This window comes from Sturnira hondurensis, unplaced genomic scaffold, assembly GCF_014824575.4.
Source record: "Sturnira hondurensis isolate 20B ecotype Veracruz unplaced genomic scaffold, ASM1482457v3 Scaffold0008196, whole genome shotgun sequence".
NCBI lineage: Eukaryota > Metazoa > Chordata > Mammalia > Chiroptera > Phyllostomidae > Sturnira > Sturnira hondurensis.
This window is the reverse complement of record NW_028080827.1, coordinates 15096736-15385093: the sequence shown is the minus strand read 5'-3', so window position 1 is coordinate 15385093 and position 288358 is coordinate 15096736. Positions and strand designations below refer to the sequence as shown.

At 38.4% G+C, this 288358-nt stretch overlaps 2 protein-coding genes across 6 annotated transcripts; one reads left to right on the top strand and one right to left on the bottom strand.

Annotated features, from left to right (window-relative positions):
* Window positions 1-64473: 64473 nt before the first annotated feature.
* Window positions 64474-66255, bottom strand: C2CD4A (C2 calcium dependent domain containing 4A). Its single transcript, XM_037054451.1, is given in 4 exon segments — window positions 64474-64717; window positions 64720-64790; window positions 64793-65682; window positions 66183-66255. Coding segments are annotated over 3 exon segments (1083 nt in total). The 5' UTR covers window positions 65634-65682; window positions 66183-66255; the 3' UTR covers window positions 64474-64546.
* Window positions 66256-73410: 7155 nt separating this feature from the next.
* On the top strand, window positions 73411-257326 carry VPS13C (vacuolar protein sorting 13 homolog C). Of its 5 annotated transcripts, none has more exons than XM_037054030.1 (85): window positions 73411-73592; window positions 85166-85209; window positions 87501-87543; window positions 90561-90656; window positions 92027-92128; window positions 106760-106869; window positions 110421-110480; window positions 112770-112829; window positions 113948-114028; window positions 115957-116014; window positions 117520-117647; window positions 118634-118740; window positions 119295-119466; window positions 120681-120743; window positions 123616-123745; window positions 124318-124412; window positions 136430-136572; window positions 137419-137611; window positions 138600-138714; window positions 139337-139473; window positions 140446-140569; window positions 141918-142035; window positions 144637-144766; window positions 145843-145921; window positions 148222-148361; window positions 151768-151921; window positions 153906-153985; window positions 155152-155211; window positions 156834-156996; window positions 158112-158228; window positions 158711-158814; window positions 159038-159205; window positions 159697-160001; window positions 161751-161898; window positions 162437-162545; window positions 166056-166171; window positions 168801-168957; window positions 170206-170285; window positions 170715-170774; window positions 171431-171587; window positions 173032-173148; window positions 174451-174554; window positions 174951-175118; window positions 176353-176657; window positions 177531-177678; window positions 183221-183371; window positions 186390-186499; window positions 189057-189226; window positions 190506-190765; window positions 191929-192158; window positions 193785-193877; window positions 195940-196305; window positions 196655-196741; window positions 197979-198134; window positions 198301-198565; window positions 199514-199674; window positions 201374-201495; window positions 202008-202302; window positions 203980-204369; window positions 206000-206104; window positions 209343-209507; window positions 211193-211321; window positions 211576-211709; window positions 213764-213890; window positions 217701-217936; window positions 223589-223730; window positions 224781-224921; window positions 226653-226734; window positions 226848-226917; window positions 227482-227593; window positions 227714-227827; window positions 230263-230402; window positions 232359-232440; window positions 233418-233531; window positions 234695-234770; window positions 235164-235327; window positions 236800-236845; window positions 239511-239634; window positions 241024-241138; window positions 242128-242147; window positions 244555-244594; window positions 246378-246466; window positions 254962-255085; window positions 256408-256491; window positions 256745-257326. In XM_037054030.1, the coding sequence occupies exons 1-85, from the start codon at window positions 73493-73495 to the stop codon at window positions 256844-256846; spliced, it is 11181 nt and encodes a 3726-aa protein (XP_036909925.1). In that variant the 5' UTR covers window positions 73411-73492; the 3' UTR covers window positions 256847-257326. The 5 variants fall into 5 exon arrangements, with proteins under 5 accessions (XP_036909925.1, XP_036909924.1, XP_036909926.1 ...); XM_037054029.1 differs by lacking the exons at window positions 242128-242147; window positions 244555-244594 and adding exons at window positions 96777-96839; window positions 106413-106478 and having other exon boundaries at window positions 73493-73592; XM_037054031.1 differs by lacking the exons at window positions 242128-242147; window positions 244555-244594 and having other exon boundaries at window positions 73493-73592.
* The last annotated feature ends 31032 nt before the right edge of the window (window positions 257327-288358 follow it).

The window sequence follows — 288358 nt, the reverse complement described above, 5'->3', positions numbered from 1 at the left end:
TCAGTCAGTAAAGTAATAAAATTGAATATTTTAATTGAATTGTAATTGCTTCCCATTGATACATGCAAGTGAAGTAAACTAGATGTCAGCTCTGCAAATTATGGTTCTTCCTTCTAATTAACTTCTTAATTCTGCATGGAGTTATTCAGTGCCTAGGTCTTGTTGTGGGTTTATTCACCCACCCTGCTCCCATCAAGGAATGTCTATAAGATATGATTAAATGGTTAGGTGTTAGGATTTACAGTAAATTGTTTCTGCACTTTGGAGAAAATTTTACTATTAACTTAAAGTAACTTATATACTTGAGTTAAAATGTACTTTTTTAAAAATTTACTTCTTGTTCAAGTACAGTTTTCTGTCTTATATTCCCAGTCCTGCCCCCCACCCCAGTGCTCTCCACCTCCCTCCCATTTCCACCCCCCACCTTAGTTATTGTCCATGTGTCCTTTATACTTGTTCATGTGAGTCCATTCCCTTTTCCCCTGTGATTCTCTCCCCTCTCCCCTCTGGCCCCTGTCAGCCTGTTCTGTATTTGAGTGTCATTGGTCATATTTTGCTTGCTTGTTTGTTTTGTTGTTTAGATTCCTGTTAAAGGTGATATCATATGGTATTTGTCTTTCACTGCCTGGCTTATTTTGCTCAGCATAATGCTTTCCAGTTCCATCCATGATGTTGCAAAGGGAAGGAGCTCCTTCTTCCTTTCTGCAGCATAGAATTCCATTGTGTAAATGTACCATAGCTTTTTGATCCAGTCATTTACTGATGGGCATCTAGCTTGCTTCCAACTCTTGGCTATCGTGAATTGTGCTGCTATGAACATCGGGGTGCATAGGTTCTTTTGGATTGGTGCTTCAGGGTTCTTACAATATACTCCTAACAGTGGAATTGCTGGGTCAAAAGGCAAGTTCATTTTTAGTTTTCTTAGAAAATTCCATACTGTTTTCCATAGTGGTTGTACCCCAGCAACAGTCTGCAATCCCACCAACAGTGAACTAGGGTCCCCTTTTCCCCACAACCTCTCCAACACTTGTTGTTTGTTTCTTTGTTTATGATGGCCATTCTGACTGGTATAAAGTGGTATCTCATTGTGGTTTTGATTTGCACTTCTCTGATAGCTAGTGATATTGAGCATCTTTTCATGTGTCTCTGGATCCTCTGTATGTCCTCCTTGGTGAAGTGTCTGTTCAAGTCCTTTGCCCATTTTTTAATTGGGTTGCTTGTCTTCTTTGAGTGGAGTCAAGTGAGTTCTTTGTATATTTTGGAGATTAAACCTTTGTCTGAGGTATCATTGGCAAATATGTTTTCCCAAACTGTTTTATCTTGGGATAAAAGATACTGATACTGTTTTTATCTTGATACTGTTTTCCTTAGCCATGCAGAAGCTTCCAAGTTGCATTTAAATGGTGCGTCTCTGATCTTCTTTACTCTCAAGCTTTTATGACCATGATTTTTTTTTATAAGTTCAGGCCAGTTTTTTCAGTAGCACGTTTAGATTGATCTGATACTCCCTTGCAGGTAGATTCAGGCTGTACATTTCTGGTAGAAATACCACAGAAGTAATGTGTCTTCTCAGTGCATCATATTAGAGGCAGACACATCAATTTGTCTTATTACTCGTGATGCTAACGTTGATGGCTTGATTAAAGTAGTGGTGTTTATCAGGTTTCTCCACTGTAAACTTATTATTTTACTTTTTTAAATTAATTAATCTGTGATGAGCTTCAGGTAGTTAGAAAGAGGTGGGAGGATACTCAAAGCAAATGACAGTCTCATCACCAGTGACCTTCCTTTCCCCATTCTGTCCCCGACTTTCCATACTGTCCATGAGTGTCAGTCTCTAGGCTGATAGTAGACAGTCACAGATTTCTGCCATTCTAGGTAAAGTTTATTATGGGAGGCCCTTGTTTCCAAAACTTCCTTAACTTAAAAACTAAAGTCTGTATAAGTAAAAAAGAAAGAAAGAAACAAACAAAAAACCCCAGAATTGATGTGGTGAATGATATGGGAGAAAAAAAGAAAGAGACAAGATGAAAAGTTCATATTTTTACTTTGATTTTGGTTTACTAAATAAATTAATAAATACATGAATGAATAATATATCTCTATAATTTTAACAGTTCACAGTAGAGTCTTTTGATGCAGTCTAGTTTTGATTAAAAGCTAATGGTCCAGAGATATTGATTAAGGGTGTAAACCTGCAGTTATAAGATGAATAAGTTCTGGAAACCTAACATGAGCATGATGATGTAGTTAATGCCATGTTATATATCTGAAATCTGCTAAGGGAATAGATCTCAAGTGTTCTCACCACACACACACATACACACACACACACACACACAAATAGTAACTATGGGAGGTGATGAATTCATTAATTAGTTTGATTATGGTAATCACTTCATAATGTATACATACATTAAAATACCACATGTACACCTTAAATATACACAATTTTTATTTGTAAAAATAAAGTGAAAAAATATTTAGGTGACAGCTCAAAAAGGCTCTGATATGTCTCTAATGGAACACTTGTTCAACTCATTATTCTCATTTGATCATATTTTCTTTCCCTGGGGTCAAAGTGTAGTCATTCTGGATTTATTACACAGGTGCTCTAGAAGCCCTTGGTGGGTGTTCAGGGCCATGCCAGTGCTGTGCTGAGCGCTGTGCTGAGCAGTGCTGTCAGCTGCTCCAAGAAGGCCATGAGGCCGGAGAAAGGCCGTCTCTGCAGAGATGGACGGAGCCTGGTAATACAACACAGGACATTAATATCAGCGCTGCGTCGGGATGATAGGATTGGGTAATGTGTTTTCTTTATTCATAATACTTTCCAAAGTTGAGTTTATAGTTTTAAAAAATAAAACACTGTACTCAATTTTATAGAGATATACCTTAGAACTTGAAAGAACATCCTTGAGCAAAGTACTTAATCTGGATAAACCTCAGCTCAACTGACATTACAGGATAAGTTTAAAGATCAAAGGAGTTGGAGGGCTGTCCACAATCGCCTGGAAACAGAGTGGAGGCAGCTGGGGCATAACCGCCAGGGGCCTACTCTGGGGCAGGGAGCAGATGAGGGAGGGGCGAGAGGCAGGCACCTGGCAACATGGGTTTGTGGGGATTGGGTACTTAATACCAGAAACGATGGTGACGTTGTTAGTAAAGGACATTTATTGTGTGTTTTCTACTAAGGTACCATTCAAGAACTTTCCATGCGTAGATTTATTTAATTTCTCACAACAATCCTCTACTCGTGATCTGGGTATGGAGAGAAATCAAAGCCTAGATTTTCTAGTGAAGCAGTTGCAGAGCCAGGCCTATAACCCAGGTTGTTCAAGGTCATGGTTAAGGGCATAGATTTTGGAATCCAGCTCTCAACTCTTCTCCCTATGAGCCATGTGACCCTCAGAGATTTACATTTTTTCTCCATGCCTTAGCTTCCTTATTTTGAAATAGGGATGTCATATCACCTACTTTGGTGGTGCAAGTGGACAGGGTGAAAACAGGGGGGCTGACGGGCAGAATGAAAAAGCCCAGGAGCAGCTATATCTGGGTGCAACTGTCAAATGATGCCATTGGGGTAAGGAGAGAGCAGGAAAGTGCCATCTGGGATGAGATCAGGACTCTGTTGGGATGGACGATTTTCGGCACTGCTTTTGGAGGTTTGATCTGGGGAGTGCTGCAATTTTAAAAAGTACCATTATTATTTCTCAATTCATTCTGAGTACAAGGCATTGTTCTAAATGCTTTAAATTTATTAAGGTACTTCTTCCTCGTGGCAACCTAGTCCTTTTTTGCAGATAGGCAAAGTGAGTGACAGTGAAATCTAGTAAGTTGCCCAAGGTCAGACAACTAGGAAGGAGCAGAGCCTTGATTTGAAACCAAGCAGGCTGGCATGAGAGGTCTTGACACCAGCTCCTCCTGTCGAAGACCGAGGGCTGGGGTCTTGCAGCGGGCCAGGACGGGTGGGTTGGGGAGTTGAGGGACAGTGAAATGGTAAAAAAGAGAGGATTTAAAAACAAACTCCATCCATCTCACAATGTCTTTCCAGGCACTAGCCTGAAAAATAAAATCCTGCACAAATCAAGGCTTAGGGAGACTGCCTTAGTGCAGTTCACCCTGCACGGGGAATCAAATAGGAACTTTTTTGAAGATGGCTATCTTAAGGACACTTTAAAATAAAATAAGAAATAGCTGCATTCTTTGAAAGAAGACAAATAACACATGAGTTAACAGAAGAGGATACAAAACATGAAGGGCCATGAGTGGAACATCTGATGTGGTTTTGCTTCCATGTAGATCACGTGACAGGCAACTCCAAACAGCTTAATCAGTCCTGCTCTTTGTGTTTCCATTCACCACAATGTGGTCATGGTCACGATGCCATTTTTGTTCCAAGGAATAGAAATACAGAAGGGGAAAGGTGAGAAAAACAAGGAGGGGGGAGGGCAGCGAGGAGGGGAGGTTTTCTCATGTTCTCAAATCGTGTTATAGTCTGCACAGCGTTTTCCCTTTATGACAGGCCGCTGCTTGGTTCCTCCTATTGTAAGATGAAGAAGATGGGGTTCCTCTTCTTTTAAAGAGGAGAGAATATTTATGGAACATTAGAGAAGGTTTCTGGACCACTTACTCTCTGCTACCTTCAAGGAACTTAGCACGTCATAGGAGAGAAGGTATGTCTGCAAGGCAAGACAAAACGGAAGGTCTCCAACAGAGGCCGATGCGAAGATGAAGGCTGGTTAGATCTGACTTTCAAGGGCCCCCTCCGGGGCTAGGCTGTCCTGCTTTCTCCCTCTTGGCTCCCCGGTGGGAACACAGCACCTGGGGCTCACCCTGATGTGAACTCAGTTCACAGGGTGCTTTCCTTCTGCCCACATGGAGGGCATCAGAGGGAAGGTGACACGTAGAGAACCTGATTTTCATAGAGGTTCACTTAGGGGTCTGCTCAGGGCACCGGGAGGCCCGGACTTACAGAATGGCCCAGGGTGACCTGTGTGTCTGTGTGTGCCTGGGAAGCTAGATCCAACTAAGCCAAGGCCTAGAGTGTAAAAGAGATTGCCATCTTGTTGGAAGGTTGGCTTATCGGGGGCTGGAGAGGGCACGTCAGTTTCAGGGTGTGAGGAACAAGGGCAGAGAGCCTGCGGGGAGGAGGTTGGGGTGATGCCCAGTGAAGGATCTCTGCCCACAGAGCAGCTGCAGCAGGCGGGTCTGCCCCCTCCTCCACCCTCTCTGTTCCCAGAGGCTAATATGGGAACCGAATATCTGTAAAATGGAGTCTGTTTTACACCTTCCTAAATTATACTTCCTGGGGTGTTTTTTTTTATCATTTCTGCTCGCTCCTCAGTTGTGTTTCTACAAACTTGAGCTTTAACAAACTTTCTCTATTTCAGCCTCTCTTTCCCAAGCCAACCTTCTTCCTGATTTCTTCCTAATTACTCTTAAGGATAAAGGCAAGGTTTTTATTTAAAGGAACACTTGAAGAATCCCTACTTATAATTTAGCTTTTCTTTTTAAATTTTTTTTTCAATTTTGCTTTTCTTTTTATGGATTTTTCTATTATTTACTTGTAGGGAGGTAGAATGATGTCAGACTATCTGAGCCTCTCATTAAGGCTCATCCACTTAATACATGTGTGACCTCAGGTAACTTACTTCAATTATATTAACCTTAATTTTCTCACTTGCAAAGTGAGACTGATAATAATACTCACCTAATTTAGGATTGACCTAAGAATTAGAGATAATACACGCAAAAACCCTGGCGTAATGCCTGGCACATATTAAGCATTCAGTAAGGGATAACTATTTATGTCGTCTTAAAAGAGGTCCTTTCTGTACATTTTAACACTTGGTAAATAATCCAGAGCAAATACTGGGAATTTGTAACTCTTACATTGTGAGAATTGCTCCGAACTTAGAGCTTTCAGAAATGTTCTGTGTTTTGGTAATGAGGAAGTTTAATATTTCATTCGTTGTTTGGATGTAAGAATCAAAATAAGCTCAGTTTTCATTGTGAAATGAGATCTTGTTTATTGTCTGTCTTAACACAGGAGAATCAAATTTCCACAAGATCAGGATTCATGCTGTGTCTCGCCGATTACTGTATCCCCACACCTAGAATGGTATTGGAACATAGGAGGCGTTCAATAAACATTTCCTGATTAATAAATGGATAGTCAGATTATTTCTAGTGAACTGTGTAAGGAAGCAAGGAAATGTGTCTACATCTGTGTATGTCCATTCTTTTTAGATCTCTGACAACATTGGTAATCACACTAAATGTAAATAAATGAATGCCTCCTCTTGGGGTCCGCGTGAGTGTCAGCCTGTGGATGAGGGGAAAGCTCGCTGTGTGATGTGTTCTGGGAGGCGCAGGGAAGAGTCACAGAACTCCCATGGCAGCCAAAGAACAGCTCTGGAATAGCTGAGAGCCGCCAGCTGGTCCACCATGGAAGGCCTGGTGTCAGAACTGGGACGAAGCAGAGTGAGGGGTCCCAGTGGCCAGAGACCATGATGAGGCGTGACCACCTGCAGTGAGGCCCATTCATAAAGATGACCAGATAAGGAGCATGAAGGTACTGCACAGTAGAGCCAGCCACCCCTGACAATGGCTCTCGGCACAGAGACCTCCCCACTGGAAAGAGAGGCAAAAGGTAGAAAAGGTGGAAAATCTCGAACTGAGTTTAAATCTGAATTCACCATGTTTAAATATGGAATTACTGGGTTACCTTAAACCCAACACACATATACATGCACTATATGCAGGAATCTTGCCAAAAACCTTTTATATCTAAAGTCAAGTGTTTAATATCATATGATTTCAGATGGATACCAAAACAGTCTTAAAACATGTACTCCCTACAAATGTTGCAAATCCGTTTGGCGTGTCAGGTGCCAAGGCTGCAGAGAGTTTGATAACTAATTGTTTATCAGAAATGCAGCTGCTTGTTGGAGTTATAAACAGGATGAACTTCGGTCTGAGCTGGCAGTTTCTAGAGAAGCAGGTGGTTGAGGAAAAAACCTAGGGTTGTGTTACATAAGCCCGTGTCTGGCTTTGTTTTCAGTGGCGTATTATGACATTGAGGGCAATGACATGCAGCTGCTGCAGGTGCCACTTAAGCAGGTTTTTCATGCTCACATGGGTAACACGAGACCCTTGGGTCTCAGTGGCTGCTGTATCTCATCATATTGTTGCTCTTGTGGCAACAAAACATGTTCAGCTGGGAGAGCATGTCGACTGGGAATCTAGGTTTGGGCACACTCAGGAGTTCAGGAGGACACTTGGGTACCACAAATAGGAGGCTGGGGAGGGAGGAAAACTCTAGTCTTCAGAGTTCAATGGGAAATATACCAGAATTGACTCCAGAGTAAGAATTGGTGTATTCCAAAAGAGGACAGCTTATCACCACCACAATTCAGTTATCAGACCTGGGGCTAAACTGGCTGCTAAGATGACTCGGTGCTGAGCTCCACAATATGTGGCTGGTCTGGTGAAGTGTTTTCACACTGGGTCAAGATAGGGCCTTGGAGCTGGGAGCAAGGAGGACCCTGCTGGTGCAGCTCCTGCAGCTTTGGCCAGGAAACGGGCTGTGTCCAAGAGTCTGGAGCAGCATCTGCTGTCGTGAATTGCAATGTAACAGTGTGATAAGAGTCCCACAGGCCTGGGTGCCCCATTGTCCCAAGACTGCTGGTCAGGGACCATGTTGCATATTTCTTTCTGTCAAGCACATCGCTCATGTCTTTGTTGATGCCCAGGAAATGCATGCTGTGAACTGATGGGTCTTGAGTCCTCCAAGTCACAAAAAAGATTGAAAAATCACCTTCTGGGGGCTTGCTAAAATCACATAATTTTAAACACTTGACTTTAGATAGCATTTAAAAAATTTGTTTTCCTGGTTCCTGCATGTCAAATGACAAGAGAATAATTGTGGAGCTGGAAGCTGGGTCTAGGAGTTCTCATCAGGAAAGGGAAGTATATGAGACAGGGTGGCTCGTGGCCAAGGCAGGGACCACGAGAGACACTGGGAGATGCCCTTGCTATTTCCTGCCACAGGCTCCCATGGATCTGGACTCCTCTGGAAGACAACTCTAAAGTCAGTACTGGACCCCAGCCCCTGACCACTTCCCAGATCCTTCCCATTTATAGCCATGGCTCAGTGCCTTTCATCTGAGGTTTTGCTCATGAAGTACTCTGTATCTCCTGTCTCCCAGAAACCCCATTCTCAGGGACCTCTCTCCGTTGAAACTCCTAAATCCCACCAGCTCGAGTGCATAGGACAAGGCTCAGGACTCCTTAATTCCCCATGATCGTCATTGTAAGGGACGTCTAGGCTTTGCCTCATCATGATTCAGAAACAATGGGAGAGGAAGAGATTCTCCATTTGGGCCCAGAAAGTTTGAAGTATTTGGTGTGGCCTCCCCTCTGAAGCCCCTGCAGGGATCACAGCCAGAAATTCCAGATAAGGGTTGGGGAGACCCAGAGGAGCTGATACACAACACCGGAGTGCTGGAGGCAGAGGGAATTGGAGAATGGGTGTGGGTCTTAGTGAGAGCCTGAGGTCAGACTGAAACGGGTTGAGGGTTGGAATGGAGGGTGGGGTCCACCGGGTAAGGTGGCTCAATTCAAAGGCAAAAGGCCCAGAGAGACACCAAAATTCTGTCTGACAAGACTGTGGTTCACTTTCGAAACAGTTCTGTCTTTAGAAGGTGGAAAGAACCTATTTGAAAGTCCTAGTGCAGAATCTGAGAAAAATAAGTTAGATTTACAACTGCATGGATTCTCCTACTGTCTGTAGCCTCCATGTTATTGCCACGGCTCTACCTCCCAATAGCCAGTGTACCAAGGGGAGAGCCCCAGCCGAGTTCAAGGGGCCCAGTCTTTCTCCTAAAAAGCCACTTACCTCTCTGGTCCTCTGTCGGTCTCCTTGCCAAATATAAAATAGGACAGTAACGATGCTCTTAATATACTGTGAGAACTGGTGAAATAAAGTAAGCCAAGCAAGGTATTTCTTAAGCCCAAGGGCCGAAACCATTGTATGAGGAAGAGTTAATTACCCAGCTATGGAAAGATATAGATCTGGAGGAGTTGTTATACTCAAAGATCATGCACAAAATTATTTCACATATTTGTTTTTTCTCTTTGTGTCAGATAATAGTAGGGCCTCCAAGGCCAAGTTTTAAGAAGGTAAAGAAAGACATCAGTGAAATGTCTGATAGACTGGGAGCAGAACCTAGTTTCCTGATAAGATATTTACATTTCCACTGGATATTAATGGACATGTGTTGTAACAGAGTTACAACAGAGGGAAAAAAAGGGCTTTCAGGCCTTGATAATAAATTACCGTATTTTTCCATGCACAGTGTGCTCCCATGTATAGTGTGCACTCAAGTTTTTGGGCTAAACTTTCAGGGAAAAATCATTCAATTTAATTTTTTAATTTAATTTTTATTTGTTTATATTTAGAAACAAAACCGATTATGATATTCCAAGGTATTATTTTACATACGGACATCTATTACTTTCTTGAGTTACACTTTTAATGCATAAGCATAAATAAAATAATTTAAAACATTTATATAATTAGTACCACCCATGTATAATGTACATCCTTATTTTTCCCTCAAAAATTTGGGCAAAAAAGCTCACATTATACATGGTAGAATACGGTGTCTGAACCACATTTCCTAACCAATTATCTTTCTGCTTGACCAGGGAAACAAGGACTCCGTTGCTATTGATTTTTTTTTTTTTTTTTTGCTGGTTATGTTGATAATCCTATTACTAATTCACCATATTTTGTAAATAGTATTTTTATGGGATATTTTGAACTACAAAGGTTTTAAAGAATTCTGATGACATAGCTGTGCAGCCGATGTTACCAGTGTGGACTCCTGCCCAGGTGGAGATTCGTGATAGACCAGAGGCTGGGGGTTTGACCACAAATTGTCAAAATGCTAAGGAGAATGACAGAAGATGTCTGTTAATTATAATAAAAATAGCTCTTAGATGGTTTAACCTGAATGAGAAACGTTTTTCAGTGCCAGGAAGATCTGATAAAACCACCAGGAATCCTAGCAAAATTTTTAAGAAGGATAGCAAAATACCATAAGTTTGGGGGTCTCCAATTGTAACTAATATGCCTTTATCTATATTGTTTTTATAAAAAATAAAGTGCTGAAGTTATTGTAATTTGAAGGCTCTGCCAACATTTCAGGAAGTTTAAAATGAGAGGAGTTACCTGCCACACTCCTACTACCGCCTTCCCACAACAGTTAGAATCTTCCCATCCCCTTCCGTGTTTGTCTGTGTGCTTGCTGTTCAAAATTACGCTTGTATGTTCCATACCACGCTCCACACTTCCACACTGTTGCAGTCTTCAGAACTACAGTTTAAAAGGACATATTTTATTTTCTGTTCTCTTCACTGGTTTCTTCCCCTTGTCCCACAAATATACTCAGATGCCTTTGTTGTAAAACACACGTTTTCCTTAGCTTTTTATTTTAAATAAAAAGATTCAGTATATATTGCCAAGTGAAAAAAAGCAAAGCTCAGAGGGAAAAAAAACATGGAAGGCTGCTTGCCCCTTAGAAGGAAGACATCCTCTTTGGTTTTAGCAAGTATTGATCCTTGAGGTTGCATTACTTAGAAAGGGTTATAATTCTACCAATGGCAAAGCTTCTGTGCTCTTGTTAACAATTTTTTCGCAGTTTCTCTTCCCCCTAGGAATTCTTGTCTTCCCCAAATTGCTTCTTAATCTAATGAAAAATTATTTCCATGTTCTGCCCTGGGAGTCACATTTATGAACTCACAGCCTCAACTTTCTAATTCAACCTCTACTATATACCCATTGTTAGAAGACAAACTGAGGAATATTAAAATTCGTATGAGTTACAATGGAGAGAGAAAGACAGAAAACAAGAAGGATCTTTTTTGACCAGCATTATCTGATTTTATTTTCCTCTGACCTGGCAAGTGTTTAAGGATAATTTTCTCTTTTGTGGGTTCTTGGAGATGCTAAAAATCCTCTCCCTGCCACCCCCTTGTTGGGGGTGGATATGTGTCTCCTGGCTGGTCACAGGCAAGCTGGGGTCTGCATTTGGACCTGGGCAAACACCAACTCATCCTTGGGTCTCCAGTGCAGCCCACTCTGCTGCCCAAGACTGCTTCCGCCAACCTCTTCTCTAGCTGTCTCTCCCACAAATGAAGCTCTCTGAGCAAGCCTTTCATGCCCCTAATGAGGCTGTAGGAGGAAAAAATCTGACCCCCAACCCCGTCCCCACACCCCTTACTCTTTGGAGTGAGGGCTGGGACTCAGCCCACAGGCAGTTCTTGCAAGAGATGCTCCAGTTTCGGAGTTCTCTCCAGCTCTCTGAGTGCAACTGTAAGGTTTGCAAGAGGTACCAGGGTTTTAGCCACCTCCTTTGAAAACAAAATCGACATTTTGCCCGGCTGCTGGTTCAGTAACATGACACATTTTTTTCACAGTGGGGGCTTGGGGTATCAAACCAGGTTGCACTGGGAGATAAAACAAAAATAATCAGCTCACTATGTCGGGTTCTAGACCTTTTACATAAACAAAGCCTTGAACTTCTCCAGTAAAGATAGGTTTCCAGCCTCTGTAATCCTTTGCTCTCCCACTGGGGTGGGGGCTGTCATTTGACTTTTGCCAGACTCTCACAAGAACTCTACCTTGACTTTTGTAATGCTGACATCTGACCTTTTGTTATTACTTTGAGGATCTGATAATCACATCCTCAGTGAAAAACTCACTGCCTTCTACCATGACAGGCTAATATAAACTAGGTAACCATGCTAACGCTGAGGGTTTTTTCTCCCTGTGTAAATATCTACTATGAATTTAGTTTTATTTTTTATTTTTGCCAGCTGGTTCTTCTGAAGTCTCACTCCCTTGAGCTCCTTTAAAAGTAACTTCTTTTCTTCCCTAAAGGCTTTCGTCTCTGAAACTTCTTTTCTCAAATCCCACATAGTTGTCCAGCACTTCACATTGGAATGTGGGGGTGACGGCACCTACTGTCGTGGAGTGTCAGCTGAATAACGTCATTCCATTGTTATTCCTGGCCGAGAGTCAGGTCGAGGCTGGGATTCAAAGCTGGGCCATTTGAAGCCAGTCCACTTTCCACCACGCTTTGGTCTGCTGGCTAACGTGGAGTTAAAGCGTCCACGTTTCTCCTCTCAGTTCACTTGGGTTTAGACCTCCTCCTCTCCTGGAGAAATGGAAGGTGTCTCCAGTGCCCCCATTCCCCTTCGATGACTTCAGGGAAGGAGGCCACGGGAGGCAGTTGTTCCAATGCCTCTCTAATTTCATCCTGGAAGAACTTTAATGCTGGGAAGAAAGGTCAGTCAACAATGACCTCATTTTACAGATGAGTTTTAACTCAGTTTGAGATCACCCAATAGTGTCAGGCCTTGCCTGGGTTCCAGCTTCTGCGATCTGCTCTCCTTCCATAGCTGGGGGTCACTTATTTTTACACACACAGGATCCACCTCACCCTCAGTTACCTGGTCCAATCTGCATGGAGGCAGGTGATTTTCAACCACCTGTGTTCTGATGGCTGCAAGTCCTGTGTTCAGTCTTGTGTTCTGGGCATTGAGACCCCCTTGATGAGAGAGTGCACTCTGCCTTCCCACGTACCCCATTCTTTTCACTGAGCCTTGACCTTGGTCTCTATGCATAAACGTCTCTTCAGTAAACTGCCCTGAACCCTGTTCTCTTCGAGGGACTTTGACCGACAACTTGGGGAGAGACCTACCTCTTCTGCCTGTTTCAAGTTTGTCTCCAGCTTCCACTCACGGGTTGAGATGCCCTGACAGGGTCACGTGAGCATCCTTACTTCTCCTCCATTGCCAACATTCGCTGGGCTGTGCCAGATGAACAGCACACCTGCTCACCAGGAGAAGCCTGCCTGGGTGCTCAGTTCTCAGAGGCTATGCTCTCCTGGGCTCTGGGATCCGATACAAAACCTTTGTCTCATGTACTTACAGCAAGTCCTCCATGACATCTCACTATCCAAGCAACTAGCAGAGGCATTTTTTCTTAATATGGAGATGAAGAAAATATTGTGTATTAATGACTTTCCAATTGTCTAGCCAGGTGGGACTGATTTCTTTTCCACTTTGCTTCCAGTTAGCTATTTTTCAGCTCTGCCATTTTCCAGCTTGGGCCTCTCCCCTGCTCACTCCAAGATGCCTCCTGGCTCAACATTGCCTGTGCACCTCCACTTGATACCTAGTGCCCAGATCTACCTGATGCACCTCAGTGTGTCTCTGCATATCTGCTCCCTGCACCCCCTTCTACCAAGCCTGATCTGAAGGGTTGTGAGCTTACTATTGGTTGAGCTGGATTAATGTTAGCACAATAGCACTGGCAAGGTGATTGAAGGGGCAGTTTTTCTGTCTTCATGCGTTTCAACCTCATTCTCTAAAAAGTGTGCCCTGAGGATCAATGGTGTGCAAAGTACTCTGGAGACCTGAATAGCTCACAGTTGAGCGAGAGGAGCATCCTTGGCCAAATAATTGCCATTCAGTTTGATAAACTTCGGTGAAGTTCATTTATAAAAATTGATAGTGATCTTAAGGTGGTCTCTTTTTCAGGTGAGGCACTGTATGGGGCCAGGCACTGTGAGGAGTACTTTGGTTCATGCAGTATGGGTTTAAAGTGGAATGGACACCATAATAGTTGTGTATGAGTGTTACACGTGTGTGCGCACTCACACATCTCCTAGGACCAAATGGCCAAAGCCGTTTTTCCTTTCTGTGATGCTAAGTGTGGGAGCAAGAACACAGGATTTAGTCAGAAGTGGCAAATTCCCCTCCAGAGTCTGCCAGGTGATTGGGAAAAGCCACTTAAAGCCACTAAAAAGCCACTCTTTGAGTTTCAGTTTCCTCGTTTTTGAAACAAAAATGAGATCCTGCTTCATTGGGCTCTTGTGAGTATGAAGAGAGTAATACATATAAAAATCACTTTGTAAATCCTGAAGCCTGGAATACAATGTGACTCACAGTGACTTCAGCCAAGGGTTGAAATGCTTATTTGAGCGGGTTTCTCCCCAGACCAGCCTCGTAAATGCCTTTGGCTCTTGGAGAACTCGAGAAGCCTCCCACGCCTTGTGTCCCGCACACACCTGGGTAAGAGCTGCCTGCCCTGCGGCTCAAGTTGCGGTGAATGTCGGCTGCTGCTGGGAAACATAGAGGAGGCAGTGAAGAGGAAGAGGCAGCCGGCCAGGAAAAATAGGAAGTTGGTGCATTTGGACAACGATGGGGATTTTTTTTTTTTTTTGGCTAGAAGATAAAAGTGTTTTTGTTAGTTTAAGGGGGGCAGAGGGCTCCTGGTAGTTATCTGAATGGGCCTTGTTTGTAGATGGCTCTAGACTTTGAGACCTGGCAAATGCTGGCACTAAGCAAAACTGAAGTGTTTTTAACCCGGAGGAAAATCCCCTAAGTCTGGATTATTGCTGTAGTACCTGAGTCTGCAGAGGGAATGAACAACCAGGCCAGGACGTACCTACCTGTAGGTCACAGAGGTGCTGCACAGGCCCTGTCACTTTTGCTGGGCTTTTGCAGAGATAAACCTGGGAGGTGGGGGACCCTTAGAGCCTCAGGGTAGAGGCCTGTTCTTCTCTCTGGTCTGCAGTGAACCATCCCCCAACCACTAATCAGGGGACAAGGGAAGGGTTTGCCCCGACCTCAGGGCATCAAGAGTGAATTTTTAGACATAGACTCAGCGCCTCTCTTGTTAACCAGCTCTTGGATCTAGGGGAAAAGTCCTTTGTGAGCGAGCCCAGTCTAATCCTCTCTCAGTCTCCTGTCAGCCACGTGCCCCTCACTCTCCACCACTCCCTGATCTTGCAGGAGCCCTTTGATGTCTCCATCCCTTTGCCCTCACTTGACATGCCCTTCCCCCCTCCTGAGCCTGTTGACTTTCTCATTTGGGACTCACACATTCTATGAAGCCTTCTCCACGCTCCCAGGTAGGTGTTACAGGCTTAATACTCATATACTGAGACTTCATTAGATGGTCACCAGGATAAATTAGAAGGGTCTTATGCTTAAAAATATAAACGATTTTATGCTTACATGTTAACATGAGGTTGCAAGAGCGAACTCATGAGTATGATTGATTGGGATAAAGCCGAGAAGGGAGCTTGCTGTGCACTTCTGGTAATAATCACAGTTACACCTGGATAAGCTCTTGCTGAAGGAAGTGCTTACCTTAGCAATGACCAGCTGTCCAGCTGTGCTAAGTGTTCAGTGGAGTGCTGCCAATTTGGGGGACTCGGGATGCAAATGCTCTGTGACCCCGGGCAGGAAGAAGCTGCTCCTTCTCTACAGGGGGCCTGAAACCTGTCTCACTGAGCCTGCACCTGGAGGAGTATGATTGGGCAGGTGTCTTCTGGCTTCCTTGTCCCACTCCCAGCACTCTGGGTCAAAGGTAGTGGAAGGCAGCAATCAAGTCCGCTTGGTTTTTATTGAAATTCTTGACATAAGTACGAGTTCCTTGTCGTCAGGTCTAACCCAGCTTAAACGAAATCAAGATTCATCGTAGGGGAGCAGCCGAAGCGGGAGGACACAGACAAAACCTCCGAAGGTGTGAACAGGACTCGAGGAGGAGAGACAGGTGACAGCTAGAGGAGGGTTAGGGGAGGGGAGTTGTTTTAGTTTTGTTTGTTGGTCTTGTTTCTGAAGACGAGAGTGGTTTGAGGCTGTTTATGTGAACGTTTTAAAAGGTTTTAACCCTTTAAGAAGGTAGAGGAGAAAACATTCTCCAGAATGTCCTCAGGGACCACAAGGCCAATAACCATTTAAGCTGCTATTTCCAGACTTCTCCTTCAAGATCCATATTTTCAATCACCTACCTGACTTCAGCCTTATCTCTAATCTCTTAATTTCTTAAACAGAGAATTCATTAGTGTAGTAAATGAATATTTGGAAGTTAATTTAAACCCAGGATCCCCAGTTAAACTTCGGTGAAGTTCACTTATAAAAATTTAGGAGGGGAGCAGGGTCTGTTGAAGAGTGAGGTCTAGAGCGTAGATGACATAAGGATTAATCTCGCATAGACAGGAGTGGGGTAATCATAAATAAGAATGGAAGAAAATTAATGTACAAAAGATAGCATCTTCCCCTGTGAAATAGCTTGCCCATCATTCCACTTGCTGGGCATCCATGGGAGGGGGCCATACTTCTCAGGCTTCCTCAGAAGGAAGTGTGACCAGCTCCCATGCTCCACCTATTGGTCAGTTGAACTTGAAGAACTGGTCTGATGTAGTGTCTCTGCTGACTCCTCAGGCCGAATTCTGCAAAAGCAAGCCTCTTCTGACCTGAGCCTAGAAAAGCTGCTGGCAGTGAGGCTTGACTTTGTGGACTGGCAAGGTGTACTGCCCAAGTGAGTCTCCTTGGCATAAAGGACTGGGAACAGAGTGGACACGTGAGAGAGAAGATCATCTGCTGAGTGTCAGGAACAGAGAGGGGCTGAGGGTGTTGGGCCATGGGAGAAGTTGCCGGCCAACCACCCACATAGTTGCCTATTTCTTTGAGGCCTCAAATGAAGTTCTTAACCGTTCTCTCCATAATAAAGGGGAGACAGAAAATAATTTCCTGTTTCATTTTACCTAAAATATTGCAACTTCTTTAACCCATACTACTGAAAAATGACTCTCTATGTCTGCACTTTCCCAGGGATGCATGCACTTCAAATAGTTTACCTATAGCATTAGTGACTCAAGAACAATCAATACTTGTACTGTGGTACTTAAAGTTGCAAATCATTCTCAGTAAAACACTGAAAAAAACCCAAAGCATTTTCCTAACCTCTGAGTATTCTTTGTTAAAAGATTTTTAAAGATGTTTTAATTTATTTATCTTTAGAGGGGAAGGGAAGGAGAGAGAGAGAGAGAGAAATATCAATGCATGGTTGCCTCTAATGGGTTCCCTGCTGGGAACCTGCCCACAACCCAGGCATATGCCCTGACCAGGAATTGAACCACGATCGTCTGGCTCACAAGCCCGTACTCAATCCACTGAGCTACACCAGCCAGGGCTAACCTCTGAGTATTCTTACTTTTCTTCTACTGAAGGCTTTATCTTAGTCTTTTTGTTGAGGAAGAAGCCAAAGTGCAGCAGCTACTTCACCATAATGATTCAGAACATAGTTTCTGGAGAAAACTCTCAGAGTGAATCCTGACTTCACGATTACAGCCTTGGGACCTTGCAAGCCATTCAAATTCTTTGACTCTCAGTTCCCTCATCCTGCACAATATGAAACATAGTAGCACAGGTCCCAGAGCAGTGTTATGAGGATGAAATGAGACAATTTTGAAAAACTCTGTGCAAGGTGCCAGGATCTGAATGCATACTAAATGCATCTTGGCCATATATAACATACATATTATAAATGTTAAAAGATGCTGGGTAGTCCACACATTACTAACAGATACATCAGTTTAGAACTTAGAAGGGATGCTTGAGATTTATACCAGGATGGCAAACATCCAGCCTATTTCCCATCATTCTTTTTTTCACCAGCACCCTTGACAGATGTCGTTAACCAATTCCAGAATTGGTTCCTAATGCAACGTTGTTCATTAGTATCACAGTCTGAACAAAAGTACAGCCTCTTGTTGCATTGTTGACTATACTTGGGCTGTATAATTTACAGCTTTATATAATATAAACTCTTAAAAGGATCTCAAAATTAAATGCTCTTTGAAAGAAAAGTTTATTTGGGAGAAAAATTTGTAGACTGAAGAAAATGGGAAGTTGTCCATCTTTCAACTCTTTTCAATCTTGACTTTTTGTCATTGTTTGGCTAGTGGAAGAAATTAAAATAACTTCAGAAACCACACATTCTGCACCTTCCAAGAGACCTTGTTTGCTTACATATTCAACAAACATGTATTTGGTGTCAACTTTGTAACAGGATTTATACTAAGCACCGAGAAGGTAAGATGACCAGAATACGTACGAACTTTACCCCCAGTAAGCTTAAGAAACAGTGGGGAAGACAGCCATGGACAGAATTGGGGACAGCAGGGGCGCACAGTTCAGTAAAGGCAGCGGTGGGGCCCTGGAGGAAGCAAGGTGGTCCACGCTACCCGCTCAGCTGCTGACCCCGACTCTTTAGCGAAAAAGTAACCTCATAACCAAGAGATTTTGGAAAATGTTGGTAACTGATACTGGCAAACCAGAAAGTGCGTTTTGGGAGGATGAAATATTTATAGACTTGAATTTATTTGGTTGAAAATTGCTCTTAACAGCCCATGTATTCATTTTGTTAGGAAAAGTTCATAGTAAATGTTGTTTCCTGTGGCGAGACTAGTGGCACAAAGCAACGTTTGCCACAGTCACACTTTCGGAAGCAGATTATTACGTACATTTGCCTGGGGGCAAACACACTTCCTTGTCTAACAGACTCTCTTTGTGTGTCTGTGGGACGGATGTCAGGGGGTTCACAATCTGACCCTGGGGGAACCAGCAGGGCTCAAACCTGCATGAAACCACTCGCAAAACAAAGCTGATGGTTTATCCTGTCTGATGTCACGGCCTTAAAGTCCTATTTGTTTACCCTCATTCTTTTGTTGTTAAACACACTCTGGTGATTGTTTTGCTGTTTAGGTAAGGAGGGGAGATAAAGAGCCTTTATCCCGAAAACACTGGGCTATAAACTGACTCATGGAAGCTGCAGGCCAGCCATCCAAACGCCCTTTGGTAAGTGGTGACCAGTAAAACCTAGGGCCAACCAGGTTGCCCGCTTGTTAAGGCTCATGTTGGCAGACTGACTTCTAAACATGTTTTTCCACTCTCCTTGGCAGGGGTGAAGGAAAATGTATTCATTTAAAAAGGTCAAGCAAATCAAGCTTGACTGGATCTACCCCAATGTGCACAATGGCAAAATGTCATTGACCGATATTCTGTGCTGAATTACAATCATTAAGAGATGCTGACCCAGTTTTCACATTTCCTTTACTTTCCCTTTTTACATTTGGATTGCCTGCGTTACTGTGGATACTAAGAAGCAGAGGTTCCATTGGGTGAAAGATCTGGTGTAAATCGGCCAAGGACTCCGTGAAGAACCTGTGAAATGAAATTCGAAGCTGAGCCTGGGATACTCTTGGATAGTATCGGATGTAGATTGGACTTTTTCCCCCCTTTTTTGAGGAAATTTGGCTAAAACAAATGTCATTGTACCCAGGGCTGGTTCTGAGCACCTGAAACCATTATGGTGTTGGGGACAAGACTGGAAGTTGAGATGGGTCAGAAGGAATGGCCTCATTCTGAGCTACGGTATGGGGGAGGGGAGGGGGGGGAGGAGCGGGCCGAGGTGCACAGCACCCTGGAAGGATAACAGTTTATGCTCTTTCACAGAGTTGTTGAATATTCATTTAAAGGAGTGGCCTGTGAACCTAATACAAAATAATATAAAATATAGGCTGTAATTGAAAAAAAAATTAATTAAACCAAAACCCCAAAACAACGTCCTGCCTGGGAGAAGAGAAATGAGGTGGTTCTGTCACCACCAAGAACTTCTGCTCTCTGGCCTGGGCAGGTGAGCTCTGGATCCAAACTTGTAGACCTTGCTAGCAAGCCCACATCTAGTGGCAGCCAAGGTACTTATTGCCTGTCATTAGCACAGCACATGCCTTGGGGTTTTATGCCCTGTGCCAAGCATCTTATTGCCACATATGGTACTGAGGGGAGTTGCAGTAACTACAATGTTCTCCATATCATTGCATTTCTGCTGGGATTTCAGAGCCTCTATTAGGGGCTGCCCTGGGTTAACAACTGGTTGGCCCCCTCCCTGCTGTGCTGAGGGGAGAACTAGTAATGCCAGGGAAGAAAATCCTGGGTGCCTGCTCTGAGCCCACAGTGGGGCTCAGCCTCCAGAGGGGAGGGGTCTCGGAGGGTTCCTAGGCCCGCTGAGCTTGCGTGGGCCAGCCCGAAGTCCTGAGAGCAGAAGAGTAGCTGGGAGGCTACCTCTAGCAGTCACCTCTAGCCCCGAGGCTGTGCTCACCAAACAATGGTCTCATTGTGCTGAGCGTAGACTACAAAATTTTAAAACATGATACAAATACAAATTTAAAAAAAAACATGAGCCTTGACATTCAGTGCTTCTCACATTAGTGATGAGCTCTTCTGGGTTAAATTTTGGCCATTGGCTTCATGCCACTTTCTCTGCTTTCCTGACCCTCTCTCCTCCTTTCACCCAGCACCTATTCACAGGCACCCACTCTGTTTCAGCGCAATTCTAGGCACGGGAGGTGGGACAACGAAGGAGAAACCCACTCTCTGCTCTCCTGGGCACTGTGTTCCAGTGAAGGGACAGACAAAAACAGAGACGTAAGTATCATTACAGTACAATATATAATATAACCTATTACATTATATTTACATATTTTTAAGGTGATGCCGAGTCTCTGCCCCAGGAGGAGGGAAGGAGGGGCCAGGGAGAGGTGTCCCTTGCCTACAGTGCCTCCTCAGGCTTAGAGCATGAATTCTTTCCTCTCCAGGAAAACATGAGCTAGGGGCTAAGTGTTCCCTTCAACAGCAGCAGCGCAGGGAGCGTGGGTGGGATCAGAGCCCAACACTTGTGCCCTAGGTGAGGGGCACTGCTGTGTTGCTAATCCCTCGGGCTGATTTCATACACCCTGGAGGCCCATGTCCTGAGCAGGGATGGGCCGCAGAGGACCATGCCAGCAGTAAGGGGCCACTAACACTCGGGCTTCCTGGCCCTCTCTGACTGCCTACACACCTGCTAACTCTGAAAATCAGCTGTAGCAACATGGAGGGGCTTCTCCATCAGGGATGACATTGCACTGGTTGGCAAAGTCAACTTATAAGTAGTGAAACAACTACAATCCTGGCCTTGTGCTCTGCCAGAGGGACCTTATCTCTGGTGACCTGGCTGGTGATAAGTAGAGAATTCTAGGTGAGGGGAGGTGGGGCCAGGAGGAGCAAATAAATATAGATGGGGTTGGTGCCGTGAAGCAGGAGCAGGAGAGGCTGCTGATAAGTAGGTGGTTACTTTTTGGGGGGTGATAAAAAGGATCTGGAATTAGAGAGTGGTGGTGATTGTACAACTTTGTGAATATATAAAACCATTGAACTGTACCCTTTTCAAGCGTGAGTTTTATGGTATGTCAATTACATTTCAGTTAACACGAAATTCAGCAGAAAGTGGTCACCTGACTTCAGCTCTTACATTCTTCCCATCACACCACAGACACCTCTTACTCATGTTATTTTGTTCCTTATTTTCCATCAGAGGAGAACACCTTAAATCCAGAACCATTTGACCAACATCTGCCCCAGGGTTTCCAGGGACTCTGGGTTCCACCGTTGCTATAGGCTCAGTCATTTAACCCCAGTTCAGGTGAAAATAAGAGCACTGCATAACAGGAAGCCAGCATCTGTCCCCAACGGCACGGTGTGAATTCCCATAAGAACAACACATTTCTGAATCATCGTTGTGATGAGTAAGTGGACAGAAGGCAAATGGGGTCGCGGTACTGACGAAGGTGAGAGCTGAGTTACAGTGTACAGACTGCTGCCTTCTGGAGGGGCCAAAGGGCTGCAATTCAAATCAGTAAGCCCTCATTCTAAACCCAGCATGGCAGGAAGAACCAGCTTGCTAGGAGAGACGAGGGAAGGAAGCACGTTGTGCAGAAGGTGAGACTCTTGTTGTGAGGCTGACAGGATGTTCTACTGCTTCCTACCGCCACAGTGATACCTGTAGTCCAACGGCGTGTGCAGCCTCGCCACCATGACCCCTGCCATCACTGGGAAATCCAGTCAAGGAATCTTCTGGCTCAGCCACTTAATATCTCTTAGACCTGAAGGAAGCTACCTCCCCTCTTGGAACCTCAATTTCTTCACCTTTATAGTGAAGGTGAAGAAACCTTAACTAAAATAATTAACCTTAACCTTAACTAAAATAATTCACTTCTGCTAAGGTTGTTATGAGGGTTAAATGAGACACTGTAGGTGCACGCTACCTGCACACAGTAAGGTGTCAAAACTGTGGCAGCCCTTCTTGGCTGTGAGGCAGCTGGAGAGGTATAATGGCCAGACTTAACATATAAACTAGCCAGAGGAGGGATTCATGGCTTCTTAGAGACAGAACAGAATAAGTTCCTGTTTTATGGCCTGGCTCAGTAGGCTGTTGATATTGTCTTAGAGACAATATACGAAGGAGGTACCTAAAGGCAGAGCCGAGGATGCAGCCTCCCAGAGCCATTTTCCAGGGAGCACAGGTTACAGACTGTTTCCTGCCTTATTTATTTATTTATTTTTTTGTTTTAATTCTCACTTGACGACAGTTTTCATTGATTTTTTTAGAGAGAGAAAGGGGGGTGGGGAGAGAGTGAGAAAGAGAGAGAGAAACATCAATGTGAGAAACATCAGTGGATTGTCTCCTGCACACACCCCAACTGGGGATTAAACCCACAACCTAAGTCTCTGCCCTGACTGGGAAGCAAACCTGTAACCTTTTGGTATACAGGATGACACCACAACCAGCTAAGAAACCTGTCCAGGGCTCCTGCCTTCCTTTTGAAATAGCAAGCCAAGCTGGCTCAAGACATGCTATCCTTGCTCACCAGTCCTGCTAGTTCAGGCGAAATCCCAGGCTCCCTGACGTGATGTTGGAGGCCCTGCAGAGACTGGCTCAGGGCCCTGCCAGGCCTCCCTCCTGCGGCTCCTTCCCTTGGTGGGCTCTCTGCCTTTCCCTTCATGGGCCATGCAGGTTATCCCACGTTCCTCACTGCTAGCCAGGACCTTACCCCTAAACCAGCATCTGTCACCTGGAGGTCCATTTCAAATGCTGCTGCCTGGAGACGCTTCTTCACTCACCCAGTCCTCATTACTTCTTTTAACCACCATGCCCACGTGGCTCCCAGACATAGATACATTGGTGAGTCCTGAAGCCCACAGACTAGGTGTCTGAAACCCCCATTGGATGGGAGAATTCTGCAGTTAAATAATTAAAGGCCTTGTGAAAAACAGAATTTCAGACACTGAGGTCACATATCAATAAAACAACCTTATTTTTCTTTTTGCACTTAACTAAAATAATAGGAAGTATACCATTACTAAGTCATCAGTAATGTTTCTACACACAGGAAGTAATACTTCCTCAGAAATGTTTGAGTATCTGCCTCCATTGCAGTTTCAATGGAAGGCTTATGCACACGTTTGCTTCATGTGTATAACTAGAAGTATTTTTTTCCTTGTCTGATTTTATGACTTGAAGCGGGCGACTCTTGTCATCAGTGCCCACTTTGTCTCAGAAGCCCACTGTAATGCACATGTCAACTCTCTTCCTTTGCATTGATGGGGGAATGCATTTATATGCCAGGGTTGACTTTTTTGTCATTTTTAAAATCTTTCCCGAGGGTGCTTTGTAAATACCTTTCCTCCTGCCCTGCCTTATGAACTTCTATCCTTTTCTCTCCAGCAACCCGTTTGTTTTTCCTAATTATGTCCTAAGATGTACTATATGATTCTCTAGTTGCTGGGAAGGTGTGTAGAATAAAATACGCAAATCCTCAAATTTGGCAAAAGAAAAATGTGTCACTAGGATGTGATTACCTTAATTATCTTAATTGGGGACAAGATGGAAAAATGCTGATTGAATTATAAGCAAGTTACATATAGGAATCTATCTCACTGCTCTTTGAGAATAGGACTATAATTTATCTAGCTCTGTATTTCCAGTGCAAGTTCTGTTTCATGTAGACTTCCTAACAAAATTTGTCTCGTAGATGAATGAACAAATAAGTTTGTAAAATAGAGTCAGGATGACTAAAAGACAGGGTGAACTTAGGCTTGAAGAGCTATAATAATAACTTGTTTTTATTTGGTTCAGAGCAGGAAGAACAACAAAAGCACCAGCCTATTGTTTGGGGGAGATGATGTAATGTTTACAGGTGAACAAAAAGAAAACACAACTGTTTTTCAACTTTGCCACTCTATCAAGATTTCCGGGATAAAATCTACAGGCTGAAAAACAAGGGGACCAGGAAATGGAAGCCCTAAATACAGAAAAGAAAGGCAGAAAAACACCTAATTGTTTTGACTAAGTTCATATCCTGGTTCAGATAAATGATATACAAATAGACTAGAATGCCTGTCAATAATTGAGGAATTATGGGAAAGGGGAAGGTCCTAAAAGATTGGAGACAGGAAAACACTGCTCTAATTGTTATAAAAGGAAAGTCTAGAAACTGTGCAACGAATTGTTAAATGGATGCTTTGTGACCTCAGTGCCGTGCATAGAGATTCACCAAGAGCCAGAGTGGTTCACTGTTAAGTCACGCCCAGTGAACCTTATTTCCCTTTTAGATAGCATAATGGGCGGGTGGTATCCAGCAGGCATGGGGTGTCCAGCAGGCATGGGGTGTCCAGATTATAAGAAGGCATTAAACAGACTCTTTCATAATAATTTTGGCACAAGATGAAGACATGCTGATTGAATTAGAGAGAGACTAATCTGTAACTTTTTGAAAGACAGAAAGATTAATTGAAGAATGGATGACCAATTGGAAGACTTTTAGATACATTCTAAGAGCTTTTATTTTGAGCAGTCATAGTCAGTGTTCATATCAATGACTTGGATTCATACCATATGTCTTATTAAATGTGAATTTTATATAAAATGGGTGATGTGAGTTTGATGGTAGAATTAAGGCCCAAAATAATTTCAGCAAGTGCAACAGTGGCCTGATGTGGACAAGGTTTTAAGTATTAACTGTCCTAGCAGAGGGTGGGAGACATGAGGCCTTGAGACTAGTCTGTGGGTAGGTGAGGTAGGGCTTTAACTGATAGCTAGCTCTGTGAGAGCCAACACTATGTTCTGGCTACCAGAACACCAAATTTAAACCTCCAAATCTTATTGGAAGTATTAATATCCAATAACCAGAAACTTTTTTAAAGAATGACATTTTAAAAAACAGGAGTATAGTGTCCGGATAAAAAAAAATTCCATTCTTTGTTTTGCGGGACAGACATCTGGAGCACAGGGTTCAGTTTCAGGTGGTACAAGTTAGAAGGGACTTTGACACACTGGAGGGCATCCCAGAGAGGGCCACTAGGATGACCTGAGGCCCTTCAAGCACTGTGTTTACAGAGAGAGGAGAGAGAGAGAGAGAAACATCAATTGATTGCCTCCCAGGGCACACAAAGATGGGCTGTACCTGTAGCCTAGGTATGCTCCAGAGAGGGGATCATACCCAGGTATGATCAAACCCACAACCTTTTGGTAGGACACTGTAACCAACTGCGCCACCTGGACAGGGCCAGAAAGGCATTTTATTTTATTTTTATTTTTGATAAGTTCTTTTTCATTTTTATTTTTTAGTATATTTTGTTGATTATGCTATTGCAGTTGTCCCATTTTCTTCTCCCCTTTATTTCCCACCTCCCTGCACCCCCCTCCCACCAGCATTCCTCACCTCCACCACTTAGTTCATTTCCATGGGTCATACATGTAAGTTCTTTGGCTTCTACATTTCCTATATTATTCTTAACCTCCCCCTGTTTATTTTGTACCTACCATTTATGGTCTTTATTCCTGTACCTTTTTCCCTTTTCTCCCCTCTCCCTCTCCCCACTGATAACCCTTCTTGTGACCTCCATTTTTGTGATTCTGTTCCTGTTCTACTTTAGTTTGGTTTTGTTTTTCCTTTTTTTTTTTTTAGGTTCAGTTGTTGATAGTTGTGAGTCTGTTGTCATTTTACTGTTTGGATTTTTGAACTTTTTTCTTAGTAAGTTCCTTTAACATTTCATATTGTAAGGGCTTGGTGATGATGAACTCCTTTAATTTGACCTATCTGGAAAGTACTTTATCTGCCCTTCCATTCTAAATGATAGCTTTGCTGGATAGAGCAATCTTTGATGTAGGTCCTTGCCTTTCATGACTTGACATACTTGTTTCCAGCCCCTTCTTGCCTGCAAGTTTTCTTTTGAAGAATCACCTGATAGTTCTATGGGAACTCCTTTGGAGGTAAATCTCTCCTTTTCTCTTGCTGCTTTTAAGATTTTCTTCTTATCTTTCATCTTGGGTAATGTAATTATCATGTGCCTCGGTATGTGTTTCCTTGGGTCCAACTTCTTTGGGACTCTCTGAGCTTCCTGGACTGTGTGGAGATCTATTTCCTTTGTCAGATTGGGGAAGTTCTCCTTCATTCTTTTTTCAAATAAGTTTTCAATTTCTTGCTCTTGCTCTTCTCCTTCTGGCTCCCCTATGATTTGGATGTTGGAATATTTAAAGTTGTCCCAGAGGTTCCTAAACTTCTCCTCATTTTTTTGAATTCTTCTTTCTTCATTCTATTCTGGTTGAATGTTTATTTCTTTCTTCTGGTCCACACCATTGATTTAAATCCCAGTTTCCTTCCCATCACTGTTGGTTCCCTGTACATTTTCCTTTATTTCACTTTTCATAACCTTCACTTTTTCCTCTATTTGCAACCATACTCAACCATTTGTGTAAGCATTCAGATTACCAGTGTTTTGAACCCTGCATCTGATAAGTTGGCTATCTCTTCATCACTTAGTTCTATTTTGGGAGTTTCAATCTGTTCTTTCATTTGGGCCATATTTCTTTGTCTTGGCATAGCTGTTATGTTGTAAGGGGCAGAGCTTTAGGTATTCTTCAGGTCAGGGCAACCCACCTCACTGCATCGTGGCACTGTATGAGGGGAGGGGTCAGAGAGGGAACAACGCTACTTGCTTCGGTCTCAGCAGGCTTTCAGTCACTTCCCTCACTACCAGAAAGTAACTTGGGCCCTTCTGGTGCTGATTCCCAGGTGGATGAGTTTGTGTATGTTCTAGGTCCCTGTGGGTCTCTCCAACGAACTTTCCTTTGAGGCTGGGAGTTTATCCTAACACTGCAAAGCCCACAGGTTTTTATAGCCAGGGGTTTTGAGGCTTTCTTTTTTCATGGCAGAACTCAGGTTGTATGTCCTGTCTCCCCAGTTGTTCCTCCCAGTTTATCTGCATGCAAATGTGGGACTGCCTGGTTCTCCAGCTGCCACCTCCCCCTCCCAGTCTGCCAACCTCCACCTTGCCACACATCCTCTCCACCCCAGCTGCCCATCTTCACTCCTCCTGCCAGTCTGGATGAACATTTCTTCTTTAACTTCTTGGTTGCCAGGCCTTCATACTGTTCAATTGTCTGGAAGTTCTGGTTATTTTTTGTTTTTGTATGTGTTGTTGCTTTTCTTTTGGTTGTGCAAGGAGGCAGAGTGTAGGTACCTACGCCTCTATCTTGGCTGGAAATAGCTGAAAGTCATTTAAATATTTGAGGTGTGAACAAAGGTAATTCAAAGTTTAATAATTGTTCCTTTGTTCCATGATTAGAAAATGTGGGCATATCCTTTTAAAACAGGGCTTCACACATTAAAAATGATTTGTATTTAATTCTCATGTTTACCACATCTCAGCTCAGTAGAGAGAAAACAGCTTATCGGCAACTTTAATATTAACATGTACAAAGGGAAACATGAATAATGTTTGGGTCAAGCAGAACACACAAAATAATGACAGAAATGTGAATTATTCTCATAGTAACTCAGTAATCCTGAGGCCCCACATGAATCATTTGTGGAGACCAAGCCAATATCAATATAGAAGACCTTGTCCCAAACAGAAGGACAAATCTGACATTCTGTAATAGCTCTCTTTGTTATTTACGGTAAAAAACACATGATCTTTGGAACATGTAATTTTATTGCTGAAATCTATAAAGGCTGGCCTCAGGCCAGTGCTTAGAATAGCTCATGTAACTATCTGGCAGATGGAGAGATTATTGCCACAGTCCTCCTGGGCTTGTCGTTCTTCTCTTGACACAGACTCAAACCTGGCCCCCACGCCCCCACCTCCCACCCCAGTCCAGAGCAGAGCACCCCTTTCTCCACATTACTGAGGGTCTTCCCCAGCACAGACCCAGCACCTCCACACATTGGTGTCATGTATCTTGGCTTCTCTCTTTCTCAAATACCAAACCATGTGAAAACCAACCAACAAACAACCACCCATTATTTCTCCATGCCTCACAGCACAGGCTGAATCATAAAGGCCTCCAGTCACTTCAGGACTTTTCTCCTCCACGTAGGAAAGGATTTCATGCTTGACTGCATGCTAATGTTTCCGCTGCCTCTGCCGTGGTGTGCAGGGAGCCTCCTGCCACTATGGGGTGGAGGAGGCTGAAGGTTAAGTTCTCATTGTGGTTCTGCCACTAATGGGCTCTGTGAGCTGGGCAAGACCTGGCGCTTCTCTGGGCCTTGTTTTTCCCTCTGTATTGGGCTAGGATTGGGTAGGGATCCGAGGCTTCCAAACAATTGAGCAGAAATGCTTCAGGGGATCTGTAAACTCATTGAAAGAGTCAAGTGTCTTTAAACAGTAATAGCACAGCAAGAATAATCAAATAGACCACATTCTGATTTTAACCATAGGAGAGATGAGCACATTAATTTGTGGTTCCATGTAAACTTATTCTGTAGCCTTGGAAATACTCTTGTCTGGACACATCCTGTGAATATATTTTAATATCTTGAATATGTGCACCGACCTGGACGGTTGTCACTGCTCACCAGCTTTATCTTAAGATCAGGGCTCTGCACGTGGCAAGCTGAGCTCCTGGGTGCCACGCTGGATCCAGTCCTTGCCAAGCTCAGATACATCTGCCTGGCACACACTCTCGTTACAGAATAATTCTCATTTGTGCAACAATTAGTGAGTGCCAAACATGTTGCGATGTGAAAGTGTTATGTTCTTGTGATTTCTGGGTGTTATTGCCACGTATATACAATCTTCAAGCTTTAAGGACAGATTTGTCAAGGTGTCTCCTAAGGTTCAGGGAAGGTTGTTAAAAGGCTGGAGCCATTTAACAGTTACCTGTGTGGCAGGTCCTTCTTGAACTGAGCAAGCAAAACAACAAGTTATTGTAGATAGAAAAATATAACTTTCATGCCCCAGTTTCAAAATAGTCTCTTGTTCATACTTTTTTCAGGTTATAATGAACAAAAGTTATAAGTTTAAATTAACATAAATTTATCGCAATAAAATATATGTATATATTTTACAAATATCAGGACCCAAGGTAAGATTTTCTTTGAAAGAAGAGAGATGTTTCCTACTAAAAGTGTTTGCAGCCCCTGGGAGGATGGGCCTTATGCTTCCACCATTCCAGCTGAGGCCACCCCGGAAGAGAGACACCTTTGGTGTGATTAGGGGCCGCCAGAGGGGTCTTTGATGTTGATGTAGTTTTCTTTACCAAGAGGCAAAGTCTTTCTTACCTTTTTAAAAAATTTTTTTGTTTGTTTATTGTTAGAGAAAAGGGAAGGGAGGGGGAAAGATAGGGAGGGCAACATCAGTGTGTGGTTGCCTCTTACGTGGCCCCCAGTGGGGACCTGGCCTGCAACCCAGGCATGTGCCCTGACTGGGAATCGAACTGGAGACCCTTTAGTTCGCAGCCTGTGCTCAATCCATTGAGCTGCACCAGCCAGGTCTTTCTTGTCTTCGATATGGATGAATAGTTATCATGCCATGGTTTTAGAAGAAAATTCCAGACAAGTAGCATGAGGTGGGAAAGATCAGCATTAGCACCTTTCCAGAGAGTTGGTTTTGGTTTCAAAAAGAATGAAAAAGGGAAATTTCAAGGACAATGGAAACAGGAGTTTTCTGATATTCCTCCAGGTTTTGAGAACAGATTTTTTGTTCTAATTCTAGGAAAGTGATTTCTTAGTAATCAGGTAGGGTGAGAGGCTCGGGATTTATGGAGTGCCAGCTAGGAGCTCACTCTGCTAGGGGACCTCGCCACATGTGTGATCTCTTCATCCTTGCCACAACTTTGCAAGGTAGTTACTGTTATTTCCAAATTACAAGTAAGGAAGTGGAGATGCTGAGAAATTATATAACTGGCTCTCATGTATTCTGCCTGATAAAAGCAACTGGGGATTGAGAACCTGGCCTTTGCTTCACATTCCCAGTAGGACAGAGGAGAAGCCCCCTCGCCTCTCTTCCTTTGGCTCTGACTAGAATGAGACTGTGCTCACAGCCAAGATGGATAGACACCAGATGAAACTGCAGGTGGCAGGGTACGCACTGTAGAACTGAACTCGTTAGTACTCAGGTTTGGCCTTTGCAGGGAATCACATTGCACCCTGAGCTCAGTCACAGCTTCTGGTTTTCCCCTGGGGAAATGTAGATGGAGCTCCTGGGAAGGAAAAGCTGAGGGAGAAAGCCAGATGGGTCTGATTCTCTGAACCTATTCTTGTGGAACTTTATATTTGTTGTTGATTGATAACAGTCACAACAACTCTTTCTTGCACCCAGCTCATTCTAGTTACTGATTTTAACTGGGGTGTGGTAATGTCATGCGGCTGCTGTTCCATACACAAGGCTCTGCAGACGTCACGTCCTGGTGGGCAGAGGCTGCCCCATTCCCACTCCCAGCACCTGACACACCAGAGCTCAAGCACAACTCCCCCCTGCAGAGATGGGCCCCAGAGAAGTGCACTACAAAACCCCAAATCTCCACTGGTAATTTCGTTGTAATATAATCAGGGTTGAGACCCACTTACCTAGTACCTGATAGATGGTCGGTTTATTTTTCTTGAGCAATTTAGTAAACAAAGATCAAATGTGCAGTAACCACGGAAACGTGCTGCACAGATCTGCTGCTGCAGGAGTCTAATTAGCTGAAGGCCCCAGCTGTGGCCTCTCTGCACCTAGCACGGTGTTTGCACAAGATCACGCTTCCTGTGCGTGGCTTCCAGTCCAGACAGAGCCTGGTGGGGATGCTCATGGAGGCCCATTGCTGAGAGATGCAGGACTCCTCTGATGGGCAGCTTTGACTCGAGGGTACCACACTTGAATTTTGTTCCCCAAACTCACACTTTGAAGTCCTAGATCCCAGTACCTCAGTATGTGACTGTATTCAGAGATAGAGTCTTTAAAGAGGTAATTTAGTTAAAATGAGGTCATTATGGTAGGCCCTGATGCCATATGACTGGAGTTCTTACCAGAAAAAGGGGTTAGGACACAGACCTATACAGAGGAAAAATGACATGCAGACACAAAGAGGAGACAACTATGTACGTCCGAAAAAAACCCCACCTCAGAATAAAACCAATCCTGCCAACGTTTTGATCTTAGACTTCGAGTCTTCGTGAGAAAATGTCTGTTGCTTAACCCATCCAGTCCATGGTCCTTTGTTATGGCAGCCCTAGTGAAGTAATTTCGGCTTCACTGAAACATTGTTAGGACCGAGCTGCAGTCGGAGACCCTTCCCTCCCCGCCTGCCTGTGCTCCCTCTCCCCTTCACAGGTGGCGCACTGCACTGGGGCTCAGGGGCTCTTGCCACCTCCTCTGGCTCCCCCAACTCACAGGTGTTTCCCGAAATCAGTCTCTTGGGCATCAATGTCCACGTTGGCATCTGCTTCTCAGAGAACCCAAAATACTACAAATGTGAAGAAAAAAATTATTTGCAAGTACAGTATCTTCCTGAGATTTTTCAGAAATAAAATCTACTACTGGGTTAAAATAATAAGCTAGAATTTTTTTGGATATAAGTCCTGCTTGCCAGTATAGGCAGGTTTCCTGCCCTGACTGTGTTTCCTGCCCTGATTTTCTGGGTGCCACAGCTGCCCTGGGCTGCTTGGGAAGGGAGAAAGGGAAGTGACCTCCATCGGGCCAAATCAGCGTGCCAGAGCTGGAAAGGACCTCAGAGATGATCACACATGTCCTGCCCCTCACCTCACACCTGGGAGGACTGAGTGCCCAGGGGGGTGAGTGTCCAATGGACTCATCTAGGGTCAGAGAACTGATAAATGAAGTTTTCCTGGTAATTCCAGGGTTGCGTTTCTTAGCATGAACTAGAGACTATTATTTAAAATGATGTATTTAGATAGCGAATGAGTTACTAGTCACTTCTACTGGTTATCTACGGTCCTGGCAGTGAAATACTGACTTTCTGGTCACACACGTGACTAGCAGATAAGATGTCTTTCTCCCTTTGGCCAACACCTGCAGCTATTTGCAGGTATTCAGTTTCTGCAGCATGAAAGTGGCTTGGCTCTTTATGAGTGGTCCCAGAGGGAAAGCCTGGCTCGGTAGCTGAGGCCATAATACACCCACACAGAAGAGCAAGGCCTGCCTTGGGATGGCAGCAGACGAGGACAGTCTGCCTCTTGGTCCATCCGTCTGCAGCACATCTCACAAGCCCTCGTCAGCTTGGGGCGGAGCTAGGAATCAGAGGCTTAGCTTGAGTCCAGGGCCCCACATCATTCCTATTTCTTCAGAATCATTTGTTAGTGAGTGGTTTGTGCTGTTAATATGCGAGATGATCCTTGTTGTTGGTGAGATGGATCATCCTCTGCTTTCACACCCCTTTCTGAAGCAGAAGGCCAATTTAGAGCAGAGTCACCGGATAAGAAAATCCACAATTTCTGGCTTCACGAGGCCTTGGGGCCCAGACACTTTCTTCTAAAACATCAACAACTTTACAGGCAATGACGAAGCAGAGCCTGCATCCCAGAGGAGGGAGGCCGGCCACCGAAATATAAGTTTACTTATAAACACAGACAGCTGGCCTGCAGACTATAGTTTGCCAGTTTGACTTTTTAAAGTATTGGATAAAATATTATTTAACTCATGGTTGAGTTTTTGGTGACCACTCAGATTTCACATATGAGGCGAGTCCCAGCTCTGGGATACCTATGGTTCTGTCCAGCATTTATTCCCTTTTCCCTGGTACCATATGCCAAGTTTCCTCTGCAAGCAACCCGTCTGTCTTCTATTCTCAGCTACATGGTTTGGGTGGGATCTACTCTACCCCAGTTCCAGGAATAAGCAGTGATTGGCTTAAACCAGGCAACATATCTCTTCCCCACAGGATGGTTGGTTCGAGAGATGAGAATTAAGTTTGTTCAAGAAGAGTAGACTTAGGACTGAAGCTGAGAATGCAGAAATGCAGACATTTTCTCCTCTTGGGTTATGGTATGAAATTGTATGGCCAGGAATTCCTGGGACTACTAGTAATAAACTTGAACCTCCAGGCCACCCTCTGGACCCTGTCATAAAAGAAATGCAGGGGTGGATGCAGATTCTGCAAGGTCTATAGCTTACACAGTTTTGGCATTTTCTTTAAGAAAATGAATATGTAATTACAAGTACATAAGAAAGTATAAAAATGAATTAACTCGAATAAGAGAAGAAGTCACAACAAATCACAAATTGGAAAGACCTGAAAAATGCCATAAACATCACAAAATCTGGGTAAATAACACACCATTTTATTAATATCTGACACACCTCTCAAGTACTTTTTCCATGTTTTTGGCTGTGTACTATTTGATCATATCTTTATATGACAAGATTTAGTGATATTTTTAGATCAAGGCCAAAAAGCTTTTCTTTTTCTAAATGTGTTTATTGATTTTAGAGGAAGGGGGGGAGAAAGAGAGAGAGAAACATTGATGTAAGAGAGAAAACCAATTGGTTGCCTCACATACACACCCAGACCAGGGATTGAACCTATAACCTAGGTATGTACCCTGATGAGGCATCAAACCCCCAACCTTGTGGTGTACAGGATGGCTCTCTAGCCACGGAGCCACCCAGCCCGGATAATAGTCTTTCCTTAATCAGCCAATAGTATGGATGATTACAATATTTTACTATCAATAGTGTAGAAGTTTGTTTCAGTGTCATTATTTGTTGTTGGCAATGTCATGTAACACTTTTAGGGTGACTGTAAATCATGGATAGCATTAGCTTCATTGGTTTCATGGTAAATCTATCTGTTATCTAATTCCTTTCTCTAACATAAACTATATATTAGATAATGTCTCCCTGCCTCTTGAGATCTATTTAAAACTGAAGCTCAAATTCCTATTCCACACTTTGTAAAACATAAAATGCCCTCCCTAAGGTTTCTGGAATATCTAAGTAGGGCCTTAGATACTTGTGGTAGATACTTTGGGGTCACCCAGCATCTATTCACTCTATTTTTATTGATGGTATTTTTGGTCTTTCCTCCCCTCCCTTATTATATAGTTGAATAGGACTCACCTCTGAATTTCTGGATTGGAATACACATCCCATACTCAAAAGCAGCAATACATTGCATTCCTCCTGGCCATCACCTATGGTGGTGATGGTGGTACTCTATCAGTCTTTTGTTGAAACTTGGGGAAGAGATGCTCTCTATCTCCTGAGAAACTGTGAGGTCTGAAAAAGTATTCCGAGTATCCCAAGGATTGCAGGAGTATGGGAACTAGGCTGGAGGGAGGGAGAAACCGGGCTAGACTTAGCCCTCTCTGCTACCTTTGCAATATTTGGGAAAGGGAAGTCATGTTCCATTGTTAGACTGACAGACTAACAATGTTAGTCAAGGTTACTGCCAAAGGAAGGAAGACATTGAAAAGGAACTGAGGAAGATTAATAAAAAGCTAGATATGATTCTCTTAGAAAGGGAGAGACATCTGGCTTCTTGACTTTTTTTAAAGGTCATGAGGGCATTCTTTTTTTCATTGGTTTTTAGAGAAAGGAGGAGGGAGGGAAGGAGAGAGAGAGAAACAATGTGAGAGAGGACATTGATCATTCACCTTCTTGCATTTGTCCCAACTGGTGATCAAACCTAAAACCTGGGCATGTGCCCTGACTGGGAATGGAATCTGCAAGCTTTTGGTCTATGGGACAACACTCCAACCCACTGAGCCACACAAGCCAGGGCCAACTTCTTGACCTTTCATGTCAAATGATGAGCCTCCCCAAGGGCAAACAACACGGTGTCTTTATAGCCAAAAAAAAGGTTTATAAATATTAGCCAATGCCCATCTAGTCCAAGTCACATAGAACGTTTAAGTTGTGAGGGCCCCTCTTCTAAGCCAAGGTTTAAAAATACTCAGGTTTCATTATTAAAAAATACATTTCATATTCAATGGGAGTCTGACTTGTAGTTTTTTTAATCCTCACCCAATGATATGTTTATTAATTTTAGAGAGAAAGGAAGGGAAAAAGAGAGAGACCATCGGTGTGAGAGAGAAATACCGAGTGATTGACACCAGTACGCACCCCATCTGGTGCAGGAACCTGCAATCTAGGTATGTACCCTGACTGGGAATCTAGCCCAAAATCTTTTTGGTGTACAAAACAATGCTCCAACCAGGCCCTGACTTGTAATTTTTATTAATCCTGCTTACAAACCCTCCCATGCCACGGGGAATCCTCATCTATATAGAGAGATTATGGAGACTCAAAATACAATGAGTTACGCAGCCTTATGATTTCCTATGGTATTTTCCACATTCCAGTCATGATACTCCTTTCCTCAGCCTATGTTAGTATGTTTGTGAATCTACCTCCCCCATGAGATGTCAAGCTCCTTCAAACAAATCTTGCTTATATTGCATTTTCCCCAACAGTGCCTGGCACATACCAGGCACTCAAAGCAAGCTAGACAGACTTAGGCTCAGAGTCACAGTTCTTTCACTGGCTGACTAGATATCCTTGGACAAATTATTTTTTTAAGGTTGTTTAACTGTTATGTTATTTTAGGGAACTATATTAATCTTTTAATTCTGGAAAAGCATCTCTGGAAATCCTCAGTCTCTGAATCAGGTCCCCAAGCCGCTAGCCTCTCTAACGATGACACTTGCTATGCATTACTAAAGTGGTGAGGGTTATTAGGATCTTTCTCATTTTCCAACTGCTTCACTTAAAAACATTTTTACACACCTCCTCTCTTTAGTTTCAAAAGTGTGTCCCTCCTCCTTTCAAAGGTCATCCCTTCTACCAGTGCTCTTAATCTCGTTCCCACATGGACAAATTATTTCAACCTTTATGAATTTCCCAGCACATGCTTGGTGCAAAATATATGTTCTTTCCCTTAAATAAATGAAACTAAGGGAAAAAATGGATGATTTCCCAATAAATTATTAAGGACAAGTGTGACAAGAATCCATGACTTTTGGACCTTAGACCCAAGTGACTTATGTGCCCATCTTTCTCAGTCAAGAGGAAGTCATTAGTGGAACTCACCTCCTAAATCCAGCTTTCTCATATTTGATGGAAAAGCTGTAACCATAGCAACTCCTAGCCACAATGGATAGAATGCTACATAGAAGGAACCCACACACAGCTGATTAAATGTTTGGGTAATTAATTTTGTAATGTGACTTCACTAAGTGCTTACCTATTGCACCAAAGCTGTTGGCAATTAGAGGGACCAGAAGTTGCCTCAGAATGCAAAGGCATATCCTTCACTGCTTAAAACAGAAAAATCACTAATGCTCTCCCAAAGGGCACAAATAGAAATGTTGGGACATGTGCCGTGTTTTAATGACTCAGCCAGAGAAAAGTTCATGTCAGTTGGACTGCTCTGCACTGCCCAAATGTTACATGACAAGCACTTGTAAAGCATGATGTAGAGCTTGTGTTTTGGTAGTAAAACCCCATGAGTGCGGCGGCTCAGGTTGGGGTTTTCATTCATGTTAAGTTCCTGGAGAGCTTATGAGCTGTCCGTAGCTTCTTCACTTCCTCTGACGTCAGTGAGTTAGGCAGACTTCCTCTTAAACACATTTTAAAAAAGAATCTAATGAGTGAGAATTTTCCACTCAACTGGAGCACGAGTCTGGGTCATGACCAACCAGAGTTTTTTTTTTCAGGAAATGGAATGGAATGGCATAGAATAGAAAATAGCATCTGTCACATGTAATAAGAGGAAGGAATATTCCTTGCAACATTTGTTTTAATTTCATACAGGGAAAATATTATGATACAGATGCATTATTTATTGTGGGTCATGGTAAAAAAAATAGATAACCACTGAGTTTGAGGGCTTTTCTGTTTTTAAGGTGATTTAACCAAATGTTTGTCTGCATCTATTGCCACAAATATTTCAGTGAAAATTAAATACTGTCACAGCTCATTTTGGTAATAAAACCTACTATTTGCTGGATACCTATTACATCCTGACAATTTAGAAGAGGCTTGATATCCTTATTTTAGCATTGAGAAATCTAAGGTTTAAAACTGCTAATTGATGTGTACATCACATCACTAGCAAATATCTCACTCTAAGCTCCATTTCCTTTTTCTTGTGCATAGCAATTTAATGGAAAAAATAATTAAGTATAGCATTTTAATGAAAGAATAATGAAGGTACTCTTAAAATCTGTGGATTTGGGTTTGGGAGAGATGTAAACCATTTGAGTTTGATTGCTGGAAATTTGACCCCCACACACAGGGGTCTGGACCTACTGGGAGAATGCTGGGAGACATAGGGGTAAAAGGGTAGATGTATAGCTGCCTAAAGACTGACTCAAACAGTGGAAGGGAGATAAAAATTGGAGACATTCTGCATCAACTCTGAATCCAGAGAAAGGTATCCTCTCTGCTGTGTGCTTGAAGGAAATTCTGTCACATAAAATTACCCAGGGCCAACCCGTGGCTCTATTTATTGAGAAAGCACTACTTCCATGGAAAATCCTAGCCTATCTTGCTTCCTGGCTCCTACATTTCTTAATTTGGAGCAGCACTTTGCAACTGGTATGCCACAAGAATTTTTAAAACGTGAACTATCTAACTATTTGTCAGGGCCGCTTTCCTCTTTTCCCTTAGATCGTCAAATAAAAAAAGGTGACAGCCAATACAATAATAGCTGTCCAATGTGAATGAATCAAAATTATAGCTATTTTTGTCAGATAGGCAAAAATGTATATTTTCTTGGTGTGCCACAGAATGTTAGTAGTTTATGTGTGCCGAGATGAAAAAGGTTGAAAATCACTGATTTACAGGGGTGATAAACTGCCATCTCTAGCTCTAATCTCTCCCCCGGTCTCCATGTCAACACAAGCCAAGAGGTACCCATGTGGGTTGGGATATACTGGGTCTGCTTGCTTTTAGGATGTTTCCTTCTTCTTTTCCCCTTCTTAGCTCTGTATCCCTGGGGAGGAGGGTCATTGAGAGCAGAGGAGGGGGGTCAGCCAAGGTAGCTGATCCCTGCAGGTTTTTTCTCGAGTTCCCACATCAGCTGGCTGCTACCAGTGGGAGGTACTGGTAGACGAGGTTGGTGGGTAGAAGGGAGAAGCTGGAGTATTTCTTTGCCTTCCTCAGACTCTGGGGGCATCTCTAGCAGCAGCTGTATTTCTGCAGTGACTCCAGCTCCTACGGGACAGGCCCACCGTAGTCCCAGTGTCTCTCCTTTGTCCATCATCTAGTGCTTGCCCGCTGTAGTTAATCTCCGAGTTGCCTCATCACATTTTATTGGCTCTTTGCTTTTACAACGCCTGTGTAATTTGTTCCCGCATTAAAGTCCCATGGTTTTAAATACTCAGGTCATTTCTATTTTTCTAGTTTGTCCCTGACTGATGGAGTGGGGCGGGTGGGGCGCAGGCCCAGAGCCATGTTCAGAATCACAATTGGGGTCAGTTGGAACACCTTGCTGCATGTTTACCTGATATAAATAACAACAGCCAGGTGAGTGGGTAAACAATCAATAAAGTGTCTGAGAAAATACTGACTTGCAGGCTCAAAGCCTTGGATGACCTCATTCTACAGGTGGTGAGAGTCATAACTGCTCTCCAGGCCCAATGCTGTGTGGTGGCCTGACGTTACAGCCCAGAGCGCAGGGCTCGCTGGACCTCGTTGCCACAGTGGGAGGAAGGTCCTCTCACCACCACCTCCACTCCCCTGAACTTCATTGCTGTTTAGTGACTATAGGCCAAATACAATCTGTCCTGGTTGTAAGAAGGACAAGAACCTGGACAGCCAGGGGATTCCAGCCAAAGCGTATTCTTCACCTGGCTCTGGCAGTTTGTTTCTTTTGATTTTATAACAAATGACTTATGTGCAGAAATAAATTCATAGGTAGTTAAACCTACCTATGCTTATAACGTAAGTAAAAGGAATGTAGCACCGCAACTATAATACGATGGGGAAATAAAATGAATGCAATAATGGTAACATTTATTTTAACATGTAAATGTAAGGTATGACTTCACTAAGAGGACATAATGGATTGGTCGGGCGATTGCGCCTGTGCATAATAAATGAGTTGGGCTTTAGGAGAAAGAACCAGATAAGACACCGCTCAACGATCAGGATGTAAAGGAAAGTGAAAGAGCAGTAAAGGACACTGAAGTAGGGACTAGGATACCCAGTAACAGCAGACCAGAAGTGTTTATCTGTGATAAGAGCAAGCGGCAAATAACCATAACTGAAGTAGGGATGCTATGCTGAGATAAACAGCTGAGATGACATAGTGGAGAAAATGTGGAAGTCTCACTAGTGAGCTGGGGTATATTTATAGGTGTAGTACCAGTTACTGCCTTTGTTATGAGATGGACTGAGAAGTGACATAGTTTCATGGAAAACATACTTCCTATCTTGAAATCCTGCCCTGTATGAAGTTTATGTTTATCTCATCCCTAGTGCATTGTAAAGACTTTGGGGACCATCTACTTCAATAAGTGATAAAGATAGATTGGAAAAAAGAGCAGTGATTCAGGAGTAGACATTGAGGGTCATTACTAGGGTAAGATGGGAAAAAGAACAGGCACCCTAAAATAAAGTGATAATTTCAACACAGTACTAGATTTCCTATCATTGTTCTAAATAATTATAATAATGATGTTAAATTTTAAATAGTAACAACTTTTATTAATGAAATGCCATGAGATTGTTGCATTTAGTGTCCGATCATATTTTAATAATATTTGGATAAAAATCTGCTAAATCTGCTAAAGGAAGTCTCAGATCTCTCTCGTTTCATTTTTACATGCTATAAAAACAGACTAACACAGGTACGTACAGCACACAGCAAGCCTGTGGCATGGTTCTCCACAATGATGAGTGCCTCTTGGTATATTTCCAAATAAAGCAAAGAACAAATGTCCTTTGATTTACATAATAGCTGTATTCTTGGAAAAATCAGTGTGTGTGTTAAAACACAGCAGAAATGATTTCATGTTATATATAAAACAGAGCTGGGTTGTAGGCCGCATCTTTATTTAAAAGTTTTCCCAATATGAATACCAGATGTAGCATTAAAGAAATGAAGCCAGACTTGAGAAAATTCTTTGTTGCATGGGACTGCGCTGTTGCTTGTAGGTCATTTAGTATCCGCAGTCCCCCAACCTAATGTGGACAGTGTTCCTCCAATCATTGTGCTGAGTGAAAACTCCTCTTCAAATTAACAAAATGCTCCCCGAGATACACCATCCTCTTGAGAACCACTGCTTTAACCCACGAAATGACCTAATCTGCCTGTTCCACAGTGGTTTCATACACAGCCCATCTCCCCCTCTCATGCTGGGGGCAACTCCAAGGCCTGGGAGGAGAGCTGTTCCCCAGTGCTGGTTGATGGGGCTTTCCGGAATGTGATCCAGCTGCTGTGGCTCTGCACATTATTAAAGACCCCCTCTCTCACCCACACCTCCGTTTAGGAATGGCGGCACAGCGTCCACTGACTGGGATGCGCATAGAGAGTGAGGAGCGGAGCTTTCCGTCATGTGCCACCTGAGATGATGTAATGTGAGTGGATCAGCCCCTAAACTTTTACCACAAATGTAATCATTGCTTATCCAGCAGGATTCTTCTTACTGCACTTTCCCTCTTCCAGTGAGTTAAGGGACTTCGAAGTAAGTTAATAAGCACCTATTAGTCATCTGTTACGTGTAAGGCTCTGCTCAGCACTGAGAGGGAAATATAAAGAGATCAAGACATGGCCCCTTGAGAAACTCGTAATTTAATTTTGTGGAAAGAAAGTTTGCTGCACATCGCCCTGGTTGCTTCTTTAATCAGCAACATGATGTTGGATAACTCACTTCACCTCCCTGCCGACGGTTTTCCAATAGAGACTCAACTGGTCTCCTACCAATGTCACAGTAACCGAGTCAGATATGAGGATTTGGAGAAAGATAAGGCGATGTAGACATTCAAAATAACAGGGTCTTGCATGATTTCCTTCTACATAAACATAACCTCTTTGAATCTGAGTCTTGCTGGGAAAGTACAACCTCCTGCCTTTTAAGAGACTTAATTTTATTTTGGGGCCAGCTGAAAGATATACTACCTTTTAGAGTGTCTATCAAGCATTTTCTCGTAATTTCCTTGTGAGCTTCTTTTGTTTTTCAGGCGCACAGGATGTGTCCTTCTCAGAGAAAACTACAGGCTGTAATAAGGAAAAAATGATGGGTTTAATTACTCCTTCGACATACATACAAGAATCTTCAACACTGTACTCACGATTGAAGTGCACTGATAAAGTTGCCCTGTCTTGGGAAGATGAGCAAACTGCACAGAAGTCCCTAGGAAGCCTGGCATGGGACCCTTCACTGTACTAGTCAGGGTTCTCAGTTGCAAACAAGTGAAACAGACTCCAGTCATGTAAGCAGAAAAGGAATTTACTGGCAAAATATTTGCTTCTTATGGGATTTCTAGGGAGACGGGGGAATCAGGTTTGCAATGTGAGGGAAACAAAGAGAATCTGTGTGGTCAGAAGAAGAGCTCAGGGCACATCCGCCACTCAGTGAGTCCCAATTAGTGAAGATGCTGACATAGACACCTTATGAGCCCCGATCCTGGCACCGCTGCCACCACCTCCACTGCCGCCACTGTCCCCACTGCCGTGGAGAGCCCGTGCTGCAGTCCCATTACCTGGTCCTGCTTCTCTGAGTCCGTAGCTGGAGACCTCTGATTGGCCATGTCAATCGGGGCTCTTGCTGTAGTTACAAAAAGAGGCTGGAAAAGTGAGTCTGGCCAGCTCAGCTTCTGTAGTGACAGCGAGGCTCTGTGTCCTACCACACCTTAAACCTGGAGATTTTTACTTACACTCTACTTTTTAGAGTGTCTATCCCACTTCCTAGGGGATTCTGAAACCTAGGAAGACGGTTCAGATGCAAGGTCATTGAAGACATGCAAACGTTTACTTCTCTCAGGGAATGATTAAGGAGAGTAATTGAAGCATGGATGCATTTATCTTACTTTAATCTTCATCACCTTTTAAATCTTCATCCCTTCTTTTCTAAAAGATTTTTAAAAAATCCAACAGCATTTGGCTATGTCTCCTCAAAAGTGTATATTTGAAAATAAGTGCCTTTTAATTTATTTTTTAAATTAAATGTATCAGGATATCATTGGTTAATCACATTGTATAAATTTCAGGTGTACAACTTTCTAATCGTTGTGTTCTTGGGAAGTCAGTGTACATACTGTGCTCTCTCTTGCATGCTCACTGCCTGGAGTCTAGCCCCCATTCGTCACCTTGTTTTGGGTTCCTTTACCCTCTTCATTCTCCCTCCACCCCGTCCCCTCTAGTGACGACCATTCTGTTGTGGGTATCTGTGAATTTGTTTTCTTGTTTGTTTTATCTGTTTATTGTTACTTTTAGTTTTCTATTCCACATATAATTGCATTCCTATATTTTAACAATCAGAAAGAAAAGTGAGAAGAAAAATAATAATCCCGTGTTCCATTGCCACAAAAAGGATAAAATACATAGGAATAAATATAACAAAGTGAAGGACCTGTATTACAAGACTGTTGAAAGAAATTGAAAAAGGTACAGAGATGAAAAGATATTCTGAGTTCATGGATTAGAAATAGTAGCATTGTTAAAACGGCCATATTGCCCTCATATCATTTTTCTTGCTTAAGAAGCCCAGACCTGGGAATAAAAACTGATTCAGCCACTATGAAGATGGTATGGAGGTTCCTCAAAAAATTAAAAATGGAACTGTGATCCAGCAATCCCACTTCTGGGCATGCGCCTGAAGGAAGAGGAGCACCGTGGTGAAGAGAGGTCTGCACTCCCACGTTCAGGGCAGCGGTATTCACAGTCGCTGAGATGTGGAAACTACCCAGGCGCCCATCAGGGGGTGAATGGATAAGAAAAATATTATATGCTTACACACAGAGGAATATTATCTGACCATAAAAATAAGGTGATCCTGACATTTGTGAACAACACAACAGAGATGAATTTTGAGGGCCGTAAGCTAAGTGAAATGAGTCAGACAGAGAAAGGCAAATACCATATGATCTCATTTACATGTGAAATCTGAAAAAAATGACCTTGTAGAAACAGAGAACTGATTAGTGTTTGCTAGAGGTGGGGGCTTGGGATGGACAAAAGAATCCAGGATCTAATGTACGAGAGCATGGTGACTATAGTTAACAATATTGCGTTATATATTTGAAAATTGCTAGGAGAGTAGAGCTTTAAAGTTCTCAGCCCAAGGAAAAAAATACTGTGTGATGAATGTTAACTAAACTCACTGTGGTGATGAGTTATTACATGATTACATTGTAATATATAGTGAAATAATTATACAACTCACCATAATGCAGATCAGTGGGAGCCCTGAGCTTGTTTCCCTGTGACTAGATGGCCCCATGTGGGGGTAATGAGAGACAGTGACACCCAAGGTGTGTTGCTTATGTCTAGTCTACTCCGTAACCTCGTTTTGGTGACTGTCCCTGCAGAAAACCCTGCAGAAAACATTGACAGACTCGTCAACCTGGATTGTGTACCATGGGGACTCATTCATCCTCTCTAAGGATTGTGCCTCAGTATCCTCTGCTCTTTCACCAGTTTGCCTAATTATGGTGCTAGCCAAAAAGGAGCACATGCCACCTTTGGAACTGCAGCTTCTCTTAAAAATTCATGACAAACATCCTCAGAGCAGGCAGGATCCACTTTTCCCCCACAGTAAAGGGCTCCTTAGCTTTAGCAGTGTGGTTAGCCACTAAGAATGATGCTCTCAGTTCAGACACATTTGATAAAGTGGTGGGCTTCAGTAATTGTTTCTGCTCTTCATGTTCACATTTTTTTCTTTTGAAAAACTCCAAGGGCTTGTCTTTTAATTCAGGGTGCTTGGTCTCCATGCAGAGAAACAGTTCTGAGGGTTTTGTGGCTTCGTTGGATAGCTGGTCACCACACGTTCTACAAGGCAGGCTTGGAGACTGTGAATCACTGGTTGCAATGAGCCCATAATTTAAGTCAGACTCTTGGTGTTTTCTTTTAAATGTAGCTTTCTTTTTGTTGGCAATCTTACAGTTTTCTGCTGTCTCATCATTGGGTCTTTCCCCTTTTCAAAGAAGCTCTCCAGCACTGTTTGCTTATTACTCACGTAGGCTAGGGTCAGCTTGTGGGCTTACCAGAACTGTGACTGAGACAAGTGCACAGGGCAGGAAACAGGCATGGATGGAAGAGGTGAATAAAATAATGGGTGGGCCATGCACAGTCTGAAATAAGTGTTGGATTCTGACTAAAGCCTGCCACCGGATGCAGCTTAATGGTCACTTGCCACTCAGTGATAGGGTTTTGCTATGAGTCTGCAGGTAGTTGATGTATTATGGTCTCTGTGCAGTCAAACCTCTCTGCTGACGATAATCTGTATTTGCAGCTGCTCCCCAGCACTAGCCCCGCCGCCTCAGCACCACGTCAGACCATCAGGCATTAGATGCCTGATCCCTCCCATGCACAGTTCATAGTAGGGTCCTTGCTACTATGAGAATCCAATGCCTCCCTGATCTGACCGGAGGTGGAGCTCGGGCTGTAATGCAAGTGATGGGGAGCAGCTGGGAATACCGATGAAGCTTTGCTTGCTCACTCACTGCTCACCTCTTTCTGTTTGGCTTGGTTCCTAATACCCCACAGACTGGTCCACGTCCATGGCCCAGGGGTTGGGGACGCTTGGTATAAATTTCAACCATTGAATGGATTGTTGTATTTTGAAATGAGTATGGAATTAATTATATTAGTCCTAAAACAAAATTGTACTTGCATAGATATCAACTTTCACTACATTTTCTTTCACCTCTGGCCAGAGCACTATGGCCCCATTACAGACATTTTGACTTGGCTTTCCTCAGTCATGATGATGGAGGAGGAAATGTCAAAGCACATCTGTGCTCCACTCATTCATTCTTCTCTATCCAGTCCGTTGCATGGGAACTTAAATCATTCCTCCCTAATTTCTAAATGACTGAGCAGCAGTAAGACCAAATCATATAGCGCTAATTAAAAAGTTAATATGGACATCGATCGCTGTATCACTCTGTAAAATTCGAATTTCCTCTGCTGCTGCCATTCTTTTATTAGTCACCCCTCAGGATATTACTGGAATAGAGCAGAGCCCACCCGTGACGTACGCTACAGAGATCAAAGGTCCTGCGTCAGCTTCGCCAGGGGGTCCAGTGCTTCTCCTAGAGAGCTTTGACCTTTGCCAGCCTTTTAGGCACAGCTTTCGTCACAATCAGCAAAGATAAAGCACTGTTACAATGATGGGTAGCCCTTTGATGCCAGGCCTCTTTTTTAGTCAAGGGCATGTAGAGGTCTTCGTTAGAATCACATAATATTATGTGTATGGACCAAATGGAAATTTATTTTTTCTGCTCTATGGTCAAATGAAAAAATATTTTTCAGTCACTTCCTTCCACAGAGAATTTCCCTTCTTTGACACTAACCAGACTCAATAATATTTTAAATCCTCCTTTATTGTAAAATGTAACATCCTAGAACAGTGATTTTTCAACTGGCGTACCACAAGAATTTTTAAAACATACAATGCATATTTAGTCAGGGGCACTGGCCTCTTTTCCCTTAGATTGTCAAATAAAAAAATGACAACAACCAACACAATAGCCATCCAGTGTGAATGAATCAAAGTTATATTTATTTTTGTCAGATTGGTAAAAGTATAATATTTTTCTTGGTGTGCCACAGAATTTGTCATTATTTTATGTGTGCCGTGAAATAAAAAAAGGCTGAAAATCGCTGTCCCAGAGAAATGAGCACAAGAAAGAAAAGGTCCAGACCGTAGATGAATCACAAGGCAAATACTTGTGTACACACCACCCACGTCAGGAAATGAAGCACGTTTACACTACAACCTGCCCGCAAGTATTTATAGCAGCTCTTTTCATAATCACACAAAACTGAAAACAACACAAAGGGACACTCATCCAGCGAGTGACTGAATAAACAAACTGTGGTAGGTCCACACAATGGAATACTACTCAGTAATAGAAAAGGACTAACTATTGACACATGCAACAACTTGGATGAATCGCCAAAGCAGCATGCAAAGTATATAAAAGAAGTGTCAAAAGGCTACATACTGTTTGATTCCATGTGTGCAACGTTCTTGAAAAACCAACACGATAGTGATAGAGAACAGACCAGCGGCTGCCAGGAGGACAGGTGTGGTGGAGGCTGTGGTGGTGAAGGGCTAGCACCAGGGGGTTTCCGGGTGATAGAAGCTCAAAATCCTGGTTGTGGCGGTGCTACAGTCTACACGCATGTTAAAATTCATGTAACTGTACACCCGAAGAAAAAATCCATTTCACTGTACATAACTTTACAAATTAAGTTAAAAGAAAAGAAATGGAACATGGCAAGCACCCAGAGCCCTTCTGGTTCCCCTTTCAGTGACTTACCCCACCTTTCCCCAAAGAGATAAGCATTTACCCATTGGTACTTTAAATACTTTATATCACCTGCTTTGGCCAATCAGTGTGCCTATACCTAGTCTGATTGCTTTTGGGTGCCCAGCAGTGTTTTCATTCAAGGGACTGCTCAGAAAGTCAGAGAAGTTCAAGGGCTGGAAGTGCTGACTTGTTTGTGTTCCCGCTCCAACAGATTTCATTCAAATTGGTAAAAGTAACATAATACAACCTTAAGGAAAGTTTATTGAATCAGTAAGTAGAAACTTTACAAAAGGGACAAGAGATATTTTCAAATCACCTGCAAATCATATCAATCCCATTACCACTTTACCCAAAATGATTTAAAAGAGAAACTGGAATCATCTGTAAATTTTCTGTGATAGCATTACATACCATGAAATGAGAGCAAGGATTTTTGAAGCCTATTACAAATTTTATTTTTGACAACTTGCATCACTGTATCTACAGCACAAAATTTCCTTTCTTCCCAGTATAAAACCTAGTTAAGGAATTCTGTAGGACAAGAAAATTACCACAACTTAGTATTAAACCCCAGGCAACTAACAAAAAGGAAGTTGTAAATTGAACAATGATCTGATTTATGGTTTCAAATTGGTTTTACATTGACAAAATATCTTCTTCACTGCTTTGTTGCTTTGTTTTTAAGCCTCCAAGCTGATATACAGGGTAATTTTTCTTTCATCACAAAGCATGTTGTTTGGTTAATAAATGTATGTACCTAGGTGTGGCAAAGTAAGCTTGTTTTTATGTACTAAGGGTGGGTGTTGGAGGACTAACATCTGTTGTTTTTGCCTCCCTGCCCTGCCCTCTCTCTTTGGGGCAGCTCCCTCTTCCTGAGATGAACTGTCCCTCCGCTTCTTCATGTGGTTCTTGGTACCACTGCCAACTGCTGTACCCTTTGATTGGCCAAGGAATGTCACATGACTAAGCCAGGCCAGTTGAAGGCTTTCCTAGGGAGTGTGTTTCTGTGGCTGTTTTTCCCTCTGGGGTCACTAGCCTAGTTTGATATATGCTGGAAATTTTGACAACAAGGCCTTTACCCACTTTCCCCACCACTCCCTGGAAAAAGCCAGATCACGGTAGGAGAGGAGAAGATGGAGGCAGGGATTGGTGGATGGGGGTTGGGGGGGGGGAGGGAAGAGAGAGAGAGAGAAACAGAGAGAGAGGCAGACTGTGGTTGCTATGGCCAAGCTTCTTTTGAAGATCCAAGCTTCTGCCCTGTTGGACAGTAGTTTCCTCGTGCACCTTCTGGCCAGTGTAAGGCAGCAGCTATCCACACCCTATAACCGATCATAGACAATAACAGTAAGAAGAACAACAGTGAATATGCAGTGAGCTTGTCTGATGTGTTAAGCTTTGCTAAGCCCTTTACCTCCAGTGTCATATTTTGTTCTCACAACCAGTACAGAATTTTGATAGATTCAATCACTACTTCTAGTTTATAGTTGAGGAAACAGTTACAGAGAGATTAAAAATATGTCCAAGTTAAGAAAAATAGTAAGAGGTAGAACTGGCATTCAAGTTGAGAAAGCCAGATGCCAGAGCCTTGGCCAGGTGTTTAAGCTTCCAATGAGCTAAATGTATAACAATACCTTCCAATGAGATAGAGATGCAGACAAGGGGATGAATGCCTCCTTCTTGAAGCCCTCCAGCATTACACAGGCTACACTGAATTTCTGTGTCACAGCTTTATTTGTTTGTATGGCCACTTTATCAAGTCATTAATGTGAGAGGCAATACAAAGTTGTGGTTAAGGTCTGGGTTCAAGCTCTAGCTTGGCCTTCCACTAGAAGTGGGACCTCAGCCTCAGTTTACTTAGTTGTAAAGTGGGAATAAATTTAGTACCTAATTCCTGATGTGAGTTAAGTGTTAAACGTGTTAATATATGTAAGGTATTTAGAGCAGGATCTGCCATATAAAAAGTAGCTACGTACATGTAGGCTCTTATCCAGATGTTCCCCAAATATACTTACTATCCATGTTGCCTCCCCAGGTGGAGTTTGAGTTCTGTGAATCCTGGGTCCCTTGCTCCCCTGGTACCTTCTGAAGATGCTGGTGTCCTAGGGATCACACAGTAGTCACTCATGGGTTAAATGCTTGTGGGCAAAGCTACCATGTTCAACTCAGTGTCCCCACTCGTAAGCATTATTAAAGATGCATAGGACAAAACAAGCCCATTTGGAATTTTACTTTTACTTCCTAAAATTATATTATCTATGTCTGTGGAATCCTACAATTAAATGGTTCTGTTCTATAAAGATAAAAAACACAGACCTGAAAATCAGGCATACTTTCCAGGGAACTTCCCACTCCGGGCTCAGCATTTGGAAATGTGCCCTTCTTCCCAGCAACCGCTCCAACAGGAGGTGACTTAGGGAGGAATGGGAAAGGGAGGGGGCCAGAGAGGAAACCCGAGTTCTGAGAAAACAGTCACGTCCTTTAAAACATCAGGGCAGAATGAGGCACGTCACTCCAGCTGACATTTACACTTTATTGAAGAGATGCAAACAAAGGATCGGATATGAAGCTTCGGCCTTTACTGAATCAGTGTTAATTATGCTCGGGGCTTAGTGAAATCACAAAGATCACCAGGCTCAAGCTTCTAGAGTCATCTTTGAGGTGAACAGCCTCATCATTTGTCAGCTGGCGACAGCCGTTAGTAGGCAATTCCCCTCTGCAAGAGGCCGTGCGTGAGCTCATAGGGCCAGTTCCCAATGTTTTTAAAAAGGACAGTGAAGTGTTAGAGGCAAGTAGAACTGGCTTCAGAACCTTTATCTGCCTCCCATAGCTGTGGGACATTCCAGAGTCTTCTATTTCACATGGACATAAGCCACACCTGCTTTTCTGCTTTGAGGTTAGAATTTGAGATAATATAGGGAAACCACCTAAACTATGCCTTGCAAATAGTGCTGAAAAAGTAACTTTCATAAAAGGTATGGTGCCAAAAGGCAATAGACAAAACAGTGGGGTTAAATGTTACCAGTTCTGCGTTCAACAATCATTGCCTAACTGAACAGATCTAGGCCAGGTTATAACCAATTTAAGGATGCACACTTAAGAGATAGAGTTTGCTCCTCAAAACATTCCTAATATTTGGCTCTGGCTGGTGTGGCTTAGTAGACTGAGCACCAGCCTGCAAACAGAAGGGTCGCAGGCCAGTTTCCCCGGTGCATGGCGTGAGAGAGGCAACCACACATTGATATTTCTCTCCCTCTCTTTCTCCCTCCCTTCCCCCTCTCTAAAAGTAAATAAATAAATAAAACATTTAAAAAATTTCATAATATTCAAATAAATGTTCAACGAGCTCCATTACTGGGGATGTTTTCTGTTCATGTTTGTATTTTCACTAGTGCCTTCTGAAGATAATGTAAGAGAAAGGTTTAAAATGGGCATAAAATGTATAACAATACCTTCTAGCCCTGTGCCCATGGCAGACTTCATTAATCAATTGCCGTATTTTTTTTCTTTTAGTTGTTGAACCTGGATGTGGCTTCTCCATCCTTCTCAATGTGTTGCTCCGGGTAGCCTCAGAACTGTTCACATTTGATATTTGAAATAAATCCTATTTGACATCCTATTTTAAGTTTGGAGTATTCCAAAAATAATAGAAGCCTATGGGGTAGATAATTTAGGCATCTAGGCCCTCTGGGCCCCTCAGATCATATCAACAAGAAGGAGCCTGTAAGACCTGACAAAGGTAAACAAAAACAAACATACATCTACCCTAAAACTGCAACTCTGCTGCTTATAATATTGTTTTATTGTGGAACTATTGCCATAGATTTGAATCACAACATCCTACTTCCTCTGAGAAGCTGCCATGCATGATAGACGGATTATCACAAATAGGACAGTGCAGAAAGCACAGAGGCAGCACGTGGAGGGATCTGGGTGTCGAGGTGACCAGTGGGTGCTGAACACTTGATATCGTCCACAGGAGAAGCAGGAATGGAACTTGTGCACCAGAGACCACCTGCCTCAGTGAGGCACGTGATGCTATTCTCAAAGCCAGAACTCTGTTGTCAAGGTAGGTTTGGGGTAAACTTTGGTGACTTATAAGCCAAAACATTTCTCATTATCTGAAACATAAATGTTTAGGCTGGAAAAAAGTTAAGTACATCATAGCATAGAGAGCTCCTTGAATGTTAGTTAGTGTTCAAGCTCCCCTGGAGCTGGGCACCAGAGCCAGTAGGGAGACTTGCAGGTCCTGACATCCACAGATTGGCAAACTGTCCTACAAGTCAGGGGCACTCCAGGGGGTACCCTGGAAGCAGCTGTAGGATTGAGCAGGAGGCTGAGGGGTGGGACTTGGACATATTTCTCACCATTTCTGCTGCTAATGCCCTGGTCTGAGCCACCTCATTTCCGGCCTGAATTAGGCAACAGCCTTCTAACTGTTCTCTTTGCTTTCATCCACATTGCCATCTGGTCTATTCTCAGAGCAGCAGCAAGAGCAAACCTGTTAAAACAGAAGTCACATCAGGCCACCACTTCCTGGCTCAAAACCCTCAGCGACTCCCCATTTCACTCTGCATAAAAGCCAAATTCCTGGCAGGACTCTTGATGGCCTTGAACGATCTAGCCCCCTATTACCTCTCCAGTCTCCTCTGCCACTGTGCTCCTCCTTGCTCCCTGCACTCCTGCCGTGCCTGTGTCTCCACTCTCCCTCCAACGTGCAGGTGTGATCCCATGCAGGACCTTTGCTCAGGCTGCTCTGTGCCTGGGATGCTCTTCTCCCAGACAAGTGCTGCGTGGTTTCCTCACGGCCTTTTAAAATCTTTGTTCAAACCTCACTTTCTCATGAGGCCTTCCCTAACTTTTTTCTCTGTTTCTTCCACACCAACCGGGCACTCTGGATCCCCCTTCCTCTGGCTTACTTTTCTTTTTCCTGGTATGTGTATCACCTTCTAACATACCACCTAATTTGCTGATTTATTAGCTTTCTTGTTTGCCCCTCCACCTGCTACCCTTGCTAACAAGTGAGTTCCATAAGGGCAGGAATATTTGTCTGATGTTTTTCAGTGATGTTTCCCAGGCATAGGAACACTGCCTGGCACATAATAGGTTTTCAAAAAATACTTGATGAATTAGTGAATGAATGAATGAATGAATGAATGAATGGGTTTCTGGGTCCACCACCTCATCATCAACTGGAGCAACTTCATCTTTAAAATCAGCTTTGATAGGAGGCTTCTGCAAAAAAAAATGCCATTTGAAGAAAAGGTTCAGCAGCTAAAAGGCCCATTCAGAAAGCACCACCCTGGTCCAGTCCCCCCTTTACATAGATGGGGGAACCTGGGCCCGGAGCAGCCACACATCCAGTTAGAGCAGAGCTGGAAGACAACTCACGTCTCCCGACGGAGTCTCAGCCTTCCTCAGTCTGTTTCACACTCGCCATCCTCACGGAAACACCTTCCCTGCTCTGGCCTTAAATCTTTACATCTGCTTTTAGAGAAACAGCATTTCTCAATTAGTCTAATCAAGAGTTTCACTGCTAGGATGTAGTAACGTGAGCTGCGCTCTATTCCCCTCACCCCCCTCATCAAAGCTCTGATTATGACAAGTGACAGGTTTATAAGTAGGTAGGTGATAAGCTCGGTTTTCTAATTCCAGCTCAACCACCCCAGGTGTGATTGAGTTTATTGATGCTGTTATTACTAATTATCAGCTTTTTTTATTGCTTCTGGCAAAGCCCAGTTCCTAGAAATTTTGCAAGCATTGCCCGCATATGCAAAGTGAGGGAGTGGTAAACATCGCCATCTGTTCTGTATCATCTTCCCTCAGACCTTCCCCACCTCCCCACTCTTCTTCTCTCCTTTATGGCATCTTACGGGGACGCAGTTGGGCAATCATCCAGCCACAAAGTGGACATTGTCCTGTTTCCAACTTCAAATAAAGAAGGAAAAGGAATTCCTCAGAGGAGTAGCTAATGCTGATTGCAGCGAGGTTTCGTTGTTTAGGAAACAAAGAGGCACTGCGGTATGACGCTCCTCTCAGCGTGATGGTGGTGATCCTCCTCCCGGTATCCTTATCTGTACATAGGCTCGGATCTCACCGAACACAGGCCCTTTGGTTGTTCTATTTAGAGGTCCATAAATTATATCGGTTTCTAGATTGTCTGCTCAGTAAGGCTATGGGAATGTCTATGTACATATTAAGTATTTTTAAATTGGCAATTTAACATTTTTATTTTTTCCTTATTGAATCCCTCAGTTCACACTTAAGCCTATTTACAAAAAGAGAGGACACATTTCCTTTTTATTTCAGTATTAGGTTCATCCCAGAATACTGTTTGAAATGATCTGAACTCTATTTTTCAGCTTACCAATTTTTAAAAAATGTATTTATTTATTTTTTAGAGAGAGGGTAAGGGACAGAGGGAGAGAAACCTCAATGTGCAGTTGCTTCTTGCACACCTGCCAGAGGTGACCTGGCCTGCAACCCAGGCATGTGCCCTGACTGGGAATCAAACTGACAACCTTTGGCTTTGCAGGTTCCTGCATAATCCAGTGGGCTACACCAACCAGGGCAAGTTTACCAATTTAAAAAAAAATTTTATTTTTAATTCAGGCTATGAACATATAACATTACATTGTTATTTTACAATTTTGAGCCTAATATAACCTTAAGAGAAAGACTTCTGAAACTATCTTATGTAGTGTATTTTCTATTTATTTAAAATTTTATATAGTTCTGTTATTTGTATCTTTTCTTTTTTACCTTGATAATTTCAAATATATTTTTCCACTCCAGGGACTAAAAATTAATTGAATTACTTAGTATAGATCTGTAATTCCCGATAATAAGTATCTAACAATGTTGGAATTCTGTAGCAATATTTTGCCTGTGTTTTGAAGTTCAAGAAACTTCTTAATTATAGCTCTTGATTTGGCTCTAGACTGGGGTTTTAATTTTCTTTTTATAAACCTGATTCTGGCCTAGTTGGCTTACAATTGTTATTTGCCCCAAAAAACCTTGAAGAAAGGGTAGCTCATGAAGGAGGTTAGGTAAAGTCGAATAGAAAGAAGGAGAAATGCAAGTGCAGGGGTCAGAAGTTTACAAAGGCTTTGAAAGAGATTATCTTGCATTTACACTTTCGTTTTGAGGCTTGGGCATACCAATTAAAGCAAGAAATATTGACTACTTGTTTTTTTTTTGTCAAAAGTTTCACACAACAGCCAGTTACTCTAAATCAAAATGTTTTACCTTTATCAAGGAAAATGTAAGAATCTTAAGAATATGGCTTTTTAAAAAGATCTATTTTATTATTTATTTTTAGAGAGGGGGGAAGGGAAGGAGAAAGAGAGGGAGAGAAACATCAATGTGTGGTTGTCTCTTGTGTGCCCCCAACTGGGGACCTGGCCTGCAACCCATGCATGTGCCCTGACTGGGAATCAAATCAGTGACCCTTTGGTTCTCAGCCAGTGCTCAAGCCCCTGAGCCACACCTGCCAGGGCAAGAATATGGCTATATATAGGAATCAAAAGCTCTTTCAAGAGGTGTGGGGGCAATTTTGCCGGCAAAGTCCGCCCCCCCACCCCGCCTCCGTCTGCCATGCATGAAAGTGAAACTACCAAAACATGATCTGCTTGGGGAGGAGAGGTGGCCAATCTCTCAGAGGAGAAAGGCCAAGAGCCCCTTCCTCAAGGGGCTTTTATTGGGTTTGTTTGCACAAGAATACAGGTAAGGATCAAACAACAGACAGCATGCAAAGAACCATGACGGCTTATTCTCAGTCAGGGTCAGATAGCTAAAGAGCCATAAAACTTTGAGCAACAAAATTCTGGCTTGGACTCTTATCATTTAAATGAGAGCATTCTGAACAAAGCAGGTTTCACAGGATTTCACATATTTTTTCTTAGGCCTGATCACCCTGAAGAACCTGCCTTTTCCAGCACAGGGCTGCACTGTCTTCCCCATAGTAGATTTTCAGGCTTAAGTGAAGCGCCGGGAAGCGCTTCTCCCAGAGGATGTGGGGACTCGGGCTATGTCAGAATAGCCAGGGGGCAAGGGTCCATCACTTCCTCTTTGTTGCAGCCCCCCCCCCCCCCCCCCCCCCCCCCCCCCCCCCCCGCCGCCGAGTCCTTCCATGATGGCCTCCCAAGTGATTGTGTCTGGCTTAGGTTGCCCCTCCTCTGAGGGGTCGTAGCTGTCATAGACTAACGAACCAAGCATTGAGGGCAGGGGATGAAGCAGAAGCAGCATTTTCTACCAGAAACAAGCTTTGTCTCCTTAGTGGCTTGCTTTCCAGAGGTTGCTCACTCAGTCTTAGCCATGGGGGTTAGTTACAACTCTTGAAATCAGGTAGAGCATTTCCCAACAAATAGGTGGTTGAAACTTTGGTATAGAAAAACTCTGTGAAAAGAGAGTTAGGCCACTCTGATCAAAGTGTGTGCTCTCAACAGTATCTTGGTACCCTAACCACGCCCAGGCAAGGAAGGGGTCACATCATCAGTAACTCAGCAAGGACCTGAGATAAGGACCAAGCAAAGTGAACTTCTTCATAAATGTATAACACAAGGAAGGTCCACATAGAGGTTTTGTAGGGGATTTGAAGCAAAGTTTTTCCAACAGCTTTTTTGCACACTGGACGACGATTGGGGAGGCGTACTGTTGTTGATGCTTGGAGGCATCTTGGATTAGAGACTAATCAGCTCTCTGTTTGCATCTCTTCTTTATGGGCCACATTCTTATGCATTTAACAGAAGAAAAAGATAACCTAGAACAAAAGAAAAATAGAACAAGCTTTGTACATAGTAATAGCAAAAACAATGCAAACAGCAGGAGAGTAAGATGGTTTATGGTAAAGATAGTTATCAAATGATCTACTTTCAAAACAAATATGTGTAATGGCTTTAGACAAAGGCCTAAGTCTAATTACTTACCATGAAGTGCACCTCCAAACCAAGAGGTCTAATTACTTAATACAAAGACCTAAGCCTCTGAGGAATTGACCTAAGCAAGGGATAGAACTACTTACTTTTAATAAGCAATGACAGCTCAGTGAAGCTAGTTAACACTTGGATTGTTGTTCAGACTCACTCACCTGGCGACAGATCCTAAACAGAATCTGTCATGAGAGAGAGAGCTATGCTGAACAGGCACATTCTCTCTGAATATGGCAGTCTGCTAACATGGTATAGGAGTTGGAAAAACATGGAGTTCAGGGATCGGAGGTCTTTTAGAAGCGTAAGTGTGTTGAAGTTATCTGCAGAAGCTTGGCTGTTGCTGGGCTATCACTCAGAGGAATGTTTTTGAAATGAGTTCATCCCTGACTGGCCAACTGTTAGAAGTGGGGGGCTGACCCTGATTGGATCGGCCTGCGAAAGCATGTTTACCTGGAACAAGTTAGTTAAACAGGTTTAATACCAGTTTTGGTGTCTTCTCATTACCATGGTTATACAACAATGAGTCTTTCCCTGGTTAATGGGAACTCTTTTTTCCTTTCATCCTCAACCCTAACTGATACACTCACCCTAGCCACAGTCTAGGCTGTATGTCTGTTTCCCACCATGGACTTTATTAATTTTGTGACATTTCTTAAAAAGTCACTTATTACTAAATAGCAGGCTCTTCCTTTGTGTGCTCTGGCTAATGATACCTACCTCCAGCATTATTGTGAAGATTAAATGTTATAATGATTATGAAAACTCTATAAATTATAGACATCATGAAAATATGAAACACACTTGAAATCCTCTCAAAATTTGATAATATATGTTGGAATGGCACATGCTCTGTTCCTCAAGACCTGACTCTAATTTTCTTTCCTCTGAGAAAATATCCTTGATTTATCCAAGTCTTTATCAATTTTCCTAGTCTCTGGATTTTGACATTTATCATCTCTACCGTTCAATATAGAACTTGTAGTTATTCCATCTTGATTTATTCACTGTAATTCCTGGTTGTTGACATTATTTTCCCAAACTAATTTAAAGTTACTTAGGGCAAGAATCTCATATCTTCCTTAACATCAAGACTATCAGAGTGGAGAGCTCAAGAACCCAGGGTCCATATAAGTAGTAGCAGCATCCACACTCCAGTGTGAGCCTGTATAGACATAGCTAATCAATCACAGAGCTCTTCCCCCCAACTCCCCTAGCCCAGGCCCTAGTCCTCTGAATTTCACCACACCACTCTTGGCAGCCACTGTCCCTGCAGGGAAGCTTACACTTAGATGAAAGCAGCTTGCTGTCCTGGAACGACTCCAACTCGGTCATTTCCACATCAGGAAATTGAGACCTGAAGAGAGAGTGACTTGCTCAGGGAGTCCAGACCCAGAGGGAGACCCAGTGTCTCTTCTTCCTTGTTCTCATTCCTTCCTCAGGGTCACCAAACATGCCGCATTGTTGATATGCCCAAGGGTGCCCGACACAGTTGCTGAGCTCCTACTTGGTGCTCCACAAACACCGATGACCATCTCTCCTGGGGCTGAGTTTACTCAGGTGTTTGGAACGCAGAGCCTCTCCACAACACAGTTCACATTGTGATTTAATGTTGTTGGGTTGGCCTGGTGTGGCGGCTTCATTCATGATTATGAGTTATCTGGCATTTCAGTTCAAGTTTGTCATTTCCAAACTCTTTCTTCCAAAATGAGGGTCACGAAGGATATCCTAAATCTGTTGAAGTACATATTCCCCTTCACCATTTGCCAAAATTGGCATCATTCACACAAATGAAAAGAGTCACTAATTGCACAAAATACCCCTGGTTAAATATAGCAATGGAAAAAATCCGTCAGTCACATTCACAATGAAAACTAGATTTAAAAAGCATGAGTCTAAAATCCCATTTGCAATGGAATTAGTTACTTCTCCTCAGATTATTTAATACCCAGTTTGATGCATCGGAGCTAATTGTTCTTCCTGGTTCTCTCCCCAGGCACTTAAGTGGGCACTTAATAAAACAATAATTTTAAAAAGCAGATTTTTAAAAACTCCGATGTGAACAGCATCTTTGCTCTTTGAAGGCTGTTGTGCAAACCAGACCCTGATGTGAGAGAGAGGGAAGGTCCTCACTCAGTAGCAACACAAACCAGAAAATCCTTTTAAAAAGAGTTTCTAACACTCATTAATATGTAACAACAATAGTTTTACTTACCATAGCAACCAAGCCATCCTCGTTCCTTTTCCCTTTGCTACATTATCTCTGGGAAAACTGTGCTCTTTATAAACAGGTTCAGTTCTTTAAACACAAGCATTAAATTTAGAACCTTTCTTTCCCTTCCCCCATAGCCCTTCCTTTCTCCATTTCACTTCGGAAAAGAAAATACAGCCAGCCAGAAAAGGTAATTTGTCAATATGTATTAGGAGCCACAGCAATGTTCATAGCCTTTGATCCTGTAATCTCCTCACTTAGAATGGATTCTTAGGGAAAAGTCAAAAGAAGAAAAGTAAATAAATCGGGAAGAGTGAAAAAACCCTCAAAATTAAAGGAATATATACATTAATTATTATACACATACTTCAAGGACAATAATACCAAAGACTAGTACAAACACTAGCAAATCTTAAATTACAATAATACAAAAAGTAGAAAAAAGTTGGTATGTATATATACTATTCTCAGAACCAGGTAAATACAGGTATACTTATAAACAATGGTTGGAAAGTAAGTAGTGGCCAACGACAAAAATAGTTTAAATCAAAGAGGCAGGGGAATGGTTGTGTTTTGGTGGTGGTCATTTTTCAAAATGTTCTTTAATGATACAAAAAAAATGAGCTGCCCACCAATGTAGTTAGTATTATGGCAAATGGAAGCAGAAGGTGCTCCAGTTGGGAAGCTAGGAAATGCCGCTGACCGGCAGTGTTACCCCGGAAACCCTTTGGCTCTCTGATCTTATTTTTTTTCATCTACAAAAGGATACTGAACAATGTTTTTGAAAGCTGACTTGTAGTTTTAAATTCCATTATCCTTCATGGACTTTCTACTTTATTTAAGTTATATGGGAAGTGTTTTAAAATGTCTGAATATGGTAAACACTTGTCAAATTTCAGGGCTGTGGTCCAGTAAAGAAAGTCTCAGGCTTAGAGAGATGTGTTATATAAAAGAAAAAGTAATATATCTGTCCTGGTTCAAAACTAGTAATAAAGCCTTGATTAATCCACTCTTCAGGAAAGCTCATATGTCTAACCTCCTGCTCATTACATAGTTAATCATGCCATAAAATAGATTTAAAAGATGGGGAAATAGTGTTATTCAAGAACCCTATGATATTATGAGTGAATAAATGATAACTATTGACAAAGGATGAGCTGCTGTCTTCTCATTGAGGCACAGTGATATCTGTATTTTAGTTCCCTGTGCAAGGAAGTCAGCAAGTCAAAGTTACCAGCAGGTGACAATATGATCACCAAAGGTACCCCCAGGAGCTGTTAGGGACCCAAGAAGCAGTGTTCCAGGACACATTTTACGTATCTTGGATCCCAAACAGTCCTTTGTTCAAGTCTACTATTCTCTCTCTTCTCTTGAGAACCAAAGCCAGCCCACCTCTTGGGAACCCAAGGTCTAGCAGAGGCCTTCTGGTCACACACCCATGGTTCCAAATCATCGTCTTCCCCTTTGCCAGCTGTGTGACCATGCGCCTTCTCAAAGCATCAGGATTTACTTATAAAGTCCTTTCTCATGTAGCTGTGGAATAAAGAGATTTAATCCCTAGTGTCTCTATCATAGTGTTGAAATTAGTGAGTAAGAAATTAGTATCAGAATCCTTCTCATTTCCTGATTCCATCTTTTTAAGAATCCTTGTCTATAGCACTGTTGCTTGTAACACTTACTTTGGTGCTTTGTAATGTTTGTCAAATGATCCGTAGAAGTGTATCTTACCTACTAACTCTCTTAGATATAAGATTGCAGCTACAGGTTGTGCACCCATCGAAGCATCTAGAAGCTTGAAGGGGAAGTCCAGTAATATCATCCATTACGAAGAAGCCAAAAATAGAACTAAAATGTATTGAGTGGTTCTACATAATAGGGACTGTGCTGAGGACTTTGAATACATTATCTCTTTTAATTTTCACACAAAAAATTCCATGCTGTAGGTAATATTACTACCTCTCTACTAATAAAAAAAGACATTTAAAAAGACTATTTAACAAGACCCAGAGACAGATAGAGATGACAACTGAGATCTGGAACGCACATGTCTCTAAGTTGGAATATAAATGCTTCTTGAAACATGAATTTACCATTAACAACCAACACTGGTAGAGTTGCAGAGGGCACCCAGAGCCCATTACTCAGTGCCAGATTTGCAGACGAAGTGGCTTTCTGACCTGTGACTGACAGAAACTGGCTCTGCCGCAGTGTGCCAGCTCTGATGTCACTGAGGAGCTCACATTCCCGCTCCACCAGCTGCAGGGTGATGCAGAAAGGAGGGATGGTTGACTCCCTGCCAAGGCGACCTTCATTAGCCTACCTAGAGGGAAGGCAGGTGTCTACAAGCCCCGCCTCCATTCAGACTTTTCTCTAAGGATACAATTGTTATTTCCTCTAATAGACTCTCACAAAGTTTCATCCTGTGCAAAGATAGATCTCTTTCATATGCATTGGTTTTATTTTTTGTAATTTTTAAATTTGTACATCACTTTTATTGTATTTTTTCATGACTATTTATTCCCCCATACTCCCTTCTGTCTCCACCCCTTGCCCTCTCAATCACTACATTGTTGTTTGTGTCCATGAGTTCTTTCTCTTTGTATTGGTTTTGAATGACAAAACAAATGGTTTGGAGAAAGAAGCTCAGTGACTCTTATTGAACTTTAAAGCCATTTCAGAGACATTGGGGCTGTGTATGGATGTGGGTAGCATACTTTTCATGGGCTTTACCTCCAGGAACTCCACCAGGTTCGCATGGTGAAGAGCTAGCAAAAACCTTAGTAGGGACCATTTTGAAATACTCTCAGCGCATTCTCCATAACAAAAAACTACTTTACAGGGGAAAATATTTTACCCAAACCTTGTTGACTCGGGGAGAAGGGCAACCTGACTCTAACCCATTTATTCTTCCCATCTCAACTAAAGAAGAGAAAGTAAAAAAAAATTTAAAATGTGAAGGTCACAGCCCAGGGACAAAGGCTATGGAAAGACTGAGATCTAATCATGGGACCACAGACTGCCTCCCCTCCCCAGTATTTACCGCCGTACCAGCGGGGCTCTAACATTGAGTCAGTGGATAAAGGCTGGGAAAGCTGTGAGACAGACACTCTGTTTACGAAGGTATCCTTATGGAAACCCAGAGACCGCGGGGAAGACAAAAACAGGTACACGAAAGGAAATTGAAGTCTCAGACACCCACAGCCACAGCAAGCAGTAAACACAGCATAACTCTGCCAGATAAATATAAACTCTCACACGGAATGCCTAAATCCTCAGTTACTATTATCCAGTATGTCACGTCCAGCTTTCAGTAACACATTATAAGGCATGCTAAAAGGCAGGAGAAAGTAGTCTGAAGAGACAAAACAAGATTTAGAACCAGACTCAGATATGATACAGATTTTGAAATGATAAAACAGGGAATTTATAATAACTATGATTAATATGTTAAGGACTCCGGGGGAAAAGTGGGAAACATGCAAGAGCAGGTTGGTAATGTAAGCAGAGAGGTGGGAAAAAAATCAAAAGGAAATGCTAGAATTGAAATCCTTTAACAGAAACGAAGGAAGATTCTGATGGGTTCACCAATAGGCTGGATACAGGCAAAGAAAGAATCAGTGAGCGTCATGATATGTCCATAGAAACTTTGCAAATTGAAGTGCAAGGAGAAAAAATAATGAAGAAACCAGCCCAGAACAGAACACCCAAGAACTGTGAGATAATTTCAACAGGTGTAGCTTATGAGTAATTGGAAAACCAGGAGGAGAAGAAATAATGGAATAAATGAAAGAGTCGGTTACCAAAGAACAGATATAGGAAACTAAGAGACCACCAAGGACCATAAATAACAAAAAATCTACATGTAGGGATATGTAATGCCAGCACTCAAAGATCTTAAAGATGTGTGCTAATATCAGATTATATTATACCCACATATATCATCTCTTTAACATTATAGAGACCCCCTTGGTACCCACTTTTTGTTCTTTTAACATCTGTAAGCATCTTTACCAAAAATAGTATTTTGACCTAGGTCCTGGGGAAAATGTTCATTACCTGTTGAAGTGTGTGTAAAAGGAAATTAGACTCTCAACAAGAAATCTAGCCAGGTTTGAGCCACATTAAAGCTAACATTTTAGGTGTAGAATGCATTATGATCACAAAACCAAATGCCAAAGCTGTTGATTTTATTTTTAAATTCATACTTAAGTAATGCTTTTAAAACTGGTACATTGCCAGACTGTTTTTCTTTGCATGTGCTCATATTCAAGAGGCAAGACTGTGCCCTATCGTTGGTAGAGAAAACCCACATGTCTAGAGCCCAATGAGAAACATGACAACTCTTAACAGTTTTCTGCAACCTACATGCCGTTGCCACACACTCCCAGCTTCTTTTACTACCGGGAAAAGTTTTTCTTCTGTTTTCTTTTTTAATATAAATATTTTGGGCACCATCTACACTCAAGTGGCTGTATTTAGTTATTTAGTGATGTTAATCTTCACTACAATCTGATGCCAGCACACATCTTCATGGCTATTGGGTTCTGGTATTAGATTGGTCTTAATATTCAGTTGAGATGGTCTAGGGTCTAATACTAAGGAGACAGACCCACTTACAAAACACATGAAGAATCCACTAGAGGGCAGCAAAGCACAAACCAAATATAACTATGTCTGCCCCTCCCACTCCTGCTGCTGTTACCATATACACAAAAAATGTATATTGCAAAGATTTCTTAAATGTAGAAAATTCAAGTTAGTTCAGTGATATAAAATAATTTATGAACAAATGTTTCTCCTTTTATTATGAAACTAGCAATCAAGGTTGAAAACCAAAATGAGAATAGAATTGGTTCCAGTTCCAGCTCTTTTACTAATTGTGACTTGAGGTACAATTTGCCTCTCTGGTCCTTTTCTCTCATACATGGATTTGCACAAAATGATTCTTACTGTTTTTTCCACTTTAAAATTCCACTGTTTTGTGGTTTATGATTCTATTTTAGTTATTTTTAAATTATGTTGTTTAGGCTTTTACACTATTTGACCAACCATAACTTGACAATGTTAGTGGACATCTATTTGGAAATACCCAATGTTATTTCATGGAAAATTTAGGTCCCTGAAATGCACTGTTTACCTTCTTAATGAAATCACACTTCTGCCCCCAAACTATTATTTGTATATAATCTAGTGACAATCGTGATTGTAATGTTTTCTGGAGTAAGATTTTACTATTTAAGCCACCAAAGTATTTTTATTTGCAGGAAAAATAAAACCCAACAATCATCTTATATGTAGCCAAGTGGTTTTCTCCCTTTTAAAGAACCTCCATTTTTCTCCCTTTAGCTCCCTTTTAAAGTATTATATGTGTGGAGTCAGTATTACCTACTCAACCGAAGTTGTAAAGTCAGGAAGGTTAATCATTTTAAACAATAATTGTCGCCTTGAAGGCCCCCGGAAATGGTGACTTTGACTACAGAGGAGTGTGCGACAGGTCTGAGCTGCTGTTGTGTCGCCACTCGTTTGTGCACCCCCTCCTCGAGTCTAGATGCGGTTGATTGTGACAGTTAATGAATTCACGGTTACTCTTCACGTGTATTGTGATACCCAGCACGATAACCCATTTGCAGTTTGTACCTGAGTTGTGATGCAGTGGAAACTCTCTAAGTTGCATTTTTCATGAGCACCAATGGATAAAACTGACAACAGTTTCATGAAAGCAGAAGCCATTTCTGTACCAAGTCTGACAATGTAGTCATATTTAACACCACACCACACATTTAAATATTTTTAAATAGGACACATTTTCCTCCCATATGCCTAAGAAAGGAAGAAATATGCCTGTCTCGCAGTGAATGCAATGGATGAAAGAAAATCATCCTTCAAAACAAACTAAACCTATTATTATCAGAAGCCTGAGGTAGAACACTGTTGTCGGTACACTCTTGACGTCTTGCCCTGACATGTTAGCATACGTGGTGCCAATACGACGGGCACGCCTTTCCCTTTGGAGGCCAAGTAGTTTTCTCTTCAGCATCTTAGACTCAGCTCATCTCCATATGTGAAGTCATTATCATGAGATGAATTACTCATTTGACCCACTTGCTTGTAACAGGAGGGTGAGGAATGCGAGGACTCCAGCCTCAGCATTCACAATGTTAGACATGGGCTGCCTTCTCACAACACTAGTGAGGTGAGCCCTCCGGACACTGCGGTATTACTCAGAAGAGCGATGAGTACAGTACTGACTGAGCAGGTGCGGATCCTGACTCTGCTCTTCATCCCGTGCCTCAGTCTCCTCATCCTAGAATGAGACTGCAATGTCTACTTCTTAAGGGGGCGTTTACGAATTATAAGTTAATACTTGTAAACTGTTATGTTATTTAAGCTTAGAATACGGAAATGGTTTTAATTCCTCCAAAGCTTTTCTAACAAGATGTTGCCAAGAGTATCAGCTTGGAATTCCATCTAATTCTGTGTTGAACTTGGACAAGTCACTTCACCTCTCTAGGCCTCATGTTCTTATCTAGGGTCTTAATGCTTCAAAAGTAGAAAGTCCTCTAAGATGGTTTCAGGGAAGGTTGTGGAATGAGCAAACAGCAAAGGGAGGAGATTGGAGCAAATAGACTGCCAAGAAACCCTCTGGTTTTAAGATCTCATGTATCTATCTCCCAATATGACTGTAGGGAACAAATGAAATGCAATTAATCAGCTATCTGCATTTGGAAACCCTACTGCAGAACACCATACCATTTGGTAAAAAAAAATTTGAATGTATCTACACAAAATGTAACATCCTCTTCGGTGATAATGCAGTATAATCTCGGCCAATATTACACCACTTGAAGGCTTCCGTAGACAAATAAATGACATTTATTTTTGTACAAAGCTGCTGGCAGTGTCCGAGAGTCCCCAGCAGGCAGAAAGCACCCCTCGGGTAGGGCCTGAGGCCTGGGAGCTCTCAGGGCAGCAGGAGCGAGTCCAGCAGCAACTCGCTCTTGCCACAGCCCTTCTTCTCAGACTTCACACGCACGGCCAAGCGGCGCAATTCACTCTCCGAGAGTCCCTCCAAGCAGAAGTCCTGGTCGAAGACCGCCTTGCGGCTCCCGCGCATCACGGCGCTGCACTGCGCTGCTGGCATGTCTTGCCCGGTGGCTGCAGGACCAGGCTTCGGACAGTGCGGGGCTCGGCGGCTCCTCCCGAGAGGAGGAGGAGAGGAGAATGCTGTACTTGGCAGCCAGGCGCAGGGCGCCACCGGTGCAACCCAGAGCCACGGTACCCTCGGCTTCTAGGCACTCGGGCCGTGGGCCAGGGGACAACGGAGGGGCCGAGGAGAGGGTCCGGGCCCGCAACCCCGAGTCAGCCCCGCGTTCCTTATTCTCAGCCTCGTCCCTGCTGGATACAGAGCGGGCGCAGGCTAAGTCGTGACTCCTCGAGGACTTTAGCGCACGGTTCAGCAGCCTTTCGGAGGCTCCCAGGAGGCGGTGGCCCTGGGAACACAGAGCGTGAGTATTGTGGGGCGAGCGAGGACAGCGGGGAGCCGTGGGGGTGGTGTCTGGGGCTCTACCAGAGGTCTGGAAGGGGGCGTCTCCTCCTCCCCTGCGGTGGTAGGTGGGGGCCCGGGGGTGGAGAACGGGCAGGGAGGCGGGCTGCAGCGGGAGCGCAGGGGCTCCGGGGTCCCCGAGGAAGAGCGACTCCTTGCGGCGAGTGTGCGGGCTCTCGAGCAGCGCGCAGAAGCCATAGGCGGTTCGCGTACGCGGCAGGTGAGGCAGTGAGAGCGCGGCTTGGGAACGCGGGTCCCAGTCCGTGTGTCCGGCACCGTCGTCCGTCCCTGCTTTTTTCACCCAGGATTTTCGGACTGTAGCTAGGGCGGGGCAGGGCGCGAGTCTCGGGGGTATGCAGAACTCAGGGATGCTGTTTGGGGTGAGGACGTTTGCGCACAGGGCGGGCGTGTTGGCAGTGGTTCCGCCGGCCAGACCCTGGAAACGCCATTTTCCGCCCCGCAGGAGGCGCTGGGGGCCCAAACGGAGGTGCTCCAGGCACGACATCAAGAGGCAGGTGCCGGATCTGGGCGACTCTCTGCTGGAGCTGATCTGCCTGCGATGTACAAGCCACAAGGGTTGTCAGAGTGAGCTCCACTCCCAGGCCACAGTGATTCCTTTCTCTTTTCTTCTACTTTTGGGGTGCCTTCTCCTGCCTCCCTCAGGACTAGGTAAGCTACTTCCTCCCCCCCCCCCCCACTAATCCTGCTGCTATTGTAAACTGTTTTGGTAACTGAAAAACAATCGTTCTTTTTTTTCTTCTGTCTCCATTCTGTAGTTTTGTACACTAAGGAACTTATTGCATTAATCTCGATCTATCCTAACTGGCCTTAGAGCGGACACTCTCAAAATGTTAGCCTCGTGCTGTCCTCGTTGCCAAGAGGTGCTTTGCTTGTGCAGTTGTTTCCTGAATCCTTGGATTATTGCATTAGTCTTCAGAGAGAATGAAAATAATTACTCCCTCCAAGGCGTTCCCCTTGTCTCTCTTTTTAAGTGTAAGGAATCTCAGATAAATCACGGGGGATTAAGCAAAGTTTTGGACCCCATGTAATGTACCTGAGGTCCAGCGTCCGATGGGTCTCGCACCCTTCTGCCTGCCGCACTGACTTGGAGGGACTCAACGCCTCTGAGAAATTCAAAGGGCGCGCGGCCAGGTTCAGTACTAAAGTACAAGGACAGCCGGCCGGAGCCTTTTTTTATACCTGGGCCCTGGAACGCCTGCCAATGAGCAGGCCGTAGCAACACTGCTTGGCAACCTGACTCTAGGCCACCCCCACCCGAGTTCCTTCTGCCACGTGGCTGGATCCGCTGCGCAAATCCAAGAGATGCAGTTCTTTTCCTCTCCTGCTTGGGGTGGAGATGATATCCTCAGAAATTCTGAACAAGTTTCTCTTTCCTCACGTGCGAAAGACGTTTAACTAACTCTTTCCTTTATTGCAGAGTCCCTGCGAGGATCCAGGGACTACAAAGACTGTGAGCTGTGAGCGCGCAGCACTCTACACCCGCTACTGAGAGAAGATGAAAGTCGGGTTTGTTTTGTTCTTGCTTAACACCCTCTCCCAAATTGGGTCTTTCCGTGCCCAGCTTTTGAAGTTGCTTAACTTGTTTTCTGGTTTTCTTTTCTGACTTCAAGTGATTTATCTTTGTTGATTATAAATCACTCTGGGTACGCGAACTTTATGGGGTGGCTGGAAATATTCCAAGCCTTGATCTGGGTGGGGTTACAGGGGTGTATCACTATGTAAAAAATCATCTAGTGTACATTAATCGTTACATTAATGATTAATAAAACCAAGCTGTTGGAGCCAAACTCTGGCGGTACCCTGACCATACCCGGCTTTCCTGGGCTGTGTCTATCCGAGACCCTTTTCCTTCCTTTTGAAGCTTACATGTATTAATTCAGTGTGAGGGCCGCTTCCAGCTAGCTCAGGTTAGAGGAGATCCGGATCATTTTGTTCAGTACTGAGTGTTTGCTAGTTCTGCCTAAGATACTGCCTTGCTAATTAATTGCTTCTCCAAGAATTTGTAATAAATTGAATTCATGCAAAGGGAATTTCAGGATGGGATCATCTATTCTTATTTACAGGATATACATATATACATAGGCAGTATGTTTGATGACACATAAGTCTCTAGAATTGTCACATAAACCCTGCAAATTATTATTACTCTTAGTGACTTATCCAAGTTCACATCGTAATGGGAAATGGAGGAAGTGATACATACTAGTAATCATAAATGAGTTGTTTGGGGCAGTAAATAAATCTAATCTTGTGAAATACTTAGCACTGTGTTTATCTGAGACATGGTAAGTGCTGAATACATAGAAGCAGTGATCATTATTATTAATAAAAATAGAAGGGAGGTTGTCAAATGTAGTGATTAAGAAAACGGGGTTTGAAATCAAATCTGGTATTGATTCTAGAATGGTTGCTCCCTATGCAACCTTGAACAAGTTACTTAACTTTTCTAAGCCATAGTAGCAAAGGTAAAATTAGGAGGTGGAGACTTTGGGATGTAAGGGGATTAGTGACCTTGTAAGAGCGACCCATCATTGTCATCATAACCTACCTATAGAGTTGTATGAATATATAATGAGACAATGCATATAAAGAATTTAGCACAGAGACCCTGACATACATAGTGTCAGATATTTATTATTGTTACTGAAGGGAGTAAAAATTCATTCATTCAATTATTCATTCAAAGCAATATTTACTGAATGCTTCCTGGGTTCAGCCACCACACTAGGCAGGTGGATCCAGGCTGTCCAAGATCACATTGGCTATGTTCACCTGTCAGACGAGGAATGGAATGATGAAGGTGAAGCATTTGAATTCCATATGGCAAAGGCAGGAATGAAAAGAGACTATTGAACATTACTTATATATTTAGTCCAGGGGGCAGGGTTGGTGAGTCCCTAAGTTTACCATGACCTTGACTAGCTACTTAAGGTCTTTATATCAGCTCCATTCCTGATCAAAATTTTGGAGCCAGTGCTAAATCTGTGGGAGAATAATTACCAAGATGTATACTTGTAAGTCACGTGCATGTGTTTTGACTTACCTTTTCAGACAGTTGTGCTGTCAGCTTTACGTGTGAGAGCCCAGAGGACCCTTGGTCAAAACGGTGAGACTCACAATCTGAGAAGGTGGCTGAGAGGTGCTAAGAGAGCCTGCGTGGTGGTGGGAGAAAGGAAAAAAGCAGCAGGACATGAGAACTGATGTACGGGTGAAGAAATATACACTTTGGAGTGAATCTCTCCTAGGCTCAAATCTGTTATGCAACTTTTTAGCTATCGGACTGTGGGAAAGTTAATTAACCTCTTTGAGCCCACATTGTATAATGGAGGTTAACAATATTATCACATGAAATTGTTGTGAGGATCAAAAATGCATGATAATGCCTCTCACATAGTGAGTGGTAGCTAACAGTTACCAGTTATTATTATAAAGGCTTGCTTGGCTGGGGATTAGCTGACTTACACAGAGATTCCTTGAAAAACAGTTCTCTTCTTGGCCAAGCAATGCAGACTTGCTCTGTTTTTGTTAACAATTCACTGTCTTCAGGGGTAAAACTTTAGAGGTATTTCCTGTGTAAGATTTCTTGAAAACAGCAGAGACGTATCCTTGCGTGGCTGGTCTCTGTGACCACATTTGGAAGCACAAGCCGTGCGACACTTGGGAGGATGATGTAAAAGGGTGAGGCCCTGTGCCTGGAACACACAAACCTACTCGGAGGAAGACTGTGGCCATTCTGAGCCCATAGCTATAGCCATGGGGACATCCAGTGATGGAGCTGGCAAAGAGTTCTGTGAAGTGAGCATCACCTACTACCGAGGGCAGAGGTGCTCTTGGTGTAGAAACAAACTGAATATTTAAACAGACTAAAAATAATATATAGGAGGTTGAATGCCAAGAGAAACAAGTAGGAGAAAGTTTACAACCTAATAAAACACTGGCGTTGTGATTTATCCAACTCATTCAATAGCACTGGAGTATGGAGTAATGGAAAGTGCAGAGTGGAAGTCTTGGGTTTTGGCTCTGATGGTCACTAACTTCTGGGATTAAGTTGTGGGACTTAAGCAAGTCCATTAATTCTCTCTTGCCATGCAGTGTCTCCTTCTGTCCAATAAGAGGGTTGGATTAACCAGAGGATACTTGTTTTCCCCTGGCTCTAACACTCGCATGGGGCATAGGTAAGGGGAAGTTAGAATTTTTATTTTTCTACTTCTTAAAAGCTTTTATTTATTTACTTTTTAGAGAGAGGGGAAGGGAAGGAGAAAGAGAGGTAGAGAAACATCAATGTGTGAGAGATGTATCAATCAGTTGCCTCTTGCATGCCCCCAACTGGGCACCTGGCCTGCAAGCGTGTGCCCTGCCTGCCTGGGAATCAAACCAGCGACCTTTCAGTTCGCAAGCCAGTGCTCAAGCCAATGAGCTACACCAGCCAGTGCAGATCTTACTTTTCTGTTTTTAAGAAAGAGTTGTGACTTTTTAAAGTGTCATTGATTTTGACTTTTGTTTTTAACAGAAAAAGACTATTTTGCATATCTGTGTTTATTGCTTGATCTCTCATTGCAGTTAGTTTTGCAATTGCCTCTTCTTCTTCTTCTTTTTTAAGGGAAGGAGGGAGGGGGCAAGAGAGGAAGAGAAACATCAATGTGAAAACTGAACATCATCATTTGGTTGCCTCTCCTATGTGCCCTGACCAGGGCCCAGACTTGCAACCTAGGCTCTGACTGGGAATTGAACTGGCTGCCTTTTGCTTTGCTAGACAATGCCCAGCCCACTGAGCCACACTGGCCAGGCAGGGCCCTCTCATTATTCTTAGTGAGAATTAATTTAAGAAGTATAATTACTGGAATGTTCCTTTCCTTTAGATAACCTCTGTATCCAATTCTGCGAAGTGAGCATAAATAGATCTTTGGGTGGAGCTACCGAGTGGTGTTTCTTGACATTAGTTATAGTTTGTTTTGGATAAGGACTGTAATTTCTTCAAGACCTAGGGAGGTATTCCATTGTGTAAATATCCCATGGTTGTGTTTATCCACACATTTGGATTAACACTTGGGCTGCTTCCATATCCTGGCTATTGTAAATAATGCTGCAATGAACATAGGGGTGCTTAAGTTCTTTCAAATTAGTGTTTTGGGTTCCTTCAGAATATTCCCAAAAGTGGGACTGATGGGCCAAAAGGTAGGTCCATTTTTAATTTTTTGAGGTATCTCCATACTGCTTTCCATAGTACTTGGCTCTAAAAAAGAGAGTTTTACCCTTTGTGGCAGTATGGATGGAGCTGGAGAACATTATGGTAAATGAAAGAAGCCAGTCAGAGAAAGACAAATACCCTCTTTTACTCATATGTGGGATCTGACGAAAAACTGAATTAATAAGCAAAATAGAGACAGACTCAGAGAGCAGGATGATGGCTAAGTGGGGGGATGTTAGAGGGCCGGAGGGAGTGAGCCACCAGGAAAACGGACTACTGCACAGGGACAGCAGTGCGGTGACTTGCGGGGGAGGGTGGTGCAAGGGGACTAAGTGGTAATGGGAACAGCGCAATACAAATTTGTAAAAACTGGTGAGAAGACCAACAACACATTTTATATGTACATATAAGTATACTTAAAAAAGAAGTTGGGAAGATTTGGGGCATCACTGTGTGCACATAATAATCAATCCTTGAAAATATACTTAAAAAGGAAAATATTAAAATTTAATAGCTTTTAATACTATATGGTAACTGCATTGTTTGTAGTGACAATTTGGAGCTAAATTTCTACCTTGAGATTTTCAGTTCTGTCCTTAATCTTTCAAAGTAATCTTTGGTGATTTAATGGTAGTTACTGAATGAGAAAAGGGTGGCAGTGCTCAAGGAGCTGGAGGAAGTTAACACCTGCTGTATAAGTTTGGGTAAATCACTTAATATTTCTGTCCTTTATCTCCTATAAAATGGGAGCACTACTACCTGCATACTTATCTTACAGATCTTTTGTGATGATTACATGAAAGGACATAACTTGGGATAATAATGGCATGATAGCTTGTGACATATAACTGGAGAAGTATAATAAAATGGATTAATGCATATAAATACACTCATATGCTTTATTTTTCAAAAGTATAAAGTGTCATAGAAGTACAAGGAATTATTATTGTCGAAGGATGAGTATTTTCCACTTCTCCAACCAGATCCCACCTCTGTTCCATTTACTTGATCTTTTTATTCTGCCCATGGCATCTTTCATATCATCTTTGTTATTCATACATTGTTTCTAAACTTTTTATGATGCATGAGACCAGCCCAACCAGAAGTTCTGTGGGTTTTTTTTTTGCATTCCCCTCAGTGCATAGTTGGTGGGAGTGTGCAAGGAGAGAGGGATTGTTGAAGGATAGGCGTGGACTAGGGACAACTTGGGTACAGATTGAGAAGCACTTCCTGAACACTGTAAAGTTATTGGGTGTTTTTGATCAGGTGACTAACCTGTGCTCACCTGTGCTTGGGAAAATAGCTTCAGTGCCGATGGATGGAGAAGGGGAAAACTGAAGGCCAGAAAGCCACTTAGATGGTGATTGCATGGTTCAGGTGAGACATACAGATAATTCAGGAAATAAGGCAAAAGCAAAATGGACAGATTTGGCTGTTAATAGGTTGTGGATAGTGGAAGAAAGAATTTCAAAGTGGCTCCTAGGTATTTTCTCAAGGTGAGTGAGCTAGGAAAAACAAATGGTTACGAATTCATTTTCTGGAAAAAAATACAATAAAGATTAGATAAAAAAAGAACTCATTTTCTGTGTGTAGAAGTGGGGGACGAAGGTGGGTATTGATAGTACTGGTTAGTATTGGTTCTTTTATATCTATTTTACATAATATCAATTATAGACATTTGACTTTTTTTCTTCTTCAATAGACTTTGAATTTAAGAAATTTTTCCTTCTGATTCTGTCTTAGTCCTTTCAGGTTGCTATAGCAAAGTTTCATAGACTGGGTGGTTGGAAAACAATGCAAATTTCTCTCTTACAGTTTTGGAAGCTGGGAGGACACAGATCAGAGTGCTAGCCAATTCAGACTTGTGAGGGCCCACCTCCTGGTCCTTAAAAGGTGGTCGTTTTCCTATCTTTTCACTTGGCAGACGGGGCGGGGGGGGGGGGAACTCTCTGGGGTCTCTGTGTTAGGGTACCTTCCATTCATGAGGGTTCTGCCTCATCACCCGCCCAATCAGGACCTCCCAAATGTCCCAATTCTTAACATCATCATATTGGGAGGTAGGATTTCAGCGTATGAATTTTGGGAGGACACATTCAGCCTATGGGAGTCGTTTAACAACAAGTCACACAGTTTCTCAGATGTAATGTGTAGCAAAGGATTTAATAAATGCTAGGGACTACAAATAACCTATCATTTGTGAGGTTTATTAGTTTCCTGTACCTCCACAGCTTTTTGAAATATATTTTAGAAAAGAAGTCGTTCTCTAGAGAATTAAATTTCCCTAATATAAAAAGTTCTTGAATTATAAAAACCCTACTTTCAATGTCTTGTTACATCAGACAGTTCAATGATGGCATGAAAGTGATATATAAATAACCCACCTATGCAACCCACATGTAAGCTAAAAAAAGGAAATACAACATTTTGTTCTTTATTTTTCTTAATGAGGCAGGTAACTAAGGAGTGGTTCTGAGTTAATTAAGAGCGAATCAAACACAGAGGGAGTAAAAGAATGAGTCAAGGACAAAATGCATATTCAGTTCCCATTCTATCTGCCACCTCTTGGTGCGGCTCCGTTCCTGCACCTCCCACTTTTAAACAGTTAAGTTTCAATGAAGCAAAGGGAAGAGGAGACCTTGCCCTAGGCGGGGTTGATCCCTAGAACAAGTGAGCAGAACGTCTCATTCCCCACCTGAAGACACGTTTGCTCAGGTCTGAGAAGAGGCCAGCCTCGTCCGCGGACCGGAGATCGACAGAAGGCGACCACAGAGCTATCCCTGTGCTCAGAGCAGAGCGGCCACCCAGCTATCCCGGTGCTCAGTAACACCTGTCTCCCTTCCATTAGTAAAAATCCTTTTTCTAGTACAGGCGCTCGGGTACAGCCGCCAAAGGGGGCCCCAAACCGGTTTCCCCGCCGCCCCTCCGCCCGCCCCCGACTGGCCCGCGTGGGTAAAGTCGCAGGAGGATGGAAGACCGGCGCCGGGTCCAGGCATTTGCGAGTCCCCGACGGCAGCGCGCCTGCGCACAGGCCGAGTCACGCGCGCCGCGCCGGGGCGGGACGGCGCCGGAGGGGCTGTCATTCGCCGCGCTTACCACCTCCCACCGCTGCACCCGGCTGTTCCGGCGCCTCCCTCTCCAGCCGCCTGAGCCCCACCATGGTGTTGGAGTCGGTGGTCGCAGATCTGCTGAACCGCTTCCTGGGGGACTATGTGGAGAACCTGAACAAGTCCCAGCTGAAGCTGGGTATCTGGGGCGGTAAGCGAGAGGGCGCGGCCGGTGGGTTACCGGAGCGGCCTAACGGGCCCTGCTGCGGGCTCCCCGCCGTAGCTCCAGTCCGGGCTCCTGTCCCGGCCCTGCTCCCCTGGCCGCCCGAGACCCCGCCTCCGTGGAGGCCGGTCAGCGGGGCCCTCTCGCTGGGCGGCAGATGCGAGGCGCCGGGAGGCCTGTGCCGGCTTCTACCTCTCCTGGGTCTCGAGTGACGGGGTTGGGCTGGGGAGATCGGCAGAGTCACGCTCGCGCTCCCCGGGTTTCTGAAGCCCACGCCCCTGCCCTGTCCCGCCCTTCCTACCTTGGCGGGGGTCTCCCCTTGCAGCCCTAGCGTGAGTCCTTTGGCTCCATAGCATAAAAAACCTTTCTTGTACCCATACCGCGTGGAGTGAGGATGGTTGCGTGCTCTCACACGCGCAAATAAAGTGGCATCAAGGAAAAAGAAAATTGTGTTTTGCAGTTATCTTCGCTGAAATTTTATAGCGATTTGGAACTGGCTTCGTCCTCTGGGATTGCAGGGTTTGGGAAGGGATGGGCAGGGAATACCATTGCGAAAGGCGTGTGGGTAGGGCTTCTGTTTTTTAATACTGCCAGCTTCAGTGGGAGTGATTTCTTCTCATCGGGTTTACTTTACCCTCAAAAAAGAAGAGGACTTTCAGTTTTATTTTGGAGCGATAGGAAGGAATTTAAGCCACGACTGGAAGCCTCATTAATGTGCATGCCTAAGAATTTAGCCAATGTGTCTGTCCTTAGGGGTTACGTGGATAAAAGTAGACAGTAAATAGTATGTTTGCACTCTCAATTATTTGCACTACTTATGCGTCGAGCTTTGGGGACATAGGTATGGATACTTTCTAGCTCTACCAAAGACTTTTGGGAATTTTTGTCAGGTTTGGAAGGGAATCAAAAGAATTGCTCAGAAGGATGGAACGGCTCTTAATTCAGTCAACAAATAGACTGTGGCTATTGAGCACCTGAAATGTGGTTAGTGTGAATTGAAACGTGCTCTAAATATAAAATACACACCAGGTTTTGAAAATACTAAGGAGGAAGAATGTAATATCAATTTCTGTGTTGATTATGTGTTGAAATGGTTTAATTATATTGGATTAAATACAGTGTAGGAAGGGGGACTCAAAAAACTCCTGGAATTATCTTCTGGGGGGTGGGCCCCTTGTACTTGACCATCTGAGTGTTCTAGGGTCCGCTTTGTATCAGTGAATCAGGTGGCGTTGTGAGAGGCTGGGTTCAGCTTCAGTGTTGTTGTTGTTGTTTTTTGGAACACCTTTTCAACATGTTTGCCCATTTCTCAGTGGATGATTTTCTGGTCCTCTGGCCCTCACCATGCCGAGTCTTCAGCAGTTTTTGACCCCAAACAGCATGACCCCATGCCCCACCCTGGCTATTTACCTGATCTCTCCCCAGGTGGCTTTTTTGTTTGTTTGTTTCCCTGATGAAAAAGTCCTGAAAGTGAAACATTTTGGTAATGTGGAAAAGGTGAAACAAAAAACGGAGGTAAAAGGCACCAAAGTCAACAATTTCAAAAACTGTTGTGAGCAGTGGGAAAAAAGTCTCCATAGGTCTATTGCATCATATGGAGAGTATGCTGAAGGTGACTGAAGTTCAAACGTGTAAGAATAAATACACTATTTTTAATAAATAAATTCTGTTTTTTGGGCCCTTTCTTGTATTAAAATTTCTGTGTTTCCTTTTACCTTAAAAAACATACCCGACCCTTGAACAGGTTTGAACTAAGTGAGTCCACTTACACTCAGTTTTTTAAAACCTGTCTTGTTTAAGGGTCAACTGTAATTACTTATGGGGACGGTATATATTTATATTGGGCAATGTTGTTAAGAGAACCATGGAGTGCTACCCCAAAGTGTGGAGCAGCCTGCTTTCCATACTGATCATTTGATTGGTTCAGAGCGCTTTGCCCAACAGTACATACTTTGTTCACATGCCCCATGTGAAGAAGGAGACACTTAAGGAATTCAATGTCCACTGCCTTCTGCAGGAACCAAGTATTTCTTCAACATACTGTGAAATAATACAAATTATTCCTTCTAGTTTGCAAACATTATTTGAAATCTGAAAAGGCACTGGGCATTTAGGAAACCTGGATTATAGGTTGTGTTGGACAAGCCATTTACCTTACTGGGCTTTAGTTTCTTCATCTTAATTTAAACTTTAATAGAAAAAAAGTGTATCAGGTAATATGATATTCATATAGAATCACTGTTCAGAATCACTTAGTTATAACATGGTGCCCTATTTGCCTCAGACAATATTTTTTAAAGTTTACTGATGATTTTGAAGATTCTCTTCCTACCAAATCTTACTTTCTTTATTTTTCTTCAAAATTAGGGCTTGGAGTAGGTAACATCTGAGGGTCCTTCCACTGTCAGTGCTCTGTAATTCCCCTGTAAATGTTCCTACTGTGAAAATCTGAAGTACACTGCTTGAAGATTTTGCACCTTTTCACAACTGAAATTAAAATGCCATAATTTTATTTCATATACTCCACCTTTTTTTTGGTGAGATGTATGAAAACCTTTTTTTCGTCTCATTTTCTTCCTTTTAGAATAAGGTATTCTGCCAATGGCCATCAACTTCATAATAGGCCTGAGCGAATAAACTTTTTTTTTCAGGAATCAGATCCAGTGGAAGTCCAATCAGGGATTCCCTCAAGTCTATGCGTCCACTGCTGTAATGTGCTGTCTTTTATTTTTGTGGTTGTTACAAAGAAAGCTCAAAGTCATATACTTTAACATTATTGCTCAGAATATTTTATTTATGACACAATTGCCCCATTAAAGTAGAAAGGTAAAATATGTGAGTTGGCTATTTCTAGTCTTTGAAAATACCCTTGAAGAAATTCAGACTTTTTATGGTAAACAAGTGGGAATAGTAAGTCAATTTAATAAAATAGCTGATCTTTATACGTCCTTGGTATAGACAAATTTTATAAAGAATTAGAATTTTTATGTAATCTTACTTGAGAACTATTTGCTTTAGCAAATAAGGTTTATATGCCATAAGGTTGGCTTTTCCAGTTTTTTTCTTGTTAACTTTTAACATCTTGAGAAAGGGAGGAATTCAACCTGTTGAATTTCACATAGGTGATCTTACTATTCCAAATGGTAAACTAAGTTGATACTTCTTCACTGGGGCATTTGACTAGGCTAAGGCAGTGATTTTCAACCAGGGATGACTTTGCCCCCTCAGGTAAATTAGGCAATGTCTGAGACATTTTTGATTGTCACAATAAGGGGTGGAAGTGTGCTGCTGGTATCTAGTGGGTAGACCCCAGGACAAAGAATCATCCAGCCCAAAATGTTTGCTGAGAAACCCTAGTCTAAGGAAAATACTGAGATTGTTTTGCATTTATAGGAGACCATCAAGGTGCTGACTAAAGTGTAGAAGGAAGTAAATAAGGGCTTAAAGGAAGTGTATCTCATGAGATTTATAACTAAGAAACAGATGGCTTAAGAAGTAACTGAGAGATAGAGTGTTAAAAGGCATAATCTTTGCTTGGATGAAATCAGGAAGTAGTTTTAAGAATCAAAATGAAAAAGGTTGTCCTGTATATATATTTATATCTATGCATATATACTTATACAGGTACATATATATACACATGTGTATTTCACAGTGAAATCCACAATAAATGAAAAGTTGCAGAGTGAGAAGGATGGGGAAATTACCGGAATGTGTAGGGTCAGGAAGTATTAGGTGGATATTGTCTTTAAATTGGAGAAGCATACTTTAACTGTCAGTTTCCTTATCTGTGAAATGGAGGAAACACTGCAATAAAAAATGTGAAAACATTTTGTAATTATAATCATTAAATTGTTCATACTGATAGAAATAGCGATGCTAAACAAACCTAGCTGAGTGATTTAAAACAGCCAGTTTTGTTTTACCTTATTTTCATGAGTATGTTTCTTCTAGACTTTAGACTAGGTTTTTCATAGTCTGTAGTGTGATAATTTTGTGTGAAGTCAACACCATGTAGATAAACACTTCTTATTTCCCAAACATATTTCTTAAAATAAACAAAACCAACCTATCTGCATTTAAATTTATATTTAACATACTTTTATTACCTGCCAATTACTTTGTAAGCCAGGTTTTCAAAGTCTTAGAAAAGTGCCTTGTAGGTATATTGCTGCCTATGCAGATAGGAAGGTTTATCTAGATACATTGCACTGCCCTGGGCTGTTTGAGGTGTGTCCAAGATATAATAGTTTGAAGGGTAACAAATACTTGAAAAGTTGTGTTGCATCTTATACAATTTGGTTTAAGTAGTATTGCTTGTTATGTAGAACCTTTTTCAATTTGATTTTTAAAATGATTGTGTAAAGTCAGGAAAAATCCTCCATTCAGAATTCTGTTTCTCTTATTTCCATTTGACCAGTAGAATGTTCCTTAGAGGCCTTGATGTGTTGGATGTCAGGTGTGGCTGTAGTGACCAAGGGTAGGTGGTGCCAGGTGGAGTGCCCTCAAAATCTGTAGCTCTGCAAACCAGGCTGAGCCTGTGCTGATTGATTACCATGCTTGCTGTGCTTCACGTCACCTGCTGGTTATTGTTGGAGCAGAGCAGCACAAGGAAGGAGGAAGCCTGGGATCTAATTCCATCTTCGATGCTGCCTAAGTGTGTGGCTTTTGGCCAGTTTCTGAACAGTGATCACTGGCTTCTTTATATAAGTGAGAGGGTTATTCAGGGTAATCTTTTCTGGCTTTAAACTTTTGTGATTTGAACAAGTTCAGAGCAGCGTGTGCTTCTTCGATAGATAAGTCACACTGCTACTTGCTCTGCTTTTATAGCAAGAACTGGTAGTCAAATAATGTATCTTTCTGCTATGTTCTTCCCTCAGTACTGGTGAAGAAAGGCCACAGTCACGAAATATGATAAGATAAATGAAGGTAAATTGCAGTCTTTTGGTGATGTTTGCCAATCCAAATCTATATATTACACTATCTTAATAGGTGGCTGTAGGGAGCAAGAAACAGCAGGCCTCTTTGCTTCTTTTTACCTCGACACACAAAACATGGCCCATCTAGGTATCTCTAAACTTGTAAAGGAATTTTTTTAGTCCTGTCCTCCCAGCCAGCACTCGATGTGGTGAAGTCCACATTTCTTATTAGCTTGTCTATAGCATGTAAAATAAACAACAAAAAGTTCAGTATTGTAATATATATGTTTAGGCTCAGTTATCACCAATTAAAGCAATGCTTAAAATTTAAATTGAAAACACCTTTCCACAGATTTAAATAGCATCAAAATTTTTAAATTTACCTCTTTTTTAGAAGTAAAACTAGAGTTGGTACTTTGATAACCTTTCTGCTTTGCCACACTGCTATGAGATCCCTGAAGTATACTTCAAAGGGGAAAGTTCAGTGGTCACATGGCAGATTTCCTGCTTTCTTTGACCAGACTTCTTGTTTCAAGAGGGAAATGGAAACAGTAAGAGTTAACTGTTTTTTCCCCTTCTCCCACTTTCCCCTTCAAAGAGAGTCACTCTGAACTCCTATTAATAGTGTCTAGATTGGTTAATTTGGGTTGAATAAGTTACATTCAACAGAAATGAATTGCTATAATATTTCCTTAAGTATTTACTAAAACATTAGTTATTAAAATAATTTGATTTATTCTTTAAAAAACTGATCAGCCCTTTAGCTCACTTCTGTGGAAAATGAATGTCTAAATATTTTGATACTTTTAAATAAATTGATGTTTAGGTTATAGATACATAAAGGAAATCTTAAAAAACAAATACAAAGCATTACATTTTTTTCATTGTTTTACAGTATACAGAGTGTGTTTTATATTCTAGGAAATGGAATTTTTATTTGTTTATTTTTTTGTTTTTAATCACAGTTTTGGATTCATGTCTATGTTTTATTTTAGGAATATTGACTGGGAAGTCAGGAGACACAGGTCTTTGTTCTTAGTGCTGCCACAAATTAATTGTGTAACTTTAGGCTTTAATTTCTTCATGTACCAGTGAGAGGAGATTAGGTTTTAAAGATCTTTATGGTCCTAAGAGGTCCTAAATCATAACTTGTGAATTTTTGTCTTTTATTTTTGGAAAAATGCGATTTTTAGAAAGCACTAACACTGCCGTTTTGCAGTGTTAGCTCCTGCTTGTATGTTTCCCACGGTGGTACTGTGCTGATGTAAACCTCGACTGTCCAACTTTCTGGTCATTTTCTTGTCAGTTGCACTGACTTTAGTTACCCTTTTGGATTTTGAGTTTCTTCTCACTCTTAAAATACAAAACCCAGAAGTGAATCCATCAAGTACACAGGGCTCTTAATGCTGAGTCTAATTCTTATATGGCATTTTTTTTTCCTTCAAGGGAGATAGAATTATCTTCTGAATTAAAACCCTTTATCCTTTTTGCTGTTTTTTTTGGCAGGGGGGCGGATAGTGTGATGTTCTGAACACAGTATTGGCATCAGATTTGAGGCCTGGCTCTACCACTTACTGTAGGGGTGTCCAACTCATTTTCACTAGGGGCCACATCAGTCTCGAGGTTGCCTTCAAAGGGCCAAGTGTAATTTCAACTTCTTAACATTTAAGGAGCAGTTACATTTATACAGTCCTGAAATTATTTCAGCCCTTTATAGGCAACTGAGAGGCTGATGTGGCCCCTGGTGAAAATGAGTTGGACACCCCTGACTTACTAGGTTGACATAGTATTCTTAGACCAGTCATTCGACCCCTCTAAGCCTCAGTTTCTTTGCTTAATCCACATGTCTTGCCTCCTTCTCCAGGAGGCTGTGGGGATCAAGTAATGTAAAAGATCTGAGAAGCGTTTTCTAAAATACAAAGGTTTATAGTTTTATAGTTGTTTCTACCCCAGTATAATCTGCATCCTAAATCAATTAAGTCAGTATTTATTGAGCACCTTCCTACTGTGAGGAGAATCAGAAAGGGGTTTGTAAATCAGGTTGGGGGTTTATATAGTTACGTGTCAAGTGCCATAAGAAAGGTGTAGCTAGACCTCTGTGAAAGTTCAGACAGATTGTTTCTGACTGAAGGTATTGGCCATCAGCACTGTATTTCTCACATTTACTGTGTAGGCTCTTAGGTGTTTGAAAAGCCATTCTTGGACCTAGGCAGGCTTGTTCCATAGTATGCCAGGATCATTCTATTTTTATTTATAAATATACTAACATGTTTTTTTCTATAATTTAGCAAACATTTCTTTTTCTATTATATTTTTTGAGATGCCTCCAATTTGACTTACCTTGGTGTTATTTCCTAATTTAATGGATTTTCTTCTATATCTGTCTTCTGGTTCATTAGTAAAATTATTAGATAAATTTTGATCTAGTATTTATCCTTTTAAGATACTTAAAAATGTCCTTCAAGAGTAGCTTTGAAACTTATGTTAGACTCTCCAGCCATGTATGTTCATCCAAAAATGTTTCTAGTTTATTACTGAGAATCATACAGGGTCAAAATCGGAAACCTTCTCTTCTGAAGCACAGACTACATTTACTGCTTACTCTCACCCTGTAGGCCTGTCAGTCCATCATAGAAGATAATTACTTTGTGGAATTTCCTTACTTGTTTGTTGCCCTGGTCTCTTCCAAACTTTATGGAATTAGAGACACTGGATTGAGGGTTTGGCTTTAGTGCCTCCTTTGTTGGCAGAGTTAAGTTTATCCATCTCCAATTATTAGTCATTCCCTGACCCCACTTTTAAGATTAGACTCAAATATTTGCCCTTCTTCCAGGTTTTCAGGGATTTCCTATGGCCTCTATGTATTCTTAGCCCAGGTCACCTGGCGATAGCAGTGAAGTGATTTGAAATTTGAAGTGTATGAAATTATGATGTTAATCTTGATGTAGAAATGCAACACTAAATCTTAATCTTTTCCTCAGTATTCAGTTAAATATAAAATGGTTGATATTTAGGAAGAGTATTTAATTTTAGGTTTCTAAATTGTCTTATTTTAACAGAATTTTTGATATTCTTACATGTGTAAGAATTACAAGTGAAAATTCTTACATGTGTATCTGCAGAAAAGCACGTACTTTAGTGGAAGAATAATTGTTAGCACGGTGCCCTACCAGATAAGGCTCTCTCCCTTCTGCTGGTTGAGTGAATGAATGCACTTTCACCCTGCTGTTAATTTGAAATATGCCGCTGTTCCTCCCCTTTTCTTTGTATCGGGACTAGTGGCTCCTCCTTCAGTGCAAATAAGTTTTTGAATCTATCATTCTTATTTTATTGTTCTATTTACTTTGTCAGATAATAGTTCCATTTTTCAGAGAGGAAGTATACATTTGTTTGCTAGATGCTAAGTAGCAGAAATAGATATTTTTTATGTGTCTGTAGATAAGGTAGATATCAGATATAGAAGCAATTTGTATCAAACATATCGAGGTCATACTGACATAGAATTTACCTTTGTTTTGTTTCCCCATTTATTATAATTTATATAATAATTTTAATATAAAATAGTATCTGATTATTATAAAAACTGAACATACTGAAAAACATTAGTAAGAAAATCCTTAAATCCTCCCCCTAGTGATATTATTTTTTTCTTTATCCTTCTAAATATACTGTTTAACTGTGTTAGCCATATTGGAAGTTTTCAGTATTTCACTTCTTATATAAATACCATCATCTATTCATTAAAGGACCAAAGTGCCCCAGCAGTACAGACAGCCCACTTTTTATAAGGACATTTATGTTTGTGTACAAATTATGTTAGTGCCTTAACAATGTTTGAAAAATACTTCATATGTAACGCAGAGAGCACTTCTGGTGACACTTGACCCACTAGTTGAGTGTCACTGGGTCGAACAGTCAAAATTCATGAGCAAGTTTGCGAGTCTCCGTAGGGGCCTTGGATCTTGTTAAACCGCTTTGGATGCTTTAGACACCGATAGCATCTGTGCAGGTCTCTTCTGACTTGAATAGAGTTCCCAATTATAATTTTTTGTAATTATTTGAAAGGATGAAGTCTAGGAATATTTTTCTATTGTATGTATTTTTTGTTCACATGATACTTAAGAATTTTTATCTTCAGTTCATAAACACATGTCAGTTTTTCATGAGTAATTTAATATCCCTACATTTGGTTAGTGATGACATCCTAGTCAATTCTATTTCCAGAATAACATTTCACTCTGACTCTACTTCAAATCTGAAGTTATACTGCCTATTTCCAGCTTTAATTTCTCTTCAGTATATTGTAGAAGCTACCTGACTGCCTGTATTCTTTTTTTTCCTTTTCTTTCCGCTAGTAGAAAATACTACTTACTATATTTTCTTCCCATTTCTTACCTCCTTGTCTTCTTTAATTGCAGTTTTCAACAATTTATTTTAGAAAAATATAAATATATGTCTATACAGAAAATGAACTGTGTCATATTGAGATAACCACTATGATTATAGTGTCTAGTCTTACAGTTGTTTGTCTTCTGTTTATGTGTACATATATAATTTTTAAATTGGGCATTTTTTAACCTTTTTTAAAAACTTGATATTTTGTGAACATTTTTTCATGTCTATTTCTTTTTTCTATTACAGATTTATTATAATTTATCTTTGCTTCTCAGACATTTAGTTCCTTAGTTCCTCCCTCCCTACCTCCCATCATCTGTCCTTCCGGCCATTCTTTCTGCTATTATTACCAACATTGCAATATCCTTGTAGCTACATTGTCTGGACAGTTTCATGGTTATTTTGAGGATTCTAGAGCAATGGTTCTGAAACAACTCTGATTTTGTCATCTCTGTTATACATATTTCATTTCTTCGTTGTCAGCAGTCTGAGCTTTTCATCCTAAAAACTGTTAGTCCGTCCTCTGCTAGGCTTTCTGACTTTACTTCTCTCTTCTTTTCTCACACCCTCCAGCTACACCAAACCTTTACTTGTGTTTTCTAAAATGTGCCTTACTCATGGGTGTCTGCTTGTCCTCTTTTCTCTTCCACCTGGTAGATAGTTCTTCAGCTTTCTAGCCTAAACTTTTTGTGAAACTCTTGATCTCCCTAGGCAGAGTGAGGTGATTCCTTCTTTGTGTCCTGTAAACTCATAGTTTACAATAGAATATTTCCAAATTTAAAAAAATTTAAGTCTCCTTCGCCAGGCTGTGAGCTCTTCGATAGAAGGGATGTTGTTCTTAGTCACCTGTCTCTCACCAGGACCTGACTCAGAGGGGTGCTTAGCAAATCCTCCTTTGGGTGAGTCTGAGGCCTGGGGGAAAGAAATCTCTAACAGTGCCGTAACCAAATGAAGTATGCTTTTAATTCACTCCAGAATACCGAGGAAAAATTTATTTCATTGAAAAATATTTATGGAGAATATAGGAAGCATAGTATTTTTTTAAAGAAATGTTTCATAAATGATTAAGAATATATGTAAAACTTAATAATTTGATTATATTTAATGTTGAAATTATAGAGATGTAATGAGAGATGTGAGTGAAAAAAACTTTGCTTACATTTCTATGTAAGAATATTTAAGAAATTTGTGTATTGACAAATATAGGTACAGTGTTTAAAATTTGAGTCATGTAACAATATTATTACAGCTTTAGTTTTATAACTTAACACCTGAATATATTTAAGAAAAGTTGGATTAATTAAAGAATGTTAGAACCAGTAATCATTGGGAGGGTGTTTAGACTTTTTATTTTTTTTTAAGATTTTATTTATTTTTAGACAGGGAAAGGGAGGGAGAGAGTTAGAGAAACATCAGTGTGTGGTTGCCTCCTGCATGGCCTCCACTGGGCACCTGGCCTGCAACCCAGGCATGTGCCCTGACTGGGAATCGAACTAGCGACCCCTTGGTTCGCAGCCCATGCTCAATCCACTGAGCTACATCAGCCAGGGCTAGAGGTTTTTTTTTTTTTTCAAGATTTTATTTATTTATTTATTTCTAGAGAGGGGGTGGGAGGGAGAAAGAGAGGGAGAATAACATCAATGTGTGGTTGCATTTCACACCCCCCACCCCCTAGTGGGGACCTGGCCTGAAACCCAGGCATGTGCCCTGACTGGGAATCAAACCGGCGACCCTTTAGTTCCCAGGCAGGTGCTCAATCCACTGAGCCACTCCAGTCAAGGCGGTTATTTAGAGTTTTAAAAGATTAAAACCAGATTCTTGTAGAAAATATTCATTGACAACATAAAGAAAAATTTGTGAGTTATAGGACCATTGATCTGTTCTAATAGTCATCTCTTCATGTCCTTGTTTTGAAATTTTGGCTTAATTCTTCAACATGCTGGATTCTTTTTTTGTTGTTCTAAAGTTCTTCAGTCTGAAAGTCTCCAGATTTTGTCTATTTAAACTGTCTATTTAAATGTTAGGCAGTTTAAATATTTTGAAATTTCTTTTGCATTGGGCTGATCTAAAATATGTTATAACTAATCATTTGTGCCTGTGTATAGCAAATCTTTTGTGCTAATTGCTTTTTAAGTTCTTGAAGTTTGCTTTGCTCACCATTATCTTCTTAGTACTTAGCACAGTGTTTGGTGCTGACAGGCTTTACTTACTGGTACATTAACTTTCTGTTTTCTTCTTTTTTTAAAGGTAATGTGGCTTTAGATAACCTGAAGATAAAAGAAAATGCTCTGGTAAGTTTAAACTGTGTTTATTACTCATTGAATTTGATAAGGTCTTAGAAACTGTTCGTTAGTCAGTGTCTGGTACCAGGTACCAGATATAGTGGTTGAGTCACTCAAAGAAGGATTACCTGTTTAACTACTTGCTGCAGGAAAATCTGATATTAAAGATTTGTAAATTTTTTTCTTGATCAAAATTTATGTCTTGGAAATGGAATGTTTTTCCTTGACCTAAATTGACTGTGTAGTTTTGTAGTAGGCGTTTGTCTTACTGAAAAAGTTTTCTTCGGAATTATCTTTACCTGTTCTTCAGGTAAGTAAGGGCTTGATTTTAACAAATTATCTAATGAATAATAGTATTTTGGAAATATAATGAAGTCCAGCCTTATAATACTATGGTAATATTAAGAGGTTAAATAGATTTTTGGACTTTAGCTCCAGAGTTGTTTGTGTCATTTGCTATTGAGCTAAAACAAAAGAACACCCCATTCTCCCAACCGCTGACCCCCTGTTAAGCTTTAGCCAATATATTAGACTTAATTTGAGCTTGTGAAATCACTTAATTCATTTGTTCTTTAATTTATTCTTTAATAGGTCACATTTCTGATTAACCTACAGTATGTTTTAAAGTCCTGTGTTTGACTGCTGATTGGATTTCTGCATGATGAACCGTGTTATTAGGGAGGACATTATACATAAAATGCTTCCATGGCTTGTCCCGGGGAAGCCAATTTGGGATATTGAAGGGCTCACAGGGAGTAACATTTAATTTTGTTAGAAAGTCTGACGTAGTGGAAAGGGCAGGGACCCTGTTGTCTGGAAGATTTGGGTGTGAGTGGTAGCTCTGCCTTTCACCAGCTGTGTGTCTTTAGGCAAGTTTCTTAAGTTATTTGGGCATTAGTTTAATCATCTTTTAAGTGGAATTAATAATACAAAACAATATAATATCTCTGCCTTTGTGGCTTGAAAAAGATGATAAGTAGAGTTTGGCAAGTAGTGGACATTCAAAATATTTCAGTTTTTCTTTCCCTCTCTATGTAGGGTACTGTAGCTTTTAAAAATTTATTCCAAAATTTAGAGCTTAATTCTATTGCCAGAGATGGGAATAAAGCTTATTTTTCTCTATTTATTTTATTTTATTTTTTCTCTGTGTATATTAGAAGGAAATAAATGTAAATCGAGTTGTGGTGACAGGATGTATATTTAAGACACACAGAATCGTTATGAACTCTGTGTTAATGTTATCTCAAGTCCTGTGTCTCATTCACCAGATTTTGACAGTACTAGTGTGTCCTGAGTACCCCTGACAGAAAGGCGGCTCTGATGGGTTCCATTTTTGATGATTCTAAAGGCTCAAGTGATCACTGTGAATACCAGTTACTGTTTAGTACTCTGTGCATAAAAAGGCTATACTTTGTAGTGGTTTGGAATCTAGAAAGGGAAAGTTTATTATTATTGATTAGTAATTAGCACTAATCTACAGTGGAGGCTAATTCGGTTACTAATATGTCGGGAACCTGCCTTTTCTTTAAAGATTGTTTTGTTTATTCATTTACTAAATATTTATTTGAGGAAGGATTTTTTAGTTACTGTTTTAAACTTATTTACATGAAGGACATTCATTTACTAAATATTTATTTGAGGAAGGATTTTTTAGTTACTGTTTTAAACTTATTTACATGAAGGACCTCTTCCTTTTTCTGTTCTGGTATTTCAGATAAATGGTGTTCACCTATTATTTTAAAAGTTTATGGGATTTTCATCTGGCTTGGTTTATTAAAACAACCAGTTCACTCTTACTTTTGTTTTTTTTATGTGTACATTTTTAAAGTATATTTTATTGATTATGCTATTATAGTTGTCCTATTTTTTCTCCCCTTATTCCCCCTTTGTGAGCTCTTTTTTTATTTTTATTTTTTTTTAAATTTTTTATTTATTTATCTTTAGAGGGGAAGGGAAGGAGAGAAGGAGAGAAGTATCAATGTATGGTTGCCTCTGGTGTGTCCCCTACCGGGAACTGGCCTGCAACCCAGGCATGTGCCCTGACTGGGTGAACTCTTTTTTTATTGTTCCTATTTATAATGTTGCTTTTCTCATGAATTTTTTCTTTGAAGTCAAAGTTTAAGTTAATAAAAACTCTTCGTTTTGGCCATAAAACATCCTTTATGAGTTATTTAAATACAGAAAAGTTGTTTCATGTTTTTCTTTAGGGATGATTGTGTATTTAGGTGATGATACAGAGGTGATTTTGGGGGAGGGCTAAGAATTCAAGATGTCCTTTAAATTTTTTTTCCCTTCTGCAGAGTGAATTGGATGTTCCTTTTAAAGTCAAGGCTGGACAGATTGGTAAGTACTTCAGTGTCAATTTGAGTTACTTTTAGTCCTTTTTATTTTTCCTGTGTTATTTAATCTAAAATACCTTTTAAATCTTGAATAACAAAATATAAGAGTTTTTTGACTTACTTTGATTAGAACTTTTGTAGTTCTGAACCTAGTGTGTGTGGTGTATAATACACATAAACTTCCAAGTTTTTGGCAGTAGGGTGGGAAAGTGCCCTCCAAAACGGAAGGATGTTTGAACTGCAGTGATACTTTTCGGGTTTCGAGTCCATCATACAAATAATTGCAAAATTGTATGCACATTTTGTGCTTTTTCTTTGTATGTGAAAGTAGCGTATTCTGGTAAATAAAATTTAAGTGTAGCTTATTTTCTTCATGTTTTATTCAACCATTTCACTTGATATATTATGCAGCAATGTGGTATGGAGGATATGTTTTGGTAAGTAGAAAGTCTTTCTTTGCAGCTAAGCTCTTACACAAAGATCATCCATAACTGAGCGTACGTTTCTTGAAGAAATTTTTCAATAGTAAATTTAATCTGTGAAGTCCACTTGTTCATACTACCTGATTTTTACTTTTTAAAAAATAGAAACTTTAACTCTAGATGACATACTCTTACGTGAGAATTTTCACTTCTGCCACCATCCTCCCGTCCACGTTGATCACCCAGCTACTTCACTGTGTCGCTTTCCTTCTTTGTATATCACTGTTTTCAAGGAAGGCTTGGCTTTCACTACTCTGGCATCTCTTAACAATTACTCGAATACTTCAGTTCAAGTCCATTTTATATCACTTATGTCTGTTCATTTTAATATAAAGTAACGCTTTCAAGTTTTTGTCTCTTTTTAAAAAAATTGTATTTATTGACTAAAGAAAGAGGGAGTCAGGGAAATATAACTAGGTGAAGAATAGTGTAACTAGGTGAATTTCAGTGGAATTCAGGATAATGAAGGATGGGAGGATAGTGGCTTGGGGTGAATGGAGAGAAGAGTAGAGAACAGACCGTCCCTTTTTGGTTTGCTAGTTAGAAGGGCATTTTCTACTTTTTCAGTCCCATGCTGACCTAGAAGGTAATCAAATCAGTCTTCTAGTAGTTTACAAGATGATTATACATATATATATATGTAGTATCTGTTATAAATATAGTTGGTACTCACTATGAATGAAGCCACCAGACTTAGGCCCTGACCAGTACGGCTCAGTTGGTTAGCTGTTGTCCTACAAAGTGAAAGGTCCCTGGTTCAGTTCCCCGTCAGTGCACATCTGGACTGTGGGTTTGGTTCCTGATGAGGGTGCATAGGAGAGGCAACCAATTAATGTTTCTCTCTCACATTGATGTTTCTCCTCCTCTCTTTCTCCCTTCCTCTCTGTCTAAAAATAAAAAAAATAAAATCTTAAAAAAAAGAAACTCAGTAGGTTTAAAAGCTGAAGAAAAATAAAAAATAGGGAAGTAATTTGAGATTTTAACCCTGGGAATAGATTCCCAGGTAAAACTGGCTTGCCTTCATAGCCATTCAGGTGAAACAAAATATTCTTAATTACATTGCATTATTTCTCCTTAAGCTTGTTACACTGTTGAACAATTCTTTGAACTTTGAGCATCTTTATTTAAAACTGCTAGTGATTCTGGTGGTGTAAGTAGCTTAGTCATTCACATACTAGCCTGATCTGGTTGAATCAGATATATTTACTTCTCTGAAGAGTCTTGATCAACACCAAGAGAATTAGGGCTTTTTAGGGTGGTTGCTTTAAAAATTGTGATAAGAGAAGGTATTTGGTTTCAGAATATGGAAAATTTTGGGTATTAGAAAAGGTTTGGATAGCACTGCTTTGGTATTGCTGAGGACAGATCAGGACATTGGCTGCTTGCAGACCTGGAAAGAGGGTATACTAGAGATTGGGAAATGAGGAGAGAAGGGGATGGGGGACCCCATGAAAGATGGTGGAAGGTTTAACAGAAGCACTTTTATGCACAGCCCAGGGTCATGGACAACAATATGGGGATTGGCTTGGGGAGGGGAGAAGCTGGGCCTGGATGCAGGTAGGGAAAAGGGAAAAAGCAGCAGCAACTGTAACAGCACAAAAAGTAAAAGTGAAAATAAAAGAAAGGGATGTGGAAAGATACCAAAGACAGATTTTGCCCATTTAAAAACTTAGCTGAGAGAATGCTCTTTCTGTTTTCTGTCTCCTGCTCCGCATAGCCTTTTCCCATAAAACCACAAACTTGGCTTAGTGACAGAGCCATAGTTCATCTATTATAAATAAAAATTTTTTGCAGACTAGTCTCTGAAGGACCTGATAATAATACCTTTCATTGTTTCTAAGAGAGAAAATGTGTTCTTTCTAGTGATTTGTAAGTGGATATTTGGAATATAATTTGTCTGTACCGTCTGTAACTCATAATGCTAATCATAAAACGCCATACTTGGCCTTTAGAGGAGGACTCTTCAGTGGTAGCAGTAGGCATACTGTCAAAGTCCTTTCCTCCGCTTTTCTCTGGTGCTCTGTGTTGCTGCTTCAGTTCCTGGGATCTAGTGCAGATACTGTTTTACATTGGAGCTGCAGAGAGGTACTTGTTGGTGTGTATAGATGAGCATGCTCAGCATTCAGACCACCAGCTAGCTGTTGGACGAGGAAAATACCAATTCAGGTGCCCACATCCTCACCGATGACTTGGGTGGTCTTAGGCAAGTAATTTAACTTCTCTGGGACCTAGTTCCCAGTTTTTTTAAGAACAGGAGTAATAGCTGCCTCATTCTTAAAACTTGGGAATATAAATAAAATAGTAGTTATCAAAAACTTTGAAAAGCATAATGCACAATGTGAATAGTCACTTCTAATAGTAATATAACATGGAAAAGATGTTTGTAAACTTTAGTGTTGAATTTTTTCATTTTTTTCTAAGTGATAAACTTATGCATGACCAGTTTTCTTATATTTTTTCTTTTAATGGAAAAATGAGAAATGCGTATCTTTTTTGTACAGCCAGATAAGAATTTAAGGTTGAAATTATATTTCTTCAGATAAATTAACTTTGAAGATTCCTTGGAAGAACCTGTATGGAGAAGCAGTTGTTGCGACTCTAGAGGGATTGTACCTGCTTGTCGTTCCTGGAGCAAGTATGTTACTTTAGGTTGTGACTGTTGAGTGCCAGCACGGCGGAACTGAATGTCATGTGGGTTAACTATTTAATGTGTGTAGCAAAATAGAAGGTAATTTAAATAAACAATTCATATACATACATATGCACATGTCTATAACACGTAATTTTACATGTATATCATCACATTTATATATACATAGTTTTATGTTGTTGGAAAGAATAATTTCAACCATTTTAAAAATTTATTCTGTTCTAATTATTTATGAATAATTATTTTTAACTAAGGCTTCCTAATAAGTTAAGATGCATTAGGCAGACTTACAATGAGGGAATGAAATGAAGTAAGATTTAAAAAATGTTTTAATGTGCTAATCTACAGGTTTCAATATTGAAAAATCTTCTCCATTATGTTTCTTCTGATTTTGAGTGATATTCTCTCAGAAATGTATGTAAAATAGGTAATTTTTAATTATAAATTATAGTATTTTAATTTTAATGAATGTCTAAAGCTGTGATGTTTATTTACGTAATACCTTTCATTACTAATATTTTTGCAGTTATAAGAACAATATAATGTTAAGGAAAGTTTGGGTATTTTAGGGAAAAATTATATTTTGGCAATCATAAAACACACAATTTTTCTTTTTCCATTTTGCTTTATAGTCTTTACCATATACATGCTTGATTTGATTTGGCATTTATCACATTGTATGTTCAACATGGATCTGGCTTTTTTACTTTACGTGTTTTGATGTGTTTCAGTTTTTATGGTAACAGTTTTGAAAGGCTGTATATTCCATTGTGGGCTGCCTACTGTTTTTGCTATTACATGGGTATTATAGCTGCCTCCTTTTGACAGATACCTTTTTTATTCTCTGGAGTTATTTCCTTAGGATACGTGATCAGAAATGAGATTTCCAGAAGAAAGGATATGTATATTTATGATTGTTGATACATATTCTTAAATTACTTTCTAAAAGTATTTTTATCAATCTGTATTGATACCAGCTGGTATTGGATATTTCATATTTTTGTAGTTATTCAAAATTTTACCACTCATATATAATAACTGGACATTTTCTGATGTATTTTCTGCTCTTCCTCTGTTTTTCCCTTTTACTTTTCTACTCACTCTTTTCTTTACTTATCCTTTTAAATATTTTTTCTCCCTTTTAATTCCTTTCTTCCCTTCTTTCCTTTTTGATATGAGCTTTGTAAAGAAATAAAAATCATGTATTGTTTAAACTTTTTGTAAAACTAATCTAAAGAATGCAACTTTTTGTGACTTAACAAAACGTGACACATTATACACACCCAATTATGAGGCTGACTGAACTTTCCTATTTATTAATTGCATTTCTTTGTGAATTAACCATATACTTTTAGGTATTAAATATGATGCTGAAAAGGAAGAAAAGTCTTTGCAAGATACTAAACAGAAAGAGCTGTCCCGAATTGAAGAAGCCCTTCAAAAAGCAGCAGAAAAAGGTGCAGTAAGTTTCTGCTTTAGATAAACTTAGATATACCTATGTTTTAGATATATTTAGTACACTGTGAATAGGAAGCTTTCATAAACCTTCATAAACTAGTTCCAAAGAAAGAATCTTGTTTTAAAATTATATCTCAAAACATTGATAATAAATGTTTTAATGACTCATATTAAGGAATTCTTCCTTTTCTCTGTGATTATTTTCTCTTGTTGCTAAGGCATTTCTCCTCAGTCTCTCAAAATGTATGACAAATGTTGAGTAGAAACGACAGAAATATTTAGATGTAGTAAGATTTCTTTTGTAGCTTAAGATGCTGATATCTAATTGAATCAAAAAGAAATCCGTCCTTAAAATTGCTTGCTCATTAAAATTTTTTGTTAGTGATTCTAATTCCCTTTGCCTCAAGGATTTTGTCTTATATAGAATTATTTATTCTTTTATGCAAAATTACTAAAATACTTATAATATAGAAGTGCTCTTAATGGAAGAAATTTTAAAAAGTCTAAAAATACTTTTCCTTTGTTTTTTCATACTTAAGCATATTTTGTATTTTTAAAAAGATTTATTTATTTATTTTTAGAGGGGAAAGGAGGGAGAAAGACAGGGAGAGCTAAACATCGATGTGAGAGAGAAACATAGATCAGTTGTCTTGCCCATACCTCCAACAGGGGATCTGGTCCACAACTCAGCCATGTGCCTGACTGGGAATTGAACCAGCAACTCTTTGGTTTGTGCTACAGCGCCCAACCCACTGAGCCACACAGCCAGGAGAGCATATTTTGTGTTTCTGCTAAGATTAAGAGTGTATTTTCATGAAAAGCTTTCTTCTGTTTCTTTTTGGTGCCAGATAAAGCAAGGTGGGAATAGTTTTGTGTTATGACAATTCAATGTAATTATTCCTTTTAATTCATTTTTAGTTAATTACTATATGTGGAAATAGTATTATGAAAATGAGGAGAAAGACTTGAAGAACACTAGAATATCATATTTTCTTGATACAGTTTAGATTAAATGTACTTTCTTGACACACACATATATTCGTCAATAGTTACTTTGACATATACTTAGATATACTGATATAACAATTTAATATATATATATGTATGACAAAGTTATATTTTTCTCCTTTGAGAAACCCCAAAAGCCTTCTGTTTTGAGGGAGGGGGATGGAAATAAGAGATGGCTTAAAAATATTTTAGTGTTTCTGGTGACCTGTAAGAAACAGCATGGTTTAATAGTCTCTTATTTTAGTAGTTGACAGCTTACTTGACAAAGTGATATCTGTTACACATTTTGTGTTGAGTATCTCTAAGATTTTTATTTTTGGGTCTTCAGTGCTTAGAAAACTTACATGTTTGGGTGTGGCAGAGAGTTAAGGATGATTTGATATTACTATAGGGAATGAACATCTGTAGTATTAAATTTATGTCAATAGGACTATGAGGCTTATATAATAATCATTACACTGTAGCTTCTTGGATGATAAAATTTAGTTGTTTTTTTTTTAAATTTTATTTATTTATTAATCTTTAGAGGGGAAGGGAAGGAGAGAAGGAGAGAAATATCAATGTATGGTTGCCTCTCGTGAGTCCCCCTGCTGGGAACTGGCCTGCAACCCAGGCATGTGCCCTGACTGGGAATCGAACCGTGATTGTGTGGTTCGCAGGCCCATGCTCAATCCACTGAGCTATGCCAGCCAGGGCTAAAATTTAGGTTTTGATGGGAGAGAAGTAAGATTCAGAAAGTGAAATTCAGTTTTAACATTATTATTATAGATTTGTCAGAAGAGTGTTCTGAGTAGATAAAAGAGATGAATTTAGAATTGGGGAAGTATGTTGGTAAGAGATTGTTTTTCCTTTATTGTTAAGAAATACATTTAATTATCTTGACTGCAGATAAGTATTTTTTTTCTAGTTTGTATGAATATGGGTCATATCTCCTTTACAGAGTATTATTCATGTGAATGATAAAAAACATCCTTGGCCTTTGAGGTGCTTTGCATTTCACTACTATTAATTAATAGTTATTACTTAATTATCGTATTTTATTTATTTTTCAGACTTATTATTTTCCCAAATACTTTGATTTTAAAAGCATAAAAGCACCATCACACGTGTATAGAGAGAGAGTCACGTAAGAAGAGGAAGTGATTGAATTCTAAGTAGCAGATGATAAAGTGAAAACAAAGGGCTCGTGCTGATCTGCTCTAAAAATATCTTTTTACTTCATTTGTTTCATTTGGTAAAACAGACTGCTGCCCACCATCATGTGGGGAAAAAAGAAAATTGAAATATAACTATGAGTGCATTTTTAGAGAATTTGTGTAATTGTAAAAATAAACTTGGTATTTTTCTCCTTTTATTTCATTGTAGTGAGTTTATTTTCCATGAAAGGCTATTATAAAGGAAAATATCAAATTCTTTGTGAGGCCACAGGATTCTCAGATACTCTAGGTTCTGTATTTAAACCATTAAATCAATCAAGCTAATATATACATACACTTTATAATCAGACGGTTTTGCCAAAAAGACGTCTGATGGAAAAGTCAGTCCCTTGCCCCACCCCTCTCTACCCTTCAGACACATTCCTCAGATGGGCTCACCGTTTGAGAAACGCTGACATTCTGCTTTATCTAGTTTGCTAATGTAAGACATTGCCTAGGGTTTCCTGTGGTAGTCAGGGACTTTACCTTTTTCACCATGTCCTTTCACCCCAAATGTCCCTCCCTGTTTCTTTATAGTATACTTATAGCATAATTTTTGGCCAATTACTAGTAAAAACTTACAGTATTATGATAGTATAATTATTGTTCACTGCACAGGTTAAGTGATGGACTGTGATATTTCCTTTCTTATGCAATCTTTTTTTTAAATTTGTGAATGTTTCTCTTTCTGTTTGCTTATTCTTACATGTAAATTTGAGTTTAATTCTTTTCACTTGCTATTTGAAATCTGTTAGATGACTGTCATCTTTCCCAGTTGCCCAAACCCATTTATTGCTTTCCTTCCCTGTTCCCCTTATTCTCATGGAGCTCTTCAGTTGAATTCATTGTTTTTTCAGTCCTGCTACACAGTTGTTATCCTGGGACTGGTCGTCTTTGCTCTTCTGTGTTTTCTCGGTCTCTTGCCTTTCGTTCCTTTGTTTTGATAGAAAGTATCTAATAGCTTTTAAGAAAGGGTACACTGGATGTAATTTTTTAAAATCCGCCCAAAATTTTATTTTGTATTTGTATTTTACTTTCACATCTGTTTGATTTGGCTGGAGATACAACCCTGTTTTTTTAAAAAAGTATAATTTGAAGGCCGTACCTTTCAGGTACTTTTAGGTACTATGAGCCTTAATAAGTACCGTTGAGAGGTCTGATGCAAATCTGCTCAATGCATTGTTGGAAACAAAAATTAGAAAATCGCGCCCCCCCCCAAAATTAGAAAATCCTGGGATCCTACTGTCCACAACTTTACATTTTAGCTGGAAAACAAGACATGTACAATAATGAACAGGAGAAAGTGTTGAGTCCCATCAAGGAAATACAGATAGAGTGTTAAGAGAGTTCAGAATGGACATAGGTTTAGTCAAAGAGATCAGGACAGACACCGAAGGTATATGTTTCCGCAGGGTCTGGAGCATGAATGTGCAGGAGGCAGGAGAGGGCAGCCTACGCCGGAAGGGTCAGTGGTGGTGGAGAAGTGTAGAGCATGTGTGGGGGCAGCTAAGAGTTTGGGAATTGGATAGCGTGTAGTTAGAGGTAAGTTAGACAACTGTGTTTAGACCAGTTTTGAACTGAGTGCCATGAGGATGATGACGACAGTGGTAGCAGCTACCATTTGTTGGGAATTTTCCGTTTGCCAGTCACTCTTCAGAATGCTTTATAGAAGTTGACTCATTTAACAAATAACTCCGATATAAAGGCTGCTATTATTCCCATTTAATATTTGAGAAAAGCTGGAGGTTAAATAACTTGTCCTGTGTCACAAAGCTAGAATTAATAGACATTCATCTAGCCCATGGGAGAGTCAGTAACTTTTCTTTTTGCTTTCTTTAACAATCCCGGGAGTGGTGTGATCAGAGCTGTTTTGAGAAGGTTAGACTTGCTGTGTCGAGGCTGGATTTGGGGGTGTGGGGAATGGAAGATGATTCTATCTAGCCATCATTAACCAGGATGGACAGAAAGGATTCAGACAGTGTATCTGAAGGGAACAGATGAGACAAAAGTAAGGTGAGTTCGTTTCAGCTAACTCTAAAATTAGTATAAATGTGAAAGTTATATTTCATTCTGAAAATGGACCAAGTGGTAGTCAAAAGGGGAACCAAAAGAGCAGATTTGCTCTGTTTGAAAATTCGTCAAATAATTTAATGAGACATTAGCCATAATTGGTACTTGTCTGCTTTGCTTAATTTGAAATTATTGTTATAATTTTCATTAAGAATTTTTGTTTTAATATTATGAAAATAGCTTTTATGTTGAAATAATAAAAATAGTGTCATTGGATGTTACCTTAGAAATAAATTATTTTGGTGCCCCAGAATTTTACTTGTTCTGTTACATTTCTAAGTCTTTGAATTAAGTTTAGACATATTTCACATGTGAAATTAAAGGTGTCATTTAAATGCCTTGCATTTTGGTTATTGCTGCCATGCGGATGCAGGCACACATTCAGGGGAGTTCATATATGGCTTGGAAAACTTGGTTTACAAGGACGTCAAGCCTGGTGGGTATGCATGCTTAATTATATTTAACTATATAAAAATTATGTTCTTATCCGTGCTTGTGCTTTTAATGGAGTCTATCTGATGATGTGCCACTGTTTTAGAAAATATGGAAATGTAATTCATGTTTTTCCCCTTTACCATCATTTCTTTTTCCTACCTTCTGCGGTCATTGATTCTTTCACTATACATTTAGCACTTTGATCATGGTGAAGGTTCATGGGGTAAAACAAACACCATCCACTGCTCTTGTGAAGAAGCTTACAATTTTATCTGTAGACGCCTTTCCTTTTAAGAAAATTCTATGACTTTTTCACTGAAGTATTGATGAAGTTGACATACTATACTCTATTCATTTTAGGTATACAACATAATGATTTGACATTTGTATACACTGCAAAATTATCACCGTAGTAAGTCCAGCCACTACCCCTTGCCATATGAAGTTACAAAATTTTTATTTTTCTTGCAAAAAGAACTTTAAACATTTACTTACTTAGCAACTTTTCAGTTTGCTGTGTGGCATCACTGACTGTAGTCACCATGCTGTACATTACGTTCCCGTGACTTATTTTTATCTGGAAGTTTGTCCCTCTTGATCTTCACCCATTTCATTCCCCAGCCTCCCTTCCGCGTGGCAGCCACCACAGTTCTCTGTATCTTTGAGTTTGTTATTTTTATTCTTTTTAAGATTTCACATGTAAGTAAAATCATATTGTATGTATCTTTCTCTGAATTTTTTCACTTAGCAAAATCTCCTCAAAGTTCATCCATGTTGTTGCAAATTGCAGGATTTCATTCTTTTTTTTTTTTTTTTGGCTCATTAGTATCCTATTGTTTATTTATATACCACATCTTTTCTATCAACTCACCCACTGATGGACATTTAGGTTGTTCCCATGCTTGGCTATTGTAAATAACACTGCAGTAAAATAGGGGTGTACATATCTCTTCAAATTAGTGTTTTTGGTTTTTTTTCACATAAATATCCAGAAGTGGAATTGCTGGGTCTTATGATAGTTCTATTTTTTTTTTCAAGGAACCTTCATACTTTTTCCATAGTGGCTGCACCAGTTTGCATTCTGACCAACTGTGCCTGAGGGTTCCCTTTTTCCACATGCTTTTGCCAACACTTGTTATTTCTGGTTCTTTTAATAGTAGTCATTCTGACATGTGTGAGATGATACCTCATTGTGGTTTGCTTTGCATTTTCCTGTAGATTAGTGATGTTGAACATGTTTACTTACGCATATTGGCCATCTGTAAGTCTTGTTTGGAAAAGTGTTTCTTCAGATCCTCTGCCCATTTTTTGTTATTGAGCTGTATGATGAGTTCTTTATATATTTTCAGTATTAACCCCTTATGAGATACCTGATTTGCAGAAACTTTCTCCCATACAGTAGGTTGTGTTTTTGTTTTGCTGATGATTTCCTTTGCTCTGTAGAAGCTTTTACATTTGCTGTAGTCCCATAGATTTATTTTACTTTGGCTTTTGTTGCCATTGCCTTTGGAGTCAGATCCCCCCAAAAAATTCCCAAGAGCAATGTCAAGGAACTTACCCACCTATATTTTCTTCTATGAGTTTTATAGCTTCTATCTTATTATATTTAAGTCATTAATCAATTTTGAGATAATTTTTGTTTATGATGTAAGATAGTGGTCTAGATTAATTTTTTTGCAAGTGTTCAGTTTTCCCTGCTACATTTTTGAAGAGACTGTATCCTTTCCCCATAGTCTGTTCTTGCCTTATTTGTCATAAATTAATTGTTCCTGTATGTGTGCATTTATTTCTGAGCTATTCTGTTCCATTGATCCGTGTGTCTGCTTTTATACCAATACCATTTTTCTTCTTATTATACCTTTGTTAATATAGTTTTAAATCAGGGAGTATGATTCCTTCAGGTTTTTCTTTCTCTCTCGATTGCTTTTACTATTTGGGTTTTTTTTGTTCCATAAAAATTTTAGTATTGTTTATTCAATTTCTGTGAAAAATGTCTTTGGAATTTTTATAGGGGTTGCATGGAATCTGTAGATTTCTTTGAGTAATATGCACAGTTTTATAATGCTAATTTTTCCAATCCACGAGCATGGAATATCTTTCCATTATTTGTGTCTTCTTCAGTTTCTTTCATTAGTGCCTTACACTTTTCACTGTGCAGGTTTTTCACCTCCTTGGTTAAATTTATTCCTAGGTATTGTATTCTTTTTACTCTGCGGATGACTCTCAAGCAGCTGAGCCACACTGGCCAGGGCATATTGTATTCTTTTTGATGTAGTTGTAAATGAGATTGCTTTTTAATTTCTCTTCCTGGTAGTTCATTCTTACTATATACAAATAAAACAGATTTTTGCATACTGATTTTGTATCCTGCAACTTACTAAGTTTGTTTATTAGGTCTAACAGTCTTCTGGTGGAGCCTTTAAAGGTTTCCTTTTTTATTTTTAATAATGTAAAACATTATGATTTTAAAAAAGATTTTATTTATTTATTTTTAGAGGGGGGAGGGAAGTAGAAAGAGAAAGGAAACATCAATGTGTGGTTGCCTCTCACGCGCCCCCTACTGGGGACCTACTTGCCCTGCAACCCAGGCATGTGCCATAGACCAGGAATCTAACCAGCCGCCCTTTCATTTGCGGCTGGCACTCAGTCCACTGAGCTACACCAGCCAGGGCTAAGGGTTTTCTATATATAAAAACATGTCATGAGCAATTAATGAGTTTGACTTTTTTCTTTTCAATTTGGATGCCTTTATCTCTTTGTCATGCCTAATTGCTCTGGCTAGGACTTCCAATACTGTGTTGAATAAGAGTGGTGAAAGTGGGTATCCTTGTCTTGTCCCTGGTCTTAAGGGAAAAGCTATTAGCTTTTCACCATTTTTAGCTTTTCGCATTGAGTGTGATGTTGTCTGTGGGCCTGTTATATGTGGCCTTTGTTATGTTGAGATGTGTTCTGTCTGTATCCAGTTTATTGAGAGATTTTTTAAAAAATAAGTCGTAAATGGATGTGGAACTTGTCAAATGCTTTTTCTGTATCTGTTGGAATGATCATATGATTTTTATCCTTCATTTTGTTTAGACGATTGATTTTGTGGATGTTGGAAGCATCCTTGCATTGTTTTATAATTCCTTCTCAATAATGGTGTATTATCCTTTTAATGTATTGTTAAATTTGGTTTGTTAATACTTTGCTGAGTATATTTATATCTACCTTTGTCAGGGGTATTGGTCTGTAATTTTTCCCCCCTTTTTGTGGTGTCTGTCTGGTTTTGGTATCAGGGTAATGCTGGCTTTTTGAAATGTGTTTGGGAGCATACCTCCTTTGTAAGTTTTTTTTAGAGTTCAAGTAGAATAGGTATTAAATCTGCTTTGAATATTTGGTAGAATTCACTGTGAAGCCAACTGGTCCTGGACTTTCGTTTGTTGGGAGTTTTTTGATTTCTGATTCAAGTTCTTTAATAATAACTGGCCTATTGAGACTTTCTGTTTCTTTATTATTTAGTTTCAGAAGGTTGTATGTTTCATCATGGAGATACTTATGGCTCATTGTCCAGTTTTGTTGGTTATAATTAACCACCTTTCCGTAGTCTGCCATGAACAATGTTATCTGATCCTACTAGGAGTAACCTGCCTCCAAGATACAAATGAATTTCAGCGGTCTATTTAAAGATACAACAAAATCATTGGATAGCATTATTAAAAAACAAACAAACATATAAAGGTTACTATGGAGGAAAAGCTAATTATTTCAGAGTTTTTTGTTTTCTCAAGAAAGGTATGTTAGCATGGGTGAACAACTAGACTTGGAATGTTAATGATTCTTAAATGAGAATAATTTTATTGATGATATTTTTATGCAGTTGGCTAGAACTTAATGTGTGCTTTATGATCCTTTTGTCATTTTACTTTCTAAATATATATTCCTTCTTATTTGATGTCATGTTTTAAAATTGTAGAGCCATGGTTCTCAAAAAGTTGAGCTATTTCCATGATAACACTAAGGCATTATTTGATTTTTCACTGTGTTGCCTTTGGTGCTGACGGCACAAAGGGAGTGTTGAGTAACATTGCCGCTGCCTTAGCAGGAATCGGGGCAGTGCCCCCACACAGTGCGCATAGCCATTATATTACCGACTGCCATGTGCTCATGCTCACAGTAAAAAGCAAAATAAAACTAAATAAAAACCCCAATTTTACTTACAAGTGGCATTCATGAAGTAGGAAAATTTTAATAAACTTCAGCTCTTGAGTACATGATTCTTCAGTATTTCATGTGACAAAAGAGGAAGTATATGTAAAGCACGTGCGCACACTGAAGTGTAAGGTAAGTGTCTTACAGAAAAGCACTTGGTAGTTATTTGTCTTGCTGCCTGAACTAGTTGCTTTTTTTCAGGGAAAACCATTTCACTTGGAAGAATGAATAACATTGGGTGTTTGGAGGATACTTCAAAAAAAAAAAAAAACATGTTCATGGTAAACAACTGCAGTATTTGTTGCCATGATAAGATTTGAGCTTTTGAGCAAAAATTAGAATTGTTATTGTACTTGCCACCATGAGCTTGACAGCTTCCTGGTACTTAAAGACTCTTCTGTTGACATTCCTAGTGATGTTAACAAATGTGATTTTTGATAGTAAATAATGAAGTGACTCAACATTTGGAAGATCTGCATAGTTAATTGAAGTAATATTTCCATATTACTAAGGCATGATAAAAATTTAGGCATGTGTAAAAGTCCATTTAAAGTACAGAATGATTTTAATTTGGATGAAAAATTCATTAATAGACTTTTCAGATTGTAAGATGAAATCAGCCTTTAAGAACAACCACTTGTTGAGTTTGGGTATAGTATTCATAATTACATGAAAAATGTTTCTCCCTTTTACTATTACGTACCTGTAGTTAACTCATATTTTCTTCATGTGCTTTGATCTAAACATAACAGATCAAAGGCAGAAACGTATATGCAACTTAGCTGTTTTTTACTAAGCTAGACATTAAAGAGATTTGTAGGAATCTAAAACCATGTCATTTTTCTTGCTATAACTTTTTGTTTGGGAAATACGCTTATTTTTCATAAATATATGTTATCTATACTATCATGGAAGGGTCTTTTAAGTGAGTTAATAAATAAACATGTAAAAATTCTTTAGTTTTGACTTCCATTATAGAAATATCAGTAATCCATACCAGTAAAAAGATGTTTATGGTTCTCAAATTTTAAGTGTGTTAAAGGGGCTCTGAGACCAAAATATTTGAAACTATTGACCAAACTACTGACCAAAGTGTTAGAGAGTGGGAATCGTACACTTATTATTCGTTAAACTAAATAGACTCTTTCTCTAAAGAAGGGTGTAATACTCAGACTAGATTTGGAACTATATGGACAGAATAAACACGGTGAGATCAAAGGTGGAAGGTGAGAAAGGAGGTCAGGTGAGAAAAATGAGTTATGGGAGAATCTGAACCCATTCAGCTGAACTCTATCTCTGAAAGCTGTTCTAGCTAAGTGGGATGATTTTTAAAGCTACTCTGGCTTTTCCTTGTTGTTTCTTTTTATATGGTATTTCTTTGAGAGCTCAATCATTTTCTAAATGTTTTAATTATGAATGACAAAGATTTAGGGATCATGACTATGCAAGAAATACTGGTAATAGCGAAGTCTAGATTCTGTTATATATATTTTAAATGTTTTCTTCTTGAAACTCAGGTGTTTGAAAGAAGATTTGATACTCATACTTCTCAAACTCTTTCAAAAAATTGAAGAGGTGATACTTACTAATACATTTTGTGATGCTACTATATAAACCTGATGACCAAAACTCGGCAAGAGTACCACACAGACCAGTATGTCTGAATAATATAGATGAGGAAATCCTAAACAAAATACAAGCAAATGAAATATAATAATATAGTAAAAAATAATATGTCATGATCAAGTGGGGTTCATTCCTAGGGCACAAGGATGCTTCAACATACACAAATTGATCACTGTAATATACCACATTGACAAAATAAAGGATAAAAATCATATGATCTTAACAACAGGTGCAGAAAAAGCTTTTGATAAGATATATCCATTTATGAGTAAAATACTGAATAAAATGGGCATAGAAGGAAAGTAACTCAACATAATCATGGCTGTATATGACAAACCCTCAGCCAGTTTTATACTCAGTGGTGAAAAACTGAAAGCTTTTCCTCTAAAATCAGGAACAAGACAGAGATGCCCACTCTCACCAATTTATTCAGCATAGTTTGGAAGTCCCAGCCAGAGCAAGCAGGCAAGAGAAAGAAATAAAAGTCATCCAAATTGGGAAGGAAGGAGTAAAAGTGTCACTTTTTGCAGATGACATGATTCTCTATATAGAAAACCCTAAAGATCCCCCCAAAACCATTAGAAGCAACAAACAAATTCAGTGAAGTTGCAAGATAGAAAGTCAATTTACAAAAATCCACTGATTTCCTTTATACTAATAGTGAAACTTCAGAAATAGAAATGAAGAAAATTCCTTTTGCAGTTGCAACCAAAAGAATAAAATACGTAGGAATAAACTTAACAAAGAATGTGAGGAACCTATATACGGAAACTACAAAGCATTATTAAAAGAGATTGAAAAAGACATGAAATGGAAAGATGTTCCATGTTCATGGATTGGAAGAATTAACATAGTTAAAATGTTCATAACAGATCATTACCAAAAGCATCATATAGATTTAATGCAGTCCCCATCAAAACCCCAAAGTCATTTTTTAAAGAAATAGGCCAAAAAATCATCAGATTTGTATTGAACTACAAAAGATCCCGAAGAGCCAAAGTAAGCATAAGAAGAAAGAACAAAGTGAGAGGTATCATGCTACCTGACTTTAAATTATACTACAGAGCTATGATAATCAAAACAGCATGGTATTGGCAGAAAAATAGATACACAGACCAATGGAACAGAATTGAGAGCCTAGAAGTAAAACCATATGTATATGGGCAAATAGTTTTTGACAAAGGAGCCAAAACCACACAATGGAGGAAAGAAACTCTTCAATGAATGGTGTTGGGAAAATTGTAAAACTACATGCAAAAGAATGAAACTAGACTGCAGTTTGTCCTGATTTATGAATTATTTCAAAATGGCTCAAAGACCTAGATGAAAGATCTGAAACAGTAAGTTACATAGAGGAAAACATGGGTACTAAGCTTATGGACCTGGATTGTGGATGACATTTTATGAATTTGACCCCAAAAGGAAGGGAAGTAAAGGCCAAAATAAGTGAATGAGACTATGTCAAACTAAAAAGCTTTTGTACAGCAAAAGAAACCAACAACAAAACAAAAACACAACCAATTTACTGGCAGGTAATATTTGTAAACAACAACTCTGACAAGGGTTAGTATCTAAAATATATAAAGAACTCTTATTATTGAACATCAGACAAACCATCTAATTAAAAAACAGGCAGAAGATCTGAACAGATACCTCTTCCAAGAAGGCATAGAATCAAGACAAGTTATGACAAGTGTTGAAGTGGAAAGTGGAGGAAAGGGAACCATCATTCTCTGTTGGTGGGAATGTAAACTGGTACAGCTGCTGTGGAAAACAATATGGTTATTCCTCAAAAAACTAAGAATAGAGTTAGCATATGGCTCAGCTCTTCTGGGTATCTACCTGAAGAACTTGAAAACACTTATTTGCAAAAGTAGTGCACCTGTATATTCATTGCAGCTTTATTCATGGTGGACAAGACATGGAGACAACTGAAGTGTCCTTTGATAGAGGACTCGATAAAGAAGATGTACATATGTCCTGTGCAATTCTACTCAGCCATAAGGAAAGAGAAAGCGCTGCCATTTGTGACTACATGGATGGACCTTGAGAACATTATGCTAAGTGAAATAAGTCAGAAAAAGCCAAGAACCATATGATTTCACTCATATGTGGGATGTAAAACTGAAACTCACAGACACAGATCATAGTATGGTGGTTACCAGAAGGAAGGGAGTGGGGGCGAGCAAAGGATATAGGGGACCGAATAGATGATGACAAGAGATGATTTGACTTTCAGTGGTGGGAACATAATGCAATATACAGATCATGTATCTTAGAAATGTGCACTTGAAACCTATATGATCCTGTATGATGACCAATGTCATCCCAATAAATTTAGTAAAAAGTCTCAGGCTTTTATTCTAGTAATTCAGGATTTGGTTCTTAGCTTTTGTGGTGGGAGGGCTATGTGCTTTAAAATATCGAGGAAGAACAAATTTAAAATTCCAAGGAAATTTTGTGTATATTCTTTGAAATACATGTAACATTAAATGGACTTATGTATTTTATTATAATGTTCAGATGTACATTTTTCATCTATTTGAACAGTCACATGCTCTGTGCCAGATACTAGGATAAACTCTGTCCTTGTGAAGCTTGAGGGCAAGACAGTTGTGCAGACACTTCCAGGACAGTGTCACTGCTACTTAATAGGAGTCTGGTGAAGGAGTAGCTGGCCTGGGGCTGCTCTGAGTAGTTAGAGGCGTCAGGTAGGCACTCTTGCTGGGCCTGAGGTTTGTAAGCTTCCCGGGAGTTTGCCTAGTGAAGGACATCAGGGAGGGCACAGGGAGTGTCACATGTAGAGACACTGGGCATTGGAAAGTTTTATTTTGTCTTGGGAAGTATAAATATTTCTGAAGTATACAGTGCAAGGATGAGTGGCAGGGATAGAACAAAATAGAGAGGTGAAGTCAGGTCATGAAAAGACCTTCTGTCTTCTATTTGGAAGCCTGCCTTTTGAAAGAATTTGAACAGGGGACTAGCAAGCTGTTAATAGTGTTTTAGAAGTGAATAGTCTTGTAGTAGGTTAGAAGGACGTTTAGTAGGAGTAGAGTGGAAATTGGAGGTAGGGGAGGCCCTACAGAAACTTCCTCAAAAGTACAGAGTAGAGTTGATGCCTTGTTGAATGTAAAGATTTATAATTTGGATGACATAGGTGCTGGGTAAAGCCATAAAATGAGGCAGTGCCAAATAAAAGGGGATTAGGTTTTAATGAAATTACTAAGCCAGGTGCAATACACAGTTCAGTGTACATTTTATGCCCTTTTTGTATTTATATCCTTAAGTCATTAAAGGGTTTTTCTTTTGAGATCTGTCATCCAGAGGAAGTCATCATCGCAAACCATTCATCACATTTGTGTTCCTTTGTCCCTACCACATGTTAACCAAAAACTTTATCTAAAAGTTTTATATTCTGTCATTATTACATTTCCAATATTTTGGTGACATTGAAATTAAAACTAAACTTTGTGTTGTGAAAATTCATAAATATTATAGAGGGCATTGTGTACGGATATTTTACCCAATTTTTGTGTAATTGTACCTTCCAGATTAGTTTCTAGATTAAAGAAGGTTGATTATTCTAGACTAAGGAAGGTTTGTGAATTTCTATACTGAAATAATGGATCAGCTTAGAATAAAATAAGGTGAATTGTAATAGAATTTAATGTCAGGAAGAATTCTCTTGCTTTCTTTTCTGTCCTCTAGTCTGCTAACTTGAATTTTATCCTTTTCTCACTAAAATGCTTCCACTGAGAAGGACGTAAGCGTAAAAAGCACAAAAAACATTTTAAGAAACCTTTTAAAGGTCTTGATCGCTCAAAAGGTAGGTAAAAGTAGTTTTTATGCCATGTGTTATTTATACACATTGCCGCTTAATTTCTGTCTTCTAAGGTAAAATGAATGTTAGATTACAATGTAACTTCAAAAATAAATAGTAAATTGGAAATTCATATTCATATCTAAAATAAATCTAAAATAAAACAAGGACACTAGAAGAGGGTCTAATTTCCATTGAGTAGTGCCTTAGCTGTCCTTTGGTGTCATTGATTATGAGGCTTGTGAAAATTTCAACTCTTATGCTTGTATATTTCTGTTTTTTTATAGATAAACCAAAAGAAGCCAAAAAGGATACATTTTTGGAAAAACTGGCAACTCAAGTAATTAAAAATGTACAAGTAAAAATCACAGACATTCACATTAAATATGAAGATGATGTAAGTTATTTCAGGTTCCTTAGTGTAGATTAGTAATTAAATGTGTATTTTATATTAACTTTGATATGCCTACATATGAATTCTTTGTGCCCAGTTTTACATCATGATTGATTTTTCCTGATGAGTACACTGCCGTTTCTCCTCTCCTGTGATGGGGCACTTGTGAGCGCCAGTATGTAATAAAACCACAGTGCGCTCCTTTCGAAAGCTAATACGTGAGATTGCATTTGATCTTCAGTATTTAGTTTGAATTTTGTTTGTCTTAAGACTTATACTATTCTAACTTTAAGAACTAATTTTCTTTTTATACTGACAAAAATTCTTCCAAGAGATGCTGGATTACCAATTATAGTGGCAGTTGGTGAAGAGAGGACACAACCCAGGGCACTTGACTTGCTAGTGCCCTTCTTTTTATGTTCCATCCAGTTGAACTGAATACCCACATCTGCTCATGTACATGGGCAACAATGCACTTAAAGATCTAACTCTATTTATAACTCAGAGTTTAATGTTACTTGGTTAAGAACCGTTTTACTGATTTTATTTATTGATTGTATTTTAGTTAAAATATAGCAAGTATTGCTTTGTTTTAAAGTTTGAAACATGTAAGAAACCTTGAGATTTTTCATTTACCTAAGAAATTGGAAATATTCTATTTTCAAGACGTATTGGCATTGTTTTTTGTTTTTAATTTGCTTTTTAAGTTTGGATTAAATTAAAGCAATACTGACATTATGGGTTTTATTTCCCCTTTCTGAGAAATTTCTTATGTAAATTAATGTTCAGTAAGACATGCTTGCAGTTTTTCTTTAAAATTTTTTTCTTTAGTTTTTTAGTACGTATCACCTCTAACTTATACCTTTGGTTTTATGTAGTAATTAAACTGAATTTTGTTGACAAATAAATGTTTCAAAACCCCAACTACTCATCAGTGCCCTTATGTAAAGCAAACTTAGGAGAATGAAATCTAGCCAACACGTCATGGAAGTGAGAGAATTATTCTTAAAGGTAATAGCATATTGATGAATGAGGAACCTCAGTTGGAACTGAAACTAAGCATTTGTTAATGAGCAAGTACAATTAGAAAAGTACATTATTTCTCTCTCTCTAATGAAAATACAGAGATGCACAGGAGTGGGATAAATTACATCATTTATGTTTAAATTGATGCCATTGACAAAATATATATTAAAATAATTTAAAAGGAAAATAATTTTAAATTGTAAAGGAATCTTCATTTTAGATTTGTCTTTAATGCAATTTACCTTTAATTGTTGTACCTAGAAGAATAATGAAAAATATAGTAGAGGAAGTGGGAGTAAGGAAGGTGTTAGGTTGGCCAAAGAGTCCATTTAGTTTTTTCCACAAAATAAAAGATACATTTTTCATTTTCACCAGTAACTTTATTGATTTGGATAGTTTGAGTATGTTGGCTATCTCCTGCCATTGGCTTCTAGTGGGGAGAGGTCAGGGATGTTGATAAACATCTTCCAATGCATAAGGCAACCCCATGGCAAAGAATTTGTTTGTCAAAATCTCAGCAGTACCAAAAAACTTTGCAAACCACTTTGACATGTTCTATCAGTCACAGCACCTCCTCCATAACACTGCACAAATCTTTTCTTTTGCATTTCAGTTGTGTTTTTTACTTTTCTTGAAATAACAAAGCATAATATACTCAAAATGTTCGTATTTTCTTCACTTTCAATATTAAAATGGCTGCACAAAAAGTCACCAATTCTGATAGGTTTTTTTTTTAAGATTTTATTCATTTATTTTTTAGACCGAGAGGAAGGGAAGGAGAAAGAGGGAGAGAAACATCAATGTGTGGTTACTTCTCCAATGACCTCGCTGGAGACCTGGCCTGCAGCCCGGGCATGTGCCCTGACTGGGAATTGAACCAGGAACCCTTTGCTCTGCAGGCCCACACTCAATCTACTGAGCTACACCAGCCAGGGTGATAGGTTTTTTGTTTCTTTTTTAATGAATGCAGATTGGACAGCTGTCATAATACAGTCTAACAAAATTGTTTCGAATGCAGTTTAAGACAAGTAAGCACTATTAGAGCCATTGTACAGAAAAAAATAAACTTTTTGGCCAGCCCACTATAGTAATTTATCACAAAGATGCTCATTGGATGATAGTAGTTTGTGAGTAATACACAGGCAGCTGAGGACTTAGTATGTTTCATTGAAGTTCCTTTTAATCAGCTACAAGTTATTTTGAGCTAATTATCTGTAGGTATAAAAAGATGAGTGTGGAAATAGAGGAGAATATGTTGCCATAATCATAATATATCTGATACCAAAAAGCTATTCATACTTTTCACTTGTCACATTCTACATATTTCCTGCTTGAGAAGGGTTTATGTGACTGAACTCTGGAGTCACTGTTGGGTGATTTAGAACATTGTTTTTCCATTGTCTTTCTAGTTTCTCTAGGTTCTGTCACAACCAGAAAACTATGACTGGGATGTTTTCTAGATGTTTAAAACAACAACACTGTACACATTGTGCCGTAATTTAAGCACTGTTTAAGTGCTGGGTAGATTCGACTTAGGTATTGAAGATCAAAAATAGAACAAAAGCTTAATATAGGCAGATTTGGGGTTAAGAGACTAGAGAAATTAAATATTAAGAATCTTAGGTATTTCTATCAAAATAAATTTTTGAAGTGTCAAGGAAATTAAAACTTAAAGAGATAGCCCTGGCTGGCGTAGCTCAGTGGATCGAGCGCGGGCCTGCGAACCACATGATCGCAGTTCGATTCCCAGTCAGGGCACATGCCTGGGTTGCAGGCCAGTTCCTGGTTCCCAATTCCTGGTTCCTGGCAGTAGGTGCATGAGAGGCAACCATACATTGATATTTCTCTCCCTCTCTCCTTCCCTTCCCCTCTAAAGATAAATAAATAAAATCTTTTTAAAAAAAGAGATAGTTCACATGTCTAACTGTGAACATCTTAACTGTTTTAAAATAATTTAGTGGCAGTGTTATTCTCTGTGACACTTTGTTTTATTTATTTATGAAGAATACCTTTAATGTTATACATGAAGAGAATCTCTTTTTAACTATCTTGACAAGAATTTGTTTAGTTGTAGTGAGTCTTATTTCTAGTAAGAAAAGAGTTTCACTGGGGCCCTGGCTGGTGTAGCTCAGTGGATTGAGCACGGGCCTGCAAACCAGAGGATCGCGGTTCGATTCCCAGTCAGGGCACATGCCTGGGTTGCAGGCCAGTTCCCTGCAGGCCAATTCCCAGCAGGGGACGCACGAAAGGCAACCATACATTGTTGTTTCTCTCCCTCTCTCCTTCCCTTCCCCTCTAAAGATAAATAAATAAAATCTTAAAAAAAAAAACGAGTTTCACTGGGGAAGTATGAAAATATGGATAATTTCAGCCATGTTATTGCCTTCTTCCTCTCTCTTTTTCACAGTCCATTTGGTCTGTGTCACGTATTTGTAGTCTAATCCCTCTGTGCTGCCTGTTATAAAGAGGGGAGCCTGGACTCACCTTCATCATCAGTATATTTTAATGTCACCTTTCTTCTTTGATAGATTACTGATCCAAAGCGGCCTCTTTCGTTTGGTGTCACGCTGGGAGAACTTAGTCTGTTGGTAATGTTGGACTTATTTCAAATATTTTGGAACCTGTAAAATATTCTCAAGTCATGGGGTCAATTGCCTAAAATCAACTTTTGCTACAAATAGCTATTTTATTTTATGTATCATCTTTCTAAAACTCTTCTAGGAGTTCAAAATCTTTAGTGATTACTGTTACAGTCTCTAATTATTTTGATTTGTGTTTTAATTTAACAAATACCCAAATATCAATATCAAACATTCTGAAATATAAAAGCTGTCTGTTAAACATGTAAGAAAGTAGGGGAGGATAAATTTCTATAGAGTCATGTTCTTATTTTTGGTTAGGTAGATAGAATTTCCAAGTAACTTATATGTGTATATGTATTTGTATGTACGTGTGTGTATCATCTGAGATATATGTAAGTAATTTATTTTGATTAAGTATTTTATATTGTAGTTTGGTTTTTCTCTTAAAGGTCTTTGAGGATGGAGAGTATATATATCTTAATTAGCCACTTTTTCCCCATTATGGGCAAGTAAGTGGTAGGAAACATGTTTTAAAGTTAAGGGCAGTAAAGAGTACTGTCCTTACTGGGTATACGTTTGCCTTATGGTTAGTTATATGGATAGGGCCTTAGAGAGGGAAGAGGAAAAATGAAAGAGAGAGACTGCCAGAGGAACAGAAAAAAAGGTCCTGTTTACCTGGAGGCCTTAGGAACACATGCATACAGAGATAGAGATACATATTGAGTGGAAGCCCTAAGCAGAAACATTAAAGGAAAAGAACTAGAGAAACAGGAAAGGGAGTCAGGAAGCTAATGTTTAATATTCAGTTTGTCATATGCATATTTCCAGAGTGAATTTGAAGTAACTTACTATCAAGAATACCTTCAAAGAGACCAAAATCTGTGTCCTGGAAGGTAGAAACATACTTGTGACAAAACAAAGAAATGTGAAATAGTCAAATACTTGCCATTGACTAATAATACACAGGCATAGTAGTACATAAGAATGATGCCTAGCATTCCTAGTGTGTGCTGTTTGATTCTCTGTATCTTGGCTCAGGCTCTTCATGCTGTTTTCTCTGTGCATAGTATGCTCTTCCCTTTGCCTGCCTGGCAGTTCTATTCAGATTTTAATACGTGTGTGAGATAATTAGCTTGTCTTTTTTCTTGTTCCTTTTTTATTTCCTTCTTAAGAAGAAAAATAAGAAAATATTTTAAGAAAATACCTGTAACATGTTATTGTACTGGTTACCATGTTGGGCTCCTGCTACTAACATTCATTCATTCACTGATGCACTATAAAATAAAATGCAGTATTGAAAAAGTAACGCATTTGGCACATTGGCTGGCTGCAACAGTAAACTGACCTCTTTTTGTGTCCATACCATTTCTTTCTCCTATCTTTCTAATTATAATTGAACTCTGTAAGTAACAATCTCCCCACCTCTGACCTGGATCCTGTCCTTCCCCATGTCCTCAGGAGCCCTCCTTGCCTTCATCTCTTCCTTCTTTCAGTTTCCTTCTCTTTCCTAAATCTTCATCTCCCTTTCCTCCATCCCTGCCTTCCTCCACCACACTCCTTTTTGTAAGCATTTAAATATATTCAAGTGTCTCCTTACAACAAAAATTTAAAAGCCTTTTCTGAACCTTCTGTTCCTCCCAGGGCCCATCTAGCTACCTGCCTTCTTTTTCTCTTTTTTCTAACTAAACTTCTTGAGAGAATTTTATGCCTTTTCTTTCTTTCCCCACCTCCTATTGACTCCCTACCTTTTGTACTCTGACTCTAATACTCCACTGAAACTGTTCTTAGCAAGTTCATTGGCAGCACCCTGGCTGCTAAATGAGATTAGTTTATTTCACGGCAGCATTGCCGCCATGCCGACACTGCTGACCACGCCGATTTCCTGAAAACATGGTCTTGCTTTCCCTATTCTCCTGGTGTTCTTCCCACTTTGCAATAATAAATTGATTTTTTAAAAAAAGAATGTGGACCCTTTTTAATAGCTTATAGGCAAGTTCTCTGTTATTAATCATACCCAATTCCCTTCATACTTCAGACACATAGTGGCTCAGTAATTATTTTCTGGATGAATTAACTCATTTAAATTGGAACCTACTCAGTTCGGTTTTCACTGTTGTTCCTTCGAATTTTGTCTGAAAGATATGTAGAGGAGCAGATTGCTGGAGCAGCCAATATGAGCTGTGTTTGCTTTCTTCCTAAGTTACTTTGCCATAGTTTACAAATATTAGAGTACAATTTTGAGATACATATATATATGCACACTGTATTTCACAGTTAATTCTTTTTTTCTTTTAGACTGCAAATGAACACTGGACTCCATGTGTATTAAATGAAACAGAAAAAATTATATACAAGGTATTAGACTATATTAAAATTTCTTGATTTTCTTAGGTATGTACATGTGTATTTTCACGGGAAACCTTGATGGAGCAGAATGTGCCATTGGAGTGGGAATTAAACATCTAGGGTCTAGTTTTGGTGATGCTACTTAATATAAAAGCCACATGACTAACTTTATAAAACCACTTAACTGTTTTGAGGCTTAGGTTTTTCACCTAGCACATAAAGAAACTGTACAAAATTAACATATCCCAGCTTGTATTTTATGGAGCATTAGGTAATTGAGATACTGGATTTGTAGAAAAATATTCTGTGGTCAGGTAAGATTACTGACTAAAGTATTAAACCACACATGTAGTTGAACAGGTATATTTCATTTTGTTTTAAATTACAGAACTCCACAATACTTTAAATATGCTAATAAACATTGTGAATATTCAAAAGAGATATTTAGTATATAGCTTTCCCCACCTCGTTGATCATAGAATCCTCTCCGCTAACTCCCCACTGTGAGTAGCCATCATATCTATTGGAGGAATCATATTGTTTCATTCAGCAAAACATGTACAGGGGCTGTTAAAAACTAAATTCTCGCCCTGGCTGGTATGGCTCAGTGGATTGAGCACTGGCCTGTGAACCACAGTTGCCGGTTCGATTCCCAGTAAAGGCACATGTCAGGGTTGCGGGCCAGGACCCCAGTAGGGGTTGCAAGAGGCAACCACGCATTGACATTTCTCTCCCCCTCTTTCTCCCTCCCTTCCCCTCTGTCTAAAAATAAATAAATTAATTAATTTAAAAAACCCCTAAATTCTCAATAAATATTAGATAATTGAATGAATGGATTCCCTTGGAAATAGTTGCACAAATAGTTGCACTAAATGGAAGCACCATTTAGCAAATACTAGATTAATAATAAAGTCTGAATAGCATGTATATATTTTCCTTCATTTTTACACTTAGCCAAAAGGCTAAAAAGCTGTTATTTTCCCCATTTTTGCATTGCTTTCTTTCCGTTAGAAGTTTAAAATGGCAATTGGGTAATTTTAGAATACTGAACATGAGAAGAATCTTTTAATATTGGTCATAATTTCAATGTATTAGTTGCTTGACCTCTTTCCATTTTTCTTTTACAGCTCATCCGACTTGATAGCCTTAGTGCCTACTGGAATGTAAACTGCAGCATGTCTTACCAGGGATCAAGGGAACAGATTTTGGTAATTTCTGTTTTTACCTGGAAGAGCTAACTACACTCACTAAATTTATTTAATGAAGAGTTTTTAATGAGGATAGGATAGCAGTCTTTTGTTGACATTGTATATAATTAATCAGAAGTGTGAAATGCAGTATTTGGTATCTATTCTGTATTTTTAAAAAGTACCCTTGTTTTTGAAAATATTTGTGAAATCATGCACTAAAGAATGAAATGAAAACCTATACTATTAAATCAAAACTCCATTTATAGTTTTTGTTGTTTTGGCCAACAAGTTCTTCGGTTATTTTCCCTGCAGTAGTTCTAATAGCACTTAATTGTCTTTAACTTCATTGGAAACAATTTTGTTAGACTGTGTTTTGACAGCTGTCATGTCAGCGTGCATTTATTTGTTTATTTTTAATTGTTGACAAATTTTTATCTGTTTTAGAAAGCACATGACAGTTTTTTATTTTTTTCCCATTACCATTTAGTCCTCTTATCAAAATCTGTGAATTTTTGAGTAGCCATTTTAACACTGAAGATGGAAGAAAATGTGCGTGGTTATGGTAATCGCTTTGATGTTTGGGTTCCATATGTTTAGCAAAAAAAAATCTTGCCTGTAGTCCCTCATGTAATCCTCTGCTTAAATGAAATGAAAATATTCCATTTTTAAAGCAAATTGTGACAGGCAGTGAAAAGTGGATACTTTACAATAATGCAGAACGGAAGAGATGAGGACAAGCAAAATGAACCATCACCAATAGGCCGGTCTTCATCCGAAGAAGATGGTGCTGTGTTTATGGTGGTGCTGGAAGGGAGTCCTCTATTATAAACTCCATCCAGAAAACCAAATGATAAATTCCAACAAGTATTGCTCCAATTAGGCCAACTGAAATTAGCACTTGATGAAAAGCATCCAGAATTTGTCAACAGAAAATGCATAACATTCCATCTGGAAAATATATGACTGCATTTTTGTTTCATGATCAGGCAAAAACTGTTACAGCTTGGTTGGAAAGTTTTGATTAATCCATTATATTCACCAGACATTGTGCCTTCAGATTTCCATTTATTTTGGTGTTTACAATATTCTCTTAATGGAAAAAATTTCAGTTCCCTGGAAGGCTGCAAAAGGCACCTGGAATAGTCCTTTGCCCCAAAAGATAAAAAGTTTTTGGAAGATGGAATCATGAATTTGTCTGAAAGATGGTAGAAAGTAGTGGAGCAAAATGGTGAATATGCTGTTCAATAAAGTTACTGGTGAAAATGAAAAATGTGTTTTTTACTTAAAAACTGAACTAACTTGGATTTTGGCCAATCCAATACGCTTTTATTTCGATAGCATCTGGTTGCACAGTCGTGTTTTATATGAAAATAATAAGTATTGTGTTTGCGTCCATACCACCCTGAACATGCCTGATCTTGTCTGAAGAGTATTGTAAACAGAGATGATACCTTTCATATCTTAAGACTATATTCTTAGCAAATGTTTTAGGCGTTTGTGATAATAATTTCCTGAACAGTGAAAAATTAATTTAAAACTTCCCTGTGCTAAGCCATGTTTATTTACTTAGAGGAGAAAAGAGCAGCTGAATTTTGTAACTGAATTATTTCTAAGATTCTGTCTCTTATTTCTCAGATACTGTAACACAGATAATTTGCCTCTGTCTAAAAATTGAGATCCATGTTCCTGGGCATTACATAAATATATATTTTTAAAGTCATAATGTTGCAATGTTTCTAGATACTTACAATTTTAAAAAATTATCTTGTATATTTTATTCTAAGAACATATGTCTATGAATAATGTTTAGTTTTTTTAATGGATTACTAATTATAAAGAGGGAAATAAGGTTACTGATTTAAGATCAAATATTTATTTTTGTATGTGTGGCTGAATACATGTGTATTCTATTTTTAATTTTTATGTGATTTAAACTTGTTGTTTAGGATCACCTGAAAAGTGAAATTCTTACAAGTAATGATATACTTCCAAACCACCAATATAGTAAGTAATGGTAAAAGTTTATTTCATATTATATGTAGCTTGTTATTAAATGCTTTAGTATACTTTTTCTGATAAAATTACTTTGACAAAGAGAGTATTTTATACCTTAATTTAATCATGTAGCATGTTTGGATTAAAAGTAATTATTTAGGAATAGATTATAACACACGCACCGCTGGAGAGGATGGTATGGCTGTAGTTCACTGCCAGCAGCCAACCCGCATGTTTCCCTCTTTCTTTGTTATCATTTTTGTTTTAGGAATTAGGCTTGCTTTGCTTTGCTTTGCTTTGCTTTGCTTAGTAACTAATTTTCAGAGATCCTGGTATTTAGGTCACCTCTAGCATGTCACTGTTGCAGTGTTAAGACAAATGAACCACATTAGAGATTTTTTTAAGTGAGTTTTTCTTGGCAGCCTTACTATAATTTAAAATAGATCTCCAACAAATCTGCCTGCTTATTTATCTCATCTTTGTTTCCATTTCCATTTCATTCTGAAGAAGCTTTTGGTTTGTTTATATTTAGTATGCCCTTATGTTCATTCTCAAAATTTATGCCCATGTTCTTTTGTATTCCATATTACTCTGGTTCAGTTTTTGTTTTCTTCATATTCTTTTACCGTGGATTGCCATTATATGAGAGTTGGTACTTTCTATGTTCATGGATTTCTCTGTTTAATGATGACAAAATGTTGCTAGTTTGTGGAAACATTTTACTTATGAAAGACCTAGGAAAAATCTACAACTTCATTCTTAGGCATCTTTCACTTATAAATAACACCTAAATTAGTTAAAGTTTTATACTGTCATACTATATACTATATAGTATGTACTACAATTTATATAATTTTAATACTATTACAATTTATATAATTTTAATACTATTACAATTTATATAATTTTAATACTATTCATAGTTAATATTTATCACTTTACTTTGCTCTTTCATCTTCCCTAGTATACCTTTTCATACTACTTCTCAACTTCAAGAATATTTTCTTTAATTTATTCTAAGAATTTGTGCAGTGCTTGTCTTGAAAATTATAAAATGATAAACAACTTTTTTCTGGGTAGTGTGAATTTTATTCCTGATTCTGTTCCCAAATTCTGCCAGTGATTAAATAAGAGATTAATCAGGTTTTGTTTCCTACCTTGTATTAGTATTTTAAATGAATAATAAAATCACTAAATGTCTTGTAGCAGGGAAGAGAAGCCTAATTTTACACAGAGTGTGAATTACCAAGAGTAGATTATCTGTATATTGGACATTTCTTACTTAGAAGCATGGGACCCTAATTACCTTTTGGGGTAGTCCACTTTAACCATTGAACTTGACAGTTGGTAACAATGCAAATAAATAGATACTTAAATACTTTTTTGGTAGTTACTTTTGTACATACTTTTGATCATTTTTCTTTACTTTCAGGGTAACATTGTTTTTATAATTATTTACAATTATTCATATGTAAGAGCATATAAAGGTATCTTAACTTCTAATGTGGTATCAGTTTTCCAGCCAATATCAGCCTCTGCAAAACTCTACATGAATCCTTATGCAGAAACAGAGCTCAAAACACCCAAACTTGATTGGAACATAGAAGTCCAAAATATTGCTATTGAACTAACCAAACCTCAGGTAAGATTTAGTTGGACATTTCTAACTGTGATTAGCCTCGAATCTTCACTGCTCTTGTCATTTGTGATTATTCCTTTTCCATTGTTCTGGTGGTTCTTTTGCTTTGTTATGTTGAGGTTTGACTTGTAAAAGTAGATGTACTGTACATATGTTTAAAAAAAGTATATATCAGATTTAAGAAGTAGTTGTATTTTATCTGATATTTACCTCATTCATGGAGAATCTTACTAAATTACAGTGAATGACATTATTTCCATTGAATTCCCAGTTGTTGATGGAGATTTTAATGTGTTTTTTCCCTCAGATTTTATTAGCAGGCACTCATTCATATTGTTTACTTTTTCTTTAGAACAGCTATGTTGACATCCTTTTCTTTTCCATTTGTTTCTCGCGTTTGGTCACAGGCCCAGGAGTCTGGATAACAGACGTGGAGACGTGAAAGGAAGACAAAGACTTAACTAATTGAGCTTTTGGCCTGTGCAGTCTAATAAAAATACAATGCGAGTTATATATGTAACTAAATTTTCTAGTAGCTACATTAGCAAAGTGAGAAGATGAAATAATTAAAATTATTAGCATTTTCTTTAACCTATCTAGAATGTTATTGTTTTAACATACAATCCATATAAGAAGTTAAGGTATTTTACATCCTTTTATTTTTGTAAGTCTTTGAAATCTCAGGTGTATTTTACACTTAAAATATATTTAAGTTCAGACTATCCATATATTAAGTGCTAAATAGCCGTGAGGTAACCCTTAGGTAGAAATGCATTATGAGAAATAGAGGAGAGGCTAGACTTGCCCTTTTCTTTATCTTACCTACAGTCATGTTACGTGTGTGTGTTCCCTATTTGAGCTATTGTATTTGCCAGCTGCACAGATCTGTTGTATTGGTGGGCAGACGGGCAGTTAATTAGCTTCATATTACTTAAGTGTTTATTCATGTGTGCAGTCTAATCAATGTAACTTTGTTTTTGTTTTAATAGTACTTAAGTATGATTGACCTTTTGGAATCAGTGGATTACATGGTTAGAAATGCCCCTTACAGAAAATATAAACCTTATTTACCACTTCATACCAATGGTCGACAGTGGTAAGTTAGAATTTTTTTTTTAAATATGAAACATGTAATCATACAGTTAGTGGGTCTCAGAGTTAAGACATCTTTAAAGCCATGTAATAAAGCTACCTTTTTCTTTTATATAGACATGAGACAGGTATCTTTTATGTTATATTCTTGTTAACTTTTTTATAAACACATTCTTTTATACTTCTGCTCCCAGATTATTTCTGAATTCTTAACTTAGTGTTCAAGACTTTGAACATTTTTTGGTTTTACTGCCCTTTAGTCATCCACATGGACTCAGTGTTAAACCATATTGGATGCTGCCAGCTTTGTACAGCATGTCATTTTGTGCTTTTGTGATTTTGCTTAGATAAACCCTCTTTTGGAGTGGTTTGTTCATTTCGTAGTCTATTTAAATAGCACCATTGTACTGGGGAATTGAAATCTTACTGCTGAACTCTTACAGGAGAACAGTTAGTAACAATAAGTATAACAGGGTAGGTCTAAAAAGTCAAAGCTGTCTTCTTGCTTTTTCTTAAACCTTTATATTCAGATGTGCATTAAGTATTTTTGATTTGCAGGTGGAAATATGCAATTGATTCTGTTCTTGAGGTTCATATAAGAAGGTATACACAGATGTGGTCATGGAGTAACATAAAAAAGCACAGGCAGTTGCTGAAGAGTTATAAAAATGTCTATAAAAACAAGCTAACTCAGACTAAAGTTCCAGAAGAAATACAGAAACAAATTCAGGTATATCTTACATATATTGGTAAAAGGTATTATTTGTTAAGTCATTTTTTTAATGTTAATTTTTTTAAATTTAATTACCGTTGAAATATAATTTTATTCAGTAAAAAGAATAGTGTTTATCTTTTTGAGAGAATTTTATGGGAAATGCATAGTATTTTTTCCCAATTTTTTGTTTTGGTTTACTATTTATTGTATTTTTTTCCATTATCATTCAGTCCTCTTATACCCCCTCTCCCTACAGCAGTCATCACACTGTTGAGCCTTTCCCATTCATCCTAATATCAGATAAAATGAGGTTGCTATAAACGATTTATGAACTATGTTTGGTATTGGTAATAATATTTAGAAAATCAACATCAGAGCTGTTTATTATTAGCTGGAAGTACATACATTATTAGGTTTGTTAGTGGCTTTTTAAAAAGCAAAGTATTATAAAAATAGCTTTTATTCTCAAGATAGACATCTTATTTACTTTCTTTCAAAATACAGAAAAACACCACACTGAATATATAATTTACTTAATATCATCTGATGTGCCACAAATTCATAATGTAAAGAATTGGATTCCTGTTATTCTGAAGTATGTGGCAATCATTAGTATTATATATTAGAAAAGCATCAGGTTTTTTAACATCTCAGGTCTCATGTTCTCATGCATGTAGTAGGAACAGTATCTGTTTTACAGAACTGTGAGGTGTGCACGAGAGAACCCACAGGGCACCCGACACACAGGTCACTGGTACATGCTGGATTCCTCTTCATACTTCATGTAAATTCCAAAATCAGTTTCTACTTTAGATTACATGGGATATGCAGAATTTTACACTTAAAATTTTTGTCTTCTATAATGATGCCTTTAGTACAGTGGTTGTAAAATATTAGAATAGAGGGAGTCAGAAGAACCATCGTATAATCCCTAAAACAAGTCCCCTTTCTAAATATTCTTATTTCCATTTGTATATTTGGCTATCTGTGTATTGTAATAGTCTCATTAAAGTTCTCACTTCTGTATTCAATGGGGATTTACTTTCTTGGAAAACTTATTTCTTATATTACAAAAGTTAATGTGAAAGCTAAGTGCATGTTTGAATTTATACTTAAACTTTCATTGGGTCACATAATACTGTTTGTTAATAAGCCTAGATATCATAGAAGAAAAAATATTCTTTCTGATGATCATTTTCCTTGTTTACACGTTTCTCTTTATTTTATAGGATTTGGAGAAGACTCTAGATGTTTTTAACATAATTTTAGGAAGGCAACAAGCACAAGTTGAGGTAATTATTTTTGTTAGCTGATTTTATGTTTTAAACATGTTAATACTACTACTTTAAACCTAGGATCAGGAAATCTAAGTTTCATGGGAAGTTGTTGAGACTTACTCAAATGAGAATAAAACTTGAGTTTTTAGAGCTTAATTCTGTCTCAGGAAGAAAATACTGAAATACTGGGGGGAAAAAGGTGACACTAAGGGCAAAAGTTTAAAAAATTTTTTAACAAAAAACTTGAACTCCCTGCCCCCCAAAGCAAGTAAAGCAAAGTAATCCATAATTCTAACAATACACAACGCTGACTGTTAACGTTTTGGCATATAGACTTTTCATTTTTCTTTCATGCATCTTATTTATGCTTCTTATCCCCCATTTTTTCACTTTATCTTTGGTTTGTTTTCTCACCGTTCTTTCCTCTTTCCCTTCATGGATCTTTTGTCTTCCCCCTCTCACTCCTTCTCTCAACCTCTTCTTTTCTTTTTCTCCAAAATTGGAATCAATCTGTTTTTAATGTTTCATAATTTATTCGTGATTTATCCCAGTGACTTTGTGTTATTTCTATTATTCTGTAACATGACTTTTTTTGCTATTTAAAAAATAAATTAAAAATGTAATACAACTCATTATAGAAAAGTTAGAAAATAAACCCTTGCTGATGTGGTTCAATGGCTTGAGCACCAGCCTGCAAACCAAAGGGTCGCTGGTTCAATTCACAGTTTAGGACACATGCCTGGGTTGTGGGCCAGGTCCCCAGTAGGGGGGCATGTGAGAGACAACCACACATTGATGTTTCTCTTCCTCTCTTTCTACCTCCCTTCCCTCTAAAAATAAATAAATTTTTTAAAAGTTAGAAAATATAGCTCCACAAAAAAGCAAAATATCAGAGAAACACCCTTATGTCACATACCAAAGATAACTAATGTTAATACATTTCTATATGTTCTTGTAGTCTCTATTACAGTGATCTCCATACATGTGCTTACATTTTTAAATGGGTTTAAATCGTGTCGAGTGCCTATTGTACTCAATATGCTGTTGGGGTTTTCAGCAGTGCTTGGATTAACAATACTGTGCCTAAGTATGCAATGAACTCAAAATATTGGTGGCTAAGAATTGATTTGCTTTTGCTGAAGCTTTGTGTATATAAAATTTTTAAGTAAAAAGTTTAGTGATAAAATAGTAGCTAACACGTTTTGGTGTAATTTACTGGTGCTGTTAGTTCTGAGGAACATACATTATCATCTTCACTTTATATCAGGAAATTGAGGCATAGAGAGATTAAATAAATCATCTAAGTTTTACTTAACATCAAAAGTAAAACACACTAATGTGTGCTGAGAAAATAAAGAAGTTTAATGTTATTTCACATAGAACATAAACTAATCAGCTATATATTTTTTCCCATTGCATATCGACTGCTAAAAATGAATTGTTAAGCTTGACAAGAAGTAGTTATAGCTGACATATAACTGGGACCTTTGATAGATTTGTGGGAAGATGTAGACCTGTTCTTTTATTAATTATTTAATATCTATATGGTAAAGATAACTTAACTTAGTTTAAACTGAGCTGTCATTACTCAAACCTATCCTTTTTCGTATAGAATTCAACTCTTTTAATTTCTATTTTTTTGATGATTGCACTTTTTGGTACACACAGTGGCCAGCAATATGCTACCAAGTCACTGCCAACTTAAAATACTTAAATTAAGCCCTGGCTGGCATAGCTCAGTGGATTGAGCACAGGCTGAGAACCAAAGTGTTGCTAGTTCGATTCCCAGTCAGGGCATGTGCCTGGGTTGCAGGCCAGTTCCCCACTTCGGGGAACACAAGAGGCAACCACACATTGATGTTTCTCCCCTTCCCTTCCTCTCTCTCTAAATGTAAATATAAATAAAAAATTAAAAAAATAAGAAATGAAATACTTAAACTATCTCCTGGAAGAAAACATAGGCAGTAAACTCTGATATTGCCGTTAGTATATATTTTTTTGATTTGTCTCCTTGAGCAAGGGAAACAGAAGAAAAAATAAACAAATAGGACTACATCAAACTAAAGGATTTTTTCACAGCAAAGGAAACCATCCACAAAATGGAAATGCAATCTACTGATCAGAGAAAACATTTGCCAATGATACATTCGATAACAGGTCAATATAAAATGTATAAAGAACTCATACAACTTACATACAAAAACCAAACAATTTACTTAAAAAATGGGTAGAAATCCTGAGTAGACTTTCTCCAAAATGATGTAAATGTAGACAATAGACCTGTGAAAAGATGCTAGATGTCATTTACCATCAGAGAAATGCAAATTAAAATCACAATGACCTACCTGTCACCATGGCTGTTATGCATATATTGACAAAACAAGTATTGGCAAAGAGGTGGAGAAAAGGAAACCCTTGTGCACTGTTGGTGGGATTGAAAATTGGTGTCACCACTACGGAAAGAGTATGGAAGTTTCTGAAAAAAATAAAAATAGAGCTACCATGTGACCTGGCAATTCCACTTCTTGGTATTTATCCATAAAAATCCAAAATACTAATTTGAAAAGATATGTGTACCTGTGTGTTCATTGCAGCTTAATTTACAATAGCCAATAAATGGAAGCAACCTAAATGCCCGTCAACAGATGATTGGATGATGAAGAAGTAGTACATATATACAATGGAATATTCTTTGGCCATAAAAAAATGAAATCTTAATTATTTGTGACACTGATGGACCTAGATGGTTTTATGCTGAGTGAAATAAGTCAGAGAAAGACCAAACCATATTTGATTGATATGTGGAATCTAAAAAGCAAAAGAAGCAATCAAACAAAATAGAGACGAAGAGGAAGTTTACTTTTAACTTTTAATTTTTATTTTTTAGGTGATTCGGTCTGGGCAAAAATTAAGGAAAAAGGCTACTGACACAGGGGAGAAACGTGGAGGCTGGTTTAGTGGGTTTTGGGGTAAGAAGGAATCTAAGAAACAAGATGAAGAATCTTTGATTCCTGAAAGTAAGTTCCAAGTCAAGTCATTTATTGTACACTGATAAGACAAAACTATATAAATTGTATTTTAGCCAGTTGAATTCTATTGCATAATTCTTTTGAAATAAAAGCTCAATGAAGTGAATATATAAGCAGATACATCAGGCTGGCACATTTCTGTGTTTATCAAATTAAAGCAAAACTTTTATTTTTTTCAAGAAAAGTTATTTGTTTGAGATTTAAAGAGTTGAAATTCAGAAATCACCACATTTAGAATTCCTAATTGTTACATTCTATGTGGATAATTAATTAGAAGTTTCACTTAATTTTTAAAATACTTAGGGAATTCTAAAATTCTTATAGGAGAACTGAATTCTCTCATATTGTGTCTCTGCTTTTTTTTAAATCTTAAAAAAAGGCAAAGATGTGGTGTTTGTTTTAACTAGTCAAAGTAGTATGTTGGAAGAAATTATCTGGCTGCTTTGCTTTAGCATTTGTTTCTGTTGATTTTAGGGCACTTGTTAGTTTGGTTTAATTTTTTTATTGTGTCTGTAAAACTGAAGCAATTGATATCTTAAAACATTGTGTTTTCTTTGTAGCTATTGATGACCTTATGACCGCAGAAGAAAAAGACAAGCTCTTCACAGCTATTGGTTATAGTGAGACCAGCCACAACCTAACTTTACCCAAGCAGGTGATTATTTAGGTTGTCAATGAGATATTTTGTTTCATTTTATTGTACTCTCTTGTGTTCACTTGTATTAACAAATTAATTTTTATGAGTAGTGTGAAATAACAGTCCAGTTTAATTTCTAGTTCTTTTAGAACCACTTATTGAAGATACTATCTTTTCTTCATGAGTATTCTTAGTTCCCTTATCAAATATCAATTGACTGTGTATGTATGTGTTTATTTCTGCGTTCTTGATTGTTTTATTGGTCTGTGTATCTGTGTTTATGCCAGGACCATATTGTTTTGATTACTGTAGCTTTGTAATATAGTTAGAAATCAGGAAGTATGATGTTTCTAGGTTTGTTATTCATTCTCAAGATTTCTTTGGCTGTTTGGAGTCTTTTGTGGTTCCATATGAATTTTAGGATTATTTTTTCTATTTTTGTAAAAAATACCATTGGATTCTTGATAGGGATTCCATTGAACCTATAGATTACTTTGGGTAGAATTGACGTTTAACGATATTAATTCTTTCAATCTGTAACTTCCCATTTTTATGTTTTCCTCAACTTTTTTTCATGATTTTTTTATAGCATAGGTGGCAAACACAAGGCCTGCAGGCTGAATCTGGCCCTCTACCTTGTTTTATCCAGCCCAGCACCTTCTTTCTATCTGGCGACAGGGCCAAGCTCCTTTCCCCTAGTTAAGGAGTCATTAGATTTATACAGTCCTAAACTTACTTTCGTCCCTTTGAAGGCAACCATGAGGCTGGTATGGCCCCTGCTGAAAATGAATTTAATACCCCTGCTTTACAGTTTTCAGTGTACACATTTTTCACTTCCTTGGTTAAATTCATTCCTAAGTATTTTGTTATTTTTGTTGTTATTGTAAATGAATTGTTTTTTTCATTTTTCAGATAATTTATTTTTAGTGTGTAGAAACACAACGGATTTTTGTGGGTTTTATTATTGTTATTTTTTATTTCTTTTATTGTTTAATTTGATTCTTGTTCAAGTACAGTTTTCTGTCTTGTATTCCCAGCCCTGCCCCCGCCCCGTGCTCCCCACCTCCCTCCCATTTCAGCCGCCCAGCTTAGTTATTGTCCATGTGTTTTTTATGCTTGTTCATGTGAGTCCTTCCCCTTTTCCCCTGTGATTCTCTCCACTCTCCCCTCTGGTCCCTGTCAGCCTGTTCTGTATTTCAGTGGTCATACTGACTATGGTCAATATGACTTTGGTCATATTTTGCTTGCTTGTTTGTTTTGTTGATTAGATTCCTGTTAAAGGTGAGATCATATGGTATTTGTCTTTCATTGCCTGGCTTATTTCGCTCAGCATAATGCTTTCCAGTTCCATCCATGATGTGGCAAAGGGTAGGAGCTCCTTCTTCCTTTCTGCAGCATAGAATTCCATTGTGTACATGTACCATAGTTTTGTGATCCAGTCATTCACCAATAGGCATCTAGGTTGCTTCCAACTCTTGGCTATCGTAAATTGTGCTGCTATGAACATCGGGGTGCATAGGTTCTTTCGGATTGGTGCTTCAGGGTTCTTAGGATATACTCCTAACAGTGGAATTGCTGGGTCAAAAGGCATGTTCATTTTTAGTTTTCTTAGAAAATTCCATACTGTTTTCCATAGTGGTTATACCAGTCTGCAATCCCACCAACAGTGAACTAGAGTCCCCCTTTCCCCACAACCTCTCCAGCACTTGTTGTTTGTTTCTTTGTTTATGATAGCTATTCTGACTGGTGTAAAGTGGTATCTCATTGTGGTTTTGATTTGCATCTCTCTGATAGCTAGTGATACTGATCATCTTTTCATGTGTCTCTGGATCCTCTGTATGTCCTCCTTGGGGAAGTGTCTGTTCAAGTCCTTTCCCCATTTTTTAATTGGGTTGCTTGTTTTCTTTGAGTGGAGTCGAGTGAGTTCTTTGTATATTTTGGAGATTAAACCTTTGTCTGAGGTTTCATTGGCAAATATGTTTTCCCAAACAGTTGCTTCTCTTTTTATCTTGATACTGTTTTCCTTAGCCATGCAGAAGCTTTTGATTTTGATGAGATCCCATTTGTTTATTCTTTCCTTTTTGTTCCTTGCTCTAGGGGGACGTATTGGTAAAAATATTGCTGCATGGAATATCTGAGATTTTCCTGCCAGTGCTCTCCTCTAGGGCTCTAATGGTTTCCCGGCTTATATTTAAGTCTTTTATCCACCTTGAATTTATTTTGGTGTATGGTGTAAGTTGGTGCTCGAGTTTCATTTTTTTGCATGTAGCTGTCCAACTCTCCCAACACCATTTGTTGAAGAGGCTATCTTCACTCCATTTTATGTTACTGTCCCCTTTGTTGAATATTAATTGACTGTAGAGAGTTGGGTTTAATTCTGGGCTCTGTGTTCTGTTCCATTGGTATTTGTGCCTGTTTTTATGCCAGTACCAGGCTGTTTTGATTACATTGGCCTTGTAATACAGTTTGATGTCAGGTATTGTAATCCCTCCTACTTTGTTCTTCTTTCTCAAAATTGCAGCTGCTATTTGGGGTCTCTTATGGTTCCATATAAATTTTTGAAATGTTTGTTCTATGTCTGTGAAATATGCCATTGGTACTTTAATAGGTATTGCATTGAATCTGTAAATTGCTTTGGGTAGTATGGACATTTTGATGATGTTAATTCTTCTGATCCATGAACACGGTATATGTTTCCATTTGTTTGTGTCTTCCTTGATTTCTTTCTTCAGTGTTGTGTAGTTTTCTGCATACAGGTCTTTTACCTCCTTGGTTAGGTTTATTCCCAGATATTTTATTTTTGTTTTTGCTATATCAAATGAAATTTTTTTCTTGATTTCTGCTTCTGCTGTTTCATTGCTGCTATACAAAAATGCCTTTGATTTCTGGATATTGACTTTGTATCCCACTGTTTTGCTAAATTCATCTATTAGTTTGAGCAGTTTTTTGGTAGAGGCTATAGGATTTTCCATGTACACTATCATCTGCAAACAATGCCAGTTTTGTTTCCTCCTTTCTGATTTGGATGCCTTTTATTTCCTTTTCTTGTCTTATCACTGTGGCTAGAACTTCTAATACTATATTTAATAGAGGTGGTGAAGGTGGACAACCTTGTCTTGTTCCTGATCTTAGTGGAAAAGCTTTTAGTTTTTGCCCATTGAGTATGATGTTGGCTGTAGGTCTTTCATATATGGCCTTTATTATATTGAGGAATGCCCCCTCTATTCCCATTTTTCTGAGTGCCTTCATCATAAATGGGTGTTGTACCTTATCAAAAGCTTTTTCCGCGTCTATTGATATGATCATGTGGTTTCTGTCTTTGCTTTTGTTTATGTGATGTATTACATTTACTGATTTACGAATACTGAACCATCCTTGCATCCCTGGGATGAATCCCACTTGGTCGTGGTGTATGATCTTTTTGATGTATTTTTGGATGCGATTTGCCAATATTTTATTGAGGATTTTAGTGTCTATGTTCATCAGCGATATTGGCCTGAAGTTTTCTTTCTTTGTTGTGTCTCTATCTGGCTTTGGAATTAGGGTGATGCTGGCTTCATAAAAAGAGTTGGGGAGTTTTCCCTCCTTTTGGATCTTTTGGAATAGTCTGTGAAGAATAGGGGTTAGCTCTTCCTTAAAAGCTTTGTAGAATTCTCCTGTGAAACCATCTGGTCCAGGGCTTTTGTGTGATGGGAGTTTTTTGATTACTGCTTCAATTTCATTTGCTGTTACTGGCCTGTTCAGGTTTTCTGCTTCTTTTTCATTGAGTTTTGGAAGATTATATTTTTCTAGAAACATGTTCATATCACCTAGGTTTTCAAATTTGTTGGCATACAGTTCTGCATAGTAATTTCTTAACAATCCCTTCTATTTCTGTGGTATCAGTTGTAATCTCTCCTCTTTCATTTCTGATTGTGTTTATTTGTGTCCTCTCTCTTCTTTTCTTGATGAGCCTACTTAGAGGTTTGTCTATTTTGTTTATCTTTTCAAAAAACCAACTCCTGGATTCATTGATCCTTAGAATTGTGCTTTTAGTCTCTATGTCATTTAATTCTGTTCTGATCTTGGTTATTTCCTTCCTTCTACTTGCTCTGGGCTGTCTTTGTTGTTGTTCCTTGAGTTCTTGCAGGTGTTGGGTTAGGTTGTTTGTTTGAAATGTTTCTATCTTCTTTAGGTAAGTCTGTATTGCTATGAGAACTTCCCTCTCAGGACTACCTTCACTGTGTCCCATAAGTTTTGGGTTGTTGTGAGTTCATTTTCATTTGTTTCCAGAAACTTTTTGATTTCTTTCCTAATTTCAGTCTTGACCCATTCGTTGTATAACAGCATACCAGTCAGTCTCCATGATTTTGGGTGTTTTGGGTTTTTTCCTGTAGGGTTGGTTTCCAATTTCAGTCACTTCTGATCAGAGAAAATGCTTGGTATAATTTCTATTTTCCTGAATTTGTTGAGACTCGTTTTGTGTCCTATTATGTGGTCTATCTTTGAAAATGTTCCTTGTGCATTTGAAAAGAATATGTATTTAGCTTCTTTGGGATGAAGGTCTCTATATGTACCAGTTAAGTCCATTTCATCTAGGGTGTTGTTTAATGCTGCAATATCTTTGTTGGTATTTTGTTTGGAAGATCTGTCCATTTTTGACAGTGGGGTGTTAAAATCCCCTACTATAATTGTGTTGCTGTCAATATCTTTCTTCAGATCGCCTAGGATTTTCTTTATATATTTGGGTGCTCCTATGTTGGGTGCATATATATTTACGATGTTAATGTCTTCTTGGTGGATTCTTCCCTTGAGTATTATGAAGTGACCTTCTGGGTCTCTCTTTATGGCCCTTTTTTTGAAGTATATTTTGTCTGATATGAGAATTGCTACCTCGGCTTTTTTTCTTGTCCATTTGCTTGGAAAATTTGTTTCTAGCCTTTCACTTTTAGTCTGTGGTGGTCTTTTGACCTAAGGTGGGTCTCCTGTAGGCAGCATATGTGTGGGTCATGCTTTCTTATCCATTCAGCTATTGTGTGTCTTCTAATTGGTGCATTTAATCCATTTATGTTTAAGGTTATTTTTTAAAGGTACTTATTCATTGCCATTTGTGTACCTGTGCTCCTCTTCCTCTCTCTTTTCCTTCCTTTACTTAAAGCAGCCCTTTTAGTAATTCTTGTAGAGCTGGTTTGGTGGAGGCGTATTCTTTTAGACTTCTTTTGTCTTGGAAGCTCTTTATTTGGCCTTCTCTCTTGATTGAGAGCCTTGCTGGGTAAAGTAGCCTTGGTAGTAGGCCTCTGTTTCTCATTACTTGGAATATTTCTTGCCATTCTCTTCTTGCTTGCAGCATTTCCATTGAGAAGTCAGCAGCCAACCTTATTGGGACCCCTTTTTATGTTACTTCCTTTTTCTCCCTTGCTGCCTTTAGGATTCTCTCTTTGTCTTGGAGTTTTGCCATTTTAATGATGATGTGTCTTGCAGTAGGCCTCTTTGGGTTCCACCTGATTAGGACTCTCTGCGATTCCTAGGTTTGTGTGACTTTTTCCCTCATCAAATTAGGAAATTTTCTGTTATTACTCTTTCAAATAGGTTTTCTATCCCCTTTTTTCTTCTTGTCCTTCTGGTATTCCTATTATTTGGATATTAGTACGTTTCATATTGTGTTGCATTTCTCTTAATCCCTCCTCATTCTTTCTGATTCTCTTTTCCTTTACTTGCTCTATCTTGGAGATTATTTCGACTCTGCCCTCTAGCTCACTGATGCGGTCTTCCGCCTCATCGATCCTACTCTTCATACTTTCTCCTGTGTTCTTCAGTTCAGAAATTGTATTCTTCGTTTCCTCTTGGCCTTTGCTGATGGTTTCTATTTCCTTTTTCATGTTGATATAGTTTGCAGAGAATTCATTGTAGCTCCCCTGTAGTTTCTGGTAGCTCGTTGTAAGCTCTTTGAATTTCCTGATAACCAGTGCTTTGAATTCAATATGAGATAGTTGACTTGCCTCTATTTCATGTAACATTCTTTCTGAGGCTTCCTCCTTTTCTTTCATTTGGGGATTGTTTCTTTGTCTTCCCATTGTTTGTGATACTCTTCTTGTTGGCCTCAGCTTCTTAAATTGATCTGTTCTGGTTCCCTGGGTTTATGGTGTGAACTTTTGTGGTAGGATACCTGTGAAATTCAGTGGTGCAGTCTCCTGTAGGTGTCTTGGTGCTCTCCGCTTCCACCTACTCCTCTTGTTGGTTTCCAGCTGGTCAAACCTTTTTTTCTGGTCTCCCTAGCTACAGCAGCCTGAGGGGCTGTTAGTGTGGCCTTTCTTGTGCCTCGGTGAACTCAACTGGTCTCACCAGTGCCCTCCCAAGATCCATACTGGCCCCGCTCTCCAGCGCCCCACTGAGAGCAGATTTTTCCCCAGGATTCCCAGTCCTGGCCTGGCGTGAGGGTGTGCGCTCCCAGCCAGGCTTTCCTGGTCTCACAGGCTTGGGCGCGGACCTTTCCCTGTGCTATGGCAGAATGCACAGGGCAACTCCCAATTCTCCCAAGCTGGCAACCACAGCCTGACTCCTGGCGTTTTTTTCGGTCTGTGCCCGGCTGGGTAGGGAGGGAGCTGATGACTGGCTCTCTTCCAGGGGCCTTGCTAGCAGCCCGAGGCTCCCCGAGACTGTGGGAGAGCCGGCTTGGGCCCTGTGCTACAGGGAACGCACGGGTAACTCTCAGTTCTCCCAGGCCAGCAACTACAGCCTGACTCCGCGGGTTATGAGAGCTCTCTGGTTTGCTTCCCAATGCCCACTCCTCTCTCTGCCACTATAGGCAAACCGATCTCTCCTGGTGTTTTTCAATCTGCGCCCTGCGGGATAGGGAGGGTGCTGATGACTGGCTCTCTCCCAGGATCCTTGTTGCCCTCCCTCGGCTCTCAGAGATCAAGGTGGGAATGGCCGGGGCCCTGGCGCGGCCCAGTCGAGGGGTACAGCCTGCAGCCTCTGCGCTGTTCCCTCGTACCTTGTTGACCTGTGGTTGTCTCCTCTCCTCAACCTCTGGTCATTCAGTGTTCGCTACACTTTCTAGAGTCCTACCTTCCTATATGCTGGGTACCTGTTGGCTGTCTCCTCCGCAGATCAGCCTGGTGTTTCTCCGGTGCGTGGAGGGTAGCGAAATCCTTTGTCCTACTCTGCTGCCATCTTAAAACACTCCTGATTTTTGTGTTTTGATTTTGTGTCTTGTAACCTTACTGAATATGTTTATTAGTTCTAACATTTTTTCGGTGGAGTGTAGTATTTTCTATATATAAGATGATACTGTCTATAAGCAGAGAAGTTTTTACTTTTTTTCCCTCCTCTTTATTTACTGAATGTCAGGATGACAGTACTTACATCTTCAACAGTATTTTCTTTTTCTTTTTTTAATCTTCACCTGAGGATATGCTTATTGATTAGGGAGGGAGGGAGAAAGAGAAAAGAGAGAAGCATTGATGTGAGAGAGACATTGATTGGTTGCCTCTTTTATGTGCCCCAGCTGGGGCTTGAACTGCAACCTAGATGTGTACCCTGACCAGAAATCGAACTTTCTAACTTTCGGAGTACAAGATGATGCTTCAAACAACCGAGCCATCTGGCTAGGGCTTTTTTCTGTTTTTTATTGAATTTATGTGGGTGCTCTATTGCTCTGGTCAGAACTTCCAGTGCTATATTGAATAGAAGTAGTGAGAGTGTGCAGCCTTGTCTTGTTGCTGATCTTAGAGGCAAAGCTTTCAACCTTTCACCGTTGAGTATATGATGTTGCTAGGTGGGCTTGTCAGATATGGAAGTTATTATGTTGATGTACATTTCTTCTGTTCTCAGTTTATTGAGATTATTTTCATTATGAAGGAATGCTGTATTTTGTTAAATGCTTTTTCTTCATCTATTGAATTGATCGTGCACTTTTTATCTTTCATTCTATTTATGTAATGTGTCACGTTTACAGACTTTCATCCTTGTATCCCAGGCATGAATCCCACTTGATTATGGTGTGACCCTTTTAATGTCTGAATTCAGTTTGCTAGTATTTTGCTGGGAACTTCTGCATATATATTTATCAGTGATGTTGGCCTGTCATTTTTGTTTCTGCTAGTGTTCTTTCCTGGCTTTCGTGGTAAGGTAATGCTGACCTTGTAAAATGAGTTGGGGACTTTTCCCTCCAGTAACAATTTTTGGAAGAGTGTGAGAAGGATTAGAGTAAGTTCTTCCTTTAGTGTGTAGTAGAATATACCAGTGATTGCACCTCTTTGTGGGCTTCGTTGTTGGGAGGTGTTCCATTACTCATTGAATCTCCATATTCATTGTCATTAGTCTGTTCAGATTTCCTATTTGTTCATGATTCAGTCTCAGTAGAGTATATATGTATCTACAATTTACCCTTTCTTTCTAGGTTGTCCAGTTTGTTGAGGGATAGTTTTTCATGATAGTCTCTTTTAGTTTCTTCTCTTTTTTTCCTGAACAGGTTTTATTACACAGAGGGGATGGGGCTCAATCCTTGGCTGCTTGCCTTCTTCATGGCTCTGAGGACATCGCTCAGCTCCCCTCTTTTCCTCTGGGTCCGGATATATGTCCCCACCCCTGTCTCGACGAATTTCAGGGCCCTCTTGTCCGTTGAGACCTTGAGCAGCTAGCTCCATGGTTGCACTGCTCACGGCGGGCAAAGCCGCACACCTCTCGGATCATGTCCCACACGAACTTGGTGTGCTTGGTGAGGTGCCTGTGGTGGCGGCTGTGCCCCGGCTCGCTCATGCTCTTCGGCACTTTGTGGCCCTTGTTGAGGCCAACAGCGTGGGGTAGTGGAGAGCCATGGCTGCGGCGGAAGGCCCACTCTTGTAGTTTCAGTTGCAATGTCTCTTTCATTTTTAAGTTTTATGTATATATGGTTTCTTTCTTTTTATCTTATTTGGTCTAGCTGCAAGTTTGTTGGTTTTGTCTTTCCAGAGAACCAACTGTTTGTTAGGTTAATTTTTTCTAATGTTTTTCAATTCTCAATTTATTTCTGCTGTAATCTATACCATTTCCTTTTGTCTTCTAACTTCAGGCATTTTGTTCTACCATCAGTTTGTTCTTTTCTAGTTTCTTGAGGTATAAAGGTAGATGGTTTGAGGTCTTTTTTCCCTTGATGTAGGTGTTTATTCCTATAAATTTCCCTTTTAGAACTTTTGCTGCATTCCAGAAATTTTTGGTATGTTGCATTTTCATATTGTTGGTATCCTGATATTTTTTTTCTTTAGGTTTCTTTGTTCTGTTGGTTGTTTGGGAGTGTGTTGTTTAATTTCCATGTACTTGTGAATTCTTTAGCTTTCCTCCTGTTAATTGATTTCTAGTTTCATTCCATTGTGGTTGGAAAAGATACTTTATATCATTTATATCTTTTTGAAATTTTTGAGATTTGTCTGTTGGCCCAGTATGTGATATATTCCAGCAAGTGTTCTGTGTGAATTTGAGAAGAATGCTTATTCTGCTGCTGTAGGATGGAATGTTCTGTGTATGTCTCTTGGGTTTCTTGGCATATAGCATTGTCCAAATCCACTGTTTACTTACTGATTCTCTGTCTACTTGGTCTGTTGTTGACAGTGGGTTATTGAAGCCCCCAACTAATACTGTATTGCTGTTTTTTAATTAAAAAAAATTTCATTGAATTTATCACAGTGACATTGGTTAATAAGATTATATAGGTTTCAGGTGTACAGGCCTAGAATACATCATCTATGAATTCTGTTGTGTGTTCACTATCCAAAGTCAAGTCTCCTTCCATCACCTTTATCTCCCCTTTACCCTCTTCTCCCTCTTCCCCCACTCTTCCCCTCTGTTAATCACCGTACTGTGGTCTGTGTCTATGAGTTCATTCTTTTCTAAATCCCTTCACCTTATTCACCCAGTCCTCCCAACACCTCGCCCCTAACAGCCATCAGTCTGTTCTCTGTATTTATAAATCTGTTTCTATTTTGCTTGTTAGCTTATTTTATTCATTAGATTTCACATACAGGTGAAATCATACAGTATTTGTCTTTATCTGACTGGCTTATTTCACTTAGCATAATACTGTCCAGGTTCATCCACGCTGTTGCAAAGGTAAGATTTCCTTCCTCTTTTTTTTTAACGCAGCTGAGTGGTATTTCATTGTGTAACTATGCCACAGCGTTTTTATCCTCTCATCTGCTGATGGGCACTTGGTCTGCTTCCAAATGCTGGCTGTTGTAAATAACACTGCAGTGAACATAGGAGTGCATATTTTCTTTCAAGTGTTTTGGGTTTCTTTGGATATGTTCGTAGAAGTGGAATTGCTGGGTCATAGACAGTTCTATTTTTAATTTTTTGAGAAAACTTTATACTGTTTTCCACAGTGACTGTATCAATCTGTATTCCCACCAAAAGTGCGTGCAAGTTCTCTTTTCTCTGTATCCTCACCAACACTTGTTGTTTGTTGATTTATTGATGATAGTCATTTTGACTGGTATGACATATCTCATTGTGGTTTTAATTTGCATTTCTCTGTTGATTAGTGACACTGAGTGTGTTTTCATATGTCTGTTGGCCATTGGTGTGTCCTCTTTGGAGAAGAGTTCATTCTCCAAAGGGCAAGGTCCTTTGCCCATTTTTTAAATTGTGGGGGTTTTTTTGGTGTTGAGTTTTCGAAGTTCTTTGTAAGTGTTGCATATTAACCCTTTGTCCCATGTATGATTGACAAATTTGTTCTCCTATTCAGTGGGTTAACTTTTAATTTTGTTGATGGTTTCCTTTATTGTGCAAAATGTTACTTTTTTCACTTGTTTCCCTTGCTTGAGAAGATACATCAGAAAAAATACTGCTGTGAGAAATGAGCAATATTTTACTGCCTATCGTTTCTTCTACAGTTTTTATGGTCTCAAGTCTTACATTTAAGTCTTTCATTCATTTTTAGTTTATTCTGATGTGTGGTTTAGTTCTATCATTAAGTGCTCCAATGGGTGCATAAGTATTTACAATTGTCATTGTGTATCTACTTGATGGGTGGATCCCTCTGTCATTATACAATGATTTTCTTTATCTCTTTGGACTGTTTTTAACTTAGTATTTTTTTCTGATGTGAGTATAGCTACCTCTGTTTTGTTTTGTTTTGATTATGCTTGTTTGTAATATATTTTCCATCCATTCACTCTCAGTCTATGTTTGGCTTAAAAGTTCAAGTGAGTCTCTTATAAGCAGCATAATGTTTGATCTTATTTTTTTAATCCATTCTCCATTCTGTGTGTTTTGATTGGAGAATTGAAACCATTCACGTTTAAAATAATTATTGGTAGCTGAGGGCTACTATTGACGTTTTGTTAATTGTTCTGACTATATTGTAGATACTTTATTCTTACTTCTCCTCTTGCTATCTTCTTGTGTGGTTTGATGAGAATCACCTCCCTGGTTCTGTGCTTTACCTCTAGTCTTGACTTACCAATTTTTGGGCCAGGAGTTTTTAAAAATATTTTATTTACTTATTTTTAGAGAGAGGAGATGGTAAGGAGAAAGAGTGGGAGAGAAACATCAATGTGTAGTTGCCTCCCATGTGCTCCCCTACTGGGGACCTGGCCTGCAACCCAGGCATGTGCCCTGACTGGGAATTGAACTGGCAACCCTTTGCTTCACAGGCCCGTGCTCAATCCACTGAGCTACACCAGCCAGGCTGGGCCAGGATTTTTTTAATGTCTTATTAACTTTCCAAGCAAATGTTAACATCAAGCAGATGTTCTTTATATGTTGTCCAGTTTTTGAACCCAAGGATTGAGCTGAATTAGTTTGCTTTAGTGAAATCTGCTGAATTAAATGTTTATGTCACAAAATATTTTATCAAGTTGCATTTTTAAAATTAGTTTTAGGTTTTGTAAATGTCCTATTTGAACAAGCAATTTGCATTGAATTTTCCAATGTTACTTTTTTTATAGTGAGCATATTGATACAGAAACTTCCAATATTGTTTTATAGGCCACTGTAATTCAACAAATTTAAATAAGTGAATTACTAATTAAAGGAATTATTACTTATACTTTAATAATTTTTATTAATTTTTTGTTTAGTATGTTGCTCATATAATGACACTGAAATTAGTAAGCACTTCTGTTACAATAAGAGAAAACAGAAATATCCCAGAAATACTAAAAATTCAGATAATTGGCCTTGGGACCGAAGTATCTCAGCGACCAGGAGCACAAGCACTTAAGTAAGTTTTAAAAAAGTTATTTCAGATTTTATTTTTTGTATGACTTTAGGCCCTCCAAATATAGTGTTGTTTAGTGTTAAAGACTGCTTAGTAGTAGTCTTACTCTAATTATTTTTTGTGTGTGTTTGTCAAGATTGGTTATTTTATATTTGAGTTTGTTTTGTTATAGAATTACATGATGAGCTTATCATTTGTTCTACACTCTTCTTTCCTTTATAAATATTTATTGGGTACCATTTAATATATAGATTTAATACTGTGAAGGCTATAGGCACAAAACTTTGTTTTTAAGAAGTTTGTGCTGTAGTTGACAAGAGAGGACATTCAGAAAGTTAATAATTTAAGATCTGTATAGCATATCAGAGAGCTCATAAGTGAGAAGTTACTGTGAAATTAAATACCTTATTGGTAATGCCACACAGATTCAGTTGTGGAAGAGAAAAACTTGGCCCAGGAGAACTGGTGCCTAAGCTGGCTGAACGAAAAGCACTAGGGGACGCAGGGGAGCGTTTGGGGTGACGTGAAATAGGGATATGAGTCTCACGAGTTAAGTATAGTCTGTATTCATGCCACAGTGATCGAAAGTTCAGCAGTGTTCAGGAATTGGCTAAAGTTGGTTGTTTATGTGCATGACAAGGACAAAAACTAAACCAAAAAAGGAAAAAAAAACCACCTTAGACTGTGAGGATTATTGAAGGCTAGTGTGAGAAGTATGGACTTCAACTCCATAATGGGTATGGTCGAGGCTCTCGGTGGAGTATTTTTAAAGGAAAATGTGTGTTTTAAACCATTATATTACAAAGGATTTTGTGTATATCACTTCTTTTTTTCCTCATTGGATTGTAGGGTGGAAGCAAAATTAGAACACTGGTACATAACAGGTCTGAGACAGCAGGATACTATCCCCTCACTTGTGGCTTCCATTGGTGATACTGCAGCATCCTTGCTGAAAATTGAATTTGAAACCAACCCAGAGAATAGTGCTGCTGACCAGACTCTGGTTGTGCGGTCTCAGCCTGTGGAGGTCATCTATGATGCTGTAAGTGCAGAGAGAAAGTGAATCTTTGTTAAACCCATCCTGTATATCTGAAAATACTAAAACCCATATGTTTTTTAGTATTTTCTCTTTCATATTTATTTACTTAGCAGACAAATCTACTAACACTTTTTAAAAAAGCAGTACATGTTTATCAATTAATTTTGATTTTTGTATATGCTACAGGTTGTTTTCTGATGTGAGGTATATTCACCTATGCTTATGTCAAATTCTAAAAATCTAATCACTGTTTAAAAAGTCCGTGTTTATTGTACCAGCTACTCCCAATTGTTACATACTGACTTCCTTTTCCTCTCAATGTTTGGAACTGAATCAAAGAGCCTTAAAAGTGATTGAAAGAACTTTATATATCATTTATATTGGAAGAAAACATTGGCATTTAGATTTTGTTGAAAGTGCGGGCTTGCATTCTGTAATAATAGCTTCATTTTTCACTCATACTCTTTTAACTCACCTCAAGCTAGCCGATAGAACGGGCGTGGCTCACTACTCATTGCATCACTTGCAAGTTGCCCTGCCTTGTTGTTGAGATCCCCAACTTATTTTTACTTTATAGTTTAGAAGTGGATTCACATCCTGGGTACATTCACATTGTTGCACATCCAGTCTCCAGTACCGATTCCATCTTGCAAAATGTCTGATGTTTTACATTCAAGTTTTGGATGTAAATAAGGGCTCAGTAGCTTTGTTATTTCTTCGCAAACTTCAAAGGGTAACATAAACTTCTTTACGTTGATTTCAACGTAAAGAAGTGGAGTTGCACATTCTATCCAATGGGAGGCTAAACCCAAAGGTACCACAGAACATACTTAAATACTTTCACTACAGAGGGAGATTCAGTAGGGTAGAATATCTTTGGAGGTACCTCCTCAGTTCAAAGCCAGGTTGTTTAGCATTCAGTTGAAATTTTCAAATTTATAATGTAGAAAGTACTGTGTAAAATATTCTTGTATTTTAAATTACTTTACAGAAAACCATTAATGCAGTGGTTGAATTCTTTCAATCAAATAAGGGATTGGATCTTGAGCAAATAACATCAGCTACATTGATGAAGCTGGAAGAAATTAAAGAGAGAACAGCTACAGGTAAAAAATTTGCCTGTCTGCCTGAGCATCAACTAAATGCTCAGATTTTTGTGTATTCAAATGTAAATATTGTGTTGAGAACAGTATAGGTTGCTTTTTTCTTTGTTTTAAATTCAGGTTATATTTTACAGTGGAATTGCATTGTGGGTACATGGCTTACCCACAGTCAAATATACCAGCTAGACTGACTGAGAAAGAGAATGATATGGGGCACAGGTGATTTTCTCTACCATTACCTTTAAGAACTTGCATACAAGAATGAGCTTGAGGTGGAAGACATCCCTCTGTCTCAGTTCTTAAGGAACTGTGATACATAAGATACATACTTTTGTACAACATTGCCTCTGAACTGATGCTAACTACTTTATCTGCTTGCTCAACTAAAGAAATAATGAATTATTCTACCTCTGGATACAGTACTAGCTATGTTGGGTTTACTGTACTGGGCAAAGATATGATTGATTGTTTCCCATTGACCATATACAGTTTCACTTTACATGCTGAATTGAAAATATAATCTGTGAGAAGTATCCTTCATAATACTTTTCAATTTATATTCTTGTTATAATAGGATGATATATTTCATCTTGACCTTCTGATTTTTCTTTTCCTTTTTTTTTAGGACTTACGCATATTATTGAAACTCGAAAAGTCCTTGATTTAAAGATAAATCTAAAGCCTTCTTATCTAATAGTTCCACAGACAGGCTTCTACCATAAAAAGTCAGATCTTCTCATTTTAGATTTTGGTACATTTCAGGTAGGTATATATATATACATTTCTGTCTTCCCATTTTTGGTCAGCTTTTGGACCTATCATTCCAAAAAATGATAGTTCATTTTTTTCCCCTCAGATTTACTTAAACTTAGACTTATTTCTTCTTTGTATTGTGTTAAGCCTAACTTAGATTGATTATTTTATATATGCTCTATGGTTATTAAAATTAAAAGAAAACCTTAACATTTTTTATAATGGCAGATGATTTGACCTTGAGAAGTGGATTACTGTTGTCTTTTTTTAACTGAGGAGAAGCACTCATAGTTTTCAAACACTCCTAGCTTTCCAGAGTTTAGTTTCAGAGTGTTATTTGTTAATTTTTATATTTTGATGATATGAAATTATACACATATGAATATATGTTTGTTAAACCATGGCCAGAAACTAGATAGAGTAAGAAAACTTAAGATTTTGTTTGGATATTGAACCTCATAGAAATCAAAGCCCCTGAGAAAAAAATGGAGATTTAAAAATACATAGTCCTGAATTAATCCTTGCTTCTTTGGAAGATGGGAAGGGAAGTAGAGATTGGAGCTGAATTCCAATGGACTAGTTATTCTAGGCATGTATTGGGGAGAAGGAATAAAATCTGCTGTTTCATCTGGAAGAATTTAGGATAAGCAGTAGGGGACCTGAGTCATAAGTGTCAGTAACTCCTGAAAACCAAGAAGAGTTGCATGTGTAGACAGTTATTTGAGATAGACAGATGTGTAACTAACTGTTAGTGCAGATGTGCTGAGTAATGTTTTACTCAAGCATAAGAGAGAGCTATAGGCTGAAATATTATATTTGTAATAAAATCTGCAAATAATTATCAGAAAATTAAGCAAAATGTGCATTTATTAAGGGCACTGTTTTAATTTTAGTTAGGTTTTAAGAAAATACATTTGAAGTATGTTGTTGATTTATATACTTTTCTGTTAAAAATACTGAGGTTTTTTCCTTCCATGTTAGCTTAACAGTAAAGATCAAGGTTTGCAGAAGACTACTAATTCATCTCTGGAGGAAATAATGGATAAGGCATATGACAAGTTTGATGTTGAAATAAAAAGTGTGCAACTACTCTTTGCAAGAGCAGGTAAGATGTGGCTCAGTTTTGAGAATCTTGAAATTACGTTGAGTGGCTTTGGTAAATGTACGTACGTGTGCATGTGCATCAGCTCTGGTGACACTTTGACTATGTATCCTATTGATTTCTTAAGAAAATCAAATAGGAGTCCATTGGTGCAAATCGTTGTCACAGTTACAAATAGAGATTAAAAATTTGGCTATTTTTCTCAGGGTATAGTACTTGGCACCTTTTTAATCTAAGTGTTAATAGTTAGTGCTTTTTTTGTTTGTTTGTTTTTTGGTAATGCAACTGTGGAACTGCCCAGAACACAAAGTGGAAGTTGCTGTTGGCTCAGTTCCTCTGTCCCAGTGTGTTGGGGATGTCTCAGTGTTGTTCTCCCTTGCTGCCTTTATTTTTAAATATTTTACTATACTAGCCTAGTCTTTATTTCTGAGAAGTATGGATATAGTCTTAAAACCTAAATGTAATTAAGTTATTTTTCAAAGGCTTTGGTGTTCTCTACTGCTTAAGTCAAGATGGCTAGTTCTCTATACTTCTTTAGTTTCTAGAAGCAGTATTTCCTAAATACGCTTGGGTATATCACTTTGTAGTAGGTCATAATGGAAAGGACAGTTTTTGTTTGTAGAATATACACATATATGAGTAATGAGATTTATTAAAATGTAATATGTAATGTTCTACTTAGTTTTTTTATATTAGGAGCCTATTCCTTAAAAGGGAAGGACCTACACAGACCATTAAAATTGCCTTTTCTGTTGTATGTACTTAATAATTGCTTGAATTGCAAGTGATAAAAGATATTTAGTCATTGCCATCAGTTAAGATCATGTGTAGGGTCCTGTTAGTCATTGGAAAGTCTGTTTTGAGGGCCTTCCTATTAAAAAAAAAGTCATTATTATACTTTTTTTGTCCTGAAAAGTATCTTGGTAAAACTTAGTTTTTCTTTAGAATTGTGTGCTAAACTAGTGTAACTGCACTTAGGAATCACAGAAGCTTTTTTTCCTGTCATTTTTTCTTATTTTTTCACTACAACAGCCACTCTGATCTCTGTAATTTTATAATCACGGCAGTAAATTTCTGAGTTTTTTCTGTTGGCTTTAAAATGAAAGATGTAATAAAAACATTTTTCAAATAAATATTTGAATTACTTTTATATCACAGTCTTTAAGTCCTGTCAATCCATATTTAAAAAATACAGGGTACTTATATGCTAAAAGAAGTAAATGTTGACATTCATTGAATATGCTTATTAACTATTTTTAATAAGTTAGAGTATTTCCCACAGTATATTTGGTGATCTAAAATAATTATTTAATAAATTAAAAATAGTCATTAATTTTTACATTTTTTAAAGAGGAAAACTGGAAACAGTGTCGGTTTCAGCATCCATCAGCTATGCATATTTTGCAGCCTATGGATATTCATGTTGATGTGGCCAAGGCAATGGTAGAAAAAGACATTAGAATGGCCAGGTAATGTATGCATGCCCTTCATATTATAAAATCAACAAGATGAAATATAGCTGTATGAGTACCTGGATTTTAAGAAAGAAAAGCTAGATTTCTGAAGAACAGAAAGAAATGGTTGTTTTGCAACAGAAATACATTTTTAAGAAAATGTTTATTTGATTTATAGGTCATCTCTCTTCACATTCTGTAAAAGTTGGTTATCCTTGTATTTGAATGGATTGACTCCATGGTCCAATATCAATGAAATAAAATCTTCAAAAATTAGAAGTTTTTAAAATAATGAAACCATATAAAATCTTGAGAATAAGGGAATAAAAAGTAGAAACTAAATTTTTAATTTAAGTAGATAATCATGAAATAGTATGCTGCCTTCTTAAAAATAGCCTTATTGAAGTGTTATTGACATTTGGTAAGCTGCATCTATTTAAAGTATACAATTTAGTAGGTTTTGATATATATATATATATATCAAATATATATGTGTGTGTATATTTATATACATATATATCCGTATATATGTATATACATATATATACATATGAAACCATCACCACAGTCAAGATAATGAGCGTATTCATAATCCCCAAAATTCCTTGTGCCCCTTTGTATTTCCTCTTTCCCATCCCTACCTGCCAACCTTTCTTCCCTCAATCCCTGAACAACATTGATCTGCTTTCTCACACTATAGATTTGTTAAAATTGTTTAGAATTTTATATAAATAGAATCATACAGTTTGGTTTCTTTCATTTAGCAAAATTTATTTGAGATTCACTCATGTTGTGTGTATCAGTAGTTCATTATCAGATGGATGTTAAACCAATCTTGCATTATTGGATAAACCTTATTTAGTAATGATGTGTCATTCTTTTAAAATGTTGAATTTGGTTTGCTAAAATTTTGCCATTATGGCTTATGTCTTATTAGGGATATTGTTCTGGGCTTTTATTAACTGTTTTTGGCATCAGAATATCAGGTTAATGTTGGCCTCATGGAATGAGTTTTCTGGAAGAATTGATATTATTTCTTCCAGTGAAGCCGTCTGGGCCTGAAATATTTTTTCTTGGGGGGAGGGTATTAACCAAAAATTCAGTTTCTTTAATATATACATATGTATTCAGATTATCTGTTTTTTTTTTGTTTGTTTTTTTACTGATCTTTGGTAGTTTGTTCTATAAAGAAGGAATTTATTGTCATAAAATTTTATAGTATTTCTGTATTACTGTATCATGTAGTATGTGTAGTAATGCTCTTGCTCACTTCTGATGTTAAAGTAATTTCTATTTTTTCTTGCTTAGCTAGCTAGAGGTTTATCAGTTATATTGATCTTCTGAAGGAATGAGCTTTTGCTTTTAGGCATCTTCTCCATTGTGTTTGTTTTTTATTTCATTGATTTCTATTCTCATATTTCTTACTGATTTTTTTCTTGCTTCTTTTGGTTTCATTTGTTTTACTTTCTTAGTTTCCTAAGACAAGCTGAGACCATTGATTTGAGACCTTTTTGTCTAATATGAGCGTTTAGTGCTGTAAGTTTTCCTTGAAGTATTGGTTTACTGTACCCTGTACGTTTTGAATCCCTTCAGTCAGTGAGCTGGGGTATTTGTAGGACTTTCATCATTTGTTTCCCATCTTTCAACTGTCTTTTGTTGACTGAAGTTTATTCTCTTTGAGGTCATTGTTTGATATATTTTGTTCAGTTTTCTAGCTGTTTTAGATGGGAGGGTTAATCCAGTCCCTCTACTTGGGATACTTTAGTTTTATGTAATATTTCAGAAATAATAAAGAAGCATTTTATATTTTTATAGTATTTTTAATTTACAGAGTACTTTTGCAGAAAGTTCAATCTCTTGAGGTAGGAACAGCTGATGTGATTCTGTGAACATTAATGATTTGTGCATTGTACAGAAAAATCATTCTTCAGTTTGTGGTTGGGCATCTGTCAGCTACAGCTGTTTGCTGTAGTTAGTTAGGAAGTCAAAGATAAATGACAACCCGAAAGAGCTTTATGAGCAGTGAACAGCTGCCACAAAACTATTGAGACAAACAAATCGAGGCAGTTAGGCTGAATGGGGAAGCAGAATAGAAGTAGCTGCTGGAAAGTAAGCAACTGATGAAAGCACAGTAGTGACTCAGCTGTGAGCAAAACAGATGTCCTCAATGGAGTTTAAATTTTAATCAGAGTCGACATAAAATAAACAAGTATAAACATAATGTGTCAGATACGAATAAGTGCTATCACAGGAAATAAAACAAGACAAGGGGATAAAGAGTGATGGGGCAGATACTCTTTGATGTTCACAATGAGAAATCTCTGATACCAGAAATGTTGAAGTATGTAGAGTTTTAGGTTTTAAAAAGTAGGCAATTGTGTTTGAAAATATTTTCATACAAATTAGTTAAGAAGGATTGGCTTTTTAAGGAGGATACATTTAAATGATCTGGAAACGGCTTACGTAGAACTTCCTATTCCCTGACAGTATTGACTAAATGAGGCGTTGTCCAAAGTAAATTTGACCCCATTATGGAATCTTTTCTCTAATTTCTTACCCCACCCTAATATAGAGAAATGAGACCTTAAAAACCTTACCATCAAATTGTGTTTTCAGATTTAAAGTATCAGGAGGGCTTCCTTTGATGCACGTGAGAATTTCTGACCAGAAGATGAAAGATGTGCTGTGTTTGCTTAACAGTGTACCCCTGCCACAGAAGTCATCTGTACAGTCTCCTGAGAGACAGGTGAATGGCTGTAATAAAATGCCAGGTCTCGTTACATTTGTATTTATGATGAGTTTTGATTAGCTTTCTGTGAACTGTTTTATTTTTCAATATTTTTAGGGTCTGTTTATATTTTTGGTACACTTTTGAGGTTTAATTTTGTTGATTCTATGGAGAGCTGCATATGACACTGAGTAAATAATGACTGCAGCCTATTTCACTACTGGTTTATTAGGGTGGAGGTAGGAAGTCGGTTTCAGGGAGTCAAAGGAACAAAAATGAGCAATGAAAGGAAAAATATCTTTCAAATTTATGAAATGTATTTTATTTTATTTTATTTATTTTTATTTTTATTTTTTTTAAAGATTTTATTTATTTATATATCTTTAGAGGGGAAGGAGAGAGGGAGAGAAACATCAATGTATGGTTGCCTTTTGTGCGTCCCCTGCTGGTAGTTAGCCTGCAAGGAACCGGCCTGAAACCCAGGCATGTGCCCTGGCTGGGAATCGAACCGCGATCGTCTGGTTCACAGGCCCGCGCTCAATCCACTGAGCTACGCCAGCCAGGGCCATGAAATGTATTTTAAATAAAACTAGATACAGAAATCTTTATAATGTTGCAAAATAAAATGATTGGATAAAATTTACTTGTATGTTAGACTTAAAATTTCTAGATCACTCTTTGTAGTTGAGCTTTATGACCTAAAATAAATGTTGGATTTCCACTCTTTGAAATGAAATTTGAGGGAGTCAGCTAATGCTTATTCCATTTTCCGGGAACCTGTAATGAAGAGGCACTTTATATTGTAATAGGTAGCAACTAAGTGACACAGGATGATAAATACACTCATCTACTTGAGTTGTACATTGTTTTGCCCTTATAACTGCAGGTAAGTAGTCTTAATAATTAGTAAACTCCAATCAACCATTATTTAGTTGATCGCATAATGTACTTGGATGGAAGAGCGGTATATTATATGTTTATGTGTCTGTCCATCTCCCTCTGTCCGCTCTCACTTTCTCAGTATCTGTGTTGTTTAAGTGCATTTAATCCTGCTAAATTAGCATGTTAAGAAAACTTTTTGTATTATTTTCTAGGTGTCCTCGATTCCAGTTATTTCAGATAGGACAAAGAACCTACTTGGTACATCACTATTGCTAGATGGAGTGGAATCAGGTAAGGAAAGTAATTTGTTTTTATTAAACCAAACCTGTCAATTAGTATGTAGAGCTCTGGCTGGGTGACTTAGTTGGTTGAGCATCGTCCCATGCACCAAGAGGTTGCGGGTTCGATCCCCTGACAGGACACATACTTAGTTGTTGGGGTGTGTATGGGAGCCAACCAACGGATGTTTCTCTCTCCTGCTCTCTCTCTTTCTCCCTTCCTCTCTCTCTCAAATCAGTGAAAACATGTCTTCAGGTGAGGATTAAAAAAATTAATATATTGAGATAAAATTTTCAGAAAATAAAGGAATTTTGAAAGTGTTAGAGTAATTTGCTGGTTTTAGTTCTAGTTGCACTGTTAACCAACAGTGTAACTTTGAGTCACTTTTTCCTTTAAGCCCAAGTTTCTTCATTTGATTAAAAGGATTTTTGTGAATGACAGTGCTTAAGATTTTAAATAAGCTACTTTTTTTTTTGCTCCAATTTGGTAGATGAATGTTCTGGTAATAAACTGGGTTGCCTATGAGTGCTTATATAAGGTTGATGATCACCTTAATATAAAGGAAAAAAGAGAGATGAAGAAAAGACTATCCAGACAAAACTGACTGATGAAATTCGAATGTTGGCAAGTGTGGTGATTAATAGACAAGTGTACGACACACAACTTACCTGGAAAAGGAAACCCTTAACAACTGATGACTACCCTTCAGGGTTCTTCCTGGCCCTCTTTCTGGTATAAATTAAGTGTGAGCGTGTTTTAGGCATCACAAGACAGTCTTTTCAGGGTCTTATGCATTCATAATAAGATGAGTTTCTAGACAACCTGTCACAAAGTGAGACCCTGGATTTTGATGTTCCTGTAATAATGAAAACACTAAAGTCAATTTAGAGTTCACCAAAGTTCTATCCATATGCAATCCCATCCCCTGTTTAAATACTAAAATGACTGATTTTTGTGTTATTGAAGTTATTCTGACAGTGTACAACATAATTTTCCCCTCTCTAGGGATTCTTGGTAAGACTGTGTATTACAAGAATGTATGTACTATTGTGTTGCCCGTGGTGCCCCAGCACGGAGGTAAACAAGAAGGGAGAGTCCTTGGAATGAGACAAGAAGAGGAGCTCATAGTGAACTCTGTCCAAGTGGTTTCCTCAGGCAGTGTAAACATTTCATTATCAGGAAACCCAACTATATCTAGCGTTTAGATTAACTTCAGAAACAAATGGGGGATTATTGTGCTCTGCTTAGTTACTATATTAATAAACACGAGATTAGTAGGAGGAGAAATAAATGTAAATTTTAACTATAAAATTTTCTGATAGTGATTATATTTTATAGTTCTAGGGAATATGAATGTATATAAAAAAATCCAAGGATCCATTCCCGATTCTTCTCTCTAGCTTTGGCCTAACTGATCCTTTTTAATTTTGAACTGGAATGTAAACTTCAAGAGGACAAGAGTCGTGTTTGTCCTTATCACTCTGGTGTCCATAGTGGCTGGTACAGACTGATACATGATAGCTGATAACCCAGTAAATGTTTTATTGAATATTGAATGAATTAATTAAAGTGAAAAAATTAGGGCAGTTTGATTTTATTTATGCTTATCACTTGCCAGGTTGAGTTACTTTGTGAGACTTAGAAAAACACTGAAACTCTTGGGTTGGACAAAAAGTTCTTACGGTTTTTTTGTACAGTGGCTCTAGTAGTGCTCATTTGTCTTTAACCTCATTTGAAACAATTTTGTTAGATTGTATTATGACAGAGGTCATATCAGTGTGCATTTAAAAAAGCACAATTGGTGAATTTTTGTGCAGCCATTTTAATACTGAAGGTGGAAGAAAACTACATTTTCGGCTATCATGCTGTTTTATTTCAAAAAAGAAGCTCAAAAAATGCAAAAAAAGATTTGTGCAGTGTGTGGAGAAGGTGCTGTGATTGATTAACATGTCAGAAGTACGTTGCAAAGTTTCTTGGTACTCTCGGCATTTTGGGAAATAATGGTTTGCTGGGGGGCTGCCTTATGCACTGGAAGCTGTTCAGCAGCAGCCCTGGCCTCTGCCCACTAGAAGCCAGCAGTGGGAGACAGCCGGCATCCTCCAAATATCCAAATCAATAAAGTTATTGGTGGAAATGAAGAATGTGTCTTTTATTTTATGAAGAAAAAGTTTTCTTGGTAGACCCAATATATTCTGATTCTGAATATTAATATTATATCTAAGAAATAAATTTCATTTTTGAGAGATTTGACTGTTTTTATGCAACTTTCAGTGTACATTCTCTCAAATCAAATAAATGTCTTCTTTCTTTAGAGTCTGATGATGAGTATTTTGATGCTGAAGATGGAGACACACAGACTGGTAAAAGTATGAAAGGATTAGAACGAAAAAAAGTTGCAGAGGTCCCAAATGAGGAGCTCATTAATCTTCTACTAAAGTTTGAAATTAAAGAGGTATGTGTTTTTATTTTGTCTATAAATAAATATATTCTTATTATCACTATTCTTGTAAACTATCTGAAACATTAAATATGTATAAAATGTAGTATTCAATCTTCCCCAGTGTTTCTTATTGACTGCCTTATATTCTGATGTGAGATTATGTCCTAAAATATATAAAAAATACCAGATTTTTAAAGAGATTTTGTTTATTTATTTTTTTAAAGAGAGGGGAAGGGAGGGAGAAAGAGAGGGAAAGAAACATCAATGTGTAGTTGCCTCTCACACGACCCCTACTGGAGACCTGGCCTGCAACCCAGGCATGTGCCCTGACTGGGAATTGAACCAGTGATCCTTTGGTTCTTAGGCTGGCACTCAATCCACTGAGCCACACCAACCAGGGCCCAAAATACCAGATTTTAATTGTATATACAAACCTAATTAATAGTAGTATTTATTTATAGAAAGATATGTTCTATAACTTTAGTATTTTTTGACTTCTCTTTTTCTTTCATATTCCCATCCAAAATATTAGAAAATCCCCTGGCTCTAGCTTCAAAATTCATTCAAGTGATTGCTCTTCTCTTCCACTGCTACTGCACTGTCCAAGTCACCATCATCTCTTGCTTGAACTATTTCAGTAGCCTCTTAAGTCTGTTCTCCACATGGCAGCCTTCAGATGGTGTTACTGGTCTGCTCACGGCCCCTCACTGGCATCCCGTCTCACTCAGAGCAGAGGGCTAAATCCTTCCTACGACCTGCAAGGCCTTTCATGTGGCTTCTTTGACTTCATCTTCAGTTCTTTTCTGCGACGCTCACTCTACTCCGGCTCTATTACATTCATTCCTTCAGGAAATGTTTATCAAGTGCCATCATGTACCAGGCATTGTGTTAGATGCTGGAGCTACAGCAGTGAGCCAAGTTCTTGCCTCATATTGCTTACACCTGCTTTTTGATCTCCCTTAAATATACCAAAGCACATCCTTTGTGCTTGCTCTTTCCTTTGCCTGGAATAGTCTTCCTGCATGACTTGATTCTTTATTTCCTGTAGATAGTGAACTTTGCTGTGTATAATGCACACTTTTTTGCCCAAATTTTAGAGGGGAGAATAAGGATGCACATTATACATGGATAGTACTAATTCCAATCTATATGAATGTTTTTAATCCTTTTATTTATGCTTCTGTGTAAAAAATGTAACTCTAGAAAGCAATAATGATATCTGTATGTAAAATAATACCCTGGAATACAGTCATTGGTTTTGTTTCTAAATATAAATAAAAAATGAAATTAAAATGAAGGATTTTTTTCCTGAAAATTTGGGCCAAAAACATGGATGCACATTTATACACAAGAGTGCATTATAGCCCTGGCTGGTGTAGCTCAGTGGATTGAGCGCGGGCCTGCGAACCAGACGATTGCGGTTCGATTCCCAGTCAGGGCACATGCCTGGGCTGCAGGCCAGTTTCCGGCAGGGGCCAGTTCCCTGTAGGGGATGCACGAGAAGCAACCATACATTGATGTTTCCTTCCTCTCTCCTTCCCTTCCCCTCTAAAGATAAAAAAAAAAAAGAGTGCATTATACACAGCAAAATATGGCATTTCCTCAAATGCTTTCGTATTGAACAGGCTTCACCACCCAACACAAGATAGCAAATTTTATTTTCCTGCACTCTCCCTAGATGAAGGCCTCATCTCTCAGGGTCACTTTTATGTGTTCAGTGGCTGGAGAAGCCTCATGCATGGTAGATAATGCCCAATTAATATCTTACTGAATATTGAATGAATGAACTAAAGTGATAAATAATCAGAATCCATTAAGAAAAAACATGGTAGTACTTTTTGAAATATTCTCCCCCATTGACTTTCTTGCGATTTCAAAGTTTTAAATGTTTCTGTAGTGAAATTTATCAGATCTTGTCTTTATGTCCTAGTTTTAATATATATTTAGAAAATTATTCTTCATTGCAAAAATATTTACTGATGATTTAATATTTTTTTATTTCAATGCTTTCTTGCAAATCATTGATATATCTCAAATTTATTTTTGTATCTCAGTTTTGTATTGAATATCTTACTGTACTATAGTTTCTATTTTTCAGTTCTCATTTCTCCTGATTTTTTTACATATATAATTTTATCACTGCTAATACTCATTTTTGTTTTCTTTCAGCATTTATATTGTTCTAGTTACTATTGCTGCCTCACAGTTTACCCTAAAATTTAGTAACTCAAAACAGCTATTTTATTTTGCTCAGTTTTGTGGGTTAAGAATTCTGGAAGGGTGAAGCTTAGTAATTTTTGTGTGTAGTCTTTCACATGCTAATAGTCAGATTTGACTGGATGCTGTAATGACCTGAAGTATCAGAGGGGCTCAGCGGTGGCTCACTTATGAGGCTAGCAGTTGGTACTGGCTATTGGCTAGGAGCTCAGTTAGGATGCAGACTGAAATACCTATTTATTGCCTCCCGAGTAAGGTAGTCTCAGGGTAAATGAGCTTTTTGTGTGGCAGCTAGCTACCTTCAGAGTGAGCATTCCCAGGTAGGAGTTTATGGCCTTTTTTGATATTGGAAGTCATTGTAGTATTACTTCCTCTGTACTCTATTGATTAAGAGAAATAACAAGGCTGTCCATATTTAATCCTCACCCAAGGATATGTTTTTATTGATGACACAGAGAAGCAGGGAAGGAGAGAGAGAGGGGTCGGGGGACAGAGAGAGGCACAGAGAGAAAGAAGCATTGATGTGAGAATATCAATTGGTTGCTTCTCATACTGGGAAGCTTTCAACTGGGGCTTGACCCTGCAATCTAGGTATGTGCCTTGACTGGGAATTAAACCTGCAACTTTTGGGTTTACAGGACAACACTCCAAGCAACTGAGTTATATGGCCAGGCTGAGCCTGCCCAAATTTAAAGGGACAGAGACCTCTGTCTCTTGATTGAATATTAAAGAACTTGCATGTTTTAAAAATTGCCACATATGTGTTTTATTTTTCACCTGCTAAATTTACTGACTGTCATTTCCAGAGTAAATATGAATAGTAGTATAATAGTGAACATCCTTATGTTGCTTTTTACTTTAATGGGAATGTTTCTTGTATCACCAAGCATGATTTCTTTTTTGAGAATCAGGTTTAAGAAAATCATGTTAAGGAAGAATCCATACATTCTGTTTTTTTCTAAATTTAAAAATATAAGTCAAGAATGGATACAAAATTTCCTCATGATTTTTACATGGAAATGTTTATAATAATAGATTTTAATATGGTAATTTCCAATCATAGTAAATAAGAGTCATAGACAAGTGTGAGCAAAATTTCTACTATTCTCATGATGATATGTATGAAAAAGGATTTTGTTTTTATATATTTCAGTATGATTCAAACTATTTAACCTTTCACTGGCTGTCCTGATTCTTTTAGGTGATTTTGGAATTTAGCAAACAACAGAAAGAAGAAGATACAATTCTAGTATTTAATGTTACTCAGCTAGGAACAGAGGCTACAGTGAGAACATTTGATTTAACTGCAGTATCTTACCTGAAGAAAATCAGCTTGGATTACCATGAGATTCAAGGTATTAGCCATAAATATGGAAGTGATGATAATAAGCACAAAACCACTTTTGCAAATCTGAATGCTTTCATTTATATAATAATGTTTATAATAAATAATGGTAACACCATTCTAAGCATTTTCAGATAATAACACATTTAATCTTTATAACAGTGTGACGAGAAAAGACTGTTGTTGTCTCCAGGTTTCATATGGGGGAAGTAAGGTGAAAATTCTTTATATAATTCATCTAAGGCCGTTCATCCTCTTGGCTGAACCCTTAAAATCTGGTCCTAGGGACTGTATTCTTAATTACTATGGTTTACTTCCTCTGAGAGTCCATATAAATCTCCTCTGTATGCGGAGTATTACTCCCATTTTGGAAAAAAATGGTTAAATAAGGAGAGATTAAGTGGCTTACTCAAGATCATGCTCTTTTGAATGACAAAACCTATAATTTGTTTCTGGGCTTATAATATTGAAGTCCTTGTTCTTTCTATTGTAAAGCGTTCATATATAAAAAGCAGCACCAGGTTATAAAATGGTGGGACATAAAATTCTTTCAGAAGTGCTTGTAGTTTATTTATACTATTTATATTTTAGTATACAGGTACATCTTATGTGCATATGAGATAGATAAGGAATGGAAGAATGGATGAGTCCACGGTAATTAAAATTACCTAATATTTTAGTCAAATAAAAGATCTATTTAAAGTTTTTTCAAAAATAGTTGAAACTAAAATAAATCCTCGTTTAGTAGAAAAAGTCACATATTGGTAGGTTTCTATAAGCACTGTGTTAAGATGGAGTTTATGTTACTATTTTAAGGGACATCAGTACAAATGTTGAATAAATTTGGTAGGCTATTTTTTCCTATAGGGAAACTTAGTTCAAGGGAAATGCGAAATCTCAGAACAGGAGTTGTAGAACTACAAATAATAAAAGACGGATTAAATGGTGGATAAATCACTTCTTCCCCCACAGCTTCTCGAGGCAATTCCGTGGTACATCTATGTAAGGATATAGAAGGCATCTGCAAGTGCCTGTTGTTTTTAAATTCAAAGACATTTAGCAATTCCATTTCCCTAAAAAATCTTTTCCTATGTAAGCCTTCTCTTAGTCTAAACAAAGAAAAATCATTTACATTTTTTAATATGAAGGAAATATTTGTTCGAAGAATTTTAGAGTTTAACAGGACATTACATATGTTATAGTCCTACCTCCTTGTTGTGTAGTTGAGAAAACTGAAGTTAAGTTTCTTTTGATAAAGGAAATGAGCTAGAATTCACATTTCTTGATTCTTACACCTTACCAGTGCCTATATGGCCTTAAAAAATGTAGAGAAGTTTTGATTGCTTTTTAACACAGGTGTAAAATAAATATGTGTGTTTCTAAGTTAGTTGGATGACAAAGGTAGGATCAGGATTTGGATCAATTTATTTCTTCACCAATGATGACCCTAGCATTTAATAATCATGAAAATTAGTGCAGATAGTCTTGTAAAGCCCATTCAGTGCTTCATTCTCTCTTTAGTTGGGAGAGTGCAGAGTGGATTCTTTCAGGGAGTCGTGCTCTGGACGGGCTGTATCCATGGCCAGGGCAGGCAGGAGTGGGAGGAAACCCACAAAAGGACTTCTTGGTCTTATGTTTCCAATATTCTGCAAATAGCTATTTCCCATTAATCATATGAGTTAGGTGGCAGATAACTCACCTGTCTTTCTAATACAAATCTTCTAAAAGCAGGACATGGAATAAATTAATTAAGTAATTGTGTTGGGAAAATTTATTTTTTAATATTTTAATTTTTTAGATTTTTAACTTCTATTGAATTCATTGGGTTCTCACTGGTTAACAAAATTATGTACATTTCAGGTGCTCAATTCCGCAGCACATAATCTGCACACTGTATTGTATGTTCACCATTGTAAGTCATAAGACATCCTGAAAATTTTAAACCTAAGAAAGAGCAATCTATTTGAAACACTGTTTCTTTTTTTAAAATCTAGGATCCAGAAAGAAGCCCCTTCATTTGATTAGCTCTTCTGACAAAACTGGATTAGATCTTTTAAAAGTGGAGTATATTAAGGTATGGGCCATAGAATGTTTATGTATTTATTAAATACTTCAAGCTGTCCTCTAAAAGGAAAAAGATGACAATAGATTACTAAAAGTCTGTGTGTATATCATAGGTTTTAATACAGGGATATCTACTGTTTCTCTTTCATTCCTACACCACCTTTCTTTTTTACTTAAGTACAAAGGTAGAGTAGGATTTTTACAAAGCCACTGAACACCTTGTCCCCAAAGATGGAAGCCTGGGTTTTCCCAGGAGCCTGACTCCTGACTTCTAGAGTATATTCACCTACCTATATTTATTGTAAACGTAGGTTATATTTGGCTGAGTATCCTATATCAAAAGGAATAAAGTCAAATTGGATTGGGTCCTTGGGTTCCTGCAAGCATTGGGAAAGGACTCAAAAATCTATCACATGAGAAATGCTGAAGGAAGTGATGGTATTTAGCTTTATTTAAGATTAGTTGATTTGTTTAAACATTAAACACTTTATTGAAATGTCTTTATGTGTCAAATTCTCTTAGGTACTCGGGATAGAGAGGTGAACACTAGTAGGGGGGAGGTAAACAACAGTTGAGATACGGGGTGCCGACTCTTCAGTAAAGAAGAGTACCGCACAGTGTGGGAGCTGGGAGGCAAGGAGGCTGGCCCCGCCAGAGGCAGAGCTGTGAATGTACTGTGAATGCTACCAAGAGCAGAACTTGAACCAGTTAGTAATGATGAGTGATTGACTTTTGATTCAGTGTGAAGAGCTCCTTAAGTCAAAGTTTTGTAAATATTGAATTTGTGAGAAAATGAGGTTTCCTCTCACTGAAGATACTGTAAAATAGACTTGCCAAAGACTTCATAAGGGGTTAAAGCATAAAGTACTAGTTGGGCCAGATGAGTTTTAAACCTTCCAACTGTCAGAGTTTATTATTCTGATCCCCAGAAGATCAGAATTATGTTTCTGCATTTTTCCAGAAGTAAATTTACTTCTGCATTTTTCCAGAAGTATATGTTGTCATGCTCTAATATGTTTGAAGAGGACACATTTATACTATGAAAATAAAGTAATTTGGACATGACTCTAAAAGGACAATAGTATTAAATATATAATATGTATAAAATACAGTTGTAACAATGTAAGTCAACTAGAGATCATAAATGATTTATTTGGTATTAACTTGTTTTTTTAGGCTGATAAAAATGGACCTAGTTTTCAAACTACTTTTGAAAAAACTGAACAAACAGTTAAGGTAAGAAATTCTACTAAAATAATATATCCTGTTTGGAAATAACCCACTCTGCAAGTCTCCAGTGTCCTTGAAGGAATGTTGACTGGTTAATTTCATGAAGCAGTCAGGAGCCAATAAAATTATAAAGTAAACTCATAGATACCTACTGTGCTCTGTTCATGGTTCAGTGTACTAAAGCCTTTGTTTTGCCTTACTGTATCACACCCTAATTATTTTTAAAACAGGAAATGTTATAGGTGAGGGAACTTTCCATTTACCAGGAACAGAGTTTTAATGCAGCAGACTGGGTAACTTGTTTAAGGCAGGGTGAGGAAGCATGTGGAGCACAGGAGAGATGGTGAGTACTTCTGGGCCGTGCCAAGGTCGTGGGGTAGAGGAAGCAGAGGCAAAATGAGTTGTGGGCTACATTATAAAGAAAATGAAAGAGATAAGTTTAGATTACACTTTAGAGAGATGAGAATCTGTTATTGTTAAACTTTCTTTTTTTAATTTGTATATCCACTTAAGTGTTTTGATGTAATGAAAAGAAATTCTTTTGTATAAACAAAGATTTAAAAAAAATTGAATTCACTATTAAAGTACACATTCTTTTTAAAATTTTTTTAAAGATTTTATTTATTTATCTTTAGAGGGGAAGGGAAGGAGAGAGGGAGAGAAATGTCAATGTATGGTTGCTTCTTGTGCGGCCTCTGCTGGGAACTGGCCTGCAACCCAGGCATGTGCTCTGACTGGGAATCGAACTGCAACCCTTTGGTTCCTACGCCCATGCTCAATCCACTGAGCTACACCAGCCAGGGCTAAAACACATATTCTTGAAAGCAGTTTATGTTGCTCTCTTAGCTTTCTGGAGTCATTGGTGTAAAAAAGTAATATTTTTTCTTGTATATTCTTTGTTTTTTATTTATATATTTTTTAATATTTTATTTATTTATTTTTAGAGAGAAAGGAAGGAAGGGAGAAAGAGAGGGAAAGACACATCAGTGTGTGATTGCTTCTCTCACACCTCTGGCTTGGGGACCTGGCCTGCAACGCAGGCATGTATCCTGACAGGGAATCGAACCAGCAACTCTTTGGGTGACAGTCTGGCACTCAGTCCACTGAGCCATCCCAGCCAGGGCTTTTTTTTTTTTTTTAATTTGATAGGTCCATTATTGTGATTTTAGAAGATCATTTAGGGATTGAGAACTGACATATACTTTTTATATTTAAATCTCATGAATGTCACATTTGAAATTATTCCTTGCCTTCTGGAATTTCATATTCTAACTTATCTGTTTTTTTGTAATCATCATAAATAGTCAATTGCAGATCCCAAACCCATAAATATGTTGAATATTGGGTTAACCATGACAAGCATATTATAGGATCCATGATAATTATGCTAGGGAAATAGAGTGATTAGGTTAGTTTGATACTCAGATAAATCCCCAAAGTATGTAAGTGTAATTTACTCTCCATATATTCCTATTTAAGGAGTATATTGTGAATATGTGTATCTCTTCCTTCCAAGTTGTGGAAGGCAGTTATGTAAGCCTAGCTAGAGAAGGGCCTTTTGGGTCAGGCTTGAAGCCTACTGGTATAATTGGCGTGGGAAACTAATTTTCTCTTTTAAACATTTCTAGGTGGCTTTTTCATCTTTAAATCTGTTGCTGCAAACACAAGCTCTTCTTTCTACTATTAATTACTTGACAACCATAATTCCATCAGATAGCCAAAAGATGGGTGATACCAAGGAAGTACAAATTTCAACTGAAAAGCAGCAAAAAAGTTCAACTCCACAGAAAGGTATGAAAGACAGTTTTTTAATTTTTTTCTTGTTAAGTAAGAGTTTTAGAATTCTAGAGCTTAATGGGTAGTCTTAAGAGACCATCTAGTTTAGTCACTTACAGCTATTTTACCCACTTTTTGCTTTTCTTCAAACTCTATCATTTGAGGGTACCTGATATGGAAACTGAATATAATTAATTCTTTTGTTTTTAAAAATGTCTGTTTTTGTTCTTATATTGGTAGTGATGGGAGATCACTTTAGGAGGGAAAAGACCTGTATTTACACTTAGTTTTACATACCTTCTTAGTAGCTCCTGAAGAGGCTCCATAGAGGGTTAGCTTTCCCTACATTATACAAATAAGGAAACCAAAATCCAGAAATACGAGGACAGGGGTATAGGGTTAGCATGTAATTGGTCAAAAGCCTAAATTTTTTTTCCTTCTTTTTTTTTTTTATTGTTGTTCAAGTATAGTTGTCTCCATTTAAAAGCCTAGATTTTGGATCAGAGAGAACTCAGTTCAAATCCTGACTGCTACTTAAACTGCGTGATCATAGGCACATTATTGAACTCCGAGTTCCAATGTCCTTATTTTACTTAAATCTTTTCCTTGTTTTAAATTATAAATGTAACACATATCACTATTAAAAATGAAAACTCTACAGTACATATAAAGCAAAAATGTGTTTGAAATCTTCAAGAACTTGAGAATTTTATAATTTTGTTTTTTGTCAAATTTATTGGGGCGATATTGGCTAATAAGATTATATAGGTTTCAAGTGTACAGTTCTATAATACAGCACCTTATTATTGCATTGTGTGCCCACCACCCCAAGTCAGATATTCACCACTGTATATTTGACTCCCCTTCCCTTTGATTACCCCCCACTTCCTTCCTCCTGGTAACCACCATACTGTTACCTGTGTCTATCAGTTTTTGTTTATTTTTCTTATTTGCTCATTTGTTGCTTTCAGGTTTATATCCCACGTATGAGTGAAATCTTATGGTTCTTTTTCTGACTTATTTTGGTTTTTAAAAACAGAATTGTGGTACACTTAATATAGGGAAGACGCCTTGATAGAATTTAGATCATTAGGAATTCACTGTGATACAATGCTTTGTTTTATTTGTAGTGATTGTGTCCTGTAAAGATAGTGACATTGTTGACTTCAGGCTGTTTGCCAAATTGAATGCTTTCTGTGTGAATGTGTGTGAAGAGAAGAATAATATTGCTGACATTAAGATTCAAGGTAAAGTTCTCACAGTGTTAAAATTTGTTCAAAAGATAAGTTTTTTTTAAAGATTTACTTATTATTTATTTATAGAGAGAGAGGGGAAGGGAGGGAGAAAGAGAGGGAGAGAAACATCAGTGTGTGGTTGCCTCTCGTGTGCCCCCTGCTAGGGACTGGGCCTACAACCCAGGCAGCTACCCTCAGTGGGAGTTGAACTAGTAACCCTTCTGTTTGCAGGCTCCCACTCAATAATTCACTGAGCCACAGCAGTGAGAGCTGGAAAAGTAGGGTTTTTGTCTTCATTCACTCCAAACTGGAACTGCATCTCCTAGTCTGACTAGAAATATCTAATATTACAACTTAGTTATCAATTGGGAGTTCAAACATTATTGAATTTATAAATGTATCATCCCCTAAAATAAAATTATGCAATGGAAAGAAACATATGAAGATCTTACTTTGTTAGATCTAAAGAAATTATGATAATAAATTTTTTTCAGGACTGGATGCCTCTCTTTTTCTTCAGTCAAGAAAGCAGTCTCTGTTTGCCAGACTGGAAAATATTATTGTCACAGATGTTGATCCCAAGACAGTTCATAAAAAAGTAGGTGATCAGAAGTAATTAATATTTATTTAATTATTTAACATCTCATATTTGGACAATATGAGATGTTATTTTAAAATATGTACTTTGAAAAGAACAATGAAAAATACATTGATAGAAAAATGTTTCTATAATGATTATAAATATAAATTCTTTTTAAATGGAATTTTTTTTGTTGTTTTTCTTGTGGATGAATACATACATTTAAGTCTCTGCTTTTCAGGCGGTGTCAATAATGGGAAATGAAGTATTTCGTTTTAATTTGGATTTGTATCCGAATGCTACTGAGGGAGATTTCTATACTGACATGTCCAAAGTTGATGGAGTGGTTTCACTCAATGTTGGCTGCATTCAGATTGTCTATCTTCATAAATTCCTCATGTCACTCCTGGTAAAATCACTATTTCATATATTGACTTTTCAACTTAGAAGTAATTAGGTCTGATAATTGTGATTGCACAGCTTACAAACTCTGGATTTTAGGGTATGCATTGTTTTGATTGTAGATGTTATTTGTACATTAATATGGAGGTCAAAACCTCTCTTTAATAGTTGAATTCTGCATCATTTAATGATTTTTATCTAAAAGTGAAGTAATTTTTGCTACAACATAATGAAACCAACTTCTTAAGTACAAAGACTATTAAAAATATTCTTTCTCTTTTCCTCAGCTGTATAACTATAGTTATAATAAGCCCTTCTCAAGTAGCTCATAAATACAGGTAGATAATTAGTAATTCCTTTCTAACGCTAGTAAAATAGCACTTAACTGAGAGTTATCTATTGGAAAGAAAACCAGCACATAAATAAGGGGAAGATGGTGTTGTTAATGCTGTGCATGTCCTCTGTTTGAGTTTCTCCTTTTATACTTCGTGTCCACAGAACTTCCTGAACAATTTCCAGGCAGCCAAAGAGGCTCTGAGTGCTGCCACTGCCCAGGCTGCAGAAAAGGCTGCCACGAGTGTGAAAGATCTCGCCCAGAGGAGTTTTCGTGTTTCTGTCAACATTGATCTGAAGGCACCGGTTATTGTCATCCCACAGTCTTCCATTTCCACCAACGCAGTAGTAGTAGATCTTGGTTTAATCAGAGTTCAGAATCATTTCAGTCTGGTGTCTGGTGAAGACTGCTTAAACCCTCCAGTAATTGATAGAATGGACGTGCAGCTAACAAAGCTGAAGCTTTCTAGGTATGCTCTTTTAGTAATTATGGATTTAAATATTAACGTTTTCCATGAAATTTTATGACCATGGAAGTCCATACCTGACATATTTCTATTGCACAGAACAGGTTTTTTTTAAAATTTTTTTCTAGATTTTATTTATTTATCTTTAGAGGGGAAAGGAAGGAGAGAGAGAGAGAGAGAGAGAGATCAATATATGGTTGCCTCTGGTATGTCCGCTGCCGGGAACTGGCCCGCAACCCAGGCATGTGCCCTGACTGGGAATCGAACCGCGATCATGTGGTTCGAAGACCGGCGCTCAATCCACTGAGCTATGCCAGCCAGGGCCAGAACAGTTTTTTAAAATTAACTTTTTATTTTGAAAAGCCTCAAACCTATAGAAATTGCAAAAATAGTATCATGAATGTACCCATTATTCTTCATCTAGATTCACCAATGGTTTCCATTTGTTCTAATTGTATGTACACATTATTATCATTTATAACATTTAAAATTTTTTATATTTTATTGTATATAGTGCACATATAACATTACATGAGTTTCAGGTGTGCAACATGCTGACATGACTCATACTTGTGATATATAGCAGTGATCCCTATAGCAAGTCTAGTGTAAGCACCCATCACCACGCACAGTTACAAAGGTGTTTTTCTTTTGATGAGAACTTTAAAGATCTTCTCTCTGAGAAACTTTCAAATATACAATGCAGTGTTATTAACTGTAGTCACCATGCTGTGCATTATGTCCCCAGAACTTACTTATTTAATAACTAGAAGTTGAAATGCTTTTTGCTCAACCATTTGAGAAGAGAAATCTTTAGCATGTGTTTACTAGAACAAGGATATTTATCCCTTTACATAACCATAATGCAAATGCCACGAAAGTTCTGAAAATTTAACGTTGATACAGTACTGTTCTCTGATATGTAGTCAGTATTCAGTTTTTACCAGTTGTTCCAAGAATGTTCATTATAATCATTTTTCCCTTGATCCAGGATTACATGTGGCATTTAATTGTGTCCTCTTCTCTGAAGGGGGATTGCGTACCGATAGACACTTGTTTTGGAAGAGCTCTTCAGCTTCTCTTTGTTTTGCCTGGTAGTGACAGCTCTGAAGAGTACAATCTAGTTATTTCACAGAACGACTGTCAACTTTTCTTTTGTCTGGTGGTCTTTTCTTGATTTAATTGACCGTACACATTTTGGGAGGACTACTGTGTAAGCAGTGATGTACTGATAGGGCTCATGCCAGAGGACACTTGCAAGTCTGTACATAATTCATTTTAAAATAATTTTCTATCCCATCCAAGGGATAATTCATAATCTCCAAGGAGATTTAATTTTCCTGAATAAAAAAGGAGTGATTACACAGAAAGTCCAGAAAATAATCCTGGTAAAGAGCTTTATGAAACTCTTTAGGAAATGCTAACTTCATCTTGCCATTTTTTTCTTTAATCTGTCCCAGTGCACGTAACAGTTTTTGAACAGTTGTATTTGATGATTTCCCCCCATATCCTCAACCATATGAATTTCTTTTTTAAAATTTATTGTCACCCATCTTACAGAAAGATCTTACAGATTTTAATCTGTCCTCACCAGTGCACTATAGATTAAGTTAATGATAGAGTTTAGAACACACTCAAACAGCATTGTTCCAAATTAGTGTTAGAGTAGCACCTTTGACTTCGTGCTTTTTAATGATATCCTGCATTTTCTGTCTGTGTTTATGCATATATATCAATTACATTTTTCATTAGGACGGTGATCCAGCCTGGCATTTCCCATCCTGATATTCAGCTATTACACCCAATTAATTTGGAGTTTTCTGTAAATCGGAATCTAGCTGCATCTTGGTACCACAAGGTGCCTGTTGTAGAAATTAAAGGGCACCTTGAGTCAATGAATGTAAGTATGAGAGTTAAAAAAATCTTTGTTACTGAAATTTTAGACTCTAAAGACTTTCTCTGTATAAATCCGAATGAAATGTGGAATTTTTTACTGAATATCTAAATACCACTAAGGTAATTACAGCAATCAGGGAAATGCCTGTTAGTTATATTTTAGATGGCCTTTTTATTTCACTCAGATTGTTATTGTTTAAAAGTGGAGTTTGTGTGTTCTTTTAATTTATCACTTTATAAGAAAGTATCAGATTACTATAGTCATCAACTTTCACTAAGAATCATAAGCAGACGAAACTGATACTTACTCATAAATCACATTATTTTCTCACATTATTTTTCTCTAGATACTTTCTTATCTTTCAAAATACAAATTTTCACATGAAATAAGTACTGAAATAAGTACTCCTCGAGTGGGTAATGAATAGATAATTTTTCAGTCGTTTTAAAGATTATTTTATCCTTAATGTCTGTCTTGTATTAAAATGTTGCATTTAAAAATGAAGTATCTTTATCTTTTCTTTTAACTTAATATATTATAGGTTAATCTAAATCAAGAAGATGTTAATCTTTTATTTAGAATACTAGCAGAAAATCTTGGTGAGGCTCCTGGGGACTTGAATAAAGTAAAACCAGGAATGCAAGAGACAGGTAAGAGGCTGACAGTAGGTGACATAATACATGTGTCTATTCATTTTACAATTCAGTAGGGGAGACAGACAATAAAAATGAAGTAAGCAAATGTATGTTTACACATTGGAATTTGTAGTAACAATAAACAAATAAGATGATATTAAATACAACCATAGTTTGCTTTTTAGTTAAGAAAATAATTAATTTTATTTTCAGACTTCTAAGTTGCATGATGTAGGAGGAGGCCATAAAGAAGGGTTTTAAATTGATGGTTGATTCTCAGAATAATGATTAAATTTGCATTTATAGAAAAAAATTTTTAAGTTGGCACTAGGCTATGGTAGCATACTTGTTCTGATTTTTAAACAAGGGTTAGTAGTAAAATGTGTAAGAATTGAAATGGTTGATTAATTTTTATTCAACAAAGACTAAAAAAATTGTCTTTAAATAAAAATGCAAAGAGTTTAAGTTACTAGTTACAGTGGTCCTTTTGACTTAAAGGCAAAATAACTACCAGACTTATTAAGCTGTTTTATATGTATGCATATTTACATACACATATATAATTTTTATTTTTCAAACAAATGGTACCATCCTCTATGTATGTATATGTGTGTATATGTATATGTTGGTGTATTTCTGCACTGTGCTTTTTTTAAATTATCCTCATGCAAGTACCTGCTTATTGATTTTAGGAAGAGGGGAAGGGAGTAAGGGAGGGAGAAAGCCGGGAGAGAGAGAGGCAGACAGACAGACAGACAGACAGACATTGATGTAAGAGAGAAACATTGATCAGTTGCCTCTCGTATGCTCCCTGTCTGGGGACAGAACCTGCAACATAGGCATGTGCCCTCATCAGAAATTGAACTTGTGACCTTTCAGTTTATGGGACAACGACGTTCTCGCCAGCCGAGCCATACTGGCCAGGACTGCACTTGGCTTTTTCAAAAATTAGCAGTGTGTCTTAGTGTTTATTCTATATCTATATCTGTCCATTCTATGTCTGTATACTATATATAGAAGAACTGCCTCATCCTTTTTAGTGGCTGCCTGGTGTTAATTCTGTTGAAGTATTGTAATTTATTTAGGAAGTTCCCATTGGTGAACATTTTAGGTTGTTTTCGGTCTTTCACTCTTGTTGCACTGATTGTCCTTGGACATACACTTTTACAAGAGTGTGCATATGTGTCGGAGAAATGCTGGGATTGCTGGAGTAAATGCTTTAAAATGTTAATTTTAATTGTATCAATGATAATTTAACTTACACATTTAATAAAATTAGGTTTTGACAGATCTTGCCAATTACCCTACATGGAGCTTGCACTCACTACCTTTGCACCCCCGCCAGGCCCTTTTTGTGTGCGCACCTGTTCTAACACAGTGCATCATCATAGTTTGAAATTTTTGCCAGTTTGCAAAGTGATAAATGGTATCTCACATATTTGTCATTTAAAAATGTTTTAAATCTGAACCTAACATAATGTCTTATGTAAGTTACATCTTAATTACAATAAAAAAAAACAAAAGAAAAATACCCAGTGCTAGGTAGAAAACCCCCTTTTTCACTGTATGTATGGTAATACATGTAATAAAGCACACAAATCTTAAGTGTGCAATTCAGTGAATTTTTACACGTGGCTTCACCAGTATAATCACAATGATTAAGATATAGAATATTTTCAGGGTAGCACCCCAGAAGGCCTCCCTATGCCCCTTCCCAGTCAAAACCACATGCCCACCCTGCCTCCCAATCCACCCAGAATCAACTACCTTCTAACTTGTAGTGCTGTATTTAGGTTAGTCTTGTCTCTTTTTGAATTTCTTATAAATGGAATCGTACAGAATGTACTCTGGTTTTTTCCTTCCTTCATTCAACGTTTTGTTTATGAGATGGATCCATGGCGCCTGTAACAGCAGTTTGGTCTTTTTATCCCTGTACTGCATTCATTATACAAATGGATCAAAATTTCATGAATAAAGTTGCCGTGAGTGTTATTATAAATGTCATTTGAAATAGATACATACTATTTTTTATTTGGATATGTAGCTAGGGGTAGAATTACTGGATCATATGTTAGTGTATGCTTAGCCTCAGTAATTTATTCCAGATTATACCAAACAGATTTTCAAATGGTCATACCAGTTTACTTCCCTACAGGCAATAAGAGTATGAGAATTCCAGTTGTTTCACATCCTCACCAGTATTTGATATTGTCAGTCTTTTAAAATTTAGCCATCCTGATGATATGCAGTGATATCTCTATGGGCTTTATGTGTTCCCTAATTGCTAATGAAATTGAAAACCTTTTCATAGCCATTTGGATATCCTCTTTTGTGATATTACTATTAAGTCTGTTAACCATTAAGTTTAATAATATGCTTGTCTTTTTTCTAATTAATATATAAGAACTTTTTATTCATTCTGGATACAAGTTTGGTGGTTATATGTGTTATATGTATATGTGCAGAAATATCTTCTTCCTTCGATGGTCTGCCTTTTCACTCCTTTAATGAGTCTTCTCAAAAATCATCAGTGCCTTTTATTTTCTATTTAAGAAATCATTGCTTATTCTAAGAATTGTTTTGTGAAAGTAAAGTAGTTGCTAGAATTTTTTCCCTATATCACAATATGTTTAGAACAGTGCTTGGCATAAGGTGGTACTTAAGAAATCTTGGCCTATGCATTGCTTACTCAATGGTAGTAACAGTAGTAGGTAATAACAGGTAATTTCATCTGGGTTTCTGGTATAATTTACACTGGGCAAGGTAACGAATCTGTAGGAACCTCAATTTGGTCATCTGTGAGATAAGGACAATAAAGTTTTTATCTCAAAAGTTTGTTATAAGAATTAAATGAGGTAATCCATGTATAGTCTGTCTAGCACAGAGGTAAGCACTTAGCAAGTGATAGCTGTTATTAGTATCATGTATTATAGTTTAGAGAACATTTTTATTGCATTTTAAAGTGTGCAAATTTCAAGACATTGTGTTTGTATAGCTTTACTTCTGCTTCTTGGTGTGGAGAAGAGGCTCTAACTGCACCCCCTCTTTTTCTTTTCTGGCCGTAAGTCTCGTTAGGCTCCTCATGATTTATCCATATAAAACCCTGTTGTGTTTGTGAAACCTATCAGGATGTCCTCTCTGTCTGGGTTTCCACAACCTCCTTTCTTATTCCTGGAATGTCCCCCGTGTGTGAGGAGGCCTGCTTGAGCACTTCTCCCCTGTTAGACTTTTCACGACCTCCCATAACAATGGCATGCCTAGTTCTTTGCTTTCTGTGCACTTTTATATTAACATTTGTTGACTGAATGTGACTAGGTGTAGCTTGCTTATTTTGTTTGTACATTAAAGTATATGTCTTTTTTACCAAGCCATGAGGTTTCTAAGGGTTGGATTTGTGTATTACTGAATGAGTTGTGGATTTTCAGTGGCTGTACCAGGTCCAGAGTACTTGTGTAAGTCCTCAGTGAGTATTTGTGGGAAAAACGTGTGAACAGAAGTGACTAAATGTCTTTTAAATACCTTTAGGTGAAAATAAAGAGCCACTTGAAATCTCTACATCACAACAAGATGTATGTATTTCGCATACATCAGCTATATCTGTGGACATCATTAATGTGCTGCTGAATTTTGAAATTAAAGAGGTATGTAATTTGCATCTGCTTTTATAAAGTAGAGTGAATAAATAATGGATTTTAGAATTATCTCTACTAAAACTTGTAGATTATTGATATGAATGAAAAATTTACAGTCTATTTATAATTTATATGTAGCAGTAATGTTTCAAAATTTGAGAGTTTATTAAAGATGAGTTATATTTGAGGAATATAGTATTTCATAGTGAAAATGGTAACATGCCCAGTAATATGCTTGTTAAATGATTTTAGGATAGATGGAATGTGGCCTGCTTTGGATTTCATATAGACAAGTCAGGGAAGGAAAAAAATGACAGAAGAATGCTGTGCAAATTTTAGAAATCCTTACTCAAATAAAACATGATATGTCTACATTTTAAAAATGTTTCATTACCACTTGTGTTTTTCATTTGCAGATTCTTATTTTTTTTACTTTTTATCATTATTTTTATTGTATTTTTTCATTACCATTGAATCCCCTTACACCTCCCTCCCCCTGCAGTCACCACACTGCTGTCCTTGTGCATAGTCCTCTTTCCTTGTGGCTTGATTCCTCCGCCCCTTAAATTCCTCCCCTTCAGTAGCTGTCATACTGCTCTATGAAGCTGTCTGTTTTGCTCGTTAGTTCAGTTTGTTCATTAGACTCCACATATAAGTGAAATCATATGGTATTTGTCTCTCTCTGACTGGCTTATTTCGCTTAGCTTATCCATGCTGCACAAAGAATAAAATTTTCTTCTTTTTATGGCCAGCTAGTGTTCCATTGTGTAAATGTCCCATAGTTTTATTCACTCATCTACTGATGGACATGTGAGTTGATTCTATATCTTGGTGATTGTAAATAACACTGCAGTGAACATAGGGGTGCTTATGTTCTTTTGAATAAGTATTTTGGGTTACTTCAGATATACCAGTATTCCCAGAAATGGGGTCACTGGGTCAAAAGGCAGTTTCATTTTTAATTTTTTGAGGTATCTCCATACTGCTTGCTACAGTGTTTGCACCAGTCTGCATTTCCACCAGCAGTGAAAAAGGTTCCCCTTTCTTTACATCCTCGCCAGCACTTGCTTGTTGATTTATTGATGATAGTCATTCTGATAGTTGTGAAGTTATACCTCATTGTGGTTTTAATTTACATTTCTCTGATGATTAGTGACTTTGGCCATTCTTTCATATGTCTTTTGGTCATCTGTATGTCCTCTTTGGAGAAATGTCTGTTCAGGTCCTTTGCCCATGTATTAATTGGGTTGTTTGGTTTTCTTGGTGTTGAGTTTTATAGGTTCTTTACAAATTTTGGGTATTAACCCCTTGTCAGATGTATTGGCAAATATGTTCTCCCATTCTGTGGGTTGTCTTTTTATTTTATTGATGGTTCATCTGCAGATTCTTGAGGGAAAATTAAATGTGTTTTCCTCTTCTGTATTCACATATTTAAGAAATATTCATTGCATGTGTTTAGTGCTAAAGATACAGAGGTAAAAGGCACAGACTCTGAATACAAACAAGAAAACAACAATTAAATTTGTGTTAGTGCTTCCATTAAAGTTTGCGTGCCCGGTCAAACTTGTGGCAGTGACAGAGGGGAGGTGGGTATCTCAGCAGTCTGGTGGGGTCAGGGAGTATTTCTGGAGAGAGTGGCATTTTGAGCGGAATTTTTAGGATACAGTCTCAGAAATGGGGATCAGGCAGGGATTAGGACAGGGCAGAAAGAAAGAAAAACAGGCATAAAGATGTGAGTGGGTGAGATAGCATAGTGGATTTGGGCACTTGCAAGAACTTCCTCCCTTCATCATTAAATAGTTGTATAGAGGTTTTGTTCTTTCTTTGAGTTCAAAATAATAACCTTTTAAACAAATAAGTTCTACTTTTTGGTATGAAATACATATTTTGAAACTTTTTGTTAAACCTTTGCTTTTTTCTGGTTAATATTTATAAAGATTTTTAAGCTTTGATAATTGAAACATTGATAGATCAATCATTCTATTTGCAAATGGGCTTCATTAACATATATACATAGAAAAATCTGTAAGTCTTTTTAATGATCATCTGTAATACATAGTATTACAATTCCCTTTCCTTAGGACAGTGATTGGGGTAGGGGGGAGAAATTTACACTCTCTCCCTCATGCTGATAGCTGGCATTGTCTGAAGACATTTTTGGTTGTCACTGCCTGGGAAGATGGAGAGCCACTGGCTACCAGCGGGTAGTGACCAGTGATGCCACCAAACACCCTGCAGTGCACAGGACTGCTCCCCACCACAAAGAATTACCCAGCCTAGAATGTCAGTGGTGCCACAACCGAAAAACCTTGCCTTAGGCATCGTATAAAAATTGGCCATTTATCTACCCACTTGCAGATGGAAGCCCATCCATCAGAGTAGGACTGCTTCTGGGAATTAGGAAGAAATACTTTTTTTTAACTTTACCTTGAAGCCAGCAGCTTTAAAAATCTGAACAAGTAAATGTGCCTTCCAAAGTAAGTAGCACTTAGGCAATTTCTAGGCACAAGGGGAAGTAAATGTGTTTATATTGTGTAATATTTTGTGTTATATCACTATGGATGGTTATTAAATTGTTGAGTTATTTTCACTGTATACTAATGAAATAGTTTGTGGTAATACTGGTGCTTTTTTCTAGGTTGTGATTACTTTGATGAAGAAAGCAGAAAAGAAAGGAAGGCCTTTACATGAACTAAATGTCCTCCAGCTTGGAGTGGAAGCTCGAGTCAAAACCTATGACCTCACAGCTGAAGCTTATCTAAAAAAAATTAGCATGCGATGCTTTGAGTTTACTGGTAAATGTGAAGTACAAAGTCTTTATAAATTATCCATGTGATAGGCAGATAGTCCTAACCTTTGTCAATATTAGCGTACTTATTAGTGTCAGAGTAACTGTTTAGTTTATGTTTATGATGTTAATACAATGGTATTTGATATTTAAAATTTTATCTATAAGTTCCTATCGTAAATAAGATTATATCTAAATATGTGTATTTAGCATGAAGGAGAATACTGTCTAAAAGAAAAATGAAACATTTATCTTCAATGTCTATACATAATACTTAAGTATTTGTAAAAGGCAGCATTTCATTATAATTATGCTCTGAGAACTGATACATTAGGACATCAGAAACAAGTACAATACAATACAGAGCCCAGGGTCCCTTTTTGAAAAGGTGAGTTAATTTACTAGGAAATAGGTTTTTGTTTGTTTTTTATTTATTTTTAAAATTATATCAGTGTTTTTAATTTGTTTTTAATAACATCATACAGGGGTGAGCAAAAGTAGGTTTACAGTCTTTCTATGGAAAAAGACGCACAGGTTATGATTATTACAATAGCTTTATTACTCGCAACTGTAAACCTGCTTTTGCCTACCCCTGTATATGTATAAAAATGAAAATTAAATAATGCACAAGTATATAGAAAACATAACATTGCTGTGTAGTCTCATTCCTTACACCAAATTAAACACTACGTTATTCTTTAGTGAATATCCTTGACCTTTCAAATTCAAATTCACTTTCTAAATAGGATCGAGCCACCTTTTAAAGTTGCTGTGGGTGTTTAAAGTTTATAGGAACTCTATGGGGTAACTTGAAGTAAAGCATGTTTATATTGAGAATAATCCCTAGTTTATGTATTTTATGGTTTTGTTCTTTAATATATTCTGATTTGCTCAAATATGTAATACTAGTAGTACCAAATGTTATAACAGTTTTAATTGTTTAAAACACTTGGGGGTGCTGGTAGGGGTTGGAGGGATTGAGCAAATCAGAAAAAAAAAGAAAAAAACTGGTGGCCAAGGACAGCAGTGTGGTGATTGCATGGGAGGAGGTGGAAGGGGCTATGGGGGAATAAATGGTGATGGGCGGAGACCTGACTTGGGTGGTGAACACACAGTACAGTGTACAGATGATGTGTTGTGGAATTGTGCACCTGAAACCTATATAATATTGTTAACCAGTGTCACCTCCCAGTACATTCCATACAAAGGAAAAAAAAAAGACTTAATGAATTTACCTCCTCTTCTTTTCTTCTAGACTCTAAAGGAGAACCTATTTACATTATTAACTCTTCTAATATAACTGGTGAACCCCTTCTGAAGATGTTATTGACAAAGGTACCTAGTTTCATTTCTAGGATTTTTTAATATATGAAGTTACACAATTCCTCCACATTTAATATTTCAATTTTCTCCCTTGAATTTTTTAATTCTAAAACTGGGTGATTATAGTGAATTATGCAAGCATCTGACAATTCAGGATAATCTCAATAACCTTCTGAGTTAACCTTTTGGTTCTCAATAAGTGAGAGCATATAAAGTTCCATTGTCATTCAAAGCAAAGTGTTTAATCTGGATATGCTAGCATTTTCGTGTACCTGTTGCTTTTGAATTTTTACTTCATAGAATGTGAGAAATGCGTGTGTATGCAATTGTTTGCATGTTATTCTTTGCCTTTAAGAAATATGTTTATAGTATTGAAAAGTAAAGAATATATATAATTTTTAGTGTTTGCAACCCTGTGGCTTAATCCTCTCCTATTTGTAGGCAGACAGTGATGGACCGGGATTTAAAACCATCCACGACAACACCAAACAGAAACTGAAGGTAAATCTTTTCTAATTCACTATATATTAAAGGGTGAATTAGCTTTATAGTCATCTTTAGTTGTGAGACTATACATTCTAAAATTAAAATACAGGTGGCAGTAATAATAGCTCTAATCTTATAGATAAGATAAATGAATGTAGAGTTGAAATAAAATTCTTAACAGATTTGATTTGATTTTCTACAAAAGATTGCTTGTTTCTAAGATATGAATTAATGATTACTTGTTCAGTACAGAAATAATACACTTTTTAAGGGAATTTTGTTCACTATGGTTATTTGGTAGAAGTGTGAAACATTTGAATTGTATATTAACTTAGGATTAGAATAAATTTAAGGACAAGGCTAACAGCATGGCTCATTATAGACGTTGTTCGCAGTCCATTTAGTGTTGGTGGTTTGTCTTGGAAACCATATGTAATGTGATTGACCTAAGTAAGGCCTGGTAATACTTCCTGTATTTTTAGTTAAAACCCAGCAAGTTCTGTTGAGGTTAGAATTACCATAAGGATTGACATTGCAATAGTGAGTTCTTTTTAGAAAAAAATTTTAAGGCCCTTAATTGAATGATTCTTCTGCTACTTGTATATTTTGAAGTATAACATAAAAATGTTACCATATCTGAAATCTGCCTCTCTGATTGTTTATTATCTTAGGTTTCATTTTCATCCTTAGACTTAGTACTTCATTTGGAAGCTTTATTATCCCTCATGGGTTTTTTATCATCTGCTGTTCCATCCTCTGAACCTCCTGAGAAGGAACCTGAACTGAAGCCACTTGTGGGAGAGTCCAGAAATATCATCGTCAAAGCTGGTACCAACTTTTGAGTCACATCTAATCATTTCTGTCTGAATTTTAGTGATCATATAATGTGTACTTTCAAGCAAAGGTAAATATTGAGCACCTGAACTTTACAGCACCTCTGACAGATTAGGTTAGTTTCAAAAGAAAGCGCACTTTATCCCTGTGGCATTATAGGGTATTTAGGGGGATTTTATTTTTTCAAGATTTTACTTATTTATATATTTTTAGAGAGAGGGGAAGGAGGGAAAAGGAGAGGAGAGGAATATCGATTGGTTGCTTCTCACATGTGCCCCAAGCAGGGACTGGGCCTGCATCCCAGCATGGGCCCTGACCTGGAGCAGAACCAGCAAGCTTTCACTTTGAGGGACATTGCTCAACCAACTGAGCTACACTGGTCAAGGCTAGGGAGGGATTTTAAACACATGTTTAATATTAATCGTGTACTTATATTTTATTTTACTTTTACATAAGATTGTTTATCTATTTGCACTGATGTCTGCAGCCTTCACACCATGCAAACGAGAAAGGAAGAAATTAAAATATTAATATAATCATGCTTAGTAACAAAGGTCCATTTCAGTCAGTCAAGTAGACCTGCCAGGTGCTCAACAATTTTACGTGCTGCTGCAGGACACAAAAAAATTAATCCAAAGAAACAGTCTTCCAGTTACTCTGTATAGTTGGTTTTTAAGGTTTGATTATCCTTTGTTAACTCTTAAGGGGAAAAAATCCCAATTATCATCTTGGTGGTTAAGGATTGGTGTCCCCATGCTTTTCCATTTTATAGGAAAAGGTGTGTTTCCCTCAAGCAAGACAAAGGTCTAGGAAAATACATGCTGAATTTATCAATCAAGACCTGTACTACTGTGGGCTAGGGGGATCTATTTGATTGTGACTCTTAATACACATACAAACGCACAAACATTACAAAAATTTTTTTAAACTTCAGCTCTTTATGTTCATTCCTCATAGTTTATTTTAGGGTTTTTATGGAGAAATGGGGTGCATTCTAGATAAATTGATTCTATCATTAGTAACATGTACGTGTCATAATTAATTGAATGTATTTTATTTACTAGTATTTTAGTTTTTCATGAAATATTTTTAATCTAATATATGATACGAAAAGGAACTCAAAGTCAAAATTTAGCTTCAGTACCATTGTAGAAATTGAAAATAGAGAATTTTTTCCCAGAAGAAAAATTATACTAAAGTTTTCATCTAGCAAATCATACTTTTAAGGTGCTATTCAAGGCTACCTTTATTCTTAATTTGGAGGGCAACATGCCAGTTTTTGTCTGATGGATATTTGAAAATTGATTTAGAATCTGTATTAATTATATATAACCTTAATGAGGTCCTAATATACTTTTATTTTAGTGAATTTGAGATGATTTTGCATCTTGTATCATCTTTGCACTTTGCTAATCACAAGGTTCCTGTTACTTTTCAGTGTCCAGCAGTACTTCTCAAGATGATGTTTTTGATTTAAGGGTCACGGCTGAGTTAAATTCATTTAACGTGTTGGTCTGTGATCAGAAGTGTAACATTGCAGATATTAGAATACACGGTAAGCAGTGATTCCTTCGTGCATGTATTTCTGTTTCCCTACCTAGACCTCTAGGAAGAATGAGCTTGTGCATGGTAGATTTTTCATGAGTCACCTTTTGGTTTAATTACATTGAAGACTCTTGCAAACTTTTCACAGTTGTACTTTGAAATGTTAGAAGTAAATTTGTTATGATTCATGACTGTTATGAGATAGTCCTATGTATTTAAAAAATTTCAGAATAAGTCTAAGGCTTAACTTAATCTCTTTTGTTCTGTTTGCATTTTCAGAGTAATAGAACTTTAAGCTGTGAAATGTGTAACATGATAATATCTCACTAGGTAAAGAAAATGTCATTATCCTTCTTGTCATATTTTGTGCTTATATGGCACAAATATTTTCTTATATATCAAGAAAAGAAGTTTCTGAAAGAAATTCTGTAACTTTTTACCCACCACCAACTTGATATGAGCATGAGTTCATATATTTCCATGGGTTCTGGACCCAGTTGCCAAGGGCCAGTTTTGGCTCTAATACTGGCCAGCCTTGAGCAAATTAACTAACCTTTCTGTGCCTGAGTTTCCTTTTCTGTAAAACGGAGATAGCTATGATAATAATTTATGGGCTTGTTGTGAGGATTAAGTTTACACATTTACACGTATTAGAAAATTGCCTGGTACATAGCACGCATTTAAAAAAAGGTTAAAAATAAGTTTCATTAAACAAATACTGCATTATCTGTTATTTATTTGGTATGGTAATAGTTTGGGCTTATCACTGGGTCTCAGCTGCAGGCATCTCTCTGTACTGAGGAGCATTTTTAGAAATCATTATGCCTTTAGAAATTATGTGAACGACAAAAAATGCTTTTGGAGAGAAATCTTAGAAGATTGCATTTTAGATACAGTTTATTATGGAAAGAATAGGACTTATTCATCAAATTATATTTATTATAATTTATTATTAGAACAGTAGTGTTCATAATATAATGTTTATGAAATGACTGTTTAATCAACATTATGTTTCTTCCTGAATGACCACTTTTAGTCTTGCCAGTGCATAGGATATTTGTATTTGGTGATCTGTAATTAATTTTCCTTGGAAATTTTTGTAAATTTTCAGTTTTTATTTATGAGATACCCTTAACACTTAAAGATATTATAATCTTACTTAGGTATTTCATACATAGAAGTTGATACTTGTAATATGTATGATAGTGATTAATTTTTATTTATTCTGTGTCTTGGTGGTATATTCCGAACTTAAGTACCATCAAGTTGGTTTACTTGGATTGGGTGAAAAGTTTGTAAATGTTTCTTACAGGAATGGATGCCTCTGTTTCTGTGAAGCCAAAGGAGACTGACATGTTTGCCAGACTTCAGGATATCATCATTACAAATGTGGATTTGCTATCCATTCACAAAAAGGTAATTAAAAACAAGGTGTCTATATTGAAATTTATTTTTGTCCTTTGAGTTTCAGGGGCCTTTATTTGTTCAGTATATACTTATTGTCTGCCATGTGTCAGGTACTTTTTTAGGGATTGGACATGAATATGGTCATAGTCTGCTTTCACATTGTAAATTAGGTGATTTGTAGAAGTTATTTCTGACCGATTAAGTGCGTGATCTCTCCATTGATAAAACAGATTTTATAGAGACAGGAAAACGTTATTGTCAAGTATAATGTTTTTTTAATAATTTATTGAAAGTTGATTTTAAATGGCACTTCTTCATATATCACAGATTCTGTAATAGAAACACATTTATATTACAGTGATACTGCTATTTTGATGTAATAACCAGCTAATTTAATACTTTCAGGCTGTCTCTATTTTGGGAGATGAAGTCTTTAGGTTCCAAATGACTCTTTATCCAGGTGCCACGGAAGGGCCATCCTATGCTGATATGTCTAAAGTAGACGGCAAACTCAGTCTCAAAGTGGGTTGTATTCAAGTTGTTTATGTCCATAAATTCTTCATGTCTCTTTTGGTAAGTTCATTTGTAATATATTTATTTCTCATTGAGGCCCCAAATATCTTTGCCTATATATCTGAACCTAGATAGTCAAAATTTTTACTAATAGGGTTGTATGTAAACACTCAGATGCTGAACAGAATATTATAGTTAAGGAAATCCTTTACATGATAGATAAACAAATACATTTTTGTTATCATTGTTTTGCACATACAAACTATTGTGCTTAAACATTTTCATAGTTAAATATTTTAAAATACTTTTTAAAAAATGTAGGGCTTTTCATTGTCGTTTGTTTTATGGAATACCCTTAAAGGTAATGAGCTGAAAGAATTTTTGAGGAACTCATCAGGCAATTTGAAGGACTGATATTGGAACTTACAGCTTGTGCTTATATTTGTGACCATCAAGGCCAGAATTTTAAAAAAATTTAGTTGTTTATTTCTGTGTAACTATGGTGGGCTAAAATATGTCTGTGCCTGTTAGCAGGGCTAAAATTCAAAGCTTACAAGTCATTGATTTCTACCTAAACTATCATGCTTTACTGTTAAGGAAAGTAATTTATTTGGAGTGAGGGGAGTTTACGTTGCTTTGTGTTATTAATGGATGAGTATCACGAATCTTACTTTTAAGAATGATCTTTTCTTTATCAAGAAAAATCTTTTTTCATATTTTTCAAAATCTTTTATTTGAAATTGAGATGAAATGCATCTTACCTAAATAAAGAAGTTTTGACTCTTTTAATGATAGCAAGATTATAGACATTGAAGCATCCTTTGCCTGAGAATATATACTTAAAAAAATCTGTAGAAACAAGCTGGCAGAACTGTAGTTTTTAATAATAACTTTATTTCAGTGACTTAGAGGTATATATTTGAACTTAATTTGGGAACAGTAAAGTGCTCTCCTTCATCTCTTTATTTAAATTTGAATTTAAAATGACCAACATTCATGATTAAAAAGGAGATTTAAAAAAATTGTTACCAAAACTTGTCATAAGAACCAGATAATTCTGAAATACATAAAATGAAAGTTAAAGGACTCTTCTTTCCCAGAAGTAATTATTGTTGATATCTCAGAGTGTGTCTTTCTAGATTTTATTCTTTCCATAAACAAAATCATAGATAACATCTCTTTTATATTACCTTTTATTTAGTTTTTCTTTTTAAAGTAAATAATTTTTAAAATTTTAACTTTTTAAAATAAATCCTGCTTTGGGGGAACTCTAAATATAAGTGTCTTCCAACAGAACTTCCTCAACAATTTCCAAACTGCCAAAGAAGCTCTGGGCGCAGCCACGGTGCAGGCCGCGGAAAGAGCTGCCTCCGGCCTGAAGGACTTGGCTCAGAAGAGTTTTCGCCTTTGGGTGGATATCAGTTTGAAAGCACCAGTTATTATCATCCCGCAGTCTTCGGTGTCACCTAATGCTGTTATAGCAGATCTGGGTTTGATCAGAGTTGAGAACAAGTTTAGCTTAGTTCCTATGGAACATTGTTCTCTTCCTCCAGTCATTGACAAAATGAACATCCAGCTCACTCAGTTGAAACTCTCCAGGTATAAATTATCATCCAGTTGTGTGTCACTTAGTATAACTAGAATTTCATAAACTCTTGTGAGGGATAAAGTTCTCTGTTGATTTGTGGTTCTCATTCCTTATTTTTTCAAAATATGAAATCTTGAATATCACTGTTTCATCAGTGGTTAGTGGCAGTATACCTCATAGTATCTGCCTTTTATCTTACTCATTGTATAATGTGTTTTTTCCATTGTATAAAAACTTCCTATTACAAAATTGCAGTTTATTCAATAATACTTAATTTAGATTTTTTATTTATATTTTACTTTGCACATAACTTTTCTATAAATGGTAGAAAACTTAAAATACAATAAAATTTAAGATTTATTTCTCATTTCTAAACCTAGTCACATTTGGGAATTCTCAAATACAAATGGGCAAGTGTTGGCTCTGGTAAATGACAAGAGTACTTATTTGGTGTGCAAATAGTTGTTATCAGGCAAGCTAGGAATGAATGTTCCCATATTTTTCCTTAACTTCTGGGTTTGGTAAATTTTTCCCTTTAAGTTTGGAGAAGTACCAGTACCATAAAACTAAAGGCTAATAGGTTACCACTTCTTTGTCCTCCATTTTTAGAAGGTTATAACATCTATTTTTAGCATTGCAGTATTTGCTGTTGTGAAATAGTCTTTGTGAAAGACCGTTAATAGTGCCGTAATCCTTGGTGAGATTTGTGTCTTTGAAGCAAGCGTAGGCTCTGGTTTCGATAACTCTGCATATAAACTTGATTTACTCCAATAGAAGCCATTAGTGTTTGGGAGAATTGTATGTGGAAAATTAAATAGTATGATAGTCTTCTCTTTAAACTATAAACTTCAAAAATATAAAATAAATACTTATTTATTTTTCAGAACCATCTTGCAGGCTGGCTTACCACAATATGACATTGAAATTCTAAAACCAGTCAACATGCATTTGTCTGTACAGCGAAATTTAGCAGCAACATGGTATTTGCAAATTCCAGGGATGGAAATAAAAGGAAAACTAAAACCTATGCAGGTAAATATATGTATAAAAATATGTAAAGATTGCTAGATCGGCTTTTGTCATTGGTCATAGTGCAGTTGTGGTGTATATCAGAAGTGATGATACCTTAAGAGGGAATACTTTAACTGCAAATGAATTCATCCAGTTTTCTACATTTTCCTTTATTTCATTTTGGTCAAACACTTATTTGGTAAAGCCAGCAAGAGGTGTGAGATAAAACCTATTGGAGTCTACTGAAACTATTATTAGTAATTTTGGAAAGTAAAGTTTTAAGGCAATTAAATTATGAGTATAATGTGATTAATATTTAAATACTACATTCACAGCACCTTAGTAGTATTTTTAATTTATAAAAGCACTCTTTTAATTAGAATAGTGGATATTTTAAATAGTGCACATATGTGAGTGCTGTTTGCTAGGCATGTAAATACAGCAATATTTTTAAAAGTGCACTTGGCAGATTATGTGGAGACTCACAGGGAAGGATGATACTGGTTGAAGATGGTCATGGACGTGTTGGAATCTTTTGATTTTCGTGTGCCTGTGTGTGAAATTGTTGAGGCCAAACAGTAGGGGATAGGGTACTGAAGAGGGTGACAGAACAGAGTGTGTGGAAAACAAATAAAGATTTAGTATGTTAGTGATTTTTAATACCTGTGATTAGTTCTAAGTTAAATAGACAAGATCAAAGGAGCTGAGTTCTACTGGGGAAGAACTTAAAATTGAATTTTGTTGTAGGAATGAAGTGTGTAGTGTGAGCAGATACATTATATGAGAAACAGTGTCTGTTCAGGGTATTCATAGAGAGTCCTCTGTTCCAGAGTATGGGATGACTCAGTTTCTCTCTTACTGTTAAGATCTTAGATCTCAGGGCTAATATTTGTCCCATTTTCTTTTCTTTCAAAGATTAAAAGCAAAAGTTGAATTTAAATGTCTTATCAGTAGGAGAATGTGGGTCAAATTCTGGTCTATTCATACAATGGACATTATAAAGTAAAGTGAAGGAGCTAGAACTATACAAAGCAAAATAGGTATATCTTAAATGTAATAATGAAAAAATTGAGTTGCAAAATGATAGTGCCTTTTTAGATCACTTCAGATTTTACCACAATAAGCCAATGGACAATACTCTATATTGTTGACAGCAGTAAGTGTAAGGTAGTATTCATGGAAAGAATAATTCTCTAGTTCAGAATAGTATCTTTCTTTGAGGAGGGAAGGAGAGGGGACTGGTTCTCAGAGAAGTAAGCGCAGGGCTTCCACCACATCCACAACGGGGAAAGAGATCTGAAGCAAATATGGCAGTTTGTTGAGGCTCAACTTAGCAGGATGGTAGGTACAGTAGGGGGATTATAGTATTATCTATGCCATTTCTTTATGCTTTCTGTATTTCAAAAGAAAACAAGAAAAAGGTATCATCCAACAGTTTAATATCAAAGGGTGATCATCACTCTAACTAAAAGGATTCCCATTAAATAAAGAATGTAACTATAGTGGGTGTGGTTTTCATTGCCTAATTTGACAGAGATGCAGGCCTCTTTAAACAACCTCTCAGAATGTATATTAGTTTTCTTGGGTCCAGAGTGCAGCTAAGAAAGGATATCAGGCAGGTGACATCAAAAGTTGTTTTGGGTTGGTCAGCTTGACCATTCTTTAAGAACGGTGGGGCTACCTCTCACATTGTCCTTCAGAGTTGGTGAAGGTCAATCTGTGTCTGTGATGCAGTTGCTCTTTTCACCCACAGGAAACCAAATGAGGCAGTGAAGTTAGCTGCTCTTTCAGGCAGCTGTATCTCGGCTGGTATCACAAGGATGAAAACACAAGGAAGTTCTAGGGAGTTCAGGTGACACCTGCTACCTGAGGCTGGGGTGTGGGGCAAATGAGTAATCCCTGGTTATTATCTTATGCTACAGTATCACCCCATTTTTATTTAGGCTGGGAATCAGGCAGTTTCTCTGGTGATAGGGGCCTCATTTGGGGAACGAAAAGTACTGTGGTGTTCAGAGGAGAAAGTGCGGTGAATGCACACGTGCTCATGGGAATTTGTATTTAAGCTCTTGAAACAGGCCATATGAATCACTCCACGGGTAAGGAAAATGTATAAAAGATAGAACAATTAAAGGATTTAATGGATCTTGACAACTAGTGGCAGCTTTGTTTGTTCTGCTTTATGTTCTTCAGCCACCTGTGAGGAAGAGGAAATTATTCATATTTTAAACATTAAGAGACTTGAATTAAGGGAGCTAAGGAATTTGCCCAACAATAAAGCTTGAAAGTGGTAAAATTGTTAGAGATTTGCCTGACTCAAAAGCTCTTGCTTTATTCCTTTCTGCCACATTACCCTTTTATAAAATTAGGAGATGAATACGATACTCATTTCCTGGTTTGTGTTTTAGCTTTAAAAATACTTTGTGTGGTTTTTCTCTCACACACCCCCTACTGGGGACCTGGCCCACAACCCAGGCATGTGCCTTGACTGGGAATCGAACTGGCAATCCTGTGGTTCACAGGCTGGTGCTCAATCCACTGAGCTACATCACCCAGGGCTGAAAATACTTTATAGATGTATTTGTTACTCTTCTAGGAGATATTTCTTAATAAGTTAAATGAATGTTTTATGTATGTCCAGATGCACAGGTACTGAGAATAAGAGTTGGATTATAGGAGAGCATCTTTTTACTTGTTGGTGGAGTCCAGAAACTGAAACAGGACTCTCTGTGTGTGGAGTGGGGAGGAGAGTGAATAATAATGTGCAGCAAGGAGTTGGTATTTGGTGAGCAGAGAGAGAGAGGCGGAATGGAGATGAGGTGGTTAGGAGAAGGAAGGGAGGCACAGGTCCCGGAACGGGATGAAACAGAAAATAGCAGACACAGCAGAAGGGTGATGGAGAGCCAGAGGCAGTGGCTTGAATATGGGTAGAGGCAGAAGTGTGTTTACACACAGGAGGAGAGCTTCATAGCTATACAACATGAAGTACTTCTCTTTTGGTATTTATGGTCCTAACTCTTTTTTAAAAAATTAAATTTATTGGGGTAACATTGGTTAATAAGATTATGTAAGTTTCAAGTGTATAGTTCTATAATATAGCATCTTATTATTGCATTGTGTGCTCACCACCCAAAGTCAAATCTTCCGTCACCATATATTTGACCCCCATTGCCCTTTACTATCTCTTACCCTCCTTTCCTCTGGCAACCACCATACTGTTGTCTGCATTTATGAGTTTTTGTTTGTTCTTATTTGTTCATTTGTTGCTTTCAGTTTTAATCCCACCTGAGAGTAAATCATGTGGCTCTTAACTTTTTCTGTTGACTTATTTCACTTAGCATAGTATTCTCAAGATCCATTCATGTAGTCATAAATGGCAGTATTTCATCTTCTCTCACAGCTGAGTAGTATTCTACTGTATATATGTACCGCATCTTCATTACCCAGTCGGCTAACAAAGGACACTTCAGTTGTCTCCATGTCTTGGCTCCCATGACTAATGCTGCAGTGAACATAGGGCTCCTTGTATCTTTGTGAATGAATGTTTTCAAACTTTTTGAGTAGATACCCAGAAGAGGGATTTCTGGGTCATGCGTAAACTCTATTCTTTATTTTTTGAGGAGCCTCTGTACTGTTTTCAGAGTGGCAGTACCGGGTTACATTCCCCCCAGCAGTGGAAGAGGGTTCTTTTTTCTCTACAACCTCTCCAATGCTTGTTATTACAACACTTGTTTTGTTGATAGTAGCTCTTTAAACAGCTGTGAGGTGGTATGTCATTGTAGTTTTGATTTGCATTTCCCTAATAGCTAGTGAAGTGGAACATCTTTTCATGTATCTGTTGGTCATTTATATGTCTTTTTGGGAGAAGTGTTGTTAGTTCGGGTCCTCTGCCCATTTTTTAATTGGATTGTTTTATGTCAAATTGTATGAGTTTTTTATATATTTTGGATTTTAACCCCTTGTTGGAGCTGTTGTTTGTATTTTCTCCCACGTAGTTGGTTGCTTTTTTTGTTTTGTTGGTTTCTTTTGCTCTGCAGAAGCTTGTTAGTTTGATATGGTCCCATTCATTTATTTTTGTCTTTACTTGCCTTGCCTTTGGAGTCAAATTCATAAAATCTTCTCTAAGTCCAAGGTCCATAATTTTAGTGCCTGTATCTTCTTTTATGTAATTTTTTGTTTCAGGTCTTACCATAAAATTTTTATCCATTTTGAGTTAATTTTTGTGTATGGGGAGAAGCAGTAGTTTGGTTTCATTCTTTGCATGTGACTTGTAAGTTGATTGAATTTGCCAATGAAAAGGCACAGAGTAGCCAAAAATAAAACCCAATTATATGCTGAATTTAGGAGACATTTCTACACTGCAAACACAAATGTAGACTCAAAGTGAAAAGATGGAACCCAGTTCTCAAAAGAAATGGGATTCACAGAAAAGCAGCTGTAGCCACACTTGTATCTGACAAAGTAGATTTCAATATAACAGAGGTAGACGAGCCCCGGCTGGTGTGGCTCAGTGGATTGAGCACTGGACTATGAAGCAAAGGGTCACCAGTTTGATTCCCAGTCAGGGCACATGCCTGGGTTGTGGGCCAGGTCCTCCCAGAAGATGTGCGAGACGCAACCACACACTGATGTTTCTCTTCCTATCTTTCTCCTTTCCCTTCTCTCAAATTAAATAAATGAAATCTTTAAAATAAAAAAGAAAAATAATGAGACAGATGGACATTTATAATGACAGAGGGAACACTACATCAAGAAGACATAACACTTCTCAATATATGTGTACCCAGTCAGGGAGCACTAAATATGTAAAGCAAGTACTAAGAGAACAAAGGGGAGAAACTGACAAAAATGCAGTCAGAGTAGGGGACATTAACACCCCATTGACAGCTATGGACAGATCATCCAAAAAGAAAATCCATAAAGAAATACTGGTCTTAAATGACAAATTGGACCAAATGGACATAATTGACATCAATGGAGCCTTTCATCCCAGATCACCAGATTACACATTCTTCTCTAGTGCACATGGAACGTTCTCAAGGGTAGACCATGTGTTGGGACATAAAACTAGCCTTAACACATTTAAGAAGATTGAAACTATACCAAGCATATTCATCAATCACAGTGCTTTGAAAATAGATATCAACTGCAAAAAGGAAGCAAAAAACCCCACAAATGTATGATAATAAATTAACTTCCCTCCCCCCCTTTTTAAGTTAGATTAGTGATTTTCAACCAGTGTGCTGCAAGAATTTTTAAAATATGGAATACTGGACTGTGTAGTCAGGGGCATTGACCACTTTTCCCTTAGATTGTCAAATAAAAAAATAATAATAGACAACAGAACTATAGCTATTCTGTGTGAATGAATAAAATTTTTTTGTCAGATTGGCAAAGAAATATATATTTGGGTGTGCCTCAGAATTTTAGTAATTTATATGTGCTGTGAGATGAAAAAGGTTTAAAATTGTTGAGTTAAACAGTTTTGGGAACCCTGAGTTAAGACATTGATATGATATTCTGCATTTTTATTACTTTATATCAGTAGCAACTTGTTCATTTCTAGGTTGCTCTCAGCGAAGATGATTTGACAGTTTTAATGAAAATTTTGCTGGAAAATCTTGCAGAAGCTTCTTCACAGCCAAGCCCTACGACATCTATCCAGGAGGTTGTAACAGTCAGAAAAGATGTTTCAAGTGGACCTGACCACTGCAGAGGTATAAGTGAAGATTTTTGCTTTGATTATGGAGACAGACAAATTAGCATTAATGCTGTATTTACATTTAGTTTTTTTAGTTGCCCTGCATAATATAGCATGAATGGATTCAGTATTGTATCAATATTATTTACTGTGGAAAAGATCCCAGGGGAAGGAGGTATGCTCAGTGTCTGCTCTGAGAGGAGGGGCTACATGTTGTAACCCGCTTGCTGCGTGTTTGCCTTTTACCTGTGGAGGCTGAATTTGCTGACCTCAGGAGGCCCTGCGGTGGTATACTGTGAGAGAAAAAGCAAACGAGTCATGCAGCAGAGTAAGGCCCCTAAATAATTAGGAGAGAAAAGGACCTTGGTATCTTACTCAGATGACTGACCCAGGAGGAAGGAAGGTATTCTTATATAGTTAACAGCTTCATGTACTTGTATGTATTGGAGAATGACATACGGTGGCACCTCACTACTTGCTGGGTTGAGAACTTGTCAAGTCTGGTACCTGTCACACTCTGATGAGGAAAAGTGTCTCAGGACTCAGCCTTTGCTTGCCACTCATCACACTGGCTAGAACTGTGTGAGTCACGATGTCACCCCACAAGAGAAAATGCTTTATCAGTCGTCTCTTGCTCACCACTCGTCGGAATGAGTTAACAACAAATACTGAGGTACCACTGTAGTCAGGTACATAAGGGAATTTTCCAGGTTATTAAAACTGAATCTTCTAAGAGCACGGAACCTTTTAAAATTCAGCCATTTTCAAAGAGTAAGTTTTCTAAAATACATGGTTTCTTTTTGCTTTATTAAATGGTTATATGGAATATAATTTTATTCTTTTTCATAATTTTAAGTCATTGATATGAATATTATTTTTTATTAGACTGTGAATGGGTTACTATTTCCATGACTAAAAAGAGATGAAGTTCTCCTTCCCCTTATAATAAATGTCCCTAGATGACTGTGTTTTTATAATGCTTTGATCATCACCTGTTACACCTGTATAACTGCCTGTTAACAATACCACACCAACACTGCTTCGGCTGTAATAAGGACCAGTGGGTTTTGAGATAGCAAAACAAATGATCGGAACAGTATGCAAAGTGAGGTTTTTGGTTCAGGTGGGTAGTTACGAGTGCTATGTCAGCTTGGTGAGACCAGTGTCTTCTCCCCAGGTTAGGCTAATGCCACTGTATAGACAGAAGCTAGATAAGCAGGCTCTTGCTATGGTTAGACAGGAACTATGTACAGGCAAGCTTTATGTGATTAATGCTCTCATTATGTTCAGCTAGGTCAATTCATATATTTGGTTCTGGATATTTGATTAATGTGATATTGGGTTGGTCAAAAAGTCCATTTAGTATTTTCTGTAAAATAAAAACATATTTTTCATTTTCACCAATAACTTTATGGATTTGGACATTTTGAGTATAGTGACTGTTTACCATGTGGTGTAACTTTGATTGTTCTCAGTTAATGTCTTGACTGCTGTCAACTTCAACTGGTCGACCCAACCGTGGTGCATCATCTAGCCAGAAATCTCCAGCACAAAACTTCACAAACCACATTGGACATGTTCAGTCAGTCACCCCATCTTCTCCATACACTGCACAAATACTTTTTTTTGCATTCCAGTTGTGTTTTCACCTTTCTTGAAATAATAAAGCATAATATGCCAAAAATGTTACATGTTTTCTTCCATCTTGAATGTTAAAATGGCTACGCAAAAATTCATCAATTTTGACTAGTTTTTTTTTAATGCATGCTGATATGACCATTGTCACAATACAATCTAACAGAATTGTTTTGAATGAAGTTAAGGCACCTAAGTGCTACTATAGAGCCATCTTACAGAAAAAAAAGACCTGGTGAACTTTTTGGCCAGCCCATACTTTTGGAAAACTTGTGAGTTCAGATGAAAGCTGCAAACATAGCAAAGATTGGAATGTAAATTATTTTCAGAGAAGTAAAGAAAAAACCCCCAGCATTCTTCAACTTGGAAAAGCCTTAAAGTTGTGCAGTGCTTGCTGTTAGAGTAACTTTAAGAACAGACTTTTCTATAAATGACCAAAGAATAGAATTAATCCCCAAGAGAGATTATAGAATCACTTTGTAAGAGTGATTGAAATATCTTCCAGTATCTTTGTAGCATATTGAAAGCAATATCATACTTACCTGTCTAAAATTTTCTGCCTAAAGATGAGGGAAAAGACCAAATTAACTCTTGAAGTCTCTCTTGTCTCAAAATTCCAAAGGCTCCCTTTCCCATATTAGATTTCAGCTCTGTTTGACTCTCTTACTGAGTTACATTATGTCCTTCTTGTCAAGGTCGTGGGTTGTGTGATACAGTAATTAAAGGTAGTTGGAAGTGCACTGTGCTAGCAGAGAATCTGGTACTGATTAGCTGTCTATTTTAGGGCAGATTATTTTACTTTTCTATGCCTGTAGTTTTATGATCTGCTGAGAATGTTTTATACCCAGATACATGAAATACTTTGATAATTGTAAATTACTCTATAATAAGTAGTCTTGCTCTGGAGGAGCTGTTTTTACATTTTTTTAATTTATTTTATTTTTAGAGAGGGGAAGGGAGGGAGAAAGAGAGGGAGAGAAACGTCAATGTGTGGTTGCCTCTTACATGACCCCCACTGAGTTCCTGGCCTGCAACCCAGGCATGTGTCCCGACTGGGAATCAAACCTGCAACTCTCTGGTTCTCAGGCCTGCTCTCAATCCACTGAGCTATACCAGCCAGGCTGGAGGGGCTTTTAAAATAATTTGTCTTGATAGTCTTTGCAGGACCTCCTCTTTGTTTTAAATGTGGATAATCTGCCTCTGTGGATATTTTGCCCTGTACTAAATATATATAGAATAAATCATTGGCATTTATATTGTCTTGTAATATGATTTTAAAAATCCTAAAAAGTGTGATATAAATTTAGAATAATAAGTTATTCCAGCTTTTAGAATATAAATGAAGTCATACACCTACATTAAAGTTTTTAAATTTTTATATTTATGTTTGAACCATCAGAACAAGATTTGACAGACTCAAAGCTTTGTGTGGACCAGAATGTCACTCTCCAATTTGACTTTCACTTTGAATCTCTTTCCATTGTCCTTTATAACAGTGATAGCAACCAGGTATGTACTAAATTTCTGTATTGAGAAATAAATCCTCAGCTTTTTATTGAAATTTAAGCTATTGACATTTTTGATACATCTGTTCATTAAAAATTATATATCTATAAAATTCTATTTGGACTAGAGAATACTTTGTACATTGGTCTTATTTTTTGACTTTACTTTGTTACTGTTTTTCATATTGCCAAGCTAAGGAGTTGGGGTTTTTTTTCTAAATAACATTAGCACTAAAACACTTTGATCCATCATTAGTGGAAGAATCTTATATATGAGTAATTAATTATATGCACAATTTTATTATATAGCTAAGAATATATATATATATATAAATTTTATATGTAGTAGGTATATAGTCAGGATACTCATTAGTGAATTGCAGAATCAAGTTCCTGTACCATAATGATATGAACTAAATAATATATCAGTGATATTTAATTAATTTATTTATTTTTCTTTTTTTTCAAGATTTTATTTTTTTATTTTTAGAGAGAAAGAAAGGGAGAGAGAGAGGGAAAGAAACATTAATGTGTGGTTGCCTCTCACATGGCCCCCACCGGGTTCCTGGCCTGCAACCCAGGCATGTGCCCTGACTGGGAATCAAGCCAGAGACCCTTTGGTTTTCAGGCTGGTGCTGAATCTCCTGAACCACACCAGCCAGGGCCATCAATGGTATTTTAGAAAGCTATTTTTATTCTGTAGAATAAAAATAATTATTATTTTTGGTTATATCAATTAATTATGTTTAATACTCAATACCTTTGCCATATGCTAATAATGTCCATAATTTATATTGGTTAATACTCATAATCTTTTCTAATTGTGAATATTATATCTGTTACTGTCCATTTATATGTTATCTTACATTTTATATTGTTTTCTAAAAATTATATAATTATATACTATTACTGTTGAACCTTGACTAGTATTTGTCAATTGTACAACAAACTGCCTTACTTTTTTAATGTTGACTAAAAAATGAGAAAATTTACCTTTCTGCAAAAGAACAGTTAAATATCTTATTTCACTTAAGGTACCATCATTTTTCTGGTTACCCAGCTTTAGAATCTCATTGTCGTCTTTTACTTCCCTCTTTGTTGACCATTATTCATTTAGACACTATTTACTATTTTTTTCTTTGAACATTTGTTTTTTCCTGTTGGTTCTCATTGCTGCTTCTAGTACTGTAATGGCTTCCTTGTTTCTTGCTCTTTTTCCTTTCATTCATCCTAGACGTTGGTGTAAGGAAAAATCATTTAGGAAATGACTTTTTATTCAGTGACTTCAAATTGTCTACATCAGTAGCTGTACCACGAACATTAATATATTGTGATCAGTAGATATGTTACAGGTCATTTCTATTCATAGTTACAAATGAGAACTTTGTGAATTACTTACACTTTCATAAATTAAAGTCATTCCAAGTTTGTCAATAATAATGTGATTTTGACCCATTTACATACAATGCATTCTGTTAAGTAAGAGAAGATGTGGCATTAAACGCATGCCAAGAATTCATTACAAATCACCAATACCCTTATAGAAGTGCCCTCATGGTCTGCAGTCAGCTATTAGGACTAATGTTCTTTACTTAACTGAAAACGTTTTCTTTTTGGTTATTTGGTTAGGTTTTAAAGTCTAGGCATACCCACACAATTTCGAGCTATGTTTTGATGACAAAGATTAAGGTCCTTTTTCCTATATATAAAATTTTAAATTTTTAGTTTGGGAGTTGAGACCTCAATTAGGCCTCCATAATTCTCTCCAGCCCTTACTCCCTGCTATTCTTTAATTGGACTGTTCAAACCCAAGCAGCCTGTACCTTGTGCTTTCAGAGCATCTTGAATTGTTTGTTCATATTTTCTCCCTATTTAGAGTGTTTTCTACACCCTCAGAGCCTGTCTAATCCCACCCAGTCTCTGCAGCTCAATTAAGTTCTCACTTTCATGATTTTTTTCTAGCCCATAATGATTTCTTTGATCTTCTGAGCTTTTGCTGCTTATATTCTTTACCTTTTCACCTATTATTTTTTGTGGAGTATGGGAGGATATATATCTGAATAAATGACTACATGTCATTTTTTGATCATTTACAACTATAGCATCTCCTAGTGATGTTCCTTGTAATGTATTTGTTTTTTTTCAATTAGGATATAAGCTCACTTAGCTTGCCTACCATGCCTTGCCATTCTTATAAACCTCATAGTTTCTATCATGATGTTTTTTACAGAAGAGCTCATTAAGTATCAGTTAGAATGATTGATTGACAAAAATATTTCCTGATTATTTTTGTTTCCATTGAACTGATAAATTTTTATATATTTACCCTTGTTAAGTATCACACATAGTGTGTGTGTTAAGCATGCACATAGGTGTATTTATTTGTATGTATGTATATACTCACAAGCACAGTTATCCTCTGTTTTGTTGTTTGTGTTTTAACACTCATTCTTTTAAAATTTGTGATATTGATTTGCTTTAATTTCTTAATTGAGAAATGTTTATAAGTAATTACGTAATATTTAAAGATAATTTATTCTTTTGCTTGAAAAATACCACAGGAATCCAAACCTTCATTTCATAATGACAGTTTGCAGCTTGGTGAACTCAGACTACATCTTATGGCCTCAGCAGGGAGGATGTTTAAGGACGGCTCAATGACCGTGGGCGTGAAACTGAAGTCCTGCACCCTTGATGATCTCAGAGAAGGCATCGAAAGAGCAACATCAAGGTTTGTCATTCGGAATTTGCTGTACATTATTTAAACTTGGCATCACACCTGGCATTGCTCCCAGGCATTGATTACCAGGCTTAGAATGATCAAAAGAGGTCTTTGGTCATAATGCAATTTGAAGAGTATCAGGAAGTAGTGCTGATGTCAAGTTCCGTTGCTTTAAATTTTGAATTAAAGAGAACTTTAATAATAAAATGGAATACTGCCTTAAAAGCATGAACCAAGAACTGAATTTTAATAGTTAAATCTACATGGTGACATTACCAAATCCATTGGTAATATCTTTTTCTAAATTGTTCCCAGTAGGCAGAATCTTTTTTAAAAATTGTTAAATTATGTATAATTTTATAAATTGTATCTAAATTTTTTGTTTTATTTATTTTGTCTCTAAACAGTTCTCTGACATTTCTTTCAAAGTTTTAATAGAAATGGAATCTCTAGTATTTATACATTAGCAACCTCTTTTTGAAAGATTAACTCATATCAACCTGCTATAAAGGGAAATGTGTAACTTTAATATCCTAAGTATATATTTTTTCCTTTCCAAATAATGAGGCAAAATATTTTTTCTTCTTTTTTCTTTTTTTAAAAATGATGCTGCTACCTAACCTTGGACTCCATTGAAATACACACTGAATTCTTCTGAGCCCTTTGTTTTTCTCAGAGATGAATAAACGAAAAACTAATGCTATCACGCATCCAGCTTTTCTGGTTTTCACATTTCATGTTTGAGGTAGCTGTCCACAGCTGTCTGGGTGACTGTGATTAAAAGCCATCATGTTTCTGGTAGTCTCCTCTTTGTAACACATGCGAGGATGCATGGGAACTGTCACTGTAGTAACTTAATAAACACTGGCTGATTTGAATTGTATTGAATAGTTGTAGACTCAAATTATACAGAATGATCTTTGGAGATAAATTCTTTGAAGGAGGTTGTATTTTGTGAAACAATCTAAAGAGGTATCTCTTAATTTTTGTGGGACCCATTAATGTGTTTATAGTTAGTGGCTGAAATTTCTTCCAACAGCCATCAATTTATTTTTCTAGTATTGCATTATGATTATAAAATATTGTGTAGTTGCTCAATAATCTGAATCTTGCTGTAGAGATTAGGAGACCATGTCTTGAATGCTAATTAGTTAATTAGACTCTAGTTAACAGTGGACTGTTTTTGTTTGGATTAGAAACTGAAGGGTGAAAGAAAGATTATTTATATATATTAAATCTTTCATTTTAAATTATTTTAGCAGGAATAAAATAATATATATATTTTCAGAATGATTGATAAGAAGAACGACCAAGATAACAACAGTTCTATGATTGACGTAAGTTACAAACAAGGCAACAATGGAAGAAGCCATCTCGATGCTGTTCTCGACAAGCTGTATGTGTGTGCCAGTGTGGAATTTCTGATGACTGTAGCAGATTTTTTTATCAAAGCTATGCCTCAGAGTCCAGAAAATATGGCAAAAGAATTAAAAGAATTACAGACTCAATCACGACAGATTTCTACAGCAAAAATCAGGATAGAGAGAGGTAAGCAGAGTTTGTCATAGATGACAACTTGTATATTTTAACAAAAATCACAAGTAGGGAAAACCAGAAATGGGAAATTTAAGAATGTAAAATTACTCTTTAAATTTAAACATTTTTTATAGAAACCTTTTAGGATTAGGAGCCAGGAAACCTCTGTTCCCAGTTCTGCATTAACATTTCTTTGTTCATCAGGAATAGAGGAAGTGGGTTAATCTGTGTCTGTGGTTGCCCTCCTCATAGAGGGGACTCTTTTAGTCAAAGAAAATATCTGGATAAAATATTTTGCATATTGAAGAGCAGTTGAGCAGATAAAAAGAGAAGGTGGGCTATTGGAGGACAACGTGATGCCTGTGGACCTCACCTTAGACTCCTTCAATGCGGTGTTTGCGCGTCTGGTCTTGGTGTGCACGGAGGCCACCTCCCTGCTACGTGACCTGTTTATTCCAGCATTGCCCAGTGGGTCACTCGTTTTCTTTGTTAAGTTGTAATTGTCAGAGGTCAGGCATTTTTCTCTCTCATGTATACCTTAGCAATGTGTAACTGGAAAACTACCATTTACTGGCAAGGTTAGGGTTTTATTTTCCCATTTACTTTTATTAAACAGTAATCATGTCTCATATCTTTGTGTTTATATATACATTTAATGCATTTATGCTGTAGATTGTATGACACTGGCTACGGTGGTATATACTTTATGGCAGAGTCAATGTAAATAAATAATAATGATCTTTGTTATATAAACGTATTTATTATATAAAATATTAAATAATAAGACTTGATCATGATCTCTTACCCTCTTCCTGATATTCCCCTGTCCTGTCTTCCCCTTCTTGCCCCTGTGTCATAACCTAGTAACACACACTTACATGCATATACATACACACACCTTAATTCTGACAAAAAGCTTCAAAACAAAACATTCCTGCTAGGTCAAAGAGGGAATGATATTCTGATGACAGGAATCAGCTTGCCTTTTCCTGCACAATTGGCATTTGTTAATAATCATTTGTTACTAGTATGTATCAGTCAATTATTAATATTGTTCACTTTACCCTATCCATTAAAGCAGGATGTTAGAAATGATTTAGCAAAAGTAGATAGCATATCCTCCAGTGACAAGATTAACACTGCCACTTTTTTAGTTCCTATTTTCGTTGCTTCAGATGATTCTGTAAGTCCAACTATGACGGTAAAGGCCAGGATCACAGACCCAGAAGTGGTGTTTGTTGCCAACCTGACAAAGGCTGATGCCCCTGCTCTCACGGCCTCCTTCCAGTGTGACCTGTCTCTGTCAACATCCAAACAGCAACAGACGATGGAAGCTTCTGTGAAAGATCTGAAAGTACTAGCTTGCCCTTTTCTCAGAGAAAAGAGAGGAAAAAACATTACCACAGTAAGACTTACCTTATATTTTAAGCTTAGATTGAAGATGGCAGAAATGGTTGATCTCATAGATACTAGAATGTGAAAACACTGTAGGACTTCAGAGATTGCTTACTACATAGAGACTTGAGGTTTTATAGACAAGGATGTTAAATTCCAGAAATGTTAAATGATTTAGCCACGTTTGCTAGTGACGGAACTGGGACTCCCTCCAGTCTCGTTTATTCTCGTTATACCATCTTCTGTTGAACTGAATTTAAAATTTAGTATAATCAGCATTTCTTTTCATCTGTTTTCACTTCTTCCACAAGTATACTCAATGAATGAATGGATGAGTATTAAAATCTCAAAGCTAACAATGAAACATTCAATTAGAATTATGTGGAGTTATGCTGTATTAAAAGTTATCTTTACTTATATTTTCACATTATTGTTGAAAAAATTATTTTAGTTAATTTAGTTATCACACTTATTTTTTGGTATTAAATTGATAATTTTGTATTAAAGAAGATCACTGTATTATACAACCTACTTACATTGTTGTTTTAAACTAAAATTGTGGACAAAGTGACTTGATTAAGAAATGCAGTGCTGGGCTTAGTCTGTACTTTATCATGAGACATTCTTAGCGTAATCATCTTCTTTTCATATGTCCTAGAAAGCTCTATTAATGAGCATGTTAAAGTCTCGTCATAATGTTTTTTAAATGAAAATTGATATAGTACTGATTCTCCCATACAATTCAGGTGTAAGGTTATTTTATTTATTTTGTTAATGATGTATGAGAATATGGGCTTCATAGCTTTAATGAATCACATTTGAAGACTTGAAATTTATTATAAGGACCTTATTATATTGAAGACTGACTTTTTAGTAAGCAGTCTGAAAACTGTTCATTTACTTAGCTCACCATACTCTTTTTTTTAAAGGTTAAAATACCAGTTTATTGAAAATAACAACTTCAAGTGATTTATTTTTTTTAAAGATTTTATTTATTTATTTATCTTTAGAGGGGAAGGAGAGAGGGAGAGAAACATCAATGTATGGTTGCCTTTTGTGCGTCCCCTGCTGGGAGTTGGCCTGCAGGGAACTGGACTACAACCCAGGCATGTGCCCTGACTGGGAATCGAACCACGATCCTCTGGTTCTCAGGCCTGCGTTCAATCCACTGAGCTATACCAGCCAGGGCTCAAGTGATTTAGAGATCATAAAAATTTTAACAACATAACCAATTTTATTTCTTCATGTACCTCTTTGCAAATGTAAGATCTTACCATAATCTTTAGCTCATTATTATAGGTGTCTTAAAAGTAGATTTTATAATTAAGTATCATTTAAAAGATATTGCAACAAAGGGAGACATTTTAGTTTCTTATAGTAAATGTGCAACATTAGTTAAGAATTTGGCATAAAGGAATTGATGAGAATTGCTTAAAGTTTTTTAACGATGTTCATAGACTTGCATTAGTTTAAAAGAGTTCTCACAAGAGATTCTCAGCTAATTTGCTGTTTTACTTTTAGTATATTAGGCTGTAGTTAAAAATCTCAAGCTAATAAGTAAGACATGTTCTTGTGTGGTTGCATATATAACAGTTCTATTACTAAGGAAATGTGAATTTCATCTGTTTGTTTCTAGGTCTTACAGCCCTGTTCTTTATTTATGGAAAAATGCACATGGACTTCAGGAAAACAAAATATAAATATTGTAGTTGGAGAATTTATAATTAAGGTTAGTGCATATCATATTACTTGGATGAACATTTATTCTTATTTTTGTAATAGTATCATTTGATGTCTCATAACTAGACCATTATGCTAGTCACATACTCAGTAATCAATATCTCTAACATTAAAGTATTTTTTCTTTAATGCAAATATTTGTTTCTGTTTTTTTTGAAAGAGCATGTTCAAATATCTACAAATGTTCAGGGTAGTTGTTATCAATTATATTTTGTGTGTGTGTTGGGGAGATTGGGTTTGAGGGGAGAGTGAGATAGTGTAGAAAGGGAAGGAAAGGAAGGATGGAAAAATGAGATTTTTATCATTTATAGTGTGTTATTTTTAGTCTTTAATGTATAATTTGATTAATGTAATAATTACTTGATTTTTTTAGCTTATAAAATATTAGTAATGACAGATATATACTAGAAATAAATTATTGGGATTTCCTTTTTTAAAATATCTTACATTTAAAGATTGGAAAAACAATCTTCTCCATTGGCATTCATATTCTTTAAGTATGACTTCATGACCAGTTATACATGGAATAGATAGAATGATTTCCAAAAACTTACTTTTCTCTTTGTCCAGAGGACATAAAAATGAGGTGGCTAATGCCAATTCTGTTAGTAACTTTATAGGTAAATAACAAATGGCAATTAAAACAAGGCTTAAACTAATGTTATTTCAATTGCCATGTAAATAACAATGTAGTTTTAATATTTGAAAATACTGGGTAGTTTAGGTTATATTTTGTTAACAGATTCACTTTTTGAAAGACTTAAAGTAGTAAATGAGGGGAAACTCTTAATTTGCATGCACTTTGTCTAAGACACTAGGAAGGTTGTCTTTTTATTTCTTTGTGTATCAATTTATTTAGTCAACAGACATTTTTTGAACTCTATGTATAAAAAATCTCCTGTACAAAACATTGGGGATACATAGTTCCTGCCTTCAAAAAACTTAATGACATATGACAGAGAGAAATCAGTGCTAGAGGCATGCATAAGGTGCTGCTGGGAACACAGACAAGGGTCCTCTACCTCAGACTAGGACACCTGGGAAAGCCGTCTGGAAGGTGGGCTACTTGAACTGAGTTTTGAACATCTAGGGAGGTTGGATGGGCAGGGGTGGTTATCCATGCAGAACTGGCAGTACACACAGAGGCAGAAGTGTGAAGAATCCTTTAAAGGAGAGGGATGCCCATGTGGCTCAAGAGGATGGTGTGATGGAATTGTAGGATTGAGAGCAGTAATTACAGGTGACATAAGTATCGTAATGAAAAAAAAAATTCGCTTAACAGATACAGTTGGGAAACTGTGTATTAGATTCTTCTTTTGGCATATATATAGTCATATCTTTAGCATATTGAATAAGGGTTGTGAGAGTGAACAATAAGAGAATCCTCTTAACTTATTTAATCCAGTATAGCCAAACTTTGGGCTAGCTAATTGATTAGATATCAGGTCACAAAGAGCTTTGTGCCCTAAGCTAAAGAGAGTTTGAATTTTACCCTGAAAGTTACGGGAAGCTGTTGAAGACTTGAAGCATAGGAATGGCATGCCCAGATTTGGGTTTTAGAAGAATCATGCTGGTGGAAATGTGGAGGGTAGGCTTGGAGGACATTGACTGGATGTAGAAGACATCACTAGTGTAGAACTAAGGCACGGTGATAGGAATGAACACGTGAGCAAAGATTCTATCCAAAGATCATGAGTAATAAAGTTTGCAAATCTTGGGGTAAGTGAAAGGGGATCATGGGCGATTCTCTGGCTTCCTGTTTCAGTAAGACATAACACTGTTTTACTTTGAACCGATCCGTGTAACTTCAGGTTTTGACAATTGATGTATAACATTAGTTATTAATTCCAGAGTAACCTGAGCAGAAATCATTGTTATGAGGGTAATTGACTAGACACATGATTTTCTGTGTTCTCTTGTTTTTCTTAGTTAAGAATTTAGTATATTTTAAATTTTAATTAGTTACTTTTGCACTTGTGTATTTGATAATAATTCTTTTCATGTGGTAATGAGTTCATTCTAAAAATCTTCCTGCTTGCTTTTTTTTAAAGATTTCACCCATAATTCTTAATACTGTGATGACAATCATGGCTGCTATGTCTCCAAAGACAAAAGAAGACGAATTCAAAGATACATCTAAGGAGACAGAGAATCTTTGGGGTGTCAAATCTATTAATGATTATAACTATTGGTTTCTTGGGGTTGACATGGCAACAGAAATAACAGAAAATTTCAAAGACATTAAACATCCACTGATAGAGGAAAATTGTGCTGTTGTTATAGAGTCAGTTCAAGTTACCTTAGAATGTGGACTTGGGCATCAAACTGTACCTTTATTATTGGCAGAGTCAAAATTTTCAGGAAATATTAAGAATTGGACTTCCCTCATGGCTGCTTCTGCTGACTTGATGCTAGAGGTATGACCAAATTATTTAGTAGCTCCAAACCCAACTTTCAAAAGTGCAGTTACAGAACTCAGATGTGACCTTTTTTGTTGGTGCATGGCCATTGATTGTAACATTTAATCTGTTGGTATGAAGTATTATTTATTTGATCACTAATTTTTAAAGGTTCTTTTACTAAATTATTTGATTTTGAAAATAAAGTAAGAGAGTGGGGGGAAATGCACCCTCTTTATATATATTCTTTGTGTCTTTAGGTGTGTTGTTAAAATGGCTATTGACATATAAAAATATTTTCCTATTGATTATAGAAATAAACATTTAAAGTGGAAAGCTGTCTTATTATAATTCTGTGCCTTTTCAGGTTCACTATTACAATGAAATCCATGCTGTTTGGGAACCACTAATTGAGAGAGTGGAAGGGAAGAGACAATGGAATTTAAGGCTTAATGTAAGGAAAACATAAAATATCTTTATGTAGAATGACACTGTGTACATTTCTTTATATTTTTTAGTGCAGTCATTCTTAAGGTGTTGGTCTAGGATCCTTCAGACCCTTTTAGGGAGTCGATGGGGTTCAAGACTCCTTTCTTAAAAGTACCAGATGTGACATACCGTTGTCATTCTCATTCTCTCATGAGCATACAATGGAATTTTCCAGACACTAAGTGATATTGCAACAGAATGAAAGCAGAGCAGAAAATGAGAATCCACCTGTCTTCACTTAAGGCGTACAGTAAAGAGAGCTGTTAGTGTCCCTCTTCTCACTGTGTAGTTTAGTAGTCATTTTCTCTGAAAATACTATTTGTGTTAACTTGTTGTTTTTCAATGAATATTTACCTTTTTGCCCAGTTTAAGTTTCTGCATTTGGTCTTAGCCAAAAGGCTGAGAGCAGTTAGCTTCAGTTCGAATACATGTGTTGATAGATAAAAATGAAGCTCTTTGGGATCCTCAGTGATTTGAGAACTGCTTTCTAGTTCATGGATTCTTTATGTTATGGTGCTTGTTGAGAACACTTCAGAAGCTTAGATATTGAAGTGCATTTTTCTGTGTTAACAGGAACATGAATTATATACCCTTAACAAATGTCACAGTGCACCTTTCTGGCAGCCTGACTGAAGTGTGAGGCACTGAAATGGAATCAACAGATTCTTATTTTAAAGACAAGTAGTCAACTTAACCTGTGTCCCAATTTTCTCTCAGTAAAGTAGAAGTAATATTTGTGATCTCCCTCTCTCTGGCACGGTCAGGTTTACAAAGAATGTTTTTCACAAGGCTTTCGAAATGCTCTTCGAATAAAAACTATGATGGAGTCTGATGGCTGGTTGACAACTTACTATATTATTTACTTGTGGGTGTAACTGGTAGAAAATAGAAGGGATTCCAGGTATTCACTCCAATAAGGATCAGTTTTAGACATCAGGCTCACCTTAGATCGCTCGTCAGCGCGTAACGACCAGGACAGCATTGGGTGACAGCTTTCGTGGCCCGGCTCTGAACACCCCTCCGCGTGCCTGCACGCTGAAAGGGAGGGTGCTGATCTGCACTAAATCACTGAGTGCTTTCGAAATGAAGGCTTGGGGAGCTGTAATATAAAGGGACTGCTTTAGGAGAATTTAACTGTATTGAGAATATTTTAATATTATTAATTACCTGGTAACTTGAATTTATGTTATATATCCTCACAGGTAAAGAAGAATCCAGTCCAGGATAAAAGTTGGATGCCAGGAGATGATTTTGTTGTTTTTCCTGAGCCACAAACAGCAGTTCATATTTCTTCAGGAGATACAATGAACATAACAATATCCAAAAGCTGTCTTAATGTTTTCAGTAATTTAGCAAAAGTATGTTTGGTTCTTGTTTGGAATATTTCAAATGGAATTTTAAATTGAAACATATGGATTATTTTTGTTGGTAATCAAAATTAGTTTCTAAAATGTGTAGTCATAGTGTAATTGTTTTAAAAATTTGTATCTTGCAAAAATTTTGTGACTTTGGGTTCCTTTCCAGGGTTTTTCAGAAGGCACGGCTTCTACTTTTGACTACTCTTTAAAAGACAAGGCTCCTTTCACAGTAAAAAATGCCTTGGGTGTTCCCATTAAGGTACAGCCCAATCATAATCTCAGAGCAATGGGCTCCCCTGATACAAGTGGTGTTTATGACATTGATGCTGGTCAGAGTTTGGAACTGGAGTATGCCAGCGCGGCACCTTCATGTCAAGGGAAACTCTCTCTGTTGAGCTGTCAAGAAAGCTCCTTCTTCACTCTGACCTTTGGTATGCTATGTTTATTTTATATCAAGGGCATCTTTGGAACAGATGGTGTGGGCTTATTTTTGACAAAATATGGAAGAACTATTGTTTTCAAGATACCTTGAGAGACAACATTTCTAAAAACTTGAAACAAGTATATGATATACACTTGTCTCTTATTTTCTTTCTTTAAACTTGAGAAAATTAAACTTTATTAATTTAAGAATTACCTTCAAAAATAGATTTCTAGATTTTTTCTGTTTTTATTTATTATTTTTTCCCTAGATTTTATTTATCTTTAGAGGGGAAAGGAGGGAGAGAGAGAGAGGGAAATATCAATGTATGGTTGCCTCTGGTGTGTCCCCTGCCAGGAACTGGCCTGCGACCCAGGCATGTGCCCTGACTGGGAATTGAACCGCAATCGTGTGGTTCGCAGGCCTGTGCTCAATCCACTGAGCTATGCCAGCCAGGGTATTTTTTATTATTTTTATATATTTTTATCGTTCAATTACAGTTGTCTTGATATTTCCCTCGTTGTTCTCCTCCTTCATTCAGTCCCTACCCAGTTTTTAAATAATACAGTATGTGCTATGTTCCAAAAAGGGTAGAAGTTCAATGAGTAGAGAAAAAAACTATACTCAGAAGACCTAAAATACTGGTAGTATTTACCGCTATTGCAAAGAAAAAATGACATCATTCCTGTATAGTGGAGGGGGATAGGAGCAACTTGGATTTTGCTGGTTTGTTTTCATACATTCAAAACCCCAACAAATTATTTCAGTTCCAAATATTTATAATAATAACTAATTTTCTTTCTTCGTTAGTCCCTGTGTCTTAGACAAGCATGTTGTATAGTCATTGCTGGCATGAGGTTGAATGCTCTTGTCATTATTTTGAGGCACTCATGATTATTCTAAGGGAAATATAGTTAAATTAATATTTGGAATGCTTCTCACTTACTCTCTGCCTTAGTACCTTATGGATATACAGAAGTTGCAAAAATCCCTATTGCCAGACCTGGTCGACAGTTGTATAATGTGCGGAATCCCAATGTCAGTCATTCTGACTCAGTCCTGGTACAGATTGATGCAACTGAAGGGAATAAAGTGATTACCCTTCGCTCTCCTCTTCAGGTAATGCATTAGAGTGAATTATGTTCCTTTAAGTATATTGACTAATATTTAGGTGAATATATGAATACCTTAAAACTTCATTAGGTCAGTACCAATTATTCAGAAATAATAACAGATTGAACTGGCTGCTGTTTCCTATCCAACTTGCTTTTGTAATATTCTTTATTTTAAATGCCTGATAAAACAATCTTGTTAATTTAAAGCCTATTTTTCTTACTTCCTATGTTTAAAATTAATGAAGCTTTTTGTTTATTCTTTTAAAGATTCAGAACTGAACAATTTTTTATAATTTGGTCGTCAGTTAAGAAAATGTTGCTTTTTGTTTGTTATCAATTGGGATTGAATTTTTCAGGTATATATGAAGGTGTGTGGGAATGCTCTCCCTTCCCCCTGCCCAAAAAATTTTGTGTCTTTTCTGTATAAGTTCTTTCTTGTATACCTTTAAGGCTTTATCCATCTTTTCCTTTTCTGTGCATTATTGCAGAATTCAGTATGTGGTCAACAAAAGAAATTTCTTCCTACCTGTAAATCAGATGAAAAATGACAGGATTTCAAATTTTGATCATTGTTAGCTCGCAGTTTCCTATTAGCTCCAGCCTACATCACATTGTAGTCAAGAAAAGAGAGTGTACTGCTTTTTCTTCCAATTCCTGTGCTGTCCTTTTCTGTACAGTCACATAGTACATTGATAATAGGTTCTTTTTTTTTTACATTTTTAATGTATTTTATTGATTATGCCATTACAGTTGTTTCATTTCTCCCCCCTTCATTCCCCTCCACTGTGCACACCCCTCCCCCACCATTCCCCCCCTTTAGTTCATGTCCATGTGTCACAAGTTCTTTAGATTCTGCATTTCCCATAGTATTCCTGCCCTCCCCCTGTCTATTTTCTACCTACCTATCGTCTATGCTACTTACTCTCTGTACCTTCTCCCCCCCTTCTCCTCCTCCCACTCCCCTTTTGCTAATCTTCCATGTGATCTCCATTTCCGTGGTTCTGCTCCTGATCTAGCTGTCCTCTTAGTTTACTTTTGTTTTAGATGTGGTTGTTAATAACTGTGAGTTTGCTGTCCTTTCCCTGTTCATATTTTTATCTTCTTCTTCTTAGATAAGTCCCTTTAACATTTCATATATATAGGGCTTGGTGATGATGAACTCCTTGAATTTGACCTTATCTGAGAAGGTTCTAATGGAGAAAATAGTATGGCTGAAATTTTCAGATTAATATATATGAGAAAGATAACATTATACACAATAAACCTCAGCATGTAATTCATAGAGCATGTGGATATCATAGTAATTTTATACTGCCACTTAAACATCAGATTTCATATAAATAGCACCTAAACGTTCTAAATTTTTTTTGAATATTTTTTTATTTATTTTTAGAGGGGAAGGGAAGGAGAGGAAGAGAAACATCAATGTATGGTTGCCTCTCATGAGTCACTTGCCGGGAACTGGCCTGCAACCCAGGCATGTGCCCTGACTGGGAATCTAACCGCAATCGTGTGGTTCGCAGGCCCGCGCTCAATTCATTGAGCTACACCAGCCAGGGCTCTAAAATTTTTTTTTACCAACAAAAATGTCTTTCTATATTGGGCTTGAAACTCTTTATATCTAAAAGTAATTGTGTGCAGTTCACATTTTTCTTTTGAACTTCTACATCATTTTAAACAGTGTATTTTTTTTTGTCCAACAGATTAAAAACCACTTCTCTATTGCATTCATTGTTTATAAATTCGTTAAGAATGTTAAGCTGTTGGAACGCATTGGAATAGCAAGACCTGAAGAGGAGTTCCATGTTCCTTTAGATTCATATAGGTAGGTGCTTCCTTAAATATATTAAGCTTTAAAATAAGTGTATAATATATTTTTTATTCAATGGATTGGGGACTTATACTTTAGAAAAGATAAGCTTAATTTTTTATTATCTAAAGATCTGTAAAAATTAGTTTTAAGGCAAATATGGAGTTATAGGGAAATGCATTTATATTATCATTGAATTTATGAAATGAAAATTTCTTGTTGTATATATGATGTTTTAGACTTTTCTTAGACTTAATTTTAATAGATTGTCTTTGTATTTGAAATGACTTTCTAATAAATTGTCATTGTTTACAGAGAGTTTTTTTCCAGAAAGTTCCTCCATCTATTAGCATTGTTACTCGGCAAGTTTCTTAATCTATTTTAGCATTGATTTTCTTATCTGTGAAAAGGGACAATAGGGACAATAGTGTTTATCTTCTAGAGTTATCAAGAAAATTTAATGAGATTCTTTTTCTTAAATTCTCAATAAAAACTTTTTTTTCCCATCTTGTTTTCTTTTTCTGTAGATGTCAATTATTTGTTCAGCCAGCCGGTATCTTAGAGAACCAGTACAGAGAATCTACCACTTACATTTCCTGGAAGGAAGAACTTCACAGGAGCAGGGAAGTCAGATGCATGCTGCAGTGTCCATCAGCAGAAGTCAGCTTCTTACCTCTCATGGTCAACACAGTTGCCCTGCCTGATGAATTAAGCTATATATGTACACATGGGGAAGACTGGGATCCAGCTTACATTATTCATCTTTATCCTACCCTCACTTTGCGGAATCTTCTCCCATATTCCCTAAGATACTTACTTGAGGTATGTATCTTGCATTTTGTTTGATTTTTATTATTGCATGAACTGAATTCTAGTCTTTTAATAGTGTTTTTAGTTGAGTTCAGTGTTTTTACGTAGCATACTTATAAGTTAATAATATTGCTAATGGCAAAAGTTGGTATACCATCTGTTCTGTGTCAGCCACTGTATTGGGTGTTGTCGATATGTTAACACACATTTTTATAGTAACCTTCCGAAATAGGCACTCTTGTTAGACCCATTTTCAAATGAGGAAACTGAGTCACAGTAGGGTTAAGTGACAGGCTCAAGATCCCACAGCTAATAAATTGTTGATCTGGAATTTGAACATAGGCAGTTTGGCTCCTGTTCCCTACCACCCAGCTCTGCTGTATTTGCCATAAATTAAGAACCATAATAATCTATTTTATTTTATTTCTTTATAATCTTTTATTTTTAATTTATAGTTGACATACAATATTATATTAATTTCAGGTGTATAATGTAGTGATTAGACATTCAATAACTTATGAAGTGATCACCTCAATAAGTCTAATTCATATCTGATACCATACATAGTTACTATATTATTGACTATAAGTAAAAATCTGTTTTTTAGATTTTTGCTTTAGAAAGCACAGCAAAAAGCCAGTGAAAAAATATTTCATGTTAATTCTAAAGTTAGTTTTATTGCTTGCTTGATTGATTGATTTTTAGAGAGAGAGATTGATTTGTTGTTCTACTTATTTATGCATTAATTGATTGATTCTTATATGTGCCCTGACTGGGAATCAAACCTGCAACCGTGGTATACTGGTACAATGCTCTAACCAATTGAGCTACCCAGCCAGGGCTCTGAGCTTAATTTTAATGTTAATATGATTATTTGTTCTAAGTTTCTATTCAGTGTGAAAATAATTACTATCCTTCTTAAGAAAAAATAGGGAGCATTTTTTAGCAGTGAAGCATGATAAATATGTTTAAATTTCTATATGTCACACATTTTAACATACAAAAGTCTGAAAATTGTTTGGAACCTAACTTACTTATTTTCCTTATTTGAACAATGAGCCAAACCTGATCTGTGGATACTAAAATTAATTCAATGAAGTAAATAGTATTTATACCAGGGAAGCTTTCAGTAAGAAAGCCTAATTTATTATGTTAGTATTCACTTAAAAAACAGTCTTTCCTCACTTAGATAGCTTGTCAGAATAGTTTGATATTGCTTTTCTTATATCTATTTGTATGGGAACCATTACGCATAGTATGTGAATGGAGGATGAAGCAGTTCAGTGGCTACTTTAATGACATAAATAGCCAGGGTTCCTAAATCTAGCTTGTAATTCTTAGCACGGGTCTGACTTTTCTCAAAACTTACTGCTATTGGCCTACTAATGGCCAGAAGACAATTTTTGCCTTTGACTAAGATTTAGTCAAAGGTGATGTTTAATCAAATGATTTAGTCAATTGATTTTTAGTCAGTTGATTTAGTCAATTTTGCCTTTGACTAAGTGTTTTCTTTTTAGTCCATAGTGATTATTGGACATTCATAATGTGTAAACATGCCTTTTATTAAAGATTTGTCAGGTAATCTGAATCTGGTAGGTTATTTAGCATTTGTATAACATGCTATTATTACAGAAGTATTAAAAATCACTAAGCAAATTGATTTTGTGTGTGTGTGTTGTTTTTTTTAAGGGAACAGCAGAAGCTCATGAGCTAACAGAAGGCAGTACTGCTGACGTTCTACACTCAAGAATCAGTGGAGAAATTATGGAATTAGTTCTGGTGAAATATCAGGGCAAAAACTGGAGAGGACATTTTCGTATATATGATACGCTTCCCGAATTCTTTCTTGTGTGTTTTTCTTCTGACTCCACAGAAGTGATGACAGTCGACCTGTCAGTGCATGTCAGACGAACTGGCAGTCGGGTGGTGCTCTCTGTCTTTAGTCCCTACTGGCTCATCAATAAGACTTCTCGAGTTCTCCAGTATCGTTCAGAGGACACTCACGTGAAACATCCAGCTGATTTTAGGGACATTATTTTATTCTCTTTCAAGAAGAAGAACATTTTTAGTAAAAATAAGGTATGTTTTTGTTGCTAAAACAAGTTAAAATAAATTCCTAATTTTGAAACTAGGGGGCCATTAGTTTTCCCTAAGACCATGTTTTACTAAGTGATACTGGTATGAATTGGGTCCAGGGAGACTTCCAGTGAGTGAATAATCAAGTGAGGTGTTAGCAACTAACCACAGCAGTCTCCAAGGCAGAGTTAACACCTTTCTCTAATGCACCTGGAATTATTTATGTTCTTGAAGTAGTGTTAAGTAGAAAGTTTGATTTAATGTCATTTATCAGTGATTAAACAGCATTTTAAAAAAACAACAGTTGAATTTGGTGAATATTACCTGAGCCCTTTTATATGTGAAGGACTAAGCCAGACCTTTGAGAAAAAAACTAATACCTAAGCTTGTTCCTTTTTGCTCCAGTCCCTTCTTTCTTTTGCAGACTCAACTTGGTATTGCTTACCACACACTTCACAAGGACTTTCCTCTAGGCCTTTGTATATGCGCCCTCTGCCTAGAATGCCTCTTTTATGCTTTCTTTGTCTACCTCATCTTTCTGCTTATCTAGTCTTTGTACTGTGGCATTCTGCTCGCTTCTGACATATGTGAAAGATTTTCTGACCGTCTAAAGTGAGCCTAAATGTCCCATTTATGTTCTCTTAGATCAGTGGTTCTCAAATTACCATGTGCATTAGAATCACCTCTACAAAGCTGTTAAAATGGATTGCTGGGTCATACTCTTGTGGTTTGATTCAGTAGATCTGAATCAGGGGTCTGATAATTGCATTTCTAATGAGTTCCTCGGTGATGCTCGGGTTGCTGATCCAGACACCACACTTTGAGAGCCACTGTCGGACAGTGTTGATTAATGTAATAGGTGGTATTGTAATAAGTTTATGTGTCTGACCTGGTTGTTCTCAAGTTTTCTGTAATAGAGTTGGGTGGGTGAAGCTTAATACAGGAACACTCTTAGGTCTCTTCTATAAAACTTCATCTAAATCCCATAGCCAAAAGTAAACCTTTAACCCTGTCACTGTGATAGCATTTTGTTTCTCTTGTATGGCTCTTATCATGTTCCAGTCTTTTATTCTGCTTATTTCAATGCCTTTTTAAAGATTTTTTAAAATTTATTCATTTGAGAGGGAGAGGGGGAAAGAAACATCAATTTGCTGCCCCCCTTATGCGTTCACTGGTTGCTTGTTGTGTGTGTGCTGACTAGGGATTGGCCAGTGCTCTAACCAGCTGAGCTATCTGACCAGGCTCACAGTGCCTTTTATTTAGCATTTGCTGAATAATGTTAAAGGCATGAGTTTGTGCTAAAACTGAATTTCTTAGCTCTATATCCTAAGTCTGACACTGGAAAATATTTTTCATTATAGTTCTTTTTTAAAATAACAGAAACTCTTATTGGTATAAATTTTTAAATTCACTGTACTCATTGCATAGGTGAATGAGGTCAGAATATTGCTTTTATTGTATTGCCTCCCAGAGTTTCTGTGGTTCTGTTACCCATTTGCAATATAGCTTGGGTTATATTTTCTGTGTCCCATGATGCTAAATAAATTTCTAGTGGTCTAGCAACTTTCCATCAAGTAAAATTAATATAGTCTTTTAGGCTTCTTAATGTGATGGTATGTGTTCTCTGTTGTAGGTACAATTAAAAATTTCAACTAGTGCTTGGTCCAGTGGTTTTTCATTGGATACAGTGGGAAGTTATGGGTGTGTGAAGTGTCCTGCCAACAATATGGAATACCTGGTAAGATTCTGTTTATTTCCCTTTGCCTTTATTAATATTTTCTTCAGTAAGCCAGCTGAATCTGAAGGGGTATAGAAATTTGAATTCAGAGTATTATGTGAAGGACTGTTATCTTTACAAATTTCTGTGGCCACTAATAGCATAGCACAACCAGAATTTGTCAAAGATTAAGAAGACACTGACTTGAATCTTATCCACATAAGCAACCTGGTAAATACTCAGCATATACTAGAATCCTTCCATTCTATTCTTTTGCCAAACATTTCTTAACTCTTAAATTTGACTGAAAATTTGAACAGTCTGATGCCAGTTGACCCGTTTAATCCCACTTTGAAATTTTTACCTTGTTTTATTAACAACAGAGATAATAAATGCAGGAAACTTGAGCCTTTATAGTAGATAAAACAGCTTATGTTTAGAATGTTAAGAAGTACAGAATACACATAAACTAAATTTCTTATTACCAGTCATCATTAGTTAAATTGCTAGTTGATATTTCTTGAGTTGATTTTTTGATGGAGCCAAATTAAGAAACCAGAATTTTTGTTAGTGAGAAGATAATTTATAGTAATTACTTTAAGAAATCATATTGTAAAACATTTGTAAAGTATATTTTATTAATTATGCTATTACAGTTGTCCCAATTTTTCCCCTTCTGCCCAGTATCCCCTTCTCTCCAGCAAACCCCCACTTTAGTTCATGTCCATGGGTCGTGCATATAAGTTCTTTGGTTTCTCCATTTCTTACACTATTCTTAACCTCTGCTATTTATTTTTCCCCTAACTTACCAGTTATGCTTCTTTTTAAAAATATATTTTATTTATTTTTAGAGAGAGGGGAAGGGAGGGAGAAAGAAAGGGACATAAACATTGTTGTGTCAGAGAAACATTGATTGGCTGCCTCTCACACGTCCCCAACTGAGGACCTGGTCCACAACTACGGCCTGTGCACTGGCTGGGAATCAAATTGGCAACCTGTCTGTCAGCAGGCCAGTGCTCAATCCACGGAGCCACACCAGCCAGGGCCTCAGTTATGCTTTTTAATCCCTGTACCTTTTTCCCCATTCTCCCCCTTCCCCTCCCCATTGATAACCCTCCTTGTGATCTCCATTTCTATGATTCTGTTTCTGTTCTAGTTGTTTGTTTAGTTTGTTTTTGTTTTTTTAGATTCATTTGTGGATAGTTGTGAGTTTGTTGTCATTTTACAGTTCATGGTTTTGATCATCTTCTTTTTCTTAGATAAGTCCCTTTTCATATAATAAGGGCTTGGTGATAATGAACTCCTTTTCCTTTACCTTGTCTGGGAAGCAGTTGATCTGCCTTGAAGTTCTAAATTGTAGTTTTGTTGGATAGAGTAATCTTGGTTGTAGGTCCTTGCTTTTTGTGACTTTGAATACTTCTTTCTAGTACTTTTTGTCTGCAAGGTTTCTTTTGAGAAATCAGCCAATAGTCTTATGGGAACTCCTTTGTAGGTAATTGTGTCCTTTTTTTCTTGCTGCTTTTAAGATTCTTTCTTTATCTTTAATCTTTGGCATTTTAATTACAATATGTCTTGATGTTGCCCTCTTTGGGTCCAACTTGTTTAGGACTCTCTGTGCTTCCTGAAGTTGTATATTTATTTCCTTTCCCAAATTAGGGAAGTTTTGTTTCATTATTTTTTCAATAAGTTTTCAATTTCTTGCTCTTCCTCTTCTTCAGGCATCCCTATGATTTGGATGCTGGCATGTTTGGAAATGTCCCAGAGTCTTATTCTCTTCTCATTTTTTAAAATTCTTGTTTCTTTATTCTGTACTGATTGACTGTTTATTTCTTTCTTATCTTACAAATCATTGATTTGAACCCTGCTTCCTTCCCTTCACTGTTGATTCCCTGTAGATTTTTTGTTGTTTTACTTAGTGTAGCCTTCATTTCTTCCCTTATGCACTTGCTGTACTCAATGAGATCTCTTAGTATCCTTATCATCAGTGTTTTGAACTCTTCATCTGATACATTGGCTGTCTCTGTTTTGCTTAGTTCTTTTTTTTGGAGGTGTGATCTGTTCTTTCATTTGCGCCATGTTTGTTTGTCTCCTCAATTTGGGAGCCTCCTCGTGTTTGTTTCTGTGTATTAGGTAGACCTGCTTTGACTCTGTCTTGGTGCAGCTGTTATGTTGTAAGGAGTGGAGCCTTAGGCATTTGCCAGGATGGGGCAACCCGCCTTACCGTTTTGTGGCACTGTAGGTGGGGGAGGGGTTGGAGAGGGAACAATGCCACTTGCTGAGCTCCATTTCCAGTCACTTCCGCCACTTCTCGTATGTAATTGGCACTCTTCTAGCTGCTTCCCTGGTGTTGAATCCCAGGGTGCGTGGGTTTGCATACTTTCTAGGGCTGTGTGGGTTCTTTAAACAGGCTCTCTTGATAGACTGGTGATTTCTTCCTCTGCCCCAACCCCACTGGTTTTTACAGCCAGAAGTTCTGGGGCTTTATTTCCCTGGTTGTAGAACCCTGGGCTGTGTTGTCTAGCCTGGGGCTGGGATGGCTCACTCCCTAGGTGTCCCTCCTAGTTTTTATCTACCACAGGTGAATGTGGCAGTGCCCGTTCTGCTAGCCACCACCGCCTTGCCACCACCACACTGCTTCCTCTCCACCCTGACTCCCCATCTCTGCCCCTCCTACCCATCTAGATGAATATTATCTTTAAATCCTTGGTTGTTAGACTTCCATACAGTTCGATTTCCTAGCACTTCTGGTTGTATTTTTTTTTGGAGTTAGTTGTGATCCTTCTTATGGCTGTGTAAGGTGGCAAAGCGTGTCTACCTATGCCTCCATCTTGGCCAGAAGTCTATTTTAAAATATTTTAAGTAGTCTTTGTGTGAATTGTGTGTGTGTGTATTTCAAATTCACTGTATAAAATAATAAGCTTGCTTGTTTCCTTTTCACANCACCACCAGACTGCTTCCTCTCCACCCTGACTCCCCATCTCTGCCCCTCCTACCCATCTAGATGAATATTATCTTTAAATCCTTGGTTGTTTGACTTCCATACAGTTCTATTTCCTGGCACTTCTGGTTGTATTTCTTTTTGGAGTTAGTTGTGATCCTTCTTATGGCTGTGTAAGGTGGCAAAGCGTGTCTACCTATGCCTCCATCTTGGCCAGAAGTCTATTTTAAAATATTTTAAGTAGTCTTTGTGTGAATTGTGTGTGTGTGTATTTCAAATTCACTGTATAAAATAATAAGCTTGCTTGTTTCCTTTTCACAGGTTGGTGTTAGCATCAAAATGAGCAGTTTTAATCTTACAAGAATAGTTACTTTGACTCCTTTTTGTACCATTGCAAATAAGTCATCATTAGAACTAGAAGTTGGTGAAATTGCATCTGATGGCTCAATGCCAACTAATAAGTGGAACTATATTGCTTCTTCAGAGGTAAAATTTTTGTTTAATATAACTGGCTCCTAAAATGTACAAATACCTATAGATATGAAATAAGAATTGTATATACCTCTTTGTCATACTCACTTTTCTGTTATGTTAGTGTTAAATATATCAGCCAACTTTGACTTTGCTTATACATTGTAAGCATATGTTAAAAAAATTGTTGATGATTATTTACTGCTAGCCAAGTCTGTATAGTAGCACTACTTCTCTAGTTCTTCCTTTAAAAAAAAAAAGATTTTATTTATTTATTTTTAGAAAGAGGGGAAGAAAGGGAGAGAAACATTGATTTGTCTCTTCTCCCAAACCCTCAACCAGGGACCTGGCCCGCGCACCAGTCATGTGTCCTGACTGGGAATTGAACTGGTGACCTTTGGGTCTGCAGGATGGAACTCAGTCCACTGAGCCACACCAGCCAGGGCTCTAGTTCTTCCTATATGTACAAAATGTGGATATAAATATAATGTACTATGTATTGTCTCAATAATCAAGATAATATATTCTGTATTCAAGAAGCTTATAATCTTGTTAGAGGGCTTAAGACTCATAAATTAATAATTGGGAAATAAAGGTAATATATACCAAGTGGTGGTTGTAAATTTTTGAATAGATTAGCTGGAAGTCTCCTTGAAAATTTTCTAAAATTCAGCCCCTTACTTTACAGAGAAGGAAATTTAATCTCATAGTGCTCTCAGGTTAAAGAGGTCACCGGATGTTGAGATCACTGTGGTCTGGGTGAAAGGGGAGAGTTCCATAGACGACATAGGGCCTGAGCTAAACTGTGCGGGCTGAGGAAGATTTGCAGTGGTGAGGGGAATGAGGGGAAGGGTGGGGGAGAGGGCAGGTTCAGAGACAAGCATTAGTACTTCGATTTGCTTGTTTTTAACCAAACCAGCTGACCTTGAGGGATAGAGCCATTCTTCTGTTCATCTCAGAAAATTTTTAAACCATTTAGCAACATGTTCAAGAGGAAGGATTCCAATGATAATATAAGTTTAGAGTTCTAAGAGGCATGCACTTTCCAAGGCACTTAGAATAATCTCTCCAGACTTGGCAACAAATAAATGCTCATTATCTTTTTATAGTTGAGGTGGGTTTGATAACAGTAGTACTTTTATTCGGAAACAATTTAACAGGGAGACATTTCACTAGGTAAAATATCAATTTTACTGATAAGAACAGTGAGGCTCAAAAAGGTGTGTGATTTGGTTAAAAATAAACAGCTGGGAAGATAATGTGTAGTATTCCAGCAAAATCTGTGGTGTTTTCTTCTCTCCCTTTAGTTTTTTTTCTGGTTTATTTTGAATGAGATGTTCTGAAAGAATTCATGTTGCATTAAGAAATTAAAGTAAGATATACACAAAGATTATATCATTAAGATTAAAGTTTTTAAATATCTGAGACATTAGAGGCATTCTTAATCAGTAAGTTCTAAAGTTCCTTATATTGTAATTATTTTATAATGACATATAGAGTAATATATTCTTCTGATGGAGTTTCTTTGATTTCATAAATAGTCATTATCAGTCATCTTAATATGAGATGTGGAGGGAATGTTTTTTAGAAAGTTAGTAATAATTGAAACAGGATTATATTTAGAATTGAAGGCTTAATTAGCCACTATCTTACTTATACCACAGAATTGTTTTAAGACTGGTATTCGTTTATATTTTCAGTGTCTTCCGTTTTGGCCTGAAAACCTGTCAGGCAAACTTTGTGTGAGAGTGGTGGGCTGTGAAGGACCCTCCAGACCATTCGTGTATAACAAACAGGATAATGGCACTTTATTGAGCTTAGAAGATCTGGTAAGTTTTCCTGTTTTAAAATACAGTATTTTTATTATTAAAATTTGCATTAAAATCTTTTATTAAAACATGCCATAAAATTTACTTATAATTATTTGAAGGTACTATTGTATCAATATGTAATGAGAGATCAGAGCCAGTCTCTTTTCCATGAGGATGTAACAAACCAACCTTTTTGTGTGTACATAGCTGATTGAGACTCCAAGTGCAGGGTAAAGCAATGCCTCACACATACTTTTTTCTTTCTATAATAGAATGGGGCGCTCTTGGTGGATGTAAACACTGCTGAACATTCAACTGTCATAACCTTCTCTGATTACCATGAGGGATCTGCACCTGCCCTAATAATAAACCACACACCGTGGAACACCCTCAGATACAAACAGAGGTATGCCGAAAAAGAGTTCATGGAAAATCTGATTTGCTTTTATTGGTCAGTCCAAAATTGCTTTTAGGAAACACTTGAGACTAAATGTGTTTCACATTCCAAATGTTTTCAGAGGTTAGAAAGGTAATATGGAACATGTGCTGTTTATTACCAATACCCTAAGCAGGTTTTGAGACAGGTCTCTATAATCAAACACATTAATATTTCTGTAGCAAAAGTTATGAATATTTATACCAGTTGGGCTAGATAAAAATGATTAATAGTCTCACATCTTTTCAGGTCAGATTTTGCTGCCAAATGACTGTTGGCACCAAATTTAGAGCAAAATCTTTGGACTTTCGGAGTTTTTTAAATTTTAGAATTGCATATAAGGAATTGTGAACCTGTTTAAACATTATTTTTCTTTTATAATCTGATAATGCTTAGTGCACCTCTTTCTATACATTTATATTTAAGGTGTTTTTTGTTGTTGTTTTGTTTTCTCTTTGGTAGGGATAGTAAGAGATTAAGTGGGAGGATATTGAGTAGATAGTACAGACTGATAGGAATTCTTTTGGTCTTGCCTGTGCTGTCATTTGGCTTGGATGATACCTGTGTTGCAGCCTGGGAAGGCCAGGCAGGTTCACGGGATTCGGGCAGACAGAAGAATATTCTTGGAGCCGTTGGGATGTCTGGCACGCCTTTATTCAAGGGTGGGCTATCCACACCTGCTGCAAGCTGTGTGTCCCCCTGCATGTCCCTGCATGCCATCTGTCCTTTCTACGTGGCTCCCAGCTGGGATCCCCTACCCTCTTAAATAATAGAACACAGACAAAGCCAGCAGGGTGCCAACAGATCTCATGTAACAGAGCTTCATACTATGGATGCGAGCCCACTCAAGGCCATGGGAACAGTTGATCAGACCCAGTCTCAAGACTATGAGAGCACTATTTATCAGGCCCCTTCTCAAGGGTATGGGAAACTGCTTCGCTTAGTTGCCCAGACACCTGGATGAGGAAGCCAGACTGCCGCCATTTACCTTATAATACCATTATGTAATGATAGTTTTAAACCCTTACAATATATAATATTTTATATTTGCAAAGAATTCTAAATCTGCATTATAAGATAGTTTTACACATACAGTTATTTGTAAATATAAAATAATACCTTTCAGATTTGTCTGTTTTTTCCATATTCTCATTTGAGGGTATGTTTATTGATTTTAAAGGAAGAGTGAAGGGAGAGAGAAAGCGAGAGAGAGAGAAACATCCATTGGTTGCCTCCTGTACATACCCCAGCTGTCAAATCTGTCACCTAGGTGTGTGCCCTGACTGGGAGTGGAACCTGCAGCCTTGTGGCGTGGGGGACGATGCTCCAACCAACTGAGCCACCTGGCCAGGGCCAGGATTGGGTATTCTTAACTCTCATGGTTTGGGTCAAATTCACTGAGAAATTTAGAAGTGCAGACTGAGAGTGAAACCTAAGTGGGTTACTTTTTGTTTTAGTTCTCTGGTAAGTTTTTTATATTATATAGATCAGTACTTCTTAAATTTTAATCATCAATTGCAAAATCCCCTAGGGATCTTGTTAAAGTACAGTCTTTGATTTAATGGGTTTCGTTGGGGTCCAGGATTTTGCAATTCCAGCAGGAGCCCGGGTAACGCTGATTCTTCTGGTGCACAGACCACACTTAGAGTGGCAACAGTGTGGACCCAGTTATTTCTCTCTGCAACTCACATTTCTTATGAATTACATTTGATTAAAAAGCTTACATTTAAGCACTGCTGCTATTAATAGCTTTTTCTACAGGTGTGCGCCCTCACGCCAGTCTGTTTATTACCCTAGTGATCCTACCTGCGTCGGTGAGAACACTGTAGCCTCGGCAAGGGCAGTGTTCTGTTACCTCAGGCTTCAAAGCCGTTGGCTTATGGGACATTTTAGGATACTTATTTTTAAGCAGAGTTGTGTTTTATTAACAAGGGCAATTTTATAAGATTTTTGAAACTTAGTGAAACACAGGTCTGGGGTTCTCGAGGCCAAGATATTCTAATCTTCCTTGGTTGCGTTTTCAGTGGGACACAGGAAGAAGTGGAATTGTTGCCGAGACAAGCTCGACTTTTTGCCTGGGCAGATCCTACTGGTACCAGAAAACTTACATGGAGATATGAAACAAATACTGGGCAGCAGGATCTCTTAAAGGTATTGTGTGATGTGAATGATGGCAAAGGAAGTAAACAAGCTAACTCCACTCTATTATCTTTAGTTTTTGAACTAAAAATGAATTGGAAACATTTCAGAAGAAGTTACTTTTGAACTTCAGATTGCAAATAGTTCACACCAATATTTTATCTCAGATATGTCAAAATAATGGATTTACTATCTAAAAAATAGGCCACCTTCATTTTGTGCAAGTGAAGATCAGCAAAGTACTTTGGTTTTTTTTTTTTTTTTTTTACTTGATTTTAAAAGGAAGGAATGTTAAGGCTAAATGAAAAACAGCTTTATTCAGAAATGTGCATATCACTGTTGGCTGTGAGATTTTAGGCTTGCTTTCCCAATCAAGGCCGTCTTTTCATTTTTCTTTTTTAAAGATTTTATTTATCTACCTTTAGAGGGGAAGGGAAGGAGAGAGGGAGAGAAATATCAATGTATGGTTGCCTCTGGTGTGTCCCCTGCTGGGAACTGGCCCGCAACCCAGGCATGTGCCCTGACTGGGAATCGAACCGCAATTGTCTGGTTCACAGGCCCACTCTCAATCCACTGAGCTACACCAGCCAGGGCAAGGCTGTATTTTCTTAATTAAAGGAGTCTTAGAGTATGCAAATTCTCCCATATGAATTTAATGAAATACGTATCGAAACAATATTTTGGTAGCTAAATTAATCATTTGTTATTTCTTAGACTCTTAGATTTTGAGAAGGGCTTAAGAATTTATCTACCAACCTTTCTCTGATAGAAATTGCTCTTGCATAATGATCAATCATCTAGTTTCTGTAGGAATATATTCTATCATGAAAAGTTCATACAGTATCATATTCCATTGTCTGATAATGCCTCTTGTTAAAAAAGTTTTCTTGACTTTTGCCTTAGAGTGGTACTTAGCCAACAGTGACTGAATTACCCTCTCCTGTATTCCCTCTGAAATATCCATAAAAACGAGCCTGATAGTTCCTCTGTTCTAAGATTCTTGGAGAGGTTTTTACTATGACAATTTGATGACTTGGTGACTTGTGGTATGCTTGTTAGAACAGAGAAACTCTCGTGGTTTATAAGTGGTAGAGAGAGGCTTAAATTCTCTGATACTTTTAGCTCAGAGACACAGGATCTCTACCAGGGGCTTCTGTACTATGTGGTATTACTTGCCCTTTCCTAACACTTAATGCTACTCAGCAACACAAATCCAAGAAAATAGTACACAGACACTGAGGAGACAGTGGGAATAACATCCCGGGGAAGAATAGCAAAGTCTGTATATTGAGTCAGATTCATAAGGAAAACTGGCATAGTGTAAGCAGGGGTTGCGGTTTTTCCTGTTTCTCATCTCTTATAGAGTCAGGCAATGTGGAAAGTAGCTAATTGCACCTCCATCAAGAGAGAATCTGCCAGACTATGAAAACTGAACTAGAAGCAAGGCAGTTGTCCATTTTTTGGCCTATTTAATTGATCTGGAAAGGAAGTTCTGCTCAGGTCCTGGTGGACAGGAAAGAGAGTTAAAAGAAAATCCATACATTATTGGCAAACACCAGGTCTGAATAGGTCTTTTCTCCTTAAGTATGAACAAACCAGAAAAAATTAACATGGGGTTTATCACAAAAATACTTCAAGAGAAAAATGTAACATTATCCTGTAAATTCGGAGGGTGATTATACACCTCTGCAAAATTTTTTACTACATGAGGGCCAGAAGAAAGTTTTCAAACTGTATGCATCCTCAACTGAATTATAAGGAAAGGGCCACTATGAGGTAGGTGAAAGCATGGCGAAAGAAAAGCCAAAGCCAACAAAATGAAGTGACAGATGAGTGGAGAAACAGAATATATTTCGTGCATTTTATTTATTTATATATATCATTTAATCCTCAATTTTAATTTGAGAAATAAAAGTCTATAGTTTTGTAAAAGAAAAACTATCAATTACTAGAACTAAAATCCCTGGTAAATGAATTTTAAAGCAATTGAGAAAATGAAAATAAAGAAAATGTTGCCATTAAAGTAAAAGGAGGAAGCATAAGGGAATAGATAAATAGCAAATACCTCTTATTAATTGCATATAATGTACTAATGTGTTGCATATATTATCTCTAATTCTTTTCCTTATTGAGTTTATTGGGGTGGCACTGGTTAACAAAATTACACAGGTTTCAGGTGCCCCGTTCCGCAGCACATCATCTGTACACGGTGCTATGTGTTCCCCACCCCAGGGCAAGTCTCCCCGATTGGAACTTACAACCGCCGGTTAGATTTCAAAACCAGATCTGTTCGAGTTCATAGTCATGGACTTTTTGCACTAACTTGTGCTTCTATCAGTTATGTCAGTAAGTGAAAGTGGTTTAAATTCTTTTAGTAAATGACAAAAAAACACTTAAATTTAAAAATAGTATCTAACTCTAAGCTACTTGCAAGAGATCTATCTTAACCAAATCAACACTGAAAATTATAAGCATAAAGATATAGTAAAGATTTAACAGGCAAACAGATGTGAAAAGAAAGCAAAGTTGTTGATTTTAAATTCTGGACAAGTCTAATTCAAGGCAAATACTGTTAAATAGAATACGATAATATCACAAAGAAGGCATGATAACTCTAACCTCATGTAATGAGTGACGTTGCATCAAAGTAAAAAGCTTAAAATGCTGGAAGTCAAATGAAACGCAGTTACCTGAGGATATTTTAACAAACCTCTTTTAATTTTTAACAGATAAAATAGATGACAACAGATTAGAGAATATTTAAATTTTTAAGATTAAACCAACATACGTATCAAATTTTGTAGTTTACAAAAAGAGAATTCACCATCTTAATAGGTATGTCTGAAACACTTCACAATTCAATTGCATATTAGAGTTTAAAGAAAATTTGATAGGCTTCTTTGACATATGTTAAAAGCAATAGATAGTCCTGGCTGATGAGGCTCAGTGGATTGAGTGCTGGTCTGGAAACTGAAAGGTTATCGGTTCGATTCCCAGTCAGAGCACAGGCCTGGGTTGCTGGTCAGGTCCACAGTTGGGGGCTTGGTGAGAGCCAGCTGATCGATGTTTCTGTCACATATTGATATTTCTCTCCCTCCCTTCCCCTCTCTCAAAAGTAAATAAATAAATGTTTTAAGAAAATAAAAGCAGTAGATAAACTTTAACAATAGTAAAGATCAGCTATTTCTATATTCTTGGTAACTAACTTCCTGTACTTGTTTTTTGGGGGTTTTCCCCCAAGAAAGCATGAGATGAAAAGCACATAGTACTGCCTGTTGAAATGAACTATGGTTATATTTATGTAATGCCTAGAATGAAGAGGAATCAGCATTTTAATCTCTGAAAACACCAAATAAACCAAGGCTCATAATTTTCAGGGTTATATGAGAATTTCAGTTAAAATTTATATCAATGTTTGCAGTGTTATTAAGTGTTAAAACAAAAGATATTAAAACAAAAATTAGTTTCACCTGAGATCTGATAAGCTTCCGAACTGTTCTGTTGTCCGTCTTGGAGACAAGTAAGCGTCTATATAGCAGTGGTGCCACCAGAGGCTGTTCTTGTTCCTGCCAAGGGCCTTCTGAGCACCAACTTGGTGATTCATACTAAGGTATAAGAAAGCACTGCCGATCATTGTTATTTGAAAAAATTGGTGCATGTTTTCAAATAGATTATAACTTTAATTTGTCATTTTGAGTGTTGGAGTTTTCCAATTTATAGTCCTGCTTTTTAAACTTCTCTAAAGTTTCTCAGTGACTATAGTTCATCTTTATGTAACAAAAACCATATGTGGATTTAATGTAAAGTGTCTCTTTTCCCCAGGATGAATGTGGACAGTTTCCGTATGATGCAAACAGCCAGATACACTGGGTGTCATTCCTAGATGGGCGCCAGAGAGTTTTGCTTTTCACAGATGATGTTGCCTTGGTTTCCAAAGCACTGCAGGCAGAGGAAATGGAGCAGGCCGATCACGAAGTAACCTTTTCTCTTCACAGTCTTGGGCTTTCACTGGTTAACAATGAAAAGAAGCAAGAAGTCTCATACATTGGGATAACCAGGTATGGAAGAGGGAAGATAAGACATCAGAAATCATTAAAAGACATTGAGTTCATAATATTACATTTGATGAGAGTAAACATTTACCTGTTCTGAATTTGATGTACTGTATATTTTTTCAGGGAAACTTAACTAAACAGTTGTTTTTACTGCTAGTTGGTTGAAAAATGTGTAAGATAGAAAGATGACTTAGGTAATGCCTTTGCCCTTCCAGGGCTCATCCTCAGGTGGGAAGGAAAAGATTTGCTTCTTTCTTTATGGCTTGTATGTACTTTTCTAAATGAATTATAGAAACACAGAAATGCTACAAAGAAGTATACACCACATAGAATGGAAATACAAAGATAGAAGCAACTAATTTGTTTTGTGCAGTAGCAGTTGGAGAAACTGGCATGGGTCTGGGAAAGCCAACAACAGTGGGTCAGATAAATTGGAAACAAGGTTCATAGGGGAGGCAGTATTTGACGTGGGTACATAATTGTTAATGGGTTATTTAGAACTTTTTAATAGTGAGGGGACCAGTTATTTTCTCTGGTTCTGCTTATGCCTGTTTAAGAAAAGTATTTGAATTTATTTATTTTGGCTTTTCTGATTAAACTAACCTTGGTAAAAGTTAGGATTTTGGGAGGCTGATGGGTGGAATGGTTAATGTGACCATGTATAATCAGCATAGAATCTATGCATGTTTATGTGTTTAGTGAACTAAAAAATTGAGTTAATAAAGAGATCGTGTATATATACACTTAATACAATGACAGTGAAGTGTTCTATAAATGCTATTATAATTCCATTAATACAGTATTAATACATTTATGTATGAGTAATATATTCTCTTGGTTGTACATTTTAGTATTGTATATTATTTCTACAGTAAATATGAAAATCATTTTTAAATTATATAAATTCATTTTTCTCTCTTGTTCTCTGAGATAACTTATTTTTACTTTAACATTATATGTGCTGTGACAGTATTTTGTCAGATTGGCCTTTATTTGTGAGGACATCTTAAAACGTCATCTAAAAGAACTTGACTATCTTTTTTTCTGACACTACACATTCAGTACACATTGAATAAGGATGTGTACTGAGGAAAAGTCAGTCAGTGACATAGTATTTTAAAATAGACTGTTTTTTGAGCAGTTTTAGGTTCACAGAAAGACTGAGTCTACAGTTCCCATATACTCCCCACATTTTCCCTATTAATAATACCTTGAAATAGTGAGTGTATTTGTTGCTATTGATGAACTAATGATGATACATTATTATCTAAAGTCCCTTGTCTATGTACAAGATGCACTTTGTGCATTATAAATTGTGTGGGTTTTGACAAATGTGTGACATGTATCCACCATTGCAGTATCATGTAGAGAAGTTTCGCTACCCTAAAAATCACCTGTGCTTTGTCTGTTCACCCCTACCTCTCTTCCCTGAACCTCTCATTTTTGTACTGTCTCCAAAGTTTCACCTTTTCCAGGATGTCATATTATTGTAATCATACAGTTTTTAGCCTTTTCAGATAGTCTTCTCTCACCTAAAAATGTCCTTTTAGTGTTCCTCATTTTCTTAAAACTACAAGTTGGTTTCATTTTACTTTAGTTTTTTGGTATTTTTTCCATTATCATTTACCCTCCTTATACTCCCTTACCCCTAGTCACCACACTGTTGTCCATGGCCATGAGCGCTTTTTCCTTTTTGCTGGATCCCTCCACCCGCACCTGCCGCCTCCCACCTCTCCCTTTACAGCTGTCAGTCTGCTCTCTACCTGGGAGTCTGTCCCTGTTTTACTTGTTCGTTCAGTTTGTTCATTAGATTCCACATATGAGTGAAATCATACAGTATTTGTTTTCTCTGACTGGCTTGTTTCATTAGCATAATGTTCTCCAGGTCCATTTATGCTGTCTCAAAGGGTAAAATTTTCTTTTCTTTTTTATTATGGCCAAGTAGCATTCCATTGTATAAATGTCCCATAGTTGTTTTATCCACTCATCTACTGATGGACACTTGGGCTGCTTGCATATCTTAGCAATTGTAAATAACGCTGCAGTAAACACAGGGGTGCTTATGTTCTTTCAAATTCATGTTTTGGGTTTCTTTGGATAAATTCCCAAAAGTGGAAATGCTGGGTTATAAGGAAGTTCCATTTTTAAGATTTTGAGGTATCTCCATACTGCTTTCCATAGTGGCTGGGCCAGTCTGCATTCCCAACAACAGTGCAAAAGGGTTCCCCTTTCTCCACATCCTCACCAGCCCTTGATTGTTGATTTATGGATGATAGTCACTGTGACAGGTGTGAGGTGACATCTCATTGTGGTTTTAATCATCAGAGAAATTAGCATTTCTCTGATGATTAGTGTGATGTTGAGCATCTTTTCATGTCTATTGGCCATCTGTATGTCCTCTTTGAAAAAGTATCTATTCAGGTCCTTTGCTCATTTGTTATTGTTGTTTGTTTTATGGTGTTGGGTTTTATAAGTTCTTTATAAATTTAGATATTTACCCCTTATCAGATGTATCATTGGCAAATACATTCCTCCCGTTCAGTGGGTTGTCTTTTCATTTTGTGGATGGTTTCCTTTGCTGTGCAAACACTTTTTAGTTTGATGTAGTCCCATTTGTTTGTTTTTTTCTTTTGTTTCCCTTGCCTGAGAAGATATATCAGAAAAAAATATTGCTGTGAGAAATATCCAAGATCTTACTGCCTATGTTTTCTTCTAGGAATTCTGTGGTTTTGGGTCTAAACTTTAAGTCTTTGATCTTTAATCCAGTTTGAATTTATTCTTGTGCATGGTATAAGCATTTTTATGGCTTGATAACTTTTATTTTTATCACTGAATAATACTTCATGCCTGGATATACCATATTTTATTTATCCCTGCACTGGAAGATAATTTCGGTTGCTTCCAAGTTCTGACAATTATGAATTAAGTTACAGTAAACATTCACATGCAGGTTTTTGTGCAGACGTAAGTTCTCAACTCATTTGGGTAAATACCAAGGAGTATGCTTGATAGATCATATAGTAAGAGTGCATTTAGTTTTATGAGAAACTGTTAATTTGTCTTCTAAAGTGGCTGCACTAATTTTGCATTCCCACCAGGAATGAATGGCATTTCCTGAGGCTTCACACCCTTGCCAGCATTTGGCATTGTCAGCGTTCCAGATTTGGCTGTTCTAATAGAAGTGTAGTGGTATCTTGCTGTTTTGATTTGTAGTTCCCTAATTACCTATGATGTTGAGCATCTTTTCATACACTTAATTGCCATGTGAATGTTTTCTTTTGTGAAGTTCAAATCTTTTGTATATTTTTTAATGTTACATTTTCTTTTATTGTTAACCGTATTTCAGATGTCCCCTAATCTTACCCTTGAGTTTTAGGAATCCTTTTTATATTTTGTGAAACAGACTTTTTCCAGATATTTTTTTTGCTAGTGTTTCTTCCAGTCTCTGCTTTTTAAAAAATATTTATTTATTTATTTATTTATAGACAGGGAGAAAGAGAGGGAGAGAAACATCACTGCATAGTTGCTCTTGCACGCCCACACCAGGGAACTTGGCCCACAAGCTAGGTATGTGCCCTGGCTAGGAATCAAACCAGTGACCTTTTGGTCTGCAGGCCAGCACTCAATCCACTGAGCCATACCAACTAGGGCTGTGGTTTGTTTTTCTACTTTTTTAATAGTGTCTTTTGTAGAGCAATAGTTTTTAGTTTTAATGAAGTTCAGTATCAATTTTTCTTCCATGGATTGTGCTCTTGGTGTTATATCTTAAGTCATTGCCCTGTGTGGCTCAGTTGGTTCTGGGGTTGTCCCCCAAAGTGAAAGGTCACTGGTTTCATTCCTGGTCAAGGCACATGCTTGGGTTGCAGGTTTGGTCCCCAGTTGAGTGAGTATAAGAGGGAACCAGTCAGTGTTTCTCTTTCACATTCATGTTTTTCTCCTCTTTTTCCCTCCTTTCCTCTTTTGCTAGAGATAAATAAAATATTTTTTAAAAAGTTATTGCCATATTCAAAGTCACTTTGATTCTCTCCTATGTTATCTTCTAGGAATTTATAGTTTTGTGTTTGATATTTAGGTGTATAATTTTTTTGAGTTAATGTTTGTGAGATGTGCAATCTCTGTCTAGATTTATTTTTTGCATGCAAATGTCTAGTATTCTATCACCACTTACTGAAAAGACTGTCCTTTTTTCATTGAATTGGTTTTGTTTCTTTTCAAAGATTGGTTCATTATATTTGTTTGGGTCTATTTCTGGACTCTCTATTCTTTTTGATATGTGTCTGTTCTTTCACCAGTGTCACACTCTGTTGATTATAGTGTTACACCAATCTTGAAGTCAGGAAGTGTCAGTCCTCCAACTCTTTTCTTATCCAATATTGTGTTGACTATTTTGAATCTGTTGCCTTTCAGTATAAATTTTAGAATCAGTTTGTTTATACCCACATAATAATTAGCTGGGATTTTGATTGGGCTTGCATCATATCTACAGGTGAACTTGGGAAGAACTGCTATTTTGACAATAGTCAGTCTTAGTATATATATACGTGAATATTTCTGTTTATTTAGATCTTTGATCTCTTTTAGAAGACTTATAGTTTTCCTCATATAGATCTTATACAAATTTGTTAAATTTTGTTTATACTGAAGTATTTCATTTCTTTGGTATTAATGGAAATGTTCCCATGTTTTTTATTCAATTTCCAGTTGTTTGTTGCTGGTAGAGAAGAAAGGAATTGACTTTTATATATAACCTTATATCTTGAAACTTACTAGTTACAGGAGTTATTGGTTGATTTTTTGTGATTTTCTGCATAGATATTCATGTTATCTGAGAACAAAGACAGTTTTATTTCTTTCTTCCCAATCTGTGTACCTTCTACTTTGTTTTCTTGTCTTATTCCGTGTACCTTTTAGTTTATTTTCTTGTCTTATTGCATTTTCTAGTATTTCCTGCACAATGTTGAATAGGAGTGGTTAGAGTAGATAGCTTTACTTTTTTCTTAGCCAAAAATCATTTAATTTCTGACCATTGAGTATAATTAACCATAGGTTTTTTGTAGATCTTCTGTATCAACTTGAAAAAGTTCACTCTTTCATCCTAATTTGCTGCAGAGTTTTTTACCATGAATTGGTATTGGATGTATGTGATTTATAATAGATATTTTATTCATTACCTTCATTGACTCTTGTTCCCTAAACATATTATATAGTGTGGACATTGTAAACACTACCAACACTGACCAGCTACATAGATAAAAATATGGTGAAGTCATATCTTATCATTATGCCAACAGTATAATCAGGAATTAGCAAAGTATTAGGCCCATGAGCCTGTATAATCTGCTACTTGTTTTTGTGCAGCCCTTGATCTAAGAATAACTTTTTTATATTTTTAAATGGTTGATTAAAATCAAAAGAAAAATTATATTTGTCACATGTGAAAATTGATTGATATCAAGTTGTGGTAGAAAAACATTTCCTTTTGCTCCTTTACTTTATGTTCTTTTATAACACAGGTATACTTTGGTGTTTAAAAAATCTCTTATATAAATACAATTTTTATAGAAGATTGAAAATTGTAATAATTTGGAGTTGAATAACAATTCCACAAAGTGAAATACATATTGCTAATTTAATTTTCTTTATGAATTATTTTAGTTCTGGTGTTGTTTGGGAGATGAAACCAAAACAGAAATGGAAACCTTTTAGTCAAAAGCAGATAATGTTACTGGAACAATCCTATAAGAAATATCAAGTAGAACGAGAACATGGCTGGATTAAACTAGAAAATAATTTTGAGGTATATCAAAAATTTTCATCTTGTCTTTTATATATGTATTTTGTTGGTAGTTGTGGTAAGTGAAATTTCATCATCCAAGTAAAAGTCAGTCTGTAGAAGCTAATTTATTAGTAAATAAACACTGTTTATTAGTAGGATTGGCATGGCATGACTAACATTTATTAGTACATTTTAAATTAAAATATATTGTTATTAAGTCATATACTATGATACATTTTAATAATTTCTATTTACAAGGCAGATAGTTTCATGGAATTTGCTTTGTTTTGGTAAGATTATGGAGAAATTAAGACTGCTTGAAACTTCTTTATATATTTTGAATAATACCCATATGCATTGCCTAATAAAGACTGCGTAAAATTAAATATTTGGTGATGGAAAACCTATAGAAAACTCCCTCAATTAATTTATTACATGTGAACGATAGTTGGACATGGGTAGATGTCCACAAATAAAAGGGTTCTACATTGGTCTTTTACAGTATTGACTCTGAAAGTTAGTTTTGCTCCAAGCAGACCCCAGAATCTTGGCTGCAGTTTCAAGCTTGTTCTGATTCAGTCACACAGTTTAGGTTACTCTTTGTCTCTGATGTCTTACTGTTGAGTTCACACTGGTCACCTGCGTGCTCCCCACCACCACTGCTTCCCAGCAGATGTCAGCCATGCTCAAAGGGATATTAAAAAAACTGTACAATTAGTGTTGGACATAAATAAGCTATCAAGTATTCATTGTTTAACTTTGTTAAAACAAAGTTTAAAAATTATGTGGGATTATCCAGTACTATTGAGGTTTTTTTAAAACTACAAAACATGGCTTAAGTATAATTTATGATACTGAGAAGTTCCCCAGTTATTTTCTTGTTTTCCTCATAACTTTGGTAAAAAAGCAGTGGCTCTTCTTCAGACATTGCAACTATAGATTACCTGAGGTGGGTAATTGGGTGGGTCAGAGATCAAGATATTTTGCCTTTTCAGTCTGTGAAAATCAGTTTTTAAAATGGACTGCAGTGCTAATTCCCACTCATCATAAACACATGTGCTTTTTTCCTAGGTCAATTTTGATAAAGTTCCAATGGAGATGCGCCACCCTATTCAATGCCCTATAAAGCGAGATTTTTTATCAGGAATTCAGATTGAATTTAAGCAGTCTCCTCACCAGAGAAGTTTGAGGGCCAGGTTGTATTGGCTTCAGGTAACATCACCATTCTCAATTCAGTACATATACAGACAGTTCCTGATTTATATTGGTTTGAATTACAATTTCTTGACTTTACAATGTTGCAAAAGCAATCAGCATTCAGTAGAAACTATACTTTGGATTTTGAATTCTGTTATTTTCCCACAGTAGCTATATATAATACACTACTCTTGTGTGGCTGGGCAGAAGCAGCAAACCACAGCTCCCAGTCAGGTACATGATCACGAGGGTGACAGTTGGTACTCCACAGCATAGTATTAAGTGTATTTTTGACTTACAATATTTATTGATATGTAACCCCATAGCCTCATCGTAAGTGAAGGAACATCTGTATTAGGTAACTTTGGGAATTTGGGGGATGAAATGCATTTTACAAAGTCAAACATCTATTGTAATTTTTTTGTTTGTATGTTTATTCTCCTTCTCTCAGGTATCCTGTGGATTCAACAGATTTACCATTGAAATCCAAAAGCCTTTTCACTATTAAAATTATTTAATTTGACTGATTAGCCTTCAAAAGTATTGCCTTGCACTTCAGTTGTTATTTTTACTCCTTTTAATTTGTCATGGGACCCCCCCAAATCAGAATTTTTTTTGTCATTCTACATGGGAATGAGAGAGGGCTTTATTGGAGGTTGTTTGGGCTGCTTGTTTGCTTATTCCCTTCTTTCTTCCTTCACTCTCTTTGTTTTAACTGCTAAATATTATTTAAGACATTTTTATTCTTTTCTTTCTATCTTTCCTTTGATTTCATATTCAGTCTCCATTTACCTTTTACATAAGTTATAGATAGTTAAAATCTCACATGATGCCCTGGCTAGGTAGCTCAGTTGGTTAGAGCATCGTCCTGGTACAGCGTGATGAGGGTTTAATCTCTGGTCAGGGCACATATAAAAGCAAGCAGTGAATGCGTAAGTGAGGCAAGTCAATGTCTGTCTATCTTTCTCTCTGTTTTTCTCTTCCCCCGTCCCTCCCACTCCCTCTCCCCTCCTCTCTCTCTCAAATCAATAAGTAATTAAAGATTTTTTAAAATAAAATCTCACATGATCCATACATCAAGTATTTCCATTAATGATGTACGTGCTGTGCAATGTTAATGCAGTGATGAGGATATTTATGTTTCTTTATATAAAAAAAAACTTGCCCTTGCTCAGGCGGATAAGGTTTTACTTATTATTTTTCTTTTTATTGAATTGATTGGGGTGACATTGGTTAATACAATTATGTAGATTTCAGGTGTATAATCCTACAATCACCATTGGTATATTACATGGCATGTTCACCACTCCTAGTCAGGTCTCCTTCCATCGCCATTTATCTACCCTTTACACTCTCCTGCCTCCCGTCCCTCTACTTGCCCTCTGGTAATCACCATACTGTTGTGTGTCTGTAAGGGTTTTTTTTCCTTAATCCCTTCATCTTTTCACCCAGCTGTCCCACCCCCAACCCCCTGACAGTTGTCAGGCCGTTCCCTATATCTGTGAATCTAGCTTTATTTTATTTGTTAGTAATTTTGTTCATTGTATTCTACATGTAAGTGACATCATATGTTATTTGTCTTTTATTTCCCTGAGCATTAAACTCTAAAGTGAAACTTTTGGTAGTACCACATACACACACAGGCACTTAATTATGATGAAATTAGTGGCATCTATAATATTGTCTCTGAAACTAAAAGTTTAAATTATTTTAAGTCCTGCTGAGTGAGTTGTATTTTTTTTTCAGGTTGATAATCAGTTACCAGGTACAATGTTCCCTGTTGTCTTTCATCCTGTGGCCCCTCCAAAATCTATTGCTTTGGATTCAGGTAAAAACAAAAAATAAGTCGAGGCATACTCTGTTTACAAAAGTTAAGTAAATATTACTTTTACTTGACATAAAGCTTGATTGCCTTCTTCTTGTTGCCCATCTTCCTCTCAGAACCTAAACCTTTCATTGATGTGAGTATCATCACAAGATTTAATGAGTACAGTAAAGTCTTACAGTTCAAGTAAGTGAATACTCCCCTATTTATCTAAAGGTATTTAAAATGAGAATCTACTTTGAAAATAAATTTTACTCTTTAGTGACTTCTACATAAAAATTATTTTCCACCTGAGCATACTAATCCACTTTTAGTCATGTAATTTTCTGTGTTGAAGCTTATTTTTCTAATGGCCTCCATATATTTTAAAGTACAAAATTCCTTCAACCACCTTCTTCATTTTGTAACTCCAACTAGCATGCATGTAGTCAGTGAAACATAAAGGATATATACGTTTGTGAGGTGTGTTCTTCAAAGCAGCCTCTGTGGACTGTAAATGTTGGATGGCACATGCTGTGTCGTCACTTGTATTTGTCTGTTCTGTCACATCATAAATGTGGCATTTGGGGTTTCTTTATGTCAGTGGAAAACTCTCGATATAAGTTTACTTTGATCTTGTTAATGCAACATTTTTTAAGAGATGAAGAAATAAGATCTTGCCGGCGCTTTTGGCCAAAATCAAAGTTTAAACATTGAAAATTACTAGGTTGTATAGAAACACCTTTTCATTTCAAAATTTTTTCTCCTTAGGTATTTTATGGTCCTCATTCAGGAAATGGCTTTAAAAGTTGATCAGGACTTCCTGGGAGCTATAATTGCACTATTTACCCCAACAACTGACCCCGAAGCCGAAAGAAAACGGGTAACAATTTTTACTTTTTGGGAAAATTATAAAACTTGAAAAATTAAGTTAGTCATTCTTTGAAATAACTGTAGTAGAGAAAAAAATTAAAATAGAAATTCTTGGTTTAATTTTTTTCAGACAAAGTTAATCCAGCAAGATATCGATGCTCTAAACACAGAACTGATGGAGACTTCAATGACTGATATGTCAATTCTTAGTTTCTTTGAACATTTCCATATTTCTCCTGTTAAGGTTTGTTATAATTATCATTTTGAAAATTTGACAGAATTGTAGAACTTTTAAAGGGCCTGTGTACAATCGTGGCTTTTAATTTGTTGCATCACATATTCAGTGAGAATTTTGTGGGATAAATTGAAATAATTAAGACAGTTCTCTGTAACATATGTACAACCATAATTCTCACAGAGAAAGCACTAGAGCACATTCTCTAATCTTGAATTAATAACCCCTATATTCAAGGAAGGAGCTGACAAAAGCACTTCTTAATTAAGCAAAGAAGTGCTCAACAACATTTAACGTTTGGTTGCGCTTTGTAACTACAGTACTGTCTAAACAGAAAGCTATAATGGGTGCCCCGACCAGAATGTAAAAATGCTGAAGTAGGTGTTATACTGTTGATGTGTTTTTCACCCTTCCCACATTTGACTGTAACTAAGGGAGTAGAAAATTGGATACCTTTCACTTGCCTGATTTTGTACTTTATGAACCCATTTCCTTTTCTTCTTTTGTTGTTCTTTTTAGATTTTATAGGGGAAGGTGACTGCTCAGGAAATTCACACATGCTATCAACCATAATGGTCTAAACTTGTGTAATGGGCCAGATTTACAATTAAGTAACTCTTTAAAATGTTGATGATCCATTACATGCTCAAAAATTGTTCAAAGCACACTATTTTTTAATTGCATTCACCAATCCATTTAGCTAAGTGAGGGATATATAAAATGGAATTATTTTAAGTTGGCATATTAGTTTGGTGGTATCAGACATTTACAATGTTAGGTTTAAAATTGATATTGTTTTATACACAATTTCTCTTTAATTTAGTGAAAATAAGTTATTTTTGAGATTGAACAACATTTTCAACAAGTATTTATTTGAAGTCTACTATCAAAGTTGCTGTGAGAGGTATAAAACGACTTCATTGAGTTTATAATGTAAGGGAGTATTAAAGATCGATAAATTGTGTTTTAAGGCACTCTGGGAATTGTGCCATAAAGTTGAATAAAGATCACGAACCATAGTTATTTTCTTTTTTTATTTTTAAGTATTTTTATTGATTATGCTATTGCAGTTTTCCTAATTTCCCCCTTTATTTCCCCTCATCCTATCCCCCCAACTCTCCAGAATTACCCCCCATCTTAGTTCATGTCCATGAGTTGTACATAGTTATTTTCTTATTTCATTGTGACTTTGCCCCAGAGAAAGGCTGGATTTCTGTCCACCTAAGCTCACTTTTCCTGGATCCCAACACACTCCAAACTGCAGTTGGACAGAAGTCCACATCAGAGGAAAAAAAACCTAACAACCAGGCTTTCCTGGCCTTACCCCAAAGTTGCTCTGTTGAGTTCTATATTGTTCAGGTAAAATGCCAAGGGAGCTCTGGCCGGGTGGCACAGTTGGTTGGAGCACCGTCCTGTGTATCAGAACGTTGTCGGTTTGATTCCCGGTCAAGGCACATGCCTAGGTTGCAAGTCATCCCAGGTTGGGGCACCTCTGGGAAGCAACCGGTGGATGTCTCTCTCCCTGTCTGTCTCTCAAATCAATAAACATATTCGCAGGTGAGGATTTTTTTAAATGCCTAGGGAGTGGCAGAGTGAGAAAGGAGAGTCATCTGCTGTATTTACACAGCGGGTAAGTTGACCTGTGTTTTCTGGCACTGCTGTGCTAATGATATAGCACAAAGTAGAGTGAGCTAAATGGGAATATGAAGGTCTCATATTTAAGTGCTGAAGTGGAGGGGGTCTGTGGAAGCTGAAAGCATAATTACTGCTCCTTTAAAATTGTATTTAGCAACTTGATAATTGTTGCCATAATTATCACTTACTGTTACTTGTTATTGTTACTTGTAGTTATAGCAATTGTTCTAATTATTATCATAAGTTATTTACCTTAATTGGATGAAAATAAATGATTATTCATTATCTTGACTGGTAATGTGCTTGTGTGCCTTTTGACGTGCTTTTCTTCCTAAAGTGATACTATCTTTGTAAAGTGTTTTGGCCCCTCCATATAAACACAATAGTATTTATACACTGAATAAAATTATAGCTCTAAATTTCAATATACTAATTTGTTATTTTATAAAAAAATATGAGCATCAGCTGGGAATGAGCTATCCTATGATAATTATGTGCAGAGTAACAAATAATAGCTTTCTTTAGGATTCTAATGAAAGATACAACATTTGTCTATATCTAAAAGATACAAAAGATAAAAAAGGGGGAAAATGGGACAACTGTAATAGCATAAACATGTAAAATATCATTTAAAAAAGATTTCTTATGTATTATAGAATTGTACACCTGAAACATATATAATTTTATTCACCAATGTGACCTCAGTAAATTGAATTAAAAAATTTTTAAAGAAATAAATAAAAGATCTGGTTTCTACATAGGTAAATTTGTCTTTAGCTTTTATTTATTGAACATTATTTTTCTTTTAGTTGCATTTGAGTCTGTCTTTGGGTTCTGGAGGTGAAGAGTCAGACAAAGACAAAGGAGAAATGATTGCAGTTCACTCCATCAACCTGCTACTGAAAAGCATAGGGGCTACTCTGACCGATGTGGATGATCTTATCTTCAAGTAAGAGTTGTGTTAAAGTGCATTGGGAGGCTTTTGTACTGAGGTTCGGTTTCTGGCTATTAATTTTCTCCATGTGTGCTAGAATGTTTGCTTAGAAAAATGATAGTTCTTACTACTTCTCGAAGAGTTTGGTCCCTAATTGTTCTCTTTTGGTATGCTAATTTTACTTAGGAAGATAAAGAATCTTATGTTTTCTTAAGGTATTAATGTCTTGCTAATACATTAATGTAGAATGCAAAAAAATTTAAGATTTTATGTGCTTTTTAGAGAGGAGGGGATGGAGGGAGAAAGAGGGAGAGAAATATCCTTGTGTGTGGAGGGGAAACATTGATTGGTTGCCTCTCGGTATGACCCCAGCCAGCTACCTGGCTGGCAGCCCAGACGGGTCCTGACCAGGAATCGAACTGGTGACCTTAACCCACTGTGCCACACCAGCCAAAGATGGAATAAAAATTGAATTATTTTAGTAGTATATTATATATTGGCCATGTTTTAAAACAATTATATTTAGAAATACGTAGCTACAGAGTGAGAATTCAGTATAATCATAAGGCAAAGTAGATAATAGCTCCTTGTAAATCTAATACTATAATATTTAATAAGTGCTAGAGATATGTGTAGTCAATGACGGTTTGTTCATTGATGATATTGGAACAAGTAGTTACTTGGAGAAAAAAACATAATTTATATCATTTTCAACTCACTTGTTCATTATCAAATTTCATAGAACTCAGAGTTAAATATAAAATGCAAACTGAGAAGAGTAAGAAAAAATAGAAGTTAATTGCTATCAAATCTCTGAATAAAGGAAATTTAAGCAATGGAAACATTAAAAAAATCAACAAAAACAGTTAAAAAAAGAATTGGGAAAATAAAATGACAAAAAGTTTTAAGACTGTTAACATTGATGAGAAAAAGCTAAAGATTTCATATTATTACCAGAGGACAGTAAAACAGAATTCACAAAAGGGAAGGTACAGTGGCTGACAGAGATTTGAAATACTGTATTTTACTGTTTATTAAAGAATATATGAAAATTAAAGCAAATCATCAAGGATTTAAAAGCACCAACTGGTGTGGCTCAGTGGGTTGGGAGTCGACCTGCGAACCAAAAGGTTATAGGCTTGACTCCAGGTCAGGGCACCTGCTGGGTTGTGGTCCAGGGTCCCCGGGTGGGAACATGCAGGAGGCAGCAGATTGATGTTTCTCTTGCACATGGGTGTTCCTCTCCCTTTTCTTCCTCTCTTCCCCTCTCTCTAAAAATAAATAAAATTTTTCTAAAAAATTTAAAAGTATGAGCAATCCTAGAACTAGATGGAGTGAGTCTGAGAAGTTCGTACTTAAAAAAAAACTATTTGTATTAGTTGAAAGTGATATATATCCAGTCTTAAATGTATTTATTCTTTCACTCAGTAACTCTTTTTGGGGAAATTTTGTTTTAAAAATCTGTAAAATTAACCAAAGTGTTATAGTCAAAATACACATGGCAACATTAATTATTATGTCAAAATTTGGAAATGTTTCACAGTTTAAGAATTGTTATGATACTTTCCACAAAATGGTTATGTAGAATTTTTAATGACAGAAGTATTTATCCACAATGTTTCATGTAAAAATGCATATAAAATTTAAATGATTTTAAATTTCATGGGAAGGAAAAGGATTCAAAGTGGCAATCAAAAGAAGAAAAAAATTAAAAATCTACTATGGGGTAGGATTATGGTTGACTTTTTTAAACCTTTTTACTCTATGTATTTATGAAAGGCTTTTGTGAGAATGTACTGTTTAAATAATAATTTTGCTACCATAATATTAAGATCTCAAAAATAAATTATATGTGGCAGGTGTACAGATCTAATTGTGAAAGAATCAGCAGTGATTTATTTATCATTGAAATTTGTTTTCTTTTTTCAGAATATAATCCTAATGCTTTTGAATTTTTCTTTCTTTTCCTAGACTTGCTTATTATGAAATTCGATATCAGTTTTACAAGAGAGATCAGCTCATGTGGAGTGTTATTAGACATTACAGTGAACAGGTAATTTTCTATCATAGTTCATAAGGAATATGCTTCATAAAGTATTGGAGCAAAACATTTGTATATGATTCTACAGTGTGTAGTAATGTTTACCTAATTTACCTCAATTTGCAATCTCATTACTTAGTGGTTTTCTTGAATGGTGAATTTCTTTTTCTTTTACTTCTTTCCTCTTATACGTAGCTTTCAAAAGTTTCTTCTAGTGCCTTTTTACCTTTGCAGTTATACAATATACTTACTCACTTTGGGAAAGAATAGTGATTTAGGGGTCATTACCCTTTATTTCTTCAATGACTGCAGTTTCTAAGCACAGTCTAGTAGAGTTGCCAGAGGAATTCTAAGCCAGCTTCTTCCCTGTGTCTGTCATTCCTGCTCAGCTTGTATGCAGAGAGACATAGAGGTGGTTTCGGGCGCTGGGGCACCACTGGTACAGTGTGGTACTCCAGGCCGGCATGCCCTTTCCTCCCTCTGTTGGGAAGGCCTTTCTTCTGTGGTGTGTATCGACATTATGGTTATTGAGTGTTCAAATAAGCATATACATTCATTTGTTTCTTGTTTTGGTGGTTATTCCTTATGTAGTTTCATAGTAATAGTGATAACAATATTAAAACTGACAATTACTGAATTACATGTTCATTTAATATGCGTAATCAGCTATGCAAGGTCAGTATAATATACCTCCCATTTTATAGATGAGAAGACTGAGGCCTCCAGAGACTCAGTGACTTGTGCGTAGTTATATAACTGCTAAATAGCAGGCTGTGCCTCAAGTCTAGTTCTGTCTGATTTGAAAGCCCCATGTAAAGTACTAGCATAATGCCTGGCACATTGTGAAAGGTCAGCTAAGGAACATAGTGGCGCTTATTCTGCATAGCATTCCTTTCACAACCTAATTTAATCAGTACTCCCCTTTTTTCTATTGCATCATAATGTTGTTTCTTCCAACAGTTGTAAAGGACCTAAATTCTTTTTCTTAGTTCTTGAAACAGATGTATGTTCTCGTGTTGGGCTTGGATGTACTTGGAAACCCGTTTGGATTACTTAGAGGTCTATCTGAAGGAGTCGAAGCTTTGTTCTACGAACCCTTCCAGGTATCAGGGTCTTTTATTTATATTAAGTATGGTTACAGAAAAATGCATGTTCTCTTATTCTAATTACAAATAACTTGTATTTAAACTGTATCTGGAAACAATAATATTCAGATAGTAAAAATAAAACAGAAAGCAACAAACGAACTAGACAAACCCAAACCCCAAAACTCATAGATACAGTACGGTGGTCACCAGAGGGAAAGGAGGGCGGGGCAGGTAGGAGAGGGCAAAGGGGGTACATGCCTGGTGACAGAAGGAGACTGGCCTTTGGGTGGTGAGCATGTGATAATGCAGTTAGACAGATGATGTACTATGGAATCGCACACTTGAAACCTATATAATCTTTTTTAAATTAATCTTTTTTATTGTTGTTCAAGTGCAGTTATCTCCATTCCAGCCATCCTCACCTCCCACCCTCAATCCTGCTCACCTTTGGTGTTGTCCATATAACCATTAATCAATGTCACCCCGAACAATTTAATAAAATGTTTTAAAACATATCAACTATGTATTTTATTTTAAATTACTTGAGATGACATTAAAAGATTGTTTTAGAATTAATCAAACACTTCTAGTGTCTGAGCAATAAAACATGTCCACATTTTCCAGGATTTAATTGTACTTGGAAGGAAGGGTGCTACAAAGATTAAAACCATTTCAGGGCCGTTTCACCACTATGGAAGGAACTAATGGGGCCTGAAGAGTCGACTTTGTTTCATGTTCAGACTTTACTCTAACCTGTTTTCCATCATTTAAAGGATTCGGGAGCCCAAAGCAGTGAGGGTATTAGAAGGACAAAGCAGAGGCAGTATAAATGGGAGAAAGGAGCCAATGTGTGGAGGCTGTTAGTCCCGTTACCAGTGCGGCTTGCTTTAGCATTGTGGTAGAACTTGGTGCTCAGAGGCCAACTCCAGATTGTGACTGAGGCCAGTGATTTATTCCTATCCAGTTCTTGTCATCTTAAAGGGTATGTTGAGATCACGTGGGTTGCAAGTGTCTTCAAAAATAGTAGGTGTTCCGTCAGTATTTGGGATTGAGGGCAAAAACTGTGTCGTCACAACATTATGGCTCTTTACAGGTTCTGTATCTCCATGCAAACTCTGAAATACTAAATTAAAAGTCTTAAACTTATTTAGATTTTAAGTAGCAATTTTTTTGTCTAGGGTGCTGTGCAAGGCCCTGAAGAATTTGCTGAGGGGTTAGTGATTGGGGTAAGAAGTCTTTTTGGACACACAGTAGGTATGTATCATGTATATATATATATGTATATGTATATTTTATTATAATTATTAAGAATGCATTGTTTATGAAAACATTACTATATTTTATAGAGATCACTTTACTAGTAATCCCTTTTAAAAGATATGTTCTCTTGTTCTGAAATGGAAAATGATTTAACACTGATTTGCTGGGTTTTTTAAATATGTCTTTGTATTGTTCAGTCCATGTATTGATACTTTAAATAGTTTTATTTATATTCATGGTAAATTGGAAATAAGAAAAATAAATCTTTGCATTTTTGTGTATAAGAGCCTTTTAAGCAGCTGTTAGTTTAAAACAATCCTGTGCTGTGTGTGGTGGGGATGCTCTTGAAAGCAACGACGTGACTGACTGCTCTGGGCCTTTTGATAGGGGGTGCAGCTGGAGTCGTGTCTCGAATCACCGGTTCTGTTGGGAAAGGTTTGGCAGCAATTACATTGGACAAGGAATATCAGCAAAAAAGAAGAGAAGAAATGGGGCGACAACCTAAAGATTTTGGAGACAGCTTGGCCAGAGGAGGAAAGGGCTTCCTGCGTGTAAGTCCACTCCTGAATCTTCGAGAAGCCCTCAACCTTTATATACTTTACAGTGTATACTTTCGCAATATTGTTTGTGAGTCAGGTTCTGTTAGAGTAGCAGTAGGGATACAGTGTGGACTTTTCTGTTTCCTTTTTGCTCTCGTTCCCCATTGTCGTCATTAGATCTATCCCCTAAATTGCAGACTTAGTTTGACACTGAGTTGGAGTGAAAACCCCATTATGAGGGCAAGGTAGCACTAGTGTGGAAGGAGAAGAAATAAGGCAGAGAAATATGGTGAATGTTGATAAGTGAGGGGAGGAGGGGTGTTTTTAGGGCATCATCAGTGAGCCCTTCTATAAGGGAGGTATCAAAGTTGGGTTATAAACCAGGAACTGCCATTCACTACTTTTAAGGACGCTGCAAATTATACATGTAATATATGAATATGGTTTAATTATAGGTAATATATGAATATTCTTCTTTTAAGTAACTATAGGAGCTGATAACTTTTAATAAGAAATGAAATCAGTAAAAGTAAGGCTCTAAGTACTCTTTGATCACCCTTCACCCCTTTGCAGGGGTGTCTGATCTCTTCAGTAGCGTCTGTATCCTTCAGTTCTCTTTCTGTGTTTTTATACAATATGCAGGCAGTTTTAATTACTACCATTACTTGACAATTATTAAGAATGTATAAATACGTTACTATTTTAATTTTAGAAATTTCAGAAAGCTATAACTGCTGTTGTGTCAGTGATTTATAATTTGTATGTTGTCTCCTCAGAAGTGCTTTGTCAGATTATTTGTTACCTTTCGGAGGTCCCTTTATTGTCAATTTTCCACATTTTCACCAACTTAGTAATCTCATTAAAAGTGTAAGTAGATATTAAGGAATATTTGGCTCAACTCACTCATTTTTCTAACATAGAAACCAAGATTTAATACTTGAAACTAATACAAAATAAATAATTAAGTGAATATGGGCCTGGCTGGTGTAGCTCAGTGGATTGAGCGCAGGCCTGCGAACCAAAGCATTGCCAGTTTGATTCCCAGTCAGGGCACATGCCGGGGTTGCAGGCCAGTTTGGGGTGTGCTAGAGGCAACCATACGTTGATATTTCACTCCCTCCTTTCCCCAGCTCTCTAAAATAAATAAATAAAATCTAAAAAATAATAATTAAGTGAATACAAACTATAATTGAAGAATAAAATTAAAAATATAACCAAAAAATACTGTATGAAATAACAAAAAAGAATGCACCTGCTTTACTGTTCTTTCTGTTGTAAAATTACACTTCTACATGTGCTTTCATTTAACATTTGCTGTGGTCATTTTAAAAATCATGATGTTCACCTCTGTGTACATGTTCACATTATCAAACAAGTACTCGTTTCTTAGTCTTCTCTAGTACATCTGTAGAGACCCCTAGTGGTGGATTTAAAGTCGATCACCTTCCATTCAGATTTGACTTCATGACTGATTTCTCTTTCAGGGAGTTGTTGGTGGAGTCACTGGAATAATAACAAAACCTGTAGAAGGTAGGTTGAGACTCTTTCCTTGTTGTACAACTTTTCATGTTGTACATGCAGAGTTCATTCATGGTAAACACTGTAGATTTTATTGCTTTTAGGTATTTGATTGGGAAAACTTCTGACTAATGTTGTATTCATACCCTAAATTGTTGTTTAATGACTGCAATGTTCTTAGTGGAGGGGTTAAGTAGTGCACTGTAATTTAGACTTTGAATGCTATTTTAAGCAGGACCATAAGCTAGATTCCTTTGGGCCTTCAATAGCTACTGACTTATTTTTATCATATTTTAAAAAGCACTTTATTTCAGTGCAATATCTATAAAAATCCCAATTGACTTCGCTGCAGAAGTTAACAAGCTGATTCTAAGATTTATACAGGACCTCAGAGGACCCCAAATAGCCAAAAAAGTCTTGAAAAAACAGAACAAAGTTGAGGACTTGCACTATCCAATGTAAAAACTTACTCTTAAGTTACAGTGACTAAGACAGTGTGATACTAGCATAGGAACAGACATATAGATAGGTCAGTGGAGTAGAACTCAGATTCCAGAAATAATACCTTACATATATGGCTCATTTATCTTTGAGAAGGTCGCCAGAATAGTTTCATAAAGAAAGAGTAGCCTTTTCAACAAACAATACTGGGACAACTGGAAATAAGTAGAGTTTATACAAATGTACCCAGCAGTTCCACTCCTAGCTACATATCCTGGAGGATTAAAAACATGTGTTCACTAAAAACTGTACCTAAATACTCACAGAAACGTATTCATAATAGCCAGAAGGTAGCAGCAAGCCACACGTTCATCAGCGAGTACATGGATAAACGAAATGTGGTACATTTACACAGCGAGACGTTGTCCAGCTGTAAAAACAAATCAAGTACAGATGCTCCTCAACTTATCATGGGGTTATGTCCTGGTAAACCCCTTTTAAATTTAAAATATATCCTAGGTGAAAATGCATTTACCAGTATACTGTAAAGTGTTGGTTGTTTACCCACATGGTCACATGGCCCCCTGAGAGCTGCGGCTTACTGATGCTGTCCAGCATCATGAGACAGTATTGTACTGCATACTGCTAGCCCAGGAAGAGGTCCAGTTTCAACATTTGAAGTACAGTTTCCACTGCATGGGTACTGCTTTTGTACCACTGCAAAGTCAAAAATCATAATTTGAACCATTATAAGTTGGGATTGTCTGTACTGATACAAGTATAAGATGATGAACCGCCCTGGCTGGTATAGCTCAGTGGATTGAGCACGGGTTTGTGAAGCAAAGGGTCACCAGTTTGATTCCCAGTCAGGACACATGCCTGGGTTGCAGGCCAGGTCCCCAGTAAGGGACACATGAGAGGTAACCACACATTGATGTTTCTCTCCCTCTCTTTCTCCTTCCCATCCTCTCTGTCTATAAATAAATAAAGTATTTTTTTAAAAAAGATGGGTGAACCTTGAAGACATGATGGTAAGTGGAAAAAGCTAATTAAACATACTACATATTGTATGATTCCATTTGTAGGAAATGTCCACATTGGGCAAATCAGCAGAAATAGAAAGTAGATTAGTGACTGCCTATATCTGACTGGTAGGAGGAAGGAGGTAAATTGCATAGAATTGGGTGGGGAAGGGCTGGGGAAATGGGAAATGATTGCTGATGGACATAGGGTTTCTTTTTGAGAGGATATGAATTTTCTAAAATCAGTGGTGGTGATGGTTACACAACTCTGAATATACTAAAAACCATAATTTGTATACTTTAATGGGTAGATTATATGGTATGTAAATTGTATTTCAATAACATTCATATATATATATGTATGGGTGTGTGTGTGTGTGTGTGTGTATATATATATATATATATATTTAAAGTATGCTGCTTGAAAAATTTCCTGATGGTTAGCCTAAAAAAAAAAGAATATATTGCCCTGGTTGTTGTAGCTCAGTGGATTGAGTGCCAGCCTGCGAACTGAAGTTTGCCAGTTCGATTCCTAGTCAGGGCACGTGCCTGGGGTTGCAGGCTAGGTCCCCAGTGAGGGGCACACATGAGAGGCAACCACACATTGATTTTCTCTCCCTCTCTTTCTCATTCCTTTTCCTTCTCTCTAAAAATAAATAAACGAACTTTTTTTTTAATTTTTAAAAATTGTTTTCCAAGCACAGTTGTCTCCATTCCCCCCCCCACTACCCTGAACCCCAGCCATCCTACCTCCCACCCCTGATACTACCCCACTTTGGTCTTGTCCATGTGTCCTTTAGAGATGTACCTGAAAACCCTTCTTCCTTCCCCCCACTTTAATCTTTTTTTTAAAAAAGATGTTTTCTGGTCAGCTCTTTGAACTTCTAGGTAGGAATACTGACTCAACTCCTGAATTACTAGTTGTAAGACATGAGTGTGCCTCGGGATTACCGGGAGAGCTGATTAAACCCAGATTGTCGGACTCTATTCCCAGAGTTTCTAGTTCAGCAGGTCTGGGATGGACCTGTTAATTTGCATTTTTAACAGACTTTGAGAACCACTGTTCATCATATTATTGTTAAATTTAACTTTAGAAAGCCAGAATTGAAATGGTTCCTGTGTAAAACAGTTTGGGATTTTGCTCAGGGTTCTGTTGTGTTCGAACTTGATTATTTTAAAATATCTTTAGACATTCATTGTCTGGTTTTATGAAGGTGCCAAAAAGGAAGGAGCTGCTGGATTCTTTAAAGGAATTGGAAAAGGGCTTGTGGGTGCCGTGGCTGGTCCTACTGGAGGAATCATAGATATGGCCAGCAGTACCTTCCAAGGAATTCAGAGGTAATTAAGTATATTGTATGTGCAATGTATGTGTCTACGAGGGGGGACCCAAAAGCACCCGAATTTATTTATAAACAATTGTGTATTTATTCTTACATGTTTAAACTTCAGTCACCTTCAGTGTACTTTCCATTTGATGCAATACACCTATTGTGACATTTTTCTGCTGCTCAGAACAGTTTTTGAACTCATTGATTTTGATGCCTTTTAGTGCTTCTGCCATTTTGTGTTTCACCTCTTCCACATCAGCAAAACTTTTCCCTTTGAGGGCTTTGTTCATCTGGGGAAACAAAAGAAAAGTCTCTCAGGATGAGAAAGGGTGAATAGGAAAGCAGGGACATGGGGGTCATGCCGTTTTTGGTCAAAAACTGCTGAACATTCAGCACAGTCTGGGCAGGTGCACTCATAAATCACCTATCATGAAATGGACAAACATGCTGAGTCTTCAAAAATAATTCACTGAAGCCAAGTGCAGCCTCTGACAGTGATGCCAGGTGGTGCACTGATATGGATGGGTGCCTAGAACACTCACCAAGCAGGAGAAACCTGTACTACAAGGGGCCCACCCTCCAGAAGATAATTCCTGTTTTTTGTGGTGGCCCCTCATGTGCTAATTGCCCCTCGTATATGCTAATTATTGCTAGGGATACATAAGTGGGTAAATATTTTGCCTGCTTTATGATAGGTTCACAAGGTAGAGTGCCTCCAGAAATGAGTAAGAGGAGACCTTCTTTATGACTCAGTCTCTCTCTTCTTTGGCCAGTGTTTACTGATACCTGTTACATGCGAGCACCGTGCTAGATACTGAGGACACAAAGAGGGAACAACCTAGTCTCTGCCTTTGTTTTTTGGTTTTATTTGTTTTCACATTTTTTATTGTTGTTCAAGTACAGTTGTCTCCATTTCCCCCCTACGCCCCCCACCCCAGCCATCCCCACTTCCCACCCTTGATCCTAACCCCCTTGGTTTTGTCCTTGTGTCCTTTACATGTGTTCTGAAAACCGCTCCCCCTTTCCCCCCTATTATCCCCTCTCACACCTCCCCTCTGGTTACTGTCAGTTTGTTCTTAATTTCAATGCCTCTGGTTGTATTTTGCTTGCTTGTCTGTTTTGTTGATTAGGTTCTTAAGCATTGTACTATGTTCCATATTATATCAATATTTTATTTTAAAAACCAGTAGTTTTAAAAACCTGCCCAAAATGATGCAAAAAGCATTAAAACCAAGTCTGTCTTACTCCAAACTCCCCCAACTTTTCAAAAAAAAGAAATGTCAAATAAAATAAAGGTGTCTGTATTAAACATAGTACAGTGTTTAATCAACATATATATTTGTATTATTTTGAAAGATTCTCATGTATTTTCTTGCACTTACTCTGGTGCCTTATACAGGGTAGCAGAGTCAGCTGAGGAGGTGCCTAGGCTCCGCCCCCCTCGCCTGATCCACGAAGACGGCATCATCCGCCCCTATGACAGACAGGGATCCGAGGGCTGTGATTTGTTTGAGGTATCAATTCTGTTCTTCATGCTCATGAGTGAAATTTGATTTTAAAGATTTCTAGGATCAGAATTTCATGGGTGGTTATTAAAGTTCCTGATTCATGAACAACTTTAGGGATTACATGGGGAACATGGTTTGTAGAGTAGAATTTGATTATTTGTTTGTCTTATTTTAGTGTAATCTGCTAAATGGGAATAACTGGTAATTTTTTTTGTACAGGAACAAAGGTTTTTTTTTTTGTACAGAAAGGATAACATTAAAAGAAGTCATAGGCTTTATTACTATTTGTGCAGTAGTTTGTTCAGTTAACATTGTTAACTTTGGTTTCCTGCTTTGTAGCTAATTATTGGAATTCCACTGCTTCCTTTTCTCTCAACCAAATTATTTTGTTTGGACTACTCTGTAAATCCACATTTATTCAAGTAAACAGAAGCTGGAGGAAAGAAAAAGATTATGAANTAACTGGTAATTTTTTTTGTACAGGAACAAAGGTTTTTTTTTTTTTTGTACAGAAAAGATAACATTAAAAGAAGTCATAGGCTTTATTACTATTTGTGCAGTAGTTTGTTTAGTTAACATTGTTAACTTTGGTTTCCTGCTTTGTAGCTAATTATTGGAATTCCACTGCTTCCTTTTCTCTCAACCAAATTATTTTGTTTGGACTACTCTGTAAATCCACATTTATTCAAGTAAACAGAAGCTGGAGGAAAGAAAAAGATTATGAACAGTTATAATATTTTCAAATCTTACAAAAATTAAAGTGTTTTTGGCTTTTATTTCAGTTTTAACTTTACTGTAGTTAAATAATATATACGTCTATAAATATACTCCTATGATGAGCTTTCCCCAAAATAAATTTATTCATGTTTCTTACTTTGACTTTAAAATAGAATGACTCTTCATTGTTATTAGCCTATGGTTTTGACTATATGTGATTACATTTTATTTTTCTGCATGCTTCTAACTTGATTTTCTTTCTTTTTCTGCCTACACAGCAAGAACTGGAAATACAGGAGTAAATGTCTCCTATACTACTACTTGATATCATCCTTAAAAATCAAAACAAACTTGTGGTATTAATGGACTGTCTTTCATTTTTTTAGATCGAGGGTCCACTTTAATGAGGTTTTCTTTACAACACTCATCTCTCTCTGAGCTTTTTATTGTAGTGGCTTGACTACAAATAAAAATGGTGGTATTTGTGATAACACTTTACAGGAGTTAGAGATCGATGTAAAAAATTAAATGATTCAGGAAATCGACTCTCTTCTCCATTTAGTTGGTGAAAGACTTTATTGAGCTCAGAAGTATACACTTTAACTGTCATTTTGAAAATTTTTTCTTTCTTATGGTATTCATGTGCATTTCAGATAAAGTAAAAAAAAAAAGAAAAGAAAATTACATCCAGTCTGTTATGTGTTCTTATGTTTGTGAATCTTGATGATGGAATTACATAACTTTGTTTCACAAGTCACCCTAAATTTACCCAACTTATAAGAATATTAACTGGGACATATGTTTTGTTATTTTTGTTTTTTAATTTATTGGGGTGACATCCGTTCATAAAACCATACATGTTTCAGGTGTATGGTTTTACATTGTCTGCACACTGCATTGTGCGCCCATCATGGGGAATATGCTTTAATAGCTGAAGTATCTTTGAGCTGGGTCTGTCGCTAGATCTGAAATAAGAGTTGACACATGACTTTTGAGAATATGTTCCCTTAATCTCCCTTTCTTTTACTGGTACTCTTGGTAGGTACTCTTACTGTATAAATTGGCAATCATTTAATAATTGTGTTACATACATTCTCAGCCTTTAGCATTTATACTTTAAAAAATTTGAATCTCCTTGTTGGTTATGCTAATTTCAAAGTCACATTAGTTTTAACTACTGTAAATAAAAGTTGAACATGTAAATTAGGCAAACTGTTCATGTTGCTCTGTATAGATATCTTTATTTTTAAAAACCAACCCTTTTTGCTTTTAAGTCCTTAGAGAAGATTAACTTAATGAGAACAAACTGATATAAATGATCATTTTGAAATTAATGCCCCCATAGTTGCTTTTCAGAATAAGTTATGTTTTGATTTCTTTTTTTTTAAATGATGGAAACTTTTAATTTGATTTCGCAGCATCTTATCAAGCAACTTTCATTCTTCTCCCCAAAATTGAAACCAAGGTATAAACTTGGATTTAATGTGTGGTGCATTTGAAGAAAATGGAACTGTTAGCACACAACTATATATACATGTGTATTTTAAACCATAATTATAAAAAAATTAAATGCTTCATATTTAAAGCAAGCACTTTAAAGAAAAAAGAAAGACATCTAAAGACCAGCTTAAAACCGTAGAAGACAAACCTTTCCTATACCTAGATAATTGAGGATTGGTAAAAATGTTTCTGCATACACGGTTTCTATAAGAATCAGACAGAGTAACTAATTCAAGATGCTGTTTTAAATCAGCACTAATAATTACCCTTCCTTCTAAAGTAAAATTAAGGGTTCTTAATTTCCCTGGATATGTTGCAGTTTTACTGAGACTTGCCTTTTGGGAAATTTATAGCTTGTTAAAAATTTTTTCTTTACTTATTATTTACTTCTTGTTTGTTTAGCTCTTTATGTTATAAACAAAGAGCTGTGATAATCCTATTTACAACTGCTTGTCAATAAGCACAAAGCTTCAAGAAGTTTTTTATTATTTTAACTAAATATAGTTATCTTGTCTGATTTATTAGTTTTCTAGATATCAGACAACCTTTTAAACTTTAATATGTTGTCATAGTCCCTGGGAGAAATAGAATGATTGTACATCAATGAGAGGACCAGTAGTTTTTCTCAGTGAGTGGCAGGGCAGGCACGGAGAATCAGGCAATGTAGGCTGTTTCGTCCCTTCCCCTCTTGCTGTAATCAGTTATGTGTGAAACGTGTATTGGTTATCTAGACCGTGCAGGATATACAAGGGAAACTAAGGGTGTCCTTAAGAGACCATGCATAACACAATGTATAACTATCAAACAGCACTAAAGTATAAAATTCTTTTCTCCTAACCCTTATTGTTATATGGATACCTTCTAAATAATTTATTTGGGAATCTTTTGATTTTCTTCATTTTCTTTTTCTCCTAAGTATTGCTCTATATTCTTTAGTGCTCAGCTTTGAAAATTATTAAATCAAATACTGTGTTTTTATAGGAGATATTCTTCTGCTTATCCTCTATTCTCCTAGAATAAGTACTGTTTACATGAGTGTGTTTGTGTATATATACAGACACACACATATGTACATACATAGGCTTATATGGGATTTATATAGCCAGTTTTTATTTAATATTCATCTTGGTTTGCATACTTATGATGATACATTTAAAATGAAATCTTTGCTTTTTCATTTTAATTATATTTTTTCATGTTCGTAGAAATGCATCATTCTTAATTCTTGCATTACCATCTGTTGAGGTAACTGTGTATTGTATGTTTGACCATTCCCAGTTCTTGACATTAAAATTGTTTGTTATTTTAATAACACTAATAATGCTGTGATAAATATCATTATACACAGTGCTTTTTCATGTCTTGTGTTATTTCCTTAGGATTTACTTTCAAAATTGAATGTATTTGCTAAATATTGTAAATTTCTCAAGTTCCATTGGGAAGGGAGACTGAATATTTTATTAATCACTCTGCTGCCATCAGTGACTGAGTATCTTAATCTGAATCTCGGAGTTTGGTGGCTGTTAGTAGGCTGCAAACAAGGTTCCTGTAGTGTAAATTATATTTTAAAAGCCTTCAGTGGATTAAAGATAGCAATAGATTGATAACTAATGAAAATTCATAAAAGATGGAAAGTTGGTAGTATTTTTTATATTATACCTCTCACATCTAAATATTTTAACATGTTTAAATGTTAGTGCTGAATATAGTTTTCATTTTCTCTTTATTAAAGAAAGTAAGTTGTAGATGTTAAAAGGTTTCAGCTAATTCACACAGGCATGATTTAAAACAACTGACTGTTAAATCCCCTTCTCTGAGTTTATTCTGAAAATGAGACTCCAGTTCCTTGGGGATTCATCTTTGTTCATGGCTTTTCATAATTATCAAAGAATAACTGGGAACCAAGGACTTTTAAAAAGATGTGTATTTAAGCATTGAAATAATAGCAAGTATGCCTTCTCTGCTTGTGATTATTATTGATTTCATTATCCTTTTAATAATATTGGTGTTGTATAATTTATTATTTTTGGTTATAAAATGTTAAGATCTTAGGGTGTAAAAAAGTGTTAAGGTCTTATTTATTAGGTATATTTATGTTTTGTGTTTTTATATAATCTAATTTTTATCATATAGATAATATCAATAATAATATTTCATTAGCATTTATTATAAATAGTAACTATTTTGTTGGTTTTTAATGTGTTGACTAGTTCAAGACACAGTAGTTTTGAGATAGTTGAAAAAATAAATGTATTTTAATGTGCTACTATTTATACTTGAATTATTTTATGCTTGTAATTGTCTTTAACAATAAATTATAAGTTATTTAAAAGCTTAGAAGTTCTTTGTATTAGTATTATTAAATTTTCTTTTTTATCAGGAACATAATTTGCTAAATTAAAATACATATACTGCTCATGAATATTTAATCTATACAGCTATAAAAACACATCAGTTACCTTGGAATTTTATTATTTGTATATCTATCTCTATGTAAATCAATGGTTCTTAACCTTTGAGAATGATCACATTTTATAAAAATTTAATGAAAAATATGAACCATCCTTTGAAAGAAGTTGCAGAACTACATTTTTAAAACTTTATAGTCTATTTTGGGTAATTTATAGTCCTCCAAAAGAGCTTCCATGGACCCCAGATTAAGAACCCCTGTAATGTTAACGTCTCCTGTTTATATTAGCATATGTTCATGTTCTCATGAATGAAAATGTGTGATTATTTCTGGTAGATATTCTAAAATTTCTAAGTTATTACAGAACAAAATGTTAATTTACCAGAGGATCACTTAGTAAGCATGTAAACATATTTGTCTTTTAAGAAACAGTGGAAGTTAATTTATATATACATGATGAGTATCTAACTTTATGTGCGAATGTGTAGAATTGTGCTTTCCGTCCAGTAATATTTTCCTAATTAGCATTATTATTATAATTAGCTAATATACAGTATTTGAAATACTATTTGGACGCATGTATTACCCAAATCTTATGTCTTGTATTTTTTCCCCCAGAATCATATCAAAAAGTTAGAAGGAGAGACTTACCGATATCACTGTGCTGTTTCTGGAAGCAAGAAGACAATCCTTATGATTACAAATAGGTATTAACTTCAAGTGATTTTTCCAATTGTAAATTATATAAACGTTAAGAATTTGGAAGACTAAAATGTTAGAGGATGTAGAGAACTATACCCAAGTGTAAGATGTTCGTTGTCATAGAATCACAAAAACACAGATCCGATGGGACCTTTGACATTATCTGTTCTGACCCTTTCATTTTGGAGACGCTGCAGCTGCAGGCCAGCATGCTTTAGGGGCGTCTTCACGTTACACAGCTCCTGAGAGGTGGGGTCTAGAACAGACTTTACCTAAGTGCGGTCGTGATACAGTTATGTGAGGATTATAAATCTGGTTACGGAGGGTGAATTCATGAATCATTTCTTCTCACTGCGTTTTATTTTGGATGACTAGCATACCTTTTTAAAGTATGACATTTCTGTGGGTTTTTTTCCTAAATACGTTGGGAGTTACAGGTAATTGTTCTAAATAAAAGAACTTTTGACCAAACTACTATTTATTTTCCTGAGATTTTTCCCTACATCACTTATTCTAAAATGACAATTATAGATTAATAATTTTCTAAAGTTTTTTAAGTTATGTATTTTTGTAGGATTAAAGCAAAGTACTTAGAGCAGGCAAAATCTGCCTTAGGTTCCCCACTAAGGTGTTTAAACATATGTGGCTAGGAAGGAAAGAAAGGCACCTAAAATAATAGGATTCACACTTAACCCTATAAGCTATTATATCTATTACATTGGACCAAAAATAATGTTTATTTATATCATGTATTGTATTTAGCTGCAATAGCAATGTGTTGATTTATTTTGAAATTGTGTGTCAATATTGGGCAATGTAAACCAGTTAATTTTTTTTGTTTTTTATTTGGTAATACTTAGTACTTGTTTGATTATTCATCTGTGGGAACATCACTGTATACATTAGTGTATTATACATATGGGTTTTCAAGTAAATTGAAAAATCATACTAATTTTAAATAGTCACTTACAGAGCTTTTCAGGAGGCAGTTAGAGAAATAACATTCCTGACCACTACAAGGACTTAGTCTCCTTGTAGTAGAGTCTTTCCAACAGGAATTTCTTTGATTAAGATAGTTATTGTTATGCTGATATGTTTGACATTTAATGCTTCCAAAATAAGCATCTTAAAAAATAACTCCTAATTTTCATTGCTGAAGTTATACTTACTCATTATATATAGTACAGTTTAGGAGCCAACAAAATTTCTTTAAAGAGCCAGATATTAAAAATTTAGCCTTCAGCCCTGACTGATGTGGCTCATTGGGTTGGGCGTCATCTCACTAACCAAAAGGCTGCCAGTTCAATTCCCTGTCAGGGCACAGGCCTGGGTTGTGGGCCAGGTCCCCTGTGTGAGAGACAGCTTGATCAGTGCTTCTCTTGCACATTGGTGTTTCTCTTCTCTCTCTGTCCCTTTCTCCTCTTTCTAAAAATAAATAAAATCTTTTAAAAAACTTTAGGCTTCAAGGGTCGTCTCATGCTTCCCATCTGTCCTCAACTCTGCCCTTGTAGCGGGAAAGCAGCTGTGGATAGTATGTGAATGAATGAGGTGGCCATGTTCCAGTGTAATTGTATTTACTAAACTAGGCCCCGGGCTGGATTCGGCTTACAGGCCATAGTTTGCCCACTCTTGATACAGGTAATAATTAAGAAAATGAAAACAACTAAAGCTGTGGTTTCCCTTGGACAAAGCTGGCTATACTTTTTGTCCTCACGTAATTATTAATGGCTACCCTTTTCATTCTTAAAAATGTTCTAGTTTGAATAACAATTGTACATTAACCACTAAAAATAGCCTTTACTAGCAATCCCTTTATGCAAAGATATTAGTTGGTGTATCAGAATTTTGCAGTATATGTAATTTATAAAAACTATGTACAGTAGATCAATGCACCATGTGTATTTATCTGCCCTGGGTTTTTCACCTATAGTATATATTCTGGTCATCTTCCCAAACAATTAAATATTCTTTGAAAACATGATATTTCATGACTACATGACTACATGACCTCATGACTACACAGATTTATGGATATATTATCTTCCTCCAATGGTGCCTAAATATTTGACATTCAGCTTTCTCTTTTCCAATATTGTATTATTAGAAACACATCTTGGCAGCTAAGTATTTTTCTGTAATTACTTCCTTCATGTAAATTCTTATCAATAGGATTGTTGATTTAAAAGTGAAAATTTTTGAGGCCCTTTCTATCTGTTGTCATTTATCAGCAAGGCTATATCAGTTCTTTTACATAGAACTAGAAGCATGTTTTGCTAAGACTAGGTGTTAAGCTTTTTTGTTTTTGCTAATTTAATGCATAGAAAATAATTTGTTTTAATTAGCATTTATTTCATTGTTAATGAGTGTGAACATTTTAATACATTCATCATCCATTTATATTTTTTATTCCATGAATTGCCTTTTCATATCTTTTACTTGTTTTTCATTATATTAGCATTTTGCTTACTGAATTTAACAGCATTGTATAAATTAGTGACATTAACCCTTTTTATCCAATGTATTATTAACACTTAAATGATTATTTAGTTTTTTAATACATAGGACTTTTAACTTTTTCACATTGAAATTTATCCAAAACTTGATCTCAGTATATTTTTTCTTAATCAGTTATTAGAAACAAAATATGACTTTTCATGACCTAAATGTGTTAGGTAGCTCCACTAGTTAGTCCTAACTCCTATGTAATATTTTATTTTAGTAATCTTCATTAGGAAATTGTTCTCTAAGCAGACTTTTAAAAAAATAATAAAACATCTGTCTTAGTCTATTTAGGCTGCTATTCCAAAAACACCATAGTCAGGTGACTTAAACACCAAATCATTATTTCTCACAGTTCTGGAGTTTTGGACTTCTGGGAAGTCCAGGATCAAGGTGCTGCCAGACTGTGTCTGGTGAGGGCTCACTTCCTGGTTCATAGATTGTTCTTCTCACTGTGTCCTAACATTGACAGAAGGTGGAAGGGAGTTTTCTCGGGCCTCTTTTATAAGGGCATTAGTTCACAAGGACTTTATCCTCATGACTTAATCGCCTCCCAAAGGTCCCACCTCAGCATATCACATTAGGGGTTATGATTCAACGTATGAATTGGGAGGGACGGGAATATAAACAGTCAGTGCATTGCAGCATCAGTGTATAACATATAGGGACACAGAGATGAAAGTTACATCTTCTGTTCCTGCCTGCTCTACAGGGGGGAACTACAAGTTATTGATGACCTCACAGGTAATAGATGCTAAGAAAAATGATGCACAGAGACTGAAGACTCTTGGTTCAGTAAGGTGAGGACCAAGGTGTCGTAGGGAGCCTGTAGGGAGCTTTCTAGATGAGGAGGTACTTAAGCCGAGTCCTGTAGAGTATGGAGCTGTCATACAGGTAAACAAGAGGCAAGCAGATACATAAAGCATTGTGGCACTTTGAATAATAAGAGCAGTGTGGAATGGCGGGGTAGTAGTGGGGCACTCGTGGGGAAGTTCTGGGAGATGAAGGAAGAGTCACAGATGCCTGTTGGTACTCCCAGAAGGTTTGGGGCTTCATCGTTAAGGGATGGGAAACCACTAATTTTTTAAAAGTGAAGGCTTATTGTTCCGTATTGCAGCTTTTCACACAGAGATATATGTGGATGGGACACAGAGAAGTCTCTGGTGTTCCAGAGAGCCAGAGACTTCTCTTCTTGAAGGCTTGAAAACAAGGAGCAGCAGGACTTCCGCCAAGATGGAGGCATAGGTGGAAACACTGTGCCTTCTCCCACAACCAAGTTTGAACACAACAAAGGTTTGGAGAACTAGGACACACCCAAAGACCAGAAAACGGAATTATACGGAAGTCCGACAACTACGAACCGTTCAACGGGGATGGTAAGAGAGGCGGAGCCAGCAATGGAGCTGGGTCAGGCAGGACAGATCCCCCGACCTAGGCGCACAGGCAGCCTGGAACCAGTCGGGGTGTGGGGCAGACTGACCACGGTCCCACGTTCGCGCACAGTGAGACGGACTGCACAGGCCCCAGGGGGCGAACCCATTGGTGGAGGGCTGATGGCAGTGGCACACTTGCGTGCAGTGGAACGAAACGCGTGGGCCTGGTGATGGTGGTGGCTGCGGTGCCGGGGCCACGGCGGCAGGCGGCGGAGGGAAGCCATTGTCCCTCTTTGACCCCGCCCCCACCTACAACATCACAACCCAGCAACTTAGTTGCCCTATTCTAGTGAACACTTTAGGGCTCTGATCCTGCTATGGAACAGGCATGAACAGCCCAAAAGATGGTGCAAGAAGAACTCAAAGTCCCAGAGCCAATAACTCTAAGCGACCAAGAGATTGCCAGCCTCTCAGAAGCACAATTCAAGACACTATTTATCAGGATGCTCACAGAACTGGTAGATTATAGTCACAAATTAGAGGAACATAGTCACAAATTAGAGGAACATATGAAGGCTAAACTAATTGAAATGAAGGGAGATGCACAGGAAACCAATAGTGATGGAAAGGAAACTGGGACTCAAATCAATGGAATGGACCAGAAGGAAGAACAAAACATCCCACCAGAAAGGAATGAAGAAATGAGAATTCAAAAAAATGAGGAGAGGCTTAGGAACCTCCAGGACATCTTTAAACGTTCCAACATCCGGATTATAGGGGTACCAGAAGGGGGAAAGAAACAGCCACGAGTGGAAAACTTATTTGAACAAATAATAAAGGAGAACTTCCCCAGTCTGGCAAAGGAAATAGACTTCCAGGAAATCCAGGAAGCTCAGAGAGTGCCAAAGAAGTTGGACCCAAGAAGGAACACACCAAGGCACATCATAATTACATTAGCCAAGACCAAAATGAAGGAGAGAATCCTAGAAGCAGCAAGGGATAAGGGGACAGTCACCTACAAAGGAGTACCCATCAGACTGTCAGCGGATTTCTCAAAAGAGACCTTACAGGCAAGAAGGGGCTGGAAAGAAGTATTCCAAGTCATGAAATCCAAAGACCTACAGCCAAGATTGCTTTATCCAGCAAAACTTTCATTTAGAATGGAAGGACAGATAAAGTGCTTCTCAGATAAGGTCAAGTTCAAGGAGTTCATCATCACCAAGCCCTTATTATATGAAATGCTAAAGGGACTTATATAAGAAAAAGAAGATGAAAAATATTAACAGTGAAAGGACAGCAAACACACAGTCATTAACAACCACACCTAAAACCAAAGCAAACCAAGAGGACAGCTAGATCAGGAGTGGAACCATAGAAATGAAGAACACATGGAGGGTTAGAAACAGGGGGGTGGGAGGGGGAGAAGGGGAGAGAAGGCACAGAAAATAGCATAGATGGTAGGTAGAAAATAGAGGGGAGGGCGAGAATAGTGGGGGAAATATAGAATCTAAAGAACTTGAGACACGTGGTTATAAACTAAGGGGGGAGAATGGTGGGGGAGGGAGGGTGCGGGTGGAGGGGAATGAAGAGGGGGGAATAGAACAACTGTAATGGTATAATCAATAAATATATTAAAAAAAAACAACAAGGAGCAGCATAAAAACATTGTGCTTCAGAAAGATCCCTGGCAGCAGTCCGGATGCTGGGTGGGTGAGGGTCGGAACAGAGGCAGGGAGACCAGTTAGAGACTGTATTAGTGTTCTGTTGCTGCACAGCAAATGACCATAACATTAGCAGCTCAAAGCAACACAGATTTATTCTCTCAGTTTCTGCATGTCTCCAGTCCTGTGTGGCGTGGCTGGATGCTCTGTTTAGGGTCTCGTGTTTAGGGTCTCACAAGGCTTTCTTTCTGGAAACTCCTGGGAAGAATCCCCTTCCAAGCTCTTTTAACGTGGTTGATAGAGTTCATTTCCTTGCAGTTGAAGGACCAGCATTCTGGTTTCCTCCGTCTCTGTCAGCCGGCGCTACCCTTAGCTCCTAGAGCCCACCTGCGTTCCCTGTTATGTGCCGCTCTCCATTTTCAAACCAGCAACGGCACTTTGAATCTCCGACTTCTCTGTCTCTAACCCAGATTTAAAGGGTCAGGCCCACCCAGATAAACTTTTTTCTTAAAGTCAGCTGTGCCTTATCACAAAACCTAATCATGGGAGTGAAATCCATCATATTCATAGTCCTGGGGATTATACAGAGTTGTATACCAGGAAATGGGGAATCTTGGGACACATCTCGGAACCCTAACACAAAGATTGCTGCTGTCCTGATAGGAAATGGTGAGGCCAAACGAGAAGAATGAGAGTAGAAAGAAGGGAGCAACTCTGAGAGACCAGGGCTTGGTGACTGATTGAAGGGGGGGAAGGGAATGCAAGATGCCTTTCTGGTTTGGGGATTGAGTAGCAAGAGTGGTGATATTATTGTTTATAGCAGTTTGAGGGAAAAGACGATTTGTTTTCTTTTGGAATTGACTAACTGTTGTAGCTTTGAGATGTCAAAGTACAGATTCCTCAGTAGCAGATACACAGATATAAACCATTGATTTTTGAATAAAGATTTGGAATTGAAATCTTGGACCCCGAGTGTGTCAAATAGAAGATGACCAAGATTTGAGCTCTGGTAAACACAGAGAAAGAGATGGAGATTTAAGGTGGTAGAAAAAGAATATTATTCCTGGCTGGCATAGTTCAGTGGATTGAGCGTGGGCTGCGAACCAGAGTCACAAGTTCGATTCCCAGTCAGGGGCCATGCCTGCATTTCGGGCCAGGTCCCCAGTGGCGGGGGGCACATGAGAGGCAACCACACCTTGATGTTTCTCTCCTTCTCTTTCTCCCTCCCTTCCTCTCTCTCTAAAAATAAATAAAATCTTTTTGAAAGGTTAGTGTTTGCCCTAAATAAAAAAATACATTATTGGTATGATCAAGAGGAGAGAGTTCTGAGACAATCAGAATGGTGAACTGCATTCGACACAGTGATTTGTAGTGGTTAGCTTTCTTTCTTCACTCTATCTTCTGATTCTCTACTAGGGCAGGAGGTAGTGGGAGTGGAACCCAATTCCTAGAGACCATTTGGAATGTGTAGGGGAATGGAGGGTGTCACAGTGATTGGAGGGCACTCAGGAGGCTGCAGCTAGAGATGCTGAACTTTCTGCAGTGTACAACACGATCCCACACAAGCCCCGAATTTTAATAGCACCTCTGCTGAGAATTATTATGCCACAGGCCTGTTTTGGTTCCTGTTCTCCATTGGTCACTAAATGCATCCAACTCTAGCTTATAAACACCTGGAATCTAGCTCTTTTTTCTTCCTCACAGCTACAGCTTTAATCAAGGCTCCCACTGACTCCTGATGGGACTATTACAATGCCTTCTACCGTGACAGTCTGTCCCACTTCCGCCCCATCACTGCCAGAGTCATGCATGGCTCTAAAGTAAAATTGCGTCATGTCGTTTCCCATTGCCTGTAGGTTAAAGTAAAAATTTCTTAAAGTGGCAAAAAAAAAGAAAAAAGTCCTTCCAAGATCTGGCACTAAGCTAATTTTCTCATCTTTGTATATACCTGGTTCTCCAGCCAGTGCTCCACGTTCCTCAGGTAAATCTTCCCTTTTTTGCCTCCTTCATACATGCCAGTGCACCATTCTCTTTGTCTGGACTTGAATTTTCCTTTCCCACCTAGAAAAGTCCTTTCAAGAATCAGCTCTTAGGCCACCTACTTTACCAACACACTCAGCCCTCCTCTCCTGTGCCCCCCAGATTACCTGTTGCACTTATCTAACTGTGCTGTCACGTTTATTTCATGTTTATTTCCCCTCTGGCCACTGAGTACGTGTCAAGCAGAGACTCTATCTTTGTGTTTCTCCAGTACCCTAGATTTCTGTAGAATTAACAGGTCAGCTTTCCTAGTTTCGCTTTCTGTGGGAGAAACTTCAGAGTCAAGAATAGTTATATCAGTGATTAATCTGAATCACACAGTGGAAAATCAATGTTCAGACTCTTTAAAGATTCTGTTGTATTTTTCTATTGCCGTTGAGTAAAACAGGATACTTACTCTGTGGTATATAGTACATTAGTGTCACTGCGTTCAAACCTGATGATATTTGTTAGTAGGCCGACCGTGAATCTTTGCTGACATTGAGTTTGTGTGACATTTCCTGCCCATCCGTTCCTGACTGGAAGGCATAAATGATTGACAGTAAAGAGCAATTAATGATTTTCCAAGTAAGACATTTTCAGGAGCTTCTGCCTTTATTGTTTCCCAGATGAGGAGAGTACAGCCTGTTTCTATGTGTTTAAAAGATTATCTCAGTTTTTTGTCAATTTTTAAAAAGTGACTCTTTTATAAATTTTGTAAGATTGGCAGAAGCAGAATTTTTGCAAGTCTGCTTTGTTAATTGGTAGGTGCCATATTTGCTCCTTATTTGACAGTTATGTAATGTTTTTATGTGAAGCATACTATTTTTAGTGCCAGGTTATATTGTTTACTGAGTACTACCTATGCCATCCATCAGAATGAAATATTAGAGGTAATCATTAACAGTCTTTATCACTCACTGTATTTTTGTTTTCTTTGCAAAATAGGCGAGTGTTGTGTATAAAGGAAGTTGAGATCCTCGGCCTGATGTCCACAGACTGGCAGTATCCGTTTGAAGATTTCGTGTTTCCTCCTAGTGCCATTAGAAATGTGCTCAACATTTCAGTCAAGGTAAGAAAACGTGAATCACATTTTTAGAGCCAAGAATGTGTTAAATGAGTGGGAATTAATGCTTTTGACTCGTTTTGCAGTTAACTACACAAAGTACTTGAAGGGTTGTTGTTGTTACCTGTCTGCTACACCTTACTTTCAGACAGTCCTTGGTTGTGTGGAGGGAGACATCAAGTCTGTCTGCTGGAAGAATCAGGGTGCCAGGGCTTCCTTTCTGGGAGAATAAAGCATTAGTAAATCAAAGATCTTTTTAATTTCACATTATACCTATTTTGCTCTGTTTAATCTTAGATACTTCTGGAAAGATTCCCTTTTTTAGGCTTTTAGGTTATTATTGTAAATATTATGTCTAAAACACTCATGTTTTAGAATATTTGGCATTTGTAGAATGCCAAAACCTTTGACGTATATGATAATACTTGCAGTCTTTCCTCCCCATCATTTTCTAAGGAAGAACTTTACATTACATAGCAGGTAATTAACAAAAAGGATAGCCCATCTTTTGCTCAGCTCTCAAGACTCATTCTACTTTGAAATACATAATTTTTTATTGTCTATGATAATAAAATATGCTTATTTTTACCTCTTTAAAAGAAACTAAAAATTGTCATTCTGAAGATGATAATTTTTCTGAAGATGATAAGATTTCTGTAATATATTTTTTCCGAACAATAATGATGTTATTTATGTTATTGAAATTTCCTGAAAAAGTTATCATAAAATTTAATAGAGATACAAATACTATTATTTTTTAATTTGTTTTTTTACATAGAAGTTTACAAATGAAAGAAACCGTGAAACTATACCATTTTGTATTTCAGTTTTTTTTCATCGTAGAGTGTCAAAATTTTATTAAAGAGCGCCTTAATAAATAAAACAGTTTCAAGCTAGGAGAGACTGTGTCACTATGCATGTATTTTACAGCTCCTCCGTTATCACTTTTCTTTCCCATCAGTGGTATGAATTGACTCAGTGTCTTTTACATGATATAAGAATTTTATCTATTGGCCAAGGAAATGAAGAAGGGTTTTTTGATTTGTCAGATGTGATGAGTTATCAAGTGGAGTTTCTGTAGGCCATTTATCATAGCCTGCAAAAAGCCATTATTGTATACAGATAGATGTAGACTCAACCAGTTTCGTAAATTCTGAGAGCTCACATATGAAACCACTGTTCTTGTACCAGAATGATTTATCTTTTATTCCATCTGTGTATTTTGTATGCTTATAAATTAGAGTTGACATTTAAGAAGCATCCAATTAAACGTTATGATTTTTTTCTTCCCCAGAATAATGTTTTTGTCATTCTTTCTTTTGAAACAGGATCAGGGTCTGTTCCACAAAAAAGACAGTGCCAGTCAAGCCTGCGTCCGGAAAGTTCACCTGCAGGACGCCACCGCAGCAGAGGTAAATGGTTTCTTTCAAAGAACATCTCAGTTTTGTAGCTGAAAGATATTCTTAAAATTTGTTATAGTTAACAACACCCATTATTTCTCCCCAAAGATCTTCCAGTTATATCCGAATGGATATATAAGCTTAAAATCATATGCTTTGAGCTTAGTAGGTCCGCGTGCTCCAGCTCTTGCCTTTGCACCTTCCTCCTCCATCAGATTAGCCTGTACTTCTCTTTACCATTTATAATCAATATGTTCTTTTACAGAAAGCGTGTCGTGCCATTGAGGACGCACAGTCAGTGAGACACCAGCAGAAACTGATCAGGCAGTCGTCACTGAAGCTCCTCAGGCCCCAAATGCCGCTTTAATGACAGATCCGAGGGGGCTGCTGCTAGGAGGACACCGACCGTTGGTCTTGTCTAGAAATCACTGCTCTTTGTCTTACCGAAGAGAATTTTTAAAGCAATGCTTTAGTTTTGTAATATTTTTGCAAAAATAGCTAGGTGCATTGAGTTTTCCATGTTTTTCCCTTTACTTTTGACTGTAATTTTGTAACTGTGTGTATGTCGATAATCCACTCTACATTGCCCCCTGAACTCCTGAATGGCTCAGACCTTCAAAGAAATATCACCTCAGACTCTGAGTGAAATTTCCATTAATGTTAAAATTGTGAAGCAAAGGATAGTAGGTTTATTTTTTAATTAAATAAAGTCCTCACTCAAGAATAAGGAAGGAGCTTAGAATGAGTAATGTTCTTTGAGAGGTTTTGGACAAATATGGATACTTTATTCAATAGCTGAGCTGATATAACATTTTTGATAAACTAGGTAATAAACTAAAGGCAGAAATGATGTTTTCTGTTTTATTTTACTAAAAACATTGTCCTCCTAATAAAAACATTTTATTGTGGTGCTTATTTTTCTTCCTTGTACTATAATATAAAGACATATGAAAATCAAAACTTCAAATATCAATACTCTTTTCTCTCTAATGTACCACATATACAATTTTGGAAATTACTTACATGCTCTTTCAAGATGAACCTATATGTCACAATTATAATTTGCTGATACATGAATATATTGGAGAAATATATTTGTTTTCATGACTTAGAAATATGAAAAAATTTATATTTTTATATATCCAGAAATTGTTTTTTATAAGTTGAAATATTTTAAGGGCATTATAAATTAATATGTAATTATAATGCATACCTAGAAATGCATATTAAATACTTATTAGGAACAATGAAAAATATCTAGTTGCTTTATATATATGTAAAATAAGACATATATAATAACACTGTGGAAAATGATTGGTAACTGTGTTTTTTTGGAGAGCATGCCTGTGCGAATTATTTCAGTACAGTATTATTTTTGTCCTTTTCTGCATCTTGTTTATGCTGATCAAAGATACACTGCCTACTAAAGGGTTTTTTTTTTAAATTCTTAAAAGTACTTAATTTCCTTGGCTAAATCTTTAAATTTGCTTGTGGTTTTTAATGTGGCATTTATTTCAAATCACTGAATTAATTATGAATGAAGATGTGGACACACTTGGTCTGCTCTGTGTTGACATGTGTTAATGTTTCTACTACCTTCATTCATGTTTCTTACGACTGACCTTAAAAAGTTTAAATTTTTTTCCAGTTATTATTTACTGCAGGTTCCAAAAAAAAGCAGAGGCAATAACTAATTCCCTGCATTTTTAGTTTGATACAGGAGGGTTGTCTTTGCCTTTTCCACATCATTTTTTTTTTCTGTGAAGAAAAGTATTATATATAAAACTTCTGGGATTAAACAGAATTTAGCAGTAGTTAATTGTTGCTTATTAAAAGGAGCTGTACAAATAGAATTTTATAGCAGATAAACTAGTATTTTGTGTTGTAAAACTGAATCAGGACTCAGATATCTAATTATGTTTTAATGTGAATCACAGTTATTGACAATGTCCTTTAGGAAATTTTATTTTACTGATGATATGTACAAAACATGGAACAAAGAAAAATTTATAGAAACCTATAAATTCCTCATCTCGAAAATTGCCAAATGTTGATAACATTTTAATTTGATTTAATCCCCTGGGACATAAAAAACTTATTGGGTAAGTGTAATAATGCTAAATGCATTCAGAATCCATTATTTGTGTATGAACTACTGAGAGAAATAAAACATTTGGTATATTATTTACAGATGTGAAAGCTTTGTGGTTTTGTGTTACATATTTGTAGGTATGAGAACTTTGTGGGTGTGTTAGTAACATTTGTTTTTACTTTGTATGTGTTTCCCTTTCCTCTTCCAACCCCCTGACAGTGAGGAGTTAGATGAATGGTTATGGGGGCCCCGCCAGCCACTCGTCTGTTCTCTGTGTCTGCGTCCGTTTCTGTTTTGTGTGTTTATTTTATTTATCAGGTTCCACGTATAAGTGAAATCATATGGCATTCGTCTTTTCTCTGACTGAGGAGGGGAGGAGGGCGTGGGTAGCTGGGTGAAAAGGTGGAGGGATTAAGCCAAAAAAACTTCAAAAAACCAACTCACAGACACAGACAACAGTATGGTGGTTATAAGAGGTCAGGGGAGGTCCGGGGAGGTAGACGAGGGTAAAGGCCAATAAATGGTGGCGGACAAAGACTTGATTTCGGGTGGTGAACACACAATACAATATACAGATGATGTATATCATAGAATTGTACCCTGAAATCGATGGAATTTTATTAACCAATGTCACCCCAATAAGTTCAATTAAAAAATAGTAATGGAGGGCTTCATAAGATGCTAACAGGGAAGCGTTTTCCTGAGGGTCTTGAGCCCCTTTACCACGTTGGCTCTCTGTGTCTGTGGCGCGGCAGGACCTCATGGATAAGGCAGAACATGTGTCAGGGTGGCCACAAAGTCTGTTAATGGTTTTTTCCATAGGATAAAAGACACATTTTTCTTTTTTCACCAATAACTTTATTGATTTGGATATTTTGAGTATGTCAGCCATCTACTGCTGTTGGCTTCTAGTGGGCAGAGGCTAGGGGTGCTGCTAAACATCTTCCAATGCATAAGACAGTTCAACAACAAAGAATTATTTGGCCAAAACAGTAGTACCAAGAAACTTGCGAACCACTTTTGACAAGTTCGATCAGTCAAAGCACTTCCACTGTACACTGCACAAATTCCTTTTTGCATTTCAGTTGCATTCTTTTCCTTTTCTCGAAATACGAAAGCATAATGTTGCATATCTTCTTCCAGCTTCAATATTCAAATGGGTGCACAGAAATTCACCAATTTCGATAAGTTTTTTTAATGCACGCTACTATGACAGCTGGGCCAGTACAATCTAACATTATTGTTTTGAATGAAGTTAAAGACAACGAAACACTACTAGAGCCATCATACGGAAAAAATGGACTTTTGGCCAACCAGGTAGTTGACCAAGGGCCCAGCTGCCATACTTTGAAATCACAGCCAGATTTGCCTGAGGCCATGCCTTTTACGGTTTCTGTCAGACATTGGTTTCTGTCAGACATTGACTGTGAGTGACAAGGATGCCAGGGCAGGCCCATTCCCAGAAGACATGGAGGTCCTCTGACAGCCGTCTTTGACATGAAGATTCTTAAGCAGCCTTGTGGATCCAGACTGGATGGGAGGCTTCTGCCCACTTAGTCTTTCTGTCTCTGTCTTTATTGGTCTCACCACCCACCTGCTTTCTCCACTGGGGTGATCCGTGGAAAGATTTCCTTGCATGCGTTTTGTGATACAGTATTGTTGGGTTTTGAATTACAAATGAGAGGACTCTATCGTCTTGTTGGTGCTTTGGGTCTCTGTGTATGTTGATCTGGTGCTGCCTGTGTCTGTCGTTTTAACAGTGCTCCATGTGTGTTTCTAAGGTACAGCCATGACTAAAAGTTAATGTTCTGTACTTAAACTCTAAAAGAGCTACAAACACCAGTGCCAGTTAGAATAGAGAGTTGCAGTCGTTGGCAGAGCTAGAAGAACCATCTTTGTATGTATTGGGGCAGAAACCAAAGATCCTTAAAGGATAGCGGATTACTCAGAATCATCTGCCCTCTTGAGAAAAGTCCTTTTGGTTGAGCGTCACCCCCACCCCGACTGCTCACTAACACTAGTGAAAGTGCGTTGGCTCTGAAAAGCAGCCAGAAGGCCCTTAAGCAAAGCGAGCACTTTTGTAGTGGTAATTCTCCCTGTAGTGCAAGAATTTAGGACTATTGTTCTTGAATTCATCCCTGAAAGTTTCTTCAGCTAAGTCTGCAATATTCAAATACTCCACATCGTGAGACTCTTTGAACCGAAAAAGCCCTCAGAAAGGCTTTTTGTTTGCATTATTTTTGCATAGTGCAGACCCAAAGTCCCTTCCCAAAATTCAAATAGCTCTGAAAACCAAAAGGCTTTTCATAAGTCTGAAGCAAAAGACATTTGACAGCAAAATTCTGAGCCGAACTGACATGAGGCTAATTGTGGTCTTTATTCTATTAGCGGCAGCAAGATGAATACATTTGATTAAGGGGCGCTGCGGCAAGCTCACTGGAGGTGTGCAAGCTATTGGCGTGTGAAGTCGATTGCTTCCTAAAATTTGAAAGGGTTTGTATTCTGAAACACATCTGGTCCCAAGAGTTTCAGGTTAGAGATTATAGATCTGTATACCCTTAAAATGATCAATTTATTTAAGTTGCTTCTCAAATTTCAGAAGAATCACAAACTATAGGAGGAGGCATGAGGGACAGTCTTCCCTCTTCAGACCACGCTAAGTTCCGCTGTACGGTAAGCTGCAAGTTATTGTGATGATGTGTTCAAAGTAATCGATACTGACATAGCAGAGACCGCAATGCTGTCATATGGTAGTGCGTCATGAAGATTTATGGAAACCGGAGAGAAAGTACAAGTCAAAGAATATAGTCATGATTTCTGCCCCACCTCATATATTAAGTACTATATTTTGCCATGTATAATGGGCACTTTTTTTGCCCAGATTTTTTAGGGAAAATAAGGATGTGCATTATATATGGATATAATAAATACATAATCCCATGTATGATGTGCACAAAAATGTGAGTTTGCATTCTACGTGGCAAAATACAGTAAATGTCTGGTAGATTAAAGGTTTTTAGAATTCATGGCTAGTGCGAAAGTCATTAGAGTGGGAATGAAATAAGCCAACGTGATTCTCTCTAGGTTGACAGTATTATCTGCTAAAATAATAGTGGACGCTTTACAAAGAGGATTTAGTTCTGTAGTACGTGATCCTTCACCTATCTCAGGAGTTATGTTCCAGAGACCCCACAATAGGTGAAAATCCGAGAAATAGCAGCGTTACATTTGTTTTATTATTTATATGTATTTTAAGGCTTTATAAACCCTTCCCATACTCCTATAAACCTTTGCCACTGTCTTACCTTTCCCATGTTCTTAGGAACACTTCATATGCTCTTAAACACTTTCTACACTCTTAAACCTACGTAATTTTAACAACATATAAAATTCTATATGGGTACTCACTCACCAGTGAAGTGCACAGTCATTGCTCACTCTATCGCGGTTCACTTATTGTGGGTTTTAAAAAACCCGCGATACAGTGAAGCCACAATAAGTGAACCACGACATAGCAAGGGACGACTGTATTCTGTTTAACTTGAAGAGCAACCAGGTGACTTCCCCAGAGGTTGACTGTAAAGCTTAATTTTTCCCAGTTGTGTTTTAAATTATGTGCTAAACAATTTTTGTCAAAAATAGATTTCAGAAATTGATCATTGGGTTTTACTGCTTTGTAGAAAATTTTGATAACATCGCTTTTTCTCTCCATCAAACCACCTTCCTCTTTTGTCATCTTCATTTAAGCCTTTCTCCATTATACATTATTATCTCCATCTTTTCTTTTTATGGTACCTCTCTAAATATTACTAAATTCTTTGTGTTAGGTAGATATTTTGTCAGTAATTGGCAAACAACAGGGCATGAGCCCAGTAATCTGTTCTTGTAAATAAAGTTTTATTGGAACCTAGACACACCCATTCATTTGCATCCTTTGTGACTATTCCCCACTACAGTGGCAGAGTTGGGTAGTTGTGGCAGGCAGTGTGGCCGGCAAAACCTAAAATATGTAGTATCTGACCCTTCACTGAAAGAGTTTATCTATGTAATTAATCTTATAGATGGGATAGAAACAAGACACTAACCGGTGTACTCCACACCCTGTGGTGAGATAGGAGTTGAATTACGATCCAGTAACTGCCACTCTCCCTCCGTTACCTCCACTTTTCCCTCTTCTTTCTTTGCTAGAAGCAAGGATAGTGTGTCAGGTGCAAATGAACGTGGCCAACGCTGGCTTCTGGGATTGTTTTTAGAACTTTATGTGCTCTTATCAGCATTATCTATGTTTTTTCTCACCTATATATTAAACATTTCCCATAGTAATACTCGACATCTAACCTGGCCCTTTCTCTAAATATTTTTTAGAGAATTCTTACATATGACCTAATACTACTGTGGCAGTTTACTAGGAAACATGGTTTTGAGGCATAAAAATTAGGAAATAAAAACTTCGGAGATAGGACATGAAACTGGCCTCTATTTCTGATGCACAGCCAGAATAGAAGAATCCAGTGCATGCTCTTCTACCATAATCAACCCATTAGAGAGATCACAACTAGCGAGGGGCTCACCAGGAGGAAATCGTATCTATAAGCACAGTACCTCGTGTCACGGAGTAACAATGTAAGCAGTAGCAGGTGTTCAAAGATGGCGATTTGGGTGGAAGCTATAGCGCTGGCTTCACCAGAGGATGCTGCTGCAAATCAGCTCAGCCAGCACTTACTGACGGCTCACATGAAGAAGCCACACTTGAACAGGGCACGTTGCTCCTCCCCCTGGAGGGCTGTTGAAGATTCTTAATGTTCCTGGACACTTTGCATCAAATCTCTAATTCATTCAATTCAGGGTGATTCACACTTTCAAAAATAGTTTAAAAAAAGGTGGTAGGATATGAACTGGCAGATTAACAAAGTTCTTTTTCAAAAAAGATTTCCTAGACTCAGCAATCATTTGAATATTCGTGACTGGGTTATGGGAGTAATAGATTTTTTTTAGCCAAGATAATGGAGTCATGCTGGAGAGAATCTGCAATAAGTTGTAAGGTTGATGTGACATTTTAATAAATCTGAAATTACTGACCACAAATACATTGCAGGAAACAAGTGTTTGCCCATGTAAAAATGCTATGGTTAAATGTAGAGACTTGGGAAATGCTTCTTTTGAATTAACCCCAAATAAACAGTAAAATCTTGTATGACTGTTATTACAATCTGGATGGTGAATGGATACTATTGAAAACACTCATAAGGACCATTAAGACATTAACCGTGACTCACTGGTGAATAAGAATATATTGCCCATTCTGCCTAAAATTAATGACTCAACCCATTAATGCTGAATTATAATGCAGTTCTTTTAGAAGCACCAGTAATGCTTATTTTTATAAGTGGATTAATTTTCATATCACTTTGGAGGTTAAATAATTCACTTGAGGGCCTTTGTTTTAGTTGTATTTAAGTTCATAGAATTATAATAGTCCACGATTGGAAGGTTCTTATGTTCAACATAAATCTGTCTTCCTGTGGCTTCTGTCCGTGGAGCTCAGTCCCAAATCCATCCTTGGGGCCATCAGACTAAAAGTGACTCTTCTGTCCGTAGAAGCCTACATGTACGAGTGCTGCATACTTATGTAGGAGGGTGCAGCCAGGGGGCTCCCAAAAGGAAGATTTGTCATGGGGTCCAGAACTCAGGGTGTCCAGGAAATATTAACAATATGGGATGTCCTCACCCCCACAAGTCGGAGCTGGGGGGATGGGATACATGGAGCAGGGGCATTGAGAGTTGTTTTGCATAGCAACAGTTTCACAGATAACCTCTAGAATGGTCATTCAACATATCTATAACCTTTAACTGGCTTCATAGATATGTTAAATAGCTGTGGCCATGCTCTGAGCCAGGGAGAAGAGACTGACTTCCACCCAAGATGTAACTGGGAGGCAACTCCCAGCCCCTGTTACAGCGCCTGCGTGAGAGCTTGGAGATGATTGGCTCCACGCCATGGGGCCACGCCTGCGCAGACTCACTATGGCAGCCCAGTAAAGCTGGGAGGATATGGGAGTCCTGGTGGGTGTAGCCGATTGTGGGAGGAGTCGGAAATGGGGCTGCAGAGGAAGATTGGCGTGGCGATTTAAACGCAGACATGGCAGCCATTGAAGAGAGAACCACGCGCTTTTGGCCAGAATGGGGACTCCCTCAGCCATGTGAGAGAATCACCATGTAGCTTTAGCAAAGAGAAACACTCGGCTTTGGCCATAGTGTGTGGGGGGGAACCACCTCCCCACCCCCGCCCCTGGCGGCCATGAGAAGAATCATCATGCAGCTTTAGCAGAGAACCACCAAGCGGCTTTGCATTTCTTTTCCTGAGATATGGTACCTTGGACTGGGCAAAGGGGGAAAGGACTGTGTGTTTGTGGGTGTTTTAAGGGACTTTGGGATTTAGATTAAGTCATTACTCTTAAGTCTGTATAAGTTGAATAAATAATTCCTTTTCACCAATCCCTAACATAGAGAGCTATAATTCTCTGGCGAAGGGAAAGGTGAACCTAGTACAGGGGGACCCCAGGAGAAGGGGGTCAACTAGGTAACATTGTGGGACCCCTTCCCTGGTGGCCAATCCAGGAAAACCATGGGAGACCACATGAACAGTAGCTTTGTAGTAACACAAGTACTTGTACACGCACAGTAAAAACCTGCCAGAACTAGCCAGGAAGGATCTGCCCTATAAGAATAGAGTCCTACCAGCACATGAGGTCAATCTCTGCTTGGAGTTGGCCTGCTCCCATGTTCTCCACTATAAACTCTGGGTGTTCGTTTCAATTCTTTGTCCCGATCACCAAGAACCTGGTTACCTGTGCCCACCTGTGACACTTAGCCTTGAAGGCTGGCCTCCTGTCCTACCCCTCATTCAGTAAATCATGTTAAGTCCAAGATCTCAATGTTTCTACCTAAAACATCCCATCACCTCGATGGCTCTTCCCAAAACACAGCAGTTGATCCGAGTCTCTCTCGGATGTGGTACACTGGTCTGAATGAGCGCAGTGGGAACCAACCAAGGCAGAGAGGCACTGGGACAATTCCCTATTTCCCACCAATTTTCTAAGAGTAATAAGTATCCCAACCTATTAAAGTAATTACATAAAACAAATTTTCCCATTTTGTAATGCTTTTCCCCATTATTGCAATCTACTAATCTAGTAACTTACACAAGAACATTGAGTTATCCCTTTAATCTTTTTTTAATTAAAATTGAGTGAATTTGTGTGGTATTGTAAAGTTAAAAATTAAAGACCACGAAAAAAATCCTTCACCTCTGTTTCTTCATTTGAAAATAAGAACTTTGGACCAGATCTGCCTTCGTGTGATTCCTATGGATTTTACAGATATTGATAAGATGATAAGTTCTGTAATTTATTTTGAAGTGTGAGATGTTACTTAAGGATTTTTCACAATATCCCTTTTTTCCACGATATCCCTACATATTTTAAACAATGAGTTTTAAAAAACTTCAAAGACTTCAACAGGACAACAAGAGGGTATGTGATATTGTTGCTAGGCTTTGCGTCAGAGAACAGCACCCCCCGCCCCCTCCCCGCCATGGAGAGCGCAGGTAACTGACGGCGGAAAGACAGCCACCCATGACCGCGAAGAGAAACGGCCCCGCCTGCAGACCGCCTCTTGCTAAGAGAATGGACCCCTGCTCTTTCTGAGAGGTGCACCCTCAGCAGCGCCCTTTGCTGTCTGAGGGCCCACGCCGTGTGGTGCCGCCATTGCTCAGGCCAGGCCCACACAGGCCTGGGGAGACCACTGCAATGGACTCAATGTTTACACCCCCCTGGATTCACACGTTGAAATGCAACCCCCAAGTTAATGGAATTAGGAAAGGGCTTTTGGGAGATGACTGGGTTACAAGGGGAGGCCCTCGTGAATTAGATTCATGCCCCTGTAAAGAGACCACAAAGCTTACGTTTTGTATGATACATTTTGTGCTGAATATCCCTTTCCGTCTTCCATCATGTGAGGACACAGCGAGAAGGTGCCACCTTGTCTGTGGAGCAGGGGGCCCTCACCAGACACCAGGGCTGTCAGCACGTTGGGCTTTCACTGCCCGGACTCCAGAACTATGAGAAATAAATGTTAGTTGCTTATAGGCCCCCACGATAATGGCGTATTGGCTGTAGTTTTCCAAATGCACTTAGACAATCCCCCTCTCTCAGGAACACCCCTGCTGGCCAGCCCTGTCATTCGAAATGGGATAAAGAATTGCAAATGTTAACCATGTGGATTAATTTGCATGGGTTAATTTACCAAATCAGAAGAAGGGTAGGTCACTGCCACGATTAGATCACGAAGAAATTAGGAAAAGAAATACCCAACCAAAAATATTAAACAGATATAGTTAAAAAGAAGACTTAAAATATTAAACATGTAGTTCAAAAAGAGGCAAATTTGAAGAAGAACCAAATAGATATTCTAGAAATGAAAAAATATCATTGAAATAAAGAGTCAGTGGACGGCCACAGCAATGAGCAGAGCTGATGTGAGGATTAGTGAGCTGGGAAGCAGGACTGACCCAGTACGTGTCCCGGAGTCCAGGAAAGTCTGAAAGAGAAGCAACGCAGAGAATAAGAATGTGCACTATATTGGGCTGGCCAAAAAGTTTGATGGGTTTTTTTCTGTACAATGGCTGTAGTTGCGCTTCGTTGTCTTTAACTCCATTTAAAACAGCTTTGTTAGATTGTATTGTGACAGCTGTGATATCTGTGTGCATTGAAAAAATTGAAATTGATGAATTTTTGTGTAGCCATTTGAATATTGAAGATGGAAGAAAGGAAGCAACAGTTTTGGCATGTTAGGCTTTATTATTTCAAGAAAGGTAAGTATGCAACTGAAATGCAAACAAATTTTTGTGCAGTGTAGGGAGAAGGTGCTGTGACTGATCAATCCCGTCAAAAGCGGTTTGCGAAGAAGTTTCATGCTGGACGTTTCTCACTGGATGGTGATACTCCATGATCCGGTAGACGAGTCAAAGTTAATGGTGATCAAATCAAGATACAAATTGAGAACAATCAGCGTTCTACCATGTGGGAGATGGCCAACATACTCAAAATATCTAAATCAGTCAAGTTATTGGTGAAAATGAAAAATGCATGTGTGTTTTTAACTGAAAAGACTAGATGAACTTATTGGCCGACCCAGTATTTCCAATTTATGTATATAAATTACACACACGCAAATGATTTTTTGTGTGGAACTTGAAAGGCTGCTCTAAAAATTCACGTGGAAGAGTGAAAGGCCAAGAATTTTCCAATCAATTTGAAGGGGATCAAGTGGAGGGTGTATTCAGGTTCCTTCAGGTTATAAAGCTCACTACAAAAACTGTAGTCATTAAAACAATGCTATATTTTCAGAGAAATATGTAGATAAATGAAACAAATTGAGAGACTAACAATAGGCCTGTGTATGTAAGGAAATACGTAATAACATGATAAGAATAAGAATAATGACTAAAACATATGATTCTTGCTGTGTCAGTCCCAGGCACTGCTGCGATTTATATATTCTCATTCATTCATCCTCCAAGGCAACGTTAAATTTCGGTCCAGCAGAGCAGCGTCAGTCATTACTGGCCAAAAGGCGGAGACAACCGAAATGTCCACCCCGGAATGGATGGATAGCCACGTGGTGGCGTACACATGCCCTGGACACTGGTCAGTCACGAGGAAGAATGGAGTGTCGATACAGGCTACACGGGGGCAGACCCTCAAAAGCATTACAGTGGAAAGTCACAGTTTGTATGGTTCCTTTTATATTAAATATCCAGAATAGGCAAATCTACAGAAACAAGCAGATGAGTGGTCGTCAGGGGCGGGGAGAGGCAGCAGCAATGGGAGTTATTTCTTAAAGGGAGTGCGCTGGTCTGGGGTGGTGCAAAAACCGTGGGACTAGAGAGGTGGTGGTTGCTCGTCACCGTGAATGCACTAAACGCCCCTGAAGGGTACGGTTCAAAGTGGCTAATAGTTCATATGAATTTCACCCCAGTAAGTTTCCAGGAGCTGAAGAATGCCAAAACCCCAGATGGGCAAGGAAACATTTCCCCCAGGGCTTTCAGAAAGGAAGGCAGGATACTTTTGCTTTAGACCTCCAGAAAAACGATGAGAACTGTTTTTCTATAACTTGCACCTTGTACCCAAATTTACCCGACGCCCTCTGGCCTCCGGCAGGGCAGGCCCCTCCCTGACCCGGAGCTGAGTGTCCTCGTCCACCGTGTGACGAGACGCCTCCCGGCTCAGGAGGGGACAAGATGAGGGAGGAAGGAGGCCTCACTCCAATACGTCTTTATTTCATTGACTAAAATAAACCGGACTTTATAAACTGGCAAGGACAAACTTCAGTTTTAAAACTATTCAGATTCAGACCCTTCCTCTTGTGTAGTAGTTAGAAAACGAAATATTTCACATCTTTTCTTCCTGATGTATTTCTCAGGAGCTCAACTGTTTTGCCCTTTCCACACAGAAAAATTGTTTTGCCCTTTCCACACAGAAAGACTTTTTCCTTTAAATATTGCTTTGTTCTATTTCTCCACATTGGCCAATTTTTCATTCCCCAAACGTTTTCACATGCATATGGAATAAAAGCCATCAGCCATGTTCTCACACTAAAAATGAGCCTTAAAAAGAAAATAAGCTCTAGATGTTACAAATAAAAAATAAAAATTGCACCCAGACACACACATCCAGACACATACACACCAATTTCAGCCAGCAAGAATAAACTATTCAATAAATATTGCTTGGGAAATTGATTTATTCCTATGGCAAAATGTAATGTAGGATTTCTTCCTGCTATCACACACTAAAGTAAATGCCAGGAGTAAGAAACCTACGTACAAAGCTGCACTTTAGAACTTATGGAACAAAATACAGGAGAATATCTTTATGGTCTTGGGAAGCTAGAATTTTCTGTGAGAGAAAAGTTTATTGAAAAGTTAAATGATGCCCTGGCTGGTGTAGCTCAGTGGATTGATCTCCGGCTGTGAACTAAAGAGTCACTAGTTTGATTCCCAGTCAGGGCACATGCCTGGGTTGCGGGCCAGGTCCCTAGTAGGGGCCACACGAGAGGCAGCCACACATTGATGTTTCTCTCCCTTTCTCCCTCACTTTCTCTCTCTAAAAATAAATAAATAAAATCTTTAAAGAGAAAGTTGACAAGCCACAAACCAGGAAAAAATATGTACAAACCTCATGCATAAATGACAAAGGGTTAATATGAAAACTCTATGACAAACTCCTTCAGCTCAGTAAGAAGAAAACACCTGATGTGCGGGCAACTTTCCTCACCAAGTCCCCCCTTGTGCTACGGGTGAGAGTAAATATGACTGAGACAGGATATGATCTGCTTGGGGAGGAGAAATGGCCATTTTCCTAGAGGAAAAAGGCCAGCAGCGGCCAGATCCTCCGAGGAGAAAAAGGCCTCGAGCCCCCACCTCCAGGGCCTTTTATTAGGTTCTGATACACAGGAATACAGGGTGGCAAGGATCAAACAGTAGATAACATTTCAAAGAAATCTGAGGGCTTCAGAGTCTGTCAGGAACAGAGTTTAAGGGTTTCCTGCTGGAAACCTTAACATATGAATGAAAGCACTCTTAGCAGAGCAGATTTCACAGGTTTATCAGCAAGTCTTTGTGATGCCAGATTTTCCCCCAGGACATGCTCTAGCAAGGCAAGGAGCTGCACTTCTCCCCATCAGGTATTCAGGCTTAAGGGGATTAGAGCCAGGAAGGGCTTCTCCCAGAGAACATGGGGACTTGGGCTATGTCAAAGCTGGGGGGTGAGAGTCCATTGCTCCCTCTTTGTTGCAGCCCCAGAGTCCTTCCATGAAGGGCTCCCGAGTGATCGGGTCTGGCTTAGGTTGCCCCTCTGCTGTGAGGGGTCTTAACCCATCATTGACTTCCGACCAAGCTTTGGGGGCAGGGAGAGGAAACTGAGGCAGCATTTGCTATCAGAGACAAGCTTTGTCTCCTGTGGCTCGAATTCCAGAGGCTGTCCCTCGCCCTTAGCCACAAGGGGTCGAGATACAATTCCTAGAACCCAGCAGAGCAGTCTACAACAACCTGATAGAAAAATGGGCAAAGGCTGTGAACAGACAATTCACAGAAGAGGAAATGTGAAAAGTAGTCAAGGATGTGCATATTGAAACAACAAACAATTGTTTCACAATGAACAATTTATTCACATCTGTCAGATTGGTGAAAACATCTGAAGTTCCAGAACAGCTCATGTTCCGCTGGATGGGCTGACGTGGGCGCTGGGGAACAGTGCTGATGGGGTGTGAATCTCCGGAGGGAGCAATCTGTCAATACCCACCACCGCTGAACACGTGCAAAATAGCAATTCCATTCTAGGTATCCAATCTATAGAAACTCTCAAATAAGTAAAGACAAAATAGGTAAATATGCAAGGATGTTCACTGCAACACTTTAAATTTAAAAAAAGGAAACTGTATCGGTAGTAGATAAAAACATGAAAAAGAATACTAAACTAGCAGAAATGAACTATATGAAATGAATACTAAACTATAAGCAATGAACACCTTCTCTGCACAATCTAAAAAACAAAAAAAAAATGTTGAGGGAAAATAAGTTGCAAGAAATTTAAGGCCCATGAAAATGACACATGCCGACTTTAGGATGCTGATACGTTTGGGGCGGGAGGAGTGAGAGAAGAAATGGGAGGAGAGAAGGATGGGCTTTCGGAGTATCCACGATGATCTGTTCATTCAAGATAAATGGGAATGATTGACAGCAAAACCACAAAATGTTAGCATCTGTCAAATACAGGTGGTAGGTATATGTCTGTTTATGGATTATTTCTCACACTTTATGTACTCAAAACATTTCATATTTGAAAGGAAGGAAGAGAAAGAGGGAGGGAGGGAGGAAGGAAAAAAGGAAGGAAGGAAGGAAGGGAGGGAGAAGAACAAAAGAAAGATGACGGAAGAAAGAAAGGAAAGAAGGAAGGAAGGAAAAAGAAAAGAGAAAGAAAAGAAAAAGAAAGAAAGAAAAGGAAGGAAGGAAGGAGAAAGAAAAGGAGGGAGGGAGGAAGGAAAGGGAAAGAAGCATGGCCTGTGTTCATGATAGTATTTGAACTTAAGAACTGTGTTAGCACTGCTTGGGGAATTGGACCCCCTGGCCCACCCTGAACTGAGCCCAGAATGCAGCAAGACTGTCGCAGACCAGAGCCCCACAACATTCTGTAGAGAAAGGAGTGACCTGGTGAGAGGGGAGGCTGTGAGGTGAAAGAGAGCAAATGAGGAGGTAGCTCTGGGTCTTGGCAAAAGGCCAGGGAGATGAGGGGAGGGGCTCCACCCTGGGGGTGTCTGCTGAAGCACGGGAGAAGGCATCCCTGCACCTGTCTGCTGGCTCCCCACACCCCACCCAGACGACTGCAAATGAATTATAAAGGTACGGCTCTTGAAGGAGGGAAGAGCAGATGAGAGAAGTCTAGGGATTTGATTGTAATCTACTCAAACAAACTGAGTGGAGCAGACCCTTAGAGGGTTTGGCAGTGTGGAGGGTGCCCAAAAGCAGAGAGAAGCTGGTCATACTGAGGAACACTGGGAAGCCTTCTAAAGTAAGGAAGGCCATGTTTGGGGTGAACTTGTTAGGTAGCAGCTAGAAATGAGCAGCCAGAGGGAAATAAAGGCAGGCCCCCCGCCATTACAATGGAACAAAGACCTTAATACAGGAGGGTGGAAGCAAAAGGAAGAGGTGTCTCACCAATTAACTCAGTGGCCCTGAGCTCGGTGTGATAAGATCACTACGGGTCCCGAACATTGAATGCACAAGGGTGCAGGAGGAGGTGGGAGTCCTTGGGCCTGTGCTGAGGACAGGGGCTTCTGGAACAATCCCACTGAGCCTGTGGGTGTTCTGAACATCACAGGGGGTCGAGGAGGGCCTATGCTGGGAAGGGGCTTCTAACAATTTCACTAAGACAAAGAGCCTTTGCCAACTGAGAAAGAAAGCCTTTGCAGCTGTACATGATTCTCAAGATTTAGAAGGGGGAGAAGGAGGGGTACCTGGAAGCTAGCTAAGGTATGTAACCCCTGAACTCCAACAGTCAGAGTAGTTGGATTAGCAAAGTGTCCAATTGTAGTCTCAGCTCTAGTATAGCATAAACTGGCTAACAAACTTACTAACAACTTTATCTCCTCTATACGTGGGGCATTTAGACTAGCTGGGTGCCTGCTTGCACCTTTGAGCTTGTGTATATTTCATAAATAATCTTGCTATCTCATTTCCAGTATATGATGTTTGTCTCTCGCTCGAATTCGTGTCTTGGGAGCCAAGATGCAGGGAGGGGGGCCTCCCGACTCGAGTCTCTTTCCCCACCTGTACCAAACTGACAACAGGAGGGTTCACTGAAAGTCTTACAACGAACCGTGTAACGAGGTCCCCACTTCTCCCCTGCCGTCTCCCGATGCGTGTGTGTATGTGTGGCGGGGTGTTAGCTGTACCCTGGAGAGACTGACCCTGGCGGTTCGGGCTCTGGGACCAGGCCCAGGGGCGGGCAGTGGGAGGCGCCACTCCGAAAACGGGGAGCAGTTAAGAAAAAACTACCATTTCGATTAAACAGACCCCCAGCCTCTGTCTCTTTCCCCCACGCTCCCCAGACAGACACTGGCCCTCAGGCCCAGAATCCCAGAGATGAAAACCGGTATTCTCTTTTTCCCCTGAATGAACTGATTCACGCGAGATTTTGAGGTTTTGACAGTAGAGATTTTTGACATTTGAGGTCTCCCAGAAAGGTGGCTGGGTTTGATTCTGACCTGGGATGGCTGCTGCAACAACAGGGCACCGTGAACTTGGGAGACGAGGCCGTCGTTCCATAGAGCGGCGACCTCCGTCCCAGTGAAAGCAGGGCCCGCCCAGGAGAACAGTGAAGTCAGCCTTCACCGCTGCAGGTCAGGCCGGCGGCCGAGCGGTTCTTTTCCTCGAAGGTGGAAAGACTATGAAGGATATAGTAAAAATACGCAGTCAGACCAGGTGGCAGGGAATTTCTGGGGAGAGTTGATTCTGTTCCTTTCTGCACGAATGAAACTAGTTACTTTCCGTAGCTGAAACTAGGCTATCAGGGATGGTCTGGCCAGGGCTCTTGGGGACCCGCGGAATGAATTAAAGTTGATTCATATCTCATATACCGAACGATTGTCAATTGCTGCTTCTAAGGTAATTGAGAATGCTCGAAAGGTAATTTAAGTGCTACTTAACACTATTAATTAGCTCTACCTATTTTTTAAATTTCATTGATAGAATTACGTTGGCAATGTGAGGTAATGAGGTTTCCTGGGTAAGGAAGTGTTCCTGGATCTTGGACAGCCTGGGGGCCCGGAATCTGGTTCCGACTCGGGGAGCGTGGGCCTCGGGAGCCTGCATGCTTGGCCGGCCCGGCGGGGCCGGAGCCTGTTCCGCCACGAATCCAGCGTTTCCGGTGGAGGTCTCCCTCTTCTAGAGCACCCTCCGCCGCATTTGAAACGAACGTGCCTTAGGGCGGACCCAGTGAATCCGCCTTAGGGCGGACCAGGGCTTCGGGGCAGTTAGCTGGTTGCTTCCAGACACTTTTGCTTTTGATTCAACATCTTTGTCCAAACAAAGAGAATCAGGGATAGCGTGGCCTCCTAGAGAAAGATGGTGTCCCATCCACCTCCTCAAAGGATCTTGGCCTCGGTTTTCATCCTTCGTGTGACGGAACAATGCCTTTGCACGAGGAAATAGTGTCCGTCCCCTCAGAATGGCCCCGGTCTTCACGGGGCTGACCGGCTCAGTGGGCCAGCCAGGGCCACACTGCCGCGCCGGAGGGGCTCGGGCAGACCTCCCAGCAGCAGCACATGGTTCTACAGCCGACTTTCCCTTCCATCGCCCCGCCCCTGCCCTCTTGTCCCCGCCCCCTGCCCTCTTGCCCCCGCCCCCTGCCCTCTTGTCCCCGCCCCCTGCCCTCTTGTCTCCGCCCCCTTCCGAGTTCCCGGACTCCCGGGGCGGCGAGTCTGAGCTCGCCGATCCTGGGGTCCAGCGAGGTGCACCGGGCTGCCGGTTGTGTCTTTCTGGACTGCCCGGCTCGGAGAACGTGACAGCTGGCAAGCTGCTATGGATGAGAAGGTCGACGCCCCGTATCGAGCACAGGCTGCTCTTCTGTGATGCGGGCGCCCCCCCAGGGCCCAGCGCTTGGCAGCCCGGAGAGAAGCAGCGTTTCGCTGCCGCGAGGCCTGGAGCGAGTCTGGGCCGCGCCCGCCTCCCCGAGCCTGCTCCTTGTCCGGGTCCGAGCAGGCTGGCTCTGAATCCCTTCCAGCCCTTCAGTGGGTTGGGCGGTCTGAACTTTGAGGAAAAAGCCCCGTTGCAATGAGCGTGGAGTTCTTTTAAAGAATGGCAGGTACACTTGTCCTTGGTGAAATTAAAAAACTTTTCTAGGGATCAAAACCGCACCCCAGAAGTTGTTAGTTCAGGTCAATTGAAGGAATATTTAGTGAGCGCCTGCGTGGGGACAGCCCCTGTGCCCGCTGCGACCCAGCAGGAACCAGTCTCTGCTTCCTGGGCCCTCGGGGCTGGGGAGGCACCCAGGTGAACAAGAAACCCTCAGATCTAATGAAATTTCGCAATTTTCATTGCTCTTGAAATTGTGAGAATGAAGTTTTCTTATTTTAATTTTCTTGCAATAAACGTATATATGAATATATGCATAATTATGAATCTAAACACTTGAATTGTACATACTTAAGAATTAAATTATGGAGCACAGTCTTATTAATGCAAAAGTGATATGGATGGGCATGCTGATGGATTTAGTTACCTTTTATAAACGCTGAATTGGCTTCTGGAGTGAAAATAATCACATGTGTCTCTTGAAACAAGATTCACGCTGACAGTTTATAAATGCTAACTAAATTCCTTCCAGCTCCAGCGGCCAGGCCCTTCGACTGGAGGCATTTAATTTTAGGAAAAAGTGAAGTTTACGATTAATTAATCATAGTAAGTTATTTTTTACATTAGTTATAGTGTTTTAGTAAGTGCTCCCAAGAAAAGCCACAGTCTTTTTGCAGGGAGCCTCTATATGGGTTTTCAAACGTGTTATTCGGAGGCCTTGCTTTGTGGTAAATTTGGATGTTGTGTGTGTGTGTGACTGCTTACCACCCTTTTGTGCACAGTTGGACTTTGGTCCTCAGGGTTCAAAGTGTATTTGTATCATTTGAATTGGACCACATTTCTTTGATAAAGGCATCTTTGTCATTTCTTTGATAAAGACATCTTTGTATGAAAACCTTCTGCCAAATAGCTGCACTACATCATTTTCCTTAAAAAAATATAGTTAATATACAATATTATATTAGTCACATCTGATTCTGTACAAGGTTATTATGATATTATTGACTACATTCCCTATGCTGCACATTATATCCCCATCGCTTATTTATTTTATAACTAGAAATGTGTACCTCTTATTCCCCTTCAGCTTTCTAACCTTTCCCCTTACCCACTTCTGCTGTTCTCTATGAGTCTGTTTCTGTTTTGTTTGTTAGATTCTATATACAAGAGAAAGCATATGGTATTTGTCTTTCTTTGTTTGATTTATATTACTCAGCACAATACCTGCTGGGTCCATCCATGTCAAAAACGACGAGATTTCACTCTTTTTTATGGCTGAGAAGTATTCCATTGTGTATATGTACCGCATCTTCTTTATCCAGGTATCTATTGATGGATACCCAGGTTGCCTCCGTGCCCTGGCCATTGTAAGTAATGCCGAGGTGAACACACACCCTTTTCCTTTTAAGCATTTACTTTAATTTGACCTTTCTGACTTGAAATCCTATTTGTCTTAATTTTTTTCATTCAATCACCATCTCCTGGTTTAGGACACTTAGAAGTGGGTTTTCCTTGCCTGCATTTACAGCATATGTGCCCAGGAGGCAGGAAAGCAGAGTGCAGAGCCCTGGGCTTTTGCATCAGAGGGCTGTGAATCCCTGCACAGCCTTTTAGTGGCTCTGCTTACTCTCCTCCACAATCAAACGGAGATAATACCTGCCTGGGAGAGGTGTTGAGAAGATTAAACCAGATGGCGTGTGTGAACTGTCTGGCATTGTGCTCGTCGCTCAGAGGAACCCAGTAAAGAGATAGCTAATTGTTATATCCAAGTGATCTTTGATTTTATAATTGTTACTCATTATTTCTGTGAAATATTCATATTCAAATATTGCTGTTACATTTAATAGGTTGTATCAGTATCTAAAACCATGCCAAAATTAACTGCAAAAATCTATTATATACCAATATTCATAATCCTTACATAGCACTGAAATAATTCCATTTTAATGACAATTTTTAGTTTACATGAATGTGTAGGCCCACCTCCGTGCATGCCCGTGAAATAGAGCAGAGTGCATCTGCTTGGAGCATTACCGGAATCTGGTTCATAGGAAGGGGTGTGTGCTGCTGGATGGATTTTAGGCTTTAATGGGACTAATAAAATGACCAAAATGCTCTGCAAATGAAGTGATGCATTTAAAGAAGAACAACCCCTCTTTGTCTCGGTTTCCAGACCTCCTATTTGAAAGGGCTTCGCCTGGATTCAATGCCCAGACTTCCAAGTTCCCTGAACCAGGAGAACCATGTGGGAAATACATCAAGGGAGTTAGGCTTCCCTAAAACCGAACTTCATTGTTTTTCTTGGAGGCGCAGAGAGCTGCTGTTCAGAAAAATTTCCAAGGTTTCTGGGATTTGTTATGAATTGAAGGTCGTTCCCTGAACGGGATGGTAGGAGCCACCGCAGCCCACCTGCCAGTCAACGTGGAAGCAGATGTGTGCCGGCACTTCAGCAAAGGAAAGAGAATCTGGGAGAAAAACCCTCGCTTGGCTCAAAATGTTCAGGTTTCATTTTGCAGATTTCCAGACTGTCTTTTTCTGATCTTCCACTAGAGGGCGCCCAGCTACCAGCTGTGCCAGCGCTCCAAATTGGGGTCTTTTCCCATTCTCCTGCCAGGAAACAGTTGGGGCCCGCTACAGACTCAGAAGGGTTCTGGGTCCATCTTGGCGTTCAGAGCTCCCTCAAGAAGTGACCGTTTAACTCCCTGAAGAGGGTGGGGACTTATGAAAGCCATACGCTTCAGGGCTGGAGTTTCAGAAACCCCAGTGAAGATTTTTCGGTTTTAATTTTCTCTTTGTTTAAAGAAGGCACTGCAGGAAAGAATTAGGACGGATCTCAGGGCTTTGGGGATTTTATCTTCAGAACCCCGATGGTCAAACCCCTCTAAGCACGTACATCCATATGGGAGCAATAGACTGGAATATTGGAAACCAGACCTCCAGAAAATCCGGAACAGATGTTTTCCCTCATCAGGGCGGGTTCTGTCACAGCCCTGCTGCTGGCCCCCTGCCCCCTGCTAGCATTGCTCCTGCATGGGCATTTTATGGGCGAGGTGGATTGCGCTTGTCTTAAATTTTAGCCGGCAGATTGGTCGGTGGTCCCTGTGCTGTGGGTGGGCTCCCTCTCAGCACGCTCCCCAAGCAGGGCTGTGATGAATGTCTGCCAGTCTGGTTCTGCCTGTCCCATTCCTTCTTTCTCCTGGTGAGGACCTCATTTTGAGCAACATGCCCTGGTATGAATTACTACCACCACTTTGAAACATTTGATGAGAGTAACCAGAAGGCACATTTCCACAGTGCTTGGTGCCTTACAACATACTTTTGCAAACGTCATGTCACTGGATACTTCTATAACCGTGAGGCCTGACTCTTGTCCCTCCCACTACACAGATGAGAAAAACAAGGCTCAGAGCAAGTAAGTGGTGAACAAGGACTTATGAACTCACATGATTGCTCATGTGTTTTTCAGGTCTTTGTAGCAGTAGGAATTTGGATTCGACTTCAGAGATGACCTTCTGCCTCCCTGGCCTTCCCATGGCTGCGTGGTATCAAAATAGTGTGTCGTTCCCTCCAGATACTCTTCAGAAAATGGCATTGATGCATTTTCCCTGGGCAGGTTGAAGGGCATCCTTTCTGGAAGCAGGAGGAAGAACTGGACGCATCCTGGAGGTGGCCTCTATTCTGTTCTGTAGAACAAAGCGCCCAGAAATAGACAAACCGCTCCCTTTTAGCACATGATCATTTGTGGATAATTGTGTGAAAACAGGCAATTTACGGTCCAATTAATAACTACCTTGGAGTCTTTTAGGAAGTGCTCATTTATATTATAGATTAAAAATTCTATTTGTCTTGAGACCTCATTGTTCCCAAGAACAGCTTCTGTCCCGCAGGAAGGATGCAGCTCTTCCTCTGGCCACAGGGTGGCGAAGTGACTTAAGGTTCTTTCAGTTTTCGGACAGAAGCTCAGCTCCAAAGTGAGCAAAATGGAGCAACCGAGAGTTGGCTCACAGTTACGTGGCCTTCACATTTATGAACCTGTTAAAAAGAGAGAAGAAAGAACTCTGCTTCTAGAATACCAGTGTCTGGAGGTACAGGGGATGATGAAGTCTAAAGTAAAGGGGCTTTCTGGAAAAGGTGCTGAGTGGCTGAATCAAACCCACCCCAGTGACCCTCTGTCCCTCTGACTGGCAGATGCTGAGTGAAGTCTGTCTCGAGGAGACTCCCCTTTAAGGAATTCCAAAACTGTTGCCTTTGTCCCTCTCCGAACTTCCTTTCCTGAGCTCCAGTTTTATAGATTATTTGCCCCCTCCCTTTTTTTGCTCGTTATGTCTTAGGGAAAGTGTTATATAAAATAGGGGACGAAACAATGCACAGTCCAGTGGTTCAACAACCCATTTCTGAACCCCCAAACTGGATGTGTGTTTCTGACATGTGTGGCTGCATTAGGGGAACGGTAAGAGAATATTTAAATGTGGGACTAATTTGGACCTCTGGATCGTGTGGGCACAGCACGTATCCACACACACAGGGCTGTAGACGGACCTGCATTTGTAGGTGCCTGCTCTGTGCCCCACAGTGCAGGCATGCGCCATGGGCCACACACGGTGGGTCTTCCCAACCCCCCACAGGCAGGGGGACAGGGCAGGGGCCTGACAGACCCCACTGCTGCCCACGTGGGAGCTCTAGGCTTTCACCTCCTGCAGTTCAGCCAAGCCTTGGTGCCTTCATATGAAGACAGCAGAGGTTTGGTGCAGTTAGCTCTAGTCATTTTAGCAAGGTTAGCAGAATCAATGTCGAACTGCAGTGTGGGTAGTTTTCAAGCATGTCTTGAAGGGTGGAGGAACCTATAACTTTTTTCGTAGAAGTGATTGTTCAGTTTCTCAAATTTGAGGTCACAGGCTCGTGTGTATGTAAGACACACCCACACCCACACACATGTAACACACACACCTTGAAATGGGGAGGTAGGGCTGCTAGAGTTTCAGAGCAGGCTGTACGTATTTAGCTTCTCTCTGACATTTGTTTTTGTATCAACATCGATGTCTCTGACTTATTAATGTTTTATAGATATTCATAGAACACCTACTATGTGCCAGGAAAATTAGCATGAAACTGAGTCATGCTGGAAAGGCAGGCCCCGGGGGACCCTTTGTGTGGTAGGAATCAAGCAGTGCTGTGCGGCGTGGCTGAGAAAGCAGGCTCCGGCATGACTGCCTGGTGTGGCTTGCGGCCCAGGCCTTCAGTCTGCTTGGTGTTGGTGCTGTTTCCTCATCCCAGCAGGTGGAGAGCAGGAGGGACCCGTCCATACCTTGTTCTCAGGACCAAGTAAGTGAGTATCAAGGGCTTTCCACTGCTCACATAGAAGGAACTCAGGAAATACCTAACCAGTACGACTGCGCCTTTTTCTGGTCAACTAGAGGTTCTTAAGATCCTTTTTTAACAAATTCTTGTTACGTGCTTATGGACTAGCTAACTGTGGGGACTGAAGGTGAACTGGACATAGATGCTTCTGTTCGGAGAGCTGAGGAGTTATGTCATCGTGGCCACCGGAGAGAAGTGCCTCAGAGATGAACCCATTGTTCTGACCTCCTGGGCGTGGGGCAAAGATGAGGGACACCTGCTGTGGCCTCTGAGTCTGACTGGGTTGCCTCACTGGGAGCTGTGTCTTCCCTGTGTCTGACGGGAGGTGTTGCTTTTATGTCTTTTGGGAAATAGCAATCCCTCAAGGAGAGCATGACCTTCAGAAATGCAGAGGGGAGCCTTTCCTGTGGAGAAGATTTAAGGGTGTAGGGGTCACCTCTAGGATTGACTAAGCTCCCATTTCTGGGGTAGCCCAGACCATGGAGCCCCTTTCAGGGCCCAGAATCAGGATGCAGGTCCACACCAGTGCCTGTGGGCAAGGGCACCCCGATGAGGTATTGTTTGCACGTTGTAGCTGGGACTTGATGGAGCTGTGCCTTACCCAGGTCCTAAGCGCTTTATTGCCGAAGGTGTGTGGGGAGGAGCCCTGAGCCTGGAGTTCACTTGGGGTGAGAACCAGTGACCCCCCCCCCCCCACTCTCTTGGTGGGCGTGGAATAACTCCCACCAAGGGTGGATCCTAAAGGTTGTGAGCTGAATACCATCCCGGACTCTAGGCTTCCCTAAACCCAGGATCACGGGCAGGTGGGTAAACTTGTGCACAGCTCAGTGCGTGTCTGCTGGGGGAGAAATGGAGGGAGGGCAACGGGGAGGGTGAGTGCCCAAAGCCGTAGCCCCAGGCGGCAACAAAATACAGAAGCAGGGGCGGGTCTAGAGATCCCAGAGACTTGAGTTCTTGGTTCATCAGTCAGGTGCCCTTGGCAGATATTTCACCGCTCGGAGGCTCAGTTTTCAAATCTGTAAAGCAGGGGGGAAAGTGCAGTTTTTAAAATGACATTTTATTGATTATGCTATTACAGTTGTCCCATTTTTTCCTCCTTTACCCCTCTCCACCCGGCACCACACTCCCTTAGGCAGTCCCCACACCATTGTTCATATCCATAGGTCGTGCAGGTAAGTTCTTTGGCTTCTCCATTTTCTCTACTGTACTTTACATCCCCATGGCTATTCTGTAACTACCTATTTATATTTCTTAATCCCTTCACCTTATCACCCATTCCCCCAAATACCCCTCCCATCTGGCAACCACCAAAACACTCACATATCCATGATTCTGTCTCTGTTCTTCTCGTTCGCTTAGTTGTTTTTTAGATTCAATTGTTGATAGATAGGTATTTATTGCCATTTTATTGTTCATAGTTTTGATCTTCTTTTTCTTAAATAAGTACCTTTACCATTTCATGTAATAATGGTTTGGTGATGATGAACTCCTTTAGTTTTTTCTTGTCTGGGAAGCTCTTTACCAGACCTTCAATTAAATGACAGTTTTGCTGGATAGAGTAATCTTGGCTGTAGGTGCCTACTTTTCATGACTTTGAATATTTCTTGCCAGTCCCTTCTTGTCTGCAAAGTTCTTTTGGAGAAATCAGCTGACAGTCTTATGGGAACTCCCCTGTACATAACTAACTGCTTTTCTCTTGCTGCTTTTAAGATTTTCTCTTTATCTTTAACCTTTAGCATTTTAATTATGATGTGTATTGGAGTCCATTTTGTTTGGGATTCTCTGTGCTTCTTGGACTTGCATGTCTACTTTCGTCTCCAAATTAGGGAAGTTTTCTTTCGTTATTTTTTTCCCAATAGAGTTTCAATTTCTTCCTCTTTCTCTTCTCCTTCTGGCACCCCTGTGATGTGAATGTTGGCCCTCTGGAAGTTGTCCCAGAGACTGCTTACACTATCCTCATTTTTTAAATTCTTTTTTCTTCTTGTTATTCTGATTGGTTGTTTTTGTTGTTGTTGTTGTTGTTTCCTTATGTTTCAAATCAGTGATTTGATTCTTGGCTTTATCCACTCTACTGTTGTTTTCCTGTAAATTGTTCTTTATTTCAATTAGTGTAACCTTCATTTTTGACTGGATCTTTTTTACAATGCTGAGGTCCTCACTAATTTCCTTGAGCATCCTTGTAACTGGTGTTTTGAACTCAGCATCTGATAGATTGCTTATCTCCATTTTGTTCAGTTTTCTTCTGGAGTTTTGATCTGTTCTTTCCTTTGGGCCATGTTTCTTTGTCTCCTCCCTGTATTTATTTCAATGTGTTAGGTAGAGCTGCTATGACTCCCTGTCTTGGTATCATGGCCTGATATAGTAGGTGCCCTGTAGGGTCCAGTGACACAGCCTCCTCTATCACCCAAGCTGGATACTTGAGGTGTGTTTTTCTTGTGGGCTGAGTACACCCTCCTCTTGTAGTTGAGCCTTGGTTGCTATTGGCAGGTCAATGGGAGGAGTTTACCCAGGCCAATCAGCTTCAAGAACTGATTGTGACCACTGATCACTGACCACTAACCACTAACCTCCTTCACCCTCTTTGGAGGATCAGCTGTGCAGGGGCTGGGTTGTGGTGCTCCGACATGATCTGTGGCTGTCCACTCGGTGCGCAGACTCTGAGGTTTCCTGGGTTGTGCAGGCCAGGGTCAGCCCCCACCTGTGTTCTGCCTGGGGCCACCCTGCCTGAGCTATATAGCAATGTGAGATGGTTGCTACTTGTGCTGGGTTTGACGATTCTTAGGCAAAGCCAAGCTGTGAATCTAGGCTGGCTGCTGCTAGTGCCTGGCCTGGGGCTCACTGAGGCCAGCTGTTGCCTGTTTGAGAGGATTCAGGAAATTGGGAAGCATGAGCCAAGACCAGCCATTCATATGGAAAAGTCACAGTTAACAGTTTGGGGTGGGATGAAGACTCAGGGGATCTCCAGGGTGGGGCAAACAGTGTTAGCCAGGTTGTTGGAGTCTCAGATATGGCACCTGCCTGCTGGCTCTGTGGTGGGGAGGGCTCAGAAAAGGGACAATGGCTTATGCCTGCCTTTTTCTCTGGGAGAAAGCGACGCCCCAGTGCCTGCCTGATGCCAGACACTTCAGTTCCCTGCTGTGTGCCACTGGTGCCTTTCAAGCTGCTACCCTGGTGCTGGAGCTCAGAGGGAGTGAGGCTGAATAAGTTCCTGTGTGGGTTCTTTAAGGGGAACTGCTTGGGACTCTAGAAGTTTCTTCTAGAAACTCAATCCCTGCTGGTTTTGCAGCTAGAAGTTGTGGGGACTAATCTTCTTGGCACTGGAGCCCTAGGCTGGAGGGCCTGATATGGGACTGGAACTCCTTGTTCTTGAGATGTCCCTCTCAAATTTTTACCGCCACACATGGATATGGGACCAGCCTGTTCCATGTCTTCACGCCTCTTATTGGTCTGGATGAATGTGGTTTCTTGAATTCTGTAGTTGTCAGACTTCTATTCAATTTTAATCGTTCCAAGTGATGCTTGTTCTATATTTTAGTTGTAATTTCACTGTGTTTGTACAAGGAGGTGAGCTGTGTTTACCTATGTTGTGATCTTGACCAAAAAACTGTAGTTTAAAAAAATTTTTTTCTGGGCTTGGCAAATGTCAGTGTGCCCTGCTGGTGTGCCCAGGCCACTGCAATCCTTGGAGAGAGAAGCATCTCCCAGGGACTGACCTGAGTGCAGTGCCCACCTAGATGGTCTTGAGGCATGCCTTGCCTGCTTCCAGCTCTGAGTCTCCCCAAGGAGAGGAGCACTGGGTGGTGTCCACTGGTTGTCCGTCCTCGTCTCATCACTTGGCCCAGAACTGCCCTTTCAGGAGCAGCCTCCCAGGCAATCTGGGAGTCATCCAACAAACTTCTCCCTTCCTCAGTCTCCCACCGGGGTCTCCTGCTCACATGTGAGCCCAGGGCTCCCCCACATGGGTTCCCTGTTGGGGGGCTCACCTTTTCTGACAGCCTCACCCCCACCCAAACCCACAGGTTCCTCAGTTTCCGTGAGTGGACAGCTGGCTGATTGGACAATGTAGGCCTCAAGGCAGAATCACCTGAGCAGGGTGCCTGTCCTCACCGGCTCTCCATCCAAAGCACGTTTTCTGTAGTGCCTTGTATTCTAGGGTTGCATAAAGGGAAAGGTTTGGGTGCCGTGACAGGGCCATCGGGCCATGCAGGAGCCCTCCAGCTGGCTTTGTTGCCTGCACTTCCCTCTCCGCCGTCTCCAGTCGAGCTCTCGGGGAGGGCACTCACAGGTCCCCTGTCCCTGCACCTGCCACCCTGTCCCTTCACATGAATCATTCTTCTGAAGGTCCAGCTGACAGATGCCTCCTGTTCCCAGGTCCTGGCTGGGTTCAGGGGATGCAGTGGTGACAGATATGTCACTGTCTTCAGGGCACTGGATTGGGGGAGAGAGACGGACTTTAGATCTAGCCTCATTCTTACATCTATAAAATGGGTTTCTCTGGACCACACCCACCACCCTGCCTGTCCACAGGCCCGCTGATGCCAGCCATCGTTCATGCCCATGGACAAGCCTTCGTTGAGCACTTCCTATGTCCTGGTGCTGGCTGGGCACTGAGGGAACCGGAGTGAGCAAGGCCATTTTCCGCATGGAGCTTCTAGTCCAGGAGAGAAAGAGGGGAAACCTAAAATGACATAAATGATTATATATATAGCACAGCAGTGAGAGTTACATCAGTGTCATCCTTGCTACTGTCCCATGGCTTCCTGGGGAGGTCTGGATGTGTCTCCCATGGATGAGCCCATCTGCCTATTCGGATGTTCTCATGCAGCTTTTCTGCACTGGGTTCCTCATGGGAGCCACGGAGCACAGAAAAGGATCTGAGTGACAGCTTTCTCAGCGCTGCCAGGGATCCCTCACAACTAGGGCCATTCTGACGCAGAGGAGAGAAGTGAATTCACTACACACCGATGCCTTAGGGCACTGGGCCTCCCCCCACCCGCTCTTGCTTCTTTGTGACAAGCTCTTCCCTTTTCCGTCCTCTGAAACTTGGTTTCTCTCGCTCCCTGCCTCTTCTAAACCCTTTCCTTTTAAATTTCCTTTCTTAGATTCTCGCTTCTGTTCTTTATGCTCCTGAGCACAGAGGGAGAAACAGAAACACAGGGTGGGGGTAGGGTACTTTCATTAGTGGTGGGCAATGATTCTGCTTGATTTGAAAACCTGCACATGGAAAGAACTTTTTTTTTCCAGGTTAACCATTAAGGAGAAAGTAAAATTCAGCAAATACCTGCACTCACACCTCTCCCCCTACAAGGCTGACTTTGCTAATAGAACATGGCTCTCTGTTCTCTCTCCCTTAAAAACAGCTTCTCCATACTGCCTTTAAGGTGCTTTCAATTTAGCATTTTCAATGGATAATACAGTGCACATGACCCGAACCTCAGCAGGATACAGAAGGGTGTGCTGGGAAGAGGGCTTTCCCTGCTCCTGGCTTCCCAAACCACCTCTGCTCCCTCCCCAAGGAAAGCACCACTGCCTTCTCCTTCGAGTCTTTCTTGATTCAGTTCTCCAGGCGACCATGACTGTTGCGTCAGGACTGACTGGTGAGATAACAAATGGGCCATGCTGGAAAATTCCCCAGCGGGGAACCAGGGCAGAACGGTGGCTGGGCAGAAGGAGGCCTTCTGGTTCATTCTGGTGGGCTCCGTGGGTGGAGAGCAGAGACAGAGGCCTGCGCATGGGGGACGGCCCTGGGGGTGATGCTTTGCCTCTTTCTCCTGTCTGCCTGGTGCCCAGCCACTCCTGCCGGCCAGTGGACCCTGTCAAGGGTGGGCCGACCCTGTGGCCCATAATCACTGCAGCCCAGGAGCTCCGCCCCTGGGTGGAGTGCTGGGAGGACAAGGAGATAAGCAGGACTTCCAAAAATGCTTGGCCATGCTTGTGCTTGGATGTTGAAAGGGTGCTCCACAGGTTGAAGACAATGATTTCTTATGGTTATTGTTTAATATTCATCGAGTGCCTGTAATGTGTTGGACGACATTGAAAAAGATTCGTGGCTAAAAATTAAATTTATCGCAAAGTTAAACTGAGCTCAGAGCTGGCCTGGTGCCTCCAGGTCTCTGGCAGCCAAGTTCTGGTTTCTTCTATTTGCCCATAAGCATGACGTCACAAACCAGGAAAGAGGAGCCCCCAGCAACATAGGCCTGCTGATAATTCTCCTTAGAAAAGGCATCGGCTTTTATCATTCTCCCACCTTGGGTTAAAAACTGGGCAATAATACTGTTACCCTGAGGAAGGAGAGAGCCAGAGAGAGAAGGTGACCCAAGAAGGTGACAAAGTAAATCAGAGCAAACAACATCCTGGCGCCAAATCTATGACATCAGTAAAGCTGAACTTTATTCCTCTCCTCCCCTTTCCCCTGGTTGGGATGCTCTCTCCCTGAGACACACAGAGTCCTTATTCCTCCTCCCCTTTTGTTTATGTCAGGGGTGTCAAACTCATTTTCACCACGGGCCACATCAGCCTTGAGGTTGCCTTCAAAGGGCTGAAATAATTCTAGGACAGTATAAATGTAACTACTCTTTAACTATTAAGGAGTTGAAATTACATTTGGCCCTTTGAAGGTAACCGTGGGGCTGATGTGGCCCCTAGTGAACATGAGTTTGACTCTCCTGATTTACACTAAAGAGTAAATGACTGGTAGCTAACATCATGGAGTACTTACCACGTGTCAGACACTGTGCTAGGTATCTTTACCTCCGCTATCCTTTGCGGCAAAGCTGCCATTAGCCCCATTTTGCAAATGAAGGACATGACATTCAAAGTTATCTAGTTAATAGGTTGGTGAGGAGTCGAGGTGCTTAACAACTCCCCTATAGCATTATATTACTACACTCTGGATGTTTTACCCTTTAACAAAGCAGAACAGCCTTGGGCCCAAGGGCTCAGTGCTGGCTGAACATTAGAATCACCCAGGGGGCTTTTGAACCATACCAATACCTGGGCCCCTCCCCTGAGATTTGGATTTAATTGGCCTGGTGAGAAAGGGAGCAGCCTTGGTGTCTTTAAAACACTCTCCATGGGACTTTGCTGAGCCCCCAGAGCTGAGAAACATTGCTAGTGAGAAAGATCAGAGAGGAGGGCATTGAACTCTAGGGAGAGATGAGGGTTGTATTTGGGAAGATGGCCTCCAAGGTTGGAACAGTGGCAGCCAGGGCCGTGCTTACTAAAGGAAGATGGTCTAGAGCCCTGAGAGGTGGTGCAAATGAATGCTTTGTTCCTTCAGGGAGAGGGCGGGTTGTGGCTGTGCCAGCTGCAGTTCTGGAGCTCGGGGACTCACTCATTGGGCAGCATCCTCAAGGTGGCCCTCAAAGGAGTCTATGTCAGGGTGAGACCCAGCAATTCCAGAGTACTGCCTTGCCACCAGGGCCTGCCCTTTGTTTTTCCTGATCCCCTGCAGCCACCCCCAGGCCGTGGCTGGCTTGGTGGGGAGCCACTCTGAAGGTCCCTGGGAGCTGAGCCAGGGAGAAGAAGAGGTGGCAGTGGGAGGGGAGCAAGAACATGGCGCAGGAGAGACCTGGAAACGAGAATTCGAATCTTTGGAATTGTGCCACCAGCAAGGAACATCTCTGTACAGCGCGGAGAACATTAGGTCTAGGTGTCAGAAGGACCGAGAGTCGGTGTGTGTTTGCTCTCCCAGTGCCCTAGGCATCCACAGTAGGTAGTGAGTTCTCTGCTCTCCTGTGCCCCACTAGTCTGGCTGCACTTGTAAGGGGGCCTGGTGGTTTGAGTGTGGCTTGTTTACCTGTGTACCGGCTGCTGCCCCCACACCTCCAAAGCTTAGCACAGAGCAGAGTAGGTGTCCCAAAAGGAGGACCAGCTATCCTGGGGTGCACAGGACTGAAGGGGTATCAGACTGTGGAGCTTTGAGTGCTAAAATGGGTAAAGTCTTGGGCAAACTGGAACATACGGGTCACCTTAGTGGCTGGTGGAGCTTCAGAAGCAAGAGCCCGAAATGCTGGGGA

Bases quoted from the DNA above. Each gene is read 5' to 3' on its own strand.
- VPS13C (XM_037054029.1), top strand. From the start codon at position 73,493: ATGGTGTTGGAGTCGGTGGTCGCAGATCTGCTGAACCGCTTCCTGGGG. The intron at 168,958-170,205 runs GTAAATGTGAAG...CTTTTCTTCTAG, and splicing joins GCGATGCTTTGAGTTTACTG to ACTCTAAAGGAGAACCTATT. The intron at 217,937-223,588 runs GTATGGAAGAGG...GAATTATTTTAG, and splicing joins TCATACATTGGGATAACCAG to TTCTGGTGTTGTTTGGGAGA.